This window comes from Prosopis cineraria, unplaced genomic scaffold (genome assembly GCF_029017545.1).
Source record: "Prosopis cineraria cultivar Desert tree isolate PC_DT_omini unplaced genomic scaffold, ASM2901754v1 PC8, whole genome shotgun sequence".
NCBI classification, from domain to species: domain Eukaryota; kingdom Viridiplantae; phylum Streptophyta; class Magnoliopsida; order Fabales; family Fabaceae; genus Prosopis; species Prosopis cineraria.
In genome coordinates, this window is record NW_026555339.1 from 31022955 (window position 1) to 31311312 (window position 288358).

The following is a 288358-nucleotide window of genomic DNA, read 5'->3' on the forward strand; positions in this document are numbered from 1 at the left end:
TCAAACTATAACATCCTTTATTTCATGCATCAGCTTAGGACATAGAGTTTTCTATTTATGTTAATGATTGCCCTTGTGGAAGTTGAGCTAACTACATGCTTTATGTGGCAAGAAATTATAGAGAGAAGAGGAAAGAGTTATTGCACTATTTATGAACATAATGTAAAGAAACAATTTACAAGGAAAATAAATGTTCTGAAAGGGGTTTGTACAATACAATGTTTCGGCATGTAAAATAAGGAGAGGTCTAGTAGAGTAAAATGCCTAAGAATATATTATCCGAATCAAACTTATGGAAGTGCTTGCAAATATTCATTCAATAAGCATGATTCTCGAGGTATTCAATCCCATACTTGGAAAGTGTGTTAAGAAGTCAAAGTAGGCCCCATGCCATTTCACATGCATTAAGTCACTTATCATTTAGACTTCTTAGTCAAGTAAATTAGGTTAATAAATTAACCAAATGATTGGAATTGTTAACTAATTATCTAATGAATTAAACTTGCAACCTAAGCTAAAGTGTGTGTAGTGAACTTCCCTTAGCAGGTAGTAACTAAAGGACATTGCTAATGGAAGAATCCTAACTTGCAAATGAATGTAGCAACTTACTCAAACTTCTCTCCCTTAACTAAAAATGATGATCACTCAATACTACTATCATAAGTAACCAAACTTTTACTAATTTGATTCCCTAAGAGCTAATTACAAGCCCTTACATTATCTTATTAGCTTAGCTTAGAAATTAACTAAGTTTCTAGTCAAATTTCCCCTCCTAATTGCCACAGTCAAAAGTTACTCAAGCACAAGACTATGTAACTCAAGCATTTAATCAAACATTAACTAAACACATACATGTAAACTTAATGCAAGATCATCACCAATTGAAAATCATATTCACATTTAGATTTAAGCATAGTGGTCAAAATTCTAATGGCAAAAGGAGGGAGAATTTAAGTGAACAATCTTATTTCAATACAACCATTCACAACTAACTATGATACTAAAGTCAAAATGAACTACAAATAAACTATAGTCATAGTCTACAAATTAAAATGAAATAAGATGAGGATTAGGATGAGCTTTGTAACCTCTCCTATTCACCATATCACATCATTCAAATCAAAGTAAAACATTAATTTTTAAAATGCTTAGGAACCCAAGACTTCTTTTCTAGAACCATTTGAAATCAATCATATTAATTAATGCATAGCCAAAGATAATTTCATACATTCACTACCTTTAAAACACACTAAAAATAAAAAAATATTCTCAACAGAAGGGCCATACATTGTGGCGTGCACCATATGCGTCGCAACATGTAGCATAAGGCCACAAGCTCCCCGTCTATCTCATGCAACACCGCATAACTACTGTGTGCCGTGGCACACATGACAGGATTTGGTTGTCATATGACAGTTCACAAATGTGAACTTTAAGCATGCACGATTTCTATATATGATGTCCGATCAGAATGATTCAAGTGCCCGCATAAAGCTTATTTGATAAACTAACTAAGGAGGCAAGTTTGGACACGATCCAACAGTCTAATCTAAATTTGGACATTCAGGTGTAAAAAGTTACTTTTCTTAAAAACTTGAAGCACTAAAGTGTTCAAATCTCACACTTTGTCTTATTAGACTGTTTAGGCCTAGAACTAAGTCCAAAAGGACCATTCACATCTAATTGACCAATAATATTAACATATATACACATTCACATACATTTGGCCATCAAAGTGCCCATATTACCATAATAAAGGAGATGTTTTTCACAAACTTTCATATATACACTTTCTTGGCCAATCTATTCACATAATCCCCACTTTTACCCACATTCACATTTACACACAAAGCAATCTTAGCCCACAATCACATTTCACCACTTATTACACAATTGGGTTAAGATTCACCAAAATCACCACATATTAAACTTAAACATGCATATGTATCCTATGACAACTTAATCATTTACAAAATCACAATAAAGTCAAATTCATTACACAAGCTCTTGAGTTTCATGGCAATAGCACTACTACACCAGTCCAGAGTCTTTCCCTTTGCTTGGCTCACTATATGAATATGTAAAAATGTAACCACGGGGTGAGATAATAATCTCAGTAGCAGAATAACTTGCTATTACTAATCATCACGGGTACCTATAAATAAGTATAGCTCAAACATAAACAAGTAAAGTCATATAACATAAATTTCACTTTATAAAACCATTTTCACATAAAATAATCACTACTAGCATGATCAACTACCATTTGAGCCTTTATGTAACCTCGATTGAAACTATAGGCTCTATTAAGCCAATCATATATCATTAACCTGAGCACATCTTTAGTAGTAGAATCATCTGGCCAAAGGTATTCTATCCCACTTCCAAACTATGGTTTCCCCCTATCACACAAAATGATTGGGGCATTGTTACTCTAACATCGCATCGCTCAAAACCTAAGGAGTACAAATCTCCAACACCATACCCCACATGGGCACTAAGGAGATAATCTCCAACACTGCACCTTAACAGGCATTAAGGAAATGGAATTCTCCAACGCCACACCCCATCAGGCACTAGGGAGAATAAATGCCATATAGACTTCACTATTTCTCCCCATAGGTGAACTTCCACCCCCTATCATGATCATGCTCACATACAAATCACTTGTTTATACACACACACATATATATATATATATATATTTATAGTTACATAATCACATATTTTCACAAAATCCTTTCTTTAAAATCATTTCCATGCAACGATCATGAGTTTCTTAAATATGCACAATCTAAAACACTTTCATGCAATAATATCAATATTCACAAACAATTACATTAGATAATCAAATAGAGTAAGGTATTTGGTTACTTCAACCATTCTATCATAAGAAAGGGTTACTTGTGGATTTTTCCTAATAGTAAAACGTTTCCACATGCTTCCTTTCTTAAGTTACATGCACAACACAACAATCTACACACAATTAGCACTATTAGTCAATTAATCAAATTGACCACAAGTACTAATTATCATTCAAAATCACATTTAACTATTCATTTCCTCTCACTTGTTCAATTAACTTCCTTACGCCCCAATTACCCCTTTCTATCATTTCTATCAATTCTAACACACCTTTGTTCAAAATTCATTCCTTTTTTTATAGTTTAGAGTCAATTTAAGCTTATAGCCTCAAAGTTTTATTATTTAACTCTAAACTAGTCGCAAAACTTTAATTCAATTCCTAAGAACCTTTTTATTACAAAAGGGTAAGAAACAAACCCCTTAAAACTTTCTGATTCAATTTCTTTATAACTTATACTAAGAGAAATTAGTGCAGAATCAAAGCTAAGGGTGGTATGAAACTTACCCGGTAAGCTACTAGCTGGAAATGACTCCTGAGCTTCCAAGATGTGATGCCCTAGTTGAGTAGGATCTCTTCTCCCTCTCTGTTTATGTTTCCTCTTCCTTTCCCTATGGTTTTCACAAGCTTCCATGTACTTATCAATCACTTTTCTATGCCATGTGCTATGGCATATGGAATAGCAAGGTAAATCCTCATCGTGCACACACACTTTATTCTAAAACGTGATTCTTTCGATTGAACCTGCTCTTTCAACACTCCCAAGAGTCAAAACATCAAACTGTCATTCAAAATTCTAATCACTCACTGATTTACTAATTTACCCCTAATTAGCAATTAGTTTTAGAATTAGGAATTTAGGATGTTACAAGCTTAGCTAAAGATAATCTTCAATACTCCTCTTCCATCAACTCCTTCCTAAGATTATATTAGGAATTTAGCTAGAAAACTTCATCATCATCTTGCTTTCCTAAGAGCTTGACATAGCCAAGTTCAAATCCATGTAAATGGTGGATTTAAGCTTCAAATCTCCTTGCAAGTGAGAGGATATGGTTTGGTCACCAAGAAGAAGACAATGGTGAAGAATTTAGTGAATTTGATAGCTGAAAGTGGAAGAATAGGTGCTAGACGTGAGGGAGGAGAAGAGAGAAAAAGAAGACACTTAATAACAAGTGAGAGAAAATGAAAGAGATGAAAATGAAATGATGTGAATGAGTGAATGATCTAAATTTTCTTTCTATTAGTTCTTGACCCTCCTTGAAGCTTAGACACATTTGCCCAATTGATGTACAAGTCGCATGTCACTTATGTCACAAAAGACATATAATTCAATTTAATAATATGTGACCTCATAAAATCTAATTAAAGTGTAGATTTGTATTCATATTTAGAAGGGAGAATTTATTAAAATATCTAAGTCTTTGGATGCACAAAATCATACAAAAATTCCTACACAAATGTAAACCTAAAACTAGGTCAAATAAGCACACTTGAGAAAGTCAATGAAAAGTATTGAGTTTTATTTAATTACTCTCAAAATAAAATAAATTTGTAAAAACTAATTTGACTACTCTTCTTATGTAGTTAAATACAACTTGACTAATTTTATCATACTTTTTCTCAAAATTTAGTTTTTGAACCAAAATACCCTTAGTATACAAAACCTATATACTTAGGCAAAATTCCAATTCTAATGCAATATGTGTGCATTTTAAGCTAATAAAACATTATAAATGGTCCTAATTGACATAGAAAAGTGTGTAATAAATGTGTTCGATCAAGTAACTATGATTCTCCTTAGCTTTTCCTTCCATTTCCTCTTAGATTATAACATTGTATGTAAGATTTGATGGGTTGTTCTTCTTCTCCTCCCACTACAAAAAAATCTAAGTGAGTTAAGGAAACAAATGTTATGATTTTTGGTTGATTATGGCCTTGTATGTTGAAGACTGTGGTAGAAAACATGAAGCTAGTGGCATACATGCATGATTAGGGGTGTGTTTATGTTAACCAAAATTCAGAGCTTGTTTCTGGATTGGATTAAAGTTTTGGAACCTCAGGAGATGTTGTTTAATGCTACCTTATTTTTAAATTAAAGGATAGAGGTATGTATTGTCATGAACTAGATTCAAACCTAAGGCTAATTTATGAGCTACAAGCATAAGTTCACCAATGCTTTATTTTGAGTGATGTTCCTTGAGTGTTAGTTTATGAATAGCATACTTTGATTATGGTTATGAAATTTGGATCAGTTATAGAGGACATGATAAGCTTTAAAATCAATTCTATTTCATTATGAACAAAGCAGTATAAAGTAAGTTATGATTTTTCTAATTTAAAGCGAGAAATCTAGAAGTGACTGTAAGTGACTTTAGTTAATGTGAACTTTGCTTGCAATTCTGGAAGTTTGAGTTTACAAAATATGAACACATAGGCACCATAATCATGCTTAAATGATTTTTATATAATAATTTATGAATTTTTAAAGTAAAGAAACAAGAAACAAGAAAGGTAATGATTGAGATCTCACTAAGGTTTTAAAGTCATGATTTAAAGTAAAGTTTCAATTAAGATAGTCTTGAACCTATTAGTGAATGATATCCCATTATCTATATCAATTAAGTATGCCATATTACAAGGAAAAAACAAAAGAAAAGAATTTCATTGTTTATCAAGAATAGAAGGAGTTATGTTTTAAAAGAACAATAAAAAGTTTCCATTATAAGTACTCTGATAGTATTGCATTGATTTCTCCTTCTATTAGATGGCATACTTATAGTGCAAAAATTTTAGATGTAGCACAAATCATAGCATCAGGGAAAAACTTTTGACGTACCCCTGGCCCCTATTTGACATTTGAATATAATGATTTAGGTGTCCATAGAAGAAAAAAAATTGATGAACTAATTAATAGCACTAGTTTTAATCCAAAATTGCATGACATAAAAGAGTTAGACACCTAAAACCAAACTCACTCCTTTTTCATACTTAAACACTTCCAAAGTATCCAAAACCAAAATCATGTGCCAAAAGTTAAAACAACCACCTAGACTAAGTTCCCAAGACTTTGGACAACCTGTACAATGTACCACATTATAGATATTCAAGATATAACACATTTTTACTCCTCAATCCTAATTTCAACAAAAACCATGAGGGAAGCAAAATAACATAACACGCATTTTTTCCATTTTTACATCAATCCAAAATAATCATAAATCTACTTGCACAAGTATTTAGGTTATGAATAAACCCTATTAGTACATATAAGGTTAGGGAACTAAATACAATCAATTATCACAAGTATTATGCAATGGCGTAAGTAAACAAAAAATAATTGTCCTAATTGGCAATGTATCATCATTAATTACACATATGAATCTAAAAGAAACAGGCATAAGTAGGAATCATAGATTGCTATGCCTCAATGCCTTCTCCTTGACTTTCTTAAAGCTAAAGCCTATAATATAAAGAATAGGGGTTAATACACCTACTCAATAACTAAGAAAAGCTCTAAATCATGCACATGCAAGTCAAATTAAGGCATGCAAAGTGGGTAGTTAAAAATCCAAAACAAAGACATATAGTACAATGTTACATCCCATGATATCATAAATGTAAGATCAAATGCTCCTTATCTCCTCCATTACTGCTAACTGAATGGGATTGAGTCCATTTGAATGAATTAGCCTAAGCTCACCAATCATGAGGAGTTGCTCGGTACTTCACTCAATCTCAAACCATGGATTCCCCAATTCTCATACCCATTAGGGTGTCACATGTCCTAATGTTCACCTAGTTTAGGGTAAGGTTAAGGATAGGGTCTAGGTTGGCATATAAGAAAGGGTGAATTGGGTGACACTTAATTTTTTTAGAGAATTATGAAGAGAGGAAGATAGATGCAAGGAGTTAAAAGATTTGACACTAAAGATTTATCTTGGTTTAGCCTAAATCTTGGCCTACGTCCAGTCTTCAAGATCACCCTTGAGATTTTCAACAATAATCACAAGCTTAAGTGGGTGCTTGCAACCTTATTACAACTCACAAGACTTGACTAGTCTTATTTCAATTAACCAACTTTCTATAACCAGCAAGTTGTTACAACTTACTTGAAAAATCTCTTTTCAAGATTTCAACATGTTTACAAAGTAAACTTCTTTTAAAGATAAAATCTCTAGAAAGAGTAGATTGAGTAAAATGAAAGCTTAAGAAATGAGAGCTTTTTTTTTACAAAATTTACCAAGAATGATAAATGAATGAATGCAAGACCTTTCATGCATAAATTGAAAGATTTTAAGAATGTTCAAATAAGGAATAGTTCACTCAATGATTAGAATTCTTGTTTTAGACTTAAATTGTGTCATATATATAGTTTTACAGTTGTTTAGACTGTTAGAACAATGGCTGTAGCTGTTGGTAACATTTCTTATGTGTAACCAAAAGATTTATGCATGAAATGGAACTAGGCAAGTTCCAGTCAAGCATATATGACAATTAAAGTGTGAATATCAGGGTGACTCATGTGTGTTTTGCAAGGTAAAAAGATGTAAACCATTTTGTGTGACAAAACAGGCATGGTTTCCTCAAGCTCTTACCTGTGAATTGGCTGGCAGAATGCCAAAGCCAATCTGGGTGACAAATTATGTATGGGACCAACTAACTATCACTCATGAAATTGTTGGTTACAGAACCCAAACAATTCTGGATGACAAATCACATGTGGAACACTCTTCCTCTCACGTGTGAAATGGCTAATTACAATACCAAGCCATTCTGTTAGACATATCATGTGTGGAACCAATATAGATTCAAGCATGGTTTGCATAATTAAAAAGACTTAGTATTCTATAAGTGACAAATCACGCAAGTATACAAAATGAATCAAACTTGAAAGGGCGTAAGCACTTAGGCTAGAAAAGTGTTCAAGAAATAAGTGACATAATACATGTGAAAACTTTCTCTTTCAAGCATGAAACATCATAGCATAAAATGCACTAGAACACAATATGACAATTCAAGTGTGCGTTCAAAGAGGTTTCACACGTGATTTGGATCATAGAAGCTTCATCTAGGCATCACATAATTAAAGGTGACAAATCACGCATGGACCACTTTATATTCAGGCATGAAATGTTAGCAAGCATGCTTAAGGTGATAAATCACGCATGAAACATCATGCCATGAAAAAATTCAACTTCTATGATCCAATTCAAGTGTGAATGACATTACTTTCAAGATTGAATTAACTAAGACAAGTTTTAAGATCCATGAATAAGACTTATGATCTTAAGATGATGCATTCACTTTAAAATGGATAAAATGAGATTAAGCTCTCATAATTTTCACATTGAATCTAAGAGAATAACTTAAACCTATATAACTTCTTCTTCTCTTAATTCTTTAAGTGCTTGAAGGTTTTGTTTCATCCATGAATCTTTTATATCTGCACAAGTAACACACATCTCTTTTCTTGGTTTTGTAACTATCAAAACATATAATTCAACATTCTCCTCCTTTTTTATGACGACAAAATCTAAGATTAAGGTCCTTAGTTCTGTTCAATAGAATACTCCCCCTTAATTAGACATGGGAGTTTAAAAGTGTAAGCGCAGAATTATGAAATTGAATGTAAACTAAACAAAATATATCATTGATAAATAATAGGATACAAGAAGTGTCATAATAATTTATCAATGATTAATATACAAAACCTTTATCTTATTCTTGAGTAACTCTCACTATAGTCTATGAAATCCTATACAACTCCCCTTTAAGCCTACTATCTTTATTATTTCTCCCCCTTTGGCATCATCAACAAGATGCAGGCCATCCTAAAAGAGAGTAAAGTCTTTGATTGTAGATAGGCTTCCAGGAACTCTATCAGATAGAGAATCTAGGTTATGGGGTTGAGTAGTAGGAACCATAGCCCATTTGGAGGAATCATTGGCATCCATTAGAGGAATATGATCTAGTGCAACTTTTGAGCCATCAGTAGCTTCAAAATCTTTAGGTTGAACCTTTGAATATGCTTCAAGCTTACCTTTAATGGTCAGAGTTTCTTGATCTTGCTGTTAAAGTTGGCCTTAAGTGCCTTAGTCTTCAGGTTCTTTAATAATGGTCTCCTTAACTTGAAGGTGTTCTTGCCGAAAGGAAGGCTTAGTATGCTTATGTTTGTAAATGAATTTCTTTCTTTAAAAAGTTTTGGTTATAGATTGGGCAAAGGAGAGGGCTAGATAAGGTATAGGTATAGGCATGGAAGAGGGAGTGGCTAGCTCCCTACATGTTTGGTGAGTTTACCAACAAGTTTGGTAACACTCATATGAGCTATGTCTTCATAAAGTTCCTCAAATGTTAAGGTTGTTGGAGAGGGAAGCACAATGGAAGATTAAAATTTTAAAATTCCTATTTTGATATGGACTGAACAAACTCATTTAAGTCAAGGTGGGTAGAAGAGTTACTTTTTAATTCTTCAAACTTGACGCTTGTTCTCTTTAAGAGTTTGGATCTCAAGAGCTGATAATGTAGATATACTCCCTCTACTGGTATCCACACAAACAGCTCTTTAACTCGAACAACGTGCTAGTGCTCCTAGCGTCCGTTCTTCTTTAAACATTAGTTTTCCGTTCTATAAGGTGTTTCATGGCTCTCAAAGTGTTTTTACCGTCGGAACTTTTCTAACTCTCTGTATAGCACGTCTCTATCTATTTATAGTATATAGATTGGGGTTTTCATCTTCTACTTAAAGAGACTAAAAAAATTTAATTAAATTTATCTAATAAATTTAATTCATTATATCATATCTAATTCGAATTTATCTTATAAATCTAAATTATAGAACTGATATGATATTCTCTCATATCATATTAGTTATTAAATTTAATCTATCATATAAAATTAAATTTAAAACTAACACAATATAATATAATATAATATATATCACATATACATATTATATTATATATATGCGAACATATATATACATATATATTTTGAAAATATATATTATATATATATATATATTTAATTTTATGTATCATATACATATACATATATATATATATAGATGCACACACACATGAATATATATTTTAATATATATATATATATTATATATTTTGAATTTTGAATTTTATATTTCATATAAATATATATATAAATATTTATCAAATAAATATTTATATATATATATATAATTCATTCACCCTATATTACATTCATTGAATCTAGATATATTTCAGATTCAATGAACTTGGACATTATAACTCGAGTTGAGCTATTTTTATGTGCAACCCTGTAGGCCCATATGAAGTTAGCAGTAGGCTAATTGCACTATTAGCCCACAAGTCACAAGTGACCTATCACAAGACATTGTAACTACCCAATTCACATGGGATCGATGATCCGATGTAACCTATCATGCAATCGTATCACATCCTTTGTGTCACATGATATTTTCATAAAGTATGAGACATGGAATTGTCATTCTCCTTTACTTGACCATTACTTTCTCGATCTCTGAGTGGACTGACTGTAGTAATGGAAAAAACCCTTTCCATTATAGTGTGGCCATACATTCTCTCAGTCTTACTCATCGAGGGGCCCAGTAATATCTCTCACTTAATATGAGGGACAAATTCCATTTTGACCACTCATATTCCTCTACATGAATATCACTAAACTCAATATAAGCCTTTATAATTACCCGGTCAAAGGTGACTTTTAACTAGGTCAAAGTTTAGTGGTCATCATGTAGGAATCCATGATGATCTCAGGTCAAAAGGCTTAGTGATATAGTTATATATGAGATAAGCTTGTGATTGGTATCATGCAACTTTCTCATAGCAGTTGGTCCAGCACCTTGTACTCTTTTAAGTGCCTATGAACTTGATTTGTATATCTATAATTAATCAAAGTCATACTAGTCTTATTTCATCTATGATCCCTCATAGATGACTGACCAAGGACATTTAAGACACTCACTATAGTTTGTCCAAGGATACAGTTATCATAGTAAACATGCAATTGATATGATAACAAAAGAGAAATTCATTAAATAACAAGTGCATAGTACAATGATTGGCCCTAAAATACAATTTCCAACAAGGGTATTAGTGGATTTTAGTGGCGATGGAAGATCAAGTTCAAGTAAGCCATTAAAAGGATGAATAGGCTTAGATGTGCCTTGATGACTTTGGGATTCTATTTGAGACTTAATTTGGTGAGATATGTCTTATGGTTGAGTATTAGTTTGATGGTGGATGAAGGATTTTTGGTCTCGATGAAAGAGAAGGTTTTCTTGATCACGAGAATGATCATAGGGTGAAGGTATTTCAAATGGTAAGGGTGGTGTCATAAATTTAGTTTCAGAAGTTAAGGAAGAGGAGACTTCACGTACAGAACCTTCTTTGAATCTAGAAGGACTAGCTTGATCTTCTCTTGTTGTCTCTCCTCCTTAAGCTTTAGAAATGTCAAGGTGATTCATGATTCTATCTAATTTACTATTAAGATAGAGCATCATGTCACCAAGTCCTTTGATGTCATCATTCATGTGAACCACAGTGATAGGGGACGCGGAAGCAGAATCGTGCTAGTTTAGGGATAGAACCCTGAAACACAATAAAAATACAAGAACAAAAAGAAAGGGATGAAATTTATGACGGAAATAAAGAAAGATATGAAGTAAACAATAAGATAAAAAGGGACGAAATTTATGACGAAAATAAAGAAAGATATGAAGTAAACAATAAGATAATGATCAAGGAGAAGATCCTCTAGAGCACCTGCCTCTAGGAACCTCAACCTTCAAAGACACTACAAGAGTTGATCACGCTCTTGATCATGCCTGTTTCTCACACAGGATGCCACCACAAAGCACTAAGGCTCACAAGAGTTATAAACTCTATAATGAATAATTTCATTCAACTTCTGTTCTGTTTACAAGAGGGAGCATGCCTAATTTATATAGGCTTATAGAAAAGAATATTTCCTAAAATTAAAACCCTAATTTCCTAATACTAAAAGGAAAAATAATGATAAAATATTCAGCCACATAATTTAGGAGATGTGATCCTAAAATTATGGGATTACAAAATTTAGAAATTAATATTATAATTAATTCTAACATTTGACTAGACTCAAAATAGGAAATCAAATCAAAGGACCATTAAAATAGGAAATAATCTAGGAGACAATCAAGGGATCATAAATGATTTAAAATCACGCCATCCTTAACTTCTTCACTAGGGTTTCATGCCTCCTTGCTTGTAAGAGGCTCAACTTGTAGTCTTCCTTGCATTGGCTAAGGTTTGCATCTCTTGGGCTTGACTCTTCATGAATTTGGATCTTAAGCACATTATACACGTATATATGCTCTCCTTTGGGCTTGAGAGGAGTGCCTCAATACTCTCCAAGCTCTTGAACTTCTTACACAAGACTAAACAAGGCTTGCTTCATGGCTTTAGTTCGGGCTCTTATCTTTGGACCTCCAATATGTTGTAATGGGTCTTTAGGTATGTTGGATTGGAATTATTAGGCTCCTTGCTCCTTGCCTTAGGCTACTTCCATGTCACCATGCTCATGATTACTATTTTCAAGCTTCGTTGCCATTAATGCCATATATCATCCATGCTATAGGGTCTATCATTCCCTACCAGTTGGAAAGGATTCGTCCTTGAATCTATAGAATCATATAAAGATAGATCAGAAACATTAAATATGGCACTAACATTGCCATAAGAGCTAGACAAATCAATCTTGTAAGCATTATCATTAATTCTTTCCAAAACTTGGAAAGGCCTATCTCCTCGAGCTTAAAGTTTAGACTTCTTTTAATTAGGAAATCTCTCTTTCCTTAAATGTAACCAAACCCAATCTCCGGGCTCAAAGATCACACGTCTCCTGCCTTTATTAGCTTGCTTGACATATTGCTCATTCTTTCACTCTATGTTTGCTTAACCTTAGCACGTAAGTCCTGTACAAACTCAACTTTTTTCTTGCCATCAGTGTTAGCGTGCTTAGAAAAGGCAAAGGTAAAATATCAATAGGAGATAATAGATTGAAACTATAAACAATTTCAAATGGAGAATAAAAAGTAGAAGAATGAATAGCCCTATTGTAAGCAAATTCAATATGAGGTAAACAATTCACCCAATTCTTCAAATTCTTCTAAATTATTACTCTTAGCAGTGTAGTCATAGTTATGTTAACTACCTCAGTTTGACCATCAGTTTGTGGATGGCCAGTAGTGGAAAAAAGTAACTTAGTCCCTAATTTATGCCATAGGGTATATCAGAAGTGACTAAGAAACTTCACATTCCTATCACTCACAATAGTCTTAGGTAAACCATGCAAACGAAAATCTCTTTAAAGAATAAGTCAGCAATGTTAATAGCATCATTAGTCTTAGCATAAGCAATAAAGTGTGCCATCTTAGAGAACCTGTCAATAACAACAAATACAGAATTTTTGCCTGTAGAAGATTAGGCAATCCAATTACAAAATCCATAGAGATATATTCTTAAGGGTGAGAGGGGATGGGTAAAGGAGAGTAAAGTCTATGAGGTTGGACCTTAGATTTTGCTTGTCTACATTTAATACATTTATCACAAACAGATATGACATCTTTTCGCATGTGAGCCAAAAGAAATAATTAGACAAAATAGCCAAAGTTTTCTCTACGCCAAAGTGTCCCATCAAGCCACCACTATATGTTTCCTTAGTAAGCAACTCATGCATAGAACAAATAGGAATGCACAATTTATTTTTCTTAAAAAGAAATCTATCAAATCTAAAGAAATCACCAAATCCATGATTTTCACAAGATTTCCAAATATTTTCAAAATCAGAATCAATTTTATAAAGATCTTTTAGAATCTTAAAGCCAAGTAATTGAGCATGCAAATAGGAAAGTAATGTATACCTTCGAGATAAGGCATTAGCAATAATATTTTCTTTATATTGATTATGCTTAATCACATAAGGAAGGTCTTAATAAATTCCATTCAGCGAGCATGTCTCTTGTTCAACTTACCTTGAGACTTGAGAAACTTTAAACTTTCATGATCAGAATGAATAATGAATTCCTTGGGCCATAAATAATGTTGCCACGTTTCTAAGGCCCTCTTTAGAGCATAGAGTTCTTTGTCATAGGTGGAATAATTTAAAGCTGCACCATGAAGCTTTTCACTAAAGTAAGCTATAGGCTTAGAATCCTGCATTAAAATAGCACCTATACCAATACCAGAAGCATCACATTGAATTTCAAATGCTTTAGAGAAATTAGGCAAAACAAGTAAAAGGGCATTAGTCAATTTATCCTTTAGAGTTTGGAAAGCCCTTTCTTGTGTATCACCCCATTTGAAGGTCACATTCTTCTTAACAAGTTCATTAAGAGGGGCAGCAATGCTAGAGAAATTAACAAATCTCCTATAGAAGCTTGCTAAGCTAAGAAAGCTTCTCACTTCACTTGCATTCTTAGGGGTTGGCCATTCACGAACAGCCTTAATTTTCTCCTCATCCACACGAATTCCCTGTGATCTAACAATAAATCCTAAAAAGATAATAGAGTCAATGCAAAAGAAACACTTTTGAAAATTAGTATATAGCTTTATTCCTTCAAGGTGTCAAACACAGTTTTAAGATGATTCATATGATCAGTCAAAAATTTATTATAAATCATAATATCATCAAAGTAAACCACAACAAACTTGCCTATAAACTTTCTAAAAACATGATTCATTAATGCCATAAAAGTACTAGGAGCATTAGTCAAACCAAAAGGCATAACTAACCATTTATACAATCCAAATTTAGTTTTAAAGGCAGTTTTCCATTCATCACCCTCTTTCATATGAATTTAATGATAACTACTTATAAGATCAATTTTAGAGAAGATAGAAGCACCATGCAATTCATCAAGCATATCATCAAGTATAGGGATAGGGTAACGATACTTTGCAGTGATTTTGTTGATTGCTCTACAATCAACACACATCCTCCAAGATCCGTCTTTTTTTGGCACCAAGATAACAGGGACAGCACAGGGCTAAGGCTATCACGCACAAAGCCTTTCATCATCAATTCCTCTACTTGGCACTGGATCTCCTTAGTCTCTTCAAGGTTAGCCCTATAAGCAAGCTTGTTTGGAATAGCAGCTCTAGGCAAGAAATCTATCCTATGCTCAATTCCTCTTAAGGAGGAACTTTATCAGGAATCTCATCAGGGAATAGATCTCTATAATCCTGTAATAAAGAGACAATACTAGAAGGAAAAGTAGGGTCAAGAGTGTCAGTAGAAAAATAAATATTCTTGAGAATTACAATAAGAGCTTGCTCACTCATCAAAGCCTCTTGAATCTCACTTTTCCCACACAATAATATTTTCTTTTCACTATTTTCCTTCACTCCCACCATTCTATTTTTTTCTTTCCTCGCCTTCTTACCACTCTTTTTCCTCTCTTTTGATTGATTTTCAAGTAAAGTAATACTCTCTTTCTTTTCTTTCTCACCCATGCCACAATCAAGGAGATCTCTCCTTTGCTTGTAATCTTGAGAATCTTTAGTTGATCTTCATAGGCTTGGATAGGCCTTAGAGGATTTAATACAATAGTCTTGCCTTTAAAAGGCACATTGTAACAATTTCTAAAACCATCATGAGTAGTCTTACTATCAAACTGCCAAAGCCTACCTAATAACAAGTGTCCAGCAAGCATAGGGGCTATATCACATAATACATCACAAGTATAAACCCCAACAGAGAAAGTAATTAACACTTACTTAGAAACCCTAATTTCAGCATAATCATTCAACCATTGTAATTTGTAGGGCTTAGGGTATGGAATTAAAGGTAAAGATAATTTATCTACAAGTAAAGTGCTAGCTACGTTAGTGCAACTACCACCATCAATTACCATGCTACACACTTTCTCTTTAATGAAGCATCTAGTGTGAAAAATATGCTTGCGTTGCTCATGTTCATCATCCTTCTTTAGTTGAATATTGAGAGCTCTTCTTGCCACCAAGATAGAGTCAACTACACTATTACATTCAAGCTCATCATTGATTTATGGGAGGTAGAATCATTATCAATATTATCAACATCATCTTTATCACTTTCATGCACACTATCATAGCCACCATCATCTTCAAGATCATAACTCTTTTATTGCTACAATCTCTCGCCATATGGCCCACACCATGACATTTGAAACACTTAATAGGAGAAGTGTTAGATGAATAAGAAGAAGGTTAGGGTTTAAAGTTTTACCCTCATACTTGGTCTTTATTTCTTCCTTGCCTGGGATGTATCTTTGGCTTTGGAATTCTTCTATTTAGAAGTTACCTTGGAGTCTTTCTAAGAGGACTTGGAACGTTTTTTTTTCTTATTTCTCTGCTCCAACTTTATAGCCTTGTGTATGAGCTCTTCCTTATCCACAAAAGTGTACAAGTCAAGCTTATCTCTCAACTTTGGCCTCAAGCCATCCATAATTCTTGACGTTGCTTCACGTTCATTTTCTTGAATATTTGCACGAAGCTTCAAGATATTCAACTCCTGCACATACTCCTCCACTGTCATAGATCCTTGAGAAAACATTCTCAATTTTCTATTCAGCTTTGTGTAGTAGTAGCTAGGGACATAAGCCTTTCTCAATATCTTTTAAGTTTTTCCCACGTTTTAATGGGCTTTTTCCCAAGTTGGCTTCTTTTGTACTGCAAATCTTGCCACCAATAAATAGCATAGTCAGTGAAATTTAAAGAAGCAATTTTTACCTTCCTTGACTCAGACAAATCAAGAGTCATAAAGATTTAGTCCATCTTCATTTCCTAATCAAGGTATTTTTCTGGATTGTTGCTACCTTGAATGAAGGATACTTTACTTTTTGGTCTGGTAAGTCAACATCACACTTTGAGGATTTCTTTCCCTTAGGAGAAAGGGGCTCTTCATACTCTTTATCATCACTGGGGGTCTCACACTTCTTTCCTTTAGAAGAGGAAGTCTCTGGCTTATCTTTATCCTCTTTATGAAACCTATGATCAAGTTCCAAGCGAAACTGCTGTGACTATGTTTTGATAAGTTCTAAAACAGAGTTCATATCAATACTAGGGGATTTATCCTTGTTACTCATGTTCACAAAAGCACTAGAAACCATATAAGATAAAAATGGATCCCACACACACAAACTCATATGTTTACTCTCAAGATAAATAAAGTCACTCGTATTTCACATTAATGGCTTTTTTTTAATGATGAAAAATACACTTGCCTTTTACCCCTTACTAAGCTTATGGATAGAATCCAATGGTGAAACCAAACACAAATCAAGAAACTAAGAAACAACCAAGTGAATATCTTCTAAATTAAGGAAACTAGAAGACAAGTACAAGATGAAAAGAGCATTTTTTTTTTGCAATTTTCAAACAAATAGGAAAGCAAAATTTTCAAATAAAATTAAGCTTGCAAAAGAAAAAACCACACGTGACAACAAAAATAAGAAAGAAAGAAATAAAAGTCAAAGAGTGAAATACTTAAAGATAAAAATAGAAAAGTAAATAAAATGGGAGAGTAGCACAAATAGCAAATAAGAAAGTAGAGAATTTAAAAGTGCTACCAAAAATTAAAAATAAAAGTGATCAACGTAGAAGACTTGCTTATCACCCAAGTTGACTTTTCTCTTTAGGCAACCTCTTGGTGACTTAGAGTTTAAGAATAGTCTTTTTCTATAGTCATAACTCATGGCAATATATTTTTTTTGTAATTTTTTTTGAATTTTTGGATTTTTTTCTCTTTTTTTTTTCAACATACTAACACCTTTTTTTGCCTTTTTTTGCACGAATTTTTAGGTTTTTTTTTCTCTTTTTTTTGAGAAGGCTAATAAAATGAAAACTCACATAAGATAAAAAAAGTCACAAAGATGAAGAAGAGAAAAACCAAAAGATAGAAGTAGATGGGGTAGATAAGAGATGATCACAAAAAGAAATAACTCATAATGGAAAAGAAGAAGAAAGGACAAGAATTTGAACCAAAACTAGCAACCAAAGCTCTGATGCCAATCTGATAGGGGACACGGAAGCAAAATCATGCTAGTTTAGGGACAAAACCCTGAAACACAACAAAAATACAAGAGCAAAAAGAAAGGGACAAAATTTATGATGGAAATAAAGAAAGATATGAAGTAAACAATAGGATAATAATCATGAAGAAGATCCTCTAGAGCACCTGCATCTAGGAACCTTAACCTTCGAAAACACTATAAGAGTTGATCACGCTCTTGATCATGTCTGTTTCTCACACGGGATGCTACCACAAAGCACTAAGGCTCACAAGAGTTATAAACTCTATAATGAATAATTTCATTCAACTTCTGTTCTGTTTACAAGAGGGAGCATGCCTAATTTTATATAGGCTCATAGAAAAGAATATTTTCTAAAATTAAAACCCTAATTTCCTAATACTAAAAGGAAAAATAATGATAAAATATTCAGTCACATAATTTAGGAGATGTGATCCTAAAATTATGGGATTACAAAATTTAGAAATTAATACTATAATTAATTCTAACATTTAACTAGACTCAAAATAGGAAATCAAATCAAAGGACCATTAAAATAGGAAATAATTTAGGAGACAATCAAGGAATTATAAAGGATTTAAATCATGCCACCCTTGACTTCTTCACTAGGGTTTCATGCCTCCTTGCTTGCAAGAGGCTCAACTTGTAGTCTTTCTTGTATTGGGCTAAGGTTTGCATCTCTTGGGCATGACTCTTCATGAATTTGGATCTTAAGCACATTATACATGTATAGATGCTCTCCTTTGGGCTTGAGAGGAGTGCCCTAATGCTCTCCAAGCTCTTAAACTTCTTGCACAAGACTGAACAAGGCTTGCTTCATGGTTTTAGTTAAGGCTCTTGTCATTGGACCTCCAATATGTTATAATGGGTCTTTAGGTACATTGGATTGAAAGTATTGGGCTCCTTGGTCCTTGCTTTGGGCTACTTCCATGTCACTATGCTCATGATTACCATCCTCAAGCTTCGTTGCCATTAATGCCATATCATCCATACCATGGGGTTCATCACATAGCTTGATCTAATTTGCCTTCAATCCCATTTAAAATTTTGTAAAGGAAGGTGTTAGACATTTCACCTTAAGGTGCAGGCATTTGTGGCAAAGGTTAAGATGAAGAAGCTCCAGCAACTTCAACCTTCTTCTTTATATTTCTTCTCTTTTTTGTTTATGCCACATCAATGGGATCATCCTCTTCTCTTGGTATAAAATCCTTCCCAACTAGCTTGAACATCATTTTGAAGAGTGTAGTATCCTTGAACTCTTTAGGCTGCACAGCAATTCCTTCAATATAGTTGATTTTGAATCTTCTTAGGATTACTGATATAAGATTTGGGAAGTAAAGATTTCTATTCTTCTTCTCCTTCTTCTTTTTAGTGTCCATCTTGGACACACACAACATTTTTGTCAATATGTAATGACACATATTGATCTTTTGCTTCTTGATCAGTCTTGCCAACATTTCAGCTTCAAACTCACTACAAGTATTGAATATAGTCCTCTTGTTGACAAAGAATCTTCCCACCTCATATGCCAGTGTTCAGTGCCTGAAGGGAAAATTAATTGGTCTAAATGAGAATCTAGGCTTCAGCACTTCCTCAGGGACTTCCTTTATCATCATAATGGTCTTATACTTTTCTTCCAAAGAGTGAAATCTTGGAGCATTCTTTTAAGTAGCTCAATCATATTCTTGTAGCTCCAATCCTTTTTTTTAATTTCTAAAATATGTCCCAAGCTTTTCACTACTAAAAAATAAGGTATATATAATGCCTTATATTTAACTATTATAAGAGAAAATGTTGAATAAAAAAGGCAAGATTTTGAAAAGCTAATATTCAGTTGTTAAAAATATAACCATTGAATATGTATATATATATATATATTCAATGGTTATATATAAAAACCATTTAATAAATGCTTTAGAAAAGTGCTTGATGACATTATTGGATTATTCAACGGTTCCTAAAAAAATTGTTGAATAAAGCATCAGAATATTCAATGGTTAAATTAAAAAATCATTGAGTAAATGCTTCAGAAACCACCTAATAACATCATCAGATTATTCAATGATTCCTTAAACAGAACCGTTGAATAAACATTTAGAATATTTAACGGTTTCTATTATGAAACCATTGAATCAACGGTTCTTTAACATAACCATTGAATAATAGCTTTTATATGGCTAGTTTGTCTTCGTGAAGCCGTTACTCTTCAAACTAGAGGTGTTCAGCTTGGACCCATCCTGATATCATCCCGATCATATCAGGACAGGTTTTGTCTCAGCTCGAAAATAATTGGGACGGGACTTTACGGGACAGGACATGAAAGGGCTTTGGGATGGGACGGGACATGGGATTACCATCGGATGTCCCATCCTGTCCTAAATATTATATATATTATTTTTTTTAAATATATTAATTATATTAATATAATTTATACTTATATTAATTATATCAATTATAATTTCAATAATTGCAATTCTTATTTAAAACTAAAGTTTTTTTATATTGATAATTTTAATGACATGGAGTAAACATAGTGACATCTTTCTTTATAATATATTAATTATATTAATATAATTTATTCTTGTATCTATCTATTTAATAACTTTTATTTATAAAATATTTCTTACTTTATTTTCAGAAGAATAATTAGCTTAATACATCTCCACTAAAATAGAAGAACAATGATTTGATGTTGTGATTGACTTACCTATTGTTGCCACTCTTATAGTATAAAGATCACTTGCATTTGCTATTATAATGTGTAGTTGTAATTAATATAATTCAATAATTGATTTTAAATTGTTGTGATTTATGTACTTGTGTTGTTTTGATTTTAAACTTAATAAATTATATGATTTAAAATTTTAATGAATGTTATTATTCAGATCTTTCTCTGATATTATCGCATTTATCAGGATGGCAGGACGTTCTAATCTTGTCCTGATCTCGTCCTAACTCCTAACAGGACAAGATGACTTTCAGGATAGGACACGGGACTAAAATTCAGTCTTGATCTTTTTTTAGGACAGGACATGGGATAGGGGTGTCCCAATCCCATTTTGTCCTGTGAGCACCCCTACTTCAAATACTCAAAACTTCATTTTCTCTCTGCAAAGCCAAATACCCACGATTGAATCTCCTTCCCCAAGCACCAAGTACATATTTTCAGCCAAACCCTTCCTTATTCCACTGTTGGAATGCTGTCGATTGCCTTTGTTGCCATTTTCATCTTCCATTATGTGGTGTGTGAACATGTAAGTCCTCTGTTCCTCTTTCTCTCTCTGTTCCTCTTCTACTCTATTCCTAACTTCATCTTCCTCTTCCATTCTAGTAGCTAGGTTCATGGTTTATCTCCCTTCATCCAATGTTCCTTGCATTTATGGGTTATGTTGGCAAACAAAAAAAGGTTATTTTTTTTTAAGAAATTGTATAAAATTTGAGTTTATTTGAACATAGATTGAATAGGTTATGATTATTTAAAGTAACGATGATTTTATATACAATGTGCTTGAATTTTGGTTGAATGAAAATGCTCTGTCTGCTGCCAATTCTAAAATTTAAATTGTGAAATTGTTAAATGTGATTGATTGAGTGATTTTTAATATGAATTTTTTGTTATTTTAATGTTCAATTTGTTAAAAGAGGATAGTAAGCTTGGGAAATGCTTAGTTTTATGATGTTATGCTGCTAATTTTTTTTTTAAAATTTTAGTCTTACAAATATAACCATTGTTAAAGTTGTTTTATGGTTCTAAGGGAGTTTAATTATACTTCCATTTTATTTCTTGAATTATTTAAAATTTTATGGATTTAAATAGTGTAAAGAAAGGGCATAATGCCTGGGGAATACTCATTTGAAATTGTTATGCTGCTGATTATTTTAAAATTTTATTTTGCCCTTGAAAATAACAAATATAAGTGTAGTTGAAGTTGTTGAACTAATTAAACTCGTGACTCACTGAATACTTTCCTATCTTTACCATCTTTCTTAAATAAGGGCATTATGGATAAGGAGTAGATGTCTGCCAACCGCCTATGTAACATCCAAAAAATTAACCGTGATTAGTTAACCCAATTATTGTAATTAGTGAGTTAATAATGTGTGTGGCCAGAGGAGTCTAATTTGGTGTAATTGTTGTGATTTTAGCCCTAGAAGTGGTTCTAGATTGATGGCGGGCCACTTGGGCAAGGAAAGAGAAGAAAAAGTAAAGATTTTTCCTCTGTGCCACATGTCGCAGTGCGTGGTCAGTCCACTGCAATGCACAGAGGCAAATTTGAATGCAATGGACTCCTCTGTGCCATGCGCCGTAGTACACGGCCAAAATTTTTGATAAACCAGTTCGCATTTTGCATAAAAACAAAAGAGAAGAAGGAGAAGAAACTAAAGAGCTCTGTTTTTGCTCTACTAGGGCATGTTGTGAGATCACATTGAGGCTAGATTGAAGCTCCTAAACATTCAAGGTAAATTCTAAGCCTAATTCTTCCGTTCTCTCCCTCATTTATGATGATTCATGGTAGGGTTTAAGTTGGAAGGTTGAAATTCAGTCCATAAGGGTATGGATCCAATTTCATGGATTAAAATGAGTATAGTGGGAGTTATTTAAGGCATTGGAACACTACATTGATGGAATTATCAAAAGTTTGTTAGGTAGCATATTAAATATATGAAAATTGACATAAATATAGTTGTTGGAAGTGTTGGTGGACCATTAATAGTGGTTTAATGACTCATAAATGATAAAGAGGGTTAATGAACCTGATGAGGCCATTTGGTATAAATAGGTAGAGATTTATAGGATTGGTAGAATAGAGGAAAGAATGGAATCAATATTGATAATTCCTTAAGAGTGGGATTATGATGATATTCTTGCTTATGATTATAGTGTGAATCATTTGACACCATTCAAGCTTGTTGAAACTTTGTAAGTTAATATTATGAGGGGTAAACCTTTGACCCCTTAAAGGTTTGATGTAACCGGCAGAAACTTAATATTTATAGTTGGATATTAATTGTGTATGTGAAATGTGATTTGTAAATTATGATTTAAATTTGTGATGTATATTGGCAATGTGTTTGACTTGCGAAATGATTTTGGAAAGAAAAAAAACCTTGATTATGCCTCCTACTTATGATTTATAAATTTAATTGTGGCATGTTCTTGTGAAAGGAAATAATTGTGTGGTGTAATATGTTAATGATGTGGAGTATGTCAATGAGTAAGTTGGAATATTTGTCATGAATTAATCCTTGAAATGCATATAATGTGAGAAATGTGCATAGCATGATCATTGAAGGGAGTGGTTCACCTAGGGAGAGGAATAGATTGATTTAAATCCACGTGGTATTGGCAATGACTGTTGGAATCGGGAACTGGCCTTGGCATCAACTGTTGGAATTGAAAGGCAGCCCTTGTTCCATAATTGATTTGAGACTATCTCATTGTTTTGTGAGGGACTTGAACCTAACTAGTCTTCACCGGTTCATGAGGAGGCTAGATTAGGGATATGACACCCTATGGTTGTTAGTATTGGGGGAAACCAGATTACATAAGTGAGTGAGTTCACCCTAACCTAGTAGCTCTTCACAAGTAAAAGGTTGGGTTAGTCCATGAAGGACGTAGCTATATGATAGCCATCGGTCTCATGTCAGAGGTAACAGAAGGGTATAAGGTTGGCATATGATCATGCATATAAAACATGCCACGTAATTGTTAGTTTTATGGTTTGGCATGTGTTAGGGGCACATGATTGTTATTATTATGACCTCGTGTTGTGCTTTGTGAATTATCATGATAATGTGTGTTGTGGGCCCAGTCATATGGTTGTTAGTTTTGTGAACTGTGGCCAAGTGTTTATATGTGATATCTGTGTATTTTCCTAATTGCATCTATTTACATTTGATATACAATTGTATAGGTTAAGTGAAACTCAGTTACAGAGTGGTTGTACTCACCCCTCAATTCTCAATATTTTGAGGATATAACTCATCGGATTCGAGTCGGGGAAAACACACAGAGGGCTAAGATTGTGGAGTAATCCTTTTTATGCCTCTTTTTGTTACTTTCATGTGTATTTGTTAATGTAATTGCCAACTAGGATCATTTGACATGATTTATGCACTACTTGCATGATTTTGAGTATAACTTGTGTATTTTGTGCCCTGGGTTAATGAGTTTTGGTTGTAAATCCATGGATAGGGCTAAAATACTTGTGCAAGTAGAAAAATATATGTTCAAAAGAATTGTAATGAAATTGATGAATTTGTGCAACTTTTTCTTCCCCTTTTGTGTTTTGAAAAAATCAAGGTTGAATGGTGATTTTTGTGATACAAGTATTTCAGATTACGTGTGGTATATTGCAGCGTGTGGTATATTGCAAAGGTCTGTTAGAGTCTATTGAGTGCAGTTGGATAGTTGGTGTAGGCTATTGGCACGTGTGGTTGAGTTGGCACACCTCGTTTGTGAAATTTTATGAAAAGTGGTCAAAATAGGTTTTGGTGTCTAACTTTTTATAGAAAATGAATTTGAGTGTGAAATTGATGCCATTAGCTAGAGCTAGGAGAAAGCTCTGTGTAGATACTGAAACTACCTCAATCAGATGTCAGACGGAGAGTTAAGACGCATCGAAAGTTCGCTTCTTATGCTGTCAAATGACAGCATTGATGTTATCAAATTCGTGCAATGCACCATGGCGCATGGCACAGAGAAGAGAAGCTGTGGTGCACATGCCATGAGCTATGGTACACGTGTCATTTTCAGCACAAAATCTATTTTTGAGTCTTAAAACTGATTGTTTTAGGTCCTAATTGATTTTTAAGCTTCCATAGTCCTTCAAAACTTTAATTTAAGCTTATTAAACAATGTTTGGGATTCGAATTGTTAAATTTAGGTTTCCTTTCAAAAAGGATTTGAGAAATTCTCCTTTTATGAAATTTTACAATTTGATAATCCTTTGAGGGTTAATCTCTTGATTGCCATGATTTGGAGTTAAATGTGGATTAGTAAGGGAGACCTTACAGCCTATCTAAAGAATATTAGCATGGGGTGGCAGAATTTGTTAAGTTTGTAGTAAATAACGCAAAAAACCATGAGAAAATTTTTTATCCTTATTTAAGTTGTGGCAATGTGAATTCAATTTCTCTTGAGACATGTGAACTTTACTTGTTTAAGTATGGAATTGATCAGAGTTACAAGTGTTAGGTAAAGCATGGGGAGACACCTGAAGATGTGAATAATAGTAGTTGAGGGTATATGGAAAGTTGTTCATCATCGTCATCTTTTGACACAAATGCATATGAAGCTGACTATCTTGAAGAATTGGTTGATGCAATGGAAGAGGAATTTGAGAATTTTCTAGAGAAGTTAGAAAGGTTGAAACCTGAGCAGAGACACCTTTGTACGAGGGTTGGATTGAGTTCACTCTATTGTTTACTGTATTAGAATTGTACAACTTGAAAGCAACAAGTAGGTAGAGTGATATAAGTTTTTCAAGCTTGCTCTCTCTAATCAAGCTAATGCTGCTGAAGAATAACAAGCTTTTGGGTTGTCTATATGATGCAAAGAAGGTGTTACGTATAGTTGGCCTGAGCTATAAAAAGATGTATGCTTACCCTAACGATTGTATTTTGTTGAGGAATGAATATGAAGAGCTAACCCACTGTCTTAAGTGTGAGACATCACATTATAAGCAAAGTGGGAAGAGTTCGAAGAAGGTAATGTGGTATTTTCATATTATTCCAAGATTTAGGTATTTGTATAGCATACGTCAAGAGGCAAAGAATTTAACATGGCTATAATGCAAAATAGTGGCGTATCCACCATAGGTGATAGCATGCACATTTCCAGTGCGAAAGATAAAAAACCCATTTATGCAAAAATGTGTTACTTTGGGGTAATTGAGCACATTTAGGAGTTAGATTACATCTTGTTTCAAGTTCCAGTCTTCGGTTGTAAGTGGGTTAAATATAAGAATGGGGTAGATGTCGATGACTTTAGGTTGATTAGGGTGAATCTAAATAAGGAAGATTTTATAGAGGATCCTTCATTTTTCCTTCCTAAGCCAAACAAGTTTTTTATGTCTATGATCCAGATAATAAGGGATGATCTATTATTTTGTGGAGTAACAAGGAAGTTGAAGAAATGGAAGATGCAAAAAATGGGCAAAGTTGAAGAAATGATGAGGTTGAAGTTGATCCTTATGGCCACGATATAATGAGTCCTAAGCAAGGACTGGAAATATGTCAGAAGCTTTTAAAGTACTTCCAGCAATGTGGTGCTGATAAGAACACATTATTCATAGTGACTTATTGTGAAGGGCAAGTTACTTTATGATGCTTCACTTTAATTTATTCAAAATTTAATTATTTATATGACACTTCCTAATTGTAATTTTTGTCATAAGGGATATTGGATATTACTTGTGATCAATCCAACTTTAAGGAGGGTATGGTACATTGACCTTTTTTGTAGTGGCTATCCTTCTAACAGACCGCATATTAGGGAAATGATTAATTAGTAAGTTGATTAATTTTTTTGCGTATATGTATGTAATTTGTTCTTTTTTGTATGAATATTTCTCATGTTAAGTTTTCTATTTCATGTTAGGGCCATTGTCATGTACTGCATTGATGTTGATCAACAATTTCAACAACTAGTAAAGGGCAGTGGTCAGTTTGATATAGCAACATCATGGACAGTTATTAAGGTATATGTATTTATTATTAATTATGTTAGCAATGTCACTATATAGGTCATGTCATATTATTAATTAACTATTCAGTTTTTTTATCCATTGTATGATTGTAGTGCTAAGAGCAAGTAGACAAAGTCAGGGATTGTGGGTACATTGTTATGAAATTCATGAAGGACATAATCTAACATGCTCCAACTAGAATTCTTTCGAATGATGTAATATATATTGTCTTCCTATTCATTAATATTATATTAATTTTTATCAATAAACATGATTTTGATTTGTTGTTATTGCATATAGTACTATGAGGATGCATACTATGACATGTACACTCATTCTCAAATGGAAGAAGTCCTTGAAGAGTTAGCACATGGTATTTTTGAAGCATGGTTTAGTTTTAACAGCTAGCAATAGTGATAGTTAGGAAACTTAGGCAAATTTTAGGATTTGGAACTTTATGTTTTAGCCACTAATTGGTTTAATTCAATCATTTCAAGTTGTATATATGTTTTTTATGGGAATTCATTATACATTTATGTATATATGTGACTATTATTAGATGGAATTTGTGTCTGGGTGCTAGAATATTGTTTTGTAATTTACAATGCAGGGAGGTTGCTAGAAATGCAATCTACCCATTGCAAAATATTAGGTCATAATATTCAACAGTTTTGAAAAAAAACTGTTGAATATGATAACCAATAATACAGTAAAAATTATTCAATAGTTGTGTCATAGAACTACTGAATAATTACATATATTTAATGGTTATAAGTGAATAATCGTTGAATAATAACAAATTATTTAGTAGTTTTTTAGTCTAGAACTGTTGAATATTATCTCTCGCAATTTCTCATTTCCAAATTGCAATAACTTATTCAACAGTTTTGGACTAAAAACCATTGAATAAATTAATAATATTTAAGGTTAAAAATCATTAAATAAAGGGTCCTAGAATATTCAGCGCCAGATTACTCAATGGTTCATAACCACTAAATAGTAAGGAAAATAACCATTTTATATTGGGAAGAATGACAATTAAGGACCTTCTAAGAACCTTAATCCCAATTACGGATTGTGAAATTTTGAAATCTTAGTTAAGGACTATGGTCCTTAATTGTGATAAAAAAATGTAATTTGTGAGGTGGGATTCACTAACGCAATTTGGGAATTCACTAACCCAACTTGGAAAAATTACTAACGTATATTGTGAAAACATGAAACCTCACTTGGAAATGGAATGTTTAACAAAAAGCGCCATTTGAAAATTTACTAACTAGACTTGAAAAAATTTCTAACGTGTATTGTGAAAAAATAAAACCCTACTTGAGAATCATTAATAAAAAGTGACTTGTCCAAATTAGTATTTTTTATTAAACAATCGATTCCCAAGTGGAGTTTTATGTTTTCACAATATACTTAGAAATTTTTTCAAGTCAAGTTAGTGGATTCTCAAGTGGCACTTTTTGTTAAAAAATTGATTTTCAGGTGGGGTTTCATATTTTCACAATATAAGTTACAATTTTTCTCAAGTTGGGTTAGTGAATTCTTAAGTGGGGATAATGAATGCCACCTCACAAACTATATTTTTTTATCTCTAAATCATAGTAATTCAGGGCTTAACCCTCAAGAATTACTAACAATAGGGTTTTATAAAGGAAATTTCTCAAAATCTTTCCATGGGAATCCCAATCTCAATAGTTCAAATCTCAAACATAATTTAGGAACTCCAAACCAAAGTTTTGAAAACAAACTGGAAGCTTGGAAATCAATTGGGGCCCAAATAATGAGTTTTAAAACTCAAAACAGAGGTGTGTCCTCTCTGTGCCATGTGCTGTGGCGTGAGGCATCGTGCGCACGACGCATTGCACAAAATTTGATAGATCAGTGCTGTCATTTGATAGCCTAGGAAGTGAACTTCCGGTGTGTCTCAAATCTCCGTCCAACGTTCGATTGAGGTGGTTTCAGTGTCTGCACGGAGCTTTCTCCTAGCTCTAGCTAATGGCACCATTTTCACATTCAAGCTCATTTTCTATAAGAAGTTGGACACAAAAACCCAATTTGACACATTTTCACAAAATTTTCCAAATGGGGTGTCCCAACTCAACCACACATGCCAATAGCATAACCAACCCTCTGACCACACTGAATGGACTCTTGAAGATTCGTGCAACACACCACACACAATCAAACACATTTATTTCACAAAATCACCACTCAACCCTAATTTTTTCAAAATACAAAGGGGGAGGAAAAGTTGCACAAAATCAACTATTTCATTCATATTTCTCAAAAATATATGTGTTCCTACTTGCACAAGTATTTTGGCCTTATCTATGGGTTCTTAACAAACACTCACTAACCTAGGGCACAAAATACATTAGTTAAACACAAAATCATACAAATAGCACACCAATCATGACAATGGCTCCTAGTTGGCAATTACATTAACAAATACACATGTAAATAGTAAAAGAAAGGCATATAGAGGATTACTCCACCAATCCTAAGCCTCTACATGTATTCCCTGACTCGAAACTGATGAGCTAGGTCTTGAAAATATTGAGAATTGAGGGGTGAGTACAACCACTCAGTAACCAAGTTTTACTTAACCTATACAGTTGCATATCAATCGTAAATAGATGCAATTAGGCAAATAAACACATATTACACATAGCACTAGGCCACGGTTCACAAAACTAACAACCATGTGACTGGGCTTGCCACAAAACACTATATCATGTTATTTTGTAAAAACATAACTCAGGTGATAGAACACATTTGTTACCCACTTTTATTTGTCAATTAGGACCATTTTATTAATGATTTATCACCTTCAAGTGCACACATTGCATTAGATTTGGAACTTTGCCTAAGTTTCTAATATCAGTGCACTAGGGGCATTTTGGTCCAAAAAATGAACTTTTGAGAAAATGTACAAGAAAAATTGACAAAGTGCATTTTATGTCCAGTTGATGAATGGTGAAATTATATTTTTAAAATTCATTTTAGTTTGGGAGTAATTAAATAAAAAAGTCAACACTTTCTTAAGTGTCTTAGTTTGTCCTAGTTTTTGGTTTGCCTTTGTGTGAAAATTTTTATATAATTTTGTGCAGCCTAAAACTTGGTTAATTTAATAAATTCTCCCTTCTAATTATGAATTTAATTCTGGACATGAATTAGATTTTATTATATCATATGCTATTTAATTGAATTATGTGATTTATGTGACATAGGTGGCATGTGACTTGTGCATCAATTGGGCAATTGAGGTCAACACTCCTTGAGGACAATGGCTGATGGTTTGCACGTGAATTATGATTATTTTGAGGGATTAGATCAGCTAAAATGATGTGGATGACACATGGGAAATTAGGCACACATTGGAATCATCTACAAACCAATAGGAAGTTGCCACCTTGCAAGTGTGACAAGGCTCCCATTTACATTTTAATTTCTTTTTCCTTATTTTAATTAAGCTTCAGCTGATGGGAGACACCAAGGAGCACGCCATTTTAAGTCTCAAATGGGATCCAACACATATCTCATTCATCTTCCACATTCTCTCTCTCTTGTTCATAGTGTTCTTCATTTTCTCTCTTTTGTTCTTCATTTTCCAGCACCCTAACCTCCATTTTCAGCCACCAAACCTCCACAAAACTCATACCATTCTTCTCCTCTCTTCATTTTCGTTCCATCCCTTCCATTTTCACAAGGATTGAAGCTCATTTCCATCATTCAAGAGCTATGGAGTTTGGCCTTCACAAGCAATCACTAGGGTTCTTGAAGATGAAGATTGGCTAAGTTTCTTTGTGGAATCCTAGAGAGATGAAGATGGAGGATGAGTCTTGAGCTTCAAATTGGCTAAGTTCTTTTGTTTCCTATCCTCTTCTCTTTTTACTAGATGGTTAGATTCCTTAATCTAGGGTCTAATCATCTTAGCTTATAAATTCTAATTTGAATTTGATGTTGATGTAAAGAGAGAGGATTGTTTCATTTAATTTCTTCCTTGGACAGCCATGACTGAATTTTGCCACTCTTTGTTTGGCACATAATCTTGTGTTTTTCAATTAGTGAATTTCTTGTGTTAATATTGCATAATCTTGTGGTGTTAATGCTTGTGTTGTTGAGTAGCTTGACATAATCTTGTGGTTGCTCAATTTATGTGTTTGACCATGGCTGTTGAGAGAGGATTTTGAATGAATCACTTGGCTAATGTCTTCACCAATTGGTTAATTGAACTAGGGACTTTAATCTAAGACCTAGGGAGGTTAGCTAATTAGGTTAATTGGCTTAGGATAATTTTCTTAAGTCATGACAGCTTTAGTCAAGAGGAAAGGGAAGCTAAACTTAGCCTAATCATGAGAAGATAATGAGTCCAAAATCAACTAATCTCTAGGGTTCCATTATTGTAAAAAGGGAAGTTCATTTCACTCACTTTCACTAGCATTTTAATTACTTGCATATTAGGTAATTAGTTTAGATAATTAGCTAGATAACTAAATTCCTACAAACTTTGGTTGATTTATTTCACTAGATAACTTTCAATTAGACTTAAAACCATTCCTTGGGAGATGACCTAGGGTTGGCCCTATATTGCATTAGGGTTAGCTTTAGTGTAATTTTGAGGATAAGCGACTAATTTCCTATCAAAATTTTGGCGCCGTTGCCGGGGAATGGTTTAAGTTTAATTCTAAGGTTGTTTAGTACTTAATTTATATTTTTAGTGTTCCTGAAAATTTTTTGAAAAATTATAAAAATTTGTGTTTTGTGTTTTGTTTAGTGTTTTTTGTGTGTTTTGAGTGTTTTTATTCTGTTTTGAAAAAGAAAAAAAAATTAATGCAATTTTCGTTGGTTTGGTGTAGAGCTGAAAATACTCTGTTTCTAGTGTCTCTGTCTGAAATTGAAAAATTAACTGGGAATGAGTCTGAGGGAATTTGAACTTGAAATTTATTTCATTGAAAGCTCTATATCCTAGCTTCACTTTAAAATTGGTTTGGTCAATTTTGGACGTGGGAAGTGTCCTGTGGAAATTTTACAATCTAACAAGGTCCAGGGAGCCATTACAGAGGATTTCCAAAACCCTGTTTCAATTTTGAGTTAGCATATCTTCCTCTTTGTGCGTTCAAATTGATTGATTCCAGTTTCATTTTTCTTATCGCTGTCTTATCTTTGTTTCTTGTGTTTAGGATTTTCTTCAATTTTTCCATTTTCCTATTTGAAAGTTTGTTAGAAGCTCTGAAGGTCTTCTGGACGAAATCCTGTTTCTCCAGACTTGAGGACCAACTTGTGAAAAATTCTGGGAACGATTGGGCAGGATTTTTAATCTAAAATTTTTATATAATTTTCCTGTATATCTCTTGTGTTTCTCATAAAAGTTTCAGGGGAATTTATCATGTGGATTTGCTGATAGAAAATTCACAAGTTCACTGTCTCCAGAGAGCCTACTGTGCGAATTCCAGAATTGCCAAAGCTTCTTGATTGAGCATTTCTAACTCTCTTTCTACTTGTTTGGTGTTATTTTTTTTCATTTTGTTGCTATTGAGTTTAATAAAAAAAATTATTTCTCTTGCTTTTGTGTGTTTTGAATTGTTTCATGTTGATTTGCATTTTAGTTTAGCTTGTTCTTTGTTCTTAATTTTCTTGAGCTTGATTAGTGCATGACCCGAAGAAAACATACCTCTTTTGTTGAATTAGATCCAGAAATTGAAAGGACTATTTCTAGATTGAGAAGATCACAACCTATTCTTGATTCTCATTTGGTTTGTAATTCAACAATGGAAGGTATCTTAGGACATGAGCATGTGCATAATGAGGGCCATGGGAATGGGAATGAGAATTTGCATGATGATGGCCATGTTAATAATGAATTTGAAGGCTTGCATAACCCTAGAGAGGAGAGGAGCATTAGGCAATTAACTCAACCTAATTGGCATGATAATCCTTATGGCTTATATGTTCCTCCTACTAATGTTCAATTTGAAATTAAATCCTCCTTGATTAATGCATTGCCTAAATTTCATGGGTTACCAGGAGAGGATTGTCATAGGTTTTTGCATACTTTCCTATTGGTTTGTGATACTATGAAGCCTATGCATGTAAATGTTGATGATGTTCAAGCTAAGGCTTTTGTATTTTCTCTTGAAGGTTTAGCAAAGGAATGGTATTTCAACTACCCTTCTTATGTGAAAGTGAGCACATGGGCTGAGCTAAGAAGACTCTTCTTAGATAAATTCTTTCCAAATTCCAAGGTCACCAATTTGAGAAAGCAAATCTATGGGGTCCAACAAGGAGAGGATGAGAGTCTCTATGAGTATTGGACTAGATTCCAAGGCCTTTTGGCTAAATGCCCACACCATCAAATTTCTAGTGAGAATTTAGTCCAATATTTCTATGAGGGCTTGATTCCAAGAGACAAAGTTAACATTGATGCCGCTAGTGGTGGATGCTTGATTGACCTCACTTCCTTAAAGGCTTGGGAACTAATTGACAAGATGGCTTCAAGTGGTGCTCAATACTCTACAAGGGAAAAGAGAAATGTGAATATGGTAGGTTCCTCAGTTCTTAATGATTCATATGTGGACTTGCTAGCTGCCAAGATTGGGAGAATGTTGGCTCCACAAATATCTCAAGTGAGCAATGTAAGTACTTCTCAAGCACTTGTCCCTTATTCTTGTACTTTTTGTGACTCACCTATGCATGTAGAAAGCAATTGTCCTATTAAGTTTGAACAAGTAAATGCTATCTACAATGGAAAACAATCCTATGGTGGGAGGCAAGGGCAAGGAGCTTATTCTAATACTTACAACCCTTCATGGAGAGACCATCCTAATTTCTCCTATTCAAATCCAAATGTGGCTTTACAAGACAATCAACAAAGAGGATCCTATCAAAACACCTTTGGCCGTGACCCTCCACCTCATTTGTCTCAAGGTAGCTCTTCTCAAAGCTACAATCCAAGTGGTAATTCTCTTACACCTTCTTCTAATTCTTATAGTGATAGGAGGCTTGTTCCAATTGAGAGTTCTTCTAATTCGAACTCTTCTAATGATGTGAATGTGTTACGTAAGCAGTTGATTGAAATGAACTCTTTGTATAAAAACATGTATGATGGCTTAGGGAACAAGGTAGAGAGTATGGGTAACAAGTGTGAGAACATGAACTCTAAAATTGATGCCCTTACTTCTCAAATGAATATGCTTGCTAACCAATTAAGTGCAGCCAATGCTCAAGCCTCTACATTACCATCCAACACCGTTGCTAATCCTAAAGCTAATCTTAATGCTATCACATTGAGGAGTGGCAAGGAGTTGGGAGAAAGAGTACAAGAAGACAAAAGACAAGGGAAGGCCGAGAAGCCCTCTTTAAATTCTTCAATTGATGTTAATGTTTCTAGTTCTTCTTTTGCTCCTAATGATGCATCTTTTTGTAGAGATGATGAGGATGAAAACATTGAGGAGATCATATGTGAGCAACCACCATCTAAGGTGGAAAAGGGGACTATGGCCGAGTTGTTTAGTAAGGAAAAAGAGGGAGAGGCCGAGCAAAGTGAAACAAGAAAGGAGAGTTCAAGGAAGGAAGAAGGAAAGCAAAGTCAAGAGATTATGAAGAAGCTTCCTTTTCCACAAGCACAAGTGGTCCCTAAGCAAGTAAAGGGACAATTTGATCAAGAGGTATATGATTTCTTCCACAAGATTCATGTTAATGTACCCTTGATGGATGTAGTTAAGAACTTTCCTAAGTATGCCAAATTTTTGAAAGATTGTTGTACAAATAAAAGAAAATTTAGGCCTAATGCAAGGGTACAATTACCCTCATCTGTGAGTGCTATCATGAAGCCTCAACTCCCTATAAAATGTGAGGACCCCGGTTCCTTCACAATTCCATGCAAGATTGGCAACACACATTTTTCTCATGCATTGATAGACTTAGGTGCAGCCATTAATGTTATGCCTCTTTCAATTTATCATGCCTTGAGTCTTGATTGCATGCATAAGACACCTATGATATGCCAATTAGCGGATAGAAGTGTTAGAAGACCACATGGAGTAGTAGAAGACTTGTTGGTTTGTGTTAAAGGTCTATTATTTCCTGTGGATTTCTATGTGCTTGATATGTCAAAAGAAGGGAGTGGGGATGATATTTTGATTTTAGGAAGGCCATTTATGAGGACTGCCCGTACATTGATTGACATGGAAAAAGGTAGTTTGATTTTGAAATGTGGAGAGGATCATGTTATTTTTAATATATATGAAGCAATGAAACATCCTTTTGAGGATTATTCTTTGTTAGGTGTAAGTTCCATTGAGTTATTGCTTCATGATGCTTGTGAGTCTCACATGCTTGATTCTTTCTCACATGTTGATGATGATTTGTCTCTTGTTACTACTACATGTATTGATGGATGTAGTTGTCCTATTTGTTTAGAGATTGATGCATGCTTGAATGATGCAACTACTTCTTCTCATGATTTGTTTAAAATATCTCCTATGCTTGATCTTGAAATGCTTGAGAAGGGTATATCTTCTTGTGTTGTAGGTACTAAAGCCATTAAGGCCGAATCTATGAGTTTTTCTCCACTCGAGCTTGATGTTCTTAGGATTCCCAAGCTATTGGAGGAAAATTCTACACTTTCACATGTCGAGGCCGTGGCTCAAGTCCAAGCACTTGAGGACAAGTTGCAAGAAAAGGGGGAGGCTGTAAAGAAAGAAGAGGAGAAATCAAAAACAAGTGAGAAGCCTAAAAGACAAGATAGTACCATGGAATATTCCACCAAATTAGACTTGAAGAAGCTCATTCCCTCTTGTGTAGAGCCACCTACCTTGGAGTTGAAGCCTTTACCATCCAATCTCAAGTATGCATATCTCATTGAGAATGAGAAGCTTCCGGTAATAATTTCTAACTCTTTATCTCTTGAGGAAGAAAATGCATTACTTGATGTGTTGAGAAAGAACATACATGCTATTGGTTGGACTTTGGCTGACATTCCTGGTATTGACCCTATTGTGTGCACACATAAAATTTTTCTTGAGGACAATGCTAAGCCCATTAGGCAACCACAAAGGAGACTTAACCCATTGATTTTAGATGTGGTAAAGAAAGAGGTTGTTAAGCTACTTAGTGCTGGGATCATCTATCCTATAGCTGACAGTGAGTGGGTGTCTCCAACCCAAGTTGTACCTAAGAAAGGGGGGATTACTGTGGTAAAAAATGAGAAAGGAGAGCTTGTTCCAACTAGAGTTCAAAATGCTTGGAGAGTGTGCATAGACTATAGGAAGCTCAATAATGTGACTAGGAAGGACCATTTTCCTTTGCCTTTTATTGATCAAATGCTTGAGAGATTGGCTTCCAAGTCCCATTATTGCTTCCTAGATGGGTTTAGTGGGTATTTTCAGATTCCTATAGCTCCTAGTGACCAAGATAAGACTACCTTTACATGCCCCTTTGGTACATTTGCCTATAGGAGGATGCCTTTTGGTCTTTGCAATGCACCTGGTACTTTTCAAAGATGCATGATGTCCATATTTTGTGATTTTATTGAACATTGCATGGAAGTCTTTATGGATGATTTTACTGTGTATGGTGAGTCCTTTGATTCATGCTTGCATTCTTTAGATAAAGTGCTTGGTAGGTGCATTGAAAAGAAGCTTGTGCTTAACTTTGAAAAATGCCATTTCATGGTAGATAAAGGAATTGTTTTAGGCCATTTGATTTCTTCCAATGGCATAGAGGTGGATAAGGCCAAAGTAGATGTGATTGCTTCTTTGCCATATCCTGTTTGTTTGAAAGATTTGAGATCATTTTTGGGACATGCAGGCTTTTATAGGAGATTTATAAAGGGGTTTAGTGAAATTGCTTTGCCTATGTCTAAACTCTTACAAAAAGATGTTGATTTTGTTTTTGATGATGCTTGCAAAAGGAGTTTTGACACTTTGAAAAGCATGCTCATTTCCCCTCCCATTCTTAAAGCCCCAAATTGGTCTTTACCTTTTGAGTTGTCATGTGATGCTTCTAATTTTGCTGTGGGAGCTATGCTTGGTCAAAGAGAGGGCAAGTTATCATATGTGATTGCTTATGCATCTAGGACCCTAGATTCAGCTCAGGTTAATTACACCACAACTGAGAAAGAGTTGTTTGCTATTGTTTTTGCACTTGATAAATTTAGATCATATCTTCTTAACTCTAAAGTTGTTGTGTACACTGACCATGCTGCTGTGAGGTACTTGTTTAAGAAGACAGATTCTAAGCCTCGCTTGATTCGATGGGTGATCTTAATGCAAGAATTTGATGTGGAGATAAGGGATAGGAGTGGTTCTACCAATCAAGTAGCGGATCATTTGTCTAGACTACCTCATTTAAAAGCTACTATGGTAAACTCTAACCCTACTATTCCTTGTGATTCATTTCCTGATGAGGCATTGTGTGCCATTTCATCTAAGCCTCCATGGTATGCCTCTTTTGCTAACTATATTGAGTGTAGAGTCTTGCCTCCTTGTGCTTCACGTTTTGCCATTGAAAAATTGAAAAGAGAGTCTAGATTTTACATTTGGGAACCACCTTTGATGTGGAAGATTTGTAGTGATAAAGTGATTAGGAGGTGTGTTGATGATGTTGATGTGCCTTCTGTTCTTGAATTTTGTCACTCTCATGCATGTGGTGGTCATTTTAGCTCAAATAAGACAGCTAGGAAGGTTTTAGATTGTGGATTGTATTGGCCTAGCTTGTTTAAAGACTCTTATGAATTTTGTAAAGCATGCTTGAAATGTCAAAAGGTTAGTAGTTGGGGTAAGAGACATGAAATGCCTCAACAACCCATTTTATTTTGTGAGATTTTTGATGTTTGGGGCATTGACTTCATGGGTCCCTTTCCACCATCCTTTAGTTTTGAGTACATATTACTTGGTGTTGATTATGTTTCAAAGTGGATTGAAGCCATTCCTACTAGAACTTGTGATGCTAAGATTGTTTTGAAGTTTCTCAAATCTAATATTTTTTGTAGGTATGGAGTTCCTAAGGCCTTGGTAAGTGACCAAGGATCCCACTTTTGCAATAAGATGATGAAGGCTCTCTTGGCTAAATATGGAGTGCATCACAAAATCTCTACACCATATCATCCCCAAACTAATGGCCAAGCCGAAGTATCAAATAGAGAAGTCAAGAAAATCCTAACCAAGGTGGTGAACACAAATAGGAAGGATTGGTCTTTACACTTGGAGGATGCTTTGTGGGCTTATCGGACCGCTTATAAGACTCCCATTGGCATGTCTCCTTTTCGATTGGTGTATGGAAAGGCTTGCCACCTCCCTGTGGAGATAGAGCATAGGGCCTATTGGGCCATCAAGAAACTAAACTTGGATTTCCATCTTTCGGCTAAGGAGAGATTTCTTCAAATGCAAGAACTTGAGGAGCTTAGGTTGGATGCCTATGAGTCTTCTAGAATCTATAAGGAGAAAACAAGGATCCTTCATGACAAGCTAATCTTGAGGAAAAGTTCCAAGAAGGAGATCAAGTCCTCTTGTTCCAAACAAGGTTTATTCATAAGCATGCCAAGTTGAAGTCTAAGTGGAGAGGGACCATATTTAGTGACCAAGGTGTTTCCCTATGGGGTTTTGCAACTCTTGAATAAAGCCACGGGTTCCACTATGCAAATCAATGGTCACCTATGCAAGCTCTACAAAGATGCCAAATCACTTCAAAAGGAGGAGGACTTCTCTCAACATGTTTTTGAACCACCATGATAAGGTTGTATCTCTCTAACCTTGAGCTTTTACCTTCCTTTAATTGATATATTTAATGATAGGTATAGTTCAAGTGTGGGGGAGATGAACCTAGTAGGAAAATTAGAGTTTATTTGCTTTATTTGACTTCTTTGTTTTGTGTTTTAGTTTGAAAAAAAAAAATATCTGCACCACACTTTTGTTATGCATTCATTATTGATCTCACCTTATTTTATCACTAGTCTATACATACATTGAGGACAATGCATGATTTAAGTGTGGGGGAGAGAAATAAACATTTTGTTTTGTTTGTTTGGTTTTGTTTGGTTTTGCAAAAAAAAAATTCAAAAAAAAAATTTCTTTGTTTTGTTTTGTTTGAGGTTACTTAATTACCTAGCTCTTGAATGGATATTTTGATTCTTGAGATGTGGTAATTTTTAGGATTGAATAGGTGTGAAATGAACATTCTTTTACCTTGAATTAATGGATTAGAGTGGCATATTACCCATTCATGGAAGAGGCTAAACACTCATGTGTGATTAATTCCTTAGTGATGTTACCCTCTAGAATTTGTTTCACTTCTTAATTAAGACCATATATCTTGCACTTGTTTGATAGGAGATGAGAGATGGCATTCATAAAAAATAGCCAAGAGCCAAATAGCCAACCTATTATTATTTATTATCCTTTGTTAGCCACTTTGAGCCTTTGGTTTGATTCTTTAAAAAAAATATATATATTCACCCTATTTTTCCCCAAGGAATGCATGTTACACTTTTATATGTCTTTTTAATATTCATTGCATGTCCTAAATCAAATGAGTGGATGCCTATTATCATTTCTCTATCCATTACTTCCATTGTTTTCAAAGAGTTAGGGGCAACAAAAAAAAAAACAACAAAGATAGATTTGAAAAAAAAAATTAGTCAAAAAGAAAAGAAATAAAGTTGCTAGAAAAAGAAAAAAAAAGAAGAAAAAAAAAAGAAAAGAAAGAAAAAAAATAAAAATAAAAATAAAAAGTTGCCTAGCTCATCCATTCCATTTGTTTTATTATTTCTTATCATTTCTTTCCATCCTCATTGTGTTAAGGTGTTCACTCAATTGAGTTAGGTTATGCTTTGCATATTAAGGGGATATATCTTGATTTAGCATTATTTTGATGCTAACCCTATTTTTTTTATATACATGCATTTCTTAGACATCCTTTCATTACCTATATCACAACCTAATAAAGTCCATTTGATTCTTGATTGCAAGTGCTATTTAGTGATGGAGAAGTAGAAGGGTTACAAATTCATAGTAGGGTTTATCCTAAGAAATTTTGAGTGAAATTTAATACCTTATACACTTTGAGTGATGAGAGCAAACACTTAACCTAGAGAGGCTTACTCTTTGACATTGATTCTTGGTAAGGGTTTGTTTGTGATGTGCATAATTCTTTCGTAATTATTGCCACATTGATTGATAATTTGTAGAAGTTCATGAGCTAGTATTTTAGTGACTTGAAACAATGTTTTTCTCTTATTTCTTTGTCTTATAGTTTCTTTTGGGACCTTTTTCACTTGATTTTGCCCGGAGTGCAAAAGCTAAGTGGGGGAATTGATAGAACACATTTGTTACCCACTTTTATTTGTCAATTAGGACCATTTTATTAATGATTTATCACCTTCAAGTGCACACATTGCATTAGATTTGGAACTTTGCCTAAGTTTCTAATATCAGTGCACTAGGGGCATTTTGGTCCAAAAAATGAACTTTTGAGAAAATGTACAAGAAAAATTGACAAAGTGCATTTTATGTCCAGTTGATGAATGGTGAAATTATATTTTTAAAATTCATTTTAGTTTGGGAGTAATTAAATAAAAAAGTCAACACTTTTTAAGTGTCTTAGTTTGTCCTAATTTTTGGTTTGCCTTTGTGTGAAAATTTTTATATAATTTTGTGCAGCCTAAAACTTGGTTAATTTAATAAATTCTCCCTTCTAATTATGAATTTAATTCTGGACATGAATTAGATTTTATTATATCATATGCTATTTAATTGAATTATGTGATTTATGTGACATAGGTGGCATGTGACTTGTGCATCAATTGGGCAATTGAGGTCAACACTCCTTGAGGACAATGGCTGATGGTTTGCACGTGAATTATGATTATTTTCAGGGATTAGATCAGCTAAAATGATGTGGATGACACATGGAAAATTAGGCACACATTGGAATCATCTACAAACCAATAGGAAGTTGCCACCTTGCAAGTGTGACAAGGCTCCCATTTACATTTTAATTTCTTTTTCCTTATTTTAATTAAGCTTCAGCTGATGGGAGACACCAAGGAGCACGCCATTTTAAGTCTCAAATGAGATCCAACACATATCTCATTCATCTTCCACATTCTCTCTCTCTTGTTCATAGTGTTCTTCATTTTCTCTCTTTTGTTTTTCATTTTCCAGCACCCTAACCTCCATTTTCAGCCACCAAACCTCCACAAAACTCATACCATTCTTCTCCTCTCTTCATTTTCATTCCATCCCTTCCATTTTCACAAGGATTGAAGCTCATTTCCATCATTCAAGAGCTATGGAGTTTGGCCTTCACAAGCAATCACTAGGGTTCTTGAAGATGAAGATTGGCTAAGTTTCTTTGTGGAATCCTAGAGAGATGAAGATGGAGGATGAGTCTTGAGCTTCAAATTGGCTAAGTTCTTTTGTTTCCTATCCTCTTCTCTTTTTACTAGATGGTTAGATTCCTTAATCTAGGGTCTAATCATCTTAGCTTATAAATTCTAATTTGAATTTGATGTTGATGTAAAGAGAGAGGATTGTTTCATTTAATTTCTTCCTTGGACAGCCATGACTGAATTTTGCCACTCTTTGTTTGGCACATAATCTTATGTTTTTCAATTAGTGAATTTCTTGTGTTAATATTGCATAATCTTGTGGTGTTAATGCTTGTGTTGTTGAGTAGCTTGACATAATCTTGTGGTTGCTCAATTTATGTGTTTGACCATGGCTGTTGAGAGAGGATTTTGAATGAATCACTTGGCTAATGTCTTCACCAATTGGTTAATTGAACTAGGGACTTTAATCTAAGACCTAGGGAGGTTAGCTAATTAGGTTAATTGGCTTAGGATAATTTTCTTAAGTCATGACAGCTTTAGTCAAGAGGAAAGGGAAGCTAAACTTAGCCTAATCATGAGAAGATAATGAGTCCAAAATCAACTAATCTCTAGGGTTCCATTATTGTAAAAAGGGAAGTTCATTTCACTCACTTTCACTAGCATTTTAATTATCAGGGTCACAAAAGTAACAACCATGCACCCTCATCACATGCTGGACCACAAAACTAACAGCTATACGGCTCGACTTATGTGCATGATCAGATGCCAACCTTATATCCTCTTGTTACCTCTGACACAAAATCAGTGGCTATCACATGGCTACGTCCTTCATAGACTAACCCAGCCTTTCACTTGTGAGGAGCTACCAAGCCAAGGTTAACTCACTCACTCATGTAATCCAATTTCCCCCAATACTAATAACCACGGGGTGTCATACCCCTAATCTAGCCTCCTCATGAATCGGTGGAGACTAATTAGGTTCGAGTCCTTCATAGAACAAGTGAGACAGTCCTGAATTAACCATGAGACAAGGGCTAACTCTCGATTCCAACGGTCAGTGCCACAGCTAGTTCTCGATTCTAACGGTCACAGTTAATACTACCTGGATTTTCAACCAATCTACTCCTCTCCCTAAGCGAACTCCCGCCAATGATCATGCTATGCACATTTCACACATAATATGCATTTTAACAATCATTTCTCAACACATGAATTCACATAACACAAATGCTCTACAATTTAACACAGTTCATCACAATTCTCTACCTATATTAATATATCACAATTAATTTTATAAAATATCAAGGGTGGTAGAATCAAGATTTTCTTTCCCAAAAACCATTTCACAAATTAATACTTGCTAATATGTATCATTAATTTATCCCACAAATTACATTTTACAAACACAATTAATATACAACTATAAAAATTAAGTTTCCCCTAGTTACCTCAAACCTTTGAGAGGTCAAAGGTTTACCCCTCACTATAATAACTTCCAAAAGCTTCAACAAGCTTAAATGGTGCCAAAATGAACCTTTATCTATCCAAACCACAAGAACATCATCATTACCAAACTCTTAAAAATTTATCAACATAAAACAACACATACAATAGTATATCATCTCATAATCACTACCCACTCACACCCCGATAAGCTCATTAAGTTTAATTAATTCACATTATCATTATTAACACATCAAACCATCATTAATGCACATTAACCTCTCCCAACTACCTCATAAATGCCAATTTTCGGGTATTAAATACTCCCATAGACCAACCACTACCAAAATCATCAATGTAGTGTTTCAATACATTAAATAACTCCCATTATACTCATTTTAACCAATGGAGTTGGACCTATACTGCTATGGACCAAAAATCTATCTCCTACTCAAACCCTACAATAAATCATTACAAATGAGGGAGAGGAAGGAAGAAGAAGACACCATAATCTTACCTTGGGTGTTTGGGAGCCTTAATTTATCAACAATGGGGTCAAATGTTGTGCCCTAGTAGAGCCAAAACTGAGCTCTTCATTTTCCTCCTCTTTTTCTCTTCTGTTTTCACGCAACTGTATCTGATTTCTGGCCGTGCGCTATGGCACACACCGTTTCCGCTGCGGTGTATGGCACAAAGGAGCCTATTATGTTCAAATTGTCTCCGTGCGCTGCGGCATTTGGCACAAAAAATAATACTTCACTTTTTCATCCTCTTTCCTTGCCTGGGTGGCCTGCCATCGATCCGAACCCACTTCTAAGGCTGAAATCACATCAATTATGCCAAGTTAAGCCCTTCTGGCCACATACCTCATTAACCCATTAACTACCCTTATTAGGTTAATAAATTGGTTAAATTTTTCTGGATGTTACAACTGGTAGCAGAACTGCCTCTCTTGAATATTCCTCTAGTTAGGCCAATTGAAGTGGAAAACTACCCATAGCCATCTCTCTCTTCTTTTCTTAACTTCTGCCTCCTGACCCTATCTCACAGTTCTATGAAGTCGGTTACAGGTTTCTTCATATGTAGCTTCTCCCAATAAAGCAACTGGCCTTTTATACTTTGGGTGCATCTTTTTAATCAACCTCTTGGCCTTCCATTTGCTATCATCTTTCTCATGTAGGTAACTCAAAAACTTGAAAAGCTGGTTGAACTTCCTCATAAATGACTTCTCGTCCATGTCTCCCTGCTGAAATGCATAGAACTCTACTTGCTTTTCATCTTTGAACACCGTAGGGAAGTATTAGTTAAAGAATCTCTCTCTAAATTGCTCCTTGTTGAGCTAACTACCACTAGAGGGTCTCACCGAATGCCACTAATGCTTGGCATCCTTAATCAGTTGTATTATGGCTAACACCACTTTCTGCTTAGAGGAACACGGAGTAACCTCAAAGATTGTCTCCATTCTCTTAATCTAGTTCTCTATATCTCCCTCTCTTATACTACTATTGATAGTTGGCGGATTCAACCATAAAAAAGTCCTCCATACTCGGTCCATGGGAACCTCCTGATTCTCCCTACTGGTTATTGGCCTACTCCCTAAAGCATGGGAGGTTGCTGGCCTACTCAATTGTATCTTAAGTTTTACTCTCTCTAGCCTCAAGCCTTACTTCTTGCTCTAACCTTAGTTCCTCATGATCCCTATTATGGTTCAGGGCATCATGGCCTACTAGAGTTCACTGAATGTCCAGCATTACTTCCAACATATGTGCCATAATTGGGTTATTACCCTAAGGTTATTTCGGTAGCACCTCTGAATCTTGTATATCTTGGGAATTTAGAGCCCATATGCATCATGGAATTCTACCACGTCCTCTCATAGCTATTATAGAATAACTATAACTTCATGTACCTTTCTCCTCTCTTTTAGAGTAAAGGTAGAAAAAGTTAGTAAACAGGTGGTTAGAGGTTGAAAAAGAGTAATGAATGTATAAAAGTTGCCAACTAATGTGATGTAATGACAAAGAGACTAAAACCAAAGAAAACTGATACCAAACTGTAAAGTTTCTAATCAATCCAGACTTTACCATTTCCAATCATGCAATCAATAATACAATCATAAATCAATATCAGAGTAATAGACCTTTGTTTATTTTCAAATCACAAGATCCCAACTTCCTAAATATATATTCAAATAAAAGGGCTAGTAGAAGTACAAAAACATTCACAACACACAACATTTCTACCTTGAAAAAGGGCCATGTGTTGTGGCATGTACCACATACGTCATGGCATATGGTACAAAGCAACATGCTCTGTTTTTGTTTGTGTTATGCATTGTGGCTAGCATATAGTATGCCATGGTGCATGTGAAAGCAATTTCTATTGTCATATGATAGCTTGAAAGATGAACTTCCGCCGCATGCTATTTCCACATCCACATCCAATTAGAGTGATTCAAGTGCCCACATAAAGCTTACAACATATACTAGCTAATGGAACAAGTTTAGACTCAATCAGACAATTCGGTCAAAAATTAGACACCCAGGTGCAAAAAGTTACTTTTTCTTTTAAAACCTACACCCTAAATGCTCAATTTTCATTTCTTGTCCCATTAGACTACTTCGGGCCTTAAACCAAGTCTAAAAAGACCATATACACCTGATTGACACCCCATACTGCATATAAAATATCAATTGCCCATTTTGGCCTCTCAATGCCACATGACATAATTGTTGAAAATTGTGCCCTAAGGCCAATCATTGTATTATGTACATTATTATTTAATAAATTTCTCTTTTGTTATCATAACAATTGCACGTTCAATATGATAACTGTATCCTTGGACAAACTATAGTGATTGTCCTAAATGTCCCTGGTCGGTCATCTTTGAGGGATCATAGATGAAACAAGACTAGTATGACTTTGATTAATTATAGAGATATAAATTAAAGTCATAGGCACTTGAAAGAGTACAAGATGTTGGATTGACCCGCTATGAGAAAGCTGCATGGTACAAGTCATAAGCTTATCTCATATGTAACTATATCACTAAGCCTTTTCACTTGAGATCATCGTGGATTCCTATATGATGACCACTGAACTTTGACCTAGTCAAAAGTCACCTTTGATCGGGTGATCATAAAAGCTATGATTAAGTTTAGTGATATTCGTATAGAGGAATATGAATAGTCAAGATGGAATTTGTCTCTCACATTAAGTGAGAGATATTACTGGCCCCTCGATGAGTAAGACTAAGAAAATATATGGCCATACTACAATGAAAAGGGTTTTTTCATTGCTAATGTCCGTCTACTTAGAGATCGAGAAAGTAACGGTCAAGTAAAGGAGAATGACAATTCCATGTCTCATACTTGACCAAAATATCGCGTGAGAAAAGGGATGTGATATGGTTGCATGATAGGTTACATTGGATCATCGATTCCCATGTGAATTGGGTAGTTGCAATGTCTTACTAAAGGCCACTTGTAACTTGTGGGCTAATAGTGTAATTAGCCCATTGTCAATTTCATATGGGCTTACAGGGTTGCACACAAGAACGGCCCAACACGAGCTATAATCTCCAAGTTCGTTGAATCTGGAACATGTCTAAATTCAATGAATGTAATATAGGGTGAATGAATTATATATATATATTTGAATATTTATTTGAAAAATATTTATATATATATATATTTATATGAAATATAAAATTCAAAATATAATCTTCTATATATATATATATATCCATATATGTATATATATATATCAAATATATATATGATATGTGTATATGATATATAAAATTAAATATAGATAATATAACCAGCTGGCTATGTATTGTTATAGGGTTTGACCGACACTGATCCGGGTCATAGTAGAACATGAAAAGTTCTCAATCCTCTTTCATACTGAGATTAACAAGCTAAAAGTCTCTTAAGCCTGGCTATAGAACTTTCACAGAACCAATTCCTTCAGACCAACACAGCACAGCCTTCCTTCGTTTCCTACTGGAGGTGTAGCCATAGCAACACATAACAAATAATTCTCCTTACAAGATCATTGCAGAAATCCAAGACTTTTGTTAAGCACCAGATAATAATCCCCCTTAACCCTTAAAAAGAAATTACTCAGCCATAACTTGTTATTCTTCAATACTTGTAAAGGAAGAAATAATTGAAACAAATACTTTTATTGATAGTGAGAAGGCAGGGTTACAAGGATGGTAGGGAACTCAAGTGCTCAAGAAAGCTCTAAGGTTCTCGTAGAAGTTTGTTTTTCCTTAAAGATTACATGGCTTTATATAGAGTTGGCATTCCAACCTTGGTTATATGATTACGGTTAATTGTTGATAAAAAGTAACCTTAATTATTACAAGAAACAAAATTACTTTTGACAAAATGAAAAGTAAGGAGACAATATAGCTTTAGACTACTTTTTAGTTTTTAGGCTTTTTGACTTTGTCATCCACCACTTTTTGTTTTGTCAACTAGTCTTCTTCCATCTTCTTCTTTACTTGTTGGCAGGCTAATCTAGAATATTCATGCTGATAGAAGGGTCTTTATAATCTTTGTTAGCTTCTCTTTTCTCATCACAATATTTACATTTATGGATAGCATATTCTAACAATACTTGACATATTTTCTTCTATGTCCCTTCATCATTATCTATTAAATTATTTCTTAGTTTTTGGTACTAATTATTGAAGCTTCTTGAATTTCTACTATTTCTTCTTACTGAGAAAATACATGTTGTTGGGCCAGTGAAGTATGTCCACCGTTCTTCTTCTGTAGTAGTTGTCCTATTGAGTTCTTGAAAAATAATATGTACTTCTTGTGCTCTAATAATAGAGATCTTATATCTGACGTCTTCATCATTCATAATATCTTCTTTTTCTTCTTGGTCATATTCAAATGGTTTTCTTGTTATCCCAAACTTAATCAGATTAATTGGAAGATAAAATTTATTAGGAGTTATTTCTGCTATTGTGGAGTAACATTGAATAAAGACTCGATATTGGGTTATTATTCTAAAATAATATTTGGTAGCTTTTTTGATAGACTCTGGAAGGTTAGATATTCCAGACATATCATTAGAAGCATATATTGAGTGGATAAGGCCATAACTAAAAAGGATTTTTACAAGTTCAGGATTAGTAGTTGGATAAACAAGGACTTTATTGAAGGAATAATGGGAAACATAATTAATATTATTGGTATTAGGAAGAAGGAAATGGTTGATCTTATTAATGAGGAGTTTGAAATAATTATATTGTTCTAAGGTTTTAAAGGATGGTGAAGTTACTGGGCTTGAACTTCTTCTCCTAAAAGAGGTAGAAGTGGATGCACTATTTTGAGGTATTCTTGTCACTATTTAGGCTTTATACTTTTGGAATTCTTCTACTATTTCAGTGAAAGGAACTATTGGACCAGGTCTAGTTGGACTATGAGGCTGGAATAATGATTCAGGAGTGTAAGTAGATGACTCAATTACTTGTTTTACTTATTTTTCAAGGGATTAGGATAATAGTTCCTTAGATTTCTCTAAGGCCTTCACTTTACTTGTCAACTCATTCACCTTGTCTCTGAGATAAGCTACTGTTCCAGATAATGATTGAATAATTGAATTTAGTTGTCTAGTAAGAAGGCTCATATTAATCTCCAGAATATTTACCTTCATGATTACTTAGTCTAGTAGGGTCATTATTGGTTTTGTTGGTGAACCACTACCACTACTATTTGTCATCATACTTGTCTCTCTTCTATTTAGCTCCATCTGGATAGATAATCAGCAACAAGATTATTTTTTCTTTTAATATATTCAATTTCATAATCATAATAAGACATATCAGATTGCCATTTAATTAACATTTTATGACATAATTGAGTTGTTTTTATTCCTTTATTCAACCAATGCTTTACTTGAGTATTATCAGTTCTTATAATAAATCTAATATTAACAATAAATAATTCAAACTTTTGTACAGCTTTTATTATTACTAAAAATTCTTTCTAATTAGAATGATATTTAGTTTGAGAATAATTAAATTTCCCACTTGCATATCTGGTTATTACTTCTTCTTTTTTATTAATGTGATATAAAGCTACTCCCTAATAATTTTCACTAGCATCTGTATATATTATCCATATTACATCATTGTTTACTAGGATAGTTAATTGAGGTAGATTTTGACATAAAGTTTTTATCTGATTCACAATTTTTTTCTTTTTCTTTATCCCATATCTATATTGTTTTTTCTCCAGATAATTTACTTACTTTTGCTGTTAATTTTGATAAGTTTAAAATATAATTTCTGGCCTGATTTACTAATCCTAAAAATGATTGAAGTTCTTTTTTGTTTTTAATTTTATCAAATTTCAATATTTTCTTACTAATATGTTCTTGTAACTCTATTCTATTATTGGTTATATACTACCTTAAAAGTCCTATTCTTTCTTTTCTTAATTTAGCTTTCTTAGGGTATATATTTAATCCTTTTTCTTCTATAAGATCTATAAATTGTTCTAAGTGTTTTTATGTTCTTTTTTATCTTTTGAAATATTAATATATCATCTATATATATTACAGCAAAATCTTTTATTGGTAATAATAATTTTGTCACATATTCTTGAAATATCCTAGGGCTATTATGGGTTCCCATAGGTAATACATTCCATTCATATAATCCTTCTGATGTATTAAAAGTAGTATATTTTTTACTTTCTTCTTCTAATTTTATTTGAAAAAATCCTAATTTACAATCAAACTTACTAAATATATTTTTTCCTCTTATTAGGTTAAACAACAAATCTATTTTTGGGATTGGATTTTTATCTCTTATTGCTAATTCATTTAACTTTTTATAATTTATAACTAATCTTGATTTTCCTCTTTTTCTCTTCACTATGTTTTACTACAATCATAGCAGGTGATGAATATTTAGATCTACTTTCTCTTATTAAATTATATTGTTCATTTCATTAATATGCATTATGAATTCTTTTCTATCATTTTCTGTCCATGGATAAGGTCTACAATTTATTTTTTTACTATATTCTCTTAATTCTATTTTTGTTAAAGGTTTAGATTTTTCCTAATGAACTAAAGGATTATCACTATAATTTTCTAATAATCTTTGTTCAATTGTTCAAATTTCTTTTATAGTATTTAATACTTTTACTAATTTTATAACTTCATTATTATACAAAGATTTTTTCTTTGGTAGGAATTATACTTCATATTCTTCTATTTTTTTAAAAAAAATTTTTTTATCTCTTCTACTATAAGGTTTAGTTACTCTTACTCCCCATACTTGGTGTTTATAAGGTATTATTAATATTATTGCTTTTTCAAACATATGTAAGGGGTAATATTGTTCAATGAAATCTATTTCTAATATTACATCACATGAATTGTCATTATATTGATTTAATTTTCTAATTTTTAATTGATATTCTCCTAGTTGTATCATAATATCTCTTATTTCTAATTCTATACAATTAGTTTCTTGTCCTACTCCTTGCATTCTTAGTATTTTATTTTTCTTTTTTCATAATTTATCTGGTAATACATTTACTTTTGCTATTAAGATATTTACTCCTGTATCAACTAAAGCATGATATTTTTTAGATCTATATTTTTGATAATTAAATTTTACCAATATATAATATATTTTTGTCATATCAATTTTATTTTTTGAATTACTATTATTTTGTGATTAATATTTATCATGATTCTTTCTTTTTGTATTCTCCATAGTTTTACTTGTTCTAAGAAGTCATTACCTAAAATTATTTTACATTGATTATCATTATTATCTATTACTCAAAATTTTACAGTTATCACATCTCTATTATTTATTCTTATAGATGAATATTTATTTGATAAATATATATATATATATTTATATGAAATATAAAATTCAAAATATAATTTTCTCTATATATATATATGTATATATAATTTTTTGAAATATATATATATACATATATATGATATATGTGTATGATATATAAAATTAAATATAGATAATATAATATATAGAAAATTATATTTTAAATTTTATATTTCATATAAATATATATGTATATATAATATGTATAAGTGATATATATTATATTATATTATATTATATTATCTTATTGTAGTTTTAAATTTAATTTTATATAATAGATTAAATTTAATAACTAACATGATAAGAGAGAATATCATGTCAGTTTTATAATTTAAATTTATAAGATAAGTTTGAATTAGATATGATATTATGGATTAAATTTATGAGATAAATTTAATTAAATTTTCGTGAGCTTTTAAGTAGAAGACAAAAACCCTTATCTATATACTATATATAGATAGGGACGTTCTTATGAAGGTAGAGAGAGTTAGAAAAGTTTTGACGGCAAAACACTCTAAGAGCCACGAAACACCCTATAGAAAGGAAAATTAATGTTCAAAGAATGGACGCTAAGAGCGCTAGCACGCTGTTCGAGTTAGAGAGCTGTTCGCGTAGATACTGGTAGAGGGAGTAGATCTATGTTGTCAACTCTTGAGATCCAAACGTGTGCCAACTTCAAAGAATTAAAAAGGTAACTCTTTTATCCACCTTTACTTAAACGAGTTCGTTCGATCCATATCAGGATAGGGACTTTAAAATTTTAATCTTCCACTGCACTTTCCCATCCTACAGTGGTACCAGAGCTAGGTCAAATTTTCATTTAATTTGGGTTTTAGTTGATTACATTCTTAAATCTTCATGTAATGAACTTCTTCAGATGAACGTTGCTTTGAGATTTTTGAAATTTATATGTGATATTTTCGAAATCTATATGTATTTTTCATGTGATGTTTTTGAAACACACACACACACACATATATATATATATATATGTATATAAACTCATTTTATATATATTCAAATTTATATGAATTTAAATAAATTAATATAATTAATATTTAGCTATGTGATGTGCGTTCTCAATATGACTAATGTTCGTCCATATGATGTGTATTCTTAATGTCATTATTGTTCATTCGCATTCTCATATAGTTTATAACGGGACCGCCATGACTAACTCTACATAACGTAATCTAATTCACAATTTATAGCCTTTTATTATATATGAGTTGTTTATTTGTTGTGCTTTTCTTTGCCTTGAAGTTGTTTGGGTATGGTGACATATATGGCTTTAGTTTTACAAGGGCTGTAAATTTTAAATATGGCTTGCGTGTCGTGCCTCTCTCTATAAACTCTGAATGTACATTCTCTTCCCATCTCAATCCCCTCATATGTATAAATGAGGTTTCTTGATGTAATTTATCTTCTTAGAGAGGTCCTCTTATTAGCTTGGGATGGATATAGGTTAGGCAAGCCATATTATGTCACGTTTAAATTATGATGTTGATAAGATCATAATATGCATGATTTTGTATGAGATACAACCGCTTTCACTTTAAATATTTATTAAATTAATAAATCAATTCCTTTAATCAAAATTTTAAGTCATAATGCCGTCAATTAATGAATACTTGTCAAAATCTAAATCACTCAAATGTAGGATCCACCAAAGTGGATACATTTGGGCTATCTTATTGAGACAAGCGTGAGTAATAGTGCTACTCAGAAAGATTCATTATTGTGTGACTTAATTGAGATTTTCAAAACGGTTTTGGATCTCAAGGCATTAGATAGGATTGAACATGCCAGATCATATGATGATTGAATCCCATAAAGATCTAATAGTTACATGTGATGTAATTGATAAATGAGTTACTTACCTAAATAACTTAATTTTAAACGTCTTGCCAAAGCGGACTTAAATTTAAGTGAAATATGGGTCTTAGCCCACTAATCAAATTTGAAGGTTGTTAGTTTTAATGGGAGATATAAAATTAACTTTGTGTATTTTATTATAGAATCATGTCGACTAGCAACACTGCTACACTATCATTGCAATTAGTCCTTGAGAAGGATAAACTCAATGGGACGAACTTTCTTGACTGGTTTAGGAACTTGAGAATTGTTCTCAAGCAGGAAAGAAAGGCTTATATCCTGGATGAACCCATTCCTGAGGAGCTTGCGGCCAATGCTCTAAGAGCTCAAAGGGATGCTTACACAAAGCACACCAATGACTCGGTGGATGTAGGATGCCTAATGCTAGCTATTATGGTTCTAGAACTTCAAAGAGATTTAGAACATATGGAGGCTTATGAGATGATTGTACATCTTAAGAAAATGTTCTAGCAACAGGCAAGGCAAGAGAGGTATGAGACCACAAAGGCCTTACACTCTTACAAGATGGCTGAGGATACATCAGTTAGTACTCATGTTTTAAAGATGATGAGCTATATTGATCACCTTGAGAGGCTTGGATTTCCCTTAAGCCAGGAGTTGGCTGTAGATTTGATCTTGAACTCACTCCTGGAAAGTTATGACCAGTTTGTTATGAACTATAACATGAATGACATGGAGAAATCCATTTCTGAACTGCATAGGATGCTTAAAATTGCTAAGCAAAACATTAAGAAAAAGCCTAACATTGTTTTGATGGTTCAAAAAGGAAAAGGTATGAAAAAGAAAGGCAAGGGCAAGGGTAAGGGAAAGGGTAAAAGGCTCAGATGGTAACACCAAAGAGTCGAACAAGCCTGAAATTAAGCCTCCAGCCAAGAAAGCAAAGCCTCCAAAGGAAGGAGTTTGCTTCTTTTACAATGAACCAGATTATTGGAAGAGGAACTGCAAGCTCTACCTGGACGATTTAAAGAAGGATAGCGGGGCTACTCCTTTAGGTATTTATATTATAGACATTTACCTTTCTACTTCTTCTGCATGGGTATTAGAAACTTCATGTGGTTCTCACATTTATACAAATGTGCAGGGTCTCAGACACAGTAGAAAGTTGATGAAAGGTAAAGTGGACCTATGAGTTAGAAACAGAGCAAGAGTTGCTGCTTTAGTTGTAGGCACTTATGAATTACTTTTGCCCAGTGGGCTTTTGTTAGTTTTAAACAATTGCTATTATGTTCTTGCTTTGAGTAGCAACATTGTTTCTCTTTCTTATTTGGATAAGGAAGGTTTTACTTCTATTACTGGGAATGGTAAATGTTCTATTTATCAAAATGACATTTTTTATGCTAATGGTGATTTGCATTTTGGTCATTATCTTTTAAATCTGGAACATCTTAGTAATGAAGACATCTATAACAAAACTACTAAAAGGATCAAATCAAATGATTTGAATCCAACCTACCTATGGCATTGTCATCTCAGCCATATAAATGAGAAATGCATTTCTAAGCTCCATCAAGATGGACTTCTCAACTCATTTGATTTTGAATCTTATGACACTTGCGAATCTTGTTTATTAGGAAAGATGATGAAAGCACCTTTTACTGGCATGGTGAGAGGGCTAATGACTTACTGGGACTCGTACATATAGATGTATGTAGACTAATGAGCATAGCTGCTAGAGGGTGTTATTTGTAGTTCATTACCTTTATTGATGACTACAGTGGATATGGATATATCTATCTAATGAAACAAAAATTTGAATCTTTTGAAATGTTCAAAATATTTCAAAATGAAGTACAAAAACTAATTTGGCAAGACTATCAAAACTCTTCAATCTGATTGAGAAGGTGAATATTTAAGCTAAGAATTCATTGATCATCTCAGGAGTTATGGGATAGTCTCATGATTAACTCCTCCAGCAACACCATAATGGAATGGTGTTTTTGAGCGGAGAAAGCAGACACTATTAGATATGGTTCAATCCATGATGAGTCAAGTAGATCTTCCACCATGCTTTTAGGGCCATGCACTAGAAATAGCTGGTTCACACTGAACCATGTTCCATCTACAGCAATTAAGAAGACACCATATGAGATTGGATTAGGAAGAAATCGAGTTTGTCTTTTCTAAAGATTTAGGGAAGTAAGGTTTATGTTAAGAAACAAGCCTCAGACAAGTTAGCACCCAAATCCACGAAGTGCCTTTTTGTGGGGTATCCTAAAGAAACAAAGGGATAATATGTCTACAATTCCCCTGATAATAAAGTGTTTGTAATTCAAAATGGTATCTTTCTAGAAAGAGAATTTATCTCTAAAAGAACCAGTAAGAGCAAGATACATCTTAAAGAAATTCAAGAACCATAAAATAGCATAGAGTCGCAGATGGAAAATGGAGAAGACTCACAAGAAGTAAATGAGCCTACTCAAATAACACAAGGCCCACAAAGGTCTGATAGGACACAGCATCATTCTTAAAGATATGGATTTTTTATTAATGAATGTTATGATGTGTTGCTCATTGAATATAATGAACTAACCACTTACTAAGAAGCCATAGTGGGATCAAATTCTGAGAAATGACTAAATCCATGAAGTCTGAAATATAATCCATGTACAATAATAAAGTATGGACCTTAATCAATCCACGTAAAGGAATAAAAACCATCAAGTAGAAGTAGGTTTTTAAGGAGAAAACTGATATGGATGGCAAAGTAAATGTCTTCAAGGCGTGACTGGTTGTAAAAGGATTCACCTAAACTCATGGTATAGACTATAATGAAATCTTTTCACCGGTCGCAATGGCCAAATCAATCAGAATCTTCCTTGCCATTGCAACATATTATGATTATGAAATATGGCAGATGGATGTTAAAACGCATTCCTTAATGGACGTCTACTTGAGGAAGTGTACATGATACAACCTGAAGGTTTTGTGCATCCAGAGGACTCTGTAAAGGTGTGCAAGCTTCAAAGATCATTTATGGATTGAAGCAAGCATCTCGAAGCTAGAATCAATGTTTAGGAGAAGATAATGTTACTGATCTACTTACAAAGCCTCTTGCACAAGCGAAGCATGAGCGTCATGTCAGGACAATGAGAATTAGATAAATTAATGATTGTACCTAGTGCAAGTGGGAGGATGTTGAAATTGTACCCTATGCCAATCATTATATTATACACATTTTTATTTAATGAATTTTGCTTTTTTTATCATAACAATTGCATGTTCAATATGATAATTGTATCCTTGGACAAACCATAGTGATTGTCTTAAATGTTCCTGGTCGGTTATCTTTGAAGAATCATAGATGAAACAAGACTAGAATGACTTTGATTAATTAGAGATACAAATTAAAGTCATAGGCACTTGAAAGAGTACAAGGTGTTGGCTGACCTACTATGAGAAAGCTGCATAATACAAGTCATAAGCTTATCCCATATGTAACTATATCACTAAGCTCTTTGACTTGAGATCATCATGGATTCCTACATGAGGACCACTGAACTTTGACTTAGTCAAAAGTCACCTTTGACCGGGTGATCATAAAGGCTATAATTGAGTTTAGTGATATTCATGTAGAGAGGAATAGTGAGTGGTCAAGATAGAATTTGTCCCTCATATTGAGTGAGAGATATTACTGGCCCCTCGATGAGAAGACTAACAAAATATATAGCCATACTATAATGGAAAGGGCTTTTCCATTGCTAATGTCCGTCTACTCAGAGATCGAGAAAGTAATGGTCAAGTAAAGGAGAATGACAATTCCATGTCTCGTACTTAATCGAATTCGCATGACAAAAGGGATGTGATTGGTTGCATGATAGGTTACATTAGATCATCGATCCTCATGTGAATTGGGTAGTTGTAATGTCTTGCTAGAAGCCACTTGTAACTTTAGGCTAATAGCATAATTAGCCTACTGCCAATTTCATATGGGCCTACAGGGTCGCATACAAGAATGGCCCAATTCGAGCTATAATGTCCAAGTTCGTTGAATCTGGAATATGTCTAGATTCAATAAATGTAATATAGGGTGCATGAATTTTATATATATATATATATGAATATTTATTTTAATAATATTAATATATATATATTTATATGAAATATAAAATTCAAAATATAATTTATATATTATATATATATGATCTGATATATGTAATGATATATAAAATTAATATAGATAATATAAATATATATTATATATATATTTAGAAATATATATGTTTATATATATTCCACATTATACTATTAGACTTGTTCCACTTTCAAACCTCTGACTCTTATATATAGGTGCTCCCCTCACTATATGGTCGGGAATCATAATATAATTGACTCTTCTAAATGGGGCTCTACCTTACCATTTGTATTAGTTCTCACATATATAAAAATTCAAATTCATTCACATATAATCATCACATCAATTCACATATACAAATATCTAGTGGAACAAGTTACATATAACATATTACTTGCCTGAATGATATCTAGACCTACCCATGTTATCCTACACTAGGGACCCTTGTAAGATGGCAACATCATATACATATATGATAGGAAATTAGTCGCTTATCCTCAAAATTACACTAAAGCTAACCCTAATGCAATATAAGGCCAACCCTAGGTCATCTCCCAAGGAATGGTTTTAGTCTAATTGAAAGTTATCTAGTGAAATAAATCAACCAAAGTTTGTAGGAATTTAGTTATCTAGCTAATTATCTAAACTAATTACCTAATATGCAAGTAATTAAAATGGTAGTGAAAGTGAGTGAAATGAACTTCCCTTTTTACAATAATGGAACCCTAGAGATTAGTTGATTTTGGACTCATTATCTTCTCATGATTAGGCTAAGTTTAGCTTCCCTTTCCTCTTGACTAAAGCTGTCATGACTTAAGAAAATTATCCTAAGCCAATTAACCTAATTAGCTAACCTCCCTAGGTCTTAGATTAAAGTCCCTAGTTTAATTAACCAATTGGTGAAGACATTAGCCAGTGATTCACTCAAAATCCTCTCTCAACAGCCATGGTCAAACACATAAATTGAGCAACCACAAGATTATGTCAAGCTACTCAACAACACAAGCATTAACACCACAAGATTATGCAATATTAACACAAGAAATTCACTAATTGAAAAACACAAGATTATGTGCCAAACAAAGAGTGGCAAAATTCAGTCATGGCTGTCCAAGGAAGAATTAAATGAAACAATCCTCTCTCTTTACATCAACATCAAATTCAAATTAGAATTTATAAGCTAAGATGATTAAACCCTAGATTAAGGAATCTAACCATCTAGTAAAAAGAGAAGAGGATAGGAAACAAAAGAACTTAGCCAATTTGAAGCTCAAGACTCATCCTCCATCTTCATCTCTCTAGGATTCCACAAAGAAACTTAGCCAATCTTCATCTTCAAGAACCCTAGTGATTGCTTGTGAAGGCCAAACTCCATAGCTCTTGAATGATGAAAATGAGCTTCAATCCTTGTGAAAATGGAAGGGATGGAACGAAAATGAAGAAAGGAGAAGAATGGTATGAGTTTTGTGGAGGTTTGGTTGGCTGAAAATGGAGGTTAGGGTGCTGGAAAATGAAGAACAAAAGAGAGAAAATGAAGAACACTATGAACAAGAGAGAGAGAATGTGGAAGATGAATGAGATATGTTTGGATCCCATTTGAGGCTTAAAATGGCGTGCTCCTTGGTGTCTCCCATCAGCTGAAGCTTAATTAAAATAAGGAAAAAGAAATTAAAATGTAAATGGGAGCCTTGTCACACTTGCAAGGTGGCAACTTCCTATTGGTTTGTAGATGATTCCAATGTGTGCCTAATTTCCCATGTGTCATCCACATCATTTTAGCTGATTTAACCCTCAAAATAATCATAATTCACGTGCAAACCATCAGCCATTGACCTCAAGGAGTGTTGACCTCAATTGCCCAATTGATGCACAAGTCACATGCCACCTATGTCACATAAATCACATAATTCAATTAAATACCATATGATATAATAAAATCTAATTCATGTCCAGAATTAAATTCATATTTAGAAGGGAGAATTTATTAAATTAACCAAGTTTCAGGCTGCACAAAATTATATAAAAATTTTCACACAAAGGCAAACCAAAAACTAGGACAAACTAAGACACTTAAGAAAGTGTTGACTTTTTTATTTAATTACTCCCAAACTAAAATAAATTTTAAAAATATAATTTCACCATTCATCAACTGGACATAAAATGCACTTTGTCAATTTTTCTTGTACATTTTCTCAAAAGTTCATTTTTTTGGACCAAAATGCCCCTAGTGCACTGATCTTAGAAACTTAGGCAAAGTTCCAAATCTAATGCAATGTGTGCACTTGAAGGTGATAAATAATTAATAAAATGGTCCTAATTGACAAATAAAAGTGGATAACAAATGTGTTCTATCAATATACAAGCAAGGTTTCACAATACAATTCATATACACAATCATTTATAACATCCTAGTTTGTAACTCAAACTCTAACAACATATTATACATTTATTTCACTCATATGGTAGTCATATTTATTACAATCAAGGCTACTCTTTCCTCGTTTCCTTTCCTAGCCTTTTCATGCTCTCTTCACCTGTGTTCAAAAGTAACGGAGTGAGACATGCATTCCAGTAACTTAGAGGTAACCTCAATTACCGTGTAAGCAAAATCATAAACAAGAGGTAAAGTAGCATGTGATTCAGTAAAAGCAATATCATATGCATATAAGAAATTCATTCTCATCAATCTCATCATGATCATGCTAATACATTCTTAGTTCTACCTAGCAGAGTAATCTTTATGCTCGAACCAAGACTTCCATTCACATGGAACAGGCCTACCATACCGCTGCTTAGACTAGGTAATCCTCTTCATGTATAGGTGGTCTCCTAGGTTTGTTATAATGGAGTTATACTCTACATTCTGGTTCATCATGACTTTCTAGCCTTATATAAAGACCATAACCCCCTACCCTAGTATAAGGTAACCTCGTGGATCATTCCATATCCTATGTGTAATATCCTCCTCCTTTTAATCCCATAATTATCCAACTCTCAAGTAAATAGGAAATAGGATTTTTTAGTGATTCACATAATAATAAGTTCAATAGTTAGCAAAATGGGGATCCCAAGTTTATAAAACTAAAATCATTTTTAAAGTCATACAATTAGATAAATAAGAGTTTCATAAGTAAGTGGAAGCATGGGATTATTATAGAAGTGAGTACATTTATTTAAGAATTTGAAACAAAAAAAATTTTGGAAAATTTTGAGGCATATGCCGCGACTTGTCAAACATGTGCTATAGAATGTTTGCCTCTATGACACGCATCGCGGCTTATGGTACCATGCACTGTGGAGCAATTGCACAAGTTTTCATAGTAAATTTGTTGTTGTCAATTTGACAACATTAGGGGCAACTTTTAAAGCACCTCAAATCTCCGTCTGTCGTTCGATTAATGCAATCTAGGTGTCCATAGAAAGCTCTTTCCGAGCTCTAACTAATGGCATTAGTTTTAGACTCATTATTTCTAAATTAGAAATTGGATGCACTTTTCAAAACTTACATTTTTCAGCAATTTTCACAAAACCAAGTGTCCAAACCATTTACCAAAAGTCAATAGCCACTGAGACCAATTTGATGACATGTAAATCATTAAGACTAACTCATGCAATGTACTATATCACATGAAATATTCACAAACAAATTTTCACCTTAATCTCAAAAATATACAAGTAGGAGTTTTACCATAATTTTCATTAAGTACTCCATAAATTATCTCATAATATGCCTCTACTCATACTTGTATTAGTATTTTAGCCCTATCATAAATAACATATATCATCAACTCACTCCTTGGGGCCTAAAATACCTTACAACTCACAATTCACATAATGTAAATAAGGATCAAATGAGAATTCCTAATTGGCAATTGAAATTGTCATACACATATAAATACTCAAAACAAAGAGGCCTACTATGTTAGGATCGCGATCTTAAGCCTTTAGGTATTTTTCTTTATCCACACCTCTCGAGCTATTCCTTATAATATTGAAGATAATAGGGTCAGTACAACACTTAGTAACTAAGGTCCAATTAACCTATGCTAATGCATGTCAATTAGTTTATAACACAAGTGGCATATAAATAATTCTTCAAACTAGGTAAAACATTTAAGAATATACATCCACATTTTCAAGCATAATAGTAAATTGGGAAAATAATGCTTATAATAATTTTCCATATCAAGAGAGTTGGTCACACAAGTCATTGACAGGTAATCGGAAGTAATTAAGACTCAACTCATGATTATCATTATCAGGGTCACAATATAGACAACCATGTGCCTTTACTCACTGCATACATGATCGCACCTCCCTTATATCCTCTTTATTCCTCTGACATAAAACCGTGAGCTATAACACAATGGGATAGTCTATATTCCATGACTTCCCTAGCTTAAATACTTGTTAGGGGATTACTTAGCCAAGGCACACCAAACTCACTTATAAATTAGAAATTGGATGCACTTTCAAAACTTACATTTTTTAGCAATTTCACAAAACCAAGTGTCCAAAATTTACCAAAAGTCAATAGCCCTGAGACCAATTTGATGACATGTAAATCATTAAGACTAACTCATGCAATGTACTATATCACATGAAATATTCACAAAACAAATTTTCACCTTAATCTCAAAAATATACAAGTAGGAGTTTACCATAATTTTCATTAAGTACTCCATAAATTATCTCATAATATGCTCTACTCATACTTGTATTAGTATTTTAGCCCTATCATAAATAACATATATCATCAACTCACTCCTTGGGGCCTAAAATACACTTACAACTCACAATTCACATAATGTAAATAAGGATCAAATGAGAATTCCTAATTGGCAATTGAAATTGTCATACACATATAAATACTCAAAACAAAGAGGCTACTCTGTTAGGATCGCGATCTTAAGCCTTTAGGTATTTTTCTTTATCCACACCTCTCGAGCTATTCCTTATAATATTGAAGATAATAGGGTCAGTACAACACTTAGTAACTAAGGTCCAATTAACCTATGCTAATGCATGTCAATTAGTTTATAACACAAGTGGCATATAAATAATTCTTCAAACTAGGTAAAACATTTAAGAATATACATCCACATTTTCAAGCATAATAGTAAATTGGGAAAATAATGCTTATAATAATTTTCCATATCAAGAGAGTTGGTCACACAAGTCATTGAAAGGTAATCGGAAGTAATTAAGACTCAACTCATGATTATCATTATCAGGGTCACAATATAGACAACCATGTGCCTTTACTCACTGCATACATGATCGCACCTCCCTTATATCCTCTTTATTCCTCTGACATAAAACCGTGAGCTATAACACAATGGGATAGTCTATATTCCATGACTTCCCTAGCTTAAATACTTGTTAGGGGATTACTTAGCCAAGGCACACCAAACTCACTTATGGAACACAGTTTCCCCCATTTCTAAGACTATAGGGTGTCATACACCTTAGACTAGCTTCCTTATTAAACCAGTGGATAGCTAGCTAGGTTTGAGTCCCTCATTAAATAAGTGGAACAATATAGATATAATCAATTTAGGCAAACCATCACATGGATGGGGTCTTGTAACATCCTAAAACTTTAAATCTAGAAAAATGAATTAATTAAGGATAAATAGTTAAAAATATGGTTAATTTATTTAAGTATGTTTTTGGGTGGCTAATTAGATTTTTGGATCATATTTGGCTCTAAATTAAGATAGGATGAAAGTTGGATCAAGTCGGGAGGCATCGGGGGAGCAAAATCAAGTTATTGCTCACTGTACTGTGAGCCGCGGCATGCGCTGCGGCACACGGCACAGTAGGCAACTTATATTTTTCAAGAATTAGTAGAGAAACTCAGATTTTGTGGTGGAAAACCTAGAGCACGAAGGAGGCAACTTTGGGCACTGTTAGGGCATCAATTTAGAAGGATTTTAAAGATCATTTGAGCCTTCAAACTCTTAGGTAAGATTCCTACCCTTTTCCTCTACCTTTTCATCTCATTTTCCTTAGGATTTGGAAGAGTGAGAATTTGGTCTGATGGGACTAAGCCATGAGTCAATGTTTTAAAGGTTTCTATTGACTCTAAAGGTTTAATTTAGGTTTATTGATCTTGGATAAGTAGTAATATGAAGCTATTTTATTGTTTAGTGGGAGTTGGATCAAGCTTTATCTTGATCATAGGGTGTTAAAGTGTGATAAGTTGAGATATTGAGTTTTATGTGATGATAGAGTTAGAAAGAGACTTGAAGGGATGAAGTGAACAAATTTGAATCTTGACAAGTTTATTTGTTGAGAATTTGAGTGAGAAGTGGGAGAATTGGGAGGTTATTTATTAGCTAATGGTGCTTGTGTTAATTGAAAATTAACATATAGTACTTGTTAATGTAGATTGTGGTGTGGGAAGACTTATATTGACACAAGAAGAGAATTAGTACCACGGGTAACCCTTTTAGTAACAAAAGGTTGAGATAACTAGATAATTTACATTGTTTATTACCTTGTATAAGTTATTCTCAAGTGCTTTTCTATGATTTGTTGAGTATATATGCATAAATTCTTTAAAGGTTATCTAGTTTAGAAAAGTAGATTATTGGTTTTATAAAATTCTATATTTTTGAAGTTAATGGCAAGATTTTGTTATACTTGCTTGAAAAGTTGTTTTATGCATGGTGAAGTGGAGATATGTAGTGAAATGTGGCATATTAGAGGGTAGGAGGTCACCTTAGTGGAGATAGTAAAGATTAAGTCCATATGGCATTACTAACACCTCAGGATGCCAGGTGTAGCATTTACTCTCTTTAGTGCCCAAAAATAGGTGCAGTGTTAGAGACTTACTCTCCTTAGTATCCAAAAGGGTGCGGAGTTAGAGACTATGCTCCTTAGCATTCGTAGGATGTAGTGTTGGAGTAACGACATCCCAATTACTTGTAATAGGGGAAAACAATAGTCCGGAAGTGGTTTAGGACACCTTGGCCGGGTAGTCCTACCATGGATAGTGAGCTTAGGGACCATGCATGTGGTTTGGTTCTGTGGAATAGCCTACTGGTTCGGTCGGGAGTATTGGAGGACCGGATGGTTAGGGATTATGTATGCAAATTTGTGGTGATATTATATGATGTGATTAAGTTACTCATTTTAATACTTGTTTATAACTTGGCTTGTTAATCAATAATGTAGATTATCTTAATTACTGAGATTTTTATCTCACCCTGTGGATTATCATTTTTACAGGTGCTACCAGTGAGACTGAGCCAGGGAGAGATCGGGCAGGGGCTAGCATATCTACTACACTCTTTGTAAAGCCTGATTTTGGTTTGAGTAGTGTACATAAATTGTTATATGATATTAAATGTTGCCAACTAGGAATGCTTATCATTTTGATTGGTTGCACTTGTTTCATACTATGTTGTGTGTATTTTAGACCAACATTGTATATGAGATGAATATGTGGTAATTTTTATGGTGATGGGCTAAAATACTAATACAAGTGTAATGAATGTTTTATCTAAGTGGTGATAATGTATTACTAATTATGTGGCAATAGAGGCCAAATAGTGCTTGTAGTGCTAATTGTGCATTTTGGCCATATTGGGCAAAATTTTGTGTTTGGTATGTTTTTGTGTGTTTGATTGGTCACTCAAATGTATTTTGGTCTATTGGACTTGGTTCAAGCCTCACAATGGGTTAATGGTATAAGTTATGAGTTTTGGGTACTTGAATGGTTGAAAATTTCTTTGAAAAACTGACTTTTGCATCTGAGTGTCTAAAATTCTCATATGGTGTTGGATCATGGCGAAACTTATCCCATTAGTTAGCTTATTGAATAAGCTTTGCGTGGGTGCTTGAATCACTTCAATCGGACATCGGATGTGAAAATGGCGCGCGTTTGAAGTTCGTCCAGAAAAGCTCTCATGGAGACGTGCGCCGCAGCGCATTTTATGCAAGCCACAGCACATGGTACAGCAAGGAAACTTGGCATTCTATGCCACAAGCCGTGGCACACGGACCACGAACCACGGCACATGGACCAAAACACTCAAAAATGACATTTTTGGCCCTATTTTGAAGTGGTTTCCTTCCCAAAACTTTTCCATGCTTCCAATACCTTTATAAATCCTTAAGTTTGAGCTCAAACTATCAATTTAAAGGGTTTTTATGGGATCCAATTATTCCACAATTATTTTAAAATATTATTAGTTTTAACCCTTTTATATATGATGAGATTAGGAGCAAATCCTTGCTCCCAATTATGATTGGTTGTTGTGATTGTGTGGTAAATGTCAAGGTGGACATTACAGGCTGATAAGGGACGCGGAAGCAGAATCGTGCTAGTTTAGAGACAGAACCCTGAAACAACAAAAACACAAGAACAAAAAAAGGGACGAAATTTATGACGGAAATAAAGAAAGGTATGAAGTAAACAATAGGATAATGATCAAGGCGAAGATCCTCTAGAGCACCTGCCTCTAGGAACCTCAACCTTCGAAGACACCACAAGAGTTGATCATGCTCTTGATCACGTCTGTTTCTCACACGGGATGCCACCACAAAGCACTAAGGGCTCACAAGAGTTATAAACTCTAAAATGAATAATTTCATTCAACTTCTGTGTGTTTACAATAGGGAGCATGCCTAATTATAAAGCTCATAGAAAACAATATTTCTTAAAATTAAAACCCTAATTCACAAGTGCTCAATTTGTTTACTTTTTGTTTCTGAAAATTTTTGAAAAATTATAAAATTTTGTGTTTTGTGTTTTTTTAGTGTTTTTTTATGTATTTTAAGGGTTTTTTATTCTGTTTTGAAAAAAAAAGGAAAAAAAATTAGTGCAATTTTTGTTGGTTTAGTGTAGAGCCGAAAAAACTATATTTCTAGTGTCTCTATCTAAAATTAAAAAACAACTCGGAGTCTGATGGAATTTGAACTTGAAATTTATTTCATTTAAAAGCTATATATCTTAGCTTCATTTTTCCATTAGTTTCTTAAATTTTGGACATGGGAAATGTCTTATGGAAATTTTACAAACTAACAAGGTCTAGGGAGCCTTTACAAAGGATTCCTAAAACCCTGTTATAATTTTGAGTTAGCATATCTCCCTCTCTGTGTGTCCAAATTGATTGATTCCAATCTCATTTTTCTTATTATTGTCTTATATTGTTTCTTGTGCTTATAATTTTCTTCAATATTTTCATTTTCCTATTTGAAAGTTTTTTGGAATCTTTGAAGGTCATTTAGACGAAATTCTGTTTCTCTAGACCTGTGGACCAATTTGTGAAAAATTATGGGAACGATTGGGAAGGATTTTTGATTTGAAATTTTATATAATTTTCCTGTATATCTTTGGTGTCTCTAATAAAATTTTTAGGGGAATTTCTTATGTGTATTGGCTGCTAGAAAATCCAAAAGTTCACTGTCTTTAGAGAGCCTACTGTGCAAATTCTAGAATTGCCAAAGCTTCTTTATTGAGCATTTTTAACTCTCTTTCTACTTGTTTGGCATTGTTTTTTAATTGTATTTGTTCATTTGATTTGCATTTTAGTTTAGCTTGTTCTTTATTCTTAATTTTCTTGAGCTTGACTAGTGCACGACCTAAAGGAAACATACCTCTTTTGTTGAATTAGATCCAGAAATTGAAAGGAATATTTCTAGATTGAGAAGATCACAACCTATTCTTGATTCTTATTTAGTTTGTAATTCAACAATGGAAGGTATCTTAGGGTATAAGCATGTGCATAATGAGGGCCATGGGAATGGAAATGAGAATTTTCATGATGATGGCCATATTAATAATGAATTGAAAGGCTTGCATAATCCTAGAAAGGAGAGGAGCATTAGGCAATTAACTCAATCTAATTGGCATGATAATCCTTATGGCTTGTATGTTCCTCCTACTAATGTTGAATTTCAAATTAAACCCTCTTTGATTAATGCATTGCCTAAATTTCATGGGTTACTAGGAGAGGATTGCCATAAGTTTTTGCATACTCTCTACTTAGTTTTTGATATAATGAAGCCTATGCATGTAAATGTTGATGATGTTCAAGCTAAGGCTTTTGTAATTTTTTCTTGAAGGTTTAGTAAAATAGTGGTATTTCAACTACCCTTCTTATGTGAAAGTGACCACATGGGCTGAGCTAAGAAGACTCTTCTTGGATAAATTCTTTCCAAATTCTAAGGTCACCAACTTGAGGAAACAAATCTATAGGGTCCAACAATAAGAGGATGAGAGTCTCTATGAGTATTGGACTAGATTTCAAGGACTTTTGGCTAAATGCCCACACCATCAAATTTCTAGTGAGCATTTAGTCTAATATTTCTATGAGGGCTTGATTCCAAGAGACAAAATTAACATTGATGGTGCTAGTGGTGGATGTTTGATTGATCTCACTCCTTAAAGGCTTGGAACTAATTGATAAAATAGCCTCAAGTAGTGCTTAATACTTTACAAGAGAGAAGAGGAATGTGAATATGGTGGGTTCCTCAATGCTTAGTGATTTCATGTGGACTTGCTAGCCGCTAAGATTGGGGAGAATGTTGGCTCCACAAATATCTCAAGTGAGCAATATAAGTATTTTCAAGCACTTGTTCCTTATTCTTGTACTTTTGTGACTACCTATTCATGTAGAAAGCAATTGTCCTAATAAGTTTGAGCAAGTGAATGCTATCTACAATAGGAAGCAATCTTATAGTGGGAGATAAGGGCAAGGAGCTTATTCTAATACTTACAACCCTTTATGGAGAGACCATCCTAATTTCTCCTATTTAAACCCAAATGTGGCTTTACAAGACAATCAACAAATAGGATCTTATCAAAATGCCTTTGGCCATAACCCTCCATCTCATTTGTCTTAAGGTAGCTCTTCTTAAAGCTATAATCTAAGTGGCAATTCTCTTGCACCTTTTTCTAATTCTTATAGTGATAGAAGGCTTGTTCCAATTGAGAGTTCTTTTAACTCTAACTCTTCTAACGATGTGAATGTGTTACATAAGAAATTAATTGAAATGAATTCCTTTATAAGAACATGTATGATGGCTTAAGGAATAGGTAAAGAGCATGGGTAACAAGTGTGAGAAAATGAACTCTAAAATTGATGCCCTTACTTCTCAAATGAATATGCTTGCTAACCAATTTAGTGCAGCTAATACTCAAGCCTCTACATTACCATCCAACACCATTGCTAATCCTAAAGCTAATCTTAATGCTATCACCTCGAGGAGTGGTAAGGAATTAGGAGAAATAGTCCAAGAAGTTAAGATAGAAGGAAAGGCTGAGAATCCCTCTTTAAATTCTTTAATTGATGTTAATGTTTTTAGTTCATCTTTTACTCCTAATAATGCATGTTTTTGTAAGGATGATGATGATGAGAACATTAAGGCTTATATGTGAGCAACCACTATCTAAGGTAGAAAAGAGGACTATGGCCGAGTTGCTTAATAAAGAAAAAGAGGGAGAGGTCGAGCAAAATGAAACAAAGAAAGAGAGTTTAAGGAAGGAAGGAAGAAAAGTCAAGAGATTATGAAAAAGCTTCCTTTCCTAAAAGCATAAGTGGTCCCTAAGCAAGTAAAGGGACAATTTGATCAAGAAGTATAAGATTTCTTCCATAAGATTCATGTTAATGTACCCTTGATGGATGTAGTTAAGAACTTTCCTAAATATGCCAAATTTTGAAAGATTGTTGTATAAACAAAATAAAATTTAGGCCTAATGTAAGGGTACAATTACCCTCATCTATGAGTGCTATCATAAAGCCTCAACTCCCTATAAATTGTGAGGACCTCAGTTCTTTCACAATTCCATGCAAGATTCGCAACATACATTTTTCTCATGCATTGGTAGACTTAGGTGTAGCTATTAATGTTATGCCTCTTTCAATTATCCTGCCTTAAGTCTTGATTGCATGCATAAGACACCTATAATATGTCAATTAGTAGATAGAAGTGTTAGAAGACCACATGGAATAGTAGAAGACTTGTTGGTTTGTGCTAAAGATCTATTATTTTCTATGGATTTCTATGTGCTTGATATGTCAAAAGAAGGGAGTGGGAATGATATTTTGATTTTAGGAAGGCCATTTATGAAGATTGCTCGTATATTGATTGACATGGAAAAAGGTAGTTGATTTTGAAATGTGGAGAGGATCATGTTGTTTGTAATATATATGAAGCAATGAAACATCCTTTTAAGGATTATTCTTTATTGGGTGTAAGTTCAGTTGAGTTATTACTTCATGATGCTTGTGAGTCTCACATGCTTGATTCTTTCTCACATGTTAGTAATGATTTGTCTCTTGTCACTACTAGATGCATTGATAGATGTAATTGTCCTATTTGTTTAGAGATTGATGCATGCTTGAATGATGCAACTACTTCTTCTCATGATTTGTTTGAAATACCTCTTATGCTTGATCTTGAAATTCTTGAGAAAGGTATATCTTCTTGTGTTGTAAGTACTAAAGCCATTAAAGCTGAATTTATGAGTTTTTCTCTACTTGAGCTTGATGTTCTTTGGATTCCCAAGCTATTGGAGGCAAAATTATGCACTTACACATGTTAAGGTTGTGGTTCATGTCCAAGCACTTAAGGACAAGTTGCAAGAAAAGGGGGAGACTGTGAAGAAAGAAGAGAAGCAATCAAAAACAAGTGATGAGCCTAAAAGACAAGAGGTGCCATAGGATATTCCACTAAATTAGACTTGAAGAAGCTCATTTCCTCTTGTATAGAGCCACCAACCTTGGAGTTGAAGCCTTTACCATCCAATCTCAAGTATGCATATCTCCTTGAGAATGAGAAGCTTTCGATAATAATTTCTAACTCTTTATCTCTTAAGGAAGAAAAGGCATTGCTTGATGTGTTGAGAAAGAACATGCATGCTATTGGTTGGATATTGGCTGACATTCTTGGTATTGACCCTATTGTGTGCACATATAAAATTTTTTTTGAGGACAATGCTAAGCCTATTAGGCAACCATAAAAGAGACCTAACCTATTGATCTTAGATGTGGTAAAAAAAGAGGTTGTGAAGCTACTTAGTACTGGGATCATTTATCCTATAGCTGACAATGAGTGGGTGTCTCTAAACCAAGTTATGCCTAAGAAAGGGGGGATTATTATGATAAAAAATGAGAAAGGAGGCTTATCCCTACTAGAGTTCAAAATGCTTGGAGAGTGTGCATGGACTATACGAAGCTCAATTATGTGACTAGGAATGACCATTTTCCTTTGCCTTTTATTGATCAAATGCTTGAGAGATTGGCTTCCAATCCCATCACTGCTTCCTAGATGGCTTCAGTAAGTATTTTTAGATTTCCATAGCTCCTAGTGACCAAGATAAGACCACATTTACATGCCCTTTAGTAATTTTTCCTATAAGAGGATGCCTTTTGGTCTTTGTAACGTACCCTGTATTTTTCAAAGATGCATGATGTCTATATTTTGTGATTTTATTGAAAATTGCATGGAATTTTTTTTAGATGATTTTACTGTGTATGGTGAATCCTTTGATTCATGCTTGCATTCTTTAGATAAAGTGCTTGGTAAGTGCATTGAAAAGAAGCTTGTGCTTAACTTTGAGAAATGCTGTTTCATGGTAGATAAAAGGTATTGTTTTAGGCCATTTGATTTCTTTCATGGGCATAGAGGTGGATAAGGCCAAAGTAGATGTTGTTGCTTCTTTGCCATATCCTGTTTATTTGAAAGACTTGAGATCATTTTTAGGACATGTAGGCTTTTATAGGAGATTTATCAAGGGGTTTAGTAAAATTGCTTTGCCTATATTTAAACTCTTACAAAAATATGTTGATTTTGTTTTTGATGATTCTTACAAAAAGAGTTTTGACGCTTTGAAAAGCATGCTCATTTCCCCTCCTATTCTTAAAGCCCCAAATTGGTCTTTGCCTTTTGAGTTGTCATATGATGCTTCCAATTTTGCTATGGGAGCTTTGCTTGGTTAAAGAGAGGGCAAGTTATCATATGTGATTGCTTATGCATCTAGGACCCTAGATTCAGCTCAAGTTAATTACACTACAACTAAGAAAGAGTTGTTTGCTATTGTTTTTCTTGATAAGTTTAGATCATATCTTATTAACTCTAAAGTTGTTATGTACACTGACCATACTACTGTGAGGTACTTGTTTAAGAAAATAGATTCTAAGCCTCACTTGATTTAATAGGTGATCTTGATGCAAGAATTTGATGTAGAGATAAGGGATAAGAATGGTTCTACCAACCAAGTATTGGATCATTTGTCTAGGCTACCTCATTTAGAAGCTACTATGGTAAACTCTAACCCTACTATTCCTTGTGATTCATTTCCTGATGAGACATTATGTGCCATTTCATCTAAGCCTCCATAGTATGCCTCTTTTGACAATTATGTTGAGTATGGACTCTTGCCTCTTTATGCCTCATGTTTTTCCATTGAAAAATTGAAAAGAGAGTCTAGGTTTTACATTTAGGAACCACATTTGATGTGGAATATTTATAGTGATAAAGTGATTAAGAGGTGTGTTCATGATGTTGATGTGCCTTCTATTCTTGATTTTTGTCACTCTCATGCATGTGGTGGTCATTTTAGCTCAAATAAGATAGCTAGAAAGGTTTTAGATTGTGGATTGTATTGGCCTAGCTTGCTCAAAGACTCTTATGAATTTTGTAAAGCATGCTTGAAATGTCAAAAGGTTGATAGTTAGGGTAAGAGGCATAAAATGCCTCAACAACCCATTTTGATGTTTAGGGCATTGACTTCATGGGTCCATTTCCACATCCTTTGGTTTTGAGTACATATTACTTGGTATTGATTATGTTTCAAAGTAAATTGAAGCCATTCCTACTAGAACTTGTGATGCTAAGATTGTTTTGAAGATTATCAAATCTAATATTTTTTATAGGTATAGAGTTCCTAAGGCCTTGGTAACTGACCAAGGATCCTACTTTTGCAATAAGATGATGAAGGCTCTCTTGGCTAAATATGGAGTTCATCACAAGATCTCTACACCTTATCATTCCCAAACTAATAGCCAAGCTAAAGTATCAAATAGAGAAGTCAAGAAGATCTTAACCAAGTTGGTGGACACAAATAAGAAAGATTGATCTTTACACTTGGAGGATGCTTTATGGGCTTATTGAACTGCTTATAAGACTCCCATTGGGATGTCTCATTTTAGATTAGTGTATGGAAAGGCTTGCCATCTCTCAGTGGAGATAGAGTATAAGCCCCATTGGGCCATCAAGAAGCTCAACTTGGATTTGCATCTTTTGACTACGGAGAGATTCCTTCAAATGCAAGAACTAGAGGAGCTTAGGTTGGATGCTTATGAGTCATCTAGGATTTACAAGGAGAAAATAAGGATTCTTCATGACAAAATGATATTGAGGAAGAATTTCAAAGTTGGAGACTTAGTCCTTGTTTACAAGATAAGAAACATCCATAAGCATTCCATGCTCACATCTAAATGGCATGGACCATAGGTAGTGACTAATGTTCTCTCTTATGGAGTCCTTCAACTCAAAGATGAAGCGATGAAGTCCACTTGGGAGATTAATGACCATTTATGCAAGCTTTACAAGGAGGCTAATCTAACACTTTAAAAGGAAGAGGACTTCTCTTAACATGTTTTTGAACTACTATGATAAGGTTGCATCTTTTCAACCTTAAGCTTTTACCTTGCTTTGATTGATATATTTAATGATTGGTATAGTTCAAGTGTGGAGATGAACTTAGTGGATAGTAGATTTATTTGCTTTGATTTATTTATTTCTTTTTATTTGTTTGTGTGCTGAAAAAAAAATTTGCATCACACTTGTTATGCATTCATCATTGCTCCTACCTTGTTTTATCACTAGTCTATGCATACATTGAGGAAAAGCATGATTTAAGTGTGGGGGAGAGCAATAAATATTTTTGTTTTGGCTTTTGAAATTAAAATTTTTTTAAAAAAATTGCTTTATTTTGTTTTGTTTAAGGTTACTTAATGACTTAGCTTTTGAATGGATATTTTGATACTTGAGATGTGGTAATTTTTAGGATTGAATAGGTGTGAAGTGAACATTCTTTTACCTTGAATTAATGAATTAGAGTGGCACATTACGCTTTCATGGAAGAGGCCAAACACTCATTTGTGATTAATTCCTTAGTGATATTACCCTCTAGAATTTGTTGCACTTCTTAATTGAGATCACATTTCTTACACTTGTTTGATAGGAGATGAAAGATGTCATTCATAAAAAATAGCCAAAAGCCAAATAGCGAACCCATTATTATTGATTATCCTTTGTTAGCCACTTTGAGCTTTTGGTTTGATTCTTGAAAATAAATATTTACCTTATTTTTCCTAAGGAATGTATGTTGCACTTTTATTTATATCTTTTTAATATTCATTGTATGTCCTAAATCAAGTGAGTGGATGCCTATTTTTATTTTTTTATCCATTACTTTTTATCCTTTATTGTTACACTATTATATCCATTATTTTCATTATTTTCAAAGAGTTAACCAAAGGAAAAAAGAAAAGCAAAGAAAAGATTTGAAAAAAAAATATATAGTGAAAATGAAAGCAGTAAAGTTGTCAGAAATAGAAACAAAAAGAAGAAGAAAAGAAGGAGAAAAGGAAGAGAAAGATAAGAATAAAAGTTGCCTAACTTATCTACTTCCATTTATTTCATGATTTCTTGTTATTTCTTTCCATCCACATTGTGTTAAGGTGTCCACTAAATTGAATTAGGTTATGCTTTGCATATTAAGGGGATATATCTTGACTTTAGCATTATTTTGATGCTAATCTTATTTTTCATACATGCATTTTTTTTAGACATCCTTTCATTTCCCACATTACAACTTAATAAACTCCACTTGATTCTTGATTGCAAGTGCTATTTAATGGTGGAGATGTAAAAGGGTTGCAAACTTATGGTAGGGTTTATCTTAAGGAATTTTGAGTGAAATTGAATAACTTATAAACTTTGAATGAGGAGAGCGTAATGTCCTTTTCCGACATTACCATACGCTCCACTACAATTAATCTAGTCACTTTGAAATCAAATACTTTGAAAGCTTTGAAAACTTTGGGATCCTAAGAAAAGATTTTCCAAAAATTATTTTATAAATCACTCAAATCAAAAAATGTTACGCACAGCGGAAGCAACTATACAATATGCATCAAGGATCAAGAAAACATGTGTAAAATAGGAAAACAAAGTAAAATATTGCACCTTGTACTACGGCTTGTGCCACATGCACCACGGCATGTGGCACAAAGGCCATAGTCACTCGCTCTATGCTATGCATCGCAGCACACACACCTAAATTTGATGTCAAATGGCAATTTTTGATATGAAATTTAAATGCGCACCATTTTCTCATATGATGTCCGATTGGGATGGTTCAAGTGCCCATACAAAGCTTGTTTTGAAATCTAACTAATCATACTAGTTTACACTTAATCCGGTATTTATATCAAATATTGGACACCCAGGTGCATTTTGATCATTTTCTGCCAAAATTTTGCAACTTAAGTGTCTTAATTCAAAACCAATCATCATTAGTCACTTTTTGGGCCTTGACTAGGTCCAAATAGACAATATACACCGAATTGACCATACACATGCACAATATATCACACCTACACACATTTGGTTTGTAAATTGCCCATTTCACATGTAACATCCTCCTCCTTTTAATCCCATAATTAAAACCAAGTCCCAAGTAATTAGGGAATGAGATTATAATAATTACCAAAATACCAAGTTTTCAATGGTTAGCAAAATGGGGTCACCAAGTTTATAAAAATAAAATCTTTTTTAAAGTCTTGTAACTAGACAAATCAGAGTTCACAAATATGTGGAGGCATGGAATCATTACATAAGTGAGTACATTTGTTTAAGAGTTCAAAACAAGAGAATTTTTAGAAAATTTTGAGGTGTATACCACAACTCATTGAACAGGTGTCGTGGTGTGTTTGCCTCTGTGACACGCGCTGCAGCTCATGACACTATGTGCCACAGCACAATTACATAAATTTTGACATTAAATTCTGCTATCAACTTAACAGCATTATGGCCAACTTTCGACGCACCCCAAATCTCCTTCCTACGTTCTAATGACGTGAACTAGGTGTCTATGGAAAGCTCTTTCCATGCTCTAACTAATAGCATTAGTCTCAGATTCAAATTCTTTTTAAAACAAAAATTGGACACACTTTTCAAAACTTACACTTTTACAACAATTTTCACAAAATCAAGTATCCAAACCAAATGCCAAAGGCCAATAGCCACCGACACCAATTGGACCACATACAAATCATTAAGATTAACTCGTGCAATGCACCATATCACATGAAATATTCTCAGATGAAATTTTCACTACTCAACTCCTTAAACTTAAAAACATAAAAAGGGAGAGTTTACCACAATTTTCATCATGTTCTCCAAATCATCTCATAATATGCTATACTCTTACTTGCATTAGTATTTTGGCCCTATCACAATAACACGTATTCATCAACTCACTTTCTAGGGCCCGAAATACACTTACAATTTACAATTCATATAATGCAAGTAAGAAATAAATGAAAATTCCTAATTGGTAATTGAAATTGTCATACACATATAATTACTCAAAATAAAGAGGCCTATTACGAAAGGATCACGGTCCTAAGCCTTTAGGTATTTTCCTCCATCCACACCTCTTGAGCTATTCCCTGTAATACTGAAAATAGTAGGGTGAGTACAATCACTCAATAACCAAGCTCTGATTAACCCATACTGATGCATGTCAATCGGTTTAAAATGTAAGTGGAAAATAATATCAATACTTCAAACTATGTAATACATTTGAGAATCTTCATTCACACTTTCAAGCATAATAGTACATACTTGGGAATAAAACTTTTCAACAATTTTCACATCCCAAAAAGTTTGTGACACAATACAATGACACATAATGAGGAGTAATTATCACTCAATTCATAAATATTCTTATTAGGGTCACAATACAGACTGTCATGTGCCCTTATTCACTATATGCATGATTACACCTCCCTTATATCCTCCTTATTCCTCTGACATGAAACCATGGGCTATAACACAATGGGATAGTCTATATTCCATGACTTCTCTAGCCTAAATACTTGTGACGGGATTACCTGACCAATGCACACCCAACTCACTTATGGAAAACAGTTTCCCCCATTTCTCAGACTATGGGGTGTCATATACCCTAGACTAGCCTCCTAATTAAACCGATAGATAGCTAGCTAGGTTCAAGTCCTTCGTTGAACAAGTAGGACAATATAGATATAATCAATCCGGCAAACCATCACATGGATGGGCCTTACCACATAGATTTTATCATCTACTCCTCTTTCCAGGCGAACTCCCGCCTCTCAAGATCATGCAATGCACATTCATGCCATAATTCGCACTTTATACAATTTGTGGAACTTCACATTATCAATTTCATTAAACTTCATCATTACACAAATCATTGGACTTGTTAAACACATTTTCATGAACTTTAAGCCAAATAAGTCATTGAACTCTAATTTCACAATCATTGTACTTCACACTTTCAAAATCATTAAACTCCACTATGTTAAGCATTATTAAACTTCTCATAAACAAAAATTCATGTTACTTCTCAAATCATAAAGTTATTGAACTCCCAGTAACATAATACAAAAATCCATCGATATTGTTTTCAAAAAAATTTCACATTATAAGATATAAAACTCACAAAATCGATCTAGTGGATTTTCTAACAAATCAAGCCATACTTGCATTTCATTTTAACTTACACATTTCAATAATCAATCATAAATCTATAAACTAATAAATGCACAAAAGCATAACATAGAATTCCCTTGGTTACCTCAAACCTTTAAGAAGTCAAAGGTTTCACCCCTCAATTACTCACTTCTAAGGCTTCTAAGAAGCTTGAATGGTGCCAATGGTAGTTACTCTACAAGCATTTACCATGCAAAACATCAATATCCATATTTGAGCTATTTTTCACTAAGACTTCATCCTTTCTCAATACTTAAGATTTTTTCTTGACTCATAAAAAAGTACCCATAAGGCTTCTTAGCTTCCTTTAAAATAACATTGAGTTCTTAAATGGTCATTAATAAAACGACATTATTCCCAACCACCATATTTATGAGAATTTTCAAACATTTAATGTCCTTTAACTACCAATCATCACAAAACCATAAATACCAAGTTTACTTAGCTCAATCTATTCCCATTAATTCTATTTAAGTCAATGGGTTCGGACTTATAGCTTCTATAGACCAAAAATCACCATTATCAATCAAACCTTAACCTCTACCATTAAGGAAATAGAAGAAGAGAGGAAGATTTAAGTAGAAAAGCTTATCTTTGATGTTTAGGAGCTCCAAAATACCTCTAATACTCAATTTTCCTAAGCCCTAGCACTGCTCTCTCACTGCTCTTTCGTTTCTTTATTTCTTTTCTTCTCTGATGTATCAAATTCATGACTCATTTCAACAGAAAAATGACTATGCACCATGGCAAATGCACAATACACTACGGCAGCCCATCTACAAGCCATGGCACATGGCACATAATCACTTTCTTTAGAAATTCTTCCTCTTCCATTCCCAGGTGACCTGATTCTCCTTCAGACCTGTGTTTAGAACTGAAATCAAGACCAAACACACCTATTAGGCCTCTTTGGCCACATACCTCACTAATACATTAATTAGTCTATTTGAACTTAATTAATCTTGATTTAAAAGTGAGGATGTTACATCAACATTGGGCCAAAATCATATTTTTACTTCTTTAATCCATACAAGGCCAATTCATCTCAAACATTCCTCACACATCTCAAATTCACACACATATATATTCCTCTACTAGCCCATCCAATCATTTCATCATTCACACATGTATAAGGGCTAAGGAGCTCAAAATCATCAAACATATCACAATCACATCTTTATGCACATGCATAAATCCTATGACAACTTATACATATTCTTGGCTAACAACCTACAAATTATTACACGATATCTTATGCAGACTTAGATGAGAGATGTCAACTTAGCCTATATCCTTTTGATCTATTAGCACTAAAACCTGAAAGAAGTAAATAATCATGGGCGAGATAAAAATCTCAATAATCAATATAGCTCATTTAATGCCTATTACCACAAATAACCATGTTAAAGTAACAAAAATAAAGGTATCATCTTTTCAAGAGTATTTCCACACAAATACATACTAGCATAATCATCTCAAACAAAAGGTTTATCTTTCCAAGTCAGCTTTGTTAATAGGGAAGCAATATAAGAAAAACCTCGGATAAACCTTTGGTAATATCTAGCTAATCCTAGAAAATTTTGAATCTCCATAATAGAATTAGGTTGCTTCCATTTCAACACAGTATCTACTTTATGCGAATCAACAGAAATCTTATTTGCTGATACTACATGGCCTAAGAATCTGACTTCCTTAAGCCAAAACTCACACTTACTAAGCTTGGCATTTAACTTATTCTCCCTAAGAATTTGGAGGACAACCTGAAGATGCTTGGCATGCTATTCCTCATCTTTTAAATAAACCAGAATGTTATTAATAAAAACCATAACAAACTGGTCTAAATATGGTCTAAAGATATAGTTCATGTAATCTATGGAAACCATAAGCATATTGGTCAGACCAAATGGCATGACAAGGAACTCATAATGCCTATAACATGTATGAAAGGCTGTCTTAGGTACATCTTTCTTAAAAAACTTCAACTAATGATACCCTAACCTCAAGTCAATCTTGGAAAAGACTGAGGCTCCCTCCAACTGATCTAACATATCATCAATTCTAGGTAAATGGTATTTATTATTCAATGTCACCTTGTTCAACTACTGGTAGTTAATGCATAGTCATAAACTACCATCCTTCTTTCTCACAAACAACATTGGCGAACCTTAAGTGACACACTCGGCCTGATGAATCCTTTGTCAAGCAATTCTTCAATTTACCTCTTTTACTCATTTAACTCTGATGATGACATCTAATAAGGGCCTTTAAAAATTGGTTCTGTACCAGGAACCAAATCTATTAAGAATTAAACTTTTCTATCTAGAGGTAATCCATATATCTCCATGGAAAATACCTCGAGAAATTCACTTACCACTCCAATCTTCTAATACCCTCATCATATACACTACTAGTGGCACAAATCACTATGTAAGCATCACACCCTTGCATGATCAGCTTCTCAGCTTACACAACTGATAAAAAAATCTAGGTTGCTCAGTAGAACTAGTTTATACTAATAACACTGGTAAAGACACTAGCTTCCTGGCATAGTCTAGCATGGCATTATTAATTGCTGGCCAATCCATGCCAATTATGACATTAATCCCTTTCATGGGAATGCAAATTAGATCGATCATAGATACTCAATCCTCAAATACAATCTCAACTTTTTGACATGCTCTGCTAGCAATGCTTGAGGACCCAAAATGTATCATCACTTTAATTAATATAGGCTACTCTTTCGATCTAGCTTCAGCTTATCTACACATTCTTCCCAAATCAAGGAATGTGTAGCTCTAGAATCAAATAAAGCATCTATTCTATTACTTTGGCCTCTTCTTGTGTCACAGTAAATACTCATCTTAAAATCGTAGCTTGCTTCTCTACCATCTTAACTCTACCTTCAGAGTAATACTTGGCGATATGGCTCGGCTTCACACATTTAAAATAGGACTAACATCTTCCCACATGGAATTTACTGCAAATACTACACTGGGGTGACCTTCCAATGCTAAAGGTAAGAACTGGTGTGTTCGAGGCTTGCCTTAAATGTTGTAAAGGCCCAATTCTAACCCTAGTATTCCTCTGCATAGACCCTTTCTGAACTAATTGGGTCTGAGAACCTCTACTAAAACTCCTCTTCCCATAAGCTTCTTCGATACACTGCCTGACGGACTCAGAGAAGGTATAAATCTTCCCATACTATTCCTCTTCTTCTTAGCCTCTACTTCTCTACCTCTCTTCGCAGCAGTTCTCAGCTTATGACACATATCCTCATAAGTGGTCATGTCGAATAAAGTAATTTACTATACTCTGGATGCATCTTTTCTAGAAACTATTTTACCTTCTACTTAGTATCATTGTGGTGCTGCAAATATGTAGAATAGGCTGACAAGTCATTAAATCTCTTTATGAATTCCTCTTCATCTAAATCCCCTTGTCTAAATGTGTGGAACTCTTTCTCCTTCTCAGCATGAAAGGATGCTGGGAAGTAATAGTCAAAAAATACCTTCTTGAATTCTTCCCAAGAGTACCTCATGCCACCAGTCGGCCTCATTAAATCCCACTATCTCTTAGTTGCTCCGACTAACTAAATCGTGGATAAAGTCACTCTTTGCTCTGAAGTGCAGGTTACCACCTCAATATTGTCTTGAGGTGTTCTATCCACTACTAGGCTTCTACTTCTCTCATACTACCGTTGAATGTAGGTGGACGGAACCTCACATATGTCTTTCAGGCTTGGTTGATAGATGGATCTATAGTAAATCTTACAATCTATCTACTACTCAAAGCTTGAGGCGGCTTAGGTCTACTATGAACTTCTTCTAGTACTGGCTTCTCTCGAGCTTCCCTTTCCTTTGCTTGATCTTTACTTTGCAATAAGACATCATGGTCTCTAACTGTTTGCTAAATATTGATTATCATATCTCTCAACTCTTCTAACAAGCCATCTCTTTTATCAGCTTGTTGAGGCATATCCAGTTAAACCTCAAATACAGGTTCATCCTCCACCGGATGCCTAGACACTCAGTGCTATGCGTAGCTCGAGTACCTCTTCTCATTTTCTCCCCTCCTGAGGATGAAAGTAACACAAATGTCAAGGAAAAGAGAAAGAATAGGTGTAATAAATGATATATAAGTTGCCAAAGTAAATATTAAATTCACAAATAGGCAGAAAGACCAGATCTTGAAACTCGAGAAACTGATACCAACTAATATTATTATAATACCCTTTATGACATTACCATACGCTCCACTATAATTAATCTAATCACTTTGAAATCAATTACTTTAAAAGCTTTAAAAACATTAAGATCCCAAGAAAAGATTTTTCAGAAATCATTTTATAAATCACTCAAATCAAAAAATGTTACGCACAATGAAGTAACTATATAATATGCATCAAGGATAAGGAAAACATGTGTAAAATAGTTAACAAAGTGAAATTTTGTACTCTACATTATGGCTTGTGCTACATGCATTGTGGCATATGGCACAAAGGCCACAGTCACTCGCTCTATGCTGTACATCACGGCATGTGGGTACATGCGCTATGGCGCACACAACTAAATTTACTGTCAAATGGTAGTTTCTGATATGAAATTCAGATGCACGCCATTTCCATATATGATGTCTGATTGGGATGGTTCAAGTGCCCACACGAAGATTGTTTTAAAATCTAACAAATGACACTAGTTTTGACTTAATCTGGTATTTCTATCAAATATTAGATACCCAAGTGCATTTGACAATTGTCTGTAAAAAATTTGCCACTTAAGTGTCTTAATTCGAAACCATTTGTCATTAGCCACTTTTTAGGCCTTGACTAATCCAAATGGACAATACACACCTAATTGACCATACACATGCACAATATATCACACCTACACACATTTGGTCTATAAACTGCCCATTTCACTCTTTGGGCCAAAACTATATTTTCACTCCTTTAATCCATACAAGGCCAATTCATCTCATAAACATTCCTCACACATCTTAAATTAACACACATATACATTTCTCTACTAGCCCATCCAATCATTTCATCATTCACACATATACAAGTGCTAAAGATGTCAAAATCATCAAACATACCACAATCACATCTTTATGCACATGCATAAATCCTATGACAACTTATACATATTCTTGGCTAACAACCTACAAATCATTACACGATATCTTACAAAGACTTAGACGAGACATGTCAACTCAGCCTATATCCTTTTGATCCACTAGCACCAAAACCTAAAAGATGTAAATAATGATGAGCGAGATAAAAATTTCAGTAGCCAATATAGCTCATTTAATACCTATTACCACAAATAACCATGTTAAAGTAACAAAAATAAAGGTATCATCTTTTCAAGAGTATTTCTACACAAATACACATTATGCTCACTATGCTCACATGCTCTATTTTGAAACTTTGCTCTTTTGCTCGTGTCTATTCATATAATATCCCAATGAGTCAATATAACCCTTCACTACTCAGAACCCTAATCCCACTTTAAATTACTAATGCATTCACTAATCAATCATTTACACAAGATTAGAAATTCAGGATGTTACAGCGAGCAAACACTTAACTTAGAAACCCTTACTCTTTGACATTGATCCTTGGTAAAGGTTTGTTTGTAATGTACATAATTCTTTTAATTATTGCCACATTGATTGATAATTTATAGAAGTCATGAGCTAGTATTTTATTGACATTGAACATTTTTTTCTCTTGTTTCTCTATCTTTGAGTTTCTTTTGGGATCTTTTTCACTTGATTTTGCCCGAAGTGTAAAAGATAAGTGTGGGGGAATTGATAGAGAACACTTGTTACCCACTTTTATTTGTCAATTAGGACCCTTTTATTAATAATTTATTACCTTCAAGTGCACACATTGCATTAGATTTGAAATTTTGCCTAAGTTTCTAGGTTTAGTACACTAAGGGCATTTTAGTCCAAAAATGAACTTTTGAGAAAATGTATAAGAAAAATTGAAAGAATAAATTTTATGTCTAGTTGATTAGCGGTAAAATTATATTTTTAAAATTTATTTTATTTTGGGAGTAATTAAATAAAAAGTTAATACTTTTTTAAGTGTCTTAGTTTGACCTAGTTTTCGATTTGCCTTTGTGTGAAATTTTTTATAAAACTTTATACATCATAGAACTTGGTTAATTTAATAAACTCTCTCTTCTAATTATGAATTTAATTCTAGACATTAATTAAATTTTATTATATCACATGCTATTTAAGTGAATTATGTGATTTACATGACATAGGTGGTATGTGACTTGTGCATCAATTAGGCAATTAAGGTCAACACTGCTTAACATCAATGGCTGAGCATTTGCACATGAATTTTAATTATTTTAAGGGATTAAATTAGCCTAAATGATGTGGATGACATATGAAAAATTAGGCACATATTGGAATCATTTACCAACCAATAGGAGAGTGTTACCTTACAAGTGTGACAAGGTTCCCATTTCCATTTTAATTTCTTTTTCTATTTTTTAATTAAGCTTCAGCTGATGCCAAAATAGAATAATCATGCCATTCAGCCTTAGGATTCAGATTGAATCATCATCCTATTCATCTTTCACAATTTCTCTCTCTTGTTCTTCATTTTCTCCATTTTTCTCTCTTGTGTTCTTCACTTTCTAGCACATGTCCAGCACCATTTCTCCATATTTCTCCATCAAATCCACTCAATTCTTCTATTATTCTTCTCCTCTCATAAGGTTGACCCTACCCCAAACACTTGGAAGAAGATTTGAGCTCAATTCATTAAGACTATGGAGCAACCTACTCAGCCACTTGGTGTTCTTGGTAGAAGCAAGATTTTCTTAATGTTTTATAGCTAGAATCTTTATGGAATCCTAGGGGAGAGTTGATGGAAGAGGAGTCTTGAAGTCTTCACTTGGCTAAGCTTAACTATTTCTTCATCTTATTTCAATTTCATTAGAATACTATGACTATTGTTGATTGTGGTTCAATTTGACTTTAGTTTCATAGTTGTTTGTAATTTGTAATGTTGAAACAAGATTATTTAGTTGAATTTCAAGATCTTAATGTTGCTGGAATTTTGTCCTCTTAGTGTTTTTACATGGTAATATGTGATTTCACTAGGAGAATTTCTTGTATTAGCCTAGCATGTAATTGTGTAGTGAATACTTGATGAGTTACTTGAGTTTTTATAGTACTTTGAGCTTAGGTACAGCTTTGGGTAGTGGCAATTGGGAATGAATTTTAAGTAAACACTTGATTAATTTTAGAGCTAAGCTAGTAAGGTTACCTAGGGAGCTTGTAATAGCACTTAGGGAATTGAATTAGTGAAGCAAGGATACTTGAGATAGTTGTCTTAAGTAAATATATTTTTCAACCAAGGAAGAAAAGTTAAGTAAGCTGCCATAATTAATTAAAGAGCTAGGAATCTTTCATTAGCAATACCCTAGAGTTCCTACTTAAATAGGGAAGCTACTTCATTTACAATTAGGGTTAGTTTTCTAGTTTAATTTACTAGATAATTAGGTTAGCGCTTAGTTAACTAACTTCAAACTTTAGGTGATTTATTTCACTAGATAGCTTTAAATTAGACTTAAAACCATTCCTTGAGAGATGACCTAGGGTTGGCCCTATATTGCATTAGGGTTAGCTTTAGTTTAATTTTGAAGGCAAGCGACTAAATCCTATAATTGCATGCACCCGGTGCATAGATTAGAAAGTGACCCCTTAAGTCATGAATTTTGGGTGATTTTCAGAGAGGGAAATCAAATAACACTTGTAAAGAGAGGGAGGAAGGTGAGGTTTGCTAGGGCAAGCTATTTTGAAGTGGTAGAAGGTGCTTTTGATCAGTAACTTAGTAGATAAGCTATATATAACCCTTGCCTTCCATTCTACCCAAATTTTTTAGAATGTGAGTTACAGAGAAATTGAATCAATGAGATTTTAAGGGTTTAATTCTTGCCCAATAGTAATAAAAAGGTTCTCAAGATTTAAATTAGAGCTTTACGACTGGTTTAGAGTTGAACAATAGAACTTTAAACCCGTAGGCTCGATTTAGCCTTAATTCAATAAGATTTTAGGGTGAAAATCATATTTGAGTAAAATAAGACTAGGTGATGTAAAGTAGTAATTGAGTAGTAATAGACCTAGAATGGATAAATGGAAAAGAATAAATGGATGAATATAGCTATAAGTAGTAAAAATATATTTTTTATCAAATTAGACCAATTGACTAAATTGTGCCAATTGTGTTTAGATTGGCATATCGAGTGTGTGAGTTGAGAAAGGAAGCTTGTAATAAGCTATAGTGGTAATTGAAATCCATAGCTAACCTTTGTAGTGATATATGGGTTGAGATAATCGAATAACTTCCTTTATTTGACTATTTGTTGTAATTGTGTGTGAGTATGCTATATAGTGCTTGAAATGGTTTTCAACTAAGCACGATCTATGGTATTTTGTGAATGTTGCATGAAATAGATTTTTATTGAATAAAAGTATTAAAATATGTGATTCAAATGGTATGTAAATATATATTTATATATGTCATTTATGAGAACGTATATAAAGTGGTGATTGGGAACCTATGAATGGTTCGAAAAGCATAATCATAGGGATGGGAGTTCACCCAAGTGAAAAGGTGGTGATAAGACCATATGGCATATTCTCCTTAGTGCCTGACGGGGTGCGGTGTTAGAGAATTATATCTCCTTAGTGCCTTTTGAGGTGTGGTGTTAGAGATAATATTCTTAGTACCTATTGAGGTATGGTGTTGGAGATTTAGACTCCTTAGTATCTGTGTGATATGATGTTAGAGTCAACGACACCTCATTGTGTGTATTTGGGGAAACCATAATTTAAAAGTGTGATATAACACCTTTGGCCGAGTAATTCTATCGCTAAAGGTGAGCTCAAGGCCAATGAGTGTGTACATTAGTCTAAGACGAGCTTATGGTTTCGTGTCAAGGTGATTTGGAGGTTCGGTGGGTAGTGATCATGTTATATATGCTGTATGATAGAAAATTAGTCGCTTATCCTCAAAATTACACTAAAGCTAACCCTAATGCAATATAGGGCCAACCCTAGGTCATCTCCCAAGGAATGGTTTTAAGTCTAATTGAAAGTTATCTAGTGAAATAAATCAACCAAAGTTTGTAGGAATTTAGTTACCTAGCTAATTATCTAAACTAATTACCTAATGTGCTAGTAATTAAAATGCTAGTGAAAGTGAGTGAAATGAACTTCCCTTTTCGCAGTAATGGAACCCTAGAGATTAGTTGATTTTGGACTCATTATCTTCTCATGATTAGGCTAAGTTTAGCTTCCCTTTCCTCTTGACTAAAGCTGTCATGACTTAAGAAAATTATCTAAAGCCAATTAACCTAATTAGCTAACCTCCCTAGGTCTTAGATTAAAGTCCCTAGTTCAATTAACCAATTGGTGAAGACATTAGCCAAGTGATTCCTCAAAATTCTCTCTCAACAGCCATGGTCAAACACATAAATTGAGCAACCACAAGATTATGTCAAGCTACTTAACAACACAAGCATTAACACCATAAGATTATGCAATATTAACACAAGAAATGCACTAATTGAAAAACACAAGATTATGTGCCAAACAAAGAGTGGCAAAATTCAGTCATGGCTGTCCAAGGAAGAAATTAAATGAAACAATCCTCTCTCTTTACATCAACATCAAATTCAAATTAGAATTTATAAGCTAAGATGATTAAACCCTAGATTAAGGAATCTAACCATCTAGTAAAAAGAGAAGAGGATAGGAAACAAAAGAACTTAGACAATTTGAAGCTCAAGACTCATCCTCCATCTTCATCTCTCTAGGATTCCACAAAGAAACTTAGCCAATCTTCATCTTCAAGAACCCTAGTGATTGCTTGTGAAGGCCAAACTCCATAGCTCTTGAATGATGGAATTGAGCTTCAATCCTTGTGAAAATGGAAGGGAAGGAATGAAAATGAAGAGAGGAGAAGAATGGTATGAGTTTTGTGGAGGTTTGGTGGCTGAAAATGGAGGTTAGGGTGCTGGAAAATGAAGAACAAAAGAGAGAAAATGAAGAACACTATGAACAAGAGAGAGAGAGAATATGGAAGATGAATGAGATGAGTGTTGGATCCCTTTGGGATTTAAAATGGTGTGCTCCTTGGTGTTTCCCATCAGCTGAAGCTTAATAAAAAAAATTAAAATGTAAATGGGAGCTTTGTCACACTTGTAAGGTGGCAACTTCCTATTGGTTTGTAGATGATTCCAATGTGTGGCTAATTTCTCATGTGTCATCCACATCATTTCAGCTGATTTAATCCCTCAAAATAATCATAATTCACGTGCAAACCATCAGCCATTGACCTCAAGGAGTGTTGACCTCAATTACCCAATTGATGCACAAGTCACATGCCACCTATGTCACATAAATCACATAATTCAATTAAATAGCATATGATATAATAAAATATAATTCATGTCCAGAATTAAATTCATAATTAGAAGGGAGAATTTATCAAATTAACTAAGTTTCAGGCTGCACAAAATTATATAAAAAATTTCCACACAAAGGCAAACTAAAAACTAGGACAAACTAAGACACTTAAGAAAGTGTTGACTTTTTTATTTAATTACTCCCAAACTAAAATGAATTTTAAAAATATAATTTCACCACTCATCAACTGGACATAAAATACACTTTTTCAATTTTTCTTGTACATTTTCTCAAAAGTTCATTTTTTTGGACCAAATTGCCCCTAGTGCACTGAACCTATAAACTTAGGCAAAATTACAAATCCAATGCAATGTGTGCACTTGAAGGTGATAAATCATTAATAAAAGGTCCTAATTGACAAATAAAAGTGGGTAACAAATGTGTTTTATCACTGTATTAGTACAAAAGTGGTGAAACAAGTGTATAAGTGATATTTGAAATGAAACATTTGGTTACGTCATGTTAAATGGTATATTATACTTTACTTTCTTATAATTGCATATGATAGTCAATAGGTGTAAGTTATTCTATTACCAAGATTATTATCTCACCCTATTGTTACATTTTACAGGACAAAGTAGTGATCAAGGCAAGAGAAAAGAGTCTGAACTAGCATAGTGGTGCCGTGGTCGTGTGAAAGCTTTAAGTTTGTGTAATGAATTAATTTAGTTTGAATTTTGTATATATAAGTTGCCATAGGGTTGCATGTATGTTTTGAATGTTTGACATGGGTTTTAGTTGAAAGTGCAGAGATTTGTTGTGAATCTTAGCTACATGCAAATTATGATGAAATGAGCATTTTTGGGCTAATGTTGAATTCTAAATATGTTATGGATGTAGTTATATATGAATATGTATTGAGAAAAGGCCAAGTTGTGCCAAATTGTAACAAATTGTGAAAAGTTAAGATATGTGGAAATTGGCTGTTAAGGGGTCAAATTTCGGGATATGTGTATATATGTGATATATTGTGGTTAGTCAGGTGTATTAGGTCCTTTTAGACTTGGTTTAAAGCCTTATATGGTCTAATAAGAGAAAGGGATCAATTTAAGCACTTGGGTGTGCAAAATTTTCAGAAAAAAGTGACTTTTTGCACTCGGGTCTCCCAATTTTGATTGGACTGTTAGATTGTGTCCAAACCTATCTCACTAGCTAGCTTATGAAATAAGCTTCATGTGGGTGCTTGAATTACTCTGATCAAAGTCATATATGAAAATGGCGCACATTGAAAGTTCGTCATTTTGTTGTCAAAATGACAGCAGAAAATTCAAACTGGTGTGCTGCGGTGTATGACACAGAAAGTTTGGGCGTATGCCTCTATGCCACACACTGCAGCGCATGTATTGCACACCGTGATGCACATCCCATTTTCTAACTTGATATCTTGGTTTTTAAGGCATGTATTGAGTAATGTGAATGCAACTTTTGGCTTTCTGCTGTATGATGCTCTGATATGGTATGACTTTAGTAATTTTGCAAAACAAGTCTTTGACCAACGTTTTTCAAACAAAATATTTGATTACAAATTTGGTGGGATTAATGTGGTGATTTAGTTAATCTTCTCCTGTATTGAGAGAATATGGGAGGAGGTTACATATTCCAATTGATTATTTAGTTTTACATATTTCAATTGACTATTTGGTTTTTAATGAAGCTAATAATGTTGTAATAAGAGTTTGCATGGTGTAAATTTTGCCTAATTAGTTGATTTGAGGAATTAAAGTTAGGGTTTATTTGGAAATTTATGATTTATGATTTTAGTAGTGATATATTTTGAATTTAATAGTTTATTTTTGGTTAATTGAGGATGTGTTGTCCATTAATTAGATTGGTTTTGAGGTTTATTATTAAATGTGAAAATTAGTGATTTTTCTTGGTATTGTAAATGTAGGAATTTTGAGATTAGGTATGACTTGAGAGAAATTATTATTATTTAATAGCTCTAATAAGTGAAATGAGGTTATTAAATTATAGAAATGTAACTAGTAAATTACTTGTACGATGCACGGGTCTTATACTACAATTTTTATAAATAAGTGTCAATCTTATTAGAAAATCTTTGTTGAATGAATAACTTGTAATAGACACACTCTCCATATCATCATATACGCAATGAAGCTGTGTAATTATTGTCATTAATATCAAATATGCATATAGAGTAAAGCTAATTGTAAAAACTAAATGCATATAGTATAAATAGATGTAATGGGAAGTAGATTAACAAAAATTCATAATTAATTAAATCAACTTATTGAAGACTTCCATATAAAGTACATTAGAAGTTCTATATGTAGAGCAACCATCCTCTTCAAGAATAAATGTTTTTAGAACCTCTTTACTTCAAACATGAGAAAAAACAACATATAATTACGGACATAGATAAGAACATAACAAGGAAAGTTCAAACCAAAATGACATTGGCTCTATCCTCGCTCTTATTAATAGTCATGACAAAGGCCAACATAATGGAAAATTGCCTCCTTATCATAGTAAATGACAACCTAAAATTAGATGGACACATAGTAGTACGTGATATATATACTTTCATCCCTACATTTGATCCAGACATTTCTTGGGCCTCAATAACATATTGTCTAGCTTGTGTATGCATGAAATATGTACCATTGCATGATTTCATTGATTTATCAATATCCCGCATTAAAATAATTAGAGCACCCACTTTTATCCTTATTCATGATTTAGCAGGCCTAATATTGAAATTGAATTTAGAAAATCTATAAAGTACATGTAATGAAATAAATACACGTTCCCTATCATCTTTCACAACACTATTTGAGCTTAACCATACAATTTCCTCACTAGGAAGCAGGGACAACATGTACTTATTTACTTTTTCAACTATAACCAATGTAGGAGATAATATAGCCATATCTCTAAAATATAAAGATTATAAATTTGTTAATGAAATTCGAGAAAGTTGAATTAACAATAAACTTTATTGGGTTATATGAATTATCCAGTAACAACATTAGCTAGAAACTTAATATAATCCACAGATCCTTCATTAACTTCAATAGTAACTCCATCACCAATTAATAATTCAATAAGCAAAATCCTGAAGAGAACTAATAGATGCTCTACTATTTGATGCCAGAAGTCTAATATTTATTATTAGTGTAAAAAGTTGACAATTATCCCAAATATATGAAGAGTTAATGATGAAAAAAAAATGTCCCTCTCAACCCACCTGGAATAACAAGAAAGTTTTATTTGAAGTCTTAAGCAAACACAACAACTTTTCTTCCCAGGGGAAGATTGCTAGTATAACATCTAGAATTTTTTAATCCTAAGTTTAGAGATTAATCGAGGGAGAAATGGAAGTTAGTGTGGGATTAGAGATTCAGATGATTAATTGGTATTTTGATTTGTTTGTGTGTTGCATGAACAAATATGGGCGATAGGAGTGCGTTTCGGATTGAAGCAAGTGCGTATGGTGAGAAAAATCTCACTGTGCTATGCACCGCAGCTCATGATGCATGCATTGTGTTGCATGGACCAGAAAATCACTTCTTAAGTCATGAAATAGGGTGATTTTCAGAAAGGCAAATTAAGAAACACATGAGATAGAGAGAGGAGAAGAGCTAAGGAGCTAAGTCAAGTATTTTGGAGTGGTGAAAGGTGATTCGGATCGGTAACTTGCTAGGTAAGCTACGTATAATCTTACCTTCCATTCTACAAAAATTTCTCTTAAAATGAGTTATAGGAAAATTGAATCTGTGGAATTTAAGGGTTTTAATTCTTTCCTAATAGTAATAAAAAGGTTCTCAAAAGTTAAATTAGAGCTTCACAACTGGTTTAGAGCTGAACGGTAGAGCTTTAAACTCAGAGGCTTAATTTTAGCCTTTACAAAGAGAAAGTTATGGCAAAAATATGATCGGAGTAAAATAAGACCGGTTGAGATAAGGTAAAGTAGTAATTAGGTAGCCATGGACTTAGAATGGATAAATGAAAAAGAGTTTACAGATGAATATAGCTCTAAGTAGTAAAAATAAGCTTTTAGTCAAAATGGACCAAATGACTAAAATCTACTAAATGTGTTCAGATTGGTATATCGAATGCGCGAGTAGAGAAATAAAGCTTGAGATAAGCTTGTGTGATAGTTGAAATCTATGTGTAACCTTTCTATTGACAGAAGGGTTGAGGTAATCGAATAACTTCCTTTGTTTGACTGTTTATTGTAACTATATGTTAGTATGCTATGTAGTGCATGAAATGATTTTAAACTAAGCATGTTTTATAGTATTGAGTGATTGTTGTGTGTAAAACAGCTTTTAATTGAAATAAGCATGGAAATGTGTGTTTTGTAATCAAAAGTATTATATGTATGTATTATGTGTAAGAAAGTGTCAAATAACAAATGGGAACCTTAAATGGTTCAAGAAAGCATGATTATAGAGGTGGGAGTTTACCCGAGTATAGGAGATGATAAAGAACATGTGGTAAGGTTTCCTTAGTACCTTGTTAGGGTGTGGTGTTGGAAATAATTCTCCTTAGTGCCTTGAAAGGTGTGGTGTTGGAGAAGATCTCTTTGGTGCCTATTAAGGTACAGTGTTGGAGATGAGAGACTCCTTAGTATCTCTAGGATATGGTGTTGGAGTCAACGACGCCCCATTGTTTGTATTAGGGGAAACCATAGTCCGTATTGTATGTTAGAACATCTTTAGCCTGGTGATTCTACTACTATAGGGGAGCTCAAGACTAATGAAAGTATACATTGGTCTAAGATAAGCCTATAGTTTGGTATCGAGGTGATTTGGAGGTTTAGTTGGTGGAGATCATGCTAGTATGTTATGTGATATGATAAAATATCTTAAAATAACATGAAATCCTATGTGCTAGATTAAAAAGTTGAGAATGAAGTGAGATATGTGATATAGAAACTATTTTATAAGGTTTAATAATATACTATGTTTACTTCTATATTGTTGCATGTGATAGTCAATAGGAGTGAGTTATTCGATTACTAAAATTTTTATCTCACCCCCGTGGTTACATGTTTACAGGATTGGGAAGTGATCAAGCTAAGGGAAGAGAGTCTTGCCTTGAGTGTAAAGCCATGTACTCTGGGTTTGTGTAATGAACTAAACTAAAAGATTTTATATATAACTGTACATGAGTTTCCATAGGGTTACATGCATATTTTGAATTGAGTTTTTTGAGAAATCAAGCCCGATTATATGCGTATGTGTTGAGATGAGACAAAGGGGCTATGATTTAGTATGTTTATATTGATATGGTTGGTTGTGTTGGTGAATCTTAAGCCAAGGGACAAATTATGATGAAATGAGTAATTTGGGGGCTAAGATTGTATTTTGAATATGATTGTATATGTATGGTTTGAGAAATAGCCAATTGAACTAAGTTATACCAAGAAATGGCATAATATGTGAAGTTAGCAAATTATAGAAATTAGCTGTACAAGGGTCAAATTTTAATATATATGATTGTGATTAATTATAGTCAATCAAGTGTATTAGATTTTTTTGGACTTGGTTCAAGGCCTATTGTGGTCTAATGAGAGAAAGGGATCAATTTGAGCGCTTTGGTGCGTAAAATTTTTTAAAAAAGTGACTTTTTTCACCCGGGTGTCCAAATTTTAGTTGGACCATTAGATTATATGAGCTAAGCTTCATGTGGGTGCTTAAATTACTCCGATCGGATGTCGTATGTGAAAATGGCGAATGCCAAAAGTTCATCATTTTGCTGTCAAAATGATAGCAGAAATTCGGACAGGCGTATCGCGGCGTATGGTGCCACATGCCATGGCGAACAGCACAGAAAGGATGAGTGTGTGGCTCTGTGCCACATGTCACAGTGCACGACCTAAAACATAATTTTATTTTATGATGAAATGTATGCTATTTAGATAGGAGTGTATGATTTACTTTCACTATGTTTTTGTCTGATTGTATTGTGAATTGATTGGTTTTACAAAATAAGTCTCCAACCGAAGCTTTTGAAATGAAATTTGATTATTGTGATTAATGTGAGGTAGCGGTAACACCGTAATCTTCTCTTATATTGAGTAGATATATAGGAGGAGGTTACATTTTGGCATCAGTTTCTCAGTTTTTGAGACTTGATGGTTATTATGCATTCATTTAGAAATATGGCAACTTATCTTATTCATTACACAACTCTTTCCCTAATGTCCTTTGTGTTTCCTATTTTCGTCCTTAGGATGGGAGAAAATAGTACATTATGAGAGGCACTCGTGCGAGAACCGCAATATCTAGATGGGTTATAGAGGAGGAACAAGAATTAGAAGTTCAACCAGTTCAACTGCAGAGGGATAGACATGATGAGCCACTGGAAGAGCTCAAAGATATGGTGGTTGACATAAGACAAACTGTTAGGGATCATGACATAATCCTAAGGGGTAGAGAGCAAGAAGAGAGAGTTGAAGCTTAAAATATCCTAGTATAAGAAGCACATAGCAGACTTAGATCGTCTCAGAATTCGAGCAATAGACCAGAGATTCTTGGCATTGATCCATCTATTGATTGTGCTTGAAAGATGTTCGTTCGATTTAATCTGCTGACATTTGATAAAAGTATGAGAGAAGGTCAAGTAGAATTGTGGATAGAGCAAATGGAAACCATCTTTGAGGTGGTAATCTGTACTTCAGAGCAAAAAGTTATTTTGGCCACGGTACAATTAGTTAGTACTGCTAAGAGGTGGTGGGAATTTGTGAGACCAACTGGAGGTATTCAGTTGAGATGGGATAAGTTCAAAGGATATTCTTTTATCAACACTTTCAAGTCTCATTTAGAACTGAGAAGGAAGAAGAATTTCATTCTTTCAAGCAGGGAGACTGGATGAGGAAGAATTTATAAGAAGATTTAATGACTTATCAGCTTATTCCACATATCTTCAACATAGTAATGACTCAAAATAGAAGACTGAAAGATTGCTTGAAATGATGAGACTTGAGTACTAGTAACAGATAGCACTACTTGATGTGACGACATATAAGGAGATGTGCCATAAGCTGAGGGTAGCAACTAGGCATGGTAAAGAGGCTGATACTGAAAGGAGGCAAGACAGTATGGGAAGGTTTTCATCCCCTATGGGTCTAACTGGTGGAATATCAAAGAGGCTTAAGTTCAGTACGGGCAGTTCCAGTTCTTCTGGAAGAAGAGATTTCAGTCGAGGATCGCAATCTCCACTTGTGCATAAAGGGTCAATGTAGAGGGCTGGAGGTGTGAGAATTGGGCCTCCATAATCTTCGAGGCAAGCGTTGAATGTTCCAGCTCTGACTTTGAGTACTGGAAGGATGCCCCAGTGCAACATATGCTGTAGATCTCATCTAGGAAGATGTTAACAAGTGTGGTAAGTCATGTCATATAGTAAGGCAATACCCAGAAGGTACAGTTGAGGGGATTGAGTAGAGATTAATGGTTCTTGGCCGAGTATTCGTGGTTACACAAGAAGAGGCTAAATCATCTTCAAATCTGATCAAAGGTATGATTTTTATTAATGGTCACAAAGTAGAGACATTATTTGATTCGGGTCCCACCTATTCTTTTACATATAAAGAATATGTAGATAGATTGGAATTTTCTCTACAAGAATTGCCTGTGCTCATTACAGTAATGACACCTTCTAGATCGTATAGTATTACAAGTCAAGCTTGTTAGAATGTGGAGATTTGATTTGAGGACAGAGTTTCCAAGATCGATCTGATTTGTATTCCTATGAGAGAAATAAATGTAATAATTGGCATGGATTGGCTAGCAGCGAATAATGCTATACTTGATTGTGCCAAAAGGGTGGTTTCACTACCAGTGTTGTGTGCAGCTGTGGAATCTTTGGAGAAACCTAAGTTTTTATCGGTAGTAAGTGTTGAGAAGTTGATATGACAAGATTGTAATTCCTATATGGTATTCTTTATAGCCAGCACTATGTATGATAGTAAGATCGAGAAGATTAGGGTAATAAGTGAGCTTCCAGAGGTATTTTTAGAAGAGATGATTGGATTACCTCCTGAAAGGGAAGTTGAGTTCTTAATTGATTTGGTTCCTGGAACCGAACCAATATCAAAGGTTCATTATAGAATGTCACCATCGCAATTGGCTGAGCTAAGGAAGCAGATTGAAGATTTGCTAGAGAAAGGATTCATCAGACCAAGTTTATCACCCTGGGGATCATTGGTATTGTTTATGAGAAAGAATGATGGTAGTTTGTGACTGTATATTGATTACCAACAACTGAACAAGGTGGCTGTGAAGAACAAGTATCCTCTACCAAGGATAGATGATCTTTTAGATCAATTGGCTGGTGCCTCAGTCTTTTCTAAGATTGACTTGAGGTCAAGGTATCATCAGTGGAGCATTAGTGCAGTATATGTACCTAAGACAGCGTTCAGGATGGCCATTATGAATTCTTGGTTATGCCATTTGGTTTGACCAATGTACCAGCAGTGTTCATCGACTATATGAATCGAATCTTTAGGCAGTACTTAGATCGGTTTGTAGTCATCTTATAGACGACATCTTGATTTATTTTGAGAATGAGAAGCAATATGCGAGGCATTTGAGAATGGTACTGTAAATTTTTAAAGACAAAAAGTTGTATGCCAAACTCAGTGAGTGTGAGTTTTGGTTAAAAGAAGTGAGATTTTTGGGACACGTGGTGTCTGTGGATGGAATTTTAGTGGATCCACATAAGGCTGATGTAGTGTTTAAAATGGAAACGTCCTAGTTCAGTCACATACATAGTTTTCTAGGATTACCTGGGTATTATCAACGATTTATCCATGGATTTTCCTAAATAACTTCTTCTTTGACTAAACTAACTCGAAAAGATCAGCCTTATACATGGGAAGATTAGTGTGCAATGGCATTTCAGAAGCTAAAAGAGAAATTAACCACATGACCAGTGTTGATTATCCCTAATCCAAGGTTACCTTACGAGGTATATACTGATGCGTCTTTAAAAGGTCTTGGTTGTGTCTTGATACAAGATAGTTGAGTTGTAGCCTATGCTTCACAACAATTGAGACCACATAAGGAGAATTATCCTATGCATGATTTAGAGCTTGCAGCAATAGTATTTGCTTTAAAGATTTGGTGCCAGTACCTGTATGGTGCAATGTTCACTGTGTTTAGCGACTATAAGAGTTTGAAATACCTAGTGGATCAAAAGAAACTGAATATGAGGCAGAGAAGGTGGATAGAGCTTCTTAAGAATTATAACTTTGAATTGAAATACCATCCAAGTAAAGCTAATGTGGTTGTTGATGCTTTGAATCAAAAGACTTTGCATGTGGCAAGTCTTATGGTCAAGGAATACAGATTTATAGAGTCGTTCGTTGAGTTGCAACAGGATGCGCCATTGAAGGCATTAGTTGGTGCCTATTCCATTGAGATTAGCAATGATTTATGGAAGGAATTGAGAAGGGCACAATTAGAAGATGAGAGTCTCTTAAAGGTTAGAGAAGAGATTGAAGTAGATCTAGCTATTGATTTCAATTTCAATGATAATGCTTTTGTGGTTTATCGGGACAAGATTTGTGTTCCTGATGATGTGGATCTGAGAAAGGTTATCTTGAATGAGGCTCACTATAGCAAGTACACGATCCATCTGGGAGCTACAAAGATGTAACAAGATATAAAGCGATATTGGCGGTAGCCTGGTATGAAGAAAGATGTAATGGAGTTCGTGACTCGGTGTTTGACCCATTAAAAGGTTAAGATAGAACACCAAAGACCATTAAGAGTGTTATAACCATTAGATATTCCTGAGTGGAAATGGGAGAGCATTTATGGATTTTATAATTGGGTTACTAAGAACTCAATTTGGACATGATGGTATTTGGGTCATAGTCGATAGACTTACTAAATCAGCTAATTTCTTAGCAATTCGGATTAGTGATTCTCTAGAAAATTTAGTAGAGATCTATGTCTGAGAAGTGGTGAGGTTACATGGTGTGCCAAAGAATATAATTTCTGATAGACATCTAAGATTTACTTCCAAGTTTTGGAGAGCTTTATAGTGTGCCATGGGTATTGAGTTGAGATTTAAAACAGCGTATCATCCATAAATAGATAAGCAGACAGAATGGACCATACGAACCTTAGAGGATATGTTGAGAGCTTGTGTACTAGAGTTGAAAGGTAGTTGGGATAGCCATCTCCCTTTGACTGAGTTTGCTTATAATAATAGTTACCACTCTAGTATACAAATGGCACCGTATGAGGCGTTGTATGGAAAAAAATGCAAATCGTCTCTTTGCTGGACGGAGTTGAGCGAAAGGAGTATGTTAGGGCCGAATATTGTGGATCAAATAACTGAAAAGATTGAGTTGGTCAGGCAAAAGTTGTTAACGGCTCAGAGTAGGCAGAAGAGTTATGTAGATAGGCATAGAAGGCCGCTAGAGTTCCTGGTGGGAGACCATGTATTTTTTAGGGTTACACCAGTTACGAGAATCAGGAGATCGATAAGAGCCAAGAAATTGACTCCTAAATTCATTGGTCTTTTTAAGATTCTGGAAAGAATTAGACTAGTTGCCTATAGGATCGCTTTGCCACCACAGTTATTAGGTGTACATGAGGTGTTTCACATGTCGCAGCTTAAGAAATATCAATTTGATCCTTCACATGTGATAGAATCGGAGGAGATTGAACTCCAAGAGAATTTAACCTATAAGGCTAAGCCAAAATGAATTATAGATGTAAAAGAAAAGCAGTTAATGAACAAGATTATAAGATTAGTTAAAGTTTTCTAGTGAGGTATGGTACTTGGTGATGCTACCTAGGAGATAGAGGATAGAATGAGATAACAATACTCTTATCTGTTTCCATAGGTATATAATTATGTCTATTATGAATTTTAAGGGCAAAATTATTAAAAGGAGGGGAGAACTGTAACATCTTGAATTTCTTAATCCTAAGTTTAGCGATTAATCGAGGGAGAATTAGAAGTTTGTGTGGGATTAGAGATTTGGATGATTAATTGGTATTTTGACTTGTTTATATATTGTATGAATAGATATGGGGTGATAAGAGTGCATTTTAGGTCGAACCAAGTATGCATGGTGAGAATAAATCTCATTGTGTCATGCACCGCAGCTTGTGATGCATGTGTCGTGACACATAGACTAGAAAATCACTTTTTAAGTCGTGAAATAGGGTAATTTTCAGAAGGGAAGATTGAGAAACATGTGATAGAGAGAGGCAAAGGGATGAGGAGCTAAGTCAAGCTATTTTGGAGCGATGGAAGGTGATTCGGATCGGTAACTTGCCAAGTAAGCTACGTATAACTCTTGCATTCTATACAAATTTCTTTAAAAATGATTATAGGGAAATTGAATCGGTGGAATTTAAGGGGTTTGATTCTTGCCCAATAGTAATAAAAGGTTCTTAAAAGTTAAATTAGAACTTCGTGACTAGTTTAGAGCTGAATGGTAGAGCTTTGAACCAGAGGCTTAGTTTTATCCTCTAGAGAGAGAGAGCTAAGGCAAAAAGCTTATCTAAGTGAAATAAGACTGGTTAAGATGAGGTAAAGTAGTAATTAGTAGCCATAGACGTAGAATGGGTAAATGGAAAAGAGTTTACGGATAAATATAGCCCTAAGTAGTAAAAATAAATTTTTGGTCAGAATGGACCAAATGACTAAAATGTGCCAAATGTGTTTAGATTGGTATATCGAATGCATGAGTAGAGAAAGTAAGTTTGAGATAAGCTTGTGTGATAGTTGAAATTCACAGGTAACCTTTCTATTGACAGAAGGGTTGAGGTAACTAAATAACTTCCTTTGTTTGACTGTTTATTATAACTATATGTTAGTATGCTAGGTAGTGCATGAAATGATTTTAAACTAAGCATGTTTTATAGCATTGAGTGATTGTTGTGTGTGAAATAGCTTTTGATTGAAATAAGTATGGAAATGTGTGTTTTGTAATGAAAAGTATTATATGTATGTGTTAAGTGTAAGAAAGTGTCAAATGACAAATGGGAACCTTAAATGGTTCGAAAAGCATGATTGTAGGAGTGGAAGTTCACTCGAGTGTAGGAGATGATAAAGACCATGTGGCAAGGTTTCCTTAGTACCCTGTTAGGGTGCAGTATTAGAAACAATTCTCCTTAGTGCCTTGAAAGGTGCAGTGTTGAAGAAGATCTCCTTAGTGCCTATTAAGGTATGATATTGGAGATGAGAGACTCCTTAGTATCTTTGGGATATGATGTTGGAGTCAATAATGCCCTATTGTGTGTATTGGGGGAAACTATAGTTCATATTATGCGTTAGAACATCTTTAGCCTGGTGATTCTACCACTGCAGCTGAGCTCAAGACTAATGAGAGTGTATATTGGTCTGAGATGGGCCTAAAGTTTGGTGTTGTTGGGGTGATTTGGAGGTTCAGTTGGTAGAGATCATGCTAGTATGTTATGTGATATGATGAAATATCTTGAAATAACATGAAATCCTTTGTGCTATGATGAAAAGTTGAGAATGAAATAAGATATGTGATATAAATACTATTTTATGAGGTTTTAATGATATACTATGTTTACTTCCATATTGTTGCATGTGATTGTCAATAGGAGTAAGTTACTCTATTACTAAGATTTTATCTCACCCCCATGGTTACATGTTTACAGGATCGGGAAGTGACTAGGCCAAGGAAGAGAGTCTTGACCGGCTTGAGTATGAAGCCATGTACTCTGGGCTTGTGTAATGAACTGAACCAAAAGATTGCATATATAAGTATATAGGAGTTGCCATAAGGTTTCATGCATATATTGAATTGAATTTTGAAAAATCAAGCCCAATTATATGTATATGTGTTGAAATAAGACAAAAGGGCTATGATTTGAGTATGTTTGTGTTGATATGGTTGGTTGTGTTAGTGAATCTTAAGCCAAGGGACAAACTATGATGAAATGAGTAATTTAGGGCTAAGATTGTATTTTGAATATGATTGTATATATATGGTTTGAAAAATAGCCAATTGAGCTAAGTTATGTCAAGAAATGGCATAATATGTGAAGTTAGTGAATTGTGAAAATTTGCTATATAAGGGTCAAATTATGATATGTGAGTATGATTGTGATTAATTGTGGTCAATTAGGTGTATTAGATCCTTTTATACTTGGTTCAATCCCTAGTGTGGTCTAATGAGAGAAAGGGATCGATTTGAGCACTTAGGTGCACAAAATTTTTAGAAAAAGGTGACTTTTTGCACCCGGGTGTTCAAATTTTGGTCGGATCGTTAGATCATGTACAAACCTATCTCATTAGTTAGTATATGAGCTAAGCTTCATGTGAGTACTTGAATCACTCCGATCGGATGTCGTATGTGAAAGCGGCATATGCCAGAAGTTCATCATTTTGCTGTCAAAATAACAGTAGAAATTCGGACAGGCACGTTGCAGCGTATGGTGACACATGTCGTGGCACACAGCACAAAAAGGATAAGCTTGTGGCTCTGTGCCACATGCCGCGGCACACTAACTACATGCCATAGCGCACGACCCAAAACACAGTTTTATTTTGTGATGAAATGCATGCTATTGGGATAGGAATGTTGATGAGTTATGTCCACTATGCATTGAGGAGTGTATGATTTACTTTCATTGTCTTTTTCTTTGATTGTATTGTGAATTGATTGGTTTTACAAAATAAGTCTTCAGTCAAAGCTTTCAAAATGAAATTTGATTATTGTGATTGATATGAGGTAGTAGTAACACCATAATCTTCTCTTATATTAAATAGATATATAGGTGGAGGTTGCTGTAACACTTGCCCCTAGTGTTATCCAAAAATCACTCAAGTCAAACAAATTAAATGTGGTTAAGGAGTTAATCCTAAAACTAACTTAGGAAATAAACTATTTCAAACACCAAACGATCTACACAATAGCAAAACAAACATTTAAATTAATTGTTTTTAGAAAAGTCTGAAGAATTATGGTATAGCGCATGAAAGTAAACTAGGAAAACAGGGGCATTTAATTGCTATCATGAAAACATTAATCTGCTGTCATGATAGTCCTCCAGGGCAAACTTCTGGGAGGCACCAATTCACTTTTTAGCCTCCGATTAAAGTAATTTCAAAGCCATACGTCACTTTTAATTTGTATTAATAGTGTTCCAAAGTTTAAAAAGGTCTAACGGTCAGATTAAAATTTGGACACGTTACAAATTTGGTCATTTTTACTATCATGACAGTGACAGCACCTCCAAACAAACTCCCGGAGTACACCATTTCATCATCTGACCTCCGATAGCCCACTTGTCACTTTCAAAGAGTATTACTAGTGTACCAAATTTCAAAAAAGATCCAACAGATGGATTAAAATTTGTGCATGTCCCAACATCAACACTGTTGCTGTTATGACAGCATCTCTGGACCAAATTCTGGGCTCCAGCTAATGGCATTTATCTCAGACTCAAATTCTTTTTAAAACAAAAATAGGACACCCTTTTCAAAACTTACACTTTTACAACAATTTTAGAAAGTCAAGTGTCCAAAACAAATACCAAAGGCTAATAGCCACTGATACCAATTTGACCACATACAAATCATTAAGACAAACTCGTGCAATGTACTATATCACATGAAATACTCCCAAATCAAATTTTTACTACTCAACCCCTTAAACTCAAAAACATAGAAAGGGAGAGTTTACCACAATTTTCATCAAGTTCTCCCAGATCATCCCATAATATGCTCTACTCTTACTTGGATTAGTATTTTAGCCCTATCACAATAACAAGTATTCATCAACTCACTCCCTAAGGCCTAAAATACAGTTACAATTTACAATTCACATTTCACATAATGCAAGTGAGGAACAAATGAGAATTCCTAATTGGCAATTGAAATTGTCATACACATATAATTACTTAAAATAAAGAAGCCTACAATAAAAGGATCGCAGTCCTAAGCCTTTGGGTGTTTTCCTCTGTCCACACCTCTTAAGCTATTCCCTATATTATTGAAGATAATGTGGTAAGTACAACTACTCAGTAATCAAGGTCCGACTAACCCATACTAATGCATATCAATTAGTTTAAATGCAACTGGCAGTTAATGTCAATACTTTAACCTATGTAAAACATTTGAAAATGGATATTCACAATTCCACTCACATAATAGCATTTACTTGAGAAATAATGCTTTTTAGCACTTTTCATATAAAGAGAGTTGGTCACACAAATCATTGACAAATATATTAGAAGAAAATAAGACTCAACTTGTGATATCATCATTAGGGACAAGATATAGACAACAGGTGCCCTTACTCACTATATGCATGATCATACCTCCTTTATATCCTCCTTATTCCTCTGACATGAAATCGTGGGCTATAACTCAATGGGATAGTCAATATTCCATGATTTTCCTAGTCTAAACACTTGTGAGGGGATTACCCAGCCAAGGTGTACCCAACTTACTTATACAATATGGTTTCCCCCATTTCTCACACTATAGGGTGTCATACATCCTAGACTAGCCTCCTCATTGAATCGATGAATAGCTAGCTAGGTTCAAGTCCCTTATTAAACTAGTGGGACAATCTCTCATTGAACAAGTGGGATGATATAGATATAATTAATTCGGCAAACCATCTCACAGATAGGCCTTACCACATGGATTTTATCACCTACTCCTCTTCCCAGGCGAACTCCCGCCTCTTAAGATCATACAATGCACATTCATGCCATAATTCACACATTGACAGTTCACAGAACTTCACAGTATCAATTTTCATTAAACCTCATCATTACATAAATCATTAGACTTCTTAAACATATTTTCATGGAACTTCAAACCAATTAAATCATTGAACTCTAACTTCACAATCATTGTACTTCATACTTTCAAAATCATTAAACTCCACTATTTTAAACATCATTGAACTTCTCATAGATAAAGATTCATGTTACTTCCCAATTTGCAAAATCATTAAACTCCCAATAAACATAATATGAAAATCCACTTATTTTTGTTCTCAAAGAAATTTTACATCACAAATCATAAAATTTGATCTAGTAGATTTTCTAACAAATCAAGCCACATTTGAATATCTTTTTAATTTACACATTTCAATGATAAATCATAAATCCATAGACTAATAAACACACAAAAGAATAAGATAGAATTCCCACAGTTATCTCAAACCCTTGAGAGGTCAAAGGTTTCACCCCTCAATTACTCACTCCCAAAGGTTCCAAGAAGCTTGAATGGTGCTAATGGTAGTTACTTTACAAGCATTTACCATGCAAAACATCAATATCCATTTTTAAGCTATTTTTCACTAACACTTCATCATTTCTTAATACTCAAGATTTATTCTTGACTCATGTAAAAAAACCCATAAAGCTTCTTAGCTTCCTTCAACTCTCATTAATAACATTGAGCTCTTAAATGGGCATTAATGAAATCATATTGTTCCCAACTACCAAATTTATGAGAATTTTGGATATTTAATGTCCTCCAACTATCAATCATCATAAAACCATAAATACCAAGTTGACTTAGCTTAATCTACTCCCATTAACTCTATTTAAGTCAATAGGTTCGAACCCACAGCCTTTATAGACTAAAAATCACCATTAACAATCAAACCCCTAACCTCTACTATCAAGAAAATAGAAGAGAGGAAGATTTAAGTGGGAAAGCTTACCTTTGATGTTGAGGAGCTTCAAAATACTCCCAATACTCAATTCTCCCAAGCCCTAGAACTGCTCTCTCACTGCTCTTTCATTTCTCTTCATTATTCTCTTCCTCTTCTCTCTTTCCTTCACACAGATATGAAGTTGATATATTAAAATTTTGGCTGTGCACCGTGGAGTATGTTGCCCTTCGCCATGGTAGATGGCATGGCACAGAGGAGCCCGTTGGATTCAAATTTGCATCCGTGCACCATGACAACTGACCATGTGCCGCAGCATATGGCACAGACAGTAAAGCTTCACTTTTTCTTCCTCTTTCCTTGCCCGAGTGGCCCACTATCAATCCAAACCTACTCTAGGACTGAATTCACAACAATTACACCAAATTAAGCCCCTCTAGCCATACACCTCACTTATACACTTATTTAGTCTATTAGAACTTGATAAATCTTGATTTAAAATTGAGAATGTTACAATTCTCCCCTCCTTTTAGGAATTTTGTTCCCAAAATTCACATAATCATTTAAAACATACCTCAAGGAAATAGTTTGGGGTATAATCGCCTCATTCTCTCTTCAGTCTCCCATGTAGCATCTCCGAGAGTCATTCCTTTCCATATCACTTTAACTAGGCAAATGGTTTTATTCCTCAATTACTTCTCTTTTACATCAGCTATCCTCTTAGGCTCAGCTCAATATGTCAAATTCTCCCATAACTCAACATCTTTAGGTTCAATAATGTGAGATGGGTTGAGTTGATACTTCTTCAATTGAGAGAACTCAAACATATCATACACCCACGAGATGAGGTGGCAACACAATCCAGTAGGCAAATGTCCCAATCTGCTCTAGGATTTTAAAAGGACTAATAAAACATGGAGTCAAATTTTTAGCTCGAATTGATTTCCCAATGCCTGTCATTGGCATGACTTTCAAGAAAACATGATTGCCCACCTTAAATTCTAACAATTTCCTCCATTTGTCAGCATAGCTTTTCTGTCAACTTTGAGTAGTCAAAAGCTTCTGGTGAATCACCTCTATCTTTTGAGTAGTTTAATTCACCAAGTTAAGACCCAAATTGCTTCTCTTACTCAACTCGGTCTAACAAAGTGGTAATAAGGCTTCATAAGGAGCCATTTGAATGCTCGAATAAAAACTATTGTTATACATAAATTTTGCTAATGGTAGGTGTTTAAATGAGTTACTAGTCCACTCGATAGCACATGCTTTAAGCATATCTTCTAGTGTTTGATTCATTCTCTCAATTTGACAGTCCATCTAGGGATGGTAAGCAGTACTAAATTTCAGTTTTATCCCCATGGCTTGATTTAAAGCTTTCTAAAAGTTCAATGTGAACCTTGGATCACGATCTGATACTATATCCTTCGAAACTCCATATAATCTCACTATCTCTTGCAAGTACACTTTGGCAAACTTTTCTATAGGATAATTCGCTCTAATAGCCAGAAAGTGAGCTGACTTGGTTAGTCTATCCACAATAACCTAGATAGCATTATAACCTGCCTGAGTAAGGGGCAAACCTATGATGAAATCCATCAAAATGATATCCAATTTCTACTCTAGAATTTCTAACGGTTGTAACATACCATGTGGTTTTTGATGTTCAATTTTGACTTTCTGACAAGTTAAACAATTGGATAAATATTCAGTCACATCATGCTTCATACTATGCCACCACCAATACTTCTTCATATCTTGGTACATCTTGGTAGTACCAGGGTGAATGGTAAACTTACTTCAGTGAGCTTCTAATAATATGGTGTCTTTGACCTCCTTAACATTAGGAACACAAACTCGATCATAATACACCATGTAACCATCATCATTAAACCGAACTCTATAGTCCATTTCTCTTCAATGTTCTTCTGGACTTTTAGATCTTTTAATTGTTCTTCTTATAATTCCTTCCAAAACTCATTAGTAATTACTGTGGTATTCAAATTAAATACAGCAAAATTAGGCACGTTCTGATGTATATTAGAGAAATCCTCTAGTAGTTTTTGTTCATGTATCATCATACAAGCCACGTGTACCATCTTCCTACTCAACGTATCGGCCACTACGTTGACCTTACCTGGATGGTATTTCAGCTCAAAATTATAGTCTTTCAAGAATTCCATCCATCTTCATTGTCTCATTTTTAACTCTTTTTAGTTAACCAGGTATTTGAAACTCTTATGGTCACTAAACGCTTCAAACTATGAGCCATAGAAATAATGTCTCTAAATTTTTAGAGTAAAAATGATGCTAACTCATGGTCATAAGTAGGGTAATTCTCCTCATATGGTCTCAATTGTCTAGAGGCATAGGCTATAACCTTTTCATCTTGCATTAATACACATCTCAATCCTTTAGGTGAAGCATCAGTGTAAATTATGTACGGCCACTTAGGATCCAGAATTTTTAATATTGGCATTGTAGTTAACTTCTCCTTCAGCATCTAAAATGCTTCTTCACACTTCTTAGTCTATACAAACGGCTGATCCTTCTTTATCAACTTAGTCAAAATAGAGGCTATTTGAGAAAATCCTTGAATGAACCTCTGATAGTAACCGGCTAACCCCAAGAAACTCCTTATCTCTATTACTGAGCTTGCTCTCTCCCATTGCAATGCCGTATCAACCTTATGAGGATCTACAGATATACCATCAGCAAATATCACATGACTGAGAAATTTCACTTTTCGAAGCTAGAACTCACACTTGCTTAATTTCGCATATAGCTTATACTCCTTCAACACTTGCAACATAATTCTCAAATGCTTAGCATGTTCTTCTTTATTCTTGGAATAGACTAGGATATTATTAATGAATATCACTACAAATTTATTCAAGTAGGGTCTAAAAATCTTGTTCATATAATCCATAAAAATTTCTGGCGCATTAGTCAATTGAAAAGGCATTACTAAGAATTCATAATGCTCGCATTTCATCCTGAAAGTAGTTTGGGTACATTCTCAGACTTTACCCTTAACTGATGATAACCAAATCTCAAATTGATCTTGAAAAACACGACTGCTCTGGAAAGCTGGTCAAGTAAATCATCTATCTAGGGTAGTGGGTATTGGTTCTTGATTGTTACCTTATTCAACTATTAGTAATCAATACACAACCTTAAGCTTCCATCCTTCTACTTCACAAATAGTACAGGCAAACCTCAGGGGGATACACTTAGCCTAATGAATCCTTTCTTAAGTAGTTCCTCTAATTGCTTCTTTAACTCTTCTAGTTAAGATGGAGCCATATGATATAGAGCCTTAGAGATGGGCTCAGTTCCTGCACCAGGTTAATGGAGAACTCAATCTCCCTTTCCGGTAGTAAGCCAAACATCTTATAAGTCAACACCTCTAGAAATTTATTTACAACTACAATCTCGTCAAGATCATACTCTCTTTGCACTGAAAGGAATACCAAAAACATCTCATACCCTTCATGGTACGATCTCTCAGTTTGCATGGCTGACAAAATCATTGGTGTCTCAAGGTTTACTTCTAAAATGGTGTCTTCAGGTAATATAAGAGTCACATACACTGGTAGGGAAACTCTCTTCTTTTCACAGTCTAATGTTGCTCCATTAGCCAACAACCAATCCATCCTAACAATCACATCAATCCCCGACATAGGCAAACAAACAAATTAATTAGTGTAATTCTATTACCAAATCTCATTTCAACTTTCAAACATGCACAGCTGGTTTTCACAGAAGCACCAGCCAGTGTAGACACATTCATCAATATAAGCAACCCAATTAAAAGCAACTTTAACTTTTCTACACGCTCATTAAAAATAAAAGAGTGAGCAGCACTCAAATTAAACAAAGCAGAAATCTCAGTATCACAAAGAGAAATATTATCTCTAATAAGCTTCAGAAAAGCTTCGGCTTCCTCCTTAGACATGGCAAAGGCACAACCAGGAATAGCAGACCTCTGGTCATGTGCACTAGTACTTAGGGCAGTATCGTGCTATGTGGCCTGCCTTATTGCATTTGAAGCATGTCCAGCACTCCCACACTTGTTGTAATTTAGGGCCCTCATAGGTCCAGTAATAGTAGGGTTAGAATCCTACCTCGAAGTCTGGTTTCGACCTCCCATACTTCTGGGTGTGTTGCTCTTGGACTGGGATCCCTTAGATTGAGACCTTCTTGAAAATGATTCCTAGCACCCCTAGCACTAAACCCTCAGAATGATCCTGAACTAAAACCAGTTTTCTCACTCACGCAGTCGATAGGACCCATAAATGAAGAGAAACGACCCTGATTGTCTTGCTTCTTATCATCTATAGATCTGCTTCTTCTAACAATGGCCCAAAACTTATTACACATCACCTCAAAGGAAATGATCTTAAAGGCTGCCAACTGTTTACTATACTCAGGTCGCATCTTGTCTAAGAACTGCTCGACCTTCCACTCTTCATCATCATAATGTCTCAAATAGGTCAAATACTTTAACAAATCATTAAACTTGGCAATGAACTGCTCCTCTTTAAATTACCTTGTTGTAAGCGATGAAACTTAGATTCCTTCTCAACTCGGAAGGTAGATAGGAAATGATGAGTGAAAAATCTCCTTTTGAATTCCTTCCATGTATGTAAAGAGCTATTAGCAAGCCTTGCACTCTTCCACTATTGTTTGGTGGCATCCTCTAGCATAAAATTAGTTAAGAGTACCCACTACTCTGTCATGTAGTGGAGAATATTGTCTCCAACTAGTCTATCAACTTCTCACCGGCTCTATCCTCTATGGAATTATTAAACTGAGGAGGATTTAATCTTATGAATCTCTTGACTGCATAGTCGATGAAACCCTCACCTTCCTTCTTCTTCAGCCTCATAAAAGCATTGGCCTCTTCGGTATACTCTCCTCAAAATACTCCTCATCTTCGTGCCCTTGCACCTCTTCAAGTATCTAAACTCTTTTCTTCTTCTCATGGTTACCTCTGGTTTTCTTAACCGTACCACTACACCCTTCTTTAGGCTTCTTCTCAAGAATCTTATCATGCTCGTCCAATCTCTTCTCAATTCTCTCCATCATTACTCTTAACTCGAGCAACACATTATCCCTACCCATGGAGCGTATGGGCTGTTCTTAGTTTTGTCCCATTTCTACTTATTCTTCTTCAATTGGGACTACTTCATTTTCTACTTCTACCAAGACTTCTTGCTCTTGTCTCAATAAGTTTATTGGAACATTGCCAGCTGTGTTTCTCATTTGCACCATTCTCCCTTCTTAAAGATGAAAGTCATCCCACAAAAAGAAAGGATTAGTACCAGCTCAAGAGAGGAAAAAAATATGTGTATAATTACAATTGCAACTCTATATACAAATGCACAAATAACCATGACTACTAGACACAATCCACAAACCAGTTCTCATAACCAGGGAAACTAAAACCAAGTTTGCAATATCCTCCTCCTTCTAATCCCATAATTAAAACCAAGTCCCAAGTAATTAGGGAATGGGATTATAGTAATTGACAAAATACCAAGTTTTCATTGGTTAGAAAAGTGGGGACCCTAAATTTGTAAAACTAAAATCATTTTTAAAGTCTCTCAACTAGACAAGTCAGAGTTCACAAATATATGGAAGCAAGGGATTATTACATAAGTGAGTGCATTTTATTTAAGAATTTGAAATAAGAGAATTTTAGGAAAATTTTGAGGTGTGCGTCGTGGCTCATTGAACATGTGCCATGGCATGTTCACCTCTATGACACGCGCCGCGGCACAATTGCATAAATTTTGACAGTGAATTCTGCTGTCAATTTAATAGCATTAGGGCCAACTTTCAATGCACCCTAAATCTCCGTCTGACGTTCGAATGATACAAACTAGCTGTTTATGAAAAGTTCTTTTCGAGTTCCAACTAATGGCATTAGTCTTAGACTCAAATTCTTTTTAAAACAAAAATTAGACACCCTTTTCAAAACTTACACTTTTACAATAATTTTTGTAAAGTCAAGTGTCCAAACCAAATACCAAAGGCTAATAGCCACCGATGTAACCTCCTCTTATATCTACTCAATATAGGAGAAGATTACAGTATTACCACTGCCTTACATCAATCATAATAATCAAATTGTATTTCAAAAGCTTCGGCCGAAGACTTATTTTCCAAAATCATTCAATTCACAATACATTAGAGAAAAATATAGTAGAAGTAAATCATACACTCCTCTAATACGTAATGGATATAACCCACTAGCACTCCTATCCCAAAGGCATGCATTTCATCACAAAATAAAGCTGAGATTTGGCCCGTGCACCATGGCATACAGTCTGTGTGTTGCGGCATGTGACATAGAGCCACATGCTCACCCATTCTGTGCCATGTGCATGGCATGCGTCACCATGCACTACGGCGCACCTGTCCAAATTTCTACTGTCATTTTGACATCAAAAAATGACAAACTTCTGGCGTGCGCCGTTTTCACATACGACATCCGATCAGATTGATTTAAGCGCCTACACGTAGCTTAGCTTATAAGTTAACTAATGAGATTGGTTGGAAATGGTCTAACAGTCCAATCAAAATTTGGACACCCGAGTGCAAAAAGTCACTTTTTAAAAAAATTTTGCATATCCAAGTGCTCAAATCGATCCTTTTTTCTCATGAGACCGCACTAGGCCTTAAATCAATTCTAAAAGGATCTAATACACTTGATTATCAATAATATATCTAAATCATACTCATACATCAAAATTTACCATTCTACAGCCTATTTCTATAATTCACTAACTTTACACACTTTGTCATTTCTTGGCATAATTTAACACACTTGGCTATTTCTCATCACATTCAAACATATTCATATTCACCATAAAATCTTAGCCCCCAAATTACTCATTTCATCATAATTTGTCCCTTGGCTAAGAATTCACCAACACAAATAGCCAATTCAATATAATATACTCAAATCATAGCACCCTTGATTCATTTCAACACATATACACACAATCAGGCTAGACTTCACAAAATATCAATTCAATTCATGCATGCTACCCTATGGCAACTCACTTACACACACACACACAATCTCAGTATAGTTCATTACACAAACTCAAAGTACATGACTTCATACTCAAGCCGGTCTAAACTGTTTTTCCTTTCCCTAATCACTTCTCAGTCCTATAAACATGTAATCACAGGGGTGAGATAAAAATCTCAGTAACAGAATAAACTCACTCCTATTGACTATCACATGTAACAATATGGAAGTAAACATAGTATATCATTAAAACCTTATAAAATAGAATTTATATCACATATGTCATTTCCTTTCTCAACTTTTCCTCAATCACAAAGGATTCCATGTTATCTCCATATATTTCATCATATCATATAACCTGTAAGCATGATCTCTACCAACCAAACCTCCAAATCACCCCGACACAAAACCATAGGCTCATCTTAGACTAATATACACTCTCATTAGTCTTGAGCTCACCTGCAACGGTAGAATCACCTAGCCAAAGACGTTGTAACACACAATACGGACTATGGTTTTCCCCAATACACATGTTAGGAAAACATTGACTCTAGCATCGTATCATAAGGATACTAAGGAGTCTCTCATCTCCAACACTGCACCCTAACAAGTACTAAGGAAATCTTGCCATATGGTCTTTATCATCTCCTACACTTGGGTGAACTCCCACTCCTATGATCATGCTTTCCCGGACCATTTAAGGTTCCCATTTGTCATTTGACACTTTCTGACACATAACACATACATATAATACTTTTCATTATAAAACACACATTTCCATGCTTATTTCAACCAAAAGCCATTTTATACAGCAATCACACAATGCTATAAAACATGCTCAGTTTAAAATCATTTCATGCACTACATAACATACTAACATACAGTTACAATAAACAGTCAAACAAAGGAAGTTATTTAGTTACCTCAACCCTTCTGTGACTAGAAAGGTTACCTGTGGATTTCAAGAATCACTCAAGCTTATCTCAAGCTTCCTTCCTCTACTCATGCATCCAATATGCCAATCTAAACACATTTGTCACATTTTAATCATTTAGTTCATTTTGACCAAACTCATTTCTACTACTTAGGGCTATTTTTATCTATAAACTCTTTTTCATTTATCCATTCTAGGTTCATAACTACCCAATTACTACTTTTCATCACCTCAAGTGGTCTTATTTCACTCAAATCAAATTTTTGCCCTTACTTTATCTCTGTAAGGGCTAAAATTGAGCCTATGGGTTCAAAGCTCTACCATTCAGCTTTAAACTAGTCACAAAGCTCTAATTTAACATCCGAGAACCTTTTAATTACTATTGGGCAAGAATCAAAACCCTTAAATTCCACCGATTCAATTTCCCTATAGCTTATTTTCAAAGAAATTTGTGTAGAATGGAAGGTAAAAGTTATATGTAGCTTACCTGACAAGTTATCGATCCTAATCACCTTCCACTGCTCCAAAACGGCTTGAATTAGCTTCTTAGCCGTTCTCCTCTCTCTATCTTGTGTGTTTCTAAATTTTACTCCTCTGAAATTTTTAAAATTTTGTGACTTATGAAGGCAATTTCTGGTCTATACACCGCGACATGTGGCACAAGGCCAATCATTGTACTATGCACATTGTTATTTAATGAATTCCTCTTTTGTTATCATAACAATTACATGTTCAATATGATAACTATATCCCTGGACAAACTATACTAATTGTCTTAAATGTCCCTGGTCGCTTATTTTTTAGGGATTATAGATGAAACAAGACTGGTATGATTTTAATTAATTATAGAGATACAAATTAAAGTCATAGGCACTTGAAAGAGTACAAAGTGCTGGACCCACCCGCTATGAGAAAGCTACATGGTACAAGTCATAAGCTTAGCTCATATGTAACTATATCACTAAGCCCTTTAACCTAAGATCATCATGGATTCCTACATAATAACCACTGAACTTTGACCTAGTCAAAAGTGACTTTTGACTGGGTGATCATAAAGGCTATGATTGAGTTTAGTGATATTCATGCAGAGGAATATAAGTGGTCAAGATGAAATTTGACCCTCATATTAAGTGAGAGATATTACTGGACCCCTCGATAAGTAAGACTGAGAAAACATATGGCCATACTGCAATAGAAAGGGTTTTTCCATCGCTACTATCAATCTACTCAGAGATCGAGAAAGCAATGGTCAGGTAAAGGAGAATGACAATTCCATGTCTCATACTTGACCAAAATATCGTGTGACAAAAGGGATGTGATATGGTTGCATGATAGGTTACATTGGATCATCGAACCTCATATGAATTGGGTAGTTGCAATGTCTTGCTAGGGGCTACTTATAACTTGTAGGCTAATAGTGTAATTAGCCCACTGCCAATTTCATATGGGCCTATAGGGTCGCATACAAGAACGGCCTAACTCGAGGTATAATGTCCAAGTTCGTTGTATCTGGAATATGTCTACATTCAATAAATGTAATATAGGGTGAATGAATTATATATATATATATATATATTTGAATATTTATTTGATAAATATATATATATTTATATGAAATATAAAATTCAAAATATAATTATATATATATATGTATATATATATATTTTTGAAATATATATATATATATATCCATATATGTATATATATATCAAATATATATGATATATGTATATGATATATAAAATTAAATATAGATAATATAATATATATATTTTTGAAATATATATGTGTATATATATTCATATATATATATATATTAATATAATATGTATATGTGATATATATATATATATATTATATGATATTATATTATCTTATGTTAGTTTTAAATTTAATTTTATATGATAGATTAAATTTAATAACTAACATGATAAGAGAGAATATCATGTCAGTTTTATAATTTGAATTTATAAGATAAGTTTGAATTAGATATGATATTATGGATTAAATTTATGAGATAAATTTAATTAAATTTTTATGAGCTTTTAAGTGAAAGATAAAAACCCTTATATATATATATATATATATATTATATAGATAGGGACATCCTTCTGAAGGTAGAGAGAGAGAGTTAGAAATGTTCTGACGGTAAAAACACTCTGAGAGCCACGAAACACCCTATAGAAAGGAAAATTAATGTTCAAAGAAGAACAGATGTTGAGAGCGCTAGCACATTGTTTAAGTTAGAGAGCTATTCATGTGGATACAAGTAGAGGGAGTAGAACTACGTTGTCAGCTCCTGAGATCCAAACGTGCGCCAACTTTAAAGAATTAAAAGGTAACTCTTCTATCCACTTTGACTTAAACGAGTTTGTTCGGTCCATATTAGGATAGGGATTTTAAAATTTTAATCTTTCACTGTGCCTCCCTATCTAATAATGGTACCAGAGCCAGGTTGAATTTTTTTGTTTAAGTTGGGTTTTGGTTGATTACGTTCTTAAATCTTCATGTGATGAACTTCTAGGGTTGAATTCACAACAATTACACTAAGTTAAGCCGCTCTGGCCACACACCTTACTAATATACTCATTTAGTCTATTTGAACTTAATAAATCTTAATTTAAAATTGAGGATGTTACAATCATGCTTTTCTGAACCATTTAAGGTTCCCATTTACCATTTCACACTTTCTTACACATAATATATACATATAATACTTTACATTACAAAACACACTTTCAATGCTTTACATATTAACCAAAAGCCATTTCACACAACAATCACTCAATGTTATAAAACATGCTTAGTTTAAAACCATTTCATGTACTACATAGCATACTAACATTTAGTTAGAATAAATAGTCAAATAAAGGAAGTTATTCAGTTACCTCAACCCTTTTATCACTAGAAAGGTTACCCGTGGATTTCAACTATTACACAAGCTTATGTCAAGCTTCCGTCCTCTACTTATACATTTCAATATGCCAATTTGAACACATTTAACACATTTTAGTCATTTGGTCTATTTTACTAAAAACACATTTCTGCTACTTAGGGCTATATTCATCCGTAAATTCTTTTCCATTAATCCATTCTAGGTTCATAACTACCCAATTACTACTTTACATCAGCTCAATCGGTCTTATTTTACTTAAATCAAATTTTTGCCCTAACTTTCTCTCTCTAATGGGTAAAATTGAGCCTATGAGTTTAAAGCTCTACTGTTCAGCTTTAAACCAATAGTAAAGCTCTAATTTAACTCCCAAGAACCTATTTATTACTATTAATCAAGAATCAAACCCCTCAAATTCTACCGATTCAATTTCCCTATAACTCATTTTCAGAGAAATTTGTGTAGAATGGAAGGTAAGAGTTATATGTAGCTTACCTGATAAGTTATCAATCTAAATCACCTTCTAATGACCTGAAATGGCTTGGCTTAGCTTTTTAGCCCTTTACCTCTCCTCTCTCATGTGTTTCTTAGATTTTTACTTCTAAAAATCACCCAATTTCACAACTTAAGAAGTGATTTTTTGGTCTATATACCACGGTACAGGCAGCACAAGCCACGACGCGTGGCACAGTGATATTCATTCTCACCACACGCACCTGCTTCAACTCGAAATGCACTCTTCTCGCCTATATCTACTTATACAATACACCAACAAGTCAAATCATCAAGGAATCATCTGAATCTCTAATCCCACACTAATTACCATCCTCCCTTAGTTAGCCACTAAACTCGGGATTAAGAAATTCAGGATGTTACAATGACCATGCTAGCTGTAAAACTGATAAAAAGAGCACAAGTGGAACATGCTAATTCTTTAGAGGCTCACTCATTTCATGGTTCAGCAAAAAGCAAAATAGTGTGTCCCTCTCTTCATGTAAAGCTAAATATTTGGCTACTGGAAGCTATTGTGTATAGATCTTATACTTGAAACAACGGTTGGAAGATTTAGGAATTCATCTCAAGGAAATTCCAATCGAATGTGACAACACAAGCACTATCAATTTGGTGAAGAATCATGTTCAATACTTAAGAACCAAGCATATTGATATAAGGTATCATTTCCTAAGAGATCATGTGCAAAAGAAAGATATTGTACTCAAATTTGTCCCAACCACTGAGCAATTAGCAGACATATTCACTAAACCTCTGGCTAAAGAACAATTTACTTTTATAAGAAGGGAATTGGGAATGGTAAATGCTAATGACTTATGATGAGTTTTATAGTTCAATCTTTTTACAATTGAATCTTTTACTAACTTAAGCTTTAAAGTGGTTATAAAATGTTTTATAGGGATCAATTCACAAATCTTAGCTTTTTTGCTTTGATTTGGGATTATTCTCTAAGATAAAGTCAGTAGACCAGGTATTATCTTGTTAAGAAAGTTGTTTTTTTTCTATATTCTAAGACATTTTAGGCATGATTACATGCTAAATCATATGTGAAATGCTTTATAGTGTTATGGCTTTTATGAGGCATGACAAATCATGTGTGAGACCCAATTGATTTCTTGCTTGAAATGTCACACAGAAAGATACCTTGCTTGAGTCATGACAAAACACATGTGAGTGCAGTTATGCATCAAGCGTGAATCATCTTACAGAGAGGTATCTCTCTAAGATATGATAAATCAAGCATGAAGGTTGAAGCTTCCCTTGTGTGAAATGTACTCCTGAGAGCCATTATCTTTTGTCCTGGACATATCACGTGTGAGACTTATTTGTGACCATGCATGAATAAGCTAGAGCCAATATGTCACATTTTTAGATTATACTATATGGATGAATCATGCATGAAACATGTTATGTCTCAAGCAAGAAATGTCTACATAAGTTGAGGAACTGATAAATCATGTGTGAAGTACCCCCTTCACCATGCATGATCGGCTCATGGCTATATATACCCCTCGTGTTAGATTTTCCATTTCACACATACTCTAACATTCTGAAATCTGACCATTACAACTCTCAATCTTTATTAACTGCCTCCCTAATCTTTCTCTCACCATTATAGTATTTGAATTCCCTTACCTGTCCTTCTTAAACATTATTTTGCATCTTAAATTCATCCAAATTCTTCTTGATCTTTAACCTAGCCTCTCTTTTCATCATTTCTGCAAATGGCTCATACTAAAGATACTAGGAAGAAGGCAAGCTTTGAGATAACTGAGAGGTGAAAATATACTAAACCCTTGATTGAAGAAGCTAGTAAATCACCAACACAATCATCTAAGAGAAGTAAAACTCTAAGAATCACAAGGGAGCCTACAACCACATTAGAACCTGCATCTTCAAGTCAATAAGAAGATAAGCTTACAAGGTTAGGAAGAAATTATTCTAAAGATGTCAGCAATGTGCCACCTAGTGACATTTTTGAAGCAAACAAAAGAGAAGGAAAGTTGCTTAGCACTGAACATCAATCTTGCTACAACCAATAAATCTCTTTTGGAGTGGTGGTGACTAGGCACTTCACCAAATATGATTCATTTATCAAAGCTCATAACTTTGATATTGGTGAATACTTAAGAAACTACAAAAGCTTGCTAGAGCTAAACATCAGTTACTCCCTAGAGATTATCAAAGCATTCTACGCAAGCTTTAGCTAGGACATAAGCAAAAAGACATACAAAGCTCAATTGAGAGGATGTCCCATGTTCTTCACTACCAAGAGGTTGGCACATATCTTGGAGATTAAAGCAAAAGGCTTGGAGTTACAAGAATTTAATAGAGAAACTTAGAAAACTTCTCCAAGGTTTCATTCTATGGAGGAGAAGTTTAAGATAATAATGGTGACTGAGAAGGTGCCTAAAGAAGTGCTGAAGCCTAGCTTTTCCTTTAGTCTAAGAAATTTCCCCTTTAAGAATTAGATGTTAGCATATGTTATGAAGAGATTCTTTATCAACAAGAGGACAACTTTCAACACTTGTAGCAAGTTTGAAGCTGAAATGTTAATAAGGTTAATAAAGAAGCAGAAAATTAATTTGTGTCACTACATATTGACTAAGATGTTTTACGTGTGTAAGATGGGCAGTAAGAAAAAGAAAGAGAAGGACAAAAACTTTCACTTCCCAAATGTCATCTTAGTAATTCTAAGGAGATTGAAGATCAATCTCATAGAAGAAGTTGCTGTAGAGCCTGAAGAGTTTAAAGATACTGCACTCTTTAAGATGAAGTTTAAACTTGTTAAGAATGATTTTGTCCCAAGAGAAGAAGATGAACTTGTTGATATGGTAGCAACAAGGAAGAGAAGAAAAATGAAGAAGAAAGCTGAAGTTGTTGAAGCCCCTACCTCTCAAGCCTTGTCATAGATGTCTGCCCCTCCAAGTAACATGTCCACTTCCTTCTTATACAAAATTCTCAATAGAATTGAAGGCAAGTTGGATCAAGCTGTGCTGCATCTGAAGAATGATATTAAGGGCCTCGATGATATGATGCTCTATCTCAATAGAAAATTAGATAGAATTATAGGTCACCTTGGCATATTTAAGGCTCAAGGAGAATAAGGAGGTAAGAAGATGAAGCTAGTCCTTCTAGATTCAAAGCAGGTTCTGTGCACACTATCAATTCTTCCTCAACATCTAGAACTAAATCTATCACACCACCTTTACCTTTCCAATATGCCTTCACCATATGGCCCTTCCTTATAAGAAAAAGAAAACCTCCTCTTCCAACAAGACCAAGAGTTTTCTATTCACCATTAACTTGAAACCCAACCACAAGACTCAACTCATCACACTGAGTCTCAAACTGAATCTCAAAGCCATTAAGGCACATATAAGCTAATTCATCCTTTTAATAGCCTACTTATTCCTAAACTTCTATCACCTTAAAAATCCATAGACACACTAAAATCCACAAAAACTCTAACATTTGAAGAGTTATATGAAAATATAGCTGATATGAGTGTTACCAAACTTGTTAGTAAAATCACCACCAATGTTGAAGAGCCAACCACACCCTTTTCCATACATTTATTTATGACCTTACTTACTCTTTTCTCTACTCAATCTGTCATTAAAACCTTCTAAAGGAAGAAATCCATACCAAAACATAAACATACTAAGCCTTCCCTTCACCCTGAACATATGCTTGTTGAAGAAAATCATTGAAGAACCTAAGGATCAAGGCATTGAAGGCCAACTTCAATAGAAAGAGCAAAAGAACCTGACCACTGAAGGTTAGACTCAAGAGAAAGTTTTTGAGACCCAACCGGAAGATGTTAGAGCTACTGATAGCTCAGAAGCTGCATTAGATCCCATTCTTCCTATGGATCTTTCTACATGGGCTATGGTTCTTTCTACACAACCCTACAAACTAGATTATCTATCTAATAAAGAATCAAGGAAGATGAAGATATATAGGATAAATTATTTAATTCTCATAGATTCAATGTGAAAACTTTTATAGCTTAATCACATGTTATTATTCTTGAAATGAATGTATCATTCTTAGCTCACAAGTCTCATTTGTGCATCTTAGCAGTTGCCTTTGTCAATTCAAGCTTATAGTCTTTTCAACATGTTTTGCCTAAGTGAGTCCTTAGCCTTTTCAATCTTGATTCATCTTATAAACTTGTGTGATTTGTCATCTATTATTCATAATCTTTTCAATCATGCAATCCTTGTTTGAATGCACATTGGTTCTACATGTGATGTGTCTTCTAGAAAGGCTTAGTTTTGTAACTAGCCATTTCATGCGTGTGTAATAGAGTGTTCCACATGTGATCTGTCTTCCTGAATGGTCTAGGTTTTGTAACTAGCCATTCCACACATGATAGTTTGTTGGCCTCATTCGTCACACAGAATGGCTTTGGCATTCTGCTAGCCAATTCACATATGAGAACCTTAGGGTCATACGCCTGTTTTGTCACACTGAATGGTTTGCATATTCATATCCTCTAAAACACATATGAGTAACCTAGTGTTCATGCTCGAATTGTTACATATGCACATATAGAACTTGGCTAGCTCTATTTCATGCATGAACATCTAGTTGCACACAAGAAATGTCACCAATAGCTATAAATACTATTCTAACAGTTTGTCAACTACTAAAACTATATATATGATACAATTCAAGTATAGAACAAGATTCTGATCTTTGAGTAAAATATTCATCATTTGAACATTCTTAAAAAGATTTCAAAGTTGTGCATATAAGTCTTGCATTCATTTATTTATCATTCTTGATAAAGTTTGTGAAAAAGCTCTCACAAGTTTCTAAGCTTTTAATTGTAATCTATCTACTCACTCAAGAGAGTTTTCCTTTGTGAGTTCTATACTTTAGCAAAAATCTTGAAAAGGAGCTTTTCAAGTGAGTTGTAACAACTTTTTGACTGTAGCAAGGTTTGTTATTAAATCAATCTAAGTAAGTCATGGGAGTTGTACTATAGTTGCAAGCATACATTAAAGCTTGTGAATTTAGTTGAAAATCTCAAGTGTGATCTTGAGGACTAGATGTATGCCAAGTTTGAGATGAAATAAATCTCGTATGTATTATCTCTTTCCTTCTTGCTTAAGTCTTTTCACTCTTTAAGCTTTCAAGAAATTTTTAGTGTCACCTAATTCACTACCCCTTTTGGGTGCTAGCCTATCCAACATTTAGTATCAAAGCTTGCACTCTTAATTAAGGACTTATCAATTTAAGAGGATCCTATGGCTGGTTTTGGTGACAGTGTTATCCCAAAAGCTGCTAAGAACAATAAGCCTCCAAGATTCAATGGTGAAAAATACACCTTCTAGAAGGGTAAGATAAGATTATTCTTTGAGACATCAAACCTTGATCTGTGGGAGATTGTTGAGAATGGTTCTTATGTTCTATTGAAAACTGTAAAAGGACAACAAGTGAGAAAAGTAAGGAGTGAAATTATAGAAAAGGAAGAGAAGTTAGTGCTACTAAATTCCAAGGCAAAATTAATTATAGCAAGTGCCTTAAGTCAACAAGAATACTTTCATCTTAGCAATCTTGAGACAATAAAAGAAATGTGAGATTCTCTTGAGATTGCACATGAAGGCACAGAAGGAGTTAAAGAGAACAAAATGAGTATATTGACTCAGGAGTATGAGCTTTCTAAGATGAAGCTTGGGGAAAGCATTAAGGAAATGCAAGATATACACATATGATGAATGATCTTTCAGCACTTAAAAAAGACCTACACATAAAAGGAATAAGTCAGAAAAATCATGAGAGGTCTTCCTATCGAATGGGAACTAAATATCAATGCCATTAAGGAAGCAAAAAGTAATTCCATAAGATCTGTGGTGGTATTGTTTGGAAATCTTGTCGAGTATGAAGGAAGACTATCAATGCTGAAGGAGGATGCTGAGAAGAAGAAGAAATCATCAGCACTAAAAGTATTAAAAGAAGATTCTAACTTTAAGACCAGTGATAGAGAAGATTCCAATAAGGAAATGGCCATATTTGTCAAAAAGTTTGGCAAATTCTTTAGGAATAAGAAAGTCTCAAAGAAGAAAGACAAGGAAATCATTTACTTCAAATACAAAAAGCCAAGACACACTAAGGCTGATTATCCCCTAAAACAAGAGAGTAAGAGCTATAAGTCTGACAAGAAAAAGTTCAAGGCATATCTCTCTTTAATGTGGGGTGACAGTGATGAGGTCTCTGTAGAAGAAGAGGAAGCAAATCTCTATTTTATAGCTAAAAGCAATACTGACTAGGTAAATGATTCTAACTCAGATTCTGAATTCAATTTTACCTTTAAAGAATTAAAAATTTCTTTTGAGGAATTACATAATGAATCTTTTCTGCTCATAAAAAACCTTACTCAAGTTAAAAAGAAACTTGCTATTTTAAAATGGAGAATATGTCTCTTAAAGCTAAAAATGAAACTTTGAAAAAGAATATTTATATTTTGGAAAATGAAACCCACTGTGCAAATTGTTCTCTTCATATTTTTAAAAAGAAGATTTGAAAAATACTCTAGCTAAATTTGTTGAAAGTGGAAATAATATCAACAAAATTTTGAGTGAACAAAGAGGTATTATTGGTAAAGCTGGATTGGGCTATAAACCTAAATAGAAATAAAAGTATTATAAGAACTTCTTTATTCCTGCCACTCTGACCAACTCACCCAAGTCCACTTGTTCTTGCTACAATAAGAAGGGACACATAACTAAGTCATGTATCCATAGGAACCAAGAATTGAGTGAAAATATGAAGTAGGTTCCAAAGGGGTCTACTAACCTATCAGGACCCAAATAGATTTGCATACCTAAGAAAACATGACATTTGTGCAGGAAACAAGGAGAGTCACAAATGAAAAATGGTATCTAGACAGTGGCTGCTCCAAGCATATGATTGGTTATGGCTTCATGTTCCTATACATTATAGAAACTAAAGATGGTGAGACTGTCACCTTTGTAAACAATGAAAAAGGAAGAATTCTTGGTATAGGTAAAGTTGGTAAGAATTCTTCCAACTCTCTATACATTGATAATGTTTATTTAATTGATGGTTTAGGACATAATCTTTTAAGCATAAGTCAATAATGTGACAAAAGGTTAAGAGGATATATTTAATGCTGTGCGTTATATTATGAGAGATGAACAAATAGGAAAAACCATCTTAGAAGAGAAAAGAGTTTAGATTATGTATGCAAAGTGTCTAATCTTCATGAATGATGAGAGCTGGCTATGGCATAAGATAATAACTCATGTAAATATGAAGCAATTAGACAACATGGTAAAGAATGATCTTGTCATTAGCCTACCACAGATTAAATTTAAAGCTGAAAAGTTATGTGATGCTTGTATAGAGGGAAAGCAAGTCAAGACTACATTTCATAGCAAAAATGTGGTTTCCACCTTAAGACCTCTTGAGCTACTTCATTTGACTTAATTGGTCCTTCAAGTCTAGAAAGCCTAGGTGGTAATCTCTATACTTTTGTCATCGTTGATGATTATTCTTAGTTCACATGGACTATTTATGTCTCACAAGGATTAGACCATTGATTATTTTGTGGCATTTGTAGCAAAAGTACAAAATGAAAAGAGTTTGAAAATTGTGAAGATTAGAAGTGACCATGGTGGAGAATTTAACAATTTCAACTTCATTGAGTTTTATGAAGAACAAAGAATAAATCATGAATTCTCAGCTCCTAGGACTCCTCAATAAAATTGAGTAGTAGAGAGAAAGAATAGAACCTTAGTAGAGATGGCAAAAGCTATGCTAAATAAAAAAAAGCTGCTAAAATATTTTTAGGCAAATGATGGGCACATCTTGCCACATCACCAATAGAGGTCATGTGTGACCCATTTTAAACAAACACCTTATAAACTCTATAAAGGACGGAAGCCAAACATCTCATATCTATATGTATTTGGCTATAACTATTTTGTACTCACCAATGGTATGAATAGTCTAGATAAGTTTGATTCTAAGAGTGATGAAGCTATTTCTAGGGTATATCTCAAAGAGATTCTAATCAAATGTGACAACACAAGCACCATCAGTTTGGCTAAGAATCCTATCCAACATTCAAAAACCAAGCACATTGGTATAAGACATCATTTTCTAAGGGATCATGTGTAAAAAAAGGATATTGTATTAGAGTTTGTTCCAACCACCAAGCAATTGGCTGATATATTTACCAAACCTCTAGTTAAAGAATAGTTTACATTTATAAGAAGGGAATTAGGAATGGTAAGTCTCAATGAGTTGTGATGAGTTTTTAAATTTAATTCTTTTATATTTGAATCTTTTACTAACCTAAATTTTGGAGTGGTCATAATTTGTTTTTGTAGGGCTCACTCTATGAATCTTATCTTTCCAAAATGTACAGGAATAATTCTTAAAGGAGAAAGTTTGAAGATAAGGTATTATCTTTTCAAGAAAGTTGTTTATCTATTTTCTAGGATATTTCAAGTATACATGCTAAATCACGCATAAAACGCATTATATTGACATGGCTTTTATGAGGCATGGCATATCACATCTAAGACCTAACTGGTCACTTACGTGAAACGTCGCACAGAAAGCCATCTTGAGTCATGACAAATCACATGTGTGTATAGTTGTGCCTTAAGCGTGATTCATCTTATAGAGAAGTATCTCTCTAAGACATAACAAATCAAGCATGAAGGTTGAAGCTTTCCTTGTGTAAAATGTACTCTCGAGAGCCTTATTCTCTTGTCTTGACATATCATGCGTGAGACCCATATGTGACCACGCGTGAATTTGCTGGAGCTAGAATGTCAAGTTTTAAGCTTGCACTATGAGGACAAATCTCACATAAAACATGCTATGTCACAAGCAAGAAACGTCTATATAAATGAATGGATAAATCACATGTAAGGCACCCCCTTCACCATACGTGATCAGCTCGTGGCTATATAAACCTCTTGTGTCAATTTTTCCATTTCATACGTGATGCAATGTTTTAAAAACTGATCGTTACTCTCTCAATCTCTCTTAATTGCCTCCCTGGTTCTTGTCTGGCTGTTATAGTGTTAGAATTCAATTACCCCTCCTTCTTAAACACTGTTTCGTACCTTAGATACATCCAAGCACTTATTGATCCTCAACTTAATCTTTCTGTCCTATCATCTTGATATGGCTCGTACTAAAGACACTAGAAAGAAATAAAGTATAGAGATGACCAAAAAGTGAAAATTTTTTGAAGCCTTGATTCAAGAAGGTAGAAAATCACCAGGACAATCATCAAAATGAACTAACATCATCTAGTCAGTAAGAAGATGTACTGACAAGGTTAGGAAGAGAGTTTTCCAAAGATGGCAATAATGTGCCTCCCAATGATATCTTTAAAGCAAGTCTTCAAGAAGGGAAGTTACTCAGTGTTAAGCATCAAACACACTATAATTAGTACTTCTCTTCTAAAGTGGTGGTGACTGGACATTACACTAAGTATGATTCTTTTATTAAAGCTTACAACTTTGATATAGATGAGTACTTGATTAGCTACAAAGGACTACTGGAGCTCAACATCAGTTACTCGCTAGAAGTCATCAAGGCATTCTATGTGAGTTTTGACTGGGACAAGAGCCAGAAGACTTACAAAACTCAAGTAAGAGATTATCCCATGTACTTCACTACTAAGACTTTCGCACACATGTTGGGCATTGAACAAAAGGCTTAGAGCTACAAGAATATGACAAAGCAACTCATAAGAATGCTTCAAGGTTCTATTCAGTGGAGGACAAATATAAGGCTATCATGATGACTGAAAGTGTGCCTGAAGAAGTGCTCAAGCCTGGATTTATATTCAGACCAACTAATTTCCTCTTCAAGCATCGAATGATTCTTTGTCAATAAAAGGACCACATTTAATACTTTCTGGATTCGAATCAAAATTGTTGATAAGGTTGATCAAAAAGTAGAAGATCGATATATGTTATTATGTATTGACCAAGATGCTCTACGTATCCAAATTGGATTCTAAGAAGAAGAAGGATAGAAATATCTACTTTTCAAATGTGATTTCTGTAATCTTAATGAGATTTTGATTCAATCATATTGAAGGAGTAGATATACAGTTAGAAGAATTCAAAGAAACTGCTCTCTTTAAAATGAAGTTCAAGTTGGTTGGGAATAACTTTATCCCAAGAGAAGAAGATGAGCCTACTGATGCTGTTGTCGCAAGAAAGAGAAGAAAAATGAAGAAGAAAGCTGAAGCTGCTAGTACTTCTTCATCTCAAGCTTTACCACAAATGCCTGCCCCTCCGAGTAATATGTCATGGAATTGAAGGCAAGCTTGATCAAGCAATGGTGCATTTGAAGAATGACATTAAGGGCCTCGATGACATGATGCTTTATTTAAATAGAAAATAGATAGAATTATGGATTACCTGAGCACTAAGAGAATAAAGGACAACCTCAGTAGACCTACGAACATTTGACTGCTGAAGGTTAGACTGAAGATCAAGTTCTAGAGCTTCTACTTGATTCAACTCGAGCTATTGATAGATTAAAGGCTATATTGGATCCCATTCCTCTTATGGATCCTAATGATTCTTCCACTTGAGGTATGGTTCTTACTACTCAACCCTTTGATCTAGATTCTCTGTCTGATATAGAAGTCTTGAAAGCCCATCTCAGGCATCATGTTCACTCTCTCCTAGAAAGGCCTACGTTTTTTTAATGTTGCCAAAGGGGAAGAAAATACTAAAGATAAGCTAGGTTTAAGGGGAGTTATAGTAAGGCATAGACTTAGGAAGATTGTGTAAAAAGGTTGTATTGATTGATAAATTGCTCTAACACTTCTTGTATTATGTCATTTATCAATAAAATATTCTAGTTATTTATTCATGTCTCTTCAATCTTTAAATTTCAAGTTTTTTTTTCTACACTTATAATTTTTAAACTCTAATATCTAATTAAGGGGGAGCTTTGTTTGGAATAGAACTAAGAACCTTGATCTTAAGGCTTTATCATCATCAAAAACGGGGAGAATGTTAGATCATATATTTTGATGATTACAAAACTAAGAGAAGAGGTATTTGTTATATGTACAAATATAGAAAGAATCATGGATGAAGACAAAACCTCAAAAGCATGAAGAATCAAGAGAAAATGAATATTTATAGGATAAGTTACTTAATTCTCTTAGATTCAATGTGAAAACTTTGAGAGCTTAGTCACATATCATTATCAATGAAACGAATGCATCATCTCTAGCTCATAAGTCTTATTTATGCATCTTAGGACTCATCTTAGTTTTGGAAAGGGATGTACAGGGAAGATTAAAATTTTAAAGTTCCTATCCTGATATGGACCAAATGAACTCGTTTAAGTCAAGGTGGATAAAAGAGTTACCTTTTAATTCTTTGAACTTGGGGCACGTTTTCTTCAAGAGTTTGGATCTCAAGAGCTGACAACATAGATTTGCTCCCTCTACCGGTGTCTACATGAATAGCTCTTTAACTCGAACAGCATGCTAGCGCTCCCAACGTCCATTCTTCTTTGAACATTATTTTTCCTTTCTATATAATGTTTTGTGGCTTTCAAAGTGTTTTTTCCATTAGAACTTTTCTAACTCTCTCATCCTTCAAAAAGGAGGTCCCTATCTATATATAGTATATAGATAATAGTTTTTGTCTTCCACTTAAAAGGCCTACGAAAATATAATTAAATTTAGCTCATAAATTTAATCCATGATATCATATTTAGTTTGAATTTATCTTATAAATTTCAATTATAAAACTGACATGATATTCTCTCATATCATATTAATTATTAAATTTAATTTATTATATAAAATTAAATTTAAAACTAACATAACAGAACATAACATAACGTAATATAATATAATATAATATAATATAATATAATATATATCACATATACGTATTATATTATTTATATACGAAATATATATAGATATATACTTCGAAAATATATATATATATTATATATATATATATATATATATATTTAATTTATATATCATATACATATATCACATATATATATTTTGAAAAATAAATAAATATATATATAATTATATTTTGAATTTTATATTTCATATAAATATATATATATAAATATTTATCAAATAAATATTCAAATATATATATATATATAATTCATTCACCCTATATTACATTCTTTGAATCTAGACATATTTTAGATTCAATGAACTTGGACATTATAGCTCGAATTAGGCTATTCTTGTGTGTGACCCTGTAGGCCCATATGAAATTGGCAGTAGGCTAATTACGCTATTAGCCTACAAGTCACAAGTGGCTTCTAGCAAGACATTACAACTACCCAATTCACATAGGGATCGATGATCAGATGTAACCTATCATGCAATCGTATCATATCCCTTTTGTCATGCGATATTTCAGTCAAGTATAAGACATGGAATTGTCATTCTCCTTTACCTGACCGTTACTTTCTCGATCTCTTAATGGATTGACAGTAGCAATGAAAAAACCCTTTTTATTATAGTATAGCCATATATTTTCTTAGTCTTACTCATCGAGGGGCCCAGTAATATCTCTCACTTAATGTAAGGAACAAATTCCATCTTGACCACTCATATTCCTCTATATAAATATCACTAAACTCAATCATAGCATTTATGATCACTCAATTAAAGGTGACTTTTGACTAGGTCAAAGTTCAGTGGCCATCATGTAGGAATCTATGATGATCTCAGGTCAAAGGGCTTAGTGATATAATTACATATGAGATAAGCTTATGACTTATACCATGCAACTTTCTCATAGCAGGTCGGTCTAGCACCTTGTTCTCTTTCAAGTGCCCATGACTTTGATTTGTATCTCTATAATTAATCAAAGTCATACTAGTCTTATTTCATCTATGATCCCTTATAGATGATTAACCAGGGACATTTAAGACAATCATTATAGTTTGTCTAAGGATACAGTTATTATATTAAACATGCAATTGTTATGATAACAAAAGAGAAATTCATTAAATAATAATGTGCATAGTATAATAATTAGCCCTCGGGCACAATTTTCAATACTTAGTACATTCAAGCTTGTGACTTATGTCATTTTAGCTTGTATTAGATTATAGAAGTTGAGCTTTTCACTATCTAATAATTCACACATGATTCAGTATGGTTGCAAGCATGATTTTTCATGTTAGGCACACAAATTGATGTTTTACTACTGAATCAAGAGTGATCCATATGTGATTTGTCACTTGTGTTTGTGCGATGCCTTAACATTATTTCTGTGCTCTATTTCACATAAGCTACCCTTGGGGTACACACGCTTGAAATGTCATCTTGTGTTTCATTGCATATTGTAATGTGCTATTTCACGCGTGAAATATAAGGTAACTACACGTGATATGTCAAGTCTTTTAAAGCACATTTTGTTAAGTTGAGTCTTAAGCCATTTCAAACTCGGTTTAACACTGTTCTCTTATATGATCTATCATCTATTGTTCTAAATCTATTTGATCCTATATTCCTTGCTTGAGTACATAATGGTCCCAAGCATGATATGACTTATAGAATGGTTTCAGTTATGAATTTGCCATTTCATGCATGACAATTATAGTATTCCATGTGTGATCTGTCTTCTTGAATGGTCTGGGATTTGAAAATAGCCATTCCATGCATGATACATAATTGGTTCCATGTGAGTTTTATCACATAGAATTGGCTTTAGCATTCTATTAGCAAAATCACGTGTGAGAAGCTGAAGGTCACATGTGAATTTTGTCACACTGAATAAGTTGCATATTCTTACCTTCTAACACACATGTGAGACACCTTGTGGTTTACACTTGAATTATCACATATGTATATTTGAAACTTGGATAGCTCCATTTCACACATGAAACGTCTAGTTGCACGCAAAAAATGTCACCAATGGCTAGAAACACTGTTCCAACAATTTGTTAACTAGCAAAACTATATATGTGAACAAGAATTCTCATCTTTGAGTGTGTTGGACATAATGACTTGTGACATTATGTGTTAGCTTAAGTTTTGATGATGACAAATATAGATGAGTTAACTACTTATGCTTAATTTCTTTCATATATATAATAGTTAACTATGATTATAGAACAAGAGCTTTAAAGTTTTTTTACTTATGATGTTCCATACTACATGAGATTTGGAAAAATGAGTTATGTGCATCATAGTTTATGATGTTCCATATTACATGAGATTTAGAAAAATGAGTTATGTGCAGCATAGTTATTTTATACTATCATATTTTTCCTTACCTTAATTGATTCTATATCCAAAAGTGATTCATAGTATTATCTTTTATAACTTAGATATATGCATATTGATACTTAGACTAACCATCTTTATGATATCTCATTTAAGGTTATCCAAAGTGAAGATGAGATTAAGCATGAAGAGGAACAAAGTTGAAGTCATTATTTGCATGTTACACTCACGATTGAAGAACATAAAAATAAAGAGAAGGATGATCCAAGAAGAGCTTAAGAAGAATGAAGACATTCATATTGTAAAGTCCTCGGGTTCAAACTATGAAGTCCCATCTCAACCCGTGCTTTACCATTCCATACTACACAATTAATAAATCAAAATTAGAGTAATAGCCCTCTATTTGTTTTCAAAATCTCAAGATCCTGACTTCTCAAAACATATTCAAACTATGGAAAAACTATAGTCCATATTGTGCGTTATAACATCTTTGGCTGGGTGATTCTATAACTATAGGTGAGCTCAAGACTAATGAGAGTACATTGGTCTGAGATGAGCCTATGGTTTCATGTTAGGGTGATTTGGAGGTTTAGTTTGTAGAGATCATGCTAGTATCTTATGTGATATGATAAAATATCTTGAGATAACATGAAATCTTTTGGGATTGATGAGAAGTTGAAAATAAAATGAGATATGCAATGTAAATACTACTTTATGAGGTTGTAAATGTTATGTTATGTTTAATTTCATATTGTTGCATGTGATAGTCAATAAGAGTGAGTTATTCTATAACTGAGATTTTTATCTCACCCTTGTGGTTACATGTTTACAAGATCGGGAAGTAATCAGGCTAAGGGAAGAGAGTTTGGACCGGCTTGAGTTGTAAAGCCATGTACTTCGAGGTTGTGCAATGAACTAAATTGAAAGATTGTATATATAAGTATATATGAGTTGCCATAAGGTTGCATGCATGTATTAAATTGAGTTTTGGTAAAATCAAGCCCGATTATGTGTATATGTGTTGTTTGAGACAAAAGGGGCTTTGATTTGAGTATTTGTGTTGAATTGGTTGTATGAGTTGGTGAATCTTAGGCTAAAAGCCAAAATTATGATGAAATGAGTAATTTAGGGGCTAAGATTGTACTATGAATATGATTGCATATGTTTATACATGTATGAGTTGAGAAATAGCCAAATAGGCTAAGTTATGCCAAGAAATGGCATAATATGTCAAGTTAGTGAATCATAGAAATTGGCTGTAGAAGGGTTAAATTTTGATATATGAGTGTGATTGTACTGAATTGTGGTCAGTCAGGTATATTAGATCCTTTTGGACTTGGTTCAAGGTCTAGTGTGGTCTAATGAAAGAAAGGGATCAATTTGAGTGCTTAGGTGCTTAAAATTTTTAGAAAAAATGACTTTTTGCACCCAGGTGTCCAAATTTTAATCGGATCGTTAGATTATGTCCAAACCTATCTCATTAGTTAGTATATGAGCTAAGGTTTGTGTGGGTGCATGAATCACTCCAATTGGATATTGTATGAGAAAATGGTGCACGCCAAAAATTTATCATTTTTGCTGTCAAAATGATAGCAGAAATCCGGGCAGGCATGCCTCGGTGCAAGACATAGACACGGCAAGCATGTGGCTTTGTGCCACATGGCACGATGCATTGACCGTCTGCCGCGGCGCACGTATCAAAATTTAGTTTTATTTTTCGTGCTAAAATGCATGTATTTGAGTTAGAAATGCTGGTGGATTAAGTCCACTATGTACTTGAAAAGTGTATACTTTATTTTCACTGTGTTTTCTCTGATTGAATTGAGATTTAATTAATTTTATAAAGTAAGTCTTTTGCTAAAGTTTTTAAAATAAATTTGATTATTGTGATTGAGTTAAGGTAGTGGTAACACCATAGTCTTTTCTTATATTAAGTGAATTTATAAGAAGAGGTTACATTTTGGTATAAGTTTCTTGATTTTTGGGACCTCATTATTATTGATGTATTCATTTAGAAATATGGCAACTTATCTTGGTCATTACACAACTCTTTCCTTGATGCCCTTTGTATTTCCTATTTTCATCCTTAGGAGGGGAGAAAATAGTACAGTATGAGAGGCACTTGTGCGAGAATTGTAGTATCTAGACGGGTTGTAGAGGAGGAACAGGAGCTAAAAGTTCAACCGGTTCAGCCGCAAAGGGATAGATGTGATGAGCTACCGGAAGACCTTAGGGATATGGTTGTTAATATAAGACAAACTGTTAAGGATCATGACATGATCCTAAGGGGTAGAGAGCAAGAAGAAAGAGTTGAAGCTTAGAATATCCTAGTGTAGGAAGCACATAATAGACTTAGACCGCCTTAAAATTTGGGTATCAGACTAAAGATTCCTGGCACTGATCCATCTATTGATCGTGTTGGAAAATGTTTGTTCGATTCAGTCCGCTGACATTTGACGGAAGTATGAGGGAAGGTGAAGCAGAATTGTAGATAGAACGAATGTAAACCATCTTTAAGGTGGTGATCTGTACCTCAGAGTAGGAAGTTATCTTGGCCACGGTGCAGTTGGTTAGTGCTGTTAAGAGATGGTGGGAATCTGTGAGACCAACTAGTAGTATTCGTTTGAACTGGGATGAGTTCAAGAGAATATTCTTTGATCAACACTTTCCAGTCTCATTCAGAACTGAGAAGGAAGAGGAATTTCATGCTTTCAAGTAAGGAAACCTGGATGAGGAAGAATTTATAAGAAGATTCAATGACTTATTAGCTTATTCCACGTATCTTCAGCATAGTAACGACTCGAGGTGAAAAGCTGAGAGATTACTTAAAAAGATGAGACCTGAGTATCGACAACAGATAGCATTATTTGATGTGATGACATATGAGGAGATGTGCCACAAGCTGAGGGTAGCAACTAGGCATCGTAGAGAGGTAGATGCTGAAAGGAGACGAGACAGTATGGGAAGATTTTCATCTCATATGGGTCTAATTAGTGGAATCATAAAGAGGATTGGGTTCAATACGAGCAGTTCCTATTCTTCTAGGAGGAGAGGTTTTAGTCGAGGATCGTAGTCTTGACCTGTGCATAGAGGATCAATATAGAGGGGTGGAGGTGTGAGAATTGGGCCTCCATAATTTTCGAGGCAAGCATCGAATGTTCTAACTTTAACTTTGAGTACTGGAAGGATACCCCAATGCAATATATATGGCAAATCTCATTTGGGAAGATATTGGGCTTGTTACAAGTGTGGTAAATCTGGTCATATGGCGAAGCAATGCCTAGAGGGCAAAGTTGAGGGGACTGAGCAGAGATCGATGGTTCTTGGCCGAGTATTTGCAGTTACACAAGTAGAAGCTAGAGTATATCTGAAACTGATTAAAGGTATGATTTCTATAAATGGTCACAAAGTAGAGGCATTATTTGATTTTAGTGCTAACCATTCTTTTGTGTCTAAGGAATGTGTGGATAGATTGAAATTATCTTTACAAGAATTGTCTATGCTCATTAAAGTGACGAAACCTTCTGGATTGTCTAGTATTACAAGTCAAGCTTGTCAGAATGTAGAGATTCAATTTGAGGATAGAGTTTTCAAGATCGATCTAATTTGTATTCCTATAAGAGGAATAGATGTGATAATTGGCATGGATTGGCTAACAGCAAATAATACTATGCTTGATTGTGCCAAGAGAGTGGTTTCCTTACCAGTGTTGTGTGCAGCTATGGAATGCTCAGAGCAACCTAAATTCCTGTTAGTAGTGAGTGCTAAGAAGTTGATCCAGCAAGGGTGTGATGCCTATATGGTATTCTTTATAGCCAGAATGGTGTATGATAGTGGAATTGAGAAGATTGGGGTAATAAGTGAGTTCCCAGAGGTATTTTCAAAAGAGGTGATTGGACTACTTCCTAAAAGGGAAGTTGAGTTTTCAATTGATTTAGTTCCTGGAACTGAACTAATATCAAAGGCTCTTTATAGAATGTTGCCATCTAAATTTGCTGAATTAAAGAAGTAGATTGAAGATTTGCTAGAGAAAGGATTCATCAGACCAAGTGTATCACCTTGGGGATCACCGGTATTGTTTGTGAGAAAGAAAGATGGCAGTTTACAACTATGCATCGATTACCAGCAACTAAACAAGGTAACTGTGAAGAACAAGTATCCTTTACTAAGAATAGATGATCTTTCAGATTAATTGGCTGCTGCCTCAGTCTTTTCTAAGATTGATTTTAGGTTGGTGTATCATCAGTTGAGAGTTAGTGTAGTAGATATACCTAAGACAGCTTTTAGAACTAGGTATGGCCATTATGAATTTCTAGTTATGCCATTTAGTTTGACCAATGCGCCAGCATGGTTCATGGATTATATAAACTGAATATTTAAGCCATACTTAGATCAGTTTATAGTAGTCTTTATAGATGACATCCTAATCTATTCTGAGAATGAGGAGCAACATGCGAGGCATTTGAGAATAATGCTACAAATTCTTAAAGACAGGAAGTTTCTGCCACATGGCGCAGCGCATTGACCGTTCACTATGGCGCACGTATCAAAATTTAGTATTATTTTACATGCTGAAATGCATGCATTTGAGTTAGGAATGCTGGTGGGTTAAGTCCACTATGTATTTGGAAAGTGTATGATTTATTTTCACTATGTTTTCTCTGATTGAATTGAGATTTAATTAATTTTATAAAGTAACTCTTCGACCAAAGCTTTTAAAATAAATTTGATTATTGTGATAGAGTTAAGGTAGTGGTAACACCGTAATCTTCTCTTATATTAAGTGAATTTATGAGAGGAGGTTACATCTACACTATTTTCTCTTAGTTTAAACTATTGACGAATTGAATTAAGAAGTTTTAAGGGGCTAATTTCTTACCTTATAGTAATAAAAAGGCTCTTCGAAGTTAAATTAAGACTTTGTGACTAGTTTGAGCTTAAATAATAAAGCTTTAAAGCTGTAGGCTCAAATTAGTCAAATTGAGAAAGGGAAAATAGGTGGAATTTAAAAATGAGCGTGTTAAGAGTTGTAAGAGATGACATGTAGGATTATAAAATGGAAATGGATTTGAATAGGGGCAATGATATTGTTCAGGTGTTTAATTGTTAGAAGTGACATTATAAAGTCAATGTAGTTATTAATTAAAGATGTTGATACAATGTAAGTTATTGTGTAACGTGTGAATTTAAGTGAAAGGAGCTCACGTAGAACAAGTGTACTTCGGGTAACCTTTCTTGAGAATAGAAGGGTTGAGGTAACTATATAGTTTGTTATGTTTATTAACTATTATAGCTGCATAGAAGTAAATGTACAAATGATGAATTAATGTGTACATGATTTTCATGACCCATGTTTTACAAGGTACGTGGTTTTGTTATTGCAATTAGTCGCTTACCCTCAAAATTAAACTAAAGTTAACCCTAATATAATAAAGGAACAACCCTAGGTCATCTCCCAAAGAATGATTCCAAGTCTAACAAAAGGTTACCTAATGCAACAAGTCACCTAAAGAGTTGGAATTTAGTTAGTTACCTAATTATCTAAACTAATTACCTAATGTGCAAGTAATTAAAATGCTAATTAAAGTGAGTGAAATGAACTTCCCTTTTTACAAGAGTGGAACCCTTGAGATTAATTGATTTTGGACTCATTATCTTCTTATGATTAGGGTAAGTTTTCCTTTCCTCTTGACTAAAGTTGTCATGACTTAAGAAAATTATCCTAAGCCAATTAACCTAATTAGTTAACTTCCCTAGGTCTTAGATTAAAGTCCCTAGTTCAATTTACCAATTGGTGAAGAAATTAGCCAAGTGATTTACTCAAACTTCTCCTTTAAATGATACAGCCAAGACAAGGAATCAAGTAACCATAAGATTATGTCAAGCTACTCAACAACTCAAGCTTTAACATCATAAGATTATGCAATATTAACACAAGTAATTCAGTAATTGAAAAACACAAGATTATGTACCAAACAAAGAGTGGCTGAATTTAGTCATGGTAGCCAAGAAAGAAATTAAATGAAACAACCATTTTCTCTTTACATCACAATCAAATTCAAAATAGAATTTACAAGCTCAGATGATCAAACCTTAGATTAAGGAATCTAACCATCTAGTAAAAAGAAAAGATAGTAGGAAACAAAAGAACTTAGCTAATTTGAAGCTCAAGAATCATCCTCCATCTTCATCTCTCTAGGATTCTACCAAAGAATTTAGCCAATCTTTATCATCTTCAAGAACCCTAGGATAGAAGCATCATGGCCGAACATCTTAGCACCTTGGTTAAATAAGAAGAGCTTGGATCCGTAAGGAAATGGCAGGGGTTGGATGAAAATGAAGAGAGGAGAAGAATGGTGTGATTGTGGAGGTTTGATGGTTGAAAATGGAAGATATGGTGCTGGAAAATGAAGAACACAAAAGGGAAAATAAAGAACACTATGAATAAGTGAGAGAAAGTGAAGGAGATGAGTAAATATGGATGGATGATCTGAATTAGAGTGAAATGGCATGAATTTTAATGTTTTTCCCTTTAGCTGAATCTAAATAAAAAATAAGAAAAGAAATTAAAATAGAAATGAGAGACTTATCACACTTGCAAGGTGGCATCCACCTATTAGCTTGTGGATGACTCCGATGTGGTTATAATTTTCCATGTGTCATCCACATTATTTACGATAATTTAACCTCCCAAAAATAGCCGAAATCACATCCAAGCATTAGCCCTTTGACCTCAAAAAGTGTTGACTTCACTTGCCCAATTGATGTACAAGTCACATGCTACCTATGTTACATAAATCACATAATTCAATTAAATAACATGTGACATTATAAAATCTAATTAAAGTTCAGATTAAATTTATAATTAAAAGTAATAATTTATTAAAATAACCCAATTACAAGCTGCACAAAATTATATAAAATTTTTCACATAAAGGCAAATTGAAAACTAAGTCAAACTAAGACACTTAAGAAAGTATTGACTTTTTATTTAATTACTCTCAAACTATAATGAATTTCAAATATATAATATAACCACTCATCTTATGAATATAAAATGAACTTTTTCAATTGTTCTTGTACATTTTCTCAAAAGTTCATTTTTTGGACCAAAATACTCCTATTGCATTAAACCTAGACACTTAATCGATTTTCCAATTCTAATGCAATGTGTGCACTTTGATAGGATAAAACCTTAATAAAATGGTCTTAATTTACATAGATAAGTGTGTAATAAATGTGTTCTATTAATTCTCTTACACTTATCTTCTGCACTCTAGAAAAAATCAAGTGGAAAAGGTCCTAAAAGAAATACTAAAATAAAGAAACAAGAGAAAAACAATGATCAAAGTCACTAAATTACTAGCTCAAGTATAATATCTGGAAAATTTTAACCCTGATTTATTAACTTAATTAGGGTAGTTAGTGAGTTAATGAGGTGTGTAGCTAGAGGGGCTTAACTTGGCATAATTATTGTGATTTCAGCCCTGGAAGTAGGTCCGGGTTGATGGCAAGCCACCCAAGCAAAGAAAGAGGATGAAAAAGTAAAGAGTTGTGTTCTGTGCCACATACTGTTGCGTGTGGCTGGTCCACCATGGTGCACGGATACAATTTGAATGTAACGAGCTCCTCTGTGCCATGTGCTGCAGTAGAGGGCATCGTGTGCCGTGGCGCATGACCAAAATATGATAAATTAGCTCGTGAGTTGTGTAAAAACAGAAGAGAGAAAGAGGAGGAAATTGAAAAGCTCAGTTTTAACTATGCTAGGGCACAATATTTAGCCCTATTATGGAAGATTAAAGCTCCCAAACACCTAAGGTAAGATTATGATGCTTTCTTCTTCCCTTCCCTCTCTCATTTATGATTATTTATGGTAGGGTTTAAGTTAGGAGATGGATTTTCAGTCCATAAGAATATGGATCTGATTCTATTGGTTAAAATAAGATTAATGGGAGTGATTTAATGTATTGGAACACCACATTGATGATTTTAGAAGTGGTTGGTCCATATAAGCATTTAATATTCAAAAATTGGTATTTATGAGGTAGTTGGTAGAGGTTAATGTGTATTAATGATGGTTTGAGGTGTTATTAATGATAATGTGCATTAATGGAATCTAATGAGCGTATTGGGTATGAATGGGTAGTGGTTATGAGTTAGTAAAATAGTATATGAGGAGATTTTATATTGATAGAGCTTGAAGAGCTAGATGATGATGGTATCCTTGTGATTTAGTTGTAGAGAGGTTCGTCTTGGCACCTTTCGAGCTTGTTGAAGCTTAGGGAAGTTGCTATAGTGAGGGGTTTTACCTTTGACCTCTCAAAGGTTTGAGGTAACTAAAGGAAACTTAATTTTTATAGTTAAATGTTAATTGTATTGTAAAATGTAATTTGTGAGTTAATTTAATGATGCATATTGGCAAATGCTTGAGTATGAAATGGTTTTGAGAAAGAAAACCTTGACTCTACCACCCTTGATGTTTTGTGAAATTAATTGTGATTTATTACTATGGGTGGGGAATTGTGATGAATTATATGTTAAAATGTGGAGTATACGTGTTATATGAGTTCATATATTAAGTAATGAATGTTAAAATGCATAAAATGTGTGAAAGGTGTATGGCATGATCATTGGCGAGAGTTTACCTAGGGAGAGAAGTAGTTTGATTAGAGGTCCATATGGAATTGATAGTGACCGTTGGAATTGAGAACTAGGCTAGGCACTGACCGTTGGAATCGAGAGGTAGCCCTTGTCTCATAGTTGATTCGGGACTGGCTCACTTATTCTATGAGGGATTCAAACCTAACTAGTCTCCACCGGTTTATGAGGAGGCTAGATTAGGGGTACGACACCCCATGGTTGTTAGTATTGGGGGAAACTTGATTATCAAAGTGAGTGAGTTAACCCTGGCCCAGTAGCTCTTCACAAGTAAAAGGCTGGGTTAGTCCGTGAAGGATATAGCCTCATGATAGCCACCGGTTTCATGTCATAGGTAACAAGAATATATAAGGTTGGCACATAATCATGCATATAGGTTCGGTCACATAGTTGTTAGTTTTGTAGTCCAGCATGTGTTAAGGGCGCATGCTTGTTATTTTTGTGACCCTAAGTTATGTTTTTGAAAACAACATGATATAGTATTTTCTGGCAAGCTTGGTCATATGGTTGTTAGTTTTGTGAACTATGGCACAATACTATGTGATATATGTGTTATGTGCCTTTTTGCATCTAATTACAATTAATATGTAACTGTAAGGGTTAGGTGAAACTTGGTTACTGAGTGGTTGTACTCACCCCTCAATTTTTCAATATTTTCAGGGACTAGCTCATTAGATTCAAGTCGGGGATAGCACACAGAGTCTTAGGATTTGTGGAGTAAATCCTCTTTATATCTCTCTTTAGTTGTTTACATGTGTATTTATCAATGTAACTGCCAACTAGAATAAATTGTCATGATTGGTTTACTACTTTTATGATTTTGTGTTTAACTAGTGTATTTTGTGCCCTGGGTTAGTGAGTTTTTATTGTGAACCCAAGGATAGGGCCAAAATACTTGTGCAAGTAGGAACATATGTATTTTTGAGAAATATGAATGTAATGGTTGATTATGTGAAACTTTTCCTCCCCCTCTATGTTTTGTGAAAATTGGGGTTGAGTAGTGATTTTATGAAACAAGTGTTTTTGGTTGTGTGTGGTGTGTTACACAAGTCCACAAGAGTCCATTGAGTGTGATCGTAGGGTTGGTGTAGGCAATCGGCACGTGTGGTTGAGTTGGGACACCTCATTTGGGAAACTTTATGAAAATGTGTCAAAATGGGTTTTAGTGTCTAACTTTTGATAGAAAATGAATTTGAGTATGAAACTAGTGCCATTAGCTAGAGCTATGAGAAAACTCCAGGTAGACACCAAAATCACCTCAATTGGACATCAGAATAAGATTTGGGATGCGTCGGAGGTTTGCCCCTTGTGCTATCAAATAACAGTACTCATTTATCAAATTTTGTGCAATACGCCGCAATGCATGGCACAGAGAAGACACACCACGGGAGACAAACTGTAAGCCACGGCACACGTGTCAAAATCAGGGTAAAAATCTGTTTTGAGTTATAAAACTTATTATTTGGGTCCTAATTGAATTTCAAGCTTCTACTTTATTTTTAAAACTCTAATTGGGAGTCCTTAAAATTATATTTGAAATTTGAAATGGCAAATTGGGATTCCTTTGAAATAGATTTTGAGAAATTCATTTATATACCTTTCAGTTTCGTAATTCCAATGAGTTAAGCCTTGGATTACTATAGTTTAGAGTTAAGTGTGATTTAACCTCAGGGAGGTTACAGTTTGGTATCAGTTTCTCTGGTTCTGAGAAGTGGACCATGGATTTGTGAACTAAGTGAGAATTTGTTTTATGAATGGTGCATTTTCATATACAAAGTTGGCAATTGACATTATACACATGTTTTCCCCTTGAGCTAGTGTTAACTATTTTCCTTTTGTGGGATAACTTCCATCCTTAGGAGGGGAGAATGCTGCAAACAAGAAATACTGCCAGTAACATTCCTACAAATGTATCAAGACAAGTATGGGAAGTCTTGGTATAAGAGGAAAACATGGTCCCTAGTGAGCATGTTGAGATGGAACAAGGCTTGGGTCAAGCTAGAGAGCAACCTATGCCTACAATGGGCAATAAGAATATATTGTTCAAGTTGAAGAGCATGATGGAAAGAATTGAATAGAGAATAGATGAGCATGATGAGATTCTAAAAAAAAAGACCGAAAGAGTCGAGCAAAGACCGTAGAAAGAGTTGGCAGTTATGGTGGGGAAAGACTTGAGAGGGGACAAGAAGAGGATTATTATGAAGAGAGTGGACTGAGGAGGCCTAAACCAATGAGGCCTAGAGGAAAAGAGTAAGAGAGCTCTATCAATTTAGCCTTGAAGAAGTTTATAAGGTTGAATCCTTTATCATTTGGAGGGTTCCATTGAGAATAGAGCGGTTGAGAGGTGGATAGATCAGTTGGAGGTGATCTTTTCCATTATGACTTGCACGTCTGAGTAGCGAGTACTACTTGCTACATTCTTGCTTAAGGATGCTACCAAGCAGTAGTGGGAGAATGTGAGACCAGTGGATATGTCTCCATTGTCATGGAATGAGTTCAAGAGGAGATTCTTCTCCTACTATTTTCTTGCCTCCTTTAGAGCTGAGAAAGAGGCTGAGTTCCATTGATTGCAATAAGGGAACATGAACGAAGAAGAGTTCCTAAGCTAAGTTTAACGAGTTGTCCAAATACTCTACCTGCTTGAGGAATCATGATGATGTGTATTGGAGGGCTAAGCAATTACTTGAGAAGATGCGGCCTGATTACAGACAGTAGCTAGTACCCTTTAATATTGTCTTATACAGTGACATGTGCAGTAAGTTAAGGGAAGTGGCCAAACAAGGTCGTGAGGCTAAGGACAGCCAAAAGAGAGATGGTAGGGGCTATTTCTCTACATATATGAGTCATATTAGAGGTGTGGGCAAGAGAGCTGGTTATAGCTCTGGACCATCTGGATTGGGTAGCAGTGGTAGTAAGAAGAGAAGTTTCCAAAGGGGTTCACATTCTAAAGGTTCCCAAATGAGGAGTAATGCCCCCAGGAGTATGGGTAGGTGAAGTCAAGCTTTGAGACAGCATTCTGCTCCTAGGTAGTTGGACCAATTAGAGCCCACAGTACAATAAGTGTGGAAGACACCATATTGGGGAGTGCTAGACATGTTGCAAGTGCCACAAGGCTGGGCACATCACTCAGTATTACCCCAAGAACACTCCTCACACTGATCAGAGGTCTGCTATTCCTGGTCATGTATTTGCTATGACAAGGGAAGAGGCTGAAGCTTCCCTGAAGCTTATTCGAGGTATAATTTCTTTAAACAATTAACAAATTTCTAATTTGTTTAATTCTGGTGCCACACACTTGTTTATCTTTGATGAGTGTGTACAAAGACTAAAATTGCATGTGGTTGAAATGCCTTTCATGATGAATGTGTCTACACTAGCTGGTGCTTCAGTGAGAACCAATCGAGCTTGTTTGAAAGTAGAGTTAAAATTTAGTGAAATAGTCACAAGTATTTATTTGATTTGTTTGCCTATGTCGGGAATTGATGTGATAATTAGCATGGATTGGTTGTTTGCTAATAGAGCGACGTTAGATTGTAATAGAAAGACAGTTTCATTACCAGTGTATATGGAGGCTATGACGAATGACGAGACTATATAGTCTGTACTTGTTACTATTCTAGAGACTTCTAAGTTCCTATCGGCGGTACAAGTAGATAAATCAATGAAAGAGGGATGTCAAGCCTTTATGGTGTTCTGCTCAGTGCACAGAGTGTATAATGGAGCATTAGACAAGATTGGAGTTGTCAATGAGTTTCCTGAGGTGTTTGCAGAAGAAGTGTCTAGATTGCCACCAGAGAGAGAGATTGAGTTTTCAATTAACTTAGTACTTGTTACTGAGCCAATTTCTAAGGCTTCATATCGGATGGCTCCAATAGAATTGAATGAGCTTAAAAAGCAGCTAGAGGAGTTATTGGAGAAGGGGTTGATTAGACTTAGTGTTTCAACTTGGGGTTTGCCCATTCTATTTGTCTAAAAGAAAGATAGTAGCTTGAGATTATGCATAGACTACCGACAGCTGAACAAGGTGATAATTAAGAATAAGTACCTATTACCCTAAATTGATGACTTGTTAGATCAATTGGCTGGAGTAGTAATATTCTTTAAGATTGATTTAAGATCCGGCTATCACTAGTTGAGAGTGAAAATGGATGATGTGCCGAAGACTGCTTTTAGAATGAGATACGGGCATTATGCGTTTCTTGTTATGCCCTTTGGGTTGATGAATGCACCCACAATCTTCATGGATTATACGAATCGAATCTTTAGGCCCTACTTGGACAAATTCATAGTGGTCTTCATTAATGATATTTTAATATACTCGATTGATGAGGAAGAACATGCTAAGCATTTGCAAATTGTGCTGTAAATTCTAGAAGAGAAGAAGCTTTATGTGCAGTTGAGCAAGTTAAGTTCTAGTTGCGTGAAGTGAAGTTTTTAGGCCATGTAGTATTGGCCAGTGGTATTGTAGTTGATCCTCATAAGGTGGATGCGGTGCTACAATAGGAAAGACTGACTTCTGTGATTGAGATCTAAAGTTTCTTAGGTCTAGTAGGATATTATAGGAGGTTTATTCAAGGATTCTCCCATATTGCATTTTCTTTGACCAAATTGACTAAGAAAGATCATCCTTTCATATGGACTGACAAGTGTGAAGAGGCTTTCTAAAAGTTAAAGCAGAGATTGACGACTGTACTTGTGTTGACCATTCCAGATCCAAAATTACCATTTATGGTTTATGCGGATGCTTTACTTAAGGGTCTTGGATGTGTTTTAATACAAGATGACACAGTTGTGGCATATGCTTTGAGACAGTTAAGATCGCATGAGGAGAACTATCCTACCCATGATCTTGAACTTGCGACAGTGGTGTTTGCGCTTAAAATATGGAGACAGTACCTTTATGGTGCGCAGTTTAAGGTATACAGTGACCACAAAAGCCTCAAATATCTAGTTGACTAGAAAGAGTTGAATATGCGGCAGTAGAGATGGATGGAGTTCTTGGAGGATTACAATTTTGAGTTAAAGTACCATCATGGTAAGGCTAATGTAGTAGCTGATACGTTGAGCCAAAAGACGCTACACGTAGCATTCTTGATGATGCAAGAGCACAAGATGCTAGAGGATTTCTCTAATGAACACAAGAATGTTCCCAATTTCATGTCATACAACTTGAATGTCACGGTGATTACAAGAGAATTCTGGAAAGAATTGAGAAAAGCACAATTAGAAGATGAGTATTTATTAGAAATTTGGCAGGACATTGAGGAAAGTCGAACGACAACTTTTGGTTTTAGTGAGGATGGTTTTGTGTTGTATCGCAACCGTATGTGTATTCTTGATGATAAGGAGTTCAGAGAGACTATACTATCATAAGCTCACAAGAGTAAGCTAACAATTCACCCTAGTGTCACTAAGATGTACCAAGATATGAAGAAGTGATGGTGGTGGCATGGAATGAAGCAAGATGTGACTGAGTTCATTTCTAGGTGTTTCACATGTCAGAAAGTCAAGATAGAACACCAAAGGCCACCTGGGCTATTGCAAACCTTAGAAATCCTAATGTGGAAATGGGATAGTATGTCTATGGATTTTATAATGGGATTGCCTCATACTCAGGCGAGTCATGATGCTATATGGGTGATTGTGGACAAACTGACTAAGTCGGCTCACTTCCTAGCCATTAGAGCAGACAATACCTTATAAAGATTTGCTAAGGTTTATGTTTAAGAGATAGTATGGTTGCATGGGGTACCGAAAGAGATTGTGTCAAATTGTGATCCGAGGTTCACATCGAACTTCTAGAGAGCTTTACACCAGGCTTTGAGTACTAAATTGAAGTTTAGTATGACCTATCACCCATAGACCGATGGACAGACTGAGAGAACGATTCAAACTCTTGAGGATATGTTGCGAGCGTGTACTTTTAAGTTTAGTGGAAGTTGGAATAAACACTTACCACTTACGGAGTTCGCTTATAACAACAGCTTTCATACAAGTATTAAGATGGCTCCATATGAAGCTTTGTATAGTCAAAAGTGTCGATCGCCTCTTTGCTAGACTGAGTTAAGCAAGAGAAGTGTTTTGGGTCTGGATTTGGTGGATCAGACCACAGAGAAGATAGAGGTAATTCGGTAGAAATTATTGACTACCTAGAGTTGGCAAAAGACTTATGCAGATAAGAGAAGGAGACAGCTAGAGTTTATGGTTGGAGACCATGTATTCTTGAAGGTATCGCCTATGACTGGTATTGGGAGGTCTATTCAAGCCAAGAAGTTGACTCCTAGATACATTGGTTTGTTTGAGATTCTAGAGAGGATTAGGCCTTTAGCGTATCAGATTGCATTACCTCCTCATTTATTAGGTGTACATGACATGTTTCATGTCTCACAACTCAAGAAGTACCAACCCGATCCGTCTCACATTATTAAACCAAAACCAAAAGAGGTAGAGCTATGGGAGAATTTGACTTACCGTACTGACCAGAAAGGATAGCTGATGTGAAAGAAAAGCAGCTAAGAAACAAGACTATCCATTTAGTGAAAGTGATATGGAAGGAAATGACTCCCGGTGATGCCACTTGGGAAACGGAGGAGAACATGAGGCAATAGTATCCCTATCTTTTCAGTTTGGTAAGATTTATATAATTTACTGAACTTTGGGGACAAAATTCTTAAAAGAAGGGGAGAGTTATAACATTCAAAAAATTTTAACCCTAATTTATTAACTTAATTAGGGTAGTTAGTGAGTTAATGAGATGTGTGGCCAGAGGGGCTTAACTTGGCTTAATTGTTGTGATTTCAGCCCTAAAAGTGGGTCCGGATTGATGGCGGGCCATTTGGGCAAGGAAAGAGGACGAAAAAGTGAAGAGTTGTGTTCTATGCCACACGCTGCAGTGTGTGGTTGGTCTAACGCGGCGCACAAACATAATTTGAACATAATGGGCTCCTCTGTGCCATGCATCGCGACAGAGGGCATCGTGCCCTGCGGTGCACGGCCAAAAATCTAGTAAATCAGCTCAGGAGTTATGTGAAAACAGAAGAGAAAAAGAGGAGGAAACCGAAGAGCTAAGTTTTGGCTCTACTAGAGCACGATATTTAGCCCCATTGTGGATAGATTAAAGCTCCCAAACACCTAAGGTAAGATTATGATGCTTTCTTCTTCCCTCCGCTCTCTCATTTATGATTATTTATGGTAGGGTTTAATTTGGGAGATGGATTTTGGTCCATAAGAGTATGGGTCCAATTCCATTAGTTAAAATGAGATTAATGGGAGTAATTTAATATATTAGAATACCACATTGATGATTTTGGAAGTGGTTGGTCTATAGGAGCATTTAATATCTGAAAATTATTATATTATGAGGTAATTGGGAGAGGTTAAAGTGCATTAATAATGGTTTAAGGTATTATTAATGATAATGTGCATTAATGGAATGTAATAAGCCTATTGGGTATGAATGGGTAGTGGTTATGAGTTGGTAAAATAGTGTATGAGGAGATTTTATATTGATAGAGTTTAAAGAGCTAGATGATGATGGTATCCTTATGATTTGGTTGTACGGAGGTTCGTCTTGGCACCTTTTGAGCTTGTTGAAGCTTGAGAAAGTTGCTATAGTGAGGGATAAACCTTTGACCTCTCAAAGGTTTGAGGTAACCGAGCAAAACTTAATGTTTATAGTTAAATGTTGATTGTGTTGTAAAATGTAATTTGTGAGTTAATTTGATGATGCATATTGGCAAATGCTTGAGTATGAAATGGTTTTGAGAAAGAAAACCTTGATTCTACTACCTATGATGTTTTGTGAAATTAATTGTGATTTATTACTATGGGTGGGGAATTGTGACGAATTATGTGTTAAAATGTAGAGTATACGTGTTATATGAGTTCATGTATTGAGTAATGAATGTTTAAATGTATAAAATGTGTGAAATATGCATGGCATGATTATTGGCGGGAGTTCACCTAGGGAAAGGAGTAGTTTGATTGGAAATCCACGTGGTATTGGCAGTGACCGTTGAAATCAGGAACTAGCCTTGGCACCGATCGTTGGAATTAGGAGGTAGCCCTTGTCCCATGGTTGATTCAGGACTGTCTCCCTTGTTCTATAAGGGACTCGAACCTAACTAGTCTCCATCAGTTCATAAGGAGGCTAGATTAGGGGTACGACACCTTATGGTTGTTAGTATTGAGGAAAACTAGATTACATAAGTGAGTAAGTTAACCCTGGCCTGGTAGCTCCTCACAAGTAAAAGGCTGGGTTAGTCCGTGAAAGATGTAGCATCATGATAGCCACCAGTTTCATATTAGAGGTAAAAGAAGGTTGGCATATGATCATACATATAAGTCCAGCCATATAGTTGTTAGTTTTGTGGTCCGGGACGTGTTAAGGGCACATGGCTGTTATTTTTGGGACCCTAAGTTATGTTTTTGAAAACAACATGATATAGTGTTTTTTGGCAAGCCTAGTCACATGGTTGTTAGTTTAGAACCGTGGCCCAATACTATGTGATATATGTGTCATGTGCCTTTTTGCATCTAATTACAATTAATATGTAACTGTAAGGGTTAGGTGAAACTTGGTTACTGAGTGGTTGTACTCACTCTTTAATTTTTTAATATTTTTAGGGACTAGCTCATTAGAATCGAGTCGGGAAAAACACACAGAGGCTTAGGATTTTTGGAGTAAATCCTTTTTATGTCTCTCTTTAGTTGTTTACATGTGTATTTGTCAATGTAACTGCCAATTAGGATAAATTATCATGATTGGTTTACTACTTGCATGATTTTGTGTTTAACTAGTGTATTTTGTGCCTTGGGTTAGTGAGTTTTTGTTGTGAACCCGAGGATAGGGTCAAAATACTTGTGCAAGTAGGAATATATATATTTTTAAGAAATATGAATGAAATGGTTGATTATGTACAACTTTTCCTCCCCCTCTATGTTTTGTGAAAATTGGGGTTGAGTAGTGATTTTGTGAAACAAGTGTTTTTGGTTGTGTGTGGCTTGTGTGGTTGAGTTGGGAGACCTCATTTAGGAAACTTTGTGAAAATGTGTCAACATGGGTTTTAGTGTCCAATTTTTAATAGAAAATGAATCTGAGTGTAAAGCCAGTGCCATTAGCTAGAGCTAGAAGAATGCTTCGTGTAAACACCAAAACCACCTCAATTAGACATTGGACGGAGATTTGGGATGCGTCGAAAGTTCGCCCCCTGTGTTGTTAAATGATAGAACTAATCTGTCAAATTTTATGCAATATGCCGCAACGCATGGCGCCTCATGTTGCGGCGCATGGCATATAGGAGACACGCCGCGGCGCATGAACCATAAGCTGTGGTGCATGTATCAAAATCAGGGTAAAATCTGTTTTGAGTTTTAAAACTCATTATTTGGGTCTCAATTGATTTCCAAGCTTTCGTTTTATTATTAAAACTCTGATTTAGAGTCCTTAAAATTATATTTGAGATTTGAAATGGCAAATAGGGATTCCTTTGAAATAGATTTTGAGAAATTCATTTATATATCTTTCAATTTGTTAATTCTAGTGAGTTAAGCCTTGGATTACCATAGTTTGGAGTTAAGTGTGATTTGACCTCAGGGAGGTTGCATCAAGAACTTCTACAAATTATCAATCAATGTGGCAGTGATTAGGAAAGAATTATGCATATCACAAACAACCCCTTTCAAAGAATCAATGTCAAAAAGTAAGCCTCTCTAGGTTAAGTGTTTACTCTCATCACTCAAAGTGTATAAGGTATTCAATTTCACTCAAGATTCTTTAAGATAAACCCTACCATAAGTTTGTAACTCTTTTATATCTCCACCACTAAATAACACTTGTAATCAAGAGTTAAGTGGGCTTTATTGGGTTGTAATGTGGGTAATGAAAGGATGACTCAGAAAAATAGGATTAGCATTAAATTAATACTACGGTCAAGATATATCCCCTAATATGCAAAGCATAACTAAGTTCAATTGAGTGGACACCTTAACATAATGAGGATAGAGAGAAATGATAAGAAATAAATGAAATAATGGAAGCAGATGAGCTAAGCAACTTCTTTATTTTCTTTTCTTTTCCTTTTCACCTTCTTTTCTTATTATATCCTGTTTCTTTTTCTAGAACTTTGTTGCTTTCATTTCCATGTTCTTCAAATCTTTCTTTTCTTTTCTTTTTCTTTTAGTTGCTCCTAACTCTTTGGGAAAACAATGGAGGGTAATGGATAGAAAAATGTAATAGACACCTACTCACTTGATCTAGGACATGCAATGCATATTAAAAAGACATAAAAGTGTAACATGCATCCCTTGAGGCAAATAGTGTGAATATTTATTTTTGACAGAATCAAACCAAAAGCTCAAAGTGATTAACAAAGGATAATTAATAATAATAGGGTTGGCTTTTTGGCTCTTGGCTATTTTTATGAATGCCATCTTTCATTTTCTATCAAGCAAGTATAAGACATGTGGTCTCAATTAAGAAGTGAAACAAATTCTAGAGGGTAACATCACTAAGAAACTAATCACACATGAGTGTTTGGCCTCTTCCATCCAAAGGTAATGGGCTACTCTAATCCATTAATTCAAGGTGAAAGAATGTTCACTTTACACCTATTCAATCCTAAAAATGATCACATCTTAAGTATCAAGGTATCCATTCAAAGAAAGAGCAAGTTCATTAAGTAACCTCAAATAAAACAAACAAAACAAAGAAAAATGTTTATAATTTTTTGAAAAATTTTTCAAACAAAACAAAACAAAACAAAACAAAATGTTTATTTCTCTCTCCCATACTTAAATCATGCATTGTCCTCAATGTATGTATAGACTAGTGATAAAACAAGATGAGATCAATAATGAATGGATAACAAAAGTGTACTGCAGAATTTTTTTGAACACACAAACAACTAAAAAGAAACAAACAAACCAAAGCAAACAAATCTACTATCTACTAGGTTCATCTCCCCCACACTTGAACTATACCCAATCATCAAATGTATCAAATAAAGTAAGGTAAAAGATTAAGGTTAGAGAGATACAATCTTATCATGGTGGCTCAAAATAGGTGGTGGAATCTCTAATGATGAAATTGAGATCTTTCCCTAAGCATTGATTGGAAAATTCTCCTTTAAAGCCATCCAAAGGTTTAGGCTCAATCGCTTGAAATATAAGCAACAAAGCATTGACCTTGCATAATAGGAAAATCAAACAAAGCAATCCATGGATTTAAATCAAGTGGTGAATGAATAAATGCACCATTAGTGAAATGAAATGAATTAATAAATTTCAAAGCGAACAACTTCCTTTCTTTATCTGGTTCAAGATCACATGAAATGATCTCCTTTTATGAGTCAAGAACAAGCTCTTCATTTGTGTAAGGAAAATCTTGAATTTTAAAGCCTAAACTTGTTGATTTCCTTCTTGAATACTCATGACCTCATTCACCTCAATGACAAATCCATCAAATCCATGAGAAGTCTTGGTAGTATCCTGTTGAACACCTATAAAAGCGATAAAAGAACCTTCCTCAAGAATGTTTTGGTCTAAAGAAAATGAATTCAAGTGAGAGGAAAAAGTTCCTTGACAAACCATGCATAAATTGTCAACATCACAAGTACAAGAAAGTATAGAAGAGAAACTATCTCCAAAAGTATCATCAAAAGCAACGGAAGAATTATGCAAATAATCCTCCTTGACTTCTTGAGCTATTTTCAATTCTATGCTCAAGTCCTCACTACTTTCCATGGTCTCCTTCAAAATGCTAAGAGAGTACATAGCTTTAGGGATTTCAAGAAAAGAATTTTCCTCCAATAGCTTGAAAACCTTATGGACATCAAGCTTGAGTAGAGAAATTTTTTTAGGAGTAGCCTTTTTAGTATGTGTACCTACATCACAAGAAACAATACCATCCTCATGCCTATAAAGTTTAAACATAGTAGACATTTTATTATCACCACATAATTCATGAGAAGAGGTACCATTCAAGTATGCATTAACATTTAAGCAATTTTAGCACACAAAAGTATCAATGCAAGAGTAAGAGACATAAGTGGTAGCAAGTATAGATTTATGAGTAAGTGAAGGAAATGCATAGTACTCAATAGCCTCATAAAGCAAAGTCTCAATGGCATTCACATTAAGTAAGGAATAATCCTCAAAAAGCCTTTTTGTTGCCTCATAAATATTGAAATTAATTTGATCTTCCCCATATTTTAAGATCAAGGTACTGTTATCCATGTCAATTAAAGTGTGAGCTATTCTCATAAAGGGTCTACCAAGAATCAACACATCATCCCTTTTCCCCCTTAGACATATCAAGCATATAGAAATCTACAGCAAATAAAAGACCTTTAACACAAACCAACAAGTCTTCTACTATTCCATGTGGTTTTCTAATGCTTTTATCCACCAGTTGGCAAATCATTGGTGTTTTATGCATGAAATTTAAATCAAGGGCTTGGTAAATAGATAATGGCATCATATTTATAGCAGTCCCTAAATCAATCAATGCATTTGAAAAATTTGTATTGCCAATTTTGCATGGATTGTGAAAGAACCGGTGTCCTCACACTTGATAAGAAATTGAGGCTTCATTATAGCACTCATAGATGAGGGTAATTGAACCCTAGAATTAGGCCTAAACTTCCTCTTGTTTGTATAACAATCCTTTAAAAATTTGGCATATTTAGGAAATTTTTTCACAACATCCATCAAAGGTACATTCACATGAATTTTATGGAAGAAATCATATACCTCTTGGTCAAATTGACTTTTCACTTACTTGGGAACTATTTGTGCTTGTAGGAAAGGAAGTCTCTTCATGAGCTCTTTACTTTGTTTTGCTTCTTCCTTCCTTGAACTTTCCTTTCTTGTTTCACTTTGCTTGACCTCTCCCTCTTTTTTCTTACTAAGCAATTCGGCCATAGTCCTCTTTTCTACCTTAGATGGTGGTTGCTCACAAATGATCTCATCAATATTATTATCACCATCATCATAGCTATAAAAAGATATATCATTAGAAGAAAAAGAAGAACTAGAAACATTAACATCAAGAGAAGAATTTGAAAAGGGATTCTTGGCCTTCCCTTCTTTTCTTGTCTTCTTGCACTCTTTTTCCCAACTCCTTGCCACTCCTCAATGTGATAACATTAAGATTAGCTTTAAGATTAGCAATGATGTTCGATGGTAATGTACAGGCTTGAGCATTGGCTGAACTTAATTAGTTAGCAAGCATATTCATTTGAGAAGTAAGGCATTAATTTTAGAGTTCATAGTTCATGTTCTCACACTTGTTACCCATATTCTCTACCTTGTTCCCTAAGTTATCATATATGTTCTTATACAAGGAATTCATTTCAATCAATTGCTTGTGTAACACATTCACGTCATTAGAAGAATGAGAGTTATAAGAACTCTCAATTGGAACAAGACTCCTATCACTATAAGAATTAGAAGAAGGTACAAGAGAATTACCACTTATATTGTAGTTTTGGGAAGAACTACCTTGAGACAAATGAGGTGGAAGTTCACGGCCTTAAGCATTTTGATGATAATTTGATGAAGAGTTCCCTTGAAACTCACAGCCAAAGTTGTTTTGGAATGCTTCTCTTTAATGGTTGTCTTACAAAGCCATATTTGGGTTTGAATAGGAGAAATTAGGATGGTCTCTCCATGAAGGGTTGTAAGTATTAGAATAAGCTCCTTGCCCTTGCCTCCCCCCACAAGGTTGTTTCCTATTGTAGATAGCATTTACTTGCTCAAATTTAATAGGACAATTTCTTTTTACATGCATTGGTGAGTCACAAAAAGAACAAGAATAAGGGACAAGTGCTTGAGAATTACTTACATTACTCACTTGAGATATTTGTGGAGCTAACATTCTCGCTATTTTGGCGGCAAGCAAGTCCACATGTGAATCATTAAGCATAGAAGAACTAACCATATTCACATTCCTTTTCTCCCTTGTAGAGTATTGAGCACTACTTAAGGCCTTTTTGTCAATTAATTCCTAAGCCTTCAAGGAAGTATGGTCAATCAAGCATCCACCACTAGTGGCATCAATATTAACCTTGTATCTTAGAATCAAGTCCTCATAGAAATATTGGACTAAATTCTTACTAGAAATTTGATAGTGTGGGCATTTAGCCAAAAGACCTTGGAATCTAGTCTAATACTTATAGAGACTCTCATCCTCTCCTTGTTAGACCCCATAGAGTTGCTTTCTTGGGTTTGTGGCCTTAGAATTTAGAAAGAATTTATCCAAGAGTCTTCTTAGCTTGGCCCATGTGCTTACTTTGACATAAGAAGGGTAGTTAAAATACCACTCATTTGCTAAATCTTCAAGAGAAAATATAAAAGCCTTAGGTTGAACTTCATCAACATTTACATACATAGGCTTCATAGTATCACAAACCAACTAGAGAGTATGCAAAAACATATGGCAATCCTCTTCAGTAACTCAAAATTTAGGTAGTGCATTAATCAAAGAGGTTTAATTTCAAATTGAACATTAATAGGAGGAACATACAAGCCATAAAGGCTCCTCTCCTCACTAAGATTATGCAAGCCCTTAAATTCATTGTTAACATAGCCATCATCATGCAAATGCTTATTCTTATTCCCATAGCCCTCATTATGCACATGTTCATACTATAAGATACCTTCCATTGTTGAATTACAAACTAAATGAGAATAAAGAATTTGTTGGGATCTTCTCAACCTTGAAATAATCCTTTCAATTTCTGGATCTAATTCAACAAAAGAGGTATGTTTCCTTTAGGTCATGTACTAATTGTAACATCCCGAAATTTTTAAGACTTGGATTTATTTTAAAAAATAAAATAAAATATGTATAATTAAATTAAAATTAAGAATAATTTGATAGAGGTCTAGAGTTTGAATTTTTTTAAGCAAAAGTTGGGTTTTTTTTATTTTTAACTATAGAAAAATTACCAAAGTTGACCCGAGCTTTTGTGTTATAATAAAAAATATTGGGCCCTTTCTTGTAATTTTCCCCAAAATGTTTTAAGATTAGTCTTTTAAAGAGAAACAACACGCAGAAACACAACAAAAAACCAAGGAAAGAAACAAACGCATGAGAGAGAGAGAGAGAAAGAAGATAGGAGAAAGAGAGGGAGTTAGGCTTAGATCTAGGAGGCTTTACGACTGTTGCGAGCTCGGGTACATAATAGGTAAACTCCTTACTTCAATCTTTTTCCTTACCTCTTGATTTTTTTCAATTTTTGGAAGAGAAAATTTCTGGATTATAATCTCAAAGGCTTTACTCTTGTAAGCTTTTGTTTCTTTGGATCCTAGGGAGGATGTTTTGAGTTTCTATATGGTGATCTAATATTTTAGGTGGATAATTTGATGAAAAGAGGTGTTTTGGGCACAAATTAAACCCGGAGAGATCGGGTTTTGCTCCTCAATAGTTTTAGCCTATTGATTTAGTTATAATTTTGCTATTTGAGCCCAATAAAATTTAAATTAAGGTTTGGTTTTCATTATAAAGGCTAACAGTGAAAGTTGGTGAAACTAAGTGAAGGTTTTTAATTGATTAAAAATTATATGAATTGAAAATTAGCCTAGTGATGGCTAATAAATAGTTTTGGTGTTTAAGTGATACTATTTGAATGGTTGGTTTAATATAAGGACTATTAGGATAGATTATGACTCATTGATCCAAGTTGTGTGGTATGGGTTATAGTTTTTATTAATACTATTTGTCATGATAAGTGATATGGATCACTTATATATTGTAGGGAATTGTTGGTGGAACTTATTCGAAAGTTAAGGAACAAGACAAGTCCTATTTTGTATAAGAGGAACTCTTTTGGTACCAAAAGGTTGAGGTAATAGGGAAATTTATATTTCTTATTGCTTTGTTTAGCTATTTTTGAGTAGATAATATTATCTAGCATGCATTACATGTTTTAAATAATTGAATGCAAATAAAATGTGTTTTAGAAAGGTTTGTGAGGTATTGCTTTAATAATAATGCAACTATGTTTACTATCTATTTAATAATAATGTTACTTATGAAAATAAAATTATTAGCATGCATTGTGATCATAAAAAAAATGAGGAGTTGCACTTATGGAAGTAGAACTAGGCTTGGTACCTTAGATAGGCTAAGGAACTGCTTAAGGGATGAATTACAAGTGTTAAACTACCTTAATTGTTGAAGTGGTCAATACTCAGGAAAGGTAGAAAAAGAGTATGAGGCATGATCTCAGTGGGAGTTCACCAATGGGGAGACGTAGTCTTGTGATATTCTATAGCTCACTGTCAGTACTCAATGTTACCTTTCGTATTGCGAGCTCAGTACACTAAAGTGGTTAGTGGATTGAGTGTTTGACACCTCTCAGTGGGAGAGGGAATCCAGTATATGAAGTGTGAGGTTGAGTGCCTAGGCTAAGATAGCCCTCACATGGAGAGTAAGTCGGGCTGGCTCTGGGAGGGAGTTAGCTTTGATTGCTCAGGATTCACATCGAAGGGACATAGGTGGTTCAGTGGATCAGATCATACCTTGGTTTATATGTTGTGCCTATGGAGGTACAGTAGGTATAAGATTTACCTACAAGCTAAAGAGTTTCAGGAGGCATTTTATTGGTCAGGAAAGACTATATCAGCCTATCTCATGCATTCAAGCATTTTAGTTGGTTAATTATATGTTATTTTGAATCTATTATTTATTTACTTGACCATGACTTTCCTTGTAATAAGGAATATCAATTTCTCTGTTATTGAGACTGTAGTTGTCTCACCCCTTTCTTTACAATATTTACAGGTCCAGGCGAAGGATCCAGTGGTAGATGGGGAAAAGAGCTAAGTTAGGGGTTTGTTTGGAATACCCCTTTCTTTTGAGCAAGTATATTGTAATGTGTTTAAGATTAGGGTGCTAGTAGGATGTGACTATACAGATATGTGAATATGTGTTAATTGTATGGCTTGTGTATGAATTTTTGTTTGCTTGTAGACTTGTGGCTAAGAAACTTGGCTATGGTGTTTGGTTTTAATGGATTTATTTAGTAGACCAAGTTTTCACTACAAGCAAATATTTATGTTGGTATATATGTGATTCCATAAGCAAATGAATAGTGGTTGCATTGTAAATGGTGTGCTATGGGCAAACATATACCTTGGATAGAGAGAGTGGGCGCGTGAGCCCCACAGAGATCTCTGAGCTAAGTGAAAATGTTTAGCGTGTGTATTCATATGTGTATATAATATTTGGAATAGTTTTTGACCACTCTTGTGTGATTTGTGCATTTTGAGAGTTTAGGGTCTATTTTGAGAAATGGCACCCAGGTGGTCAAATTTTGGTATAAAGGATTTTTCTATCATTTAAATGAGATTTGGACAATTTTGAAAATGATTTTTACTAAAAAATAAACTGTACTTTGCATCCGAGTGTCCAAATCTTAATTCGACTGTTGAATTTCTCTAAAATTTGGATCACAAGTAAAACCTTTTATAAGCTTCATGTGGGCTTTGGAATCACATCAATCAGACATCAGACAGAGAAATGGCACACTCTAAAATTTGGTCTAGAGGAGCTATCATGACAGCAAAAGTGTTGTCATGACAGCAACAGTGATGATGTTACAACATACATGAAATTCAATCCGTCCGTTAGATCTTTCCAAAATTTAGTATGCTAATAGTACTATTTAAAAATGACATGTGGGCTTTAAAATCGCTCTAATTGGAGGTGAGATGATGAAATGGTGCACTCTGGAAGTTAGTCCGGAGGTACTGTCATGACAGCTAATCACAGCAAAAATGACTAAACTTTTAACATGTCTAATTTTTAATCCGACTGTTGGATCTTTTTGAAATTTGGTACAGTTATAATACCATTTGAATGTGATATGTGAACTTTAAAATTACTTCGATCGGGAATCAGATGACAAAACAGCGCCTCCCGGAAGTTGGCCTGGAAGGGCTGTCATGACAGCATCTTTTCCCCCGCTTTCGCCTAGCTTGCTTCCATGCGCTATAGGTACAACCTATAAATTATTTATTAAAAAAAGTTTTAAATGTTTATTTTGCAATCGTGTATCTGCTTAGTGATTTAAATGGTTTGTTTCCTAAGTTGGTTTTAGGATTAACTCCTTAACCACACTTAATTTATTTGAATTGTGTAATTTTTGGATAACATTTGGGGCAACTGTTACACTAATCAAGCTCAAAAAGATAAAGAACAAATCACAAACTATGCTAAAATGCAAATCATAAAGAAACAAGTCAAACACTCAACAACAAGAGAATTTTTTTTTCTAATAAACTTAACAGCAACTAAATGAACAAACATAATAAAAAACAACACCAAATAAGTAGAAAGAGAGTTAGAAATTCTTAATCAAGAAGCTTTGACAATTATAGAATTCACACAGCAGGCTCTCTGGAGATAGTAAACTTGTGGATTTTCTAGCAGCCAATCCACACAAGAAATTCCCCTAAAAATTTCATGAGAGATACAATAGATATATAGGGTAATGATGTAAACATTTCAAAACAAAAATCCTTCCTAATAGTTCACAAAATTTTCACAAGTTGGTTTATAGGATTGGAGAAACATGATTTCATCCAGAAGAACTTCAGAGCTTTTAACAAACTTTCAAATAGGAAAATGGAACAATAAAAGAAAATAATAAACACAAGAAAAAAAGATAAGACAATAAGGAAAAATATGATACTGAAATAAATCAATTTGGACACATAAGGTGAGAGGTATGCCAACTCAAAATTGCAATAGGATTTTGGAAATCCTCTATAAAGGCTCCCTAGACCTTATTATCTTGTAAAAATTCCATAGGCCACTTCCCACATCTAAATTTGACCAACCAATTTCCAAATGAAGCTAACATATAAATCTTTCAAATGAAATAAATTCAAAGTCAAAATTCCCCTAGACTCATTCCCAGTTGAATTTTCAATTTCAAATAGAGACATTGGAAATAGAGTATTTTTAGTTCTACATTAAACTAACAAAAATTGCACTAATTTTTTTTTCTAAAATAGAACAAAAACACACAAAACTCACAAACACACTAATGAAAACACAAAGCACATTTTTATAACTTTTTCTCAAAATTTTTCAGAGAAGACAAAAAATGTAAATTAAGCACTAAACAACCCTAAATCAAACCTAAATACATTTCCCAATAACGGTGCCAAAATTTTAATTGGAATTAGTTGCTTACCATCAAAATTAAACTAAAACAAACCCTAATGTAATATAAGGCCAACCCTAGTCTTAGACATAATGGCTTGTGACATTATACTTAGCTTAAGTTTTGATGATGACAAATATAGATAAGTTAACTATACTTATGCCTAATTATTTTCATATATATAATAGTTAACTATGCTTATGGAACAAATGCTTTAAAGTGTTTTTACTTATGTTGTTTCGAATTATATGTTATTTAGGAAAATGATTTATGTGCATCAAAGTTATTTTATACTATCATATTTTTCCTTATCTTGATTCTATATCCAAGAGTGATTTAAAGTATCATCTTTCGTAACTTGGATATATGCATATTGACACTTAGACTAACCATTTTTTTCATGGTATATCATTTAAGATTGTCTAAAGTGAAGATGAGAGTAAGCATGAAGAGGAACAAAGATGAAGTCATCATTTGCATGCTATACTCATTATTGAAGAATATAAAGATAAAAAGAAAGATGATCCAAGAAGAGCTTAAGAAGAATGAAGACATTTGTACAAGCTTGAATACACCTTAAAAGCCTTGGACTTGATAGGTACAATATCATTAGGCTATAAGTCTTTATGTTAAACTCATTGATTTAGATATGAAGTATTGGCTCAAGATATTTTAAATCAAGACATGCATTTTAGCTATTAAGAGAAAGAGTGAGATATAGTTTTCTATAATTATAGTTTTCATCTTTGGTCATATATATTTCATGATTTAAATTTTTGATTACTAACTCCATAAAGTTTTAAAAATTATTCTATTTACTTAAAATGGAGTTAAGTTGAAAAAGTCATGATCACTTAAAATCTAAGCTTTGAAATGACATTTGTGTAGAAAATTTATTTTGACCTTTAGTCATGTTTCATGTCATATCTCTCACTAAAAAGATAATTTTAAGGTAAAAAATATCTCATTTGAAAATAGACTCTAACATATTTTCAATAATAGTTTATTTATATAAAATAGAGTTATATTGAGAAAGATATGAACTTTAGAAATTGAGGTTTGAGATATTGATTTTGCACAACTTTTAATGTTGACCTTTGTCCACTCTTTTAATCATATCTAAAAATATAAATTGAATTTTAACATTAAACTTATTTAAATTAAAACTAGACTTCAAGAGCTTTCCAATGATATATAATTTGTCAAATTTAGAGTTATATTGAGTGAGTTAGGACCTTATGAAATTATGTACAGTGATACCTGCAAAATCACACGTGAGAATAGCTGAGATGCTCACGTATTTAGCATCAGTGTCCAAATCATGTAACGTCCACCTTGACATTACCAAAATTTACTACACAATCACAACAAACAATCATAATTAAGAGCAAGGATTGCTCCTAAGCTCACATTATCCATATAAGGGTTAGAACTAATAATCTTTTAAAAATAATTGTGAAATAATTGGGATCCCATAAAAACTCTTTAAATTGATAGTTTGAGCTCAAACTTAATGGTTTATAAAGGTATTGGAAGTATGAAAGAGTTTTAGAAAGCCAACCACTTCAAAACAGGGCTAAAAATGTCATTTTTGAGTGTTTTAGTCTATACGCCGTGGCTTGTGGTCCATGTGCCACGGCATGTGGCATAGAAATCCAACTTCGCTTGCTGTACTGTGTGCCATGGCGCACGTGTCCATGACAACAATGTTGTCATGATAGCTTTTCTGAACAAACTTCGAACGCATACCATTTTCACATCCGATGTTTGATTGGAGTGATTTAAGTGCCCATGCGAAGCTTATTTAATAAGCTAACTAATGGAACAAGTTTCATTACAATATGACATCGTATGAGAATTTTAGATACTCAGATGCAAAAGTCAGTTTTTAAAGAGATTTTCAAGCATCCAAGTACCCAAAACTCATAACTTATACCATTAACCCATTGTGTGGCATGAACCAAGTCCAGTGGACTAAAATACACTTGAGTGAACATTCAAACACACAAAAACATACCAAAAAAAAATTTGGCCACTCAATGGTCTTTTTGCCCAATATGGCCAAAATACCAAATCAACATCATATATGCTATTTGGCCTTTGTTGCCACATAATACACTATAAATACATTGTCACCATATATGTAAAACATTCCTTAAACTTGTAATAGCATTTTAACCCATCAATATAAAAATTTCCACATATTCACATCATATACAATATTAGGCTAAAATACAAAACAACATAGTATGAAACAAGTGCAACTAATCAAAATGATATGCATTCCTAGTTGGCAACATATAATATCATATAACAAGTTTATGTACATGACTTTAATCAAAATCGGGCTTTACAATGAGAATGTAGCAAGTATGCTAGCCCTTTCCTGATTCCCTCCCTGGCTCAGTCTCACTAGTAGAACATGTAAAATGATAACCACGAGGTGAGATAAAAATCTCAGTAACTAAGATAATTTACATTATTGATTAGCAAGCCAAGTTATAAACAAGCATTAAAATAAGTGACATAATCACATCATATAAGATCACCACAAATTGCATGCATGATTCCTACCATCCGGTCCTTTAATACTCCTGACCAAACCAGTAGGCTATTTCACAGAACCAAACTATATGTATGGTCTCCAAGCTCACCATCCATGGTAGGACTACCCAGCCAAGGTGTCCTAAACCATTTCTGGACTACTGTTTCCCCCTATTACAAGTAATTGAGGTGTCGTTACTCTAACATCACATCCTACAGATGCTAAGGAGCATAGTCTCTAACTCTGCACCCTTTTAGGTATTAAGGAGAGTAAGTCTCCAACACCACACCCATTTTTGGGCACAAAGGAGAGTAAGTACTACACCTGGCGTCCCGAGGTGCCAGCAATGCCATATAGACTTAATCTTCACTATCTCCACTAGGGTGACTTGCCACCCTCTAATATGCCATATTTCACTACATATCTCTACTTAACTATGCATAAATAACTTTCCAAACAAATATAATAAAATCTTACCATTTACTTCAAAAATATAGAATTTCACAAAGCAATACTCCACTCATGTTCTAAAACAGTTAACCTTTAAAGAATTTATACATATATACTCAACAATTCATAGAAAAGCAACTTGAGAATAACTTATACAAGATAATAAATAATGAAAATTATCTAGTTACCTCAACCCTTTTATTACTAAAAGGGTTACCCGTGGTACTAAATTTCATCTTGTGTCAAGGTAAGTCTATCTGTAATATCCCAAAAATTTTAAGACTTGGATTTATTTTAAAAAAATAAAATAAAATATCTATAATTAAACTAAAATTTACAATAATTTGATAGAGGTCCAGAGTTTGAATTTTTCTCAGTAAAAGTTTGGTTTTATTTGATTTTTAACTATGGAAAAAATTACCAAAGTTGACCCGAGCTTTTGTGTTATAAAAAAATGCTGGGCTCTTTCTTGCAATTTTCCCCAAAGTCTTATATCAGCTTTTTTTAAGGGGAAAACAGACACAAAAACTGAATTGAAAAGGAAAAGAAAGGAAATGCACGAGAGGGAGAGAGGAAGAAGAGAAGAGAAAGAGAGGGAGTTAGGCTTGGATCTAGGAAGCTTTGTGACCGTAGCGAGCTTGACTACACGATAGGTAAACTCCTTACTTCAATCCTCTTCCCTTCCTCTTGATTTTTTTCAATTTTTGGAAGAAGGAATTTTTGGATTTTTATTCTAAAGGCTTTACTCTTGTAAGTTTTTATTTCTTTGGATCCTAGGGAGGATGTTTTGAGTTTCTATATGGTGTTCTAATGTTTTGAGTGGATAATTGGATGAAAAGAGGTGTTTTGAGCACAAATCAAACCCCAAGAGTTTGGGTTGTGCTCTTCAATGATTTAAGTCTATTGATTTAGTTATAATTTTGCTATTTAAGCCTAATAAGATTTAAATTAAGGTTTGGTTTTCATTATAAGGGCTAAGGGTGAAAGTTGGTGACACTAAGTGAAGGTTTTTAATTGATTAAAAATTATATAAATTGGAAATTAGCCTAGTCATGGCTAATAAATAGTTTTGGTGGTTAAGTAATACTATGTGAATGGTTGGTTTAATAGATGAACTATTATAATGGATTATGACTCATTGACCCAAGTTGTGTGGTATGAGTTATAGTCTTCATTAATGCTATTTGACATGATAAGTGATGTGGATCACTTATATGTTCTAGGAATCATTGGTGAAATTTGTTCAAAAGTTAAGGAACAAGCCGAGCTCTATTTTATATAAGAGGAACCCTTTTGGTACCAAAGGGTTGAGGTAACAGGGGAATTTATTTCTTACTACTTTGTTTTAGCTATTTTTGAATAAATATTAGTAGCTATCATGCATTACATGTTTTAAAAGATTAAATGTACTTTATAAGGGGTTATGGGGTACTACTTTGATTATAGTGCAAATATGCTTTCTAATTATTTAACAACAATCTTTTTATAGAAACAAGATTTGTTTACATGTATTTTAATCATAAGGAATAGAAGTTGCACTTAAGGAAGTGTAACTAAGTAAGGTACCTTAGATAGGTTAAGGAACTATTTAAGGAAGATTTATAAATGTTATACTACCTTAGAGTGTTGAAATGGTCAATACTCGGGAAAGGTAGACACGAATAAAAGGCATGATCTCGATGGGAGTTCACCAATGAGAAGGTATGAACTTTTGATATTTTGTGCCCCACTGCCAGTACTCAGTGTTGCTTTACGTATTGTGGGCTCAGTGCACTAAAGTTGTTAGTATATTGAGTGTTCGACACCTCTCAATGGGAGAGGGAATCTGACATATGAAGTGTGAGGTTGAGTGCCTAGGCTAAGGTAGCCCTCACATGAAGAGTAAGTTAGGCTGGCTCTGGGAGGGAGTTAGCTTTGATTTCTTAGGATTCACGTCGAAGGGGCATAGGCGGTTCAGTGGAGTAGATCATGCCTTAGATTATATTTTGTGCCTGTGGAGGTACAAGTAGGTATAAAGTTTACCTGCAAGTTAAAGAGTGCCAGGGGGCATTCTGTTGGTCATGAAAGGCCATACTGGCCTACATCATGCACTCATGCATTTTAAATGGCTAAATTATACTATGTTGAATTTATTATTCATTTATTCGATTATGGCTTGCTTTGTAATAATCTATGTAGATTTCTTTGTTACTGAGACTGTGGTCGTCTCACCCCTTTCTTTTCAATATTTAAATTACGTGATTTTTGGATAACACTCAGGGTAAGTGTTACATTTGGTATCAGTTTTAGGTTTATGATTCCTCTTTCCTATTTGGCACCTTAAATACATTACTCTTATACTCTTTCCCTTCTCCTACTAACCTGGACTAATATTGTTTTTCTTTCTCTAGCTTGTTCCTTTAGGAGGGGAGAAAGGTCCGTACGCTTGTGGTCGTACACCTTTCAGTTCTAATATGGCTCAAAATGGAAGAGGTAGATCGAGGAATAAGGAACGACCACCACCTCTACCACCTCTGCCTCCACCTCCACCACTACCACCACAGGGGACGGATGTAGTTATGGCTAGGCTACTTGAAGTGATAGTGGATATACAGCAAAATCTTAGAGGTTGTGCTGTTTTAGATCAGCATGTTAACCCAAGTGTTGGGCAGGGATCTTCTAGTACTGTGGGAGCTCATGTACCAGTTGCTGATAACTGAGAGGATGACATATCTGGACCTTAGAAGGAATTCTCTCACTCTAATCCAATTATATATGATGGTAGTATGCTTGATGGGAAAGCTGAGGAGTGGTTAGATTAGATGGAGCAATTATTTACTGTTGTGAGGTGTATATCTGAGTAGAGGGTTATCTTGGCTACGATGCAGCTTGTTGGTGAAGCCAAGCATTGGTGGGATTCTGTTAAGCCCATGGATAGAAGATCTATGTCTTGGGTCGAATTTAAAGAAAGATTTTATGATTTTCACTTTCCACCAGCTTTCAGAGATGAGAAAGAGGCAGAGTTTCATGCGTTTCAGCAGGAGGACTTAGACGAGGAGACTTTTATGAGAAAATTCAATCAGTTGTCTAAGTTCTCAATATATCTGAAGGCTTCTAATGATAGCAAGAGGAAAGCAAAGAGGTTATTGGAAAAGATGAGGTCAGAATACTGCTAGCAGCTGTTTTGTTGGGCAAGGCCGAGACACAGAGAGTAGCTGGAGTAGGGATATATGAGGTCAATTTTCTTCTGGGTTGGCTCCTACTGGTGGTGTATCCAAGAGAATGGGTTTTAGCTCCGGTTCTTCTTCTGTTGGCTCCTTTAGAGCCAGGTCTTCTTTTACTTTTGGTAATCAAAATTTAAATAGAGGTTCAAGATTTCAAGGTAATTGGGGTGGTAATATGAGATCTGGGGGTTCTCGTTTCTCTGGGAATGCTCCAGTACGTTCTTCACAGGCCAGTCAGGCCCCAATTCTGAGCATATCGAGGTCACCTTGTGATAGATATGGTAGGGTTCATTTTGGTTACTGCTTTGCTTGCTACAAGTGTGGAAAGTGAGGCCATTTGATCCGTAACTGCCCTGATTTGCATGAGAACTCGGACCAGAGGAACGTGATTCCCGGTAGAGTGTATACAATATCTTAGGAGGAGGCTAGGAAGTCATCGAATCTGATCACTGGTATGGTTTCTATCTGTGGCCTCGATTTAGAAGCTTTATTTGATTGTGGTGCGACGCATTCTTTTATTTTTGCTAAGCGCTTAGATAGAATGGGTATGCCTATTGACCAGTTGCCCCATGATATAGAAGTTTCCTCTACTTTTGGTTTGGTTGGTCGATCCAATGTGGTATGTAAGACTAAGATGACTTTTAATGGGTGATCTACTTGGGTGAATGTGATCAAATTACCTATGCAAGGGATTGATTTAATCATCTGTATGATTAGTTGATAGCTTATGGTGCTGTCTTAGATTGTGTAGCTAAAACAGTGACTTTGGTAGAAGTATTGGAGGTGATTGAAGAATGCCATGGTCATTCTTGTTTTCTTTCTTCTTTGCAAGCTGAAAGGTTGATTGAGTAGGGTTGTAAGGCTTACGTGGTAGTGCTCGCTACCCAAGGGTCTGAGATAGGTATAGTAGATGAAATTGAGGTTGTTAGGGAGTTCCTGGAGGTGTTTTTAAAGGATGTGTCAGGATTACCTCCAGAGCGTAAGGTTGAATTCTCGATTGACTTGGTATCGGGGACTCGGCCAATTTCAAAGGCTCCCTATAGAATGGCTCCTTCAGAGTTAGCTGAGTTGAAGAAGCAACTTAAGGAGCTGTTAGATAAGGAATTTATTAGATCCAGTGTTTCTCCTTGGGGATCCCCTGTATTATTTGTGAAGAAGGATGGTAGTTTGAGATTGTGTATCAATTACAGGCAGTTGAATAAGGTTACGGTGAAGAACAATTACTTACTGCCTCACATCAATGATCTCTTGGATCAGTTGGTTGGTGCCACGATTTTCTCTAAGATTGATTTACATTTAGGGTACCATCAGCTGAGCGTTAGTGAGAAGGATGTGGCGAAGACGGCTTTTAGGACTCGATATAGTCATTATGAGTTTTTAGTTATGCCATTCGGGCTGACTAATGCGCCTGCAGTTTTTATGGACTACATGAACCACATTTTTTAACCTTTCTTGGATCAGTTTATGGTGGTTTTTATTGACGATATACTGATCAACTCTAAAGATGAGGAGCAGCATGCCAAACACTTAAGGACTGTCGTAAGGTTTCTGTGAGATCATAAGCTATATGCTAAGCTTAGTAAGTGCGGGTTTTAGATGAGAGAGGCTAGGTTCTTGGGATATATTGTGTCGGCAAATGGTATTGCAGTTGATCCATATAAGGTTGAAGCAGTCTTGCAATGGGAGAGACCAAAATTGATAACAGAGATCTGTAGTTTTTTGGGGTTAGCAGGTTACTACCGGCGTTTTATCAAAGGTTTCTCTCAAATTTCTATGCCTTTGACTAGGCTCACAAGGAAGGATAGGCCATTTATCTGGGATGATAAGTGCGAGACAGCTTTTCTTGAGTTGAAAGAAAGTTAACAACAGCTTCAATGTTGGTGATTCCGGATCCTCAAAAGCCTTATGATATGTATATTGATACCTCTCATAAGGGTCTTGGTTGTGTTCTAATGCAAGATGAGAGGGCAGTGGCATATGCATCTCGACAACTTAGGCCACATGAGGAGAATTATCCAACGCATGATCTCAATTTAGCTGTGGTGGTCTTTGCATTGAAGATCTGGTGTCATTATCTTTATGGAACAAAGTTCAGGGTCATGAGTGACCATAAAAGTCTCAAGTACCTGGTTGATCAAAAAGAGCTAAACATGAAACAGAGATGTTGCATGGAGTTTCTTAAAGATTATAATTTTGAATTTAAGTATCATCCGGGGAAAGAAAATGTGGTAGCAAATGCTCTTAGTCGTAAGACCTTACATGTAGCCTATTTAATGGTTTGGGAGCACAGATTGATGAAGTATTTGATTGAGACTTCTCTGGGTATGACTGAGTTCTCCTTGAATGGTCTTAAAACTACGGTTATTTCCAATGAATTTTAGAAAGAGATACGAGATGCTCAGCTTCAAGATCCAATTTTATTAAAAATAAGCCAAGACATCAAGAATGGTGAGACAATGGACTTTTAGTTTAGTGACGATGGGTATGTGGTTTTCAAGGATAGGGTGTGTATTCCGAACAATGAGTCTATTCAGAAGAAATTGTTGGATGAGGCGCATCGAAGTAGCTATACCCTTCATCCCAGTGCTACTAAGATGTATCATGACATGCAGCGTCATTGGTGGTGGCCAGGCATGAAAAAGGATGTCACAGAGTATGTTAGTAAGTATTTGACCTATCAGAAAGTCAAGATAGAGGACCAAAAGCCATCGAGGTTGTTACAGCCTTTGGAGATTCCTAAATGAAAATAGGAGAGTATTTCAATGGATTTTATATTTGGTTTGCTGAGGACCCAGGCTAGTTTTGACTCTATCTGGGTAATTGTAGATCATTTGACTAAGTCAGTATATTTCTTACTGGTCATGACCACCTATACAGTTGATAAGTATACTAAGATCTACATTAAGGAGGTTGTGTGACTACATGGGGTACCGTGGGATATTGTTTCAGACTGTGATCCTCGGTTTACATCAAATTTATGGCATGACTACTCTATTTCTAGTGTCTCTATCTAAAATTGAAAAATCAACTGGAAACGATTCTGAGAGAATTTGGACTTGAATTTTTTTCATTTGAAAGCTCTATATCTTAGTTTCATTTTGAAATTAGTTTAGTCAATTTTGGACATGAGAAATGTCCTGTGAAAATTCTACAAGCTAATATGGTCCAAGGACCTTTTACAAAGGATTTTCAAAACCCTATTGCAACTTTGAGTTAGCGTATATCCCTCTTTGTGTGTCCAGATTGATTGATTCCAATCTCAATTTTCTTCTTATTATCTTATCTTTATTTCTTGTGTTTATAATTTTCTTCAATTTTTTCATTTTCCTATCTGAAAGTTTGTTGGAAGCTTTGAAGGTCTTCTGGATGAAATCCTCTTTCTCCAGAACTATGGACCAACTTTTGAAACATTTTGGTATTGATTGGGAAGGATTTTTTATCTAAATTTTTATGCAATTTTCCTATATATCTCTTATGTCTCATAAAAGTTTTAGGAGAATTTCACGTGTGGATTGGCTGATAAGAAATTCACAAGTTCACTATCTCTAGAGAGCCAGTTGCACAAATTCTAGAATTGTTAAAGCTTTTTGATTGAGCATTTCTAACTTTCTTTCTACTTGTTTAGTGCTTTTTTTGTTTGTGTGATTATTTGTTTTCTTATTGAGTTGAAAAAAAATTCACTTGTTTTTGCATTTTAGAGCTTGCTTTTATACCTTGCTTAATCATGTTTCCTCATAACTATAATTGTACACCTCCTGATCATTTTCAAGCACAATACAGTTTTAACACACCTCGCAAACAAAGAAGCAATTATTGTGTGCATTGTGAGTCTCCTTACCATTTTTATTTTGAGCGTCCTTCTCTTATAGGATATTTATCACCACAACATGAATACCAAGTAGGAAATTGCTACCAAACAATTGGAGAACTTACATTTACTTAAGACCTAAGTGAAAGAAGTCCATATGATTTTCAAGACAATTATATGTGTCCTATGCAAGAACCACAAGGAACTTCATTCTATCAAGATGATTCAATTCATGATCAACATACAACGATCGAAGAATTGATGAGAAAACTTTAAGATGATCTTGAATCCATGAAGCAATCCATGGATTACCACCAAAGAAAGATCAAATGTTTCAAGAAATGGAAAAATCTTGAGACCCTTTGAAAGCCTTGGATATAATAGAGAGACTTACTCAATTCAACAATTCATTTCAAGCTTCACAAATTCAAGAGTCATCTTGTTTAGGTAACAATTCTCCTTCTTTTATGGAGGTTGATTCTTCTTTACATTTGACTTTATCTGATGATGAGCATAATGATTTGAATTGATGACATAGATGAAGAAATTATAGTTGAATCACCTTAGATGTTTGAGCATGAACCATATTATGAAAAAGTATATCCTTAGGAGAAAAACACTTTAAGTTCATATGATAATTTTGTTGATTTAAATTCAAATATTATTAAAAGTGTTGATTCTTCACTTAGCTTGAATAAAGAAAATGAAGTGGATGTTGATGGTAGCGATACTATATCTTGTGTGCTTAAAATCCCAATTCCTTCTTATGATATTGTTGATAATGCACATGTACTTGTTTCTTCTAACCATAATGTGCTTAAGAAAAGATGTTTCCCTTCTTTTATAGGTGAATAAGGAAATGTGACCAAACTGTCTCTTGATTTTAAGGAGGAACTTGCTCAACTTGAAGAGGCTAATATTCAAGGCTTACATGGAATTGAGGACAAGTCACAAGAGGAAGAGAGTTTGGAGGACTTAAAGCATGAGGCAATTGAAGTTCAAGGAAATGACTTTGCAAAGCCTAAAGGTAAATTGAGTGATGATGATCTCATGATTGAAGAATTTAGTGATGTTCTTGCCTTGTTGTCTAGTATTGATTCATACTCTCATACTTTCATATCTCCTTATTCTTGTTTGAATGATTATAGATGCTAAAATTGTTTGGAAATTGATGAGTACTTGAATGATGGTGACACATCTTCTTATGAATTACTTGATGATAATAAGATGTCTACTATACTTGACTTCATGGGCATAAGAACGGTATTTTGTCTTGTGATGTAGGTACAAATACCAAAGAAGCCAATTTTAAAGAATTTTCTCCACTTGAGCTTAATATCTATAAGGTTCCCAAGCTATTAGACGAAAATTCTACACTTGTAGCACCTTTGTCCATTGAGATAATGGAAGAGACCAAAAGCTTAGATGATGAGAAGGTTGAATCAAAGACTAACCAAGTCAAATCTTTCATAAAGGAATATCTTATCTATAGAACTTTTAAGGAAATCATATCATGTGATCTTGCACTGGATAAGGAAATTATTTTTCTTTTAAATTCATTTGATAATATTGCATTTGATTGTTTTGATTTTATTGGTTGTCTTTCATATCTTGATAAATTTCCTCCATCTCTACCCAAACATCATTCTACTTGTTTTATTATTCTTGATGATCATGTTGCATTTGATGCATCCTTGCGTGCAAAATAAAATATTAATGGTTGCATTTTATATGATTTGAAGGGAGAACAATCCACACCATACATCTTAGAGCCATTACAAATTAATCCCAAGCCTCCACCCAAGGTGCATGGAGAGAAGAGTATAATGAGTAGCTTCATGCTACTCTTCAAAGATGAAAACTTCAACTTCAAGAGCTTGTGGAGATTTAAACTAGGTTGTATCTACTTCGCCCTTGCTCTTTACTTTACCTTGTATTATGCTTTGATTTTTTGATTGAGTAAATTGCAAGTGTGAGGGAGATGAATCTAGTAGAAAAAGTTAGAATTTATTTTCTTTGGTTGGTTTGTTGTTTCATTTTGGTTTTGTTTTATTTGTTTGGAAAAAAAAATTCTACACTTGGACTTTTGTTATGTATGCATTCAAATTGATCTTACCTTGTCCCATCATTAGTCTATTCATATATTGAGGACAATACATGATTTAAGTATGGGGGAGAGAAATAAATAATTTGTTTTGTTTTGTTTTCATTTTTGAAAAAAGATTTGAAAAATAATTTTTTTTTGCTTTGTTTTGTTTTGTGTAGGTTACTTAATTACCTAGCTCTTTAAAAGGATATTTAGATGCTTGCGATATGGTAATTTTTAGGATTGAATAGGTGTGAACTGAGTATTCTTTTACCTTGAATTAATGAATTAGAATGGCACATTACCCTTTTATGGAAGAAGCCAAACACTCATATGTGATTAATTCCTTAGTCATAGTACCTTCTAGAAATTATTTCACTTCTTAATTGAGACTACATGTCTTGCACTTGTTTGATAGAAAATGAGAGATGGTATTCATAAAAAATAGCCAAGAGCCCAAAAGCCAACCCATTATTATTGATTATCCTTTGTTAGCCACTTTAAGCTTTTGGTTTGATTCTTTCTAAAAATAAATATTCACCTTATTTTCCCCAAGGGATGCATGTTACACTTTTATATATTTTTTTTAATATACATTGCATGTTTTAGATCAAGTGAGTGGATGCATATTGTCATTTTTCTATCCATTATTCCTTATCCTTTATTGTCTCACCATTATGTCCATTATTTTCATTGTTTTCAAAGAGTTAGGGGCAACAAAAAAAAACAAAAGCAAAGAAAGATTGAAAAAAAAGAGGGAGAAAAATATATATGAAAATGAAAGAAACAAAGTTGGTAGAAAAAGAATCAAAAGAAGAAGAAAAGAAAGTGAAAAACAAAAGAAAGAAAAGAATAAAAAGTTACCCAACTCATCCATTCCATTTGTTTTATTATTTCTTGTCATTGCTTTCGATCCTCATTATTTTAAGGTGTTCACTCAATTGAATTAGGTTATGATTTGTATATTAAGGGGATATATCTTGACCTTAGCATTATCTTAATGCTAACCCTATTTTTCTTACATGCATTTCTTAGATATCCTTTCATTACCCACATTACAATGTAATAAAGTCCACTTGATTCTTAATTGCAAGTTCTATTTAATGGTGGAGATGTAGAAAGGTTAAAAAATTATGGTAGGGTTTATCCTAAGGACTTTTGAGTGAAATTGAATACCATATAAAATTTGAGTGATGAGAGCAAACACTTAACCTAGAGTGGCTTACTCATTGACATTTATTCTTGGTAATTGTTTGTTTGTGATGTGCATAATTTTTTTTAATTATTTCCACATTGATTGATAATTTGTAGAAGTTCGTGAGCTAGTGATTTTGTGGCTTTAAACATTGTTTATTTGTTTTAGTGTTTCTTTTGGGACCTTTTTCACTTGATTTTGCTCGGAGTGCAAAATATAAGTATAGGGGAATTGATAGAACACATTTGTTACCCACTTTTATTTGTCAATTAGGACCCTTTTATTATGTTTTATCACCTCAAAGTGCATTCATTGCATTAGATTTGAAAAATTGCCTATGTTTCTAGGTTTAGTGCACTAGGGGTATTTTGGTCCAAAAAATGAACTTTTGAGAAAATGTAAAAAAATAGAAAAAGTGCATTTTATGTATAGTTGATGAGTGATCAAATTATATTTTTAAAATTCATTTTAGTTTGAGAGTAATTAAATAAAAAGTCAACACTTTCTAAAGCGTCCTAGTTTGATCTAGTTTTTTGGTTCGCCTTTGTGTGGAAATTTTTATATAATTTTGTACAGCCTAAAAGTTAGTTATTTTAATTAATTATTCCTTATAATTTTGAATTTAATTCTAAACATTAATTATATTTTATTATGTCACATGTTATTTACTTGAATTATATGATTTATGTGACATAGGTGGCATGTGACTTATGTATCAATTGGGCAATTGAAGTCAACATTCCTTGAGGTCAAAGCTGATGGTTTGCACGTGAATTATGTAACATCCTTTTATATCCTCCAGATACAAGAAAAGATTAATAGAATTACCACAAACAAACCAGCTTTCTATAATCAAATGTTTTATTTGAAAAGCTTAAGCCCAAGACTTGTTTTACAAACCATTCAAATCACAATACAATTAGAGAAATACACTGTGGAAACAATTCACACATTTGTATAACTCACAGTGGACACAACCAAATAACATTTCTATTCCAATTGCATGTATTTTCACCACAAAATAAAGTTAGAATTTGGTCCATGTGCTATGGCATGCAGTAACTGTGCCGCGGCATATGGCACAAAGCCACACGCTCAACCTGTTTTGTGTCATGCACTACGGCATGTGTCACTATGCACAGTAGTGCGCCTATATGAATTACTATCATTTTGACAACAAAAATGACAAACTTCTAGGGTGCACCATTTTCTCATACGATATTCTATCGAAGTGATTCAAGCGCCTACACGAAGCTTAGCTCAAAAGTTAGCTAATGAGACAGGTTTGGATATGATCTAATAGTCCGATCAAAATTTAGACACCTGGGTGTAAAAAGTCATTTTCTTTTGAAAAATTTGTGCACCTGAGTGCTTAAATCGATTCCTTTCTGTCATTAGACTGTACAAAGCCTTGAATCAAGTCCAAAAGGACTTAATACACCTAATTGACCATAATTTATCACAATCATATACATATATTGAAATTTGATTCTTCTGCGATGAATTTTCACATTTTCACAAACTTATACAACTTGCTATTTCTTGGTATATTTTGTCTTACTTGGTCCTTCACTAATCACATTCATATACATTCACATTACAACACATGTATTACTCAACCTTAACCCTAAATTACTCATTTCATCATAATTTTTCACTTGGGCTTGAGATTCACCAACAATCAACAAATTTACACATACATAACCAAATCATAGCCCCTTAATTCATTTCATCACAAATATCTATAATCAGGCTATAATTTCAATCATCCACTACTCAAAACATGCATGCAACCCTATGGTAATTCATATACACATATATACATAAATTCTTAGTTAAGGTCATTACACAACTTCAAGTATACATGGCTTCATAACTTAAGCAGGTCCAGACTCTCTTCCTTTGCCCTGATCACTTCTCGGTACTGTAAACATGTAACCAGGGAGTGAGATAAAAATCTCAATAATAAAATAGCTTACTCCTATTGACTATCACATGCAACAATATGGAAGTAAAGCATAGTATATTATTTAAATCTCATTAAAAATAGCATTTATATCACATATCTCATTTCCATTCATAATCATATATCACATATCCATTCCTTACTTTTCACCACTTTCGCATATCATTCCATAACATCTTATAGCATCTCATAACATCTCACAACAACATATGGTATGATCACTGCCAACCAAACCTCCAAATCACCCCGACACGAAACCATAGGCTTACCTTAGACCAATATACACTCTCATTGGCCTTGAGCTCACCTACAGTAGTAGAATCACCCTGCCAAAGATGTCCTAATACACACATGGACTATGATTTCCCCCAATACACAAAATAGGGTATCGTTAACTCTAACACCACACCTCAATAGGCACTAAGGAGATCTTCTCTAATACTGCACCTTACAAAGCACTAAGGAGAATTGTTGTAACCTCCTCTTATATCCCCTCAATATAAAAGGAGATTACAGTGTTACCACTACCCCACATGAATTACAATAATCAATTTTTGTTTCAAAAGCTTTAATCGAAGACTTATTTTATAAAAATGATCAGTTTACAGCACAATCAGAGAAAAATATAGTGGAAGTAAATCATACATACCTCAATTATATAGTGGACATAACCTACCAGCATTCTTGTCCTAATTGCATGCATTTCAACACAAAAATAAAATTAAATTTTGGTCCGTACGCCATGGCATGTGGCACAGAGCCACACGTTCACCCTTTTTGTGCCGTGCACCATGACATGTGTCACCATGCACCGTAGCACGCCTGTCCGAATTTCTGCTATCATTTTGATAGCAAAAATGACAAACTTTCGGCGTGCACCGTTTTCACATCCGACATCCAATTAAAGTGATTCAAACGCCTACACAAAGCTTAGCTTGTATACTAGCCAATAAGATAGGTTTGGACATGATCTAATAGTCTGATCAAAATTTAGACATCCGAGTGCAAAAAGTCACTTTTTCTAAAAATTTTACGCACCCAAGCGCTCAAATCGATTCTTTCTCTTATTAGACCATACTAGGCCTTAAACTAAGTCCAAAAGGATCTAATACACTTGATTGACCATAATTAATAACAATCATAGTCATATATCACAATCTTAACCCCTAAATTACTCATTTCATCATAATTTATCCTTTGGCTTAAGATTTACCAACACAACCAACCATATCAACACAAATATACACAAATCATAGCCCTTTTGTCTCAAATCACACATATACACATAATTGGGCTTGATTTCACAAAAAAATCAATTCAATATATGCATGCAACCTTATGGTAACTCATATACAATTATATATACAATCTTTTGGTTCAGCTCATTACACAACCTCATAGTACACAACTTCCCACTCAAGCCAGTCCAAACTCTCTTCCCTTACCCTGATCACTTCCCGATCCTATAAACATGCAACCATGGGGGTGAGATAAAAATCTCGATAATAGAATAACTCATTCCGGTTGACTATCACATGCAACAATATAAAAGTAAACATAGTATATCATTAAAATCTCATAAAATAGCATTTATATCACATATCCCATTTCATTCTCAACTTTTCATCATACCACAAATGATTCCATGTTATTTCAAGATATTTCATCGTATCACATAGCATACTAGCATGATCTCTGCTAACCAAACTTCCAAATCACATCGACACGAAACCATAGGCTCATCTTAGACCAATGTACACTCTCATTAGTCTTAAGCTCACTTGTAGTGGTAAAATCACCTAGCCAAAGATGTACTAATACACAATATGAATTATGGTCTCCTCCAATACACACAATGGGATGTCATTGACTCCAACACCATATCACAAGGACACTAAGGAGTCTCTTATCTCTAACATTGTACTTTAATAGGCATTAAGGAGATCTTCTACAACACTGTACTTTCAAAGCACTAAGGAGAATTGTTTCCAATACCACACCCTAAAAGGGTACTAAGGAAAGCTTGCCACATGGTTTTTATCATCTCCCACACTTGGCTGAACTCTCACCCCTATAATCATGCTTTCTCAAACTAGTTAAGATTCCCATTTATCATTTAACACTTTCTTACACATAACATATAATACTTTTCATTACAAAACACACATTTCCATGCTTATTTCAATCAAAAGTCTTTTCACACATAACAATCACTCAATGCTATAAAACATACTTAATTAAAAATTATTTCATGCACTACATAGCATACTAATATATAGTTACAATAAATAGTTAAACAAAGAAAGTTATTTGGTTACCTTAACCCTTCTGTCATTAGAAATGTTACCCATGGATTTCAACTACCATACAAGCTTATCTCAAGATTCCTTCCTCTATTCACGAGCCAAACATGCAAATCTAAACACATTTGGCACATTTTAGACATTTGGTCCATTTTGACCAAAAACTCATTTTTACTAATTAGGGCTATATTCATTCGTAAACTCTTTTTCATTTATCCATTCTAAGTTCGTGGCTACCCAATTACTACTTTACATCACTTCAATTGGTCTTATTTCTCTCAGATCAAGTTTTTACCCTAACTTTCTCTTTCTAAAGGCTAAAATTGAGCCTACGGTTTTAAAGCTCTACCGTTCAGCTTTAAACTAGTTATAAAGCTCTAATTTAACCTCTGAAAACCTTTTTATTACTATTGGAAAAGAATCAAACCCCTTAAATTCCTTTGATTCAATTTCCCTATAACTCATTTTTAGAGAAATTTGTGTAGAATGGAAGGAAAGAGTTATACAAAGCCTACCTAACAAGTTACTGATCTGAATCACCTTCCACTGCTCCAAAATAGCTTGACCTAGCTCTTCAGCCCTTTTCCTCTCTTTATCTCGTGTATTTCTCAATTTTCCTTTCTAAAAATCACCCGATTTTATGACTTAAGAAGTGATTTTCTAGTTCATGAGCCGCGATGCATGCAGCACGAGCTGTAACACATGGCATAATACGATTTATTCTCACCACGCACACTTACTTCGACCTGAAACGCACTCCTATCACCTATTTTTATTCATACAACACACAAACAAGTCAAAATATCAATTAATCATTCAAATCTCTAATTCCACACTGACTTCCACTTCTCCTTCAATTAATCTCTAATCTTAGGATTAAGAACTTCAGAATGTTACAATTGTTGCCAACACCACACCCTGTCGAGTACTAAGGAAACCTTACCATATGGTCTTTATCATTACCTCTCTACTCAGGTGAACTCCTACCCTACAATCATACTTTTCGAACCATTTAAGGCTCTTATTTATCATTTTACACATTTTCTTACATATAGCATATATATATATATATATATATATTAACATACCACTTGAAAACACCCATTTCAATGCTTTTATTCGATCAAAAGCTTTCTCATGCAACACTCACACAATGCTAAAAATCATGCTTAATCCAAAACAAATTCATGTATTAGATAGCATACTAACATACAGTTACAATAAACAGTCAAACCAGGAAAGTTATTTGGTTACCTCAACCCTTTTATTGCTAGAAAGGTTACCTATGGATTTCAACTATCATAACAGTTTATCTCAAGCTTCCTTTCTCTACTGACACATCCCATATGCCAATCTGAACACATTTCGCACATTTTAGTCATTTGGTCCATTTTGACCAAAAAATCATATTTACTGCTTAGAGCTATATTCATCCGTAAACTCTTTTCCATTTATCCATTCTAGGTTCATTACTACCCAATTATTACTTTACACCAACTCAACCGGTCTTATTTTACTCAAATCAGATTTTTGCCCTAACTTTTCTTTCTCTAAGGCCAAAATTGAGCTTATGGGTTCAAAGCTCTACCATTCAGTTTTAAACCAACCACAAAGCTCTAATTTAACCCCCAAGAACTTTTTATTACAATTAGGCAAGAATCAAACCCTTCAAATGCCACCGATTTAATTTTCATATAGCTCATTTTCAGATAAATTTGTGTAGAATGGAAGGTAAGAGTTATACGTAATTTACTTGATAAGTTATTGATCAGAAGCACCTTCCAATGACCTGAAATATTTGGCTCTAGCTTCCTAACCCTTCTTCTTTCCCTCTCTCGTATGTTTCCAAATTTTACTTCTCTAAAATTTTTGAAATTTCACGACTTATGAAGGCAATTTCTAGTCTATGCACCAGCAACGCGTGGCAGGTGAGATTCATTCTCACCACGCACACTTGTTTTTACCAAAAAATGCACTCCTTTCACCTGTACCTAGTCATACAACACACCAAGTCAAACCATCAAGTAATCATCCGAATCTTTGATCCCACAATAATTACTACTTTACCCTCGATTAACCACTAATCTTAAGATTAAGAAATTGAGGATATTATAAATTAGGCTTTATTTGGGGATTAAATTAGCTTGAAAATGTGGATGAAATATGAAAAATTACACACACATTGGAATCATCTACAAGCCAATAGGAAGATGCCACCTTGCAAATGTGACAAGGCCCCCATTTTCTTTTTAATTTCTTTTCTCATTTTTTTAATTAGACTTGACCTGATGGAAAACACTTAGGAGCACATCCATTCATCCTATTTTCATATCCAATACTCATTTAGTTCATCTCCTTCATTTTCTCTCACTTGTTGATAATGTTATTCATTTTCTCTCTTTTCTTCTTCATTTTCCAATACTTCAACCTCCATTTTTAGCCACTAAACCTCCGTAAAACTTACACATTCTTCTACTCTCCTCAATTTCATCCTAACCCTCCTACTTTGACAAGAATTGAAGCTCATTTCCATTAATCAAGAGCTATAGAGTTTGTCCTTCACAAGCAATTACTAGGGTTCTTGAATATGATAAAGATTGGCTAATTTCTTTAGTAGAATCCTAGAAAGATAAACAGGGGGGATGAGTCTTGAGTTACAAATTGGCTAAGTTCTTTTATTTCCTATCATCTTCTCCTTTTACTAGATGGTTAGACTCCTTAACCTAGGGTTTAATCATCTTAGATTGTAAATTCTAATTTAAATTTGATATTGATGTAAAGAGAGAGGATTGTCTCATTTAATCTAAGATCTAGGGAAGTTATCTAATTAGGTTAATTAGCTTAGGATAATTTTCTTAAGTCATGTCAACTTTAGTCAAAAGGAAAGGGAAGCTAAACTTAACCTAATCATGAGAAGATAATGAGTCCAAAATCAACTAATCTCTAGGGTTCTACTTTCATGAAAAGGAAATTTTATTTCACTCACTTTGTTTAGCATTTTATTCACTTGTATATTAGGTACAATGACTAAGGTTGTTACTACCCTAACAAAAATAATACTAAGTTATACTAGTATAGTGATAGTGTAAACCTAAGTCAATCTCTATGAGGATGCTTAGTTAGACAAGCTAGAGTGAAGTACGTTACAAGTTAAAAGATGATTTAGATAGATTTGAGTTTAAAACTAAATAAGCTAATAAACCTAATTCTAAGGTGAATTAAGTGGGTGTGTGAAAACCTATTAAAAGTAGGAACTCCTATGTAGAATTGGTCACCTATCCTTGTTTGATTACAACCTAGCTAGAATTGGTTTCTTCTCTATTGTCTTTGGTTTTAGTAACTTAGTTATATTAACCAAGACTTAACTAATAACTTGACCAACCCCAATCCAAGATTATGGTATTAGAATGAGCCAAAGCAAAGCTAGCATTAAGCCTAACCAAAGTGTTACAAATATGTGTCAATTAGGTCAAGCACATATGAAGGAATCAACATGCTCAAGATTATGATTCATGAAGATATTCACATGCATTCAAGTTGGCAAGATTATGATAAGCAAGAAAACATGTTGAAATTATCAAGCTAACCAAGATTATGAATCAACTTGAAGAGGCCAAAATTATGCACTAGACATAATAAAACTCAAATTGCAACAAGCATCTCTCAATCAAATGAATCATCACTTGAGATTATAAGATCAAAGAGTCATACAAATTTATAATTCTAGAGAGAGAAAAGTAGAGAGAATAAATTTAAATCTAATTAGAAAATAATACAAACTCATAGTTTCCTCATCCATATGGTAGCTCCTTCAAGAATCTAGCCTTACATCTTTAAGTGATGAACAAGATGAAGCTCCAAGATTATGGTCTTCTTCACTATGATTTTGCCCAAAGATAGCTTAGTTTGATCCTAATGAAAGCTATTAGGTTATATAGAGGAAGAAAAGAAGAGGAGAATGGCGGTGTTTTGGTGAAATTTGGATGATTATATTAAGAGATATGGAGGAGAGAGAGTGAAAGTGTAGAGAGAGAAGTGAGAGGATTTGAAGAACTTGAAGTTTGAAATCTGAAAATATGAGTGAATAATTTGAAAAAATAATTCAAATCCTCTCTAAATGTGTTATTGGATGAAAATATAGTGGTCACTTACCTAATTAAAAGTCATTAGGTCAAGTGAGGTTAAGGATAGTCTAGGTTGCAAGTAACTTGGGTGATAATTCCAATGCTTGCTCTTCTAATCCCATATGTGCATAGATATGATAATCTCTGATGCTCCCTTAATTGCCTTAGAATTCACTCTAAATGAAGTTAAATTCAGATCTGAAATTTGCCTCCAAGCTTCTCAAACACATTATTATTAACTTGAGCTCTAACAAGTCAACTTGATCCCTTGTGTGCAAGTGCATGGAACCTTCATGTGTGCCTCATTAGACCTAATAAATCACTCCATTTTGAAGTCCATTCAGGTCTAAAATTTCATGCTCAAGCTTCCCCATGTGCCAATTGAGTTATGTCTTTATTTGTCATACTTATTCACCTAAATCACAATTAAATCAAATAATCAAATAACTATAGTGTGACATTTGTTTAAGTAGACTAAGATAGAAAATATTTAATTCATCCAAGGTATTAAAATGAGTAATGGAAAATGAACATGAAAGCCTCACAAAACTCAAGTGTAGACAAGCACACACTTAAACTAAAATCAAAGGTTAATTAGAAACCCTTAAGGAGACAACATTAAAATGTTATCTTTTCCTAATAAATCTCAACCTAGGATGAATTAATGAAAACTAATTATACCAATCATCTTAACTCATCAAAAGACATAAATCTCAAGCTTAACCTTAATTTGGTGAAATAGTGCATTTTATGACCAAATTGCCCTTAATGCATGTATTTGAATACTTAGGCAAAATTGCACTGAGAATGTGATATTAATGCATATGAAGACTCTTAACATATAGAAATAACCCTAAAACTAATTCACACATAAAATTCTCAATTTTTCCTTGAATTCCCAACAAAGTGCAAAAATGACCAAAATATCCCTAATATGCACACTTTCTCACTAAGGCCTAAAACCCTAATTTAACACCTAGAATACACACTTTAGGGTTTTCTATCATGAAATTTTATCCTAAATGCCTAAGAAAAGTTTATAACAAATATGACCTATCATACAACTTTGTGATTTATTCCACTAGATAACTTTTAATTAGACTAAGACCATTCCTTGGGAGATGACCTAGGATTGACCCTATTTTGTATTTAGGTTAGCTTTATTTTAATATTGAGGATAAGCAACTAAATCCTTATCACTCCACACATAGCTTAAGATTCACTACAATTTCAATATTTCACAACTCAAAACATGCATGCAATCTTGTGGCAACTCATTTACACCTTAACCACAAAAGATTCAGTTCATTACACAATACTCTAAATTCATATGGCTTCAACAACTATAACCCAGTCTAGATACTTTTTCCTTACCCTGATCACCGCTCTGTCTTGTAAAAATATAACCATAGGAGTAAGATAAAAATCTCAGTAACGGAATAACTTACTACTATCAACTATTATAACATCCTCAATTTTAAATCTAGATTAATTAAGCTTAAATAGATTAGTAAAGTGAATCTTTGAGGTGAGTGACTAGAGATGCCTAACGGGCATGTTTGATCTCGATTTCAATACCAAACACAGGTTTGAAGGAGAATCGGGTCACCCAGGGATAGAAGAGGAAGAATTTCTAAACGAAGTAGTTCTGTGCCATGTGCCGTGTCATGGGGTTAGTCCGTCATAGTGTATGCGTGCCAACACACCTAGAAGAAGATCTTTGTGCCATGCACCAAGATGCATTATGTGTCTGCCACGGTGCATAGCCAGAATTTTATAGTATTAAGTCATGAATCTGAAGTGAAAATGAGGAGAAAACAAAAGAGAGCGAAGGAGTGGCAAAGAAACACCCAAGGTAAGCTTCCTAGCTTAAATCTTCCTTTCTTCTTCCATTTTTTTAACGGTAGAGGTTAGGGTTTGACTTTTAATGGTAATTTTTGGTCCATAGAGGTTATGGGTCCAAACCTATTAACTTAAATAGAGTTAATGGGGGTAGATTAAGCTAAGTAAACTGAATATTTATAATTTTATGATGATTGGTGGTTGGAGGACATTAAATGTTTGAAATTCCCATAAATTTGGTGGTTGGGAATAATGTGGCTTTATTAATGCCCATTTAAGAGCTTAATATTATAAATAAGAGTTAAAGGAAGCTAAGAAACTTTATGGGTACTTCTACATGAGTTTAGAGTAAAGCTTGAGTATTAAGAAATAATGAAAATGCTAGTAAAAAATAGCTCAAAATAGATATTAATGTTTTGCATGGTCAATGCTTGTAGTGTAATTACCATTGGCACCATTCAAGATTCTTGGAAGCTTTGGGAGCGAATAGTTGAGGGGTGAAACCTTTGACCTCTCAAAGTTTTAAGGTAACTGAGAGAATTCTATCTTGTGCTTGTGTGTGTCTATTGGTTTGTTAATTTATGAATTATTATTGAAATATATAAACTAGAGAAAATGCAAGTGTGGATTAATTTGTGAAGAAATCGCCTAGATCAAATTTATGAGTTTTATGCCTTATAATGTAAAGTTTTCCTTGAGAACAATAGTGGTGGATTTTCGTATTAATGTTTATTGGGAGTGCCATGATTTTACAAATTGAGAAGCAAAATGAATCTTTGTTTATGAGGAGTTCAATGATGTTTGGAAAAAGGGAAATTTACTGATTTTGAAAGTATGAGGCACAATGATTGTGATTTGGGGAGTTCAATGACTTGTTTGGCTTTGAAGTTCTATAAAATGTGTTTGAGAAGTTCAATGAGTGTGTAATGATGAAGTTCAATGATTTTAAAAGTGTGAGGTACAATGATTATGATTTGGGAGTTCAATGACTTGTTGGGTTTTAAAGTTCTATGAAATGTGTTTAAGAAGTCCAATGATTGTGTAATATGAAGTTCTATGAATTGTATATACATGAGTTATGGCATGAATGTCCATTGCATGATCTTGAGAGGCGAGAGTTTGCCTAGGAAGCGGAGTAGATGAGAAATTAATGTGGTTGGGCCCCATCCGTGTGATGGATTGCCTAGATTAATTCTATCCTTGTTGTCCTACTGGTTCAACGAAGGACTCGAACCTAGCTAGCTATCCACCGGTTCAATGAGGAAGCTAGTCTAGGGTGTATGACACCCCATGGTATGAGAAATGGGAGAAACCATGATCCAAAAGTGAGTTGGGTACACCTTGGCCGGGTAATCCCCTCACAAGTGTTTAGGCTAGGAAAGTCAAGAAATATAGACTATCCTATTGAGTTATAGCCCACGGTTTCGTGTCAGAGGAATAAAGAGGATATAAGGGAGGTGTGATCATGCATGTAGAGAGTAAAGGTGCTTATTGTCTATATTGAGTCTATAATGTAGATATGTTGAGTTGAGTAATAATTTTTGCCCTTAGGCTTGTCAATGATTTGTGTGAGCAATTCTATTTATATGAAAGATGCTAAAGGCATTGTTTTTCCAAGTAAATTCCATTATGTTAGCTAAGTTGTGAATTCTTGTTTCAAATGTTGATCATGGGTTAAAGTAATAATATTTACTACCACTTGCATCTAAACTAATTGTTCTGCATTAGTATGGGCTAGTCAAACCTTAGTTACTGAGTAGTTGTACTCACCCTGTTATCTTCAATATTTCAGGAAATAGCTTAAGAAGTATGGATAGAGGAAAACAACCCGAGGCTTAGGATCACGATCCATTTGTAATAGGCCTCTTTATTTTGAGTAATTTATGTGTATGACAATTTCAATTGCCAACTAGGATTTTCCCTTTTCGTTACTTACTTGCATTAAGAGAAAAGTAAATTGTAACGGTATTTTAGCCCCTGGGGAGAGAGTTGATTATTATGTGTTATGTTGATAGGGCCAAAATACTAATGCAAGTGAAGGCAATGCATATTATGCTATGATTTTGGGAAATCTTGATGAAAATTATGGTAAACCCCCCTTCCTATGATTTTGAGTTAAGGGGTTGTGTAGTAGAAATTTGATCTGGAAATATTTCTTGTGTTTTAGTGCTTTACACGAGTTAATTTTGTTGAGTTATATGTGGTCATTTTTGTGTTGGTGGCCATTGGTCCTTAATTTTGGGTTATGACACTGGAAATTTGCGAAAGTTGAGTGAAGGAGTAAGTTTTGAGAAGGAAGTCCAATCCTTGTTTTAAAAATAATTTGAGTCTGAGACTAATGCCATTCGGATGTCATAGACTCATAGTAAGAGCCCAAAAAGAACTTTCCATAGACTTATAGTTCACGTCATTCAGATGTCGGATGGAGATTTAGGGCACATCAGAAGTTGGCCCTAAAGCTGTCAAATTTGCAACAGAACTCACTGTTAAAATTCGTGCATTTGCACCGCGATGCACGCCTTTTAACTTTTCAAAATTTTTCTTGTTCCAAATTTTTGCACTTATGTAACCACTTATGTGATAATCCCTTACTTCTGTGTATTTGTGAACTTTGTTTTGCCTCTTTACAAGACTTGATTTGACTTTAGATTTATAATCTTGGGGTCTCCATTTGTTAACCGATGAGAATTTTGTATTTAATGATTATTATCGTCTCATTTTCCTAATTACTTGAGATTTGGGTTTTAATTGTGAGATAAAAGGAGGAGGATGTTACAACTATGACATGCAATTATATGAAAGCATAACATAATATACCTTTCAACATAACATATATAATATATTTGCTTCAAATTTCACTTATATAAATTGTTTCACAACTTTTACACTTGTTTCAACACTTTTCACCATTTTTCCACATATAGCATGATTACTACCAACCAAACCTCCAAATCATGACTAATAAACACTCTCATTGACTTTAAGCTCACCTTTAGTGGTAGAATCACCTAGCCAAATGTATTCTATCATACTTCTAGACTATGGTTTCCCCAATACACACAGTGGAATGTTGTTGACTCCAACACTGTATCATACAGACACTAAGGAGTCCAAATCTCCAACACCTTACCTTAATAGGTACTAAGCATATAATCTCCAACATCACACCTTGAAAGGCACTAAGGAGATAATTCTCTAACACCATACCCCGTTGGGCACTAAAGAGAATATGCCATATGGTCTTAACACCACATCTCCACATGGGTGAATTTCCACCCTTATGATCATGCTTTTCAAACCAATTATAAGTTCCCAATCCCCACTTTACATGTTTTACAGCACATAACATATGTATATACACACATAACATATGAAATCACATATTTCAATACTTCTATTTGATTAAAAGCCATTTCATGCAACATTCACAAAATTCCATAAATCATACTTAGTTTAAAACCATTTCATGTACTAAATAGCATACTCACACACAGTTACATTAAGTAGTCAAACAGAAAAAGTTATTTGGTTACCTAAACTCTTCTGTCACTAGAAAGGTTGCCAGTGGATTTCAATTACCACTATGGCTCATCACAAGTTTCCTTTCCCAATTCACACGTGCGAATATACCAATCTAAACATAATTGTCATTTGGTCCAAATTGACCAAAAAATCTTAATTACTAGTTATAGCTATATCTAGCCATCTATTAATTTTCATTTATCCATTTTAAGCTAATCACTGCTCAATTACTACTTCACATTACCTTTAACGATCCCATTTTGGCTAAACACAATCTCCACCCTAATTTTCCTTCAAATTAGGACCAAATTGAGCTTACGAGTTCAAAGCTCTATCGTTTAGCTCTAAACCAATTGCAAAGCTCTAATTTAACTATTGAGAACCTTTTTATTACTATTGGGCAAGAATCAAATCCTTTAAATTTTCCAAATTCAATTTTTCTATAACTCATATTCAGAGAAATTTGGGTAGAATGAAATGTAAGGGTTATACATAGCTTACCTAATAAGTTACTAATCAGAAGTGCCTTCTAATGCTCTAAAAATGCTTGCCCTAGTAGATACTTACCTCTTTTATTCTCCCTTTCACGTTTTTTTGATTTTTCCTTATGAACTTCACCCCAATTTCATGACTTAAGGAGTCATTTTCTTGTCTATGCACCATGGTGCAAGTAGCATCTGCCATAGCTCGTGGCACAATGAGGAGAATCCTTACCATGTGCACTTGCTTAGACCCAAAACATGATCCTTCCACCCGTATCTGCTCATTCAACATCCTAAAGATACAATTCATCAATCTATCATATAAATCTCTAATCCTTTACTAATTACCACTTTACCCCTAATTAATAGCTAATCACAAGATTAGAAAATTAGGATGTTACACAAGATGGCAGCAATGTGCCTCCAAGTCATGTTTCAGAGGCAAGTATTAAAGATGGGAAGCTTCTGAGCTCTAAGCATTAGATGAGACTCAACTAATTCTTCTCCTCTACTATAATGGTCACAAGTCACTATACTAAATATAATTCTTTTATCAAAGCTCAAAACTTTAATATAAATGAATATTTAAGTGACTATAAAGGCCTGTTGGAGATGAATCTCAATTACTCAGCAGACATGGTAAAGGCTTTCTATGCCAACTTCGGATGGGATAAGCACAAGAAGACTTATAAGGCCAACATTAGAGGAAGTCCCATGTACTTCACTACCAAGAGTTTGGTACACATCCTTGACTTAAAGCAAGAGGTCTAGAGCTTCAAGAATTTGATTGAGAAAATCAAAGAAATGCTCCTAGACTTCATTCAAATGAAGATAAATTCAAGGCCACCATGATGGTAGAAGAAGTTCCAGATGAAGCATTAAAGCCAAGATTTATCTTTAGACCAACATCCTTCCCATTCAAGCACCGAATGCTTGCATATGTTGTGGCAAGATTCTTTGTCAACAAGAGGATTTCCTTCAACACGTGTTCTGAGTTTGAGATTGAACTGCTGATAAGGCTGATCAAGAAGTAGAAGATTAATATGTGTCACTACATATTGACTAAGATGCTATATATGCCTCAAAGGTTAACATCAAGAGGAAGAAGGAACAGAAGAAGGATAGAAATCTCTATTTTCCCACTATTGTATCTGCTATTTTGAAGAGATTTCATGTCAAATATACTGAAGGAGTAGTGCTGGAGCTAGAAGAATTCAAACATACTACCCTCTACAAAATGAAGTTTAACTTATAAGGGGGATAATTTTGTTTCGAAAGAAGAAGAGCTTGACAACCCTGATGTAGCAAGAAAGAAAAGAAAATTGCCAAAGAAAGCTGTTGTTAGGACTTTTGAAGCTACTGGAGCTTCTTCTTCTTAGCCTTTACCTTAGATGCCTACTCTACCTGATATGTCAAATGCCTTCCTATACAAAATTCTTAATGGAATTGAAGAAAAATTTGATCAAGTAGTAGTGCATCTAAAAAATGACATTAAAGGCCTCGGTGACATGATGATATACTAAAACGGCAACTTGGATAGAATCATGGATCACCTTGGTATTTCTAAAGCACAAGGGGAGAATATCAGATAAGAAGATGAGGCTGGTCTATTAAGGTTTAAAGAAAGTTTGGTTCATATTATTAACTCTTCCTGAACCTCTAAAACCCATTCTGACCAACCTCACTCTCCTTTTTATATGCCTTCCCCAGTTGACCCTTCCTCTCAAGAGCAAGAAAACCTTATCTATTAAAGAGACCAATGGTTATCCATCTACCTTCACCTAGACACTCAGTCTCAAGACTCAGCACAACATAATAATTCCCAAAATGAATCCTAAAGCCATCAAGATAATGCAAAGCCTATCCATCCCTTTGATAGTATGCCACTTCCTCATATTCTCTTTCCACTAAAATCCTCTAACACAGCCAATACTGCTAAAACACCATTTTTTGAAGAGCTCTATGAAGATATTGGTGATATGAGTATTAGCAAACTTGTTGGTAAACTTACTCAAAATGTTGGAGAGCCCACCACACCCTCATCTATGCCCATGCCTATGACTTCACCAGCTATTTGCTCTACTCAATCTATAACCAAAACCTTTTAGAGGAAGAAATCCATCGCAAAACACAAACAAACTAAAGCTTTCCTTTACTAACCAATTGAGAAACTAATTATTGAAGAACTTGAGGACCAAGAACCTAAAGATCAACCTCAGTCAAGTCAAGTCCCTCTGCCTCCTGAAAGACAAGTAAAAGATATGGATTTAGAGTTGGCTCCAGATTCTCCTCGAGCTACTAATGGCTCAGCTGCTCCATTAGATCCTATTCCACTTATGGATCCAAATGACTCTTCCACTTGGGCAATGGTTCTATCTACTCCAACCTTCAATCCAAAATCTCTGTCTGATAGAGAAATTCTAGAAGCCCATCTCAGATATCATGTTTCCTCTCTCTTGGGAAGGCTTGCATCTCTTTGATAATGCCAAAGGGGGAGAAAATATAGTAGAGAGTTGGGCTAGAAGTAAGGGAGAGTTGTAAGACTTAGCCTTAGAAGAAGGCATCTTTTTGTATATCTTTTATATTTTTCATTGATAAACTGTTATGCTATGACTTGTAATACATTAGTTATTGATGAAATATTCCATGTTTTTCATTCATATGTTCAAGTTCTTAATTGCAATATTTATAATTCTACACTCTTAATTTTTATTCTCTCATACCAATTTAAGGGGTAGTTTTATATTAAACAGAACTAAGAATCTTGATTTTAAGGTTTTGTCATCATAAAAAAGGAGGGAGAATGTTAGATCATGTGTTTTGATAATTACAAAATAAAGAGAAAAGGTATTTGTTATGTGTACAGATATAAAGAATCATGGATAAAGACAAAATTTTAAGAGCATGAAGAATCAAAAGAAGATAAAGATGTTTAGAATAAGTTATTTAAATTCTCTTAGGTTTAATGTGAAAACTTTGGGAACTTAATCACTTTTCATAATCATTAAAATGAATGCATCATATCCTCATTTATATGCATTAAGAGCTTAATCACTTTATCAGTAACAACTTCCACAGCTAGCCTACTACCTGAAGCTTAAGATAACTTAGGTTTACTGTGAGCTTCCTCTGATGCCAATCTCTCTTGAGCTTCTCTTTCACCAGCCTGATCTCTGCCCCTCAATAGTACATCATGATCTCTTACTATTTTCCTGATGTCAATCATCATGTCTCTCAACTCTTCCAATAAGCCATCTCTTCTATCAACTTGTTAAGGCACATTCGGTTAAACCTCTAGCACAAGTTCATCCTCAACTGGAAGCCTTAAAACTCAAGTACTAAATAAAGCTGGAGTACCTCTTCTTCTCATTTTCTCCCCTCATAAAGATGAATGTAAAAGAAAGTTAAGTAAAAGAGAAAGAATGGTGTAATGTAATGTATAAGTTACCAAGGTCTATGATGAATGCAATAATTACATAGAATGCCCTGATCTTGAAACTTGAGAAACTAATACCAACTATTTATAATGCCCTCAATGACATTACCATACAATCCTTCACTCAATCTACTAATTCGTATGAAAACTGCAACATTCAAAAAATTTTAACCCTGATTTATTAACTTAATTAGGGTAGTTAGTGAGTTAATGAGGTGTGTGGCTAGAGGGGCTTAACTTGGCATAATTGTTGTGATTTCAGCCCTAAAAGTGGGTCCGGATTGATGGGGGCCACCCGAGCAAGGAAAGACGATGAAAAAATGAAGAGTTGTGTTTTATGCCACACACTGTGGCATATGGTTAGTCCGCCATAGCACACGAACATAATTTGAACATAATGGGCTCCTCTATGCCATGCCCCATGGTGGAGGGCATTGTGTGCCATGGCACATGGCCAAAAATCTGATAAATGAGCTCATGAGTTGCATGAAAACAAAAGAGAAAAAGAGGAGGAAACCGAAGAGCTTAGTTTTAGCTCTACTAAGGCATGATATTTATCCCCATTGTGGATAGATTAAAGCTCCTAAACACCTAAGGTAAGATTATAATGCTTTCTTCTTTCCTTTCCTCTCTCATTTATGATTATTTATGGTAAGGTTTAAGTAGGGAGATGGAATTTCGGTCTATAAGAGTATGGGTCCAATTTCATTGGTTAAAATGAGATTAATGGGAGTGATTTAATGTATTGGAACACCACATTGATGATTTTGGAAGTGGTTGGTCCATAGGAGCATTTAATATCCAAAAATTGGTATTTATGAGGTAGTTGGGAGAGGTTAATGTGCATTAATGATGGTTTGAGGTGTTATTAATGATAATGTGCATTAATGGAATCTAATGAGCCTATTGGGTATGAATGGGTAATGGTTATGAGTTGGCAAAATAGTGTATGAGGAGATTTTATATTGATAGAGCTTGAAGAGCTAGATGATGATAGTATCCTTATGATTTGATTGTAGAGAGATTCGTCTTGGTACCTTTCGAGCTTGTTGAAGCTTGGGAAAGTTGCTATAGTGAGGGGTAAACCTTTGACCTCTCAAAGGTTTGAGGTAACCGAGGGAAACTTAATTTTTGTAGTTAAATGTTAATTGAAAAATATGATTCGTGAGTTAATTTGATGATGCATATTGGCAATTGCTTGAGTATGAAATGGTTTTGAGAAAGAAAACCTTGATTTTACCACCCCTGATGTTTGTAAAAGTAATTGTGATTTATTACTATGGATGGGGAATTGTGATGAAATGTGTGTTAAAATGTAAAGTATATGCGTTATGTGAGTTCATATGTTGAGTAATGAATGTTGAAATGCTAAAATGTGTGAAACGTGCATGGCATGATCATTGGCAGGAGTTCGCCTAAGAGAGTAGTAGTTTGATTGGAAATCCACGTGGTATTGGCAATGACCATTGGAATTAGGAACTAGCTTTGGCATCAACCATTGGAATCGAGAGGTAGCCCTTGTCCCATAGTTAATTCAGGACTATCCTAATTGTTCTATAAGGGACTCGAACCTAACTAGTCTCTACCAGTTCATGAGGAGGCTAGATTAGAGGTACGATACCCTATGGTTGTTAGTATTGAGGAAAATCGAATTATGTAAGTGAGTGAGTTAACCCTGGCTCAATAGCTCCTCACAAGTGAAAGGTTGGGTTAGTCCGTGAAGGACGTAGCCTCGTGATAGCCACTGGTTTCATGTCAGAGGTAAAAAGAGGATATAAGGTTGGCACATGGTCATGCATATAAGTCCAGCCATATGGTTGTTAGTTTTGTGGTCTGGTACATGTTAAGGGTGCATGGTTGTTATTTTTATGACCCTAAGTTATGTTTTTGAAAACCGTTATGATATAGTATTTTGTGGCAAGCCTGGTCACATGGTTGTTAGTTTTATGAACTATGGCCTAATACTATGTGATATATGTGTTATGTGCCTTTTTGTACCTAATTACAATTAATATGTAACTATAAGGGTTAAGTGAAACTTGATTACTGAGTGGTTGTACTCATCCCTCAATTTCACAATATTTTCAAGGACTAGCTCATTAGATCTGAGTTAGGGAAAATACACAGAGACTTAGGATTTATGGAGTAAATCCTCTTTATGTCTCTCTTTAGTTGTTTACATGTGTATTTGTCAATGTAATTGCCAACTAGGATAAATTGTCATGATTAGTTTACTACTTGCATGATGTTATGTTTAACTAGTGTATTTTATGCCCTGAGTTAGTGAGTTTTTATTGCAAACCCAAGGATAGGGCTGAAATACTTGTGCAAGTAGGAACATATGTATTTTTGAGAAACATGAATGAAATGGTTGATTATGTGCAACCTTTCCTCCCCCTCTATGTTTTGTGAAAATTGGGATTGAATGGTGATTTTATGAAACAAGTGTTTTTAGTTATGTGTGGTGTGTTGCACGAGTATGTAAGAGTCCTTGAGTATGGTCAGAGGGATGGTGTGGGCTATTAGCACGTATGGTTGAGTTGGGACACCCTATTTGGGAAACTTTGTGAAAACATGTCAAAATGGGTTTTAGTGTCCAACTTTTGATAGAAAATGAATCTGAGTGTGAAACTAGTGCCATTAGCTAGAGCTAGGAGAAAGCTCTATATAAACACCAAAATTACCTCAATTGGACGTCAGATGAAGATTTAAGACACATTAGAAGTTTTACCCCTCTGTTGTCAAATGAAAGTACTAATCTATCAAATTTCATGCAGTGTGCCGTGGCGCATGGCGCCTCACGCTGCGGCACACAAATCATAAGCAGCGGTGCACATGTCAAAATTTTGGGTAAAAATCTGTTTTGAGTTTTAAAACTCATTATTTGGGTCCCAATTGATTTCCAAGCTTCCGCTTTGTTTTTAAAACTCTGATTTAGAGTCCTTAAAATTATATTTGAGATTTGAAATGGCAAATTGAAATTCCTTTGAAATAGATTTTGAGAAATTCATTTATATACCTTTCAGTTTGGTAATTCCAATAAGTTAAGCCTTGGATTATCATAGTTTGGAGTTAAGTGTGATTTAACCTCAGTGAGGTTACAAAAATAAATTATTTAGAAAGTTTGGGATCCTAGATAAAACATTTCAAAAATCATTTCTAAATTACTCAAATTATAAAACCCTACATAGCAGAAGCAATATGCAATAGTGCATCAAAGACCAAGAAAAACATATGCATTTAATAAAATTAAGTCAAAATAAGGGATGTGCGGTGCGTCATGTGGCATAGAGACCTCTATGTCACTCTCTATACCTTGTGCCACAGCATGTTGCCCTTCATTGTCATATGCCTGCGGCACAGGTATTGGAATCTACTGTCAAATTTAATATTTTGATACGAACTTTAGAAGTGTGTCATTTTCACATTCGATGCCTGATTTGGGTAGTTCAAGTGCCCACATGAAGTTATTTCATAATCTAACTAATGACACTGATTTCATTTCAACTCGATATCTCATTTATAAATTGGATACCCAAGTACATTTTGACTGTTTTACGTCAAAATTTGCCACTTGAGCATCGTCAATTGAAACTGTATGTCATTACTACTTTTAAGGGCTTAATCACATCTAAATGGACAATATACACCTTATTGACCAATCATGCAGATAATATAACACATATACATACAATTGGCTTGTAGACCCCCCATATTTGGGTAAAATTTCATTTCTCATTCTCAATCTCATACAAGGCCATATTCATAATACACTTCCCACATTTGTCATATCCACACACAATACCATCTATCTACTAGCCCACACTATCATTTCATCACATACACACATATACATAGGGCTAGGGAAATCAAAATACCAAAGCACCACAGTAAAATGTACATGGTTCCTAAAGCAACTTATATACACATTTACAACTACTTCTATACAATTTCATTACACTAATTCTTACGAGGCTAAATCGAGCAATCTCTATTCTCGGCCTAGTTCCTTCCCTTTCACCCCGCTATCACCAAAACTTAAAAAATATAAATAATCACACGTGAGATCAAAATCTCAGCAGCCAATATAGTTCATTTAATGTCGATTACCACAGATAACCATGCCAAAATAACAAAACTAGAGTAATAGCAATTATATATTAAAGTATGTAAGAATTTCCTCTTTTCAAACATGTCCATACAATTTTCCATAATGACATGATCATCTAGCTACCAAACCTCTAATGCTCCTCGACACAAAATCATAAGATCTACTGGATTAATCATATATTAACCCGAGCTAACTTTGGTGGCAGAAATACTCAGCCAAAAATAATCTATCCCACCTATAGACTATGGTTTCTCTTTTTTCACAAACTTGTGATAGAGGCGCCATTGACTCTTAACCGTACTCTAACAAGAACTAAGGAGTTTCTAAACTGACTGTATGTCCCATGGTAACAATCCTAATATATGCCGTATTGGATTACCCATGGTACTAACTTGTATAACACTGCACTAGATGTTCTATGATTCTAGCTCGACCATATAGATTTTTCACTCACATCTCTACACACACATTTTTATATATCCTAGGTAAACTCCCACCCCCTTATAATCATACTTTTTTACACAATTTATCTCAATCCCACACTTTCATGCCACACACACACACACACACACATCTATCAAATAAAGTCAGAAATCATCAAACTTTCCTTTCACAAATCTAATTTCATGGTAAAATCATTCACAATGCAAAATCATGCACAAAAACTAACAAAGCCACAATTTCACAATTATACTATTACTTCTACACAATTATAATAGTTAATAAACATAATAAACTATATGGTTACCTCAACCCTTCTGTTCAATAGAAAGGGTTACCTATGTTACATTCTCTTTCTCAAATCTCTTTCCACTAGTTATGCATCACACACTAGAATCTACACAAAATTGGCAACCAAAGTCGATTGTTTTATTGACTAAAAGTACCAATTATAGCAATTAAAACCCAATCACTATCATTTCCTCTATTCGCATTCGTTTACATGTATTATAACTAACTACCTCTCAATACAAGCTTAAACCTTCACCTAGCTAGATTTCTCTCACTACTCTCTCTCTAACTAGGTCAAACTGAGCCTATAGCTTTAAAGTTTTATCGTTCCTACTCAAACCAGTCACAAAGTACTAGTTTAGTCCCATAGGACCTTTCTATTACTATAGGGTAAGAAATCAACTCCTTAAAACTTTTGAATTCATTTTCTCAATAGTTTAAACTAAGAGAAAATAAGGTAGAATTAGAGGTTAAGGTAGTACGAGAATTACTTGATAAGTGATAGGTCATAAACATCATCCTTTCTTTCAAAAACTAAAGCCCTAGTAGAGCTCCTCTCTCTTCTCCACACCTGAGGTTCTTTTCTCTCTTTCTCTTCCTATTTCATGAGCTACTCCACGTTCTCACTTATTAGAGTTTTGCACCATATGCCTCAGTACATCCATCCTTTACTATAGTGTGTGGCATAGTGAGGGTAATCCTCACTATGCTCACACGCTCTGCTTCAGAACTTCTTTCTTCCACTCACATCTACTCATATAACATCCCAATAAGTCAATAAAACACTTCACTATCCAGAATCCTAATCCCACATTAAATCACTAATTCATTCTGTAATCAGTAATTAATACAGGATTGGAAATTTAGAATGTTACATATAAGATATTGGATCGACCTGCTATGAGAAAGCTGTATGGTACAAGTCATAAACTTATATGATATGTAATTATATCTCTAAGCCCTTTGACTCGAGATTATCATGGATTCCTATATGATGATAACTAAACTTTGACCTAGTCAAAAGTCACCTTTCACTGGGTGATCATAAAGGCTATGATTGAGTTTAGTGATATTCATGTAGAAGAATATGAGTGTTCAATATAGAATTTGTCCCTTATGTTAATTGATAGATATTATTAAGCCTCTCGATGAGTAAAACTAAGAAAATGTATGGCCATACTATAAAGAAAAGGGTTTTTTCATTATTATGTCACTCCACTTAGAGATTTAGAAAGTAATGGTCATGTAAAGGAGAATGAAAATTCCATGTCTCATACTTGATCAAAATATCACGTGACAAAAGTGATGTGATACAGTTATATAATAGGTTATATCAGATCATTGATCCCTATATGAATAAGGTAGTTGTAATGTATTACTAGAGGCTACTTATGACTTGTGGGCTAACATCATAATTAGCTTATTGTCAACTTCATACGGGTGATAAAGAATTATTTCTTACCCACAAAATTAAACTAAAGCTAACCTTAATGCAATACAGGGCTAACCCTAATGCAATACAAGGCCAACCCTAAGTCATCTCTTAAGGAATGGTTTCAATTTTAATAAAAGGTTAACTAATGTAATATGTCACCCAAAGAGTTGGAATTTAGTTAGCTAATTATCTAAACTAATTATCTAATGTGCAAGTAATTAAAATGCTAATTAAAGTGAGTAAAATGAACTTCCCTTTTCACAAGAGTAGAACCCTAGATATTAGTTGATTTTGGACTTATTATCTTCTCATGATTAGGCTGAGTTAAGCATCCCTTTTCTCTTGACTAAAGCTATCAAGAAAATTATCCTAAGCCAATTAACCTAATTAGCTAACTTCCCTAGGTCTTAGATTAAGGTCCCTAGTTCAATTAACTAATTGGTAAAGAGATTAGCTAAGTAGTTCACTCAAACCTCTCCTTCAAATGCCATAACCAAGACAAGGAATCAAGTAACCACAAGATTATGTCAAGTAACTCAACAACTCAAGCATTAACATCGCAAGATTATGCTACACTAACATATATTTCACTAATTGAAAAACACAAGATTTTGTGCTAAACAAAGAGTGGCCAAATTCTGTCATAGCAACCAAGGAAGAAATTAAGTAAAACAACCCTCTTCTCTTTACATCAAAATCAAAATCAAATTAGAATTTACGAGCTAAAATGATTAAACCTAGATTAAGAAATCTAATCATCTAATAAGAAGAGAAGATAGTAGGAAACAAAAGAACTTAGCCAATTTGAAGCTCATGACTCATTCTCTATCTTTATCTCTCTAGGATTTTACCAAGAAACTTAGCCAATCTTCATCATCTTTAAGAACCCTAGGAGAAAAGCATAGTAGCCGAACATCTTAGCAACTTGGATGAAGAAGAGCTTGGATCCTTGAGGAAATAGGAGGGATGGAATGAAATTAAGGAGAGGAGAAGAATGGTGTGAGTTTTGTGGAGGTTTGATGGCTGAAAATGAAGGTTAGGGTGTTGGAAAATGAAGAACAAAAGAGAGAAAATGAAGAACACTTTAAACAAGAGAGATAGAATGTGAGAGATGAAATGAGATGAGTGTTAATCTGATTTCCTAGGCTGAATGGTGTGCAAATTGTGTTTCCCCATCAGCTGAATTTTAATTAAAACATAGGAAGAGAAAATAAAAAGGAAATGGGATACTTATCACACTTGTAAGGTGACACCCTCATATTAGTTTATAGATGATTCCAATGTGTGTGTAATTTCTCATGTGACATCCACATTATTTAAGCTGATTTAGTCTCCTAAAAATAGTAGAAATGATGTCTAAGTATCAGCCCTTTGACCTCAAGCAGTGTTGCCTTCACTTGTCTAATTGATACACAAGTCACATGTTACCTATATAACATAAATCACATAATTCAATTAAATAACATATGACATAATAAAATCTAATTAATGTCCAAAATTATATTTATAATTAGAAGCAAGAACTTATTAAAATAACTAAGTTCTAGGCTTTACAAAATTATATAAGAATTTCCACACAAAGGCAAACCAAAAACTAGGTCAAACTAAGACACTTTAGAAAGTGTTGACTTTTTATTTAATTACTCTCAAATTAAAATGAATTTCGAAAATATAACTTTACCACTCATCAACTGGACATAAAATTCACTTTGTCAATTCTTCTTTTACATTTTCTCAAAAGTTCATTTTTGGATCAAAATACCCCTAGTACACTAAACCTAAACACTTAGGCAATTTTCCAAATCTAATGCAATGATTGCACTTTGAGGTGATAAAATATTGATAAAAGGATCCTAATTGACAAATAAAAATGTGTAACAAATGTGTTCTATCAATAGGCCTATAGAGTCACATACAAGAACAGCCCAACTTAAGCTATAATATCCAAGTTCATTGAATTTAGAATATTTCTAGATTTAATGAATCTAATATAGGGTGAATGAATTATATATATATATATATATATATTTAAATATTTATTTGATAAATATATATATATATATATATTTATATGAAATATAAAATATAAAATATAATTATATATATTTTTTCAAAAAATATATGTATGTTTATATATGATATATATATATATATATATGCATATGATATATAAAATTTTAAATATAATACAATATATATATTTTTGAAATATATACATATGTGTATTTTCGTGTATACATACATACATATATATATATAATATAATGTGTATATCTGATATATATTATATTATATTATATTATATTATATTATATTGTGTTAGTTTTAAATTAATTGTATTTGATAGATTAAATTTAATAACTAACATGATATGAGAGAATATCATGTCAATTTTATAAGTTGAATTTATAAGATAAATTTAAATTAGATATAATATCATTGATTAAATTTAAGATAAATTTAATTAAATTTTTGTTGGCTCATTAAGGAAGGACTAAAAACCTAATCTATATAAATGGCATAAAAGGGGGCGTGCTTCCCTAGTGAGAGTCAGAAAGAGTCCTGATGGTCAAATACCTTAAAAGCCACAAAACACCCTAAAGAAAAAATAGAATGTTTAAAGACGAATGGACGTTATGAGTGCTAGCATACTGTTCGAGTTAGAGAGCTATTCATGTAGATATCGGTAGAAGGAGTAGATCTACGCTGTTGACTTTTGAGATCTAAATTCATGTACAGAACACACTTGGAATTCAAAACTTAAAAGGTAATTTTTACATCCACCCTAACTTAAATGAGTTTGTTCGGTCCACATCGGGATAGGGATTTTAAAATTTTTAATCTTCTAGTATGCCTCCCTATCCAATAGTTTCAAAGAATCTCATTTACAACTCAAGTAGTTCTAGAGCTTTAGGGAAGTAGAGTTTTACTAGAGGTTCTCAAATCCGATTAGTTTAAAGGGGTTCCATGCAGTAAAGTACTGGGGTCAGAATTGGACCTTCACAAACCTCAAGGAAAGCCTTTAATGTGCCATCTCTATTAGTTCTCTTCAAGATTTTGGATCTCAGGGCCTAACAATATAGATCTACTCCCTCTATTGGCATCCACACGAGCAACTCTCTAACTCGAACAATGTGCTAGCGCTCCCAACATTCATTTGTCTTTGAACGTCAATTTACTTTTTCTCTAAAGTGTCTCATGGCTCTCAAAGTGTTTTGATAGGAAATTAGTCGCTTATCCTCAAAATTACACTAAAGCTAACCCTAATGCAATATAGGGCCAACCCTAGGTCATCTCCCAAGGAATGGTTTTAAGTCTAATTGAAAGTTATCTAGTGAAATAAATCAACCAAAGTTTGTAGGAATTTAGTTACCTAGCTAATTATCTAAACTAATTACCTAATGTGCAAGTAATTAAAATGCTAGTGAAAGTGAGTGAAATGAACTTCCCTTTTCACAATAATGGAACCCTAGAGATTAGTTGATTTTGGATTCATTATCTTCTCATGATTAGGCTAAGTTTAGCTTCCCTTTCCTCTTGACTAAAGCTGTCATGACTTAAGAAAATTATCCTAAGCCAATTAACCTAATTAGCTAACCTCCCTAGGTCTTAGATTAAAGTCCCTAGTTCAATTAACCAATTGGTGAAGATATTAGCCAAGTGATTCACTCAAAATCCTCTCTTAACAGCCATGGTCAAACACATAAATTGAGCAACCACAAGATTATGTCAAGCTACTCAACAACACAAGCATTAACACCACAAGATTATGCAATATTAACACAAGATATTCACTAATTGAAAAACACAAGATTATGTGCCAAACAAAGAGTGGCAAAATTTAGTCATGGCTGTCTAAGGAAGAAATTAAATGAAACAATCCTCTCTCTTTACATCAACATCAAATTCAAATTAGAATTTATAAGCTAAGATGATTAAACCCTAGATTAAGGAATCTAACCATCTAGTAAAAAGAGAAGAGGATAGGAAACAAAAGAACTTAGCCAATTTGAAACTCAAAACTCATCCTCCATCTTCATCTCTCTAGGATTCCACAAAGAAACTTAGCCAATCTTCATCTTCAAGAACCCTAGTGATTGCTTGTGAAGGCCAAACTCCATAGCTCTTGAATGATGGAAATGAGCTTCAATCCTTGTGAAAATGGAAGGGATGGAATGAAAATGAAGAGAGGAGAAGAATGGTATGAGTTTTGTGGAGGTTTGGTGGCTGAAAATGGAGGTTAGGGTGCTGGAAAATGAAGAACAAAAGAGAGAAAATGAAGAACACTATGAACAAGAGAGAGACAATGTGGAAGATGAATGAGATATATGTTGGATCCCATTTGGGACTTAAAATGGCGTGCTCCTTGGTGTCTCCCATCAGCTGAAGCTTAATTAAAATAAGGAAAAAGAAATTAAAATGTAAATAGGAGCCTTGTCACACTTGTAAGGTGGCAACTTCCTATTGGTTTGTAGATGATTCCAATGTGTGCCTAATTTTCCATGTGTCATCCACATCATTTTAGCTGATCTAATCCCTCAAAATAATCATAATTCACGTGCAAACCATCAGCCATTGACCTCAAGGAGTGTTGACCTCAATTGCCCAATTGATGCACAAGTCACATGCCACCTATGTCACATAAATCACATAATTCAATTAAATAGCATATGATATAATAAAATCTAATTCATGTCTAGAATTAAATTCATAATTAGAAGGGAGAATTTATTAAATTAACCAAGTTTCAGGATGCACAAAATTATATAAAAATTTCCACACAAAGGCAAACCAAAAACTAGAACAAACTAAGACACTTAAGAAAGTGTTGACTTTTTTTATGTAATTACTCCCAAACTAAAATGAATTTTAAAAATGTAATTTCACCATTCATCAACTGGACATAAAATGCACTTTGTCAATTTTTCTTGTACATTTTCTCAGAAGTTTATTTTTTGGACCAAAATGCCCCTAGTGTACTGAACCTAGAAACTTAGGCAAAGTTCCAAATCTAATGCAATGTGTGCACTTGAAGGTGATAAATCATTAATAAAATGGTCCTAATTGACAAATAAAAGTGGGTAACAAATGTGCTCTATCAGTCGTCAAAACCTTTCTAACTCTCTTAAACTTATAGAGCACGTCCTTTTTATATCGTATTTATAGACTAGGGTTTTGCTTTCTTTTAATGAGCCAACCAAAATATTAAATTAAATTTATCTCATAAATAAAATCTATAATATCATATCTAATTTAAATTTATCTTATAAATTCAACGAATGTATATATACACATATATATTTCAAAAATATATATATATATATATTATATTTAATTTTATATATCATATACCTATATATATACATATATATACACACACATGAATATATATTTCAAATATATATATATAATTCTATTTTGAATTTTATACTTTATATAAATATATATATATATATATATTTATCAAATAAATATTCAACTATATATATATATAATTCATTCACCTTATATTACATTCATTAAATCTAAATATATTCCAAATTCATTAAACTTGGATATTATAACTTGAGTTGGGCTATTCTTATGTGCAACCCTGTATGCCTATATGAAGTTAGTAGTAGGCTAATTATGCTATTAGCCCATAAGTCATAAGTGGCCTCTAGCAAGACATTGCAACGACCCAATTCAGATGGGCATCGATGATTTGATGTAACATCTCATGTAACCGTATCACATTCCTTTTGTCACGTGATATTTCGGTCAAGTATGAGATATAAAATTATCATTCTCCTTTATCTAACCATTACTTTCTTGATCTCTAGGTGGACTGACTGTAGTAATGGAAAAACACTATCCATTATAGCATGGCCATACATTTTCTCAGTCTTACTCATCGAGGGGCCCAGTAATATCTCTCACTTAATGTGAGGAAAAATTCCATCTTGACCACTCATATTCCTTTGTATGAATATCACTAAACTTAATCATAGCCTTTATAATCACCCAGTCAAAGGTGACTTTTGACTAGATCAAAGTTCACTGGCTATCATGTAGGAATCCATAATGATCTCAGGTCAAAGGGCTTAGTGATATTATTACATATGAGATAAGCTTATAACTTTTATCATGCAGCTTTCTCATAGCAGGTCGATCCAGCGCCTTGCACTCTTTCAAGTGCTTATGACTTTGATTTATGTCTCTATAATTAATCAATCATACTAGTCTTGTTTCATCTATGATCCTTCATAGATAACCGACTAGGGATGTTTATGACAATCACTATAGTTTGTCCAAAAGTACAGTTATCATAATGAACATGTAATTGATACGATAATAAAAGAAAAATTCATTAAATAAAAATGTGTATAGTAAAATGATTAGCCCTAGGGCACAATTTCCAATAATCTCCTACTCTGAATACAGATAGGTAGATCATATCAGTGTCACATATGTGGTAGATTTCATGATAGTAAATGTTAGTTCTACTTCAAGTATGGTAAGCCAAGTCACAATGCCAGACATTGCCCATAGGGTAGGGTAGAAGCGATAAAGCAGCAATAGACCATTCCAAGATGAGTCTTTGTCATGACACAAAAAGAGGCCAGGACATCTCTGAATCTAATTAAAGGTATAATCTCTATATGTAGTAGTAAGATAGAATCACTGCTTGACTCTAGGGCTACACATTCTTTCATTTTAGAAGAATGTGTAGATAGATTGAAATTAGAGTTAAAAGAATTTCTTGTGTTGATTAAAGTGAATATCCTTTTGAGATCCTCAAGTATTACTAGTAAAGTTTGTCAAAAACTATAAATTGTATTTGAGGATCGAATTTCCATTATAGATATGGTTTGCATCCTTATAAGAGAGATTGATGTAATTGTTGATATGGATTAGCTAGCAGTTAATAACGCTATGCTAGATTTATGCCAAGAAGTTGATTTCTTTACTAGTATTGAGTGTAGGATCTAGTTCTACTAAACAAATTAGATTTTTATTAGTTGTGGAAGCTGAAAAGTTGATAAAGCAAGGGTGTAGTGCTTATATGGTTATTTTTACAACCAGTAGTGCTTATGGTGGGGGCATTAAGAAGATTAGGAGTGGTGAGTGAATTCCCTGAGGTATTTTCAAAGGAAATGTTTGGATTACCTCCTAAAAGGGAAGTTGAGTTCTCAATAGATTTAGTTTCTAGTATTAAACCTATTTCTAAAGCTCCGTATTGGATGTCACCAATGGAACTGGCTGAGTTAAAGAAGTAGATTAAAGAGCTATTAGATAAGGGGTTTCTTAGACTAAGTGTGTCATCCTGGGCATCACCAGTGTTGTTTATGAGAAAAAAGGATGGTAGTTTATATTAGTGGATCAACTACTGGCAATTGAACAAAGTGACGGTAAATAATAAGTATTGTTTGCCTAAAATTGATGACTTGTTAGATCAATTAGCTAGAGCCTCAGCCTTTTCTAAGATTGACTTTAGGTCAAGGTACCATTAATTGAGAATCTATGTAAAAGATGTACCTAAAATGGCTTTCTAAACACGATATAAGCACTATGAATTCCTTGTGATGCTATTTGGTCTGACCAATGCACTAGCAATATTCATGGACTACATGAATCATATTTTCAAGCCATATTTTATTAGTTTGTTATGGTTTTCATCAACGACATTTTAATTTCTTTTAAAGATGAGGAATAGCATGCCTAGCATCTCAGGATTGTGCTTCAAATTTTGAGAGAGAGAGAGAGAGAGTAAGCTATATGCTAAGCTCAGTAAGTGCAAGTTCTAGTTGAGAGAAGTCAAGTTTCTAGGTCTTGTTGTGTTAACAGATGGGGTTTCTATTGATCCACACAAAGTTGATGCTGTGTTGAAGTGGGAATGGCTAGTTATGGAGATTTAAAGTTTTCTGAGATTAGCTGGATATTACATACAATTTATCTAGGGTTTCTCTCAAATTTCTTTGCTTTAATGAAGTTGACCTGTAAAGATCAACCTTTTACCTAGGATGGCAAATGTGAAGTTGCATTTAAAAGGTTGAAAGAGAAGTTGACCACTGTACCTGTATTGGGTTGTGTGTTGATTCAAGATGAGCGAGTTATGGCATATGCTTCAAGGCAGTTGAGACCACATAAAGTGAATTATCAGGCATATGATCTAGAGCTTGCAGCTGTGGTGTTTGCTTTAAATATTTGGCATCATTACCTATTGCTCAGTATTTAGTGTGTTTAATAACCATACAAGCCTGAAGTATTAGGTAGATTAGAAGGAATTGAACATAAGGCAGAGAAGGTGGATGGAATTGCTCAAGAATTATAATTTTGAGTTAAAATACTATCCTAGTAAAGCCATTATGGTTGCAGATGCATTGAGCAGAAAGATACTACATATGGCTAGTTTGATGGTGTGGGAGCACAGTTTAATGGAGTCTTTTCTAGATTCTCAGCAAGATGTACCATTGAAGGCTTTAGTTGGTGCCTATACTACTGTGATCATTAATGATTTCTGGAGAGAGTTAAGGATAGTGCAGTTAAAAGATGAATATCTTCTTAGGATTCAAGAAGTTCAGTTGAATTAGACCAGAGACTTTAGTTCTAATGGTGATGGATTCGTGGTATACTGAGATAGGATCTGTGTTCCTAGTGTTGCGAACTTAAGGAAGGTGATATTGAGTGAGGCTCATTACAGTAAATATAATATTTACCTAGGTGCTACGAAAATGTTTGTATCATAGTGCTTAACCTAGCAAAGACTTATATATGAGAGATTGTGCACCTATATAGAGTGCCCAAGGATATAGTTTCTAACTGTGATTTAAGATTTACGTTCAGATTTTGGGAAGCATTACAGAAAGTAATAGGCACTACTTTAAAATATAATACAGCTTATCATCCTCAAACTAATGTACAGACCGAGCGGACTATACAAACTTTAGAAGATATGCCATGGTCCTATATGCTGGAGTTGTGTGGTAGTTAAGATAGCCATTTGCCATTGGCTAAATTTGCATATAACAATAGCTACCATTCTAATATTCAGATAGCACCTTATGAGGCTCTCTAGGGAGGAATTGTAGATTGCCACTGTGTTGGACTAAATTAAGTAAAAAGAGTATAATAAGGCCTGACATTAGGGATCAGACTACACAGAAGATTGAGATAAGGCAGAAACTTTTGATGCCTTAAAGTAGATAGAAAAGTTATGTGAATTGGCATAGAAGACCATTAAAATTTCTGGTAGGTGACCATGTGTTCTTAAAGGTTATGCCAGTAACAAGAATTAGGAGGTCAATTAGAGCTAAAAAGTTAACTCCTAAATTCATGGGTTCGTTCAAAGTTTAGGAGAAGATCAGGCCAGTAGCCTATTGCATTGCCTTACCACCACAATTGTTTGGGGTCATAATGTATTTCACATATCTCAACCCAAGAAGTACCAACTAGATCATTCTTGTAACCTCCCTGAGGTTAAACCACAATTAACTCTAAATCATGGTCATCTAGGGATTAAGCCTTAAAGGATTACTAAATCATAAAGTTTTATAAAAGGGAATTTTTTAAAAATCTTTTAAGGGAATCCCAATCCCAATCTCAACAATTCAAATCTCAAACATGAGTTAATAAGCCCAAATTAGGGTTTTGAAAATAAAGCAGAAGCTTGGAAATCAATTAGGACCCAAATTAATGAGTTTTAAAACTCAAAACAAATTTTAGATAGAAAATGACATGTGTGCCACAGCTTACGACTGGTGTGCTACGGCGTGTCTTCTCTGTGCCATGCGCCGTGCGCCATGGCGCATTACATAAAATTTGACAGATCAATGTTGTCATTTGATAGCACAAGGAATGAACTTCCAGCGCATCCTAACTCTCTGTCCGACATCCGATTGAGGTGTTTTAGCTGTCTATGCGAAGCTTTCTCCTAGCTCTAGCTATGGCACCATTTTCACATTCAAACTCATTTTTTATAAAAAGTTAGACATCAATACCCATTTTAACCACTTTTTCACAAATCTCCCAAATAGGGTGTCCCAACTTAACCACACATGCCAATAGCTTATACTAACCCTTCGACCACACTCAATGGACTATTGCGGACTCGTGCAACACACCACACAGAATCAAAAATGCTTATCTCATAAAATCACCACTCAACCCCAAATTTAACAAAACATAAAAGGGGAGGAAATATTGCATAAAATCAACTATTTCATTCCAAATTTCTCAAAATACATATGTTTCTACTTGCACAAGTATTTTGGCCCCATCCACTGGTTCATAACCAAAACTCACTAACCCAGGGTGCAAAATACACTAGTCATACACAAAGTCATACAAGTAGTGCATAATTCATGTCAAACAATCCTAGTTGGCAATTACATTAACAAATACACATGAAAGCAACAAAAGGGTGGCATCTAGAGGATTTACTCCACAAATCCTAAGCCTCTGTATGTTTTCCCTGACTCAAATCCGATGAGCTAGGTCCTAAAAATATTGACAATTTAGGGGTGAGTACAACCACTCAGTAACCAAGTTTAACTTAACCCATACAGTTGCATATCAATTGAAATTAGATGTAATTAGGCAAATAAGCATATATACACATATAACATTTAGCCACGATTCACAAAACTAACAACCATGTGACAAGGCTTGCCACAAAACACTATTATGTTATTTAGCAAAAACATAACACAGGGTTGCAAAAATAACAATCATGCTCCCTCTACACATGCCAGACCACAAAACTAACAACCATGTGGCTGGAATTATATGCATGATCAGAGCCAACCTTATATCCTCCTATTACCTCTAACACGAAACCAGTGGCTATCACATAGCTATATCCTTCACGAACTAACCCAGCCTTCCACTTATGAGGAGCTACTAGGTCAGGGTGAACTCACTCACTTATGTAATCTAGTTTCCCCCAATACTAATAACCATAAGGTGTCGTACCCTTAATCTAGCCTCCTCATAAACTGGTAGAGACTAGTTAGGTTCAAGGCCCTCATAGAACAAGTAAGATAGTCCTGAATCAACCATGGGACAAGGGCTACCTCCCGATTCCAACGGTCAATGCCAAGGCTAGTTCTCGATTCCAACGGTTACTACCAATACCACATGGATTTCAACCAATCTACTCCTCTCCCTAGGCGAACTCTTGCCAATGATCATGCTATGCATATTTCTCACACAATATGCCTTTTAACAATCAATTCATAACATATGAGCTCACATAACACCAATACTCCACAATTTGACACATAATTCATCACAATTCTCCACCCATAATAATAAATCACAATTAATTTCATAAAACACCAAGAGTAGCAAAATTAAGGTTTTCTTTCTAAAACCATTTTACAAATCAATCACTTGACAATATGTATCATCAATTTAACTCATAAATCTCATTTCACAAACACAATTAACATTCAACTATAAAGATTAAGTTTCCCTCGGTTACCTCAAATCTTTGAGAGGTCAAAGGTTTACCCCTCACTATACCAACTTCCCAAAGCTTCAACAAGCTCGAATGGTGCTAAAATGAACCTCTCTACATCCATACCACAAGAACATCATAATTGTCTAACTCTTGAAGCTTCATTAACATAAAACTCCATACACTCTATTTTTATCAACTCTCATAATCACTACCCATTCATACCCAAAGGGCTTATTAGGTTCTATTAATGTATATTATCATTAATGACACCTCAAACCATCATTAATGCACATAAACCTCTCCCAACTACCTCATAACTATCAATTTTTGGATAATAAATTCTCCCATAGACTAACCACTTTCAAAATCATCAATGTGGTGTTCCAATATATTAAACAACTGCCATTATACTTATTTTAACTAGAGAAATCAGACCCATGCTCTTATGGACTGAAAATCCATCTCCCAATTCAAACCCTACCATAAATCATAATCAATGAGGGAGAAAAAGGAAGAATGAGGCTTAGATTACCTACCTTAGGTGTTTGAGAGCTTCAATCTAGCCTCAATAGAACCTAATGTTGTGCCCTAGCAGAGCCAAATTGAGCTCTTCATTTTCTTCCTCTTCTTCTTCTGTTCTTTTCACACAGCTCACGAACTAATTTATCTCTGCCCTCCACTGAAACATATGGCACAGAGGAGCCCATTACATTTAAATTATCTCTATGCGCCACGGTGGACAAACTATATGCCATGGTGTGTTGTACAGAAAATAATTCTTCACTTTTTCTTCATCTTTCCTTGCCCGGGTGGCTCTCCATCGATCCGAACTCACTTTTAGGGCTGAAATCACAATAATTATGCCAAGTTATAAGCCCTCTCTAGCCACACACCTCATTAACTCACTAATTACCCTCATCAAGTTAATAAACTAGGGTTAAGATTTTCCAAATGTTGTAACTCTCAAATCCTTTTAAAGAATTTTGTCCCCAAAATTTAGTAAATTATATAAATCTTACTTTATTGGAAAAGATGGGGATACTGTTGCCTCATTTTCTCCTCTATTTCCTAAGTAAGTGGTATCACTGAGAGTCATTCCCTTCCATATTACTTTCACTAAGCGGATAGTTTTGTTTTTGAGCTACTTAACTTTCACATCAGCTATCCTTCCTGGCTCAGTTCGGTAAGTCAAATTCTCCCATAGTTCTACTTCTTTTGGTTCAATAATGTGAGACAAATTGGGTTGGTACTTCTTGAGTTGTGAAACATGAAACATGTCATGTACACCTGATAAATGTGGGGGTAATGCAATCTGATATGTCAAAGGCCCAATTCTCTCATGCATCTCAAATGGACCAATGCATTTGGGAGTTAATTTCTTGGCTCGAATAGACCTCCTAATACCAGTCATAGGCGATACCTTTAAAATTACATGGTCTCCAACCATAAACTCTATTAGTCTCCTTCTTTTATCCGCATAACTCTTCTGTCGACTTTGGGCAGTCAACAACTTCTGTTGAATTACCTTTATCTTCTCTGTGATCTGATCCACTAAATTTAGACCCAAAACACTCCTCTCAATTAACTCAATCTAGCAAAGAGGTGATTGACACTTCCGACCATACAAAGCTTCATACAGAGCCATTTGAATACTTGCATGAAAGCTATTGTTATAGGCAAACTCTGCTAGTTGTAAGTGTTTATTGGAAATTGTGCCCTAGGGCCAATCATTGTACTATACACATTGTTATTTAATGAATTTCTCTTTCATTATCATAACAATTGCATAGTCAATATGATAACTGTATCCTTGGACAAACTATAGTAATTGTCCTAAATGTCCTTAAGAGATCATAGATGAAACAAGACTGGTATGATTTTGATTAATTATAGAGATATAAATTAAAGTCATAGGCACTTGAAAGAGTATAAAGTACTGGACCAACTCGCTATGAGAAAGCTGCATAGTACAAGTCATAAGCTTATCTCATATGTAACTATATCACTAAGCCTTTTGACCTAAGATCATCATGGATTCCTACATGATGACCACTAAACTTTGACATAATCAAAAGTCACCTTTGATTGGGTGATCATAGAGGCTATGATTGAGTTTAGTGATATTCATGTAGAGGAATATGAGTGGTCAAGATAAAATTTATCCCTCACATTAAGTGAGATACATTACTGGGGCCCTCGATGAGTAGGATTGAGAGAGTGTATAGCCATACTACAATGGAAAGTATTTTTCCATTGCTACTGTCCGTCTACTCAAAGATTGAGAAAGTAATGGTCTGGTAAAAGAAAATGACAATTTCATATCTCATACTTGACCGAAATATCACGTGATAAAAGGGATGTGATATGGTTGCATGATAGGTTATATTGGATCATCGATCCCTATGTGAATTGGGTAGTTGCAATGTCTTCCTAGAGGCTACTTGTAACTTGTGGGCTAATAGCATAATTAGCCCACTGCTAATTTCATATGGGCTTACAAGGTCACACACAAGAATGGCTCAACTTGAGTTATAATGTCCAAGTTCGTTGAATTTGGAACATGTCTAGATTCAATAAATGTAATATAGGGTGAATGAATTTTATATATATATTTGAATATTTATTTGATAAATATTTATATAAATATATATATTTATATGAAATATAAAATATAAAATATAATTATGTGTGTGTGTGTGTGTATTTTCAATATATATATATATATATCCATATATGTATATATGTATATATATCAGATATATATGATATATAAAATTAAATATAGATCATATAATATATATATATTTTAAATATATATATATATATATGTATATATATTTGTGTATATATATATATATAATATAATATGTATATGTGATATGTATTATATATTATATTATCTTATCTTATGTTAGTTTTAAATTTAATTTTATATGATAGATTAAATTTAATAACTAATATAATAAAAGAGAATATCATGTCAGTTTTATAATTTGAATTTATAAGATAAATTCGAATTAGATATGATATTATTGATTAAATTTATGAGATAAATTTAATTAAATTTTCATGAGCTTTTAAGTGGAAGAACAAACCTTTATCTATATACTATATATAGATAGGGACGTCCTTATGAAGGGAGAGAGAGAGTTAGAAAAGTTCTGATGGCAAAAACAATTTGAGAGCCACAAAACACCTTATAGAAAGGAAAATTAACGTTCAAAGAAGAACAGACATTGAGAGCGCTAGCATGCTGTTTGAGTTAGAGAGCTGTTCGTGTGGATACTAGTAGAGGGAGTAGATCTACGTTGTCAACTCTTGAAATCCAAATGTGCTCCAACTTCAGAGAAATCAAAAAGGTAACTCTTCTATCCACCTTGACTTAAACGAGTTTGTTCGGTCCATATCAGGATAGGGACTTTAAAATTTTAATCTTCCACTATGCCTCCCTATCCAACAGTGTCTATCCCAACTTCCTCTAAACTTAATGGCACAAGCTCACAATATATCCTTGAGAGTTTGAATTGTCCTCTCGGTCTGACCATCGGTCTATAGGTGATAAGCTGTACTAAACTTCAACTTAGTACCCATGGCTTAGTGTAAAGCTCTCCAGAAGTTCAATATGAACCTTGAATCGTGATTTGACACAATCTCTTTCGATACCCCATGCAACCATACTATCTCTTGGACATAAACCTCAACAAATCTCTCTAAGGTATAATCTGCTCTAATGGCTAGAAAATGAGCCAACTTAGTCAGTCTATCCACAATCACCTATATAGCATCATGGCTTGCTTGAGTACGTGGCAATCCCATTATGAAGTCTATGACACATTGTCCCATTTCTACATTGGGATTTCTAAAGGTTGTAGTAACCTAGGTGGCTTCTGGTGTTGTATCTTGACTTTTTGACATGTCAAACACTTAGAAACAAACTTAATCACATCTCGCTTCATTCCGTGCCACAACCACCGCTTCTTCATATCTTGATACATCTTAGTGGCACTAGGGTGGATTGTTAGCTTACTCTTGCAAGCTTTTGATAGGATAGTCTCTCTAATATCCTTATCATTAGGAATACACATACGATCATGATATAACATGAAATCATCATCATTGAAACCAAAAGCCATCATTCAATTTTCCTCAATGTCCTCTCTAATTTCCAACAAGTACTTATCTTCTAACTGTGCTTTTCTCAGCTCTTTCTAAAACTCACTTGTAATTACCATGACATTCAAGTTGTATGATGCAAAATCAAGAACATTCTTGTGCTCATTAGAGAAATCCTCTTGCATCTTGTGCTCTTGCATCATCAAGAATGCTACGTGTAACATCTTCCAACTCAAAGTGTCAACTACTACTTTAGCCTTACCAGGATGGTACTTCAATTCAAAATTGTAGTCCTTCAAGAATTCCATCTATCTCTATTACCTCATATTCAATTCTTTCTTATCAACTATATACTTGAGGCTTTTATGGTCACTATATACCTCAAATTGGGCACCATAAAGGTAATGTCTCTATATTTTAAGCGCAAACACCATTGCCGCAAGCTCAAGATCGTGGGTAGGATAGTTCTCCTCGTGTGGTCTTAACTGTCTTGAAGCATATGCTATAACTCTATCATCTTGCATTAGGATATATCTATGACCCTTAAGTGAAGCATCCGCATACACCACAAATGGCCATTTCAGATCTAGAATAGTTAACAATGGTATAACCGTTAATCTCTACTTTAGCTATTGGAAAGCATCTTCACACTTATCAGTCCATATGAAAGGATGATCTTTCTTAGCCAATTTGGTCAAAGTAAATGCAATTTAGGAAAATCCCTAAACAAACCTCCTATAATATCCTGCTAGACCCAAGAAACTTTAGATCTCTATCACAGAAGTTAGTTTTTCCCATTGTAGTACCACATCCACGTTATGAGGATCAACTGTAATACCATTTGCTGACACTACATGACCTAAGAACTTCACCTCACGTAACTAAAATTCACATTTTCTCAGCTTCGCATAAAGCTTCTTCTCTTTTAGAATTTGCAAAACAATCCTCAGGTGCTTAGCATGTTCTTTCTCACTAACTGAATATATTAAGATATCATCAATAAAGACCATTATGAACTTGTCCAAGTAGGGCCTAAAGATTCGGTTCATGTAATCCATAAAGATTGAGGGTGCATTAGTTAGTTTGAAGGGCATAACAAGAAACTCATAGTGCCTGTATCTCATTCTGAATGCAGTCTTTGACACATCATCCATTTTTACTCTCAATTGGTAATAGCCGGATCTCAAGTAAATCTTAGAGAATACCGCTGCTCTAGCCAACTAATCCAACAAGTCATCGGTTTGGGGTAACGGATACTTATTCATAATTGTCACCTTGTTCAACTACCGATAGTATATACACAATCTCATGCTACCATCTTTCTTCCTGACAAATAGAACAGGCAAACCCCAAGGTGAAACACTAGGTCTAATCAACCCCTTATCCAATAACTCCTCTAGCTACTTCTTAAGCTCATTTAATTCTGTTAGAGCCATTTGATACGGAGCCTTAGAGATTGGCTCTGTACCAGGTACCAAGTCAAATGAGAATTCAATCTCTCTCTTTAGTGGCAATCCTAATACTTCGTCTGCAAACACCTCAAGAAACTCATTGACAACTCCAATCTTGTCTAATGCTCCATGATACACTTCGAGTATTGAGTAGAGCACCATAAAAGCTTGACATTCCTCTTTCACTAATTTCTCCACTTGTACCGTTAATAGGAACTTAGGAGTCTCTAAAATAGTAATATATACAGGCTAGGAAATCTCATCATTCATTGTAGTTGCTATATACATTGGTAATGAAACTGTCTTTCTATTACAATCTAAGGTTGCACCATTAGTAGACAACTAATCCATGCTAATAATCATGTCAATTCCTGACATGGGCAAATAAATCAAGTAATACTTGTGACTATTTCACAAAATTTCAACTCTACCTTCAAGCAATCCCGACTAGTTCGTACTGAAGCACCAGCCAGTGTGGACACATTCATCATAAAAGACATTTCAACAACATGCAAATTCAGTCTTTTTGCACAGTCATCGAAAACGAACGAGTTAGTGGCACCAAAATCAAACAAAGCAGAAATTTGTTGATTGCTTAAGGAAATCATACTTTAGATAAGCTTCGGGGAAGCTTCAGCCTCTTCTCTCGTCATAGCAAACACAAGACCAAGAATAGCAGACCTCTGATCGGTATGATGAGCATTCTTTAGGCAATACCGAGTGATGTGCCCAACGTTGTGGCACTTAAAACATGTCTAGCACTCTACAATATGATGTCTACCATACTTCCCACATGGTAGGGCTCTAATCGATCTAGCTACCGTAGGAGCAGAATCCTGTCTTGAAGCTTAACTCCGCCCACCCATACTCCTGGGGGCATTATTCCTTATCTGAGAACCTTTAAAGTGTGAACCCCTCTAAAAGCTTCTCTTCTTACTACCACTACTACCCAATCCAGATGGTCCAGAGCTATATCTAGCTCTTTTACCAACATCGCTAGTAGGACCCTTAAATGTAGAGAAACGGCCCTTGCATGAGGTTGCAACACTTGCCAGAACTTTCTAGAGACCTTGCCAATACTTGCCAAAAGCATTACTAAGGTTGCCAACACATGTTCATGCGTTGCCAACACTTGCCACGATCTTGCCCTAGATTGCCACCTCTTACGACAGGGTAGCTTATGGATGCTCATGCTAGCTACAAGCTTGCATGGGGTTTTAACACTTGCCTTGACTTTTCGAGGACCTTGCCAGCCCTTGTCGAAAAGTATTAGAAAGGTTTCCACCATATGTTAATGTGTTGCCAACACTTGCTACTGTCTTTCCCAAGGCAGCCACCACTTGCCAAAGGGTAGCTTGTGGATACTCATGCTAGCCACAAGCTTGCATGAGGTTTTAACAATTGCTACTACTTTCTAAGGACCTTACAAACACTTGCCACAAGCATTATCAGGTTGCCAATGCATGTTCATGCATTGCTAACACTTGCCACGATCTTGCCCTAGGCTCCCACCACTTGCCACAAGGTAGCTTATGGATGCTAACACTAGCTACAAGCCTGCATGAGGTCCCAACACTTGCCACAACTTTTCAAGGACCTTGGTAATACTTGCCACAAGCATTATGAAGGTTGCCAACACATGTTCATACCTTGCCAACACTTGCCACAGTCTTGCCTGAGGCTGCCACCACTTGCCAAAGGGCAGCTTGTGGATGCTCACGTTAGTCAAAAACTTGCATGAGATTTCAAGACTTGTCACAATTTTTTAGGGACCTTGCAACCGGGACCTTTCCAAAACTTGCCACAAGCATTTCTAAGGTTGCCAACACATATTCATATGTTGCTGATACTTGCCACGGTCTTGCCCTAGGCTGCCACAACTTGCCAGAAGGCAACATGTGGATGTTCATGATGGCCAAAAGCTTGTGTGGGGTTCCAAGACTTGCAATGACATTTCAAGCACCTTGCCAACCATTGTTGAAAGTATTAAAAAAGGTTGCCAACCATTATTTGTGTGATGCCAATACTTGTCACGGTCTTGCCCTAGGATGCCACAACTTGGCAAAGGGCAGCTTGTGGAAGCTCATGATGGCCAAAAGCTTGTATTAGGTTCTAACACTTGCCCCAACCTTCCAGGGACCTTACCAACACTAGCCATAAGTATTACTAACATTGCCACTATATCTTTGTGCATTTCTGACATTACTAAGGTTTTACCTTAAGATGCCACCATTTGCCATAAGGTAGCATGTGAATGCTGACGCCAGCACATGCTTGCATGAGGTTCCAACACTTGCAACGACCTTTCAGGGACCTTGCTAACACTAGCCACAAGCATTACTAAGGCTACCATCGCATCTTCATGTGTTGCCAACACTTGCCATTGTCTTTCCTTAAGCTGCCACCACATGCCACAGGGTAGCTTGAGTATGCTCGCGTTCAAGCACAAGCTTGCATGAGGTTCCAACCATTGCTATCACCTTCTTGGGACCTTTCCAACACTTACCACAAGCATTACTAGGGTTGCCAATGTATGCCTTAGCATTGCCACGATCTTGCCCTAGGCTGCTACCACCTGCCACACGGCAGCTTGTGAATGCTCATGCTGGCCACAAGCTTGTATGAGGTTCTAACACTTGCCACTGCTTTATAGGGACCTTACCAATACTTTCCTGAACAATTACCAAGGTTACGAAGACATGTTCATATGCTACTAACATTTTCCATGGTCTTACCCTAGGCTACTACCACTTGCCACAGGGTGGCTTGTGGATGATCACGGTGGCCACAAGCCTGCAAGATGTTGCAACACTTGCCATGACTTTCCCAAAACCTTGCTAACACTTGCCAAAAGCATTACCAGGATTGCTAACACATGTTCGTACATTTTCAACACTTGCCACGATCTTGCCCTAGGCTGCCACCTCTTGCCATAGGGTAGCTTGTAGATGCTCACGCTGGCCACAAGCTTGTGTGAAGTTCTAACACTTGCTATGACTTTTTAGGGATCTTGCCAGCCCTTGCCTAAAGCATTAAAAAGGTTTTGACCACATCTTCATGCATTGCCAACACTTGCTACTATCTTTACAAAGGCAGCCACCACTTGCTAAAGGGCAGCTTGTAGATGCTCACGCTGGCCACAAGCTTGCATGAGGTTTCAACACTTGCCACTACTTTCTAGGGACCTTACAAACACTTGCAAAAATAATTACCAAGGATTCCAACACATTTTTATGCATTGCCAACACTTGCCACGGTCTTGCCTTGCACTGCGACCACCTGCCACACGGTAGCTTATTAATGCTTACGCTGGCGACAAGCTTGCATGAGGATCCAATACTTACCAGTACTTTCCAAGGACCTTGCCAAAACTTGCCATAAGCATTACCATGGTTGCCAACAGATGTTTATGCATTGGTAACATTTTCTATGGTCTTGCCCTAAGCTGCCACCACTTACTACAGGGCAGCTTGTGGATGCTCACGCTGGCCACAAGCTTGTATGATGTTACAACACTTGGCATGACCTTATAGGGACCTTGTGCCAACACTTGCCATAAGCACTACAATAGTTGCCAACGTATGCCCTAATATTACAACCAATTCCCATTGTCTTACCCTATAGTATTGCCAATTGCCATATAACAGCCTATGGATGCTCACCCTAGTTATAAGCTTGCTTGAGCTTCCAACACTTGCCACGACTTTCTTAGGACCTTACTAAAATATGCCATAAGCATTACTAATTTTGCCAACACATATTCATGTATTACCAACAGTTGCCACAGTCTTGCCCAAGGCTACCACCACCTTTCACAAGGCTACTTATGGATGCTCATACTAGGCACAAGCCTGCATGAAGTTCCAACAATTGCTATGACCTTCGAGGGGCCTTGCCAACAGTTGCCACAAGCATTACCAGGGTTGCCAACATATGCCCTAGAATTGTCAACACATGCCACGGTCTTGCCTAAGCTGCCACTACCTGCCACATGGCAGCTTGTGGATGCTCACGCTTGCCACAAGCTTGCATGAGGTTCCAGCACTTGCCACAACATTCTATGGACCTTTCTAATACCAGCCACAAGTTATACCAAGGTTACCACTGTATGTTTGTGCATTTCCAACACTTACTATGGTCTTACCTTAGGCTTCCACTACTTGCCACGAGGTAGCTTGTAGATGCTCACGCTGGCCACAAGCTTGCATGAGGTTGCGACACTTTCGATGACTTTCCCGAGACCATACCAAACCATGCTAGAATCTTTACCAAGGTTGCCAGCACTAGCCATAAGCTTGCATAAGGTTCTAGTACTTGCCACAACCTTCCAGGGACCTTGCCAACTCTAGCCACAAGCATTACCAGGGTTGCTAACGTATGCCCTAGCATTGCCAACACTTACTGTAATCTTGCACTAGGCTGCCACCACTTGCCATAAGGTAGCTTGTGGATGCTCACACTGGCCACAAGCTTGCATGAGGTTTTAACACCTGCCACGACTTTCCGATGACCTTCCCAGCCCTTGCTGAAGGCAATACAAAGGTTTCTAGCACATGTTTGTGCATTGCCAACGTTGGCCACAGTCATGCTTTAGGTTGCTACCACTTGTGCTAGGTAACTTTTGCATACTCATACTGGCCACAAGATTGCATGAGGTTCCAATACTTGCCTCAACTCTCTAGGGACTATCCCAATACTTGCCAGAAGCCTTACCAAGGCTGCCAACACATGTTCACGCATTGCTAATACTTACCACAGTCTTACCCTAGGCCGTCACCACTTGCTACAAGATAGTTTGTGGATGTCCACGTAGACCACAAGCTTGCATGAGGTTCTAACACTTGCCACGACCTTCCAGGGACCTTGCCAACACTTGCCACAAGCATTACAAAGGAAGTCAACACATGTTTATGCATTGCCAATGCTTGCTACGGTCTTGCCCTATGCTGCCACCATTTCCTATAGGGCAGCTTGTGAATGCTGACATTAGCCACAAGCTTGAATGAGGTTGCAACACTTGCCATGATCTTTGTAAGGATGTTGCCAATAACAGTAACAAGCATTACCAAGGTTGCCAACACATGATTATGCATTGTCGCTACTTGCCAGGGTCTTACACTAGGCTGCCACTACTTGCCATGAGGCAGCTTATAGATACTCACGTTAGCCACAAGCTTGTATGAGGTTCTAACACCTGCCATGACTTTCCAAGGACCTTGCCAAGCCTCACTGAAGGCATTACAAAGATTTTCAACACATGTTCGTGCATTACCAACACTAGCCACGATATTTCCCTTGGCTCCCACTACTTACCATAGGGCAGCTTGTGGATACTCATGCTAGCCACAAGCTTACATGAGGTTCCAATAATTGCTAGGACCTTCTAAGGACCTTGCCAATACTGGCCACAAGCATTACTAGGGTTGCCAATGTATGCCCTTGCATTGCCAACACTTTCCACGATCTTGCCCTAGGTTGCCACCACTTGCCAAAGAGTAGCTTGTGGATGCTTATGCTAGCCACAAGCTTGCATGAGGTTCAAACACTTTCCACAACCTTCCAAGGACCTTGCCAACGCTAGCTATAAGCATTACCAAGGTTACTAGCACATTTTTGTACGTTGACAACACTTGCCATGGTCTTGCCCTAGGTTGCCACTACTTGCCACAGGGTAGCTTTTGGATGCTCACACTATCCATAAACTTGCTTGAGGTTTCATCGCTTGCCACAACATTCCAAGGACCTTCCCAACACTTGCCAAAAGCATGACTAAGGCTGCCAACACATGTTTGTGCATTGTCAACACTTGCCACAGTCTTATCCTAGGCCTCTACCACTTGCTACAAGGCAGTTTGTGGATGCTCACATGGGCCACCAGCTTGCATGAGGTTCCAATAGTTTCCATTACCTTTTAGGGACCTTGCCAACACTGGCCACAAGTATTACCAAGGTTGCTAACTCATGCCCTAGCATTACTAACACTTGCCACCGTCTTACCCTAGGGTACCCACCACTTCCTGTAAGGCAGCTTGTGGATGGTCACATTGGCCATAAAATTGCATGAGGTTCCAACACTTGCCATGACTTTCTAGGGACCTTGCCAGCCCTTTCTGAAAGCATTACAAAGGTTTCCAATACATGTTCGTGCATTGCCAACATTGGCCATGATCTTTCCCTTAGCTACTACCACTTGCTATAGGGCAACTTGAGGATGCTCACCCTAGGCACAATCTTACATGAGGTTCCAATAGTTGCCATGACCTTTTAGGGATGACCTTGCCAACACTTGCCACAAGCATTACCCAGGTTGCTAATAGATATTCATATATTGCCAATACTTGCCTCGATCTTACCTTAGGTTGCCACCACTTGCCAAAGGAAAGCATGTCAATGCTCATGCTGGCCAGAAGATTGCATGAGGTTTCAACAGTTGACACAACCTTCTAGGGACTTTGCTAACACTAGCCACATACATTACTAGGGTTGTCTACTTATGCCCTAGCATTGCCAATGCTTGCCACGGTCTTGCCTGAGGCTGCCACTACTTGCCATATGGCAGCTTGTTAATGCTCATGCTGGCCATAAGCCTGCATGATGTTCTAACACTTGCCACGACCTTCTAGGGACCTTGCCAACACTAGCCACAAGCATTACCAGGGTCGCTAACTTATGCCCTAGTATTGTCAATACTTGCCACGACCTTAGTTTAGGCTGCCACCACTTACTGTAGGCTAGCTTATCGATGCTCATGCTGGCTACAAGCTTGCATAAGGTTGCAATACTTAGCACGACTTTCCTAACACAATGCCAAAACTTGCCACAAGTATTACTAAGGTTGTTAATACATGCTCGTGCGTTGCCAACACTTGCCATGCTCTTGCCCAAGGCTGCCACCACTTGCCATAGAGTAGCTTGTTGATGCTCATGTTGGGCACAATCTAGTATGAGGTTCTAACAATTGCCAAGAACTTTCACGGACCTTGCCAACACTAGCCATAAGCATTACCAGGGCTGCCTATGTATGCCATTGCATTGCCAATACTTGCCACGTCTTGCCCTAGGCTACCACTAAAATATTCTCACTCTACTAATCATAATTAACCGATATAACTCTTTGTAATCTGAGACTTAACTCGAAAGGATGATTACCAAGGTTTGATTTAAAAACAAGGAATCCTAAGTTTTCTAAATAACATGAGTTTAAGTTAATCAAAATCTTTCAGTGGTTTAATCCACCAAATTAGGACCCATTATGCTTCTCTCACTCAACTTGGTCTAACAAAGTGGCGATCTATACTTCCTGCCATACAAGGCTTCATATGGAGCCATTTGAATTCTTGCATGAAAACTGTTGTTATAAGAGAATTCTGCCAAAGGTAGGTGCTTATCCCAACTGCCACTCCACTCGATGGCACAAGCATGTAGCATATCCTTTAGAGTCTGGATGGTCCTCTCAGTTTGACCATTTATCTGAGGGTGATAATCTATATTAAACTTCAATTTGTACCTATGGCCTCATACAGTGCCTTTTAAAAGATCGAGGTGAACCTTAGATCGCGATCTGACACACTCTTTTTTAGCACCCTATGTAACCTCACAATCTCTTAAATATAGACCTTTGCAAGCTTCTCTAAAGTATAATCAGCTCTAATAGCTAAGAAATGAGCAGACTTGGTCAATCTATCCATAATTACCTAAATAGCATCATGATTCGCTTGGGTGTATGGCAATCCCATAATGAAATCCATAGAAACACAATCCCATTTTCACATGGGAATCTCTAATGGTTGTAGCAATCTTAGGGGTCTTTAGTGTTCAATCTTCACCTTTTAACAAATCAGACATCGGGATATGTACTCTATCACATCCCTCTTTATACCAGGCCACCACTACCTACTCTTTATGTCTTGATACATCTTAGTAGTTCTTGGATGAATGGTGAACTTACTCTGATGAGCTTCAGCTAGAATGGTCTCTTGAATCCCTTTATTATTAGGTACACATACCCAATCTCTATACATTACCAACCCATCATTATTAAACCAAAAGTCCTTGGTCTTGTTAGCCTCAACATCATCTCTAATCCCCAACAGATACTTGTCTTCAAGCTGAGCTTTTCTTAAGTCCTTCCAAAATTCATTGGTGATTACCATTGTATTCAAGTTATACATGGTGAAATCTGGACTATTCTGGTGTTCACTAGAAAAATCTTGCAGTAGCTTATACTCATGGATCATTAACCACGCAACATGTAAGGTCTTGCGACTCAAAGCATCGGCCACTACGTTGGCTTTTCCTGAATGGTACTTCAACTCAAAGTTGTAATCTTTTAAAAATTCCATCAACCTTCATTGTCCCATATTCAACTCCTTCTGGTCAATTAAGTACTTGAGGCTCTTATGGTCACTAACTACCTCAAACTATGAACTATAGAGATTGAGCACAATTTTTCAAAGAAATAGCCTACTTATTTCTCAAGAAGAGATGGGAAACATTCTCAATATCATTTGATTGAATAGTTGACCCAACTCCTTATTGTTTGAAGAAACCCTCTACTTCAATTGGTATTTTTTCACGAAAAGCAAACATGAGATAGGATTTGCTTCGTTTCTATTTTTTTTTCTTATATTTTGAATTTTATTCTCATTTTTAATATTGGTATTTAGTGCCTCCATATTTTCAAGGCAAATACAACCGCTGCTAACTTAAGGTCATGAGTTGGATAACTCTCCTCATGTGGTCTTAGCTGTCTCGACGCATAAGCTGCAACTCTATCCTCTTGCATTAGCACACAGCCTAGTCCCTTAAGTAATGCAATGGTATAGACCACATATGGCCATTTAGGATCTGGAATAGTCAATACTGGTGCTATAGTCAACCTTTCCTTTAGAGTCTGAAACACCTCTTCACTTTCTCCGTCCAAACAAATGGTTGATCCTTCTTCGTCAACTTCATCAAAGCAAAAGCAATCTGAGAGAACCCTTAGATGAATCTCTAATAATAGCCGACTAAACCCAAGAAACTTTTTATCTCGGTTACCGACATTGGTCTCTCCTACTGTAGTACTACATTAAACTTGTATGGATCCATTGCTATGCCATCAGCAAAAATGACATGTCCTAAAAATTTCACTTCTCGTAGCCAAAACTCGCACTTACTCAGTTTGGCATACTACTTGTGCTCCTTCAATAATTGTAGCACTATCCTCTGATGCCTTGCATGTTCTTTCTCATCTTTAGAGTATATCAGGATGTCATCAATGAAAACCACTATAAATTTATCTGAGTAGGGTTTAAAGATTTTATTCATATAGTCCATAAAGATTGCAGGAGCATTTATCAAACTGAAGCGTATTACTAAGAACTCATAGTGCCCGTATCATGTCCTGAATGTAGTCTTAGGCACATCATCTGCCTTAACTCTCAATTGGTGATATCCAGACCTTAGATCAATTTTAGAGAAAACTATAGCTCTGATAAGTTGGTCAAATAAGTCATCAATCGATGGCAATGGTTACTTATTCTTAATTGTCACTTTGTTGAGTTGCCTGTAGTCGATACATAACCTGATACTCCCATCTTTCTTCTTTATAAATAACACAGGCGATCCCCATAGTGATACACTCAGCTGGATGAATCCTTTCTCTAGTAGCTCTTCTAACTCCTTTTTCAATTCTTCTAGTTTTGCAGGAGCCATACAATTTGGAGCCTTAGAGATTGGCTCAGTACTGGATACTAAATCAATCGAGAATTCAATCTCTCTTTTTAGTGGCAATCCTGACATTTAATTATCAAACACCTCTGGGAACTCATTCACTACACCAATTCTGTCAATTCCCCAATCGTACTCTTTATATGTAGAACAGTAGATCATGAAAGCTTAACAACCCTCTTTCACTGACTTCTCTACTTATAAGGCTAATAAGAACTTAGGAGTCTCACAATCCACTACTGACAATAACTTGACAGTTTTAGGGTTAACGACTATTGCTATGTAAACTAGTAAGGAGACTGTCTTTCTATTACAATCAAGTATCGCACCATTGTCAGACAACTAATCCATCCCTACTATCACATCAATGCCACTCAAAGGTAAGTAGATTAAGTCAATAATAGAGACTCTATCACCAAACTTCAATTCTAGTTTCAAGCAAGCCCAGCTGGTCCTCAAGATGCACCAGCCGGTGTAGACACATACATGGCAAACGGCATTTCAAACACATACAATTTTAGCCTCTTGGCGCACTCATCAGATATAAAAGAGTGTGTGGCAATATAATCAAACAAATCATCTATCTGATGATCATAAAGTGAGATTGTACCTCTAATCAGCTTTTGTGAAGCCTCAGCCTCTTCTCTGGTCATAATGAAGCTCGTCTTGGGATAGTAGATCTCTAATCAGGAGCAGGTATGTTCTTTGGGCAAAACTTGGCTATGTGTCCCACCTTGTTGAATTTGAAACAAACCTAACATTGCCCTTAGTAATGTTTCCTGCATCTATTGCACTGCGGAGCTCTATCTAGCATTATAGCAGATGAAGCTGTAGATCCTTACTGGGACATCTAATTTCTGACTTCGCCCATACTCCTAAGGGCATTGCTCCTTTAGTTGGAACCCTTAGATTAGGACCCCTTCTAAAAGCTCTTCTTCTTACTTCCTCGAACACTGTACCTCCTAGACATACTCAGGTTAAAACCTGACTTCTTACTCACTCCGCCCGTAAGGCCTATGTAGGAAGAGAATTTCCCTTGACTATCTCTCTTCTTCTCTTCTACTACTCTACTCCTTCTAGCTATAGCTCTGAACTTGTTGCACATAACCTTGAAGGAAGTAATGTTAAAGATAGCTAACTGCTGGCTGAATTTAACTCTGCTCCTTCATACTCATATCATTGACCTGCTGGAGTCATTATAGAGTCTATAGAATTCTGCCTCTTTCTTTGCTCAGAATGAGGCTGGAAAGTAGTGGATGAAGAACTACCTCTTGAACTTTATCCACGTCAACTGTGAGCCATTTACTGGCCTCACACTTTCCCACTATTGCTTTGTTGCGTCTTCGAGCATAAATATGGCTAAGAGAACCTTCTGCTCAATCGTACAGGTCATGAATGAGAAGATGGTCTCAAGTTTGTTGATCCACTTCTTAGCTACTCAATCCTCCATAGAACCCTTAAAGGAAGGAGGATTCAACCTCGTGGATTGTTAATAGAGCCTTCCAACTCACTTGTCTTAGGTCGCACTAGTCGCACTAGCCTCTCAGGAATGCTTTCCTCATAGTACTCTTTATCTCTATGTCCATGCATATCATTCTGGGTTTCCTCTTAGTTAACCCCAACTCTCTCAACTATCCTACTACTCTCCCTAGGTCTTCTTCTAAGGATCTCATCATATCCATCCATTCTTCTCTGGATGTCCATCATCATATGCTTCAGTTCATTCAGGGCATTGTCTCTGTTACCCTGTTGAGGTCCTGGATGTTGCTCTTAGTTCACCGATTCTTGTTCTGATCTTTGCACACTTTCTAGTGCATTTCTTATGTTTGTGGCTCTTGTTTGCACCATATTCTCCCCTCCTAAAGATGGAAGCAATCCTAAAAAAGAAAAAGGGAGTTAGCACTAGCTCGGTGAGGGAAATAACAAGTGTAATAGGATATTACCAATTCTCTATATACAATGCATAACAAATCTTAACTACTCATTCACACAAACCATGGACCAGTTCTCAGAACTAAAGAAATTGATACCAAGTTGAAACATTCTCACTCCACTAATCATAATTAACCAATATAACTCCTGGTAATCCAAGACTTAACTTGAAAGGATGATTACCAAGGTTTCATTTAAAAATAAGGGATCTCAAGTTTTTTAAATAAAATATGTTTAAATCAATTAAAATCTTTCATATCTGATTAAAAATAAGTTATGGAAGCATGGGATACCTTAGAGAAGTGAAAAAAGTCAAAAAAGGTTGAAAAACAAAACATGTGCTGTGATACAGGGCAATACGCCGTGACTTGTGCACGCTACGCCATAGCATGTTACTCTTTGTACTATGCGTCATGGCTTAGGCACCATGCATCACAGTGTGTTGCACAAAATTTCAACTGATTATGCTATCATTTGATTGTAGAATCAGGGAAACTTCATACTCGCCCTGATTCTCTGTCCAACGTCCAAATGATGCAATCTAGGTGTTTACGGAAAGATCTTTACATGAAGCTAATGGCATGAGTTTTTACTTCCAAAACAAGTCACACTAGGAAGTTGGACACCCAAACACATTTTAACCACTTTTTAACACTTTTATACTAAATGGGTGTCCAAAACCCTCAACAAGTGTCAAAAGCTTTTCCTAACACCTCAACCAAGTCTAATGGACCTAGGACTACCAATACAACATGTCACAAGCACTGAAACATCATTATAACAAAAATTCAACCCTACTTTTACCACAAACAGAGGGGGAGGCTAATTGTCATTGCCTCTTGCCCAAATTGTTCAAAACATGTTCAAATCATTATTTCTACACTTGCATAAGTATGTTGGCCCTATAAACACACACACACACACACACACACACACACACACACACACACACACACACACACACACACAGATATATATATCATCATACACGAAGACTAAGGGCCCAAAATACAAATCTAACATTTATAACAACAACATAGTGCAAGTATGATGGCATGCATCCTAGAATTGGTAATTCATATACCATTACAGAATTAAATCTAAACTAGAGGCATACAGTAGTGATATGCTAATTCCTAGCCTCCTGAATCTTCTCCCTCTTAGCACAAAGCTAGAGCCTGAAAAATATTAAATAAAAAGGGTGAGTCTAGCTACTTAGTAATCAAGGTTAAACCTACCCTATACAGTTATATATTAATTAGAAACGAAATACATGCATAAGGAAATTGAGTATATAAAACTTGCTGACATATAACATATCTTGTCATTTATTATTTAATAACTTCTTTAACTCTATAGTTAAGTACATTGTCACTATATTCTCAAATATGTGACTTGACCCATACTCATGTGATTTGCCAACATTTAACACGTGTGACACATCATAAATTTACTTAGGTAATGATCAACCAACCTTATATCCACCTTATTTCCTCAAACTGAAACTGTGGGCTATAACACTAATTAGGGCTTTGTCTATGTGACTGAATTACCTAAGCTTAACAATCATGAGGTATGATCGGCCAAAGATCATAGGACTCACTCTCAAACATAGCTTCCCCCATTCTCGAATCCTTGGGGTGTCTCATACCTTAGGCTATTCACCTCATTGAACCAGTGGAGATAGTTAGGTTTTAGTCCCTTAACAAACTATGGGACAGTCCCTCAACAAACTGTGGGACAAGGCTATACCCCCGTGCACCAAAGGGTAGCCTAAATACCATATGGATTTTCCCTACTCCCAATCCTAGGCAAACTCCCACCATGATTCATGCCATAATCAATTACTCACTTGTTTCACTTTTCGCTTTCATATACTTGTTATTACAATAAATACGTCGGGCTCATGACCATACGCTACCCAAGTGTGCATTCTCACCATCTTCTCACATTATTCTCACTAATTTCAAAATCCACTTCTCATTAACACACAAATACCTCTACACATCATCACCTTTATTTTTTTTCAAAAACATAAGCATGTTTATAGTTAAAAATCCTCTTGACTTTGCATTTTGCATTTTAAGAAAAAATAGAATTACGCTCAATCAAATTTTCATACACTCATCATGGTTTTACATAAAAATCAATCTCATGCATGTAACATTCACAATTCACATTCAAGAATCAATTAATATATAACTACCCAAAGTAGAGTTTCCCTCAGTTATCTCAAACTTTAAGAGGTCAAAGGTTTACCCCTTAATCAACTAGCTTTCAAGCTTGAATTTTCCAATCCAATAGGTGACCAAGAGTCAAAACTATAAATCAACCAAGTTAAATTTCATCAACATAACCAACTCAAGCATTAAAACCCTTAATCTCCACTTTTAAATGCCCAACATTCACTCTACAGAGTTAGAGGCTATCCATTGGGTTTAATAATTACCTTTAGCCCCCAATAGCATTAATGAGCCATTAAATCCCCATTAATAGTATCACAACTTCCAAGTACCCATAATAAATGGGATTTTCAAGTATTAATGGTGTCCAACAACCCAAGACACCAAAACTCATTATACCTAGGTTTAGATACTCTAATCTACTCTACTTCCATTAACTCTATTTAAGTCAACAAATTTGGACCCATACCTTAAATAGACTAAAATCACCATCCTCATCAAACCATAACCATAAACTCATAAATGTAAAGAAATGGGGAGATTAATGAGTGTGATTCTTACCTTGGGTGTTTTGTAGCCCTCAAAATACTCTCAAAGTAATCCACCAGTAAAGCCTAGTAAAGTATTGGCACATCTCTCCATTTTTTTCTTTGCTTTGTCTCTATTTCTGTCTCATTTCGCATCTGATAAACTATAGAAAATGGCCATGTGCCGTGACGGATGCATAATACGCATGACGCATGGCTAGAGAGGTCTTCTCTCGCTTAAAAAATGTCTGTGTGCTGTGGCATGTGGCACAGCAACATCAACTCTTCCTCTTTTCTTCTCCTTTTGATGCCTGGGTAGTCTGCCTTGATACCGGACCCACAATTAAGGCTGAAATACCATCAATATGATTATTATACCTCTCTGACCACACACACCACTTTAACTTACTTAATTATCCTAATTAGATTTAATTAATTAGGGAATTTAAAACTTAGGATGTTACAGCCACCACTCCCTAAAAGGCAGCTTGTAGATGCTCTCGCTAGCCACAAGCTTGCATGAGGTTCCACACTTCCCATGACCTCGAGAGACCTTGCCAACACTAGCAACAAGCATTACGAGGGCTACCAACACATGTTCATGTGTTACCAATACTAGCCAGGTCTTACCCTAGGCTGCCACTACTTACCATAAGGCAGCTTGTGGATGCTCATGCTGGCCACAAGCTTACATGAGGTTCCAACACTTTGCCACAACCTTTGCCAGGACCTTACTAATATTAGCCATAAGCATTACCAGACTTACCAACAGATGTTTGTGTGTTTACTAATACTAGCCACGATCTTACCCTAGGCTGCCACCACTTGCCACAGGGCAACTTGTGGATGCTCATGTTGGCCACAAGCTTGCATGATGTCGGAACACTTTCTATAAATTTCTTGATACCTTTCCACAATCATTACTAATGTTGGTAACACATGTTCGTTCATTGCCAACGGTTTGCCACGGTCTTGCCCTAAGCTACCACTACTTGTCATAGGGTAACATATGGAGGCTGACAATAGCCACAAGCTTATGTGGAGGTTTCAACACTTACAACGACCTCTAGTGACCATGCAAACACTTACCACAAGCATTACCTTGGTTACCAATACATGTCCGCACATTGTCAACACTTGCTATGGTTTTGCCTTAAGTTGCTACCACCTGCCACAAGGTAGCTTGTAGATGCTCACACTGCCTATAAGCTTGCATGAGGTTCCAACACTTGCCATGACCTTCTAAGGTCATTGCCAATACTAGCCACAAGCATTACCAAGGTTGCCAACACATGTTTCGCCCCTGCGGTGCCAACACATTCTACGGTCATGCCTTATTAGGCTGCCACCTCCTACCATAGGGTAGCTTGTCGATGCTGGCACTAGCCATAAGTTTGCATAAGGTTTCAATACTTGCAACAACCTTCCAAGGACCTTTCTAACCCTTACCACAAGCTTGTGGAATCTAACGCTGGCCATAAGCTTGTATTATGTTCTGACAATTGCCATAACCTTTTAGGACCTTGATAACCCTTACCATAAGCATTATAAATGTTTCCAACACATGTTCCTATAGTGCCAACACTTGGCATGGTCTTCCCCTAAGCTGCGACCACCTCTTGCCACAGGGTAGCTTGTGGAAGCTAACACTAGCCATTAGCTACATTAGGTTTTGACACTTGCCACAGCCTTTTAGGGACCGTAGCAACCCTTCCACAAGTATTACAAATATTTCCAACATATATTCTTATGTTTTAAATACTTGCCACAGTCTTGTCCTAAGTTGCCACTACTTGCCACAGGGCAACTTGTGGATACTCAAGCTAGGCACAGGCTTGCAAGAGGTTTCAATACTTGCCATGACCTTTTAGGGACCTCGACAATAACTATTGCAAGCATTACTAAGGTTGCCAATGTAACATCCTGAATTTCATAATCCTATGTTTAGAGGTTAATTGAGGGAGAAAAGGAAATTAGTGTGGGATTAAAATTCGAATGATTAATTGGTATTTTGACCTGTTTGTGTGTTTTATGAATAGATATAGGTGATAGGAGTGAATTTTAGGGTTGAAGCAAGTATGCGTGGTGAGAATAAAATCTTACTGTGCCACACGCTATGGCTCATGATGCTTGCACCACGGCATATGGACTAGAATTTACCTTTATAAGTCATGAAATTTCAAAAATTTTTAAAGGAGAGAAATTGAGTAACATATGGAGATAGACAGAGGAGAAGGGCTGAGGACTAGGAGTTAAATCATTTTGGAGTGGTGGAAGGAAATTTGGATTGGTAACTTGCAGGTAAGTTACATATAACTCTTACCTTCCCTTTACAGAAATTTCTCTAAAAATGAATTATAAGGAATTGAATCAATGGAATTTAAGGGTTTGATTCTTGCTCAATAGTAATAAAAAGTTTTTAAAAGTTAAATTAGAGCTTTGTGACTAGTTTAGAGATGAACGATAGAGGTTTGAACCATATGCTCAATTTTAGCCTTTAGAGAGAGTAAGTTAGGGCAAAAATTTGATATAAGTGAAATAAGACTGGTTGAGGTAATGAAAGTAGTAATTGGGTAGTCATAGACTTAGAATAGATGAATGAGAAAAGTTTTATAGATGAATTAGCCCTAAGTAGTTAAAATGAGTTTTTCATCAAAATAAACCAAATGACTAAAATGTGCCAAATGTGTTCAAATGGGCATATTGGATCCACGAGTTGAGAAAAGAAGCTTGAGATAAGCTTGTTTGATAGTTGAAATCCATGGGTAACTTGTCTAGTGACAGAAGGGTGAGGTAACCGAATAACTTTTTTTATTGGACTATTTATTGTAACTATATGTTAGTATGCTATGTAGTACATGAAACAATTTTAAATTAAGCATGTTCTATAGCATTGAGTGATTGTTGTGTGTGAAATGGCTTTGATTGAAATAAGTATGGAAATGTGTGTTTTGCAATGAAAAGTATTATATGCTTTTGGGTAAGAAAGTGTTAAATGATAAATGGAACTTTAAATGATTCGAGAAAGCATGATCATAGCGGTAAAAGTTTACCCGAGTATAGGAATGGTAAAAAAACCATGTGGCTGGTTGTTTCCTTAGTACCTGTAAGGGTGCGGTGTTTTGGAAACAATTCTCCTTAGTGCCTTGAAAGGTGTGGTATTAGAAAAGATCTCCTTAATGCCTATTAAGGTACGGTGTTGGAGATGAGAGACTCCTTAGTGTCCTTATGATATGGCGTTGGAGTCAATGATGCCTCATTATGTGTATTGGGAGAAACCATAGTCCATATTATGCATTAGACATCTTTAGCCGGGTGATTTCTATAACCACTGCAGGTGAGCTCAATACTAATGAGAGTGTACATTGGTCTGAGATGAGCCTATGGTTTTGTGCTAGGGTGATTTAGAAGTTTGGTTGGTAGAAATCATGCTAGTTTGTGATAAGACATGATGAAATATCTTGAGATAACATGGAATCCTTTGTGTTTGATGAGAAGTTGAGAATGAAATGAGATAGTGTGATGTAACACTATTTTGTGAGGTTTTAATGATATACTATATTTACATTCATATTATTGCATGTAATAATCAATAGGAATGAGTTATTCTGTTACTGAGATTTTTATCTCACCCCACATGGTTACATGTTTATAGGATTGGGAAGTGATCAGGCTAAGGAAAGAGAGTCTGAACAACTTGAGTTGTGAAGCCATGTACTCTAGCTTTGGGTAATGAACTGAACTGAAAGATTGTATATATATAAGATATATGAGTTTTTTATAGGATTGCATGCCTATATTGAATTGAGATTTTATGAAATCAAGCCTGATTATGTGTATATGTGTTGTTTGCGATAAAGGGGCTATGATTTGTATGTTTGTGTTGAAATATTTAGTTATGTTGGTGAATCTTAAGCTAGGAACAAATTATAATGAAATGAGTAATTTGGGGGCCAAGATTGTATTTGAATATGATTGTATATGTATGAGTTGAGAAATAGCCAAGTAAGCTAAGTTATGCCAAGAATGGCATAGCATGTGAAATTAGTGAATTGTTTAAATTGGCTATAGCGGGGTCCATTTTGATACATGAGTATGATTGTGAATAAATAGGGTTAATCAAGTGTATTAGATCCTTTTGACCTTGGTTCAAGGCCTAGTATAGTCTAATGAGAAAAAAGGATTGAATTGAGCTCTTGGGTGCGCAAAATTTTCAAAAAAAAAAAGTAACTTTTTGCACATGGGTACAAAATTTTGATTGGACCATTACATCATGTCAAACCTATCTCTTATTAGTATATACGAGCTAAGCTTTGTGTAGGCACTTGAATAACTCCAATCGGATTTCATATGTGAAAATGGTGCATATTGAAAGTTCATCATTTTTGTTGTCAAAATGACAGCAGAATTTCAGACAGGGGCGCCATGGTGTATGGTGACACATGCCTCGATACATGGCCAAGAAAGGCGAGTGTGTGTCTCTGTGTCACATGCCGCGGTACATGGACTGCCTGCCACAGAGCGCACGAACCAAATCTAGTTTTATTTTATGCTGAAATGTATGCAATTGGGATAAGAATACTGGTGGGTTATGTCTACTATATAATTGAGGGTGTATGATTTACTTCGGCTGTTTTTTTCTCTAGTTATGTCTATTATAAAATAAGTCTTCGACCGAAGCTTTTCGAATAAAATTAATTATTGTAAATGATGTGGGAGTGGGTAAAACTATAATATTCTTTTATATTGAGTGAATATAAGAGGAGGTTACAGCCAACACGTGTTCGTGCATTGCCAACACTAGCCACGATCTGTCCGAGGCTGCCCATCACTTGCCACAGGGCACCTTATAGATGCTCATGCATGCTACAAGCTTGCAAGAGGTTCAAACATATGCCACAACCTTCCAAGGACCTTGCTAACACTAACCTAAAATTATAATGGTTGCCAAAGTATTCCCTAACATTGCCAACCTTGCCACGATCTTGCCCTAGGCTACTACCACTTGCCACAAGGCAGCTTGTTGAAGCTCATACTAGCCCACAATCTTGCATAAGGTTCCAACACTGGCTATGACCTTTTAGCGACCTTTGCCAATACCAGTAACAAGCATTACCAAGGTTACCAACCATGTTCGTGCATTGTGAACATTAGCTGGGTCTTGCCCTAGGCTGCCACCATATACCACAGGGCAGCTTGTGGATGCTCATGTTGGCCACAAACTTGCATGAGGTTCTAATACTTGCCCATGACCTTCTAGGGACCTTGCCAATACCAGTCACAAGTAATACCAAACTTACCAATACATGTTCATGTATTGCCAATACTTGCCACAGTCTTGCCATAGGTTACCACCACTTGCCATACGGTAGCTTGTGGATGCTCATGCTGGCTATAAGCTTGCATGAGGTTCCAACACTTGCCACAACTTTTCATGAACTATGGCAACACTTGCCACAAGCTTTACTAAAGTTGCCAACACATGTTCGTGCATTCCAAACACTTGCCATAGACTTACCCTAAGCTTCCACCACTTGCCACAGGGAAGCTTGTGGATGATCACGCTATCCACAACCTTACAAGAGGTTCTAACACTTGTTATGACCTTTGAGGGACCTTACTAATACTAAAGACAAGAATTACTAGGGTTGCCAATGTATGCCCTAACATTGCCAATACTTGCCACGACCTTACCCTAGGCTGCCACCACTTGCCCTAGGGCAGCTTGTGGATGCTCATGGTTGCCACAAGTTTGCATGAGCTTCTAACACTTGCCACAACCTTCTAGGGACCTTGCCAACACTAGCCACAAGGATTACTAAGGTCACTAACACATGTTCGTGTATTGCTAATTCTTGCCACGGTCTTGCCCAAGGCTATCACTACTTGCCATTAGGCAGTTTGTAGATGCTCATGCTGGCTACAAGCTTGAATAAGGTTCCAACACTTGGCACAACTTTTCAAAGAGCTTGCCAACACTTACCACAAGCATTACCAAGGTTGCCAAAACATATTCATACAATCTCAACACCTGCCACAATCTTGCCCTAGGCTGCCACCACTTTCCACAAGGCAGCTTGTGGATGCTCACACTAGGCAGAAGCTTACATTAGGTTTCAACACTAGCCATGAACTTCTAGGAACCTTGCCAACACTAGCCAAAACCATTACCAGGGTTGCCAACGTATGCCCTAGCATTGCCAACATGGTCTTTCCTTAGTTACCACCACTTACCACAAGGCAGCTTATGGTTGCCCATGCTAGCCACAAGCTTACATGAGGTTCCAACACAAGCCATAACCTTCTAGGGACCTTCCCAACAATTACTACAAGCATTACCAACACTTGCTATGGTCTTGTCCTCGGCTGCCACAACTTGCCACTAGGTAACTTGTTGATGCTTATGCTGGCCACAAGTTTGCATGAGGTTCCAATACTTGCCACAACCTTCTTTGGACCTTGCCAGCATTAACCACAAGTATTACAAAGGTTGAAAATATATGTTCATGTGTTGCCAACACTTGCCACGGTCTTGCCCTATGCTGTAACCATTTGCCACAGCATAACTATTGGATGCTTACGCTGGCTACAAACTTGCATGAGGTTTCAAAACTGGCCACTACTTTGCAGGGACCTTACCAATTTACTAAGGTTGTCAACACATGTTCGTGCATTGCCAACACTTGCCACAGTCTTGCCCTAGGTTGCTACCACTTGCCATAGGGTAACTTGTCGATACTTAAGTTGGCTACAAGCTTGCATGAGGTTCCAACACTTGCCGTGACCTTCCAAGGACCTTCCTAACTCTGGCCACAAGCATTACCAAGATTACTAACCTATGCCTTAGCATTACGACCACTTGCCATGGTCTTTCCCTATGCCCTAGGAAAGCTCTAATATGCATAAGAGCTATCAAGATTTATCTATCAATCAATATCAAGATCCTTATAGATCTTGATATTGGAGCTTCATTCATGCCTTGAAGGAGAAGGCACTTCCTTTACTTCTCATTTCCGAGGGATAAAGAGAAATCAAATTGTGTTATCACCTTGGCAATTCCTATTAAGGAATTGAGTAGATGGGTGCCTGCTTCCTCATAGCGGTAAGCTAAGGCCTCATTCCTGACATTAGGAAGGAATGGAATAAGGCCTTGTCCACTAAAAAAGGTGAGATTAAACATCTATTGATATTTAATCTTGTGCAATCAAGATTTATCTATCAATCAATATCAAGATCCTTAAGGATCTGGATATTGGAGCTTCACTCATGCCTTCAAGGAGAAGGCACTTTATTCAGCCATCTCTACCTATTCAATGGTCAAGGCAGTCAATTATTGAGTTAGTAAGAGAAAGTCTTTGTAAAAGAAACCTGCTTAAAATATCAATAGATGTTTAATCTCACCCTTTTTAGGGAGGGGAAAGCCCCTATGCATAGGAGCTTTCCAAAGGAATGGAATAAGGCCTTGACTACTGAATAAGTAGAGACGGCTGAATAAAGTTCCTTCTCCTTAAAGGCATGAATGAAGCTCCAATATCAATATCGTTATAGATCTTGATGTTGATTGATAGATAATCTTGATTGCATGAGATTAAATATTGATAGATGTTTAATCTCACACTTTTTAGGGATAGGAAAGCTGTAATATGCATAGGAGCTTTCCAATACCCTCCCCTCTAGGGTAAAGGCTAAGCTCTGCTTTTCCAGCTTTCACTGGAAAAACTATAGTTAAAAAATTCCCCTTTGTTACCCCCTTACCGTCTCAACGCCTTCACCTTAGAGGGTGACCTACTTATTTCCCTCTCCTTAGAGGACACTCACCACCCTAGGAGGGTAGCTCTTATCTCCTTCTTAAATCTCCTTTAAGAACATGAAGAAGAGGTTTAAAGGGCACTCGGGAGTCATGCTTGGCTTTCAGTTATGAAGAAGTGGACAAGGCCTTATTTCATTCCTTCCTAACGTTAGGAATAAGGCCTTGGCTTACCACTATGAGGAAGTGGGCACTCTTCTACTCAATTCCTTATGGGCATTCACCACTCAAAAGTCATACCTTGACTTCAAGAAAAGTTACAGCTTAGACAAAAGAGAACCTTTAGGTTTAATCTCTTCCTTTTTAAGAAGGGGAAAGCTCCTATACAATCAAGATTTATTTATCAATCAATATCAAGATCTATAAGGATCTTGATATTAGAGCTTCATTTTCCATCCATTCTCCCCTCTTCCTCCTACTACTCTTAAGAAAAAAGGGCGAGATTAAATATCAATCGATATTTAATCTCATGCAATCAAGATTTATCTATCAATCAATATCAGATCTATAAGGATCTTGACATAAGAAATTTCCAATAACCTCCCCCTGGGGTAAGGGCCAAGCTCACTGTTGGATAGGGAGGTGCAGCAGAAAATTAAAATTTTAAAGTCCTTATCCTGATTAGACCGAACAAACTCATTTAAGTTAAGGTGGATAAAAGAGTTACCTTTTAATTCTTTGAAGTTAGCGCACGTTCTCTTCAAGAGTTTGAAACTCAAGAGTTGACAACATAGATCTGCTCCCTCTACTGGTATCCACATGAACAGCTCTCTAACTCGAACAGCATGCTAGTACTATCAGCATCCGTTCTTCTTTGAATGTTAATTTTCCTTTCTACAGGGTGTTTCGTGGCTCTCAAAGTATTTTTGCCATCAGAACTTTTCTAACTCTCACATCCTTCATAAAGGATGTTCCTATCTATATATAGTATATAGATAAGGGTTTTCATCTTTCACTTAAAAGCCCACAAAAATTTAATTAAATTTATCTCATAAATTTAATCCATAATATCATATCTAATTCGAATTTGTCTTATAAATTTAATTATAAAACTGACATGATATTCTCTTATATCATGTTAGTTATTAAATTTAATCTATCATATAAAATTAAATTTAAAACTAACATAATATAATATAATCTAGACATATTCCAGATTCAATGAACTTGGACGTTATAGCTCGAGTTGAGTTGTTCTTGTGTGCAACCCTATAGGCCTATATGAAATTGGCAGTAGGCTAATTATGCTATTAGTCCACAAGTTACAAGTGGCCTCTAGCAAAACATTACAACTACTCAATTCATATGAGGATCGATGATCCAATGTAACCTATCATGCAACCATATCACATCCCATTTGTCAAGTACAAGATATGAAATTGTCATTCTCCTTTACCTGACCATTACTTTCTCGATCTTTGAGTAGACTAACATATTAGATTATAGTATGGTCGTACATTTTCTCAATCTTACTCATTGAGGGGCCCAATAATATCTTTCATTTAATGTGAGGGACAAATTCCATCTTGACCACTTATAGTCCTCTGCATAAATATCACTAAACTCAATCATAGTCTTTATGATCACCCGATCAAAGGTGACTTTTGACTAGGTTAAAGTTCAGTGGTCATCATATAGGAATCTATGACGATCTCAGGTCAAAGGGCTTAGTGATATAGTTACATATGAGATAAGCTTATGACTTGTATCATGCAGCTTTCTCATAGCAGGTCGGTCCAGCAACTTGTACTCTTTCAAGTGCCTATGACTTTAATTTGTATCTCTATAATTAATCAAAGTCATAATAGTCTTGTTTTATCTATGATCCTTCAAAGATGATCGACCAGGGACATTTAGGACAATCACTATAGTTTGTCCAAGGATACAGTTATCATATTGAACATGTAATTGTTATGATAACAAAAGATAAATTCATTAAATAACAATGTATATAGTACAATGATTAGCCCTAGGGCACAATTTCTAACAAGCTCTACTTCAGTCTACTGCCAAGAAAAAGCAATAGCTTCCGTATGATTTCTCAAGAGTTTCTCAGACTGGAAGCTAAGCAAGGCCTTATTCCATTCCTTCTTAACATCAGGAATGAGGCGTTGGCTTATCGCTATGAGGAAGCGGGTGCCCCTCCACTCAATTCTTAGCAGGAGTTGCCAGAGGGGAAAGCTTTAATATGCATAGGAGCTTTCCAATACCCTCCCCCTAGGGCAAGGGCCAAGCTGTGCTTTGATCTACCACTGGGAAGAAGTAATAGTTTCCATATGATTTCTTAAGAGTTCCTTAGTAATTGACTAAAAGTCAGTTACTTAGTCAGTAAGAGAAAGTCTCTGTAAAAGAAACCTACTTAAAACCATCGTTCTTTCACAAAGTTGTCTTAAAAATAATATCTTACTTACACTCCTTAAGTAAAGGGAGTCATAGGCAATAACTCCTGAGCACCCTTTAAACCTCTTCTTAATGTTCCTAAAAGAGAGTTAAGAAGGGGTTAAGAGCCGCCCTCTTAAGACGATGAGTGCCCTCCAAGGAGAGGAAAAACTATAGTTAAAAAATTTCCCCCTGTTACCCCCCTTACCGTCTCAATGCCCTTCTCTCCTTGGACGGCACTCACCACCCTAAGAGGGCAGCTCTTAGCTCCTTCTTAACTCTCCTTTAAGAACATTAAGAAGAGGTTTAAAGGGCACTCGAGAGTTATTGGCTATAACTCGCTTAGCTTGAGGAGAGTAAGTATGGAAAATTAGTTTTTTATTGTGCCGAATGTCATTTTTGCCTAGATTCATCATGGTCTAATTGGTTTTCAAAAATTCATTTTGGTTTGGGAAATATTGCATAAAAGTCACACTTTAGGGTTGTTGACTTGGTTGACCTAGTTTGGGCTTTGCATATGTATGTGTTTACATTGTGCTTCTCACATGGCATTACTCTTGAATTTCATTTATAAATATTCTCCCATTTAAATAATTAAGTCCTTGTGCAAAAATATAATTTATTTTGTCACACATATATTATTGGATTAAATCAAATGCTATTTTTTGACTTAGATTAGAAAGTGCACTTGAACTTGTGTCAATTAGGCTAAAGGATAGCAAGGAAGGCTTTTGGGCTTGAGTTAGGCTTGCAAGGCCTTGCAAGAAGAGGAGAGGGAGCTTCAAAATTTAAATTCAAATTCAAAATGACAACCATATGGCGCCACATCAGTCAAATCTCTAAATTAGGAAAATCGTATTCTCTCCTTAATCATTGTCTTGACTTTGTGATTTGGAAATCAGATTTATAGCCAACAAAATCACCTTGAAATTAGCTCATATTCCTCCCTTCTAATCTTAACCTAAAACTCTTTGTGTCTAAATTCATTCTAGGCTTGATCCACACACTTAATTTTGGCTAACTCACACACACATCACTTATAACTCACACAATCTTCATACTTACTCGAGGGTGGTGTAATTTCATCCAAGCCATCATCCATTCACTCATCCACTCATTTCTCTCATTCTCTCATCTCATCTTTTCCAATCTCTCTTCATAAATTTCATCCATCACCTACATTATACCAAAAACACACATAACCCTAGTCTCCATCTATTCATCCATCCAAGGTTTTCATTTCCAATGGTAGGCAAGTTTCCTTTTAGCCAAGGCATGAAGAAGAGGTCTTCCATAGAGTTTGAAGGCTAAGGAGCTTGTGGATCTTAGAGGATGAGGAAGAGGATGAGACTAAACACTCAACATCATACTTGGTCAATGCTTAAAACTAACCTAATGAATTAAACTAAGGACCTTAGTCTAGGACTTTGGGAGGTTGTTGGAAAGGTTAAGAGGCTAGAGATAATTTTTCTAGTTTTCTTTATTTTAAGCTAAGAGGGTAAAGTAATCTAAAGCCAACTTAATTAATTTTTAAGCCAATAACTCACTAACTACCTTAACTCTAAGATCTTACCATTCTGTAAGAAACCAATAAAAATACTTTAATCTAGTTTTAAAGCTTTCTTTTTAATTTTTAGAATATAAAATCAAAATCAGGGGCCTTGCATGAGGTTCCAAAACTTGCCACTACTTTTCAGGAAACTTGCTAACACTTGTCATAATAATTACTAAGGTTGCCAATACATGATCGTGCGTTGCCAATACTTGCCACAGTCTTGCCTTAGGCAGCCACCACTTGCCATAGGGTGGCTTTTGGATGCTCATGCTAACTACCAACTTGCATGAGGTTCTAAACCTTGCCACTAATTTTCAAGGACCTTGCCAACACTTGTCACAAGCATTACTAAGGTTACTAACACATGCTCGTGCGTTACCAACACTTATTATGGTCTTACCTTAGGCTATAACCACTTGTCATAGGGCAGCTTGTGGATGCTCACGCTAGCCACAAGCTTGCATGAGGTTTCAACATTTGCCACGATCTTCCAAGGACCTTGCCAACAATAGCAACAAGCATTACCAGGGTTGCCAACACTTTCAATGATCTTAGCCTAGGCTACCACCACTTGCCGTAGGGCAGCATGTGGATGCTCACGCTGGCCACAAGCTTGCATAAGGTTACAACACTTGCCATGACCTACCACAGACCTTACCAATACTAGCCACAAGCATTACTAGGGTTGCCAACACTTGTCACGGTCTTGCCCTAGACTGCCACTACTTATTAGAGGGCCGCTTGTGGATGCTCATGCTAGGTACAAGCTTGCATGAGATTCTAATGCTTTCCACGATCTTCTACATACCTTGCCAATACTAACCACTAATATTACCAGGGTTGCCAACGTATGCCTTAGCATTGCGAACATTTTGCATGATTTTACCTTAGACTGTTACCAGTTGCCACAGGGTAGCTTTTGGATGCTCACGTTAGCTACAAGCTTGCATAAGGTCATAATACTTGCCATGACTTACTAAGGACCTTACCATCACTACCCACATGCATTACCAAGGTTGCCAACATATGCCCTAGCATTGGAAACAATTGCCACAGTCATATCTCATGTTGCCACCACTTCCACAGTGTATTTGGTGGATGCTCATGCTGGCCATAAGGTTGCATGATTTTCCAACACTTGTCACAACCTTCCAAGGACCTTTCCAACACTAACCACAAGCATTACGAAGGTTGGCAACACATGTTCAGGCATTGCCAACACTTGCTATAGTCTTAACTTAGGCTACCAGCACATGCCATTAGGTAGCTCGTGGATGCTCACGCTGGCCATAAGCTTACATAATTTTTAAACACTCTTCACGACCTTCCAGGGACCTTACCAACACTACCCATAAGAATTACCATAGCTACCAACACATGTTCATATGTTACCAACACGTGCCATGGTCTTGCCCTAGGATGCTACCACTTGTAATAGGGCAACTTGTTGATACTCATGCTGGCCACAAGCTTGTATGGGTTCCAAAACTTGCCATGACCTTCCAAGGACCTTTCTATCACTAACTACAAGCATTACCAGGGTTATCAATGTATGTTATAGCATTGCAACCACTTGCTATAGTCTTGCCCTAGGTTGCCACCACTTATGACAGGGCAACTTGTAAATGCTCATCCTGGCTAGAAGCTTGCATGGGCTCCAACAGTTGTCATGACCTTCCAGGGACCTTACCAATACTAACCACAAGCATTACCAAGGTTGCCAACACATGTTTGTGTATTGCCAATACTTGCCATGGACTTAGGTTGCCATCACTTGCCACAAGGCAGCTTATAGATGCTCAGAAAGGCAATAAACATGCATGGGGTTTCCAACACTTGCCACAACCTTCCAGGGACCTTACCAACACTAGCGACTAGCACAACTAGGGTTAACATGTATGCCCTAACATTGCTAAAACTTGCCACTGTCTTATCCTAGGCTACTACTACTTGCCAAAAGGTAGCTTGTGGATGCCCATGTTGGGTACAAGCTAGCATGAGATTCCAACACATGCCATAAACTTCTAAGGACCTTAGCAATTCTTTTCAAAAGTATTACCTAAGTTGCCAACACATGTTTATTCATTTCCAACACTTGCCACGGTCTTGCCTTAGGTGCCACCACTTGCCATAGGGCAGCTTGTGGATGCTCATGCTTGCCACAACCTTGCATGAGGTTCCAACACTTTCCATGACCTTCTAGGTACCTCACCAATACTAGCCACAAGCACTACTAGGGTTGCCAATGTATGCCTTAGCATTGCCAACACTTGCCATGATCTTGCCCTAGGTTGCCAACACTTGCCTAGGGCAACTTGCGTATGCCCACATTGGCCATAAACTTGTATGAGGTTCCAACACTTGCCACGACCTTTTAGGGACCTTACTTGTAATATCCTCCTCCTTCTAATCCCATAATTAAGTCCAAGTCCTAAATAAATAGGAAATGGGATTATAATAATCATCATAATATAAAATTTTCATTGGTTAACAAATCAGGGACCCCAGGTTTATAAAATTAAAATCATTTTCAAGACTTGCAATCAGACAAATCAAAGTTCACAATTATACGGAAGCAAAGGATTATTGCATAAGTGAGTGCATTTGTTAAAGAATTTAAAACAAGAGAAATTCTGTAAAATTTTAAGGCTTGTGCCACAGCTCGTTGACTATGCACTATGGCATGTTCACCTTTGTGACACGTGCCATAGCTCGTGACACCATGCGTCGTAGTGCAATTGTATGAATTTTGACAATGAATTATGCTATCAATTTTGACAGCATTAGGTCCAACTTCTGATGTGCCCCAAATGAGATATTCATAGAAAGCTCTTTTCGGGTCTAACTACTGGAATGGTGTCAGACTCAAATTTTCCTTGAACCAAAAGTTGGTCACCCTTTTTAAAACTTACATTTTTACCAGAGATTTCACAATTTCAACTATCTAAACTAAATACCAAGGACCAATAGCCACCAACACTAATATGACCACATACAAATTATCAAGACCAACTCATGTAATGCACCATAACATAAGTAATATTTCCAGATCAAATTGCCACTACTCAACCCCTTAAACTAAAAAACATAAGAAGGGGGAGCTTACCATAATTTTCATCAAGTTCTCCCAGATCATCATATAATATTCTCTACCCTCACTTATATTAGTATTTTAGCCTTATCACCATAACACATAATAATCAAATTTTTCCCTAGGGCCCAAAATACCATTACAATTTACATTTCACATAATGCAAGTAAGTAATAAAAGAGAAATCCTAGTTGGCAATTGAAATTGTCAAACACATAAGTTTACTCAATATAAGGAGGCCTACTACAAGGGATCACGATACTAAGCCTCTGTAATATTGAAGATAATGGGGTGAGTGAAACTACTCAGTAACCACACCTCTTGAGCTATTCTTTGTAATATTGAAGATAATGGGGTGAGTGAAACTACTCAGTAACCAAGGTCTGACTAACCTATACTAATGCATATCAATTAGTGTAAATGTTAGTGGCAGTTAATATTAATACTTTAACCCATGTGAAACAATTGAAATTAGATAGTCACAATTTTACTCGCATAATAGCATTTACTTGGAAAACAATGCTTTTTAGCACTTTTTAAATAAAAAGAGTTGGTCACACAAATCATTGACAAACATATTGGCAGAAATTAAGTCTCAACTCAAGATGTCATCATTATAAACTCAATATAGACAACAAGTGCCTTTACTCATTATATGCATGATCACACCTCCCTTATATCCTCCTTATTCCTCTAACATGAAACCGTGGGCTATAACTCAATAGGATAGTCTATATTCCTTGACTTCCCTAGCCTAAACACTTGTGAGGGGATTACCTAGCTAAGGCGTACCCAACTCACTTATAGATTACGGTTTCCCCTATTTCTCACACCATAGGGTGTTATACACCCTAGACTAACCTCCTCATTGAACTAGTGGATAGCTAGCTAGGTTTAAGTCGCTCATTAAACTAGTGGGATAGTCCTTCATTGAACTAGTGGGACAATATGGATAGAATCAATCTAGGCAAACCACCACACGGATGGGCCTTACCATGTGGATTTTATCATTTACTCCATTTCCTAGGTGAACTCCCGCCTCTCAAGATCATGCCATGCATATTCATGCTATAACTCACACATATACAATTTATAAAACTTCACATATAAATTTTCATTAAACTTCATCATCATACAATCATTGAACTTCTTAATCATATTTCATGGAACTTCAAAAAAAAATAAGTCGTTGAACTCCAACTTCACAATCATTGTACTTCATACTTTTAAAATCATTGAACTCTACTATTTTAAAACATCATTGAACTTCTCTTAAACAAAGATTCATATTACTTCTCAATTTGTAAAATCATTGAACTCCAAATAAACATTAATACTCAAGGAAATTTTATATCACAAGGCATAAAAATCACATATTTGATCTAGTGGATTTCCTAATAAATTAAGCCACACTTGTATTTCTTCTTATTTTACACATTTCAATGATAAATCATAAATCAATAAACTAATAAACACATAAAAGTATAAGATAGAATTCCCTCGGTTACCGCAAACCTTTTAAAGGTCAAAGGTTTCACCCCTCAACTACTCACTCTCGAAGCTTTCAAGAAGCTTGAATGGTGCCAATGGTACTTACACTACAACCATTTACCATACAAAACATCAATATCGATTTTTGAGCTATTTTTCACTAACACTTCATCATTTCTTAATACTCAAGATTTATTCTTGACTCATGTAAAAGTACCCATAAGACTTTTTAGCTTCCTTTAACTCTCATTAATAATATTGAGCTCTTAAATGGGCATTAATGAAACCATATTATTCCCAACCATTAAATTTATGACAATTTCGAACATTTAATGTCCTCCAATCACCAATCATCATAAATCCATAAATACCAAGTTTACTTAGCTAAATCTACTCCTATTAACTCTATTTAAGTTAATGGGTTCAGACCCATAACTTTTATGGATCGAAAATCACCATTAACAATCAAACCTTAACCTCTACCATCAAGAAAATGGAAGAAGAGAGGAAGATTTAAGCAAGAAAGCTTACCTTTGGTGTTTATGAGCTCTAAATTACACCCAATAATTAGTTTCTTCAACCCCTAGCTTAGCTCTTTCGTCACTTTCTCTGTTCTCTTTGTTTTCTCTTCTCTTTTAATTTAGGTTCGCGACTTAATACTGAAAAATTCTGACCATGCACCACAACGGACGTACAATACGCCACAGCGCATGGCACAAAGAGCCTCTTCCAAGCGTGTTGCCATGCATGCACCATGGCAGACCAACCACAAGCAGCGGCGCATGGCACAGAATCACTTCCTTTAGAAATTCTTCCTCTTACATTCCCGGGTGACCTGGTTCTCCTTTCGACCCATGTTTAGAACTAAAATCGAGACCAAACACGCCCATTAGGCCTTTCTGGCCACACATCTCGCCAGCATACTTAATTAGTCTATTTGAACTTAATTAATCTTGATTTAAAATTAAGAATGTTACACTGTTAATACTAGCCATAAGCATAAGGGTTGCCAATGTATGCCTTAGTATTGCCCATACTTGTCACGGTCTTATCCTAGGCTATCACCACTTGCCAAAGGACAACTTGTGGATGCTCACACAAGCCAAAAACTTGATTGAGGTTCTAATACTTGCCACAACCTTCCAAGGATCTTGCCAACACGAGCCATAAGCACTACCAGGGATGCCAACGTATGCCCTAGCATAGTAATGACTTGTCATGGTCTTGCCATAGGCTGCCGGCACTTGCCACAGGCCAACTTGTGGATGCCCATACTGGCCACAAGATTGCATGTGGTTCAAACACAAGCCATAACCTTCCAAGGACCATGTTACCATATGCACTATTAGGGTTGCCAACGTATGCCCTAGCATTACAACTACTTGCCACGGTCTTGCCTTAGGCTGCTACTACTTGCCACTCAGCATCTTGGAGATGCTCACTCTGGCCAAAAACTTGTATGAGCTTCCAATACTTGCCAGGATCTTCCAAGGATCTTATTAACACTAGCCATAAGTGATGGACCCCATGATGATATGGTGTTAATGACAATAAAACTTGAGAATGGTAATCATAAGCATGGTGGCATGAAAAGAGCCTAAGGTGAGGAGCAAAGAGTCTAATACTTCTAATCCAACATGCCTAAAGACCTTTTACAACATATTGGAGGTCTAATGACAAGAGCCCAAACTAATGCCATGAAGTAAGCCTCGTTTAGTCTTGTGCAAGAAGTCTAAGATCTTGGAGAGCATTGCGACACCCTCTCAAGCATAAAGGAGAACATCTATATGTGTATAATGTGCTCAAGATCTAAATCCATGATGAGTCAAGCCCAAGAGATGCAAACCTTAGCCTAATGCAAGAAAAACTACAAGTTGAGCCTCTTACAAGCAAGGAGGCATGAAACCCAGTAAAGAAGTCAAGGGTGGTAATTTTAAATCCTTTATGATCCCTTGATTGTCTCCTAAATTGTTTCCTATTTTAATAGTCCTTTGATTTGACTCCCTTTCTTAAGGAGCAAGATTAGTCTTAGTTTCCTATTTTGAATCTAGTCAAAGATTAGGATTAATTATATTATTAATTTTTAAGTTTTGTAATCCCATAATTTTAAGATCACATTTTCTAAATTATGTGGCTGAATATTTTCTCATTATTTTTTATTATTTCTCCTTTTAGTATTAGCAAATTAGGTTTCAATTTTAGGAAATAGTCTTCTCTATGAGCTTATATATATTAGGCATGCTCCCTCTTGTAAACAGAAGAGAATTTAAATGAAATTATTCATTTTAGAGTTTATAACTCTTGTGAGCCTTAGTGCTTTGTGGTGGCATCCCATATGAGAAACAGACGTGATCAACTCTTGTGTTGTCTACAAAGGTTGAGGTTCCTAGAGGCAGGTGCTTTAAAAGATCTTATCCTTGATCATTATCCCATTGTTTATTTCCTTTCTTTCTCTGTTTTCATCATAAATTTCGCCCCTTTCTTTTTGTTCTTGTGTTTTTGTTGTGTTTTAGGGTTCTGTCCCTAAACTAGCACAATTCTGCTTCCACCTCCCCTATCAACAAGCACTACTAGGAATGCCAACATATGCCTTAGCATCACAACTACTTGCCACAGTCTTACCTTAGGCTGCCACTACTTGCCACAGGCCAGCTTGTGGATGCCAACGCTAGCCACAAGCTTGCATATGATTTGAACATAAGCCACTTTCAAACACAAGCCACGACCTTCCAAGGACCTTAGCAAAACTTTTCACAAGCATTACCAAGGTTGCCAACACTTGCCACAGTCTTCCTTAGGCTGCCACAACTTGCCACAAAGCAGCTTGTAGATACTCACGCTGGCTACAAGCTTCCATGAGGCTTCAAAGCTTGCCATAACCTTTCAGGGACTTTGCTAACAAAAGCCACAATCATTACCTGGGTTGTAATGTATACCCTAGCATTTCCAAGGTCTTAAGCTAGGTTGCCACCACTTGCCACATGTTAGCTTGTGGATACTCACATTGGCCAAAAGCTTGCATGAGGTTCCAATACCTTCCAGGGTCTTGCCCTAGGTGCCACCACTTGCCACAAGATAGCTTGTTGATGCTCATGCTGGCCACAATTTGTATAAGGTTCCAACACTTGCTATGACCTTCCAGGGCCCTTGCCAATACTAGCCACAAGCAGTACCAGGTTTGCCAACGTATGCCCTACCAATGCCAAAACTTGCCATGGTCTTCCTGCTAGATAGGGAGGTGTAGCAGAAGATTAAAATTTGAAAGTCCCTATCCTGATATAGGCCGAATGAACTCATTTAAGTCAAGGTGAATAAAAGAGTTACCTTTTAATTCTTTAAAGTTGGTGCACGTTTGGGTCTCAGGAGCTGACAACGTAGATCTGCTGCCTCTACTGGTATTCACACGAATAGCTCTCTAACTCAAATAGCGTGCTAGCGCTCTCAGCATCCATTCTTCTTTGAACGGTAATTTTCCTTTCTATAGGGTGTTTCATAGCTCTCAGAGTTTTTTTGCCATCAGAACTTTTCTAACTCTCTCTACCTTCATAAGGACGTCCCTATCTATATATAGTATATAGATAAGGGTTTTTATCTTTCACTTAAAAAACTCATGAAAGTTTAATTAAATTTATCTCATAAATTTAATCTATAATATCATATCTAATTCAAACTTATCTTATAAATTTAAATTATAAAACTGACATGATATTCTCTCTTATGTTATATATACGAATATATATATACATATATATTTCAAAAATATATATATGTATTATATTATTTATATTTAATTTTATATATCATATACATATATCATATATATATTTGATATATATATACATATATGGATATATATATATATGTTTCGAAAATATATATATACACATATATATATAACTATATTTTGAATTTTATATTTCACATAAATATATATATAAATATTTATTAAATAAATATTCAAATATATATATATATATATATTAAATTCATTCAACCTATATTATATTTATTAAATCTAGACATATTCCAGATTCAATGAACTTGGACATTATAGCTCGAGTTGGGCCGTTCTTATGTGTGATGCTGTAGGCTTATATGAAATTGGCAGTGGGCTAATTACGCTATTAGCCTACAAGTTATAAGTGGCCTCCAGCAAGACATTGCAACTACCCAATTCACATAGGAATCAATGATACAATGTAACCTATCATGCAACCATATCACATCCCTTTTGTCACGTGATATTTCGGTCAAGTATGAGACATGGAATTGCCATTCTCCTTTACTAGACCATTACTTTCTCGATCTTTGAGTAGACTGACAGTAGCAATGAAAAAACCCTTTCCATTGTAGTATGGCAATACATTTTCTTAGTCTTACTCATCGAGAGGCCCAGTAATATGTCTCACTTAATGTAAGGGATAAATTCCATCTTGACCACTCATATTCCTCTACATTAATATCACTAAACTCAATCATAGCCTTTATGATCACCCAGTCAAAGGTGACTTTTGACTAGGTCAATGTTTAGTGGTCATCATGTAGGAATCCATGATGATCTCAGGTCAAAGGGCTTAGTAATATAGTTACATATGAGATAAGCTTATGACTTGTACAATACAGCTTTCTTATAGCGGGTTGGTCTAGCACTTTGTACTCTTTCAAGTTCCTATAACTTTAATTTGTATCTCTATAATTAATTAAAGTCATACCAGTCTTGTTTCATCTATGATCCCTCAAAGATAACCGACTAGGGACATTTAGGACAATCTCTATAGTTTGTCCAGGGATACAGTTATCATATTGGACATGCAATTGTTATGATAACAAAAGATAAATTCATTAAATAACAATGTGCATAGTATAATGATTAGCCCTAGGGCATAACTTCCAACACTTCCCATAGCTTGTCGTTGCTTGTCGTAGAGCAATTTGTGGATGCTCACGCTAAATACAAGCTTGTATGAGGTTCTAAGAGTTTCCATGACCTTCAAGAGTCTTGCCAACACTAGCTATAAGCATTACTAAGTTTGCCAATACACGGTCATGCATTGCCCACACCTACCACGGTCTTGCCCTAGGCTGCTACCACTTACCACACGGTGGCTTTTGTATGCTCACGCTTATAACAAGCTTGCATAAGGTTCCAACACTAGCCATGACCTTCCAAGGACCTTACCAATACTAGCCACAAGCATTATCAAGTTACCAATATATGTTCGTGCATTGCCAATACCTGCCAACATATTACCCTAGGCTGCCACCACTTGCCATAAGGCAACTTGTGGATGCTCACGCTAGCTACAAGCTTGTGTAAGGTTCTAACACTTGCCACGACCTTCCAAGGATGTTGCCAATACTTACCACAAGCATTACCAAGTTTCCCAACACATGTTCGTGCATTGCTAACACGTGCTATGATTTTGCCCTAAGGTACCACCACTTGCCACAGGGCAGCTTGTGGATGCTCATGTTGGCCACAAGCTTGCATGAGGTTCACTTGCCATGATGTTCCAAGGACATTGCTAATACTTTTTACAAGCTTTACTAAGGTTTCCAACTCATGTTCATGCATTGCCAACACTTGTCAACATCTTGCCTTAGGCTGCCATTACTTGCCACAAGGCAGCTTGTAGATGCTCATGTTAGGCACAAGCTTGTATGAGGTTCCAACACTTGCCACAACCTTCAAGGGACCTTGCTAATATTAGCCACAAGAATTACCAGAGTTGCTAATGTATGCCCCGGCATTGCCAACAATTGCCTCGGTTTTACCCTAAGCTGGCACGACTTGCAACAATACAACTTGTGGAGCTTACGTTGGCCACAAGCTTGCATGAGGTTCCAATACTTGTTATGACCCTTAAGGGAGCTTTCCAATAATTTCCACAAGAATTACCAGGGTTGCTAATGCATGTTTGTGTGTTGCCAACACATGCTATGATCTTGCCCTAGGCTACCACTAATTGCCATAGAGCAGCTTGTGGATGCTTATGCTAGCTACAAGCTTGCATGAGGTTCACTTGCCGTGACATTCCAGGGACCTTGCTAATACTTTTCACAAGATTTACCAAGGTTGCCAATGCATGTTCATGCATTGCCAACACCTGCCAACGTCTTGGCCTAGGCTGTCACTACTTACGACAAGGCAGCTTGTGGATGCTTACACTGGCCACAAGCTTGTATGAGGTTCTAATACTTGCCACGACCTTTGAGGGACCTTGCCAACACAAGCCATAAGATTTACCAGAGTTGCCAATATATGCCCTTGCATTCCCAACAATTGCCATGGTCTTGCCCTAAGCTAGCACGACATGCCACAATGCAACTTGTGGATGCTTATATTGGCCACAAGCTTGCATGAGGTTCCAATACTTGCCACGACCCTTGAGGGAGCTTTTCAACAATTCCTACAAGCATTACTAAGGTTGCTAATGCATGTTCATATGTTTCCAATACTTACCATGGTCTTGCCCTAGGCTGCCACCACTTGTCGTAGGGCCTTGTTGATGCTCATGCTAGCCATAAGTTGTATGAGGTTCCAATACTTGCCACGACCTTCCAAGAACCTTGCCAATACTAGCCAAGGGCAGTACTAGGGTTGCTAACGTATGCCCTAGCATTTCTAGCACTTCTCATGGTCTTGCTATAGCTTGCCACAATATAGCTTGTGGATGCTCATACTAGCCACAAGCTTGCATGTGGTTCCAACACTTTTCACGACCTTCAAAGGACCTTGCCAATACTAGCCATAAGAATTACTAGGTTTGCTAACACACATTTGTGCATTGCCCACACCTACCACAGTCTTGCCCTAGGTTACCACCACTTGCCACAGGGTGGTTTTTTATATACTGACGCATACTACAAGCTTGCATGAGGTTCTAATACTTACCATATCCGTCCAAGGACCGTACTAACATTGGCCATAAGTATTGCCAAGGTTACCAACATATGTTCATGGGTTGCCAATACTTGCCACGGTCTTGCCCTAGGCTGCTACCAATTTCTACAAGGCAGCTATTGGATGCTCACCCTGGCTAGAAAATTGCGTGAGGTTCCAATAGTTTTCATGAACTTTCAAGGACCTTACCATCACTAGTCACAAGTATTACTAAGGTTACCAACATATGGTCGTGCAATGCCAACACATGGCATGGCCTTGCCCTAGGCTACCACTACTTGCCACAGGGCAGCTTTTAGATGCTCTTGCTGGTTATAAGATTGAATGAGGTTTTAACACTTGCCATGATTTTCTAAGGACCTTGCCAATACTTGCCACAAGTATTACTAAGGTTGCTAACACATGTTCCTTTATTGCTGACACTTGCCACAATCATTTTATAGACTGCTACCACTTTCTACAAGGCAGCTTGTGGATGCTCACACTGGCCACAAGCTTGTAAGAGGTTCCAATACTTGCCATGAACCTCTAGGAAACTCCTTAATACTAGCCACCAGCATTACCAGGGTTGCCAACCTATGCCCTTGAATTTTCAACACTTGTCACAGTCTTGCCATAGGCTACGGCCACTTGTCACAAGGCAATTTGTGGATCCTCACGCTAGCCATAAGTTTGCATAAGGTTCCAACACTTGCCCTAAGCATTACCAGGGTTACCAACACATGCCCTAGCATTGCCAACACTTGCCATGGTATTGCCTTAGGCAGCCACCACTTTTCATAGGGTAGCTTGTGGATGCTCACGCTTACCACAAGCTTGCATGAGGTACTAATACTTTCCACAACCTTACAGGGACTTTGCTAACAATTGCCATAAGGATTACTAAGGTTGCCAATGCATGTTCGTGCATTGCCAATGCTTGGCACAGTCTTACCCTAGGTTGGTACCACTTGCCATAGGGCAGCATGTGGATGATCATGCTGGCCACAAGCTTATATGTGGTTCCAACACTTGCCATGACCATGCAGGGACTATACCAACACTAGCCAATTGCTAACGTATGGCTAAGCATTGCCAACACTTACCATAGTCTTGCCATATGCTACTACGTACTATTTGCCACAAGGCAGCTTGTGGATGCTCACATTAGCCACAAGCTTGTATTAGGTTCCCACACTTTCCATGACTTTCCAAAGACCTTGCCAATACTAGCCATAAGCATTACCAAGTTTTCCAACCTATGTTCGTGCCTTGCCAACACTTGCCACTGTCTTGCATGAGGCTTCCACCACTTGCCACAGGGTAGCTTTTGTGTGCTTATGCAAGCCAGAAGCTTGCATGAGGTTCCAATACTTTCCACAACCTTCCAGGGACCTTGACAACACTAGCCACAAGCATTACCAAGGTTACCAACGCATGGTCGTGTGATGCCAACACATGGCATAGCCTTACCCTATGTTACCACCACTTGCCATAGGGTAGCTTATGGATGCTCATGGTGGCCATAAGCTTATATGAGGTTCCACCACTTGCCACAACCTTTCAGGGACATTGCCAATACTTGCCACAAGTATTACCAAGGTTTCCAATACATGTTCGTGCATTGCCAACAGTGTCTATAGTCTTCTAAGGACCTTTATGTGTGTTTTAAGGTGAAAACGAACCATCTTTGGTTTAGGTGTCTATCTTTCTAACGGATAATCATTTGAGTATGAGATTGGTGCCATTAACTAGAGGGCTTGAAGAGCATCGTGTGGACACTTGATCCGCCCAAATCAAACATCAGATGGTGAAACGGCACTTTAGAATTCAGAGAGCTGTCATGATAGCAGATACGTGTCACAACGCATGGTAGTTGAGCCACAATGCAAGTGGCCTTTAAGGAACTTGTCCCTCAGTGCCATCTGCCACAGCGGCGTGGCTTATGCTTGTTTAGGTATTGATTTGAGATTTGAGAATAGATCAACCACTATTGATTTGATCTGTTTACCCATGATTGTAGTGGTGGTACAGACTGGTTGTTGAAAAATAATACGACACTAAATTGTGCAAGAAAGATAATATCCTTACTAGTGTATATATTATAATAAAATGAGTCAGTTAAGACTCTTATCGGTGATGCAAGAAAAAAGATGCATTGAACAGGGTTGTCAAGCATATATGGTATTCTTTTTTGTTCATGTTGTTTATGATAAAGGAATTGAGAGAATAGGTATGGTGAATGAGTTTCCTGAAGTATTCTTAGAAGAAGTGTCTAGATTGTCGCCTGAGCGAGAGGTAGAATTTTCTACCTTATGCCTGGAATAGAACCCATATCAAAAGCTCCATATTAGATGTCTCCATTTGAGTTGCCAAAGCTAAAGAAATAACTTGAGAAACCATTAGAAAAGGGTTTCATAAGAATGAGTGTATCTCCATGGGGATCAACGATGTTATTTGTGAAGAAGGATGGTAGTATGAGAATATACATTGATTACAAATACTTGAATAACGTGACAGTCAAGAACAAGTGTCCTTTGCCCATAATTGATGATTTGCTAGTTTAGCTGGTTGGAGTTGTGGGTTCTCTAAGATCAACTTGCGATCAGACTATCATCATTATGAGTCAAGGTTAAGGATGTACTAAAGACTACCTTTCGTACTAGATATCACTATGAGTTTCTAGTGATGCCATTTAGATTGATGAATGCTCCAGCAGTATTTATTATGAATAGATATTTCATCTATATCTTGATAAGTATGGTGGTGTTCATCAATGATATTCTAATTTACTCATGATGGGAAGCATGAAGCATCTTCATACTATCTTGCAACTTTTAAAGGACAATAAGTTATATGCTAAACTCAGCAAATGTGAATTTTGGTTGAGGGAAGTGAGATTCCTTGGTCACGTGATATCAGTAAAAGGATTGATGTGGATCCTTAAAAGGTGGATGTTGTTTTGAAATGGGAACTGCCTACCTTAGTGATAGAGATTATAAAATCTTGGGATTAGCAGGCTACTATCGGTGATTCATTCAGGGATTTTCACATATCGCATCTCCATTGACTAAGCTTACTCGTAAGGATCAACAGTATGTGTAGACCGATAAGTGTGAGTCAGCATTTCAAGAGTTGAAGAGGAAATTAATGTATGCTCCAGTACTGGTTATTCCTAATCCTTGATTACCATATGTGGTTTATGCGGATGCATCATTGAAGGGTTTAGGGTGTGTTTTAATGCAAGATGAAAGGGTTGTTGCTTATGCCTCAAGATAGTTGCAACCGCATAAGGAGAATTACCCGCCTCATAATTAGAGTTAGCAACAGTACTTTTTTCCTCGAAATTTGGCGACAGTCACTAGTGCAAAATAGCAATTTAATGACATATTTTTTACTATAGTTCGTAAAAAAACTGTGGTAATACATGAGATAATGGCTTATTGATAATTAACTTAAAAATAGATTACTTACAGCGACAGTTCTATGATAAACTGTCGCCATAAATGCTTATGAGAAATATTTAAATTAAATAATTTAATTAAATAATTAAAATAAATTATTACTTAAATGTAATTCATTTACAAAATAATTATAATTGAAATCAATTATTAAATATATATTTATTATTTATTAATAATAAATTAATATTTAAGTCAAATTAATTTTTTCTAAATTAAAAATATTAAAATAACTTTATTTAGAAGATAATTATACTTCATCAAATTATTTATTATATTCATAATTAATTATGTAATATTGAAGATAAATTATTGTATCTAAATAAAAAATATTAAATGAATTTTATTTAGAGACTATTATAATAAATAAAAATTATTTATTATATTCATAATAAATAATGTAATATCTAAGTTAAATTAATTGTGTCTAGATAAAAAAATATTAATAATTTATTTAATAACATTGAATAATTAATATATTTTTTAAAATTAAAATTAAATTTTAAAAAATCAGGCATATTAAAAATAGAAAAAAAAATAAATCTTAAAATAATTAAATTAAATTAATTTAGATATTTTATTTATTTATTTATTTACGTTTGAATTCAGACATTTTGAATTACATTAAAACACTTCAGCGACAGGCACCCTTGGGCCTATCACCAAAGATGCCTGTCGCCAAAGCTTGTTTGAATTCCAGACAAATTAAAATTGTCTAGAATTCAGACAATATCTTTAGTGACAGTCCCAAAGGTGCCTGTCGCCAAAGCCTTTTTAAAAAAATTACGGCGACAGTCCCCTAGGGATCTGTCGCCATAAATATGTCCTTTTAAAGACATAAATATGTCTTGTTAAAGACATATTTATAGCGACAGACCTCGAGGCATCTGTCGCTGTTATTAATTAATTAAAAAATCTTTTTTTAAAATAAAATAATATTTTTAAAAATAATATTTTATTTTAGGCCACATTTAGTGTGTCTGAATTAACACATTAAATAAGACTTTTTATATAAAATCTTATCTTTTAAAATTATATTTTTTAAGACAGATTTAATGTGTCTTGATTAAGTTAAATAAAATATTATTTTTAAAATTTATTTTAAGACACATTAAAAGTGTCTTCAATAATGTTTTTTTTTTAAAAAAAACATGGTTTACGGCGACAGTTGCCCTGTGAACTATCGCCATAATTTGTCTGAAAATGAGACACATTTATAGCGAGAAGTGGTGGGTTAACTATTGTCGTTAATGCTGTTAAAAGACTTAATCCCTCAGCTCGTACCGTCACTCTCCCCCACAGCTCCAACAATCACAGTCGCCTATAGCTCATCTTCCCCATAGCTTATCATCAAGCTCACTCATTCCCCCTTAGCTTGCAGCTCGCTTCCTCATTCCCCTTTGGCTTGTAGCTGCGACAGCTTGAAGAGTGCCCACAGCTCCAGCTCGCCTTATCCCATAGCTCACATCACCTTTAGCTTGTGTTCCCCACCTCGCCATTGCCTTATGCTTCTGCGCCTCCAGCTCGCCACCGCCGCCGCCTTCGTTTCAGCTTCCCTTGCCCCCGGCACATCTCAACTTTCAAGTTTTTTTTAAAATTTTTTAATTAGCTTTTTATACTTCACAAAGTAATTTATTTTTGCTAATTTTTTTTGTTTTCTTGTTCTTTTTTACTATTTTTTAGTTTGTTTCTTGATAATTTTAAACACCTATTTTTAAGTACCACTTTCATTGTGTTTCCTTCCCTTGCCCAAATAAAGGATATGTTATGTGATATGTTATTATATTTTTTTCTACTACTTTATTTATCTTATTTGTTTTAGGAAAAATATGGAGAATCTTGTCACTAACAATCAAGTTCGAAAAAGAATAAAAGAGGGGCCACAGGACTTACTAAGTGGCCCAAATACATGAAAAAATTCAACTTGATTTTGATGACAAAGGCCAACCAATGATAAGAAGAAAGGAAACATTTTTAAGAGTTTTGTAGGTTTGGTGGCACATCAAAAATCAGCATCTTGAGGAAGAGTGGCATGATGTAATGTAAAGTGACAGAAATGATGTTTGAGAAGCTATACTGGTATTTCTAATTGTTTGTTCAGATCTACTTTTTTTTGACATTTATGTTGTTACTAAATTCTTTGTTGATGTGTTATTTTGCAGATTACTTATGATATTAGGAAACTCCATTTTTAAAAAATAGTGGCTAAAGTATGCTGGGGACGCGATGAGGGACTTTAAGTCCAAACTTACTAAAAATATGTGTTTCCTAAGTGTTGTAATGAAAAATGATGGTGATATAATGTCATATGGAAAAACCTTAGGAGAAATATCCATTCATTGATTATGACACGTGGATGAAATTTGGTTCATAGTAGACACGATCCCAAATTTTTGGTAAGTGAAACAAGAATATGATAATTGTGTTTAGTATTAGTAAAAATTCATTTTTAACAAATGCTTTTCATTATTTGTTTATAGGAAAAAGTCAAAAAGGGCAAGAGCGTCGAAAGAAAAATCTATACAACCATATGATGTCTTGGGGAAGGTATGCATATATTTATGATATAATGACTCAAGAGAAGTGGGAAGCTAAAGACAAGACAAGCAGCGGGGGTTGATAATATTAAGATGTTTCTCCTCCATCTCTATTAATCATGCTCAAGCCTGAAGAGAGAACGGATGATAAAAAGGGTTTATTTCCCCCCAAAGGCTAGAGAATTGGCTGAAAAAATTGTACGTATCTTTACAGTCAATATCTTAATCATATGATTGAAATTTTTTAACTATATTGATTTCTATTTGCTTGCATATTCTAGGATGCTCTTACAAAAGCATCCTCTGAGGGGACCTTTGTGTCTCTATTGGTAGGAAGGATATATTACCCGCGCCTAAGGAGTGAAGAGCACCCCGGCTGTGTTAGGGGGGTTCCAAAAGGTGTCAGTTAAGATAATATTTTAGACCTCCACCAGCTTATCTTGTGCCGATACAACAAGTGCAAATGATGATCGCAGAATGTAAGTCAAGCAGTTCTGCAGATGCAACCACAACAAGCACCAAAATATGATGGTGTTTATAGAGCCAGTGTGTGATTCCTAGCCTATCAGATCAAGGAATGCCCATGCATACTTTATGTGAAGGATCATGACAAGAGTATTGCATATGAAAAGTATATAACGATGCAACTATAGTCCATCACCAGCAGATACAACATAACCAAGTAAAGGTGATGGTTGAAGAGGTTTGTGGATACTAATTTCTTATTTATCCCTACTGAGGAGGTTGCAAACAATAGGACAAGCTCAGTATAATTTCATATTTGGTTGAAAAAGCTAGTTCGACAGGTTATTGAAGAGGTATAGAAAATATTACAATCTTTTAGATTTAATTAATATCATAGGTATTTTAATTTTCATTTATATATTAATCATAGGTACTTCTACAATCAAAAAATCTCTGGGCTCCAATCCTCAAAATCGGTGCGATGATTTAAAGTGGTGGCTTTGGTGGTGGTTGACATGGATGAATTTTCTGATGAAATAAATGAATCGAAAATATTATTGGGAAGCATATTACGTTTTAAGAGTCGCCAGAAAAGACATTACATGATCTCATTATTTTTGAGTGGTTAGACTTGGGAATAATTCAAATTGTTATCATGTAAAGTATTATTTTTATTTATAAATTAATATTTAATATTTTTTTATTGCTAACGTATTTCGTAGTATCAAGGCATCTCTACAAGATATGCAATGAACTTAGTGTTGAATAATATTATGGGTTCTTGTCTCCACTTTAACTACTGTAATAAAGTGAACCAAAGAGCTTCTTATATTGGAAAGACGATGTGGAAGCAAAAGATGTGCTGGTTTTTACCAATTATTGAGAGGTATTAAATTTTAAATTCATCCCTTAGTTTATAAACAAATTTTCTTATGATGTGATATTAATATATTAATATAATTATAGTCATCATTGGATGCTTCCTGTCATTTGCCATATGAAATACCATATATTGGTTTTGTTCACTACAAAGGAAAATAAGTGACGAGATGAAGACTTTGATTGAATTGTAAGTTTTTGAATAATTCTATTTTGTGTTATTAATAACATATATTTAATATTTTTAAAGTTTTCTAAGTGTATAATTGATAAATAGATCTTTAGCACCATATTGGAAATTAGCGGGAATGGTTAATAAGAAAAAAAATGAAATCAAGTGAGTGTCAATGCAAGTCAGTATTTCAAATGTATTCCCTAATTAGAATAAGATTATAGTATTCATATAATAAATTTAATTATTTTTATTTTCTTTCATAGCATCCTTAACAACCAGGAAGTATAGAATGCGGTTATATGTAATGATTTTCATGTACGAAATCATTACTCATGGTATCACTCACTCATTTGATCAGGTAATAATTTGTTAATAATAATTTATAATTATGATGTTTTGTTGTATACTTAAGTTATTATTCATACATATTACTATTTAATTGCAGAACTTTTAAAGTTAGAGCCATATTCTAAGCAAGAAGTTAAGACATATTCATAATATGTGGTCTAAGTTGTTTCTTAGAATTGATAGGATTAGAGTAGAGACTTTCTAGATATTTGTATTAAAAATGTAGACTTTTAGTTCATATATTTGTACCAGATATATTTGTACTGGTGTCTGGAGTTGTTGTTTATGTATTAATGCAGGTTTTTGTAGTCAAGGATGTATATTCATTTGTGAATCTATTAAAAAAATATATTTACGGCCACAGTTATTGCTATAACTATGGTAAAATGATATATAGTACAGTTATAGAAACGACTGTCGCCATATATGAATATCTAAATGCATCTTTCGCCACAGGTGAGCTTGGACCGGGTGTGAAAGATGATTTTTTTGCCACAAGTGAGCTAGGACCTGTGCGAAAAAAATGATATGTTTTGCCACTATATTTTTTGCCACAAGTGAGCTGGAACTGTGGCGAAAGTATCATTTTGTGCCACAGTTGATCTGAAACCTGTAGTGAAAATGATATTTTTTACCACTGTATTTTTTTCGCCATAAGTGAGCTTAGATCTATGATGAAAAATGATATCTTTTGCCACAGTTTTGCTTGACCTGTGGTAAAAATGTCTATTTACTACCACATGATTTTCTACTACAAAGCTTCTTCTGGTCGCAAAAAATGTGTTTTAATTGTGTGAAAAATGCTTTTTGTACTAGTGAGTATCTCTATGGGTCTGTGTTTAAAGTATTTAGTGACCACAAGATGTTAAAGTACTTAGTGGATTAAAGGAACTAAACATGAGGTAAGCAGATGGATGAAATTCCTTAAAACGATAACTTTGAGATCAAGTAAAGTAACATTCGAGTAAAGCCAATATAGTTGCAGATGCGCTAAGTAGGAAAACGGTGCATGTCGCTTACATGATGATATAAACAATCGACTACTTGAGCATTTCTTGGATACCTAGAGAAAGCACCTCAGATGTGCTGTGTAATATGTACTCTATGGTCATAACCAATGAATTCTGAAAGAGTTGTGAACTGCTCAGTTTGAAGATGAATATTTGTTGGGAATCTATGAGGAGATTGAAGAAAGAGGAGACCCACAAAATCAATTCAATAATGATAGATATGTGACTTACTAGGATTGGATTATGCACCAAGTGGTAAGGAGATAAGGATGACGATCCGAGCAGAAGCACAACGTAGTAAGTATACTATTCACCCTGGTATCACTAAGATGTATCAGATATGAAGCAAATGTGGTGGTGGCCAGGAATGAAGAAAGTATGACAGAGTTTGTGGCTGGTGTTTGACGTGTCAAAAGTCAGATTGAGTACTAAAGGCCTAGTTATGTGTTACAACTACTAAACATCCCAGAGTGGAAATGGGATAGCATATCAATGGATTTTGTCACTGGATTGCCTAAAACTCAAGCAGGCTATGATATAATATGGGTAATTATGGATTAGTTGATGAAGTCAGTGCACTTCTTGGCAGTGAAGATGGTATATTCACTTGAGAAGTATGCCGAGGTCTATGTGGAATAAGATAGTTAGACTTCATATGGTGTTGAAAGACATCATCTCTGACTGTGATTCGAGTTCACATCAAATTTTTGGAGAGCATTACAAAGAGAAATGGGGAACTAGGTTAAGATTTAGCACAGCCTATCATCCAAAGACGGAGGGCCAGACTGAGAGGACTATCCAAACGCTTGAAGATATGTTTGTGAGCTTGTGCCTTAAAGTTGAGAGGCAATTGGGATATGCATCTACCATTGATAGAGTTGGCATATAACAATAATTTTCATTCTAGCATTAGAATGGCTCCATATGAGGCATTATATAGAAGAAGATGTCAATTGCCTCTGTCTTGGACAAAATTGAGTGAGAAAAGTTTGTTGGTCTGGATTTGTAGACCAAACCACCTAAAAGATTTAGTTAATTAAGAAAAGTTATTGACAACCTAGAGTCGATAAAGAGCTATAAGGATCGGTGTAGAAGATCATTGGAATGCTTAGTAGGTAAATGTATTTGTGAAGGTCACGCTAATGATAGTATTGGGAGATCGATAAAGGCTAAGAATAACTCCTAGGTTTATTTGTCCTTTTGAGATTTTAGAGAAGTTTGAGACCTGCGGCCTATTAGATTGCCTTGCCACCGAGTTTGTCGGGTGTTTATGAATGTGTTCCATGTGAGTCAGCTCAAGAATTATCAACCTAATCCTTCTCAGATTATGGAGCTGGAAGATGCAAAACTCCATAAAAACTTGACCTATCGAGCTAAACTAAAGCAGATTGTAGATGTGAAAGATTGACAACTGAGGAAACTATTTTAATTGGTTAAGATCGTTTAGAAGGGTATGACTCCTGATGATGCAACTTGGGAGACCAAGGACAAATGAGGCAATTATATCCCTAATTATTTCCACAGGAATTTGTTTGTATGAGATTCTTAATTTTGAGAGAAAATTCCTAAAAAGAGGGGAGAATTGTAACATCCTAAGTTTTCCTAATTAGTAATTATCAGTGTTTCCAAGGGTAATTGGTCAATTAAGATAAATTATTGATTTATGGGTTTATAGGAGATTAATATAGTTTTGGGATCCTTGGACAACCTTATAAGAGGGCTAGGTCGATGTTTGAACAAGCCATGGCATGGAAGGGTTTAAATTTTGTGGGACTTTCTGTGCCAAAATCAGCACTTATAAGATGTGAAAACAGACCAGAAATAGAAGAAAGGAAAAGAGATAATAAGAGAGCAATGGAGAACAAGTGCTTTCTGCTGGGCACGATCCCTAGGCCACATTGGAGAGCATTGGAGCTTGAATCACCATTGGTAAGTTCAACATTCCCTCTTCCTTTTTTTATGTGAAAATCTAGACATTTGGGGCAATGGCAGCTTTGATTTCAATTCCTTAAGTTTTAGACCAAACCTATTAGATTATTTAAGGTCTTGAGGAGTTAAATCAAGCTTTTAACCTTAGGTTTATGAGTTTTTTTATAGTGATTAGAAATTTTTGTTGAGGTTTTGGATGAACCTTAGGTATAATTTGAAGCTTTTGAGTGAATATGGGGAATTGGATGATGAGTTTGGTGTGTTGGGGATATTTAATATGATGATTAAGAGGTTTTGAAATGGTTGGTGTGGTTAAAATAAGGAATTTGGGTGTATAGGTACTTAGAACCTAATGAATTCGGAGTTTATCCAGAGTAATAATTGACGATTATCACTTGATGTGTAGATTGAGTGTTGCTTGAGCTATCTCGTGCGTATAGAATGTGATGGAGCTAACGTTAAGCTACAGTACCCTTTTGCATGTAAGAGTGTTGTCCTAGTAATGTCAAGGTAGACATTACAAACCACCACAAGCCATAAGACAGAGCACTAAGAGGCTCACACCAGCCATAACCTTACATGAGGTTCCAAACTTGCCATGACATTCTAAAGACCTTTACAACACTAGCCATAAGCATTACCAAGGTTGCTAACGTATGGACTAGCAATGCCAACACTTTGTCGCAGTCTTCCCCTAAGTTGCCACCACTTACCACAAGGCAGCTTGTGGATGCTCACGCTAGCCATAGGCTTACATGTGGTTCCAACAGTTGCCACAACCTTCTAGGGACCTTGCGAAACTAGCCCCAAGCATTACTAGGGTTGCCAATGTATGCCCTAGTATTACTAATACTTGTTGCGGTCTTGCCCTAGGCTGCCACCACTTGCTACAGGGTAGCTTGTGAATGCTTACACTGGCCACAAGCCTGCAAGAGGTTCAAACACTTGCCACGACCTTTTAAGGACCTTGCCATCACTAGCCACAAAACTTACTAGGGTTTCCAACATATACCCTAGCATTGCCACCACTTGCCACGGTCTTGCCCTATGCTACCACCACTTACTATAGGGTAGCTTTTGGATACTCATGCTGGCTACAAGCTTGTATGATTTTCTTGCACTTGCCAAACCATCCATGGACCATGCCAACACTTGCCATAAGCATTACCAAGGTTGCCAACGTATACTATAACATTGCCAACACTTGCAACAGTCTTGCCCTAAGCTGCAACCACTTACCACAAAGCAGCTTGTAGATGCTCACACTATCCACAAGCTTACATGCGGTTCCAACACTTACCATCACCTTCTTAGGAACCTTGCTAACACTAGCAATAAGTATTACCAGGTTGTCAATATATGCCCTAGCATTGCCCACACTTGCCATAGTCATGTAATAGGTTACCTCCACTTGGCACATGGCAGCTTGTGGATCCTTACTCTAGCCACAAGCTTCCATGAGTTCAAACACTTGCCACCACCTTTGAGGGACTTTACCAATACTAGTCACAAGCATTACCACGTTTGCCAACATATACCCTAGCATTGTAACCACTTGCCACGACCTTGCTATAAGTAGCCACCACTTGCCATAAGGTAGCTTCTGGATGCTCAGCTAACTACAGTTTGCATGTTTTTCTAACACATGCCACGACCTTCTAGGGACCTTGCTAACACTAGCCATAAGAGTTATCAGGGTTGCCATCGTATGCCCCAGCATTGCCAACAGTTGCCGCAATCTTGCCTTGGGCTACCACTACTTGCCATAAGGCAGGCTATGGATGTTCACGATTGCCATAAGCTTGCAAGAGGTTCAAACACTATGACCTTCTAGGGACCTTGCCAACACTAGCTACAGGAATTACTAGGGTTGCTAATGTATTCCTTAACATTGCCAAACTTTCCACAGCTTACCCTAGGTTGCTACCACTTACCAACAACTTGTGGATGCTCTTGCTGACCACAAGCTTTTATGAGGTTCCATCACTTGCCACAACCTTACCAACACTTTCCACAAGCATTACCAAAATTACTACCCATGTTCATGTGTTGACAACACTTGCCACGATCTTGTCTTAGGCTACCAGCACTTGCCACAGGCAGCTTGTGGATGCTCACGCTAGCCACAAGCTTGCATATAGTTTCCAACACTGTCACAACCCTTCTCTAGACCTTGCCATATACTACCCACAAGAATTACCAAGTTTGCCAAATTATGCCCTAGCATTGCTAACAATTGCCACACTCTTGCCTTAGGCTGCCACCACTTGCCATAGGGCAGCTTGTAGATGCTCACACTGACCACAAGCTTGCCTGAGGTTCTAACACCTGCCACAACATTCAAGGACATTGGCAACACTTGCCATACAAACATTAACAAGGTTGCCAACACATGCCATGGTCTAGCCCTAGTTGCCACTACTAGCAAAGGGCAGCTTGTAGATGCTCACACTAGGTATAACCTTACAAGAGGTTGTTTTTCTAACACATGCCACGACCTTCTAGGGACCTTGCTAACACTAGCCATAAGAATTATCAGGGTTGCCATCGTATGCCCCAGCATTGCCAACAGTTGCCGCAATCTTGCCTTGGGCTACCACTACTTGCCATAAGGCAGCTTATGGATGTTCACGATTGCCCTAAGCTTGCAAGAGGTTCAAACACTATGACCTTCTAGGGACCTTGCCAACACTAGCTACAGGAATTACTAGGGTTGCTAATGTATTCTTAACATTGCCATAGCATTATAAGCATTATTAGGGTTCCGAACGTATTGCCACATGCATTGCCAACACTTGCAACAGTCTTGCCCTAGGTTGCTACCACTTGCCATAAGGCAGCTTGTGGATGCTCACGCTATCCACAAGCTTGCATATAGCTCTATCATGTGCCATGACCTTCCAAGGACCTTTCCAACACAAGCAGCAAGTATTACTAAGGTTGCCAACGTATGCCCTAGCATTGCCCACACATGCTGCGGTCTTACAATAACCTGCCACCACTTGGCATAGGGAAGCTTTTAGATGCTCACATAGTGACAAGCTTGCATGAGGTTCCAATATTTTTCACGACCTTCCAAGGACCTTGCCAACACTTGCCACAAACATTACCATGGTTTCTAACAAATATTCATGCGTTGCCAACACTTGCCTCAATCTTGCCCCAAGAGGCCACTACTTGCCGTAAGGCAGCTTGTGGATGCTCACGTTAGCCATAACTTACATGAGGTTCCAACACTTGCCATGACATTCTAAGGACCTTTACAATACTAGCCATAAGCACTACTAGGGTTGCCAATGTATGGACTAGCAATGCCAACACTTTCCACAGTCTTGCCTTAAGTTGCCACCACTTGCCACAAGGCAGCTTATGGATGCTCATGCTAGCCATAGGCTTACATGTGGTTACAACACTTGCCACAACCTTCTAGGGATCTTGTGAATACTAGCACCAAGCATTACCAGGGTTGCTAACATATGCCCTAGCATTGACAACACTTGCCACGGTCTTGCCCTAGGCTGCCACCACTTGCTACAGGGCAGCTTGTAGATGCTCATGCTAGCCATAAGCCTGCAAGAGGTTTTAAACACTTGCCATGACCTTCTAAGGACCTTGCCGACACTAGCCATAAGAATTACCAAGGTTTCCAATGTATACCCCAGCATTGCCATCACTTACCACGGTCTTGCCCTATGTTACCGCTACTTGCTATAGGGCAACTTTTAGACGCTCACACTGGCCACAAGCTTGCATGATTTTCCTACACTTGCCACGACCATCCAGGAACCATGTTAACACTTGCCACAAGCATTACCAGGGTTGCCAATGTATGTCATAGCATTACCAACACTTGCAACAGTCTTACCCTAGGCTACCACCACTTAGCATAAAGCAGCTTGTATATGTTCACGCTATCCACAAGCTTGTATATGGTTCCAACACTTGCCACCACTTTCTTGGGACCTTGCTAACACTAGCAATAAGTATTGCCAGGGTTGCCAACGTATGCCCTAGAATTGCCCACACTTGCCACGGTCTTACAATAGGTTGCCTTCACTTGATACAAGGTAGCTTGTGGATCCTCATGCCGGCCACAAGCTTCCATGAGGTTCCAATACTTGCCATGACCTTTAAGTAATTTTGCCAACACTAGACATAAATATTACCATAGTTGCCAACGTATACCCTAGCATTATAACCACTTACTATGGCCTTGCTATAAGCAGCCACCACTTGCCACTAGGCAGCTTCAAGATGCTCAACTAGCTACAAGCTTGCATGCTTTTCCAACATATGCCACGACCTTCCAAGGACCTTGCCAACACTAGCTATAAGAATTACCAAGGTTGCTATCGTATGCCCTAGCATATTTGAAAAATGGCTTGTTTCAGCTTGTTTGAAGTAGTTTGATTTCCATACTTTCGTATTTGTTCTTAATTGATTTTTAATCATGGTTTGAGCTCAAACAATATTTCAAAAAAAAAAAGGTTTCTTGGCATCCCATTATTTTTAACTAACTATCTTTTAAACCCTTAGGTTGTGATAACCTTTGTTTGAGATTTTATCTAATCCTGGTTATCACAACAGTGTGTTGTTCTAGTAATATCAAGGTAGACATTACAATGCTCACACTAGCCATAAGTTTGTATGAGGTCTCGACACTTGCCACGACCTTTCAAGAACCTTGCCGACACTTTCTATAGCATTACCAAGGATGCCAATGTTCATGCATTATAAAAGCTTGCCACGGTCTTGCCCTAGGTTTCCACCACTTTCCACGAGGTAGCTTATGTGAGCACTAGCATGTATGAGGTTTCAACACTTGCCAGGACCTTTTAGGGACCTTGCAAATACTTTCCAGAAGCATTACTAAGGTTGTCAACACATGTTTATACATTGCTAACACTTGCCACAGTCTTGCCCCAAGGCTGCCACAACTTGCCACAAGGCAGCTTGTGGATGCTGACACTGGCCACAAGCTTGCATGAAGTTCTAACACTTGTCACAACCTTCCCAAGACCTTGCGAACACTAGCCATGAGAATTACGAAGGTTTCCAACACATGTTTGTGCGTTGCCAACACATGCCACGGTCTTGCCCTAAGCTGCCACCACTTGCCATAAGACAGCTTATGGATGCTAATGCTGGCCATAAGTTTGCATAAGGTTCAAACATGTGCCATGACCTTCCAGGGACCTTGCCAATACTAGCCATAAGCATTACCAAGTTCTCTAACATATGCCCTAGCATTTCCAACACTTGTTAAGGACTTGTCCAAGGTTGCCACGACTTGCCACAAGGCAGCTTGTGGATACTCACACTGGCCACAACTTGCATGAGGTTCCAACACTTGCCACAGCCTTCTAGTGACCTTAAAAACACTATCTACAAGCATTACTAAGGTTACCAATGTATGCCATAGCATTGCCAACACTTCTCATGGTCTTACCCTAGGCTGTCGCCACTTGCCATAAAGCAGCTTGTGGATGCTCACTTTGGCTACTAGCTTGCATGAGGTTCCAACACATGCCATGACCTTTCAAGGACCTTTGAAAAACTAGCTACAAGAATTACTAGGGTTGCTAACATATGCCCTAGCATTACCAATACTTTCCATGGTCTTGCCCTAGGCTGTAACTACTTGCCACAGGGTAGCCTGTGGTTGCTCACGTTAGCCATAAGCTTGCATGAAGTTCCAACACTTACCACAACCTTCTAAGGACCATGGAAACACTAGTGATAAGAATTACTAAGGTTGACACTATATGCCCTAGCATTGCCAACACTTGCCATGGTCTTGTTTAAGGCTGCTACTACTTGCTATAGGGCAGCTTGTGGATGCTCATGCTGGCCATAAGCTTACTTGAGGTTCCAACACTTGCCAGGACCTTCCTAGGACCTTGCTAACACTAGCCACAAGAATTACCAAGGTTGTTAACACATGTTCGTGCATTGCCAACGCTTGCTATAATCTTGCCTAAGGCTATGACTACTTGCCACAGGGCAGCTTGTGGATGCTTATGCACAAACTTGTATGAAGTTCCAACACTTGCCATGACCTTCCCAGTACCTTGCCAATACTAGCTACAAGAATTACTAATATTGCCAACACATGTTCGTGCGTTGCCAATACTTTCCATGGTCTTCTCCTAGGCTACCACCACTTTCCACAAGGCGGCCTGAGGATGCTAATGTAGGCCACAAGCTTGCATGAAGTTCCAATACTCACCATAACCTACTAGGGACCTTACCAACACTAGGCATAAGAATTATGAAGGTTGCCAACACATATTCCTGCATTGCCAACACTTGCCACAGTATTGACTAAGGCTGCCACCACTTGCTATAGGCTAACTAAAGGATGCTCATGCTGGCTACAAGCTTGCATGAACTTCTAATACTTGCCACGACCATCCAGGGACCTTACTAACACTAGGCATAAGAATTACAAAGGTTTCCAACTCATGTTCATGCATTACCAATACTTGCCATGGTCTTACCCTAAATTGCCACTACATGCCATAAGGTAGCTTGAGGGCACTCATGCTAGCCATAACCTTGCATGAACTTCCAATACTTGCCACGACCTACCAGGGACCTTACTAATACTAGGCACAAGAATTATGAAGGTTGGCAACCCATGTTCATGTGTTGCTAACACTTGCCACGATCTTGCCTTAGGGTGCCACCGCTTGCCACAGGGCTACTTTTGGATGCTCACGCTGGCTACAAGCTTGTATGAGGTTCTTACACTTGCCATAACTTTTTAGGGACCTTGCAAATACTTGCCACAAGCATTACTAAGGTTTCCAACACATGTTCATGGGTTGCCAACACTTGCCATGATCTTGCCGTAGGCCGCCACCACTTGCCAAAGGGCTGCTTTTGGATGCTTACATTGGCTATAAGCTTACATCAGGTTCCAACACTTGCCATGACCTTCCTGCAACCATGCGAATACTAGCCACAAGAATTACTAAGGTTACCAACACATGTTTGTGCACTGCTAACACTTGCCATGATCTTGCCTTAGGCTACCACTACTTACCATAGGGCTACTTTTAGATGCTCATGCTAGCCACAAGCTTACATGAGGTTCCAACACTTGCCATAACCTTCCTAGGACCTTGCTAACACTAGCTACAAGAATTACAAAGGTTGCCAACACATGTTCGTGCATTGCCAACACTTGCCACAGTCTTGCCCAAGGCTACCACTACTTGCCACAAGGAAGCTTGTGGATGCCCACGCTGGCCACAAGCTTGTATGAGGTTCCAATACTCACCACGACCTTCCAAGGACCTTGCAAACACTTGCCACAAGCATTATCAAGGTTTCTAACACATGTTGGTGTGTTGCCAATACTTGCCACGGTGTTGCCTTAGGCTGCCACTACTTACCACAGGGCCACTTTTGGATGCTCACGCTAGCTACAAGCTTGCATGAGGTTCCAACACATGCCACAACCTTTCAGGGACCTTGCAAACACTTGCCACAAGAATTACCAAGGTTGCCAACCTATGTTTATGTGTTGCCACCACTTGCTACAAAGCTGCTTTTGGATGCTCACGCTAGCCACAAGCTTGCATGAGGTTCCAACACTTGCTACGACCTTCTAAGGACCTTGACAACACTAGCCACAAGCATTACCAGGGTTGCTACCCTATACCCTTGAATTGCCAATACTAGACACAGTCTTGCCATAGGCTGCCACCACTTACCACAGGGTAGCTTGTGGATGATCACATTGACCACAAGCTTGCTTGAGGTTTTAACACTTGCCACGGCTTTTTAGTGACCTTGCCAACACTAACTATAAGCGTTACCATAGATACCAATGTATGCCCTAGTATTGCTAACACTTGCCATGGTCTCACCATAGGCTATAACCATTTACTACTGGTGAGCTTGTGAATGTAATATAGGGCGAATGAATTTTATATATATAAATATATATATATATTTAAAAATTTATTTGATAAATATCTATATGAAATGTAAAATTAGAAATATAATTTTATATATATATATATATTTGAAATATATATGTGTGTATATATATATCCATATATATATTATATTATATTATGTTAGTTTTAAATTTAATTTTATATGATAGATTAAATGTAATAACTAATATGATATGAGAGAATATTATGTCAATTTTATAATTTAAATTTATAAGATAAATTCAAATTAGACATGATATCATGGATTAAATTTATGAGATAAATTTAATTAAATTTTTGTGGGCTTTTTAAGTAGAAGACGAAAACCTTGATTTATATACTATATATAGATAGGGACGTGCTTTATGATGGTAGTTAGAAAATTTTTGATGGAAAAATATTTTGAGAGCCACGAACCACCTTATAAAGACAAAAACTAACGTTCAAAGAAGAACGAATGCTGGGAGCGCTAGTAGCTGTTCGAGTTAGAGAATTGTTTGTGTGGATACCAGTAGAGGAAGGAGATCTATGTTGTTAGCTCTTAAAATCCAAAATCTTGAAGAGAACACATGCCAAGTTTGAATAATTAAAAGGTAACTCTTTTATCTACCTTGACTTAAAATGAGTTTGTTTGGTCCACATTAGGATAGGGATTTTAAAATTTTAATCTTCTACTATGCCTCCCGATCCAACACTTGCTATAAGAATTACCAAGGTTGTCAACACAGGTTCATGTGTTGCCACCACTTGCCACAGTCTTGCCCTAGGCTGCCACAACTTGCTACAGAGCAACTTGTGGATGCTTACCTTGGCCACAAGCTTGCTTGAGGTTATAATACTTGGCACAACCTTCCAGGGACCTTGCGAACACTTGCCACAAGCATTACCAAGGTTGCTAACACATGTTTATGTATTGCTAACACTTGCCATGGTCTTGCCCTAGGCTGACACCACTTGCCACAGGGCAACTTTTAGATGCTCACCCTGGCCACAGGCTTGTATGAGGTTCTAACACTTGCCAACACTAGCTAGAAGCATTATCAGGGTTGCCATCTTATGCCCTTAAATTTCCAACACTTGCCACGGTCTTGCCATAGGCTACCATTACTTGCCACAGGGCAGCTTTTGGATTCTCACGCTGGCCACAAGCTTGCATGAGGTTCTAACACTTGCCATGACTTTTCAGTGACCTTTCCAATACTAGCCACAAGCATTACCATGGTTGCCAATGTATGCCCTAATATTGCCAACTCTTGCCATGGTCTTGCCATAAGTTATAACCACTTGCCATAGGTGAGCTTATAAATGCTCACGCTGGCCATAAACTTGCATGAAGTTCCTAACACTTACCAAGACATTCCAAGGACCTTACCAATACTAGGATCAAGAATTATGAAGGTTGCCAACACATGTTTGTGCGTTGCCAACACTTGCCAAGGTCTTGCCCTAGGCTACCACCACTTGCCTCAAGGCAGCTTGAGGATGCTCACCCTGGTTATAAGCTTGCTTGATATTCTAACATTGGCCACAACCTTCCAGAGACCTTACTAACACTAGGAACAAGAATTACGAAGGTTGCCAACATATGTTCATGTGTTGCTAATACTTTTCACGGTCTTGCCCTAAGTTGCTATAGCCCAACATGTAGAGGCTTAAATTGTAACATCCAAAGACTTTAAATCTGGAAACAATTAACTAATTAAGAGATAAATTAGTTAAAAATATGATTAATTAATTTAATTATGTTTTTAGGTTGCTAATTGGCTTTTTGGGTCATATTTACCTCTAAATTAAGTTAGGATGGAAGTTGGATCAAGTCGGGTGGCATCGAGGAGAGTAAAATTGATATTTTTCTTGCTGTGCCATGAGTCGTGGCTCGTGTGGCGTGCGTTGCAGCACACAACATAGCACAGACAGCATAAAAAAAACAAAAATCATTAGAAAAAGTCAGTTTTGGGGGGGAAAGACCAAAGACTCAAAGGAGAAAGATTTGGGCACTACTAGGGCATCATTTTGAGAGGATTTTAAAGATAAATTAAGCCTTCAAACTCTTGAATAAGTTTCCTACCCTTCTCTACCTTTTCATCTCATTTTTCGAATTTGCTCTGAATGAATTAAGTTATGAGTCTATGTTTTAAAGGTTTCTATTGACTCTAAAGGATTGATTTAAGTTTCTTAACCTTGAATAAGTGGTAATATGAAGTTAAATTATTGTTTGGTGAAAATTAGATCAAACCCTAGCTTGATTATAGGGTTATGAGATGTGACAAGTTGAGATGTCAAGTGTTACATTATGATAGAGTTAGAGGGAGGCTTGAAGGGATTGTGTGAGAAAATTATAATCTTGACAAGCCTATTTGTTGAGAATATGAGTGAGAAGTGGGAGAATTGGGATGTTATGGATAGCTAATAGTGCTTGTGTTAATTGAAAATTGACATATAGTACTTGTTGATGTAGATTGTGGTGTGGAAAAACTTGCATTGATACAAGAAAAGATTTAATACCACGGGTAACCCTTTTTAGTAACAAAAGGGTTGAGGTAACTAGATAATTTGCATTATTTATTACCTTATATAAGTTATTCTCAAGTTGTTTTTCTATGATTTTTTATGTATATATGTATAAATTTTGTAAGAGTTCACTATTTTAGAAAATGAGTGGAGTATTAGTTTGTGAAACTCCATATTTTTTAAGTAAGTAGTGGGATTTGTTATATTTATTTAGAAAGAAATTTATGCATGGTCAATTGAAGATATGTAGTGAAATGTGGCATATTAGAAGGTGGGAGGTCACCCTAGTGGAGTTAGTGAAGATTAAGTCTATAAGGTACTGCTGGTACATCAAGACGCTAGGTGCAGCTCAAACTTCTCCTTAGTGCCTAAAAAAGGGTGTGGTGTTGAAGACTTACTCTCCTTAGTACCTAAAAGGGTGCGAAGTTGGAGACTATGCTCCTTAGCATCTGTAGGATGCGGTGTTGGAGTAATGACATCCTAATTACTTGTAATAGGGGGAACCGGTAGTATAGAAGTGGTTTAGGACACTTTGGTCAAGTAGTCTACCATGGATGGTGAGCTGAGGGACCATACATGTGGTTTGGTTTGAGCTACTTTGCATATTTTTTTATCACCTCTATCATTGATCTCTCTGATAAGGTAGAAACACCTGAGTATATGCTTGGTCTTTTAGTATGACCTTAGATCCTTACTCTGTGCAATTACACTGCTATTGTCATAAAATAAGTTTATTGGATCTGAGATGCTAGGCACCACTCCTAGTTCAGCAATGAACTTCATGATCCAAACGGCTTCCTTAGCTGTATCTAATGTTGCCATATACTCAGCTTCTATTGTAGAATCAGTTGTTATACTTTGCTTTGAGCTCTTCCAGCTCACTGCCCCATCATTTAAGGTGAACACATATCCTGATTGTGATTTAAGGTCATCATGGTCAGTTTGAAAGCTTGCATCTATGTAACCTATCACAACTAGCTTGTCATCCAATCCACCATGTACTAAGAATAAATCCGTAGTCCTTCTTAAGTACTTTAGGATATTCTTGATAGCAGTCCAATAATCCTTTCCTAGATCTGCTTAGTATCTACTGGTCATACTTAAGGAAAATGAAACATCTGGTCGAGTGCATAGTATGGCATACATGATAGATCCAATTGCCGAGGCATATGGAACCTTACTCATGTGATCTCGCTAATTTTGTGTACTAAGACACTGGTCTTTGTTAAGATGAATGCCATGAGACATGGGGATGAAACCCTTCTTTGAATCTTGCATACTGAACCTATATAGTATTTTGTCCATGTATGTGCTCTAACTTAGGCCTATCAGCTTTTTGGATCTATCTCTATATATCTTAATCCTAAGGATGTAAGTGGCTTCACCTAAGTCCTTGATAGAAAAAGATTTTCCTAACTAAGACTTAACATTCTACAAGGTAGGAATGTCATTCCCAATGAGTAGGATATCATCTACATATAGCATTAGAAATATAACTGTGCTGCCATTAACCCTTTTATAAACACAAGGTACATCAATGTTTTGAATGAATCTAAACTCTTTGATTACTTCATCAAAATGTTGATTCTAACTTCGAGATGCTTGCTTCAATCCATAAATAGATCTTTGAAGCTTGCATACCTTTCTAAAGTCCTTTGGATACACAAAACCTTCAGGTTGTGTCATGTATACTTCCTCAAATAGACGTCCATTAAGGAATGTTGTTTTAACATCCATCTACCATATTTCATAGTCATAATATACTGCAATGGTAAGGAAGATTTTGATTGATTTGGCCATTGTGACTAGTAAAAATGTTTTGTCATAGTTTACACCATGAGTTTGGGTGAATCTTTTATAACCAATCGTGCCTTAAAGACATTTACTTTGCCATCTATGTCAGTTTTCTCCTTAAAAGCCCACTTACACCTAATGGTTTTTATTCCTTTAAGTGGATTGACTAAGGTCTATACCTTATTATTATACATGAATTGCATTTTAGACTTCATGGCATTTAGCCATTTCTTAGAATTTGGTCCCACAATGGCCTTCTTGGTAGGTGGTTGGTTCATTGTGTTCAATGAGCAACACATCATGACATTAATTAATCAAAAATCCATATCTCTGAGGATAATGCCATGTCTTATTAGACCTTCATGGGCCTTGTATTGTTTAAGTAGGCTCATTTACTTCTTGTGAGTCTTCTCGATTTTCCATCTGTGACTCTGTGCTATTTTGTGGTTCTTGAATTTCTTTAAGGTGTATCTTGCTCCCACTAGTTCTTTAAGAGATAAATTCTCTTTCTAGAAAGATACCATTTCGAATTACAAACACTTTGTTATCAGTGGGATTGTAGACATATATAGTATCCCTTTATTTCTTTAGGATACCCCACAAAAAGGCATTTTGTGGATTTGGGTGCTAACTTGTCTGAGGCTTGTTTCTTAACATAAACCTCACTTCCCCAAATCTTAGGAAAAGAGAAACTAGGTTTCTTCCCATTCCATATCTCATATGGTGTCTTCTTAATTGCCTTAGATGGAACACAGTTCAGTGTGAACGTAGCTATTTCTAGTACATGGCCCCAAAAGGATAGTGGAAGATCTACTTGACTCATCATGGATTGAACCATATCTAATAGTGTCTAATTTCTTGGCTTAGAAACACCATTCCATTATGGTGTTGCTGGAAGAGTTAATTGTGAGACTATCCCACAACTCCTTAGATGATCAATGAATTCTTGGCTCATATACTCACCTCCTTGATTAGATCAAAGAGTTTTAATACTCTTACCAAGTTAGTTTTGAACTTCATTTGGAATATTTTGAACATTTTAAAAGATTTAGATTTGTGTTTCATTAGGTAGATGTATCCATATCTATTGTAGTTATCAATAAAGGTAATGAAGTACAGATAACCCCCTCTGGTAGTTGTATTCATTAGTCCACATACATCTGTATGTATGAGTCCCAAGAAGTCATTAAACCTCTCACTATGCCCAGTAAAAGGTGCTTTTGTCATCTTTCCTAATAAACAAGATTCACAAGTGTCATAAGATTCAAAATGAAGTGAGTTGAGAAGTCCATCTTGATTGAGCTTAGAAATGCATTTCTCATTTATATGGTCGAGACAACAATGCCATAGGTAGGTTGGATTTAAATCGTTCGATTTGATACTTCTGGTAGTTACATTATAGATGTCTTCATTACTAGGATGTTCTAGATTTAAAAGATAATGACCAAAATGCAAATCATCATTAGCATAAAAAATGTCATTTTGATAAATAAAACATTTACCATTCCCAGCAATGGAAGTAAAACCTTCCTTATCCAAATAAGAAAGAGAAACAATGTTGCTATGTAAAGCAGAAACATAATAGAAATTGTTCAAAACTAACAAAAGCCCACTAGGCAAAAGTAATTCATAAGTGCCTATGACTAAAGCAACAACTCTTGCTCTGTTTCCAACTCGTAGTTCCACTTTGCCCTTCATCAACTTTCTACTGTCTTTAAAACCCTGCACATTTGTACAAATGTGAGAACCACATGCAGTATCTAATACCCATGCAAAAGAAGTAGAAAAGTGAATGTCTACAACATAAATACCTGAAGGAGTAGCCCCACTATCCTTCTTCATATTCAGATCTTCTAGGTAGAGCTTGCAGTTCCTTATCCAATGACCCGATTCATTGCAAAAGAAGAAAACTCCTTCCATTGGACGCTTTGCCTTCTTAGCTAGAGGCTTAGTTTCAGGCTTATTTAACTCTTTGGTCTTACCATCTGAGCCTTTACCCTTTCCCTTGCCCTTGCCTTTACCTTTCTTTTTCATACCCTTTCCTTTCTGAACCATCAAAATAGTACTAAGCTTTTTTCTTAATATTTTGCTCAGCAGTTTTAAGCATCCCATGTAGTTCATAAATAGATTTTTTCATGTCATTTATGTTAGAGTTTATAACAAATAGGTCATAAATTTCCAGGAGTGAGTTCAAGATCAAATCTATAGCTAACTCTTAGCTTAGGGGAAATTCGAGCCTCTCAAGGTGATTAATAGAGCTCTTCATCTTTAAAACATGAATGCTAATTGATGTACCCTCAGCCATCTTGCAAGGGTGTAAGGCCTTTGTGGTCTCATACCTCTCTTGTCTTGCCTATTGTTGGAACATTTCCTTGAGATGTACAATCATCTCATAAGCCTCTATGTGTTCCAAATCTCTTGGAAGCTCTAGAACCATGGTAGCTAGCATTAGGCATCCAATATCCATCGAGTCATTGGTGTGCTTTGTGTAAGCATCCCTTTAAGCTCTTGGAGCGTTGGCCACAGGCTCTTCAGGGATGGGTTCATCTAGGACATAAGCCTTTCTTTCCTGCTTGAGAACAATTCTCAAGTTCCAGAACTAGTCAAGAAAGTTCGTCCTATTGGGTTTGTCCTTCTCAAGGACTGATTGCAACAATAGTGTAGCAGTGTTACTAGTTGACATGATTCTACAATAAAATACACAAAGTTAATTTTATTTCTCCCACTAAAACTGAAAACCCTCAAATTTGATTAGTGGGCTAAGACTCATATTTCACTTAAATTTAATTCTGCTTTGGTAGGATGCTTAAAATTAAGTTATTTAGGTAGGCAACTCATTTACCAATTACATCACATGTTACTCATAGTAACCTCCCTGAGGTTAAACCACAATGAACTCCAAATCATGGTAATCCAAGGCTTAACCCTCAAAGAATTACCAATTCGTGAGATTTTATAAAAGGAATTTCAAAAAATCTTTCAAGGGCATCCTAATCTCAATAATTCAAATCTCAAACATGCTTTAATAATCCTAAATCAGAGTTTGAAAATAAAGCAAAAGTTTGAAAATCAATTAGGACCCAAATAATGATTTTTAAAATCTCAAAAATAGATTTTGGGCAAAAGGTGACATGTGCACCGCGGCTTATGGCTCGTGTGCCGTGGCATGTCTTCTCTGTGCAATGCAACGCAACATGAGCCGCTGTGAATCACGATGTGAGGCGCCGTGTGCCATGGTGCATTGCATGAAATTGAGGTGGTTTCGGTGTTTACACGGAGCTTTCTCCTAGCTCTAGCTAATGGCACCATTTTCACATTCAAACTCATTTTCTATAAAAAGTTGGATACCGAAATCCATTTTGACCACTTTTACACAAAATCTCCTAATAGGGGTATCCCAACTTAATCACACGTGCCAATAGCTTACACAAACCATCTGACTATACTCAATGAACTCTTGCAGACTCGTGCAACATACCACACACAATTAAAAATGCTTATCTCATAAAACCACCACTCAATCCCAATTTTCAAAAAACATAAAGAGGGAGGAATTATTGCACAAACTTAACCATTTAATTTTAAATTTTGCAAAATACATATGTTTCTATTTGCACAAGTATTTTGGCCCTATCCACAGGTTCAAAATCAAAACTCACTAACCCAGGGCACAAAATACACTAGTTATACACAAAATCATACAAGTAGTACATAAATCATGTCAATCAATCCTAGTTGGCAATTACACTAACAAATACATATGAAAACAACTAAAGAGGGGCACATAAAGAATTTAGTCCATAAATCCTAAGCCTCTGTATGTTTTTCCCGACTCGGATCTGATGAGCAAGGTCCTAAAAATATTAAGAATTGAGGGGTGAATACAACCACTCAGTAACCTAATTTTACTTAACCCATACAGTTGCATATCAAGTATAAATAGATGCAATTAGGCAAATAAACACATGTTTCACATAGTACTAGGCCACAGTTCAAAAACTAACAACTATGTGATCGGGCTTGCCACAAAAACACTATATCATGATATTTTACAAAAACATAACTTAGGGTTGTAAAAATAACAACCATGCGCCCTTAACACATGCCGGACCACAAAACTAAGAATTATGTGGCCAGACTTATGTGCATAATCATATGCCAACCTTATATCCTCCTCTTACCTTTGACATGAAACTAGTGGCTATCTCGTGGCTACGTCCTTTACAAACTAACCCAGCCTTCCACTTGTGATGAGCTACCAGGCCAGGGTTAACTCACCCACTTTTGTAATCTGGTTTCCCTCAATACTAACAACCATGGGGTGTCGTACCCCTAATCTAGCCTCCTCGTGAACTGATAGAGACTAGTTAGGTTTGAGTCCCTTATAGAACAAGTGAGATAGTCCCGAATTAACCATGGGATAAGGGCTATCTCCTGATTTCAATGGTCAGTGCCAAGGCTAGTTCTCGATTCTAATGGTCACAACCAATACCACCTGGATTTTCAACCAATTTACTCCTCTCCTTAAGCGAACTCCTGCCAATGATCATGTTATGCACATGTTTCACATAATATGCATTTTGACAATTGATTTGTAACACATAAACTCATATAACTCAATACTCCATGATTTAATGTATAATATAACACAATTCTGCACCTATAGTAATAAATCACAATCAATTTTGCAAAACATCATGGGTGGTAAGAATCAAGGGTTTCTTTCCCAAAAACCATTTCACAAATCAAGCACTTGCCAACATGCATCATCAAATTAATCATAAATCACATTTCACAAACACAATTAACATGCAACTATAAAAATTATGTTTCTCCCGGTTACCTCAAACCTTTGAGAGGTCAAAAGTTTACCCCTCACTACACCAACTTCCTAAAGCTTTAACAAGCTTGAATGGCCAAAACGAACCTCTCTACAACCATTCCATAAGGATATCATCATTATCTAACTCTTAAAACTTTATCAACATAAAACTCCACATACACGATTTTAATCAACTCATAATCACCTATTTATACCCAATAGGCTTATCAGGTTCCATCAATGCACATTATTATTAATAATACTTTAAACCATCATTAATGCATATTAACCTCTCCCAACTACCTCATAAATATTAATTTTCAAATATTAAATGCTCCCATGGACCAACTACTTCCAAAATCATCAATGTAGTGTTCCAATGCATTAAACAACTCCCATTTAACTTATTTCAACTAATAGAATCGGACCCATATTCCTATGGACTGAAAATCCATCTCCCAACTCAAACCCTATCACAAGTCATCATAAATGAGGAAGAGAAAGGAAGAATAAGACTTAGATTACCTACCTTGAGTATTTGGAAGCTTCAATCTAGCCTCAATAAAACCTAATGCCGTACCCTAGGAGAGCCAAAACTGAGCTCTTTGTTTTTCTTCTCCCTCTTCTTCTATTTTTCTCACATAGAACAAATAAGATATATCTGATTTTTAGCTGTGTGCCACGACGCATGGCATAGAGGAGCTCGTTATGTTTAAATTGTCTTCGTACGCTACGGCGGACTAACCACGTGCCGTGTCATGTGGTACAGAAAATAATTCTTTAATTTTTTATCCTCTTTCCTTGCTTAGATGGCCTGCCATCGATCCGAACCCACTTCTAGAATTGAAATCACACCAATTATGCCAAGTTAAGCCCCTTTGGCCACACACTTTATTAACTTACTAATTACCCTCATCAAGTTAATAAACCAGGGTTAAAATTTTTTGGATATTACATTTATGGGATTCAATCATCATATGATCTGGCATGTTCAATCCCATCTAATGCCTTGAGATCTAAAACCATTTTGATATTCTCAATTAAGTTAGACAATAATGAATTGTGAGTAGCACCATTACTCATGCTTGTCTCACGAAGATAACCCAAATGTATCTACTATGGTGGATCCTACATTTGAGTGATCTAGGTTTTGACAAGTTTTCATTAATTGATGGCATTATGACTTAAGATTTTAATTAGAGGATTTGATTTATTAATTTAATACCATGTAACGTGAAAGCAGTTGTATCTCATATAAAATCATGCATGTTATTATATAATCAAAAGCATAATTAAACGTAACACAATATAGCTCACCTAACCTATGTCCTTCCTAAGCCAATGAGAGAACCTCTCTAAGAAAATGAATTACATCAAGAAACCTCATTTATACATACGAGGGAATTGAGATGAGAAGAGAATGTACATTTAGAGTTTATAGAGAGAGGCATGACATGTGGGCCGTATTTAAAATTTACAACCCTTGTAAAACTAGAGCCATATATATCACCATACCTAAAATACTTCAAGGCAAAGAAAACATAATAAATAAATAATTCATGTATAATGAAAGGCTATAAATTGTGAATTAGGTTGCACTATGCAGAGTTAGCCACAGCAATCCTGCTATGAGGCGATCCCGGAGCTTTCGAAAAGCTTATTCTCTTTGAATGAGTTGCTGCCTCAGGCCCTTTGGATTCATCAATATGAGAACGTGAACAAACAATAATGACATTGAGAATGCACATCACATAGTTAAATATTAATCATATTAATTTATTTAAATTCATATAGATTTGAATATATATAAAGAGTTTATATATATATATATATGCTTTGAAAACATCACATGAAAGAAATATATAGATTTCAAAAATATCACATAAATTTTAAAAATCTTAAAGCAACGTTCAACTAAAGAAGTTTATCATATAAAGATTTACGAACATAATCAACCAAAACCCAACTTAAATAAAAATTTGACTTAGCTCTGGTACCACTGTTGGATAGGGAGACACAGTAAAAGATTGAAATTTTAAAGTCCCTATCCTGATATGGATCGAAAAAACTCATTTAAGTTAAGGTTGATAGAAGAGTTACCTTTTAATTTTTTGAACTTGGGGCACGTTCTCTTCAAGAGTTTAGATCTCAAGAGCTGACAACGTAGATCTACTCCCTTTACTAGTATCCACATGAACAACTCTCTGACTCGAACAGCATGCTAGCACTCCTAGCATTTGTTCTTCTTTGAATGTTATTTTTTTCCTTTCTATATAGGGTGTTTCGTGGCTCTTAAAGTGTTTTTGCCATCAGAACCTTTCTAACTCTCTCATCCTTCATAAAAGACGTCCTGATCTATATATATAGTATATAGATAAGAGTTTTCGTCTTCCACTTAAAAGGCCCACGAAAATATAATTAAATTTATCTCATAAATTTAATCCATGATATCACATCAAATTTGAATTTATCTTAAAAATTCAAATTATAAAAGTGACATGATATTCTTATATCATATTAGTTATTAAATTTAATCTATCATATAAAATTAAATTTAAAACTAACATAATATAATATATATCACATAGACATATTATATTATATATACGAATATATATACATATATATTTTGAAAAAATATATATATATATATTATATTATATTATATATATATAATTTTATATATCATATATATATGATATATATATACACATATGAATATATATATTTTGAAAATATATAAATAATTATATTTTGAATTTTATATTTCATATAAAAATATATATAAATATTTATCAAATAAATATTCATATATATATATATATATATATAATTCATTCACCCTATATTACATTCATTCAATCTAGACATATTCCAGATTCAATGAATTTGGACATTATGGCTCGAGTTAGGTTGTTTTTGTGTGACTCTATAGGCTCATATGAAATTGGTTGTAGGGTGATAACGCTATTAGCCCACAAGTCACAAGTGACCTCTAGCAAGACATTGCAATTGCCCAATTCACATGGGGATTGATGATCCGATGTAACCTATCATGCAACTATATCACATCCCTTTTGTCAACCGATACTTTGATCAAGTGTGAGATATGGAATTATCATTCTCCTTTACCTGATCATTACTTTCTTGATCTCAGAGTGGATTGACTGTAGCAATGAAAAAACCTTTTCTATTGTAGTATGGCCATACATTTTCTCAGTCTTACTCATCAAAGGCCCTAGTAATATCTCTCACTTAATGTGAGGGTTATATTCCATCTTGACCATTCATATTCCTTTGCATGAATATCACTAAACTCAATCATAGCCTTTAAGATCACCCAGTCAAAGGTGACTTTTAACTAGGTCAAAGTTTAGTGGTCATCATGTAGGAATCCATGATGATCTCAGGTCAAAGGATTTAGTGATATAGTTACATATTAGATAGATAAGCTTATGACTTATAACATGCAGCTTTCTCATAGCGGGTTAGTCCAGCACCTTCTACTCTTTCAAGTGCCCATGAATTTGATTTGTATATCTATAATTAATCACAGTCATACTAATCTTGTTTCATCTATGATCCCTCATAGATGACCGACCAGGGACATTTAGAATAATTACTATAGTTTGTCTAAGGATACAGTTATCATATTAAACATACAATTGTTATGATAACAAAAGAAAAATTCATTAAATAACAATGTGCATAGTACAATAATTGGCCCTAGGGCAGAATTTCCAATAGTTCATGCATTGCATACAGTTACCTAGGTTATGGCTTAGGAGGCCACCAGTTACCACAGCTCAACATGTCGAGGCTCAAACTTGCCATAAGATTGCATGAGATTCCAACACTTACCATGAGAATCTACGGACCTTGCCAACACTTAGTAAGGTCATGGCCTAGGTGGGCACCACTTGCCATAGTGCAATATGTGGAGGCTCAAACTTGCCATAAGATTACAGGAGATTCCTATATTTGCCATGAGCTTCCAAGGACCTTTCCAACACTTTCCACCAGCATTACTAAGACTGCCAACACATGTTTGAGTATTGCAACTACTTGTCATAGTCTTGCTCTAGGCTCCCACCATTTGCTAAATGGCTGCTTGTGGATGGTCAAAATTGCCACAAGCTTACATGAGGTTCCAATAGTTGCCACAACCTTCTAAGGACCTTGCTAACACTTTCCAAAGGAATTACCAACATTGCAAACACATGTTTGTGTATTGCCAACGCTTGCCACCATCTTGCCCAAGGGTCCCACTAGTTGCCACATGATAGCTTGTGGATGCTTACAGTTGCCACAGGGTTGCATGAGGTTTCAAGAGTTGCTAGGAACTTCCATGGACCTTGTCAACACTTGCTACAAGCCTTATCAAGGTTACCAACACATGTTCATGTGTTGGCAACACTTACTATGGTCATGGCCTAGGCGGGCACTACTTGCTACAACCCAATATGTGGAGGCTCAAACTTGCCATAAGATTACACAAGATTCCAACACTTGCCACGACCTTCCAGGGCCTTGCTAACACCTTCCACAAGCATTACCATAGTTACCAATACATGTTTGAGCACTGCAACCACTTGCCACCGTATTGCCCTAAGCTGCCACCAGCTACCATAATGCAGCTTGTGGATGATCAAGCTTTCCAAAAGCTTGCATGATTCTAATACTTGCCAAAACCTTCCAAGGACCTTACTAACACTTTGTACAAGCATTACTAAGGTTGAAAACACATGTTCATACATTGCCAACAGTTGTCATGGTCTTGCCTGAGGGCCCACCAATTGCCATAGGACAGCTTGTGGATGCTCACTGTTGCCACAGAGTTGCATAAGGTTCCAACAATGGCTAGACGTTTCCATGAACCTTGCCAAAACTTGCTACAAGCATTACCAAGGTTGCCAACACATGTTTGTGTGTTGCCAACACTTACCAAGGTCATGGCCTAAGTGGGCATTACTTGCCACAATGCAGCATGTGGAGGCTCAAACTTACTATAAGCTTACATGAGGTTCTAACACTTGCCACGAGCTTCTTGAGACCTTGCCAACACTTGCCACAAGCATTACCAAGGTTGCCAATGCATGTTCGTGTGTTGCCAACACTTGCCACGATCATGCTAAGGTTGCCACCACGTGTCACAAGACAACTTGGGATTCTCACTCTTACCACATACTTGCATGAGATTCCAACACTTGCTAGGAGCCTCCACAGACCTTGTTGACACTTGCTACAAGCATTACCAAGGTTTCCAACACATGTTTAAGTATTACCAACACTTGCCATGTTCTTGGCCTAGGCTGCCACTGTAGGATAAGGAGGTGCATCGGAAGATTAAAATTTTAAAGTCCCTATTATGATATGGACCGAACGAACTCGTTTAAGTCAAGGTGGATAAAAGAGTTACTTTTTAATTCTTTAAACTGGCACACATTCTCTTTGAGAGTTTGGATCTCAAGAAATGACAACATAAATGTACTCCTTCTATTAGTATCCACACAAACAGCTCTCTAACTTGAACAGCGTGTTGGTGATCCTAGTGTCCATTCTTCTTCAAAGGTTAGTTTTCCTTTCTATAGGGTGTTTCATGACTCTCAAATTGTTTTTGCCATCAGAACTTTTTTAACTCTCTCCTCCTTCATAAAGGACGTCCCTATCTATATATAGTATATGGATCAGGGGTTTCGTCTTCCACTTAAAAGTCCATAAAAATTTAATTAAATTTAACTCATAAATTTAATCTATGATATCATATTTAATTTGAATTTATCTTATCAATTCAAGATAAAATTGACATGATATTCTCTCATATCATGTTAGTTATTAAATTTAATCTATCATATAAAATTAAATTTAAAACTAACATAATATAGTATAATATAATATAATATAATATATATCACATATACATATTATATTTTATATATATGGGAATACACACACACACACACATATTTTGAATATATATATATATATCAGATACACACACACACACACATATTTCAAAAATATATATATAAAAATTTTATGTTGAATTTTATATTTCATATAAATATACAAATATATATATATATATATATATTTATCAAATAAATATTCAAATATATATATATATATGCATATAAAATTCATTCACCCTATATTACATTCATTGAATCTAGACATATTCCAGATTCAGTAAATATGGACATTATGGATCGAGTTAGGCTAGTTTTGTATGTGACCTTGTAGGCCTATATGAAATTGACAGTAGGCTAATTATGCTATTACCCCACAAGTCACAAGTGGCGTCTAGCAAGACATTGCAACTGCTCAATTCACATGGGGATCGATGATCTAATGTAACCTATCATGCAACCATATCACATCCCTTTTGTCATGTGATACGTGAAATTGTCATTCTCCTTTATCTCACCATTACTTTCTTGATCTTTGAATAGACTAACTTTAGTAATGGAAAAACACTTTTCATTATAGTATGGCCATACATTTTCTCAATCTTACTCATCGAGGGGCCCAGTAATATCTCTCACTTAATGTGAAGGACAAATTCCATCTTGACCTCTCATGTTCCTCTGCATGAATATTACTAAACTCAATCATAGTCTTTATGATCACCCGGCTAAAGGTGACTTTTGACTAAGTCAAAGTTCAGTGGTCATCATGTAGGAATCCATGATGATCTCAGGTCAAAGGGCTTAGTGATATAGTTACATATAAGATAAGCTTATGACTTGTACCATGCATCTTTCTCACAGAGGTCGATCCAGCACCTTGTACTCTTTCAAGTACTTATGACTTTGATTTATATCCCTATAATTAATCAAAGTCATACTAGTCTTATTTCATCTATGATCCCTCATAGATGACTAACCAGGGAGATACAGGACAATCACTATAGTTTTTCCAAGGATATAGTTATCATATTGAACATGCAATTGATATGATAATAAAAGAGAAATTCGTTAAATAATAATATGGATAGTATAATGATTAGCCCTAAGACATAATTTCCAACAGGCACCGCTTGCAACAGAGTAGCTTGTTGATGCTTACACTTACCATATAGTTACATAAGGTTCCAACACTCACCATGACCTTCCAGGCACCTCGCAAGCACTTCCCACAAGCATTACCAAGGTTGCCAACACATGTTCATTCGTTGCCAACACTTACCAAGGTCATGGCCTAGGCGGCCAACAGTTGCCATAGCTCAGCATGTGGAGGCCCAAACTTGCCACAAGATTGCATGAGATTCCAACACTTGCCACGAGCATCCACGGACCTTGCCAACACTCGCCACAAGCATTACCATAGTTTCTAATACATGTTTGAGTGTTGCAACCACTTCCCATTATCTTGCCCTAGGTTGCCACAAGGCAGTTTGTGGATGCCCAAGATTGCAAAAAGCTTGCATGAGGCTCCAACACTTGCCACAATCTTCTAGGGATCTTGCTAAAATTTTTTAAAGGAATTACTAAGATTGCAAACACATGTTTGTGCATTGCTAACACTTGCTATGGTCTCGTCCAAGGGTACCACCAGTTGCTACAGGACAACTTGTAGATGTTGACAGTTGCCACAACACTGCATGAGGTTTTAATAGTTTCTAGGAACATTAATAGACCTTGCCAACACTTGTTACAAGCATTACCAAGGTTTCCAACACATGTTCGTGCGTTACCAATACTTAACCAAGGTCATGGCCTAGGCAGCATTGCTTGCCACAGCACAGTATGTGGAGGCTTAAACTTGCCACAAGATTATATAAGATTTCAATACTTGACACGAGCCTCCAAGGACCTTGCCAACACTTTCCATAAGCATTACTAAGGTTTCCCAACACATGTTTGTATGTTGCCAATACTTACTAAGGTCATGGCCTAAGCAACCACCAATTGCCATAGCTCAACCTGTGGAGGCTCAAACTTGCCACAAGATTGCATGAGATTCTAACACTCGCCACGAGCATCCATGGACTTTGCCAACACTTGCCATAAGCATGACCATAGTTTCCAACGCATGTTTGAGCATTGTAACCACTTCTCACGGTCTTGCCCTAGGCTACCATCGGCTGCTACAGGGTAGCTTGTAGATGCTAGGCTTGCTGAAAGCTTGTATAAGGTTCCAACACTTACCACAACCTTCCAAAGACCTTGCTAACACTTTGCATAGGCATTACCAAGGTTGCAAACACATGTTCATGTGTTGCCAATACTTGCCACAGTCTTGCCCAAGTGTGCCACTAGATGCCATAGGACAACTTGTAGTTGTTGATAGTTGCCACAAGGTTGCATGAGGTTTCAAAAGTTTCTAGGAACTTTTGTAGACCTTGCAACACTTGCTACAAGAATTACCAAGGTTTCCAATACATGTTCGTGCGTTGCCAACACTTAATTAAGGTTATGGCCTAGGCAAGCACCACTTGCCACAACGCAGCATATGAAGGCTTAAACTTGCCATAAGATTAGATGAGATTTCAATGCTTGCCACGAGCTTCCAAGGACCTTGCCAACACTTGCCACAAGCATCACCAAGGTTGCCAACACATGTTTGAGGGTTGCAACCACTTGCCATAGTCTACCCTAAGTTGCCACCAGTTGCCATGGGGAAGCTTGTGGATACCCAAACTTACTAAAAGCTTATATGAGGTTCTAACACTTGCCACAACCTTATAGGGAACTTGCTAACACTTTCCACAAGCATTACCAATATTGCAAACATATGTTCGTGCAGTGCAACATGTGGAAGCTTAAACTTGCCATAAGATTGTATGAGATTCCAACACTTGCAATGAGCTTCCACGAACCTTGCCAACACATGTTCATGCGTTGCCATCACTTACCAAGGTCATGGCCTAGGTGGGCACTACTTGCCAAAGTGGAGCATGTGGAGGCTCAAACTTGCCACAAGTTTGCACGAGATTCCAACACTTGCCATAAGCTTCTAGGGACCTTGCCAATACTTGGCACCAGCATTGCTAAGGTTGCCAATAAATGTTTGAGCGTTGCAACCATTTGCCATGGTATTGCCCTAGGCTGCCATCGGTTGCTACATGGTAGCTTGTGGATGCCCAAGCTTGCCAAAAGCTTGTATGAGGTTCCAACACTTACCACAACCTTTCAGGGACCTTGCCTGAGGTTGACAACACTTGCCACGATCTTACCTAAGGTTGCCATCAGTTGCCATAGGGCAGCTTGTGAATATTTACAGTTACCGCAGGGTTGCATGAGGTTCCAACAGCTATGAAGAACTTCCATGGGCCTTACCAATACTTTCTACAAGCATTACCAAGGTTACTAACACATGTTCATGCATTATAGACACTTGCCATGGTCTTGGCCTAGGCTGCCACCACTTGCCATAAAGTAGCTTGTAGATTCTCACACTTGCCACAATATCGTATGAGATTGCAATACTTGCCATGACCTTTCAGGGGCCTTACCAATACTTGCTACAAGCATTACCAAGGTTGCCAACACATGTTCGTGCATTGCCAACACTTATCACAGTCTTGCCCTAGGCTGCCACCTATTAGTATAAGGCAGCTTGTGGATACTCAAACTGCCATAAGCCTTCATGAGGTTTCAAGAATCGCCACGACCTTTCAGGGACCTTGCTAACAATTTCTAAAGAAATTACGAAGGTTGCAAACACATGTTCATGCGTTGCCAACACTTGCCACAGTCTTGCCGAGGGTACCACCAGTTGCGGTAGGATAGTTTGCGGATGCTCACTGTTGCCACAAAAAGGTTCTAAACTATTACAAGGAACTTTCATAGACCTTGCCAATACTTGCTACAAACATTATCAAGGCTTCCAACATATGTTCATGCATTGCTAATACTTGTCACGGTCTTGCCCTAGGCTACCACCAGTTGCCATAGGGTAGCTTGTACATGCTCAAACTTGCCATAAGCCTTTATGAGGTTCCAACACTTGCCATGACTTTCCAGGGACGTTCCTAACACTTTCCAAAGGAATTACCAACATTGCAAACACATGTCCATGTGTTGCCAACAATTGCCATGGTCTTGCCCAAGGGTATCGCCAGTTGCCACAAGAGAGCCTATAGATGCTCACAATTGCCACAAGGTTGCATGAGGTTCTAACAGTTGCTAGGAACTTTCATGGACCTTGCCAACACTTGCGACAAGCATTACTAAGCTATCAACACAGGTTCGTGTATTACCAACACTTGCCACGGTCTTGCCTAAGGGTGCCACTAGTTGCCAAAAGATAGCTTGTGGATGCTCATAGTTGTCACAAGTTGCATAATGTTCAGGAGTTGCCAGGAACTTCCATGGACCTTGCCAACACTTGCTACAAGCATTATCATGGTTACCAATGGATATTCGTACATTTCTAACACTTACTAAGGTCATGGCGTAGATGGCCACCACTTGCCATAGTGCAACATGTAGAGGCTTAAACTTGCCACAAGATTGCATGAGATTCCAACACTTGCCATAAGCTTTCAGGGACCTTAACAACACTTTTTAGAAGCGTTACGAAAGTTGCCAACTCATATTCATGTGTTGCCAACACTTGTCATAGTCTTGGCCAAGGTTGCCACCGCTTGCCACAAAGCAATTTGTGGATTCTCATATTTGCCACAAGATCGTATGAGATTCCAACACTTGCGATGAACTTCCAAGGGCCTTGCCAATACTTGCTACAAGTATTACCATAGTTGCCAACTCATGTTGTGCATTTGCAACACTTGTCATGGTCTTGCCCTAAGCTGCCACTAGTTGCCACAGGGCAACTTGTAGATGCTTAAACTTGCCACAAGCCTTCATGAGGTTCCAATACTTGCCATACCTTCTAGGGACCTTGCTAACAGTTTCTAAAGGAATTATTGAGGTTGTAAACACATGTTAGTACGTTGCCAATACTTGCCATGGTCTTGTTGGAGGGTCCTGCCAATTGTTAGAGGATAACTTGTAGATGCTCACAGTTGCCGCAGATGAGGTTCCAACAGTTGCCAAGAACTTCCATGTACCTAGTCAACACTTGCTACAAGAATTACCAAGGCTACCAACATATGTTAGTGTGTTGCCAACACTTGTCACGGTCTTGCCATAAGCTACCACCAGTTGCTACAGGGCAGCTTGTGGATGCTCAAACCTACCATAAGCCATTATGAGGTTCCAACACTTGCCACGACTTCTAGGACCTTGCTAATAGTTTCCAAAGGAATTACTAAGGTTGCCAAACACATGTTCGTGTGTTGCCAATACTTGCCACAGTTTGTGTGAGGGTTGTAGATGCTCACAATTGCTACAGGGTTGCGTGAGGTTCCAACTATTGTCAAGAACATCCATGGACCTTTCCAACACTTGCTACAAGCATAACCATTTTGCTAACACATGTTCAGGCATTATAGATACTTGCCACGGTCTTAGCCTAGCTGCCATCACTTATCACAGAGCAGTTTGTGGATGCTTACACCTGTTATAGGGTTTTTTATGCTGGTGTTAACACTTGCCACAAGCTTTCTTAAGGTTGCCAATTCTTCAATGGGCCTTACCAACACTTTCTACAAGCTTGCTATAGGTTTCTAGCACTTGTTCGTGCATTAACAACACCTACTGCGAACTCACCCTAGGTTGCCAATACTTGGCACAAGATTGAAATGAGTTTGCTAACACTTCCATAGGCCTTACCAAAACTTACCACAAGCTTGCTATAGCCACCAATGCTTATTGTGCCTTGCTAATACTTGCCACAATCTTGCCTTAAGCTGCCAACATTTGCTATAATATTGCTTGAGGCTGCCAATGCTTTTACAGCCCTTGGCAACATTGTCATAAGCTGGCATTGGTTACAAATGCTTGTTCATAGCTTGCCAATACTTTTCACGAGCTCGCCTTGAGTTGCCAACACTTAGCATAAGCTTGCATGAGGCTGCTAATGTGTTTGTGGTCCTTGCCAACACTTGCACCAATCTTGCCATGGCTACAAATGCTTGTTTGTGACCTACCAACACTTGCCACAAGCTCGCCCTTGATTGCTAATGCTTGCAACAAGCTTGCTCAAGGCTATCAATGCTTCA

The 288358-nt window shown here is 35.6% G+C and overlaps 1 non-coding gene across 1 annotated transcript; it reads right to left on the reverse strand.

The window, feature by feature from the left end:
• Positions 1 to 32877: 32877 nt before the first annotated feature.
• On the reverse strand, positions 32878 to 32984 carry LOC129319107 (small nucleolar RNA R71). The gene has a single exon (XR_008595419.1). It is a non-coding gene; the product is annotated as a small nucleolar RNA R71 (small nucleolar RNA).
• Positions 32985 to 288358: the final 255374 nt, after the last annotated feature.